General features: G+C 39.7%; 7 protein-coding genes, 1 long non-coding RNA gene and 1 gene segment (V, D, J or C); 5 read left to right on the top strand and 4 right to left on the bottom strand.

Annotated features, from left to right (window-relative positions):
- Positions 1 to 27,033: 27,033 nt before the first annotated feature.
- galnt16 (UDP-N-acetyl-alpha-D-galactosamine:polypeptide N-acetylgalactosaminyltransferase 16) lies at positions 27,034 to 64,315 on the top strand. The gene is made up of 15 exons (XM_085440874.1): positions 27,034 to 27,469; positions 34,399 to 34,580; positions 36,945 to 37,043; positions 37,192 to 37,259; positions 41,305 to 41,370; positions 48,283 to 48,404; positions 53,891 to 53,978; positions 54,349 to 54,433; positions 55,336 to 55,439; positions 56,170 to 56,296; positions 56,685 to 56,777; positions 57,436 to 57,519; positions 59,236 to 59,362; positions 59,879 to 59,995; positions 63,428 to 64,315. The coding sequence occupies exons 1-15, from the start codon at positions 27,269 to 27,271 to the stop codon at positions 63,569 to 63,571; spliced, it is 1,707 nt and encodes a 568-aa protein (XP_085297000.1). The 5' UTR covers positions 27,034 to 27,268; the 3' UTR covers positions 63,572 to 64,315.
- Positions 61,227 to 61,992, bottom strand: LOC146686076 (uncharacterized). Its single transcript, XR_014916654.1, has 2 exons — positions 61,478 to 61,992; positions 61,227 to 61,391 (listed from the first exon to the last, which is right to left on the bottom strand). It is a non-coding gene; the product is annotated as an uncharacterized LOC146686076 (long non-coding RNA).
- Positions 64,316 to 66,241: 1,926 nt separating the features above from the next.
- On the top strand, positions 66,242 to 111,284 carry numb (NUMB endocytic adaptor protein). 5 transcript variants are annotated; one of them, XM_085442658.1, is made up of 11 exons: positions 66,242 to 66,435; positions 93,778 to 93,914; positions 98,289 to 98,363; positions 103,132 to 103,164; positions 103,966 to 104,040; positions 105,216 to 105,356; positions 105,567 to 105,771; positions 106,581 to 106,877; positions 106,995 to 107,138; positions 108,222 to 108,353; positions 109,024 to 111,284. In XM_085442658.1, the coding sequence occupies exons 2-11, from the start codon at positions 93,789 to 93,791 to the stop codon at positions 109,776 to 109,778; spliced, it is 1,983 nt and encodes a 660-aa protein (XP_085298784.1). In that variant the 5' UTR covers positions 66,242 to 66,435; positions 93,778 to 93,788; the 3' UTR covers positions 109,779 to 111,284. The 5 variants fall into 5 exon arrangements, with proteins under 5 accessions (XP_085298784.1, XP_085298783.1, XP_085298787.1 ...); XM_085442657.1 differs by having other exon boundaries at positions 106,578 to 106,877; XM_085442661.1 differs by lacking the exon at positions 108,222 to 108,353 and having other exon boundaries at positions 106,578 to 106,877.
- Positions 111,285 to 111,730: 446 nt separating this feature from the next.
- exd2 (exonuclease 3'-5' domain containing 2) lies at positions 111,731 to 119,148 on the top strand. Of its 3 annotated transcripts, none has more exons than XM_085442669.1 (10): positions 111,731 to 111,816; positions 113,143 to 113,194; positions 113,337 to 113,762; positions 115,037 to 115,293; positions 115,399 to 115,525; positions 115,657 to 115,964; positions 116,118 to 116,224; positions 117,151 to 117,286; positions 117,515 to 117,883; positions 118,807 to 119,148. In XM_085442669.1, the coding sequence occupies exons 3-10, from the start codon at positions 113,376 to 113,378 to the stop codon at positions 119,021 to 119,023; spliced, it is 1,908 nt and encodes a 635-aa protein (XP_085298795.1). In that variant the 5' UTR covers positions 111,731 to 111,816; positions 113,143 to 113,194; positions 113,337 to 113,375; the 3' UTR covers positions 119,024 to 119,148. The 3 variants fall into 3 exon arrangements, with proteins under 3 accessions (XP_085298795.1, XP_085298794.1, XP_085298796.1); XM_085442668.1 differs by having other exon boundaries at positions 113,337 to 113,777; XM_085442670.1 differs by lacking the exons at positions 111,731 to 111,816; positions 113,143 to 113,194 and having other exon boundaries at positions 113,699 to 113,762; positions 115,017 to 115,293.
- A 289-nt stretch (positions 119,149 to 119,437) lies between these two features.
- LOC146686072 (BRD4-interacting chromatin-remodeling complex-associated protein) lies at positions 119,438 to 142,983 on the bottom strand. Of its 5 annotated transcripts, XM_085442667.1 has the most exons (15): positions 142,667 to 142,983; positions 141,501 to 141,686; positions 132,664 to 132,709; positions 132,488 to 132,530; positions 132,208 to 132,273; positions 130,466 to 132,007; positions 129,869 to 130,102; positions 128,287 to 128,667; positions 128,022 to 128,175; positions 127,708 to 127,850; positions 127,253 to 127,314; positions 125,435 to 125,583; positions 125,196 to 125,290; positions 124,935 to 125,037; positions 119,438 to 124,285 (listed from the first exon to the last, which is right to left on the bottom strand). In XM_085442667.1, exons 3-15 carry the CDS (start codon positions 132,702 to 132,704, stop codon positions 123,591 to 123,593), a joined length of 3,708 nt encoding a protein of 1,235 aa, XP_085298793.1. In that variant the 5' UTR covers positions 132,705 to 132,709; positions 141,501 to 141,686; positions 142,667 to 142,983; the 3' UTR covers positions 119,438 to 123,590. The 5 variants fall into 5 exon arrangements, with proteins under 5 accessions (XP_085298793.1, XP_085298788.1, XP_085298790.1 ...); XM_085442662.1 differs by having other exon boundaries at positions 128,022 to 128,667; XM_085442664.1 differs by having other exon boundaries at positions 124,935 to 125,034; positions 128,022 to 128,667.
- A 1,738-nt stretch (positions 142,984 to 144,721) lies between these two features.
- On the bottom strand, positions 144,722 to 152,030 carry LOC146686071 (enhancer of rudimentary homolog). Its single transcript, XM_085440841.1, has 4 exons — positions 151,762 to 152,030; positions 149,621 to 149,708; positions 148,934 to 149,054; positions 144,722 to 145,007 (listed from the first exon to the last, which is right to left on the bottom strand). Exons 1-4 carry the CDS (start codon positions 151,762 to 151,764, stop codon positions 144,905 to 144,907), a joined length of 315 nt encoding a protein of 104 aa, XP_085296967.1. The 5' UTR covers positions 151,765 to 152,030; the 3' UTR covers positions 144,722 to 144,904.
- A 67-nt stretch (positions 152,031 to 152,097) lies between these two features.
- On the top strand, positions 152,098 to 166,707 carry psen1 (presenilin 1). Of its 2 annotated transcripts, none has more exons than XM_085440840.1 (11): positions 152,098 to 152,162; positions 153,541 to 153,627; positions 155,019 to 155,377; positions 155,822 to 155,963; positions 157,233 to 157,300; positions 157,395 to 157,615; positions 158,665 to 158,763; positions 162,408 to 162,500; positions 163,295 to 163,471; positions 164,297 to 164,415; positions 164,627 to 166,707. In XM_085440840.1, exons 2-11 carry the CDS (start codon positions 153,592 to 153,594, stop codon positions 164,780 to 164,782), a joined length of 1,470 nt encoding a protein of 489 aa, XP_085296966.1. In that variant the 5' UTR covers positions 152,098 to 152,162; positions 153,541 to 153,591; the 3' UTR covers positions 164,783 to 166,707. The 2 variants fall into 2 exon arrangements, with proteins under 2 accessions (XP_085296966.1, XP_085296965.1); XM_085440839.1 differs by having other exon boundaries at positions 155,016 to 155,377.
- Positions 166,708 to 173,469: 6,762 nt separating this feature from the next.
- paplna (papilin a, proteoglycan-like sulfated glycoprotein) lies at positions 173,470 to 195,355 on the top strand. Its single transcript, XM_085441750.1, is given in 28 exon segments — positions 173,470 to 173,686; positions 175,748 to 175,810; positions 175,891 to 175,994; positions 179,056 to 179,116; positions 179,423 to 179,525; positions 179,686 to 179,816; positions 181,488 to 181,611; positions 181,788 to 181,868; positions 181,945 to 182,117; positions 182,576 to 182,699; positions 182,803 to 182,929; positions 184,816 to 185,020; positions 185,803 to 185,979; positions 186,072 to 186,222; positions 186,432 to 186,512; positions 187,375 to 187,573; positions 187,750 to 187,834; positions 187,943 to 188,069; positions 188,614 to 189,079; positions 190,430 to 190,588; positions 190,684 to 190,811; positions 191,569 to 191,614; positions 191,777 to 191,923; positions 192,326 to 192,453; positions 193,406 to 193,514; positions 193,934 to 194,109; positions 194,629 to 194,759; positions 194,761 to 195,355. Coding segments are annotated over 27 exon segments (3,624 nt in total). The 5' UTR covers positions 173,470 to 173,686; positions 175,748 to 175,759; the 3' UTR covers positions 194,791 to 195,355.
- Positions 195,356 to 199,028: 3,673 nt separating this feature from the next.
- On the bottom strand, positions 199,029 to 214,939 carry LOC146686068 (T-cell receptor beta chain C region-like). The segment is given in 8 exon segments: positions 199,029 to 199,317; positions 199,416 to 199,522; positions 199,627 to 199,650; positions 199,766 to 200,128; positions 203,898 to 203,943; positions 207,882 to 207,886; positions 214,491 to 214,775; positions 214,876 to 214,939. Coding segments are annotated over 8 exon segments (906 nt in total).
- Positions 214,940 to 252,532: the final 37,593 nt, after the last annotated feature.

Raw genomic sequence — 252,532 nt, 5'->3', positions numbered from 1 at the left:
TGATTTTAAATATTCTATACAATATTTATTTGCTACAGAAAAAACTCGCAGAACTTTAAATCTATAACTTGAATAAATATTATTAGAAGGCTCTACTCCTGAACACCAACACCAAAGAGCTGAGTTCACCAGACCTGAAAAAAAAACAACAACAACCAGTCCAGGACAGTCAGTCTGCAAAGATGTTTTAAAGACAAATATATATATATATAAACATTATCCATTAAGGATTCCCCTCAAAACAAATGACCATAATTTCCTAACCGTAAGGGCTAGAACGGTCACTGCACCGTTTTGTTCAGAAGAGATGGGGGAATCTTCAAGTGTTGACAATTTATCATTAAAATGTGAATTTTTAGAGATATATGACATGGATGACTTGTTGACTTAGAAGCCACGAATTCCCCAATATGCAAATAGTATGATTAAGCATAAATACTACATTTAGTAGAAATACTATGTTTTAGCACAAATAGTATAAAAAGCAGAAATACTGTAATTTAGCAGAAATACTATATTAGGCACAAATTCTATGAAAAGCAGAAATAGTATGATTTAGCAGAATAGTAATATATAGAAATAGTATGATTAAGCATAAATACTACATTTAGTAGAAATACTATGTTTTAGCACAAATCCTATAAAAAGCAGAAATACTATAATTTAGCAGAAATACTATATTAAAATTAAAAATGCAAAAGACAATAAATGTCCCTAAGGACCTCTGAAGGTTAAACACAAATCCTATAAAAAGCAGAAATACTATATTAGGCACAAACAGTATAAAAAGCAGAAATACTATAATTTAGCAGAAATACTATGTTAGGCACAAATAGTATAAAAAGCAGAAATACAATTATATAGCAGAAATGCTGTATTTAGAAAGAAAAATATAACATAGTAGAAATTGTATGATTTGGCAGAAATACTATATTTAGCACATATACTGTAACATGACAGAAATTCCTCCAATTAGTAGTAATACTTTAACATAACACAAATGTTATGATTTGGCACAAAAATCATGATTTGGCAAAAATACTATGATTTAGCAGAAATACTATTATTGAGCAGAAGTACTAAGATGTAGTAAAAGTACTTTGATTGAACAGAAATACAATTATGGAGGAGTAATACTTTAAAATGGGAGAAATATTGATACACACACACACATACACAGAGCCTAAAGGGAAGAGTATTTGTGCCATGGAGTGTTAACAAGAATGTGAGGTCCATATTATCAAAAGCTGGTAAAATCATAAAAGTTTGCAGAATTGTAATAAATGATGAATATGAATTACTGGTCTGTGACAGTGTATTAATTTGTAGGGAAAAAAAAACATGTTGACCAAGGTGGAATCGAACCCACGATCTTTGGCTTGCAGAGCCGTGTCATTACCAACTGCGCCACTGGGAAAGAGAGCGGCCGCTTTGGAAAAACAGGCTGATGAGGAGTCAGAATTAGATCGCGGTGAGAGGCGAAAAACACCGTTTTTTGGAGTTACAAAACGTTGTGTAACTAAAAAACTAGGTGGACTAGAAGCATAATTCTTCTACTGGCTGAATCAGCGGACTTTGGTGTACTTTGACTGCGATTTTCATTGCTCTCTGTACATCTGTCGCTGAGATATGACGAGAGAGGAAACGGGAGACCTCAGATATGATTGGCTGGCTGGGAGGCCGTGCAGGCTGTGATCTGTATACTTGAATGTCTGAGTCCTCACAGAGGATTGGCTGCCTGGGGACCTGGCAGAAATATATAGAAATAGTATGATTAAGCATAAATTCTATAAAAAGCAGAAATAGTATATTAAGCACAAATCCTATAAAAAGCAGAACTAGTATATTAAGCAGAAATCCTATAAAAAGCAGAACTAGTATATTAAGCAGAAATCCTATAAAAAGCAGAAATAGTATATTAAGCACAAATCCTATAAAAAGCAGAACTAGTATATTAAGCAGAAATCCTATAAAAAGCAGAACTAGTATATTAAGCACAAATCCTATAAAAAGCAGAAATAGTACATTAAGCACAAATCCTATAAAAAGCAGAACTAGTATATTAAGCACAAATCCTATAAAAAGCAGAAATACTATAATTTAGCAGAAATACTGTATTTAGCACAAGTACCGAAAAGTACCAGAAATACTATGATTTAGCAGAATAGTAATAACTTATTGAAACACAAATGCACAGAGGGACACACAAACACAGGCTCTAATCCAGTCAACCAGTCTAACTATATTCAATTTAAATCCTACAATGACATGCTGCAAAATAAGGGCAGGGTCCTCTCTCTCCCACTAAACACACACACACACACACACACACACACACACACACACACACACACACACACACACAGAGGGAGAGAGCTGCCAAATTTAAATCCACCAATCAGAGTGGCTGTTTACGTTTTCCCGCCAAAACAGGTGCATCTTTTTACACACGCAGCAGCACAGAGAGGCACAGGATTATTGCAGCCTATTTCTCATAGTGAGGACTCCCCTCAAACAAATGACCATAATTTCCAAACCGTAGGGGCTAGAGCGGTCATTCTTACACCGTTTTGTTCAGAAGAGATGGGGGAATCTTCCAGTGTTTACAATTTATCATTAAAATATGAATTATTAAAGATATTTGACTTGTAATGCACCATAACTGAGTAGAGCGAAGCAAAAACTGCCTTGACTTGCCCTCAAACAACGCTTTGTAACTCGAAATCTATTTGGAGTATCGATATCATTCTTTCACCGTAAGAGACAGCAGGCTTTGGTGAACAATCATGGAAATTTTCAGGTCTCTGTGGAAATCCAACAAAAAGTTATGACGAGAGAAAAAAGTGGTTCATTTCCACAGTTTGAAATCTGAAGAAATCTGAGCGAAGGACGAATTTCCTACCCTCAAACAAGTCCAACTCATTTCAGAACGGTAATAGGTGAGAAAGAAATTCTTGAATTGTGAGCGTCAGGGGTGTCTGAAGATATTCGGGGACAAGCCTCATGTCTTAACTTTGCTTCGTTAAGGAGATATGACGATTCGAATATGCCTCTCATTACAGAAATCCAGCGGTGATTTTGAACAAGCTCTCCATTCACTTTATATGGAGAGTTTTCTGACCTTGTGTTAGTCTGAGGAGATTTGCAAAAATTCTATAAATCCCACAACAATGATGGTGACATTTTCTGAAAGCCAGCAAAAATACCTACGTTTTGATGTATAATTTGTGGAAGTTGAGTGAAAATTGAGCAAGTAGCAGGAAGTTGTTCGGACATGAAGTGAAAATTGCAAAACCTTCAGTGGCACACTGGAAGCCAAGAGCATAGCAACCATAACAACACATGTATTTTGTGAAAAATCACAATTTTGCAACTCAAAACTTTAAGAGGCATAAAAGTAAAACAGTAAAAGATTTGAAAAAGCTGAATCATACCTGAATAGCCCAATAATTTGTGAACATTTTAAAATTTGAATGGTTGTTCTAGGTGAAAATATGAGGAAGTAGTTAAGTTTCAAAAACAAGCAAATTTTAGCAGAATTGCTGAAGTTTCCCATTCATTTCAATGGGACAAATTAAAGGAAAAAAGCTTAATATTTTAAAAAGTATAATAGTTAAAAATAGCAAAAGTCATAGCGCACATTAGCAGAAGAAGCAGAATAGTTTAAAATTTGAACGGTGAAAATCGGCTGAAAATTGTGGAAGTAGTTAAGTGCCAAAAAGTGTACGGAAGCAACTAGAATAAAGTATAAAGAATAAAGAGAAACAGGAACTCAATAGTGTGGATGCTTAAAGCATCCACACAATAAAGAATAAAGAGAAACAGGAACTCAATAGTGTGGATGCTTAAAGCATCCACACAATAAAGAACTAGAAAAATTTGCATTTCCTGCGAAAATGCAGTGTGGATGCATAAAGCTGAAGCTGTATGCAAAAAGTAGCTGAAAAAGCTGAAAAGTTGCAGAAATTGTAAAAACTTTGCAGAAGCAAAAGAAGTTTGCTAAAATGGAATAACTTAGCAGAACTGCAATATCTTAGAGGAAACATAATACTTGGCAGAAATACAATAGCATAGCAGAATTTAGCAGAAATATTGTAACTTACCAGAAACATGATAACTTCTCAAAAATACAAGAATTTAGGAGAAATAGTATAAGATAACAGAAAGAATATATTTAGCCAAAAATACTTAAACATTACAGAAACACTATGATTTAGAAAAATAGTACAACAGAGCAGAAATATTGTGATTTACCAGAGACACTGTGATGAACTATGAATATTGTAATTTTAAATTGAGACTATGTTTTAGCACAAATATTATAATTTGGCAGAAATACTATAATTTAGCAGAAATACTATATTAAGCACAAATCCTATAAAAAGCAGAAATGGTATGATTAAGCACAAATACTACATTTAGTAGAAATACTTTGTTTTAGCACAAATCCCATAAAAAGCAGAAATACTGTACTATGATTTAGTAGAAAAACTATAATTAATCAGAAATACTAAATTTAGCAGAAATACTATATTAAGCACAAATACTATGAAAAGGAGAAATAGTATGATTAAGCATAAATACTACATTTAGCAGAAATACTATATTAAGCACAAATCCTATAAAAGCAGAAATAGTATATTAAGCACAAATATTATAAAATAGCAGAAATGCTATGATTTAGCACAATAGTAATAAGTTAAACAGAAAAATTGGAAAAGCAAAATGGACAGCTGAAAAAATGCTGAACATGCTGAGGGTCCCTCAAATATACTTGTTAAATGACAAAAATCTGCAAAACAATTTATTACAGCCACACAATCACAAATATGTACACATGAGGAAACACACATGCACAGAGAGACCCACACACAAGATCCAATTCAGTCAACCAGTCTAAATATATTGAATTTAAATCTTAGAATGAGATCATCCCATTAAAAGCCTTTCTCTCTCTCTCTCTCTCTCTCTCTCTCTCTCTCTCTCTCTCTCTCTGTCACACACACACACACACACACACACACACACACACACACACACACACACACACAGGGAGAGAGAAGTAAGTTTCTAGGTCAGCCTGGGAGCTGGTGAATTTGAATCCACCAATCAGAGAGGCTGTGCACTTTTCCCCACCAAAACAGGTGCATCTGTTTACACACGCAGCAGCACAGAGACACAGGATCATTGCAGTCTATTTCTCATAATGATGACTCCCCTCAAACAAATGACCATAATTTCCTAACCGTAGGAGCTAGAACGGTCATTCTTACACCGTTTTGTTCAGAAGAGATGGGGGAATCTTCAAGTGTTGACAATTTATCATTAAAATATGAATTTTTAGAGATATATGACACGGATGACTTATTGACTTAGAAGCCACGAATTCCCCAATATGCAAATTTGAATGCCTGGAGCCCACATACATGATTGGCTGGCTGGGAAGCTGTGCAGGCCCTGATTTGTGGATTTGAATTCCTCAGCCCTCAGATATGATTGGCTGGCTTAGAAGCCATGAAGTCCCCAATATGCAAATTTGAATGCCTCAGGACACATATATGATTGGCTGGGAAACCGTGCAGGACCTGATTTGAAAATTTGAATGTCTCAGTCCTCACAGAGGATTGGCTGCCTGGAGACCTGGCAGAAATATATAGAAATACTATGATTAAGCATAAATACTACATTTAGTAGAAATACTATGTTTTAGCACAAATACTATAAAAAGCAGAAATACTATAATTTAGCAGAAATACTATATTAAGCACAAATCCTATAAAAAGCAGAAATACTATATTAAGCACAAATTCTATAAAAAGCAGAAATACTATATTAAGCACAAATCCTATAAAAAGCAGAAATACTATATTAAGCACAAATCCTATTAAAAGCAGAAATACTATATTAAGCACAAATCTTATGAAATAGCAGAAACAGTATGATTTAGCACAATAGTAATAAGTTAAACAGAAAAATTGGAAAAGCAAAATGGACAGCTGAAAAAATGCTGAACATGCTGAGGGTCCCTCAAATATACTTGTTAAATGAAAAAATCAGCAAAAAAATGCACAGGGAGAGAGAAGTAAGTTTCTAGGTCAGCCTGGGAGCTGCTGAATTTGAATCCACCAATCAGAGAGCCTGTGTACTTTTTCCCGCCAAAACAGGTGCATCTTTTTACACACGCAGCAGAGAGAGGCACAGGATTATTGCAGCCTATTTCTCATAGTGAGGACTCCCCTCAAACAAATGACCATAATTTCCAAACTGTAGGGGCTAGAGCGGTCATTCTTACACCGTTTTGTTCAGAAGAGATGGGGGAATCTTCCAGTGTTAACAATTTATCATTAAAATGTGAATTTTTAGAGATATACGACATGGATGACTTGTTGACTTAGAAGCCACGAATTCCCCCAATATGCAAATTTGAATGCCTGAGGCCACATATATGATTGGCTGCCTGGGAAGCCGTGCAGGCCCTGATTTGTGGATTTGAATTCCTCAGCCCTCAGATATGATTGGCTGGCTTAGAAGCCATGAAGGCCCCAATATGCAAATTTGAATGCCTCAGGACACATATATGATTGGCTGGGAAACCGTGCAGGCCCTGATTTGAAAATTTGAATGTCTAAGTCCTCACAGAGGATTGGCTGCCTGGGGACATGGCAGAAATATATAGAAATACTATGATTAAGCATAAATACTACATTTAGTAGAAATACTATGTTTTATCACAAATACTATAAAAAGCAGAAATACTATAATTTAGCAGAAATACTATATTATTAAGCACAAATCCTATAAAAAGCAGAAATACTATATTAGGCACAAATCCTATAAAAAGCAGAAATAGTATGATTAAGCATAAATACTACATTTAGTAGAAATACTATGTTTTAGCACAAATAGTATAAAAAGCAGAAATATTATAATTTAGCACAAATAGTATAAAAAGCAGAAATATTATAATTTAGCACAAATAGTATAAAAAGCAGAAATATTATAATTTAGCACAAATAGTATAAAAAGCAGAAATACTACATTTAGTAGAAATACTATGTTTTAGCACAAATAGTATAAAAAGCAGAAATATTATAATTTAGCACAAATAGTATAAAAAGCAGAAATATTATAATTTAGCACAAATAGTATAAAAAGCAGAAATATTATAATTTAGCACAAATAGTATAAAAAGCAGAAATACTACATTTAGTAGAAATACTATGTTTTAGCACAAATAGTATAATAAAGCAGAAACACTATAAATTAGCAGAAATACTGTATTTAGCACAAGTACCGAAAAGTACCAGAAATACTATGATTTAGCAGAATAGCAATAACTTACAAAATTACAAATATGGAGGCATATTGAAACAGAAATGCAGAGAGGGACACACAAACACAGGCTCTAATCCAGTCAATCAGTCTAACTATATTCAATTTAAATCCTACAATGACATGCTGCCAAATAAGGGCAGGGTCCTCTCTCTCCCACTAAACACACACACACACACACACACACACACACACACACACACACACACACACACACACACACACACAGACAGACACAGAGGGAGAGAGCTGCCGAATTTAAATCCACCAATCAGAGTGGCTGTTTACGTTTTCCCGCCAAAAAAGGTGCATCTTTTTACACACGCAGCAGAGAGAGGCACAGGATTATTGCAGTCTATTTCTCATAGTGACGACTCCCCTCAAACAAATGACCATAATTTCCTAACCGTAGGGGCTAGAACGGTCATTCTTACACCGTTTTGTTCAGAAGACATGGGGGAATCTTCCAGTGTTTACAATTTATCATTAAAATATGAATTATTAAAGATATTTGACTTCTAATGCACCATAACTGAGTAGAGCGAAGCAAAAACTGCCTTGACTTGCCCTCAAACAACTCTTTGTGACTTGAAATCTATTTGGAGTATCGATATCATTCTTTCACCGTAAGAGACAGCAGGCTTTGGTGAACAATCATGGAAATTTTCAGGTCTCTGTGGAAATCCAACAAAAAGTTATGACGAGAGAAAAAAGTGGTTCATTTCCAGAGTTTTAAATCTGAAGAAATCTGAGCGAAGGACGAATTTCCTACCCTCAAACAAGTCCAACTCATTTCAGAACGGTAATAGGTGAGAAAGAAATTCTTGAATTGTGAGCGTCAGGGGTGTCTGAAGATATTCGGGGACAAGCCTCATGTCTTAAAGTCGCTTTGTTAAGGAGATATGACGATTCGAATATGCCTCTCATTACAGAAATCCAGCGATGATTTTGAACAAGCTCTCCATTGACTTTATATGGAGAGTTTTGAGACCTTGTGTTGGTCTGAGGAGATTTGCAAAAATTCTATAAATCCCACAACAATGATAGTGACATTTTCTGAAAGCCAGCAAAAATACCTACGTTTTGATGTATAATTTGTGGAAGTTGAGTGAAAATTGAGCAAGTAGCAAGAAGTTGTTCGGACATGAAGTGAAAATTGCAAAACCTTCAGTGACACACTGGAAGCCAAGAGCATAGCAACCATAACAACGCATGTATTTTGTGAAAAATCACAATTTTGCAACTCAAAACTTTAAGAGGCATAAAAGTAAAACAGTAAAACATTTGAAAAAGCTGAATCATACCTGAATAGCCCAATAATTTGTGAACATTTTAAAGTTTGAATGGTTGTTCTAGGTGAAAATATGAGGAAGTAGTTAAGTTTCAAAAACAAGCAAATTTTAGCAGAATTGCAGAAGTTTCCCATTCATTTCAATGGGACAAATTAAAGGAAAAAAGCTTAATATTTTAAAAAGTATAATAGTTAAAAATAGCAAAAATCGTAGCGTAAATTAGCAGAAATAGCAGAATAGTTTAAAATTTGAACGGTGAAAATCGGCTGAAAATTGTGGAAGTAGTTAAGTGCCAAAAAGTGTACGGAAGCAACTAGAATAATAATAAAGAACTAGAAAAATTTGCATTTCCTGCGAAAATGCAGTGTGGATGCTTAAAGCTGAAGCTGTATGCAAAAACTAGCTGAAAAAGCTGAAAAGTTGCAGAAATTGTAAAAACTTTGCAGAAGCAAAAGAAGTTTGCTAAAATGGAATAACTTAGCAGAACTGCAATATCTTAGAGGAAACATAATACTTGGCAGAAATACAATAGCATAGCAGAATTTAGCAGAAATATTGTAACTTACCAGAAACATGATAACTTCTCAAAAATACAAGAATTTAGGAGAAATAGTATAAGATAACAGAAAGAATATATTTAGCCAAAAATACTTAAACATTACAGAAACACTATGATTTAGAAAAATAGTACAACAGAGCAGAAATATTGTGATTTACCAGAGACACTGTGATGAACTATGAATATTGTAATTTTAAATTGAGACTATGTTTTAGCACAAATATTATAATTTGGCAGAAATACTATAATTTAGCAGAAATACTATATTAAGCACAAATCCTATAAAAAGCAGAAATGGTATGATTAAGCACAAATACTACATTTAGTAGAAATACTTTGTTTTAGCACAAATCCCATAAAAAGCAGAAATACTGTACTATGATTTAGTAGAAAAACTATAATTAATCAGAAATACTAAATTTAGCAGAAATACTATATTAAGCACAAATCCTATGAAAAGCAGAAATAGTATGATTAAGCATAAATACTACATTTAGTAGAAATACTATGTTTTAGCACAAATAGTATAAAAAGCAGAAATATTAAATTTAGCAGAAATACTATATTAAGCACAAATCCTATGAAAAGCAGAAATAGTATGATTAAGCATAAATACTACATTTAGCAGAAATACTATATTAAGCACAAATCTTATAAAAAGCAGAAATACTATATTAAGCACAAATCATATAAAAGCAGAAATAGTATATTAAGCACAAATCTTATAAAATAGCAGAAATAGTGTGATTTAGCACAATAGTAATAAGTTAAACAGAAAAATTGGAAAAGCAAAATGGACAGCTGAAAAAATGCTGAACATGCTGAGGTTCCCTCAAATATACTTGTTAAATGACAAAAATCAGCAAAAAAATTTATGACTGCCACACAATTACAAATATGTACACATGAGGAAACACACATGCACAGAGAGACACACACACAAGATCCAATTCAGTCAACCAGTCTAAATATATTGAATTTGAATCTTACAATGGGATCATCCCATTAAAAGGCTTTCTCTCTCTCTCTCTCTCTCTCTGTCACACACACACACAAACACACACACACACACACACACACACACACACATACACACACACAGTGAGAGAGAAGTAAGTTTCTAGGTCAGCCTGGGAGCTGGTGAATTTGAATCCACCAATCAGAGAGGCTGTGCACTTTTCCCCACTAAAACAGGTGCATCTGTTTACACACGCAGCAGCACAGAGAGACACAGGATTTTTGCAGTCTATTTCTCATAGTGACGACTCCCCTCAAACAAATGACCGTAATTTCCTAACCGTAGGGGCTAGAACGGTCATTCTTACACCGTTTTGTTCAGAAGAGATGGGGGAATCTTCAAGTGTTGACAATTTAATATTAAAATATGAATTTTTAGAGATATATGACATGGATGACTTGTTGACTTAGAAGCCACGAATTCCCCAATATGCAAATTTGAATGCCTGAGACCACATATGTGATTGGCTGGCTGGGAAGCTGTGCAGGCCCTGATTTGTGGATTTGAATTCCTCAGCCCTCAGATATGATTGGCTGGCTTAGAAGCCACGAAGGCCCCAATATGCAAATTTGAATGCCTCAGGACACTTATTTGATTGGCTGGGAAACTGTGCAGGCCCTGATTTGAAAATTTGAATGTCTCAGTCCTCACAGAGGATTGGCTGCCTGGGGACCTGGCAGAAATATATAGAAATACTATTATTAAGCATAAATACTACATTTAGTAGAAATACTATGTTTTAGCACAAATACTATAAAAAGAAGAAAAACTATAATTTAGCAGAAATACTATATTAAGCACAAATCCTATAAAAAGCAGAAATACTATAATTTAGAACAAATAGTATAAAAAGCAGAAATACTATAATTTAGCAGAAATACTATGTTAGGCACAAATCCTATAAAAAGCAGAAATCCTATAATTTAGCAGAAATACTATGTTAGGCACAAATCCTATAAAAAGCAGAAATACTATAATTTAGAACAAATAGTATAAAAAGCAGAAATACTATAATTTAGCAGAAATACTATGTTAGGCACAAATCCTATAAAAAGCAGAAATCCTATAATTTAGCAGAAATACTATGTTAGGCACAAATCCTATAAAAAGCAGAAATACTATAATTTAGCAGAAATACTATATTAGGCATAAATCCATTGAAAAGCAGAAATAGTATGATTTAGCAGAAATACTGTATTTAGCACAAGTACCGAAAAGTACCAGAAATACTATGATTTAGCAGAATAGTAATAACTTATTGAAACACAAATGCACAGAGGGACACACAAACACAGGCTCTAATCCAGTCAACCAGTCTAACTATGTTCAATTTAAATCCTACAATGACATGCTGCCAAATAAGGGCAGGGTCCTCTCTCTCCCACTAAACACACACACACACACACACACACACACACACACACACACACACACACACACACACACAGGGAGAGAGGACTAAGTTTCTAGGTCAGCCTGGGAGCTGCTGAATTTGAATCCACCAATCAGAGAGGCTGTTTACGTTTTCCCGCCAAAACAGGTGCATCTTTTTACACACGCAGCACAGAGACATAGACCTGCTTCTTTCAGTTTATTTCACATAGTGAGGATTCCCCTCAAACAAATGACCATAATTTCCTAACCATAGGGGCTAGAGCGGTCATTCTTACACCGTTTTGTTCAGAAGAGATGGGGGAATCTTCAAGTGTTGACAATTTATCATTAAAATATGAATTTTTAGAGATATATGACATGGATGACTTGTTGACTTAGAAGCCACGAATTCCCCAATATGCAAATTTGAATACCTGGAGCCCACATACATGATTGGCTGGCTGGGAAGCTGTGTAGGCCCTGATTTGTGGATTTGAATTCCTCAGCCCTCAGATATGATTGGCTGGCTTAGAAGCCATGAAGGCCCCAATATGCAAATTTGAATGCCTCAGGACACATATATGATTGGCTGGGAAACCGTGCAGGCCCTGATTTGAAAATTTGAATGTCTAAGTCCTCACAGAGGATTGGCTGCCTGGGGACCTGGCAGAAATATATAGAAATATATAGAAATACTATGATTAAGCATAAATACTACATTTAGTAGAAATACTATGTTTTAGCACAAATACTATAAAAAGCAGAAATACTATAATTTAGCAGAAATACTATATTAAGCACAAATCCTATAAAAAGCAGAAATAGGATGATTAAGCATAAACACTACATTTAGCAGAAATACTATGTTTGAGCAAAAATCCTATAAAAAGCAGAAATACTATATTAGGCACAAATCCCATAAAAAGCAGAAATAGTATGATTAAGCATAAATACTACATTTAGTAGAAATACTATGTTTTAGCACAAATAGTATAAAAAGCAGAAATATTGTAATTTAGCAGAAATACTATATTAGGCACAAATCTTATAAAATAGCAGAAATAGTATTATTTAGCACAATAGTAATAAGTTAAACAGAAAAATTGGAAAAGCAAAATGGACAGCTGAAAAAATGCTGAACATGCACAGGGAGAGAGAAGTAAGTTTCTAGGTCAGCCTGGGAGCTGCTGAATTTGAATCCACCAATCAGAGAGCCTGTGTACTTTTTCCCGCCAAAACATGTGCCTCTTTTTACACACGCAGCACAGAGAGGCACAGGATTATTGCAGCCTATTTCTCATAGTGAGGACTCCCCTCAAACAAATGACCATAATTTCCAAACCGTAGGGGCTAGAGCGGTCATTCTTACACCGTTTTGTTCAGAAGAGATGGGGGAATCTTCCAGTGTTTACAATTTTTCATTAAAATATGAATTATTAAAGATATTTGACTTGTAATGCACCATAACTGAGTAGAGCGAAGCAAAAACTGCCTTGACTTGCCCTCAAACAACGCTTTGTAACTCGAAATCTATTTGGAGTATCGATATCATTCTTTCACCGTAAGAGACAGCAGGCTTTGGTGAACAATCATGGAAATTTTCAGGTCTCTGTGGAAATCCAACAAAAAGTTATGACGAGAGAAAAAAGTGGTTCATTTCCACAGTTTGAAATCTGAAGAAATCTGAGCGAAGGACGAATTTCCTACCCTCAAACAAGTCCAACTCATTTCAGAACGGTAATAGGTGAGAAAGAAATTCTTGAATTGTGAGCGTCAGGGGTGTCTGAAGATATTCGGGGACAAGCCTCATGTCTTAACTTTGCTTCGTTAAGGAGATATGACGATTCGAATATGCCTCTCATTACAGAAATCCAGCGGTGATTTTGAACAAGCTCTCCATTCACTTTATATGGAGAGTTTTCTGACCTTGTGTTAGTCTGAGGAGATTTGCAAAAATTCTATAAATCCCACAACAATGATGGTGACATTTTCTGAAAGCCAGCAAAAATACCTACGTTTTGATGTATAATTTGTGGAAGTTGAGTAAAAATTGAGCAAGTAGCAGGAAGTTGTTCGGACATGAAGTGAAAATTGCAAAACCTTCAGTGGCACACTGGAAGCCAAGAGCATAGCAACCATAACAACACATGTATTTTGTGAAAAATCACAATTTTGCAACTCAAAACTTTAAGAGGCATAAAAGTAAAACAGTAAAAGATTTGAAAAAGCTGAATCATACCTGAATAGCCCAATAATTTGTGAACATTTTAAAGTTTGAATGGTTGTTCTAGGTGAAAATATGAGGAAGTAGTTAAGTTTCAAAAACAAGCAAATTTTAGCAGAATTGCTGAAGTTTCCCATTCATTTCAATGGGACAAATTAAAGGAAAAAAGTGGAATATTTTAAAAAGTATAATAGTTAAAAATAGCAAAAATCGTAGCGTAAATTAGCAGAAATAGCAGAATAGTTTAAAATTTGAACGGTGAAAATCGGCTGAAAATTGTGGAAGTAGTTAAGTGCCAAAAAGTGTACGGAAGCAACTAGAATAATAACTAGAAAAATTTGCATTTCCTGCGAAAATGCAGTGTGGATGCTTAAAGCTGAAGCTGTATGCAAAAAGTAGCTGAAAAAGCTGAAAAGTTGCAGAAATTGTAAAAACTTTGCAGAAGCAAAAGAAGTTTGCTAAAATGGAATAACTTAGCAGAACTGCAATATCTTAGAGGAAACATAATACTTGGCAGAAATACAATAGCATAGCAGAATTTAGCAGAAATATTGTAACTTACCAGAAACATGATAACTTCTCAAAAATACAAGAATTTAGGAGAAATAGTATAAGATAACAGAAAGAATATATTTAGCCAAAAATACTTAAACATTACAGAAACACTATGATTTAGAAAAATAGTACAACAGAGCAGAAATATTGTGATTTACCAGAGACACTGTGATGAACTATGAATATTGTAATTTTAAATTAAGACTATGTTTTAGCACAAATATTATAATTTGGCAGAAATACTATAATTTAGCACAAATACTATAAAAAGCAGAAATACTATAATTTAGCAGAAATACTATATTAAGCACAAACCCTATAAAAAGCAGAAATACTGTACTATGATTTGGTAGAAAAAACTATAATTAATCAGAAATACTGTATTTGGCAGAAATACGGTATTTGGCACAAATCTTATAAAATAGCAGAAATAGTATGATTTAGCACAATAGTAATAACTTAAACAGAAAAATTGGAAAAGCAAAAATGGACAGCTGAAAAAATGATGAACATGCTGAAGGTCCCTCAACTATACTTGTTAAATGAAAAAAATCAGCAAAAAAATCTATAACAGCCACACAATCACAAATATGTACACATAAGAAAACACACATGCACAGAGAGACACACACACAAGATCCAATTCAGTCAACCAGTCTAAATATATTGAATTTGAATCTTAGAATGAGATCATCCCATTAAAAGCCTTTCTCTCTCTCTCTCTCTCTCTCTCTGTCACACACACACACACACACACACACACACACACACACACACACACACACACACACACAGGGAGAGAAAAGTGAGTTTCTAGGTCAGCCTGGGAGCTGCTGAATTTGAATCCACCAATCAGAGAGCCTGTGCACTCTTTCCCTCCAAAACAGGTGCATCCTTTTTACACACGCAGCACAGAGAGACACAGGATCATTGCAGTCTATTTCTCATAATGACGACTCCCCTCAAACAAATGACCATAATTTCCTAACCGTAGGAGCTAGAACGGTCATTCTTACACCGTTTTGTTCAGAAGAGATGGGGGAATCTTCAAGTGTTGACAATTTAATATTAAAATATGAATTTTTAGAGATATATGACATGGATGACTTGTTGACTTAGAAGCCACGAATTCCCCCAATATGCAAATTTGAATGCCTGAGACCACATATGTGATTGGCTGGCTGGGAAGCCGTGCAGGCCCTGATTTGTGGATTTGAATTCCTCAGCCCTCAGATATGATTGGCTGGCTTAGAAGCCACGAAGGCCCCAATATGCAAATTTGAATGCCTCAGGACACTTATTTGATTGGCTGGGAAACTGTGCAGGCCCTGATTTGAAAATTTGAATTTCTCAGTCCTCACAGAGGATTGGCTGCCTGGGGACCTGGCAGAAATATATAGAAATACTATTATTAAGCATAAATACTACATTTAGTAGAAATACTATGTTTTAGCACAAATACTATAAAAAGAAGAAAAACTATAATTTAGCAGAAATACTATATTAAGCACAAATCCTATAAAAAGCAGAAATACTATAATTTAGAACAAATAGTATAAAAAGCAGAAATACTATAATTTAGCAGAAATACTATGTTAGGCACAAATCCTATAAAAAGCAGAAATATTATGATTTAGCAGAAATACTGTATTTAGCACAAGTACCGAAAAGTACCAGAAATACTATGATTTAGCAGAATAGTAATAACTTATTGAAACACAAATGCACAGAGGGACACACAAACACAGGCTCTAATCCAGTCAACCAGTCTAACTATGTTCAATTTAAATCCTACAATGACATGCTGCCAAATAAGGGCAGGGTCCTCTCTCTCCCACTAACACACACACACACACACACACACACACACACACACACACACACACACACACACACACACACACACACACACACACAGGGAGAGAGGACTAAGTTTCTAGGTCAGCCTGGGAGCTGCTGAATTTGAATCCACCAATCAGAGAGGCTGTTTACGTTTTCCCGCCAAAACAGGTGCATCTTTTTACACACGCAGCACAGAGACATAGACCTGCTTCTTTCAGTTTATTTCACATAGTGAGGATTCCCCTCAAACAAATGACCATAATTTCCTAACCATAGGGGCTAGAGCGGTCATTCTTACACCGTTTTGTTCAGAAGAGATGGGGGAATCTTCAAGTGTTGACAATTTATCATTAAAATATGAATTTTTAGAGATATATGACATGGATGACTTGTTGACTTAGAAGCCACGAATTCCCCAATATGCAAATTTGAATACCTGGAGCCCACATACATGATTGGCTGGCTGGGAAGCTGTGCAGGCCCTGATTTGTGGATTTGAATTCCTCAGCCCTCAGATATGATTGGCTGGCTTAGAAGCCATGAAGGCCCCAATATGCAAATTTGAATGCCTCAGGACACATATATGATTGGCTGGGAAACCGTGCAGGCCCTGATTTGAAAATTTGAATGTCTAAGTCCTCACAGAGGATTGGCTGCCTGGGGACCTGGCAGAAATATATAGAAATATATAGAAATACTATGATTAAGCATAAATACTACATTTAGTAGAAATACTATGTTTTAGCACAAATACTATAAAAAGCAGAAATACTATAATTTAGCAGAAATACTATATTAGGCACAAATCCTATAAAAAGCAGAAATACTATATTAGGTACAAATCCTATAAAAAGCAGAAATACTATATTAGGCACAAATCCTATAAAAAGCAGAAATACTATATTAGGCACAAATAGTATAAAAAGCAGAAATACTATAATTTAGCAGAAATACTATGTTAGGCACAAATCTTATAAAAAGAATAAATACTATAATTTAGCAGAAATACTATATTATGCACAAATCTTATGATTTAGCAGAAATACTGTATTTAGCACAAGTACCGAAAAGTACCAGAAATACTATGATTTAGCAGAATAGTAATAACTTACAAAATTACAAATATGGAGGCATATTGAAACAGAAATGCACAGAGGGACACACAAACACAGGCTCTAATCCAGTCAACCAGTCTAACTATATTCAATTTAAATCCTACAATGACATGCTGCCAAATAAGGGCAGGGTCCTCTCTCTCCCACTAAACACACACACACACACACACACACACACACACACACACACACAGACACAGAGGGAGAGAGCTGCCGAATTTAAATCCACCAATCAGAGTGGCTGTTTACGTTTTCCCGCCAAAACAGGTGCATCTTTTTACACACGCAGCACAGAGAGGCACAGGATTATTGCAGCCTTTTTCTCATAGTGAGGACTCCCCACAAACAAATGACCATAATTTCCTAACCGTAGGGGCTAGAACGGTCATTCTTAAACCGTTTTGTTCAGAAGACATGGGGGAATCTTCCAGTGTTAACAATTTATAATTAAAATGTGAATTTTTAGAGATATACGACATGGATGACTTGTTGACTTAGAAGCCACGAATTCCCCAATATGCAAATTTGAATGCCTGAGGCCACATATATGATTGGCTGCCTGGGAAGCCGTGCAGGCCCTGATTTGTGGATTTGAATTCCTCAGCCCTCAGATATGATTGGCTGGCTTAGAAGCCATGAAGGCCCCAATATGCAAATTTGAATGCCTCAGGACACATATATGATTGGCTGGGAAACCGTGCAGGCCCTGATTTGAAAATTTGAATGTCTAAGTCCTCACAGAGGATTGGCTGCCTGGGGACCTGGCAGAAATATATAGAAATACTATGATTAAGCATAAATACTACATTTAGTAGAAATACTATGTTTTAGCACAAATACTATAAAAAGCAGAAATACTATAATTTAGCAGAAATACTATATTAAGCACAAATCCTATAAAAAGCAGAAATAGGATGATTAAGCATAAACACTACATTTAGTAGAAATATTATGTTTGAGCAAAAATCCTATAAAAAGCAGAAATACTATATTAGGCACAAATCCCATAAAAAGCAGAAATAGTATGATTAAGCATAAATACTACATTTAGTAGAAATACTATGTTTTAGCACAAATAGTATAAAAAGCAGAAATACTGTAATTTAGCAGAAATACTATATTAGGCACAAATCTTATAAAATAGCAGAAATAGTATGATTTAGCACAATAGTAATCAGTTGAACAGAAAAATTGGAAAAGCAAAATGGACAGCTGAAAAAATGCTGAACATGCTGAGGGTCCCTCAAATATACTTGTTAAATGAAAAAATCAGCAAAAAAAATGCACAGGGAGAGAGAAGTAAGTTTCTAGGTCAGCCTGGGAGCTGCTGAATTTGAATCCACCAATCAGAGAGCCTGTGTACTTTTTCCCGCCAAAACATGTGCCTCTTTTTACACACACAGCACAAAGAGGCACAGGATTATTGCAGCCTATTTCTCATAGTGAGGACTCCCCTCAAACAAATGACCATAATTTCCAAACCGTAGGGGCTAGAGCGGTCATTCTTACACCGTTTTGTTCAGAAGAGATGGGGGAATCTTCCAGTGTTTACAATTTATCATTAAAATATGAATTATTAAAGATATTTGACTTCTAATGCACCATAACTGAGTAGAGCGAAGCAAAAACTGCCTTGACTTGCCCTCAAACAACGCTTTGTAACTCGAAATCTATTTGGAGTATCGATATCATTCTTTCACTGTAAGAGACAGCAGGGTTTGGTGAACAATCATGGAAATTTTCAGGTCTCTGTGGAAATCCAAAAAAAAGTTATGACGAGAGAAAAAAGTGGTTCATTTCCAGAGTTTTAAATCTGAAGAAATCTGAGCGAAGGACGAATTTCCTACCCTCAAACAAGTCCAACTCATTTCAGAACGGTAATAGGTGAGAAAGAAATTCTTGAATTGTGAGCGTCAGGGGTGTCTGAAGATATTCGGGGACAAGCCTCATGTCTTAAAGTCGCTTCGTTAAGGAGATATGACGATTCGAATATGCCTCTCATTACAGAAATCCAGCGATGATTTTGAACAAGCTCTCCATTGACTTTATATGGAGAGTTTTGAGACCTTGTGTTGGTCTGAGGAGATTTGCAAAAATTCTATAAATCCCACAACAATGATAGTGACATTTTCTGAAAGCCAGCAAAAATACCTACGTTTTGATGTATAATTTGTGGAAGTTGAGTGAAAATTGAGCAAGTAGCAAGAAGTTGTTCGGACATGAAGTGAAAATTGCAAAACCTTCAGTGGCACACTGGAAGCCAAGAGCATAGCAACCATAACAACGCATGTATTTTGTGAAAAATCACAATTTTGCAACTCAAAACTTTAAGAGGCATAAAAGTAAAACAGTAAAAGATTTCAAAAAGCTGAATCATAACTGAATAGCCCAATAATTTATGAACATTTTAAAGTTTGAATGGTTGTTCTAGGTGAAAATATGAGGAAGTAGTTAAGTTTCAAAAACAAGCAAATTTTAGCAGAATTGCAGAAGTTTCCCATTCATTTCAATGGGACAAATTAAAGGAAAAAAGTGGAATATTTTAAAAAGTATAATAGTTAAAAATAGCAAAAATCGTAGCAAGAAAGAGCAAAAATAGCAGAATAGTTTAAAATTTGAACGGTGAAAATCGGCTGAAAATTGTGGAAGTAGTTAAGTGCCAAAAAGTGTACGGAAGCAACTAGAATAATAATAATAATAATAATAATAATAAAGAATAAAGAGAAACAGGAACTCAATAGTGTGGATGCTTAAAGCATCCACACAATAATAACTAGAAAAATTTGCATTTCCTGCGAAAATGCAGTGTGGATGCTTAAAGCTGAAGCTGTATGCAAAAAGTAGCTGAAAAAGCTGAAAAGTTGCAGAAATTGTAAAAACTTTGCAGAAGCAAAGGAACTTTGCTAAAATGGAATAACTTAGCAGAACTGCAATCACTTAGAGGAAACTGTAAAGCTGAAGCTGTCTGCTGAAAATAGTTGAAAATAGCTGAAGAAGCTGAAGAAATCAAAGTCAGTGTTTAAAAAGTTGTTGAAATTTTAATAACTTTGCAGAAGAACATCAAGTTAGCAAAAATGTAATAACTTAGCAGAACTGCAATATCTTAGAGGAAACATAATACTTGGCAGAAATACAATAGCATAGCAGAATTTAGCAGAAATATTGTAACTTACCAGAAACATGATAACTTCTCAAAAATACAAGAATTTAGGAGAAATAGTATAAGATAACAGAAAGAATATATTTAGCCAAAAATACTTAAACATTACAGAAACACTATGATTTAGAAAAATAGTACAACAGAGCAGAAATATTGTGATTTACCAGAGACACTGTGATGAACTATGAATATTGTAATTTTAAATTAAGACTATGTTTTAGCACAAATATTATAATTTGGCAGAAATACTATAATTTAGCAGAAATACTATATTAAGCACAAATCCTATAAAAAGCAGAAATGGTATGATTAAGCATAAATACTACATTTAGTAGAAATACTTTGTTTTAGCACAAATCCCATAAAAAGCAGAAATAGTATATTAAGCACAAATCCTATGAAAAGCAGAAATAATATGATTAAGCATAAATACTACATTTAGCAGAAATACTATATTAAGCACAAATCTTATAAAAGCAGAAATAGTATATTAAGCACAAATCTTATAAAATAGCAGAAATAGTATGATTTAGCACAATAGTAATAAGTTAAACAGAAAAATTGGAAAAGCAAAATGGACAGCTGAAAAAATGCTGAACATGCTGAGGGTCCCTCAAATATACTTGTTAAATGACAAAAATCTGAAAAAAAGATTTATGACAGCCACACAATTACAAATATGTACACATGAGGAAACACACATGCACAGAGAGACACACACACAAGATCCAATTCAGTCAACCAGTCTAACTATATTCAATTTAAATCCTACAATGACATGCTGCCAAATAAGGGCAGGGTCCTCTCTCTCCCACTAAACACACACACACACACACACACACACACACAGACACAGAGGGAGAGAGCTGCCGAATTTAAATCCACCAATCAGAGTGGCTGTTTACGTTTTCCCGCCAAAACAGGTGCATCTTTTTACACACGCAGCACAGAGAGGCACAGGATTATTGCAGCCTATTTCTCATAGTGAGGACTCCCCACAAACAAATGACCATAATTTCCTAACCGTAGGGGCTAGAACGGTCATTCTTAAACCGTTTTGTTCAGAAGAGATGGGGGAATCTTCCAGTGTTAACAATTTATCATTAAAATGTGAATTTTTAGAGATATACGACATGGATGACTTGTTGACTTAGAAGCCACGAATTCCCCAATATGCAAATTTGAATGCCTGAGGCCACATATATGATTGGCTGCCTGGGAAGCCGTGCAGGCCCTGATTTGTGGATTTGAATTCCTCAGCCCTCAGATATGATTGGCTGGCTTAGAAGCCATGAAGGCCCCAATATGCAAATTTCAATGCCTCAGGACACATATATGATTGGCTGGGAAACCGTGCAGGCCCTGATTTGAAAATTTGAATGTCTAAGTCCTCACAGAGGATTGGCTGCCTGGGGACCTGGCAGAAATATATAGAAATACTATGATTAAGCATAAATACTACATTTAGTAGAAATACTATGTTTTAGCACAAATACTATAAAAAGCAGAAATACTATAATTTAGCAGAAATACTATATTAAGCACAAATCCTATAAAAAGCAGAAATAGGATGATTAAGCATAAACACTACATTTAGTAGAAATATTATGTTTGAGCAAAAATCCTATAAAAAGCAGAAATACTATATTAGGCACAAATCCCATAAAAAGCAGAAATAGTATGATTAAGCATAAATACTACATTTAGTAGAAATACTATGTTTTAGCACAAATAGTATAAAAAGCAGAAATACTGTAATTTAGCAGAAATACTATATTAGGCACAAATCTTATAAAATAGCAGAAATAGTATGATTTAGCACAATAGTAATCAGTTAAACAGAAAAATTGGAAAAGCAAAATGGACAGCTGAAAAAATGCTGAACATGCTGAGGGTCCCTCAAATATACTTGTTAAATGACAAAAATCAGCAAAAAAATGCACAGGGAGAGAGAAGTAAGTTTCTAGGTCAGCCTGGGAGCTGCTGAATTTGAATCCACCAATCAGAGAGCCTGTGTACTTTTTCCCGCCAAAACAGGTGCCTCTTTTTACACACGCAGCACAGAGATGCACAGGATTATTGCAGCCTATTTCTCATAGTGAGGACTCCCCTCAAACAAATGACCATAATTTCCAAACCGTAGGGGCTAGAGCGGTCATTCTTACACCGTTTTGTTCAGAAGAGATGGGGGAATCTTCCAGTGTTTACAATTTATCATTAAAATATGAATTATTAAAGATATTTGACTTCTAATGCACCATAACTGAGTAGAGCGAAGCAAAAACTGCCTTGACTTGCCCTCAAACAACGCTTTGTAACTCGAAATCTATTTGGAGTATCGATATCATTCTTTCACCGTAAGAGACAGCAGGCTTTGGTGAACAATCATGGAAATTTTCAGGTCTCTGTGGAAATCCAAAAAAAAGTTATGACGAGAGAAAAAAGTGGTTCATTTCCAGAGATTGAAATCTGAAGAAATCTGAGCGAAGGACGAATTTCCTACCCTCAAACAAGTCCAACTCATTTCAGAACGGTAATAGGTGAGAAAGAAATTCTTGAATTGTGAGCGTCAGGGGTGTCTGAAGATATTCGGGGACAAGCCTCATGTCTTAAAGTCGCTTCGTTAAGGAGATATGACGATTCGAATATGCCTCTCATTACAGAAATCCAGCGATGATTTTGAACAAGCTCTCCATTGACTTTATATGGAGAGTTTTGAGACCTTGTGTTGGTCTGAGGAGATTTGCAAAAATTCTATAAATCACACAACAATGATAGTGACATTTTCTGAAAGCCAGCAAAAATACCTACGTTTTGATGTATAATTTGTGGAAGTTGAGTGAAAATTGAGCAAGTAGCAAGAAGTTGTTCGGACATGAAGTGAAAATTGCAAAACCTTCAGTGGCACACTGGAAGCCAAGAGCATAGCAACCATAACAACGCATGTATTTTGTGAAAAATCACAATTTTGCAACTCAAAACTTTAAGAGGCATAAAAGTAAAACAGTAAAAGATTTCAAAAAGCTGAATCATACCTGAATAGCCCAATAATTTATGAACATTTTAAAGTTTGAATGGTTGTTCTAGGTGAAAATATGAGGAAGTAGTTAAGTTTCAAAAACAAGCAAATTTTAGCAGAATTGCAGAAGTTTCCCATTCATTTCAATGGGACAAATTAAAGGAAAAAAGTGGAATATTTTAAAAAGTATAATAGTTAAAAATAGCAAAAATCGTAGCAAGAAAGAGCAAAAATAGCAGAATAGTTTAAAATTTGAACGGTGAAAATCGGCTGAAAATTGTGGAAGTAGTTAAGTGCCAAAAAGTGTACGGAAGCAACTAGAATAATAATAATAATAATAATAATAATAAAGAATAAAGAGAAACAGGAACTCAATAGTGTGGATGCTTAAAGCATCCACACAATAAAGAATAAAGAGAAACAGGAACTCAATAGTGTGGATGCTTAAAGCATCCACACAATAAAGAGAAACAGGAACTCAATAGTGTGGATGCTTAAAGCATCCACACAATAAAGAGAAACAGGAACTCAATAGTGTGGATGCTTAAAGCATCCACACAATAAAGAGAAACAGGAACTCAATAGTGTGGATGCTTAAAGCATCCACACAATAATAAAGATTAGAAGAACAATACTGTGAATGCTTTTCAAGCATTCACACTAATAATAAAGATTAGAAGAACAATACTGTGAATGCTTTTCAAGCATTCACACTAATTAGTGCAACCAACTGTCTGTGTTCCTTGTGGAATGACCATACACCATAGTGGTAAAGGGAGTTCTTTTTTTTTTTTTACAAGCTCTCACCCACGCTTATAACTGATGCAAAAAGCATGTAATTAGCTTTTTAGAAATTTAAAGCCACAGGAGTTATAAACTCATTAGAAAGTGGTTCTATTAAACACCAGAAATAACAGAGAAAAGTAAGCCTGTTGGCATTTCTGAGCGTGCTTCATCACAAAATAATTGCTTGAATGCATCAGCAATTAAAAACATAACAGTGCACAGCTGCAGACGGGTTTGTGTTCCAGTTATTGATTTCATTTTGCTCCTCGTTGCCTTCCCTCCACCGTTGCTGGATCACATTTCTTTATCTTCTTCTGTCAAGGAAAACTCGGCATTCCTGATTCCCAATGTTGTAGCGGTGGGCCTAGCTTTGTGAGGACGTCGCACACATAGCATTTTCTGTTAGGTGGGGCTGGATGAGCTCATATTGTGGGCTGTTTTTTCTGTTTCTTGTAGCAGAGAGGGAATAAGATGAGAAATTTCAGCCTCCACAGCTCTGTTATGCCTCTGGGGTGTTATAGCGCTGCTCTGATTTCTTCGCTGGTGTCTGAGGCCGTTTAAAGGTTGTTACGGATTTTGGAGAGGGGTCCTCTCAGGCTAATGTATTCTGACTTTTTCGTACGCCTCTGATTTATTCGCACACAGAATATGTCATAGTTGCAAAGGTCATCTGTGCAAACCAAGAGTTAAATATTCATGCTGCTACAAAGTCTTCCTTTGTCTTCGTGATCGGTTTAGCTGCATTGCTTAATTTACTCGGCGAGAGCTGGAGGCTCCAAATTTAGAAGCGTTATTTAAAATGCATAGGTAGACTAATGAGCCTACCTGTGCAATGAGGAAAAATGTTGCAGCAGGTTTTATTTAGATTCAGCATGAAGCAGATGTTGTACTGAAGAAATTAAAAGGGTCAATATATTTAAGTGAATGAATTTTTTCTCATTATGTGTAGCTGGTTCGGTTCTGGTTTTATTTGGCCAGCATTTCATTTCAGTTTTGATTCATATCTCTGTGCATAAGAAACTAATCCAATTACATTTGCAAATTAAGAAATAAGAGAACCACTGTTGCTGGAATAGAAGAAGGTGACGTTTTTTTTCATGCTTTGCACACCACAGATTAAACTACACTGACCTCCATTATAAATTGCAGGGACAAAACCTAATTATCTGCATGGTTGGACACCATGCTTGATCAATAAGTTGCCATTTGTCATGAGTGTTGGACCCATAAGAGACAGTGCAATCACACATACACAGCTAAATAGAGATATGTTTAAGATTGGACTCAAAACTTTCCTTTTTGATAAAGCTTAAACCAGGATTAAGTGACCCTGAACAATCAGTTAATTATGATGTCATAGGTTCAGGCTGCTGCAGGATGTCATATGACACACTGAGCACTTTTCAGTCGCTGTGTTTATATAGCAGCATGCCTCCTGTTAAAAGAGATTTTTTTCCTTCCCGTCGTCGCAAAGTGTTGGCTCACAGAGGATTGTTTAAGTGCAGGGATGTTCCTCGAATACAGTAGGGTCTTTATAGTATAAATCACTTTCAGGCGACTGTTGTTGGGAATTGGCCCTGTATAAATAAACCTGGATTGGACTGAAGTGATGCAAAGTGACGTGGAGACGGAGATGTGGAAAAAAGACAAAAACACGACTGCGGCTTCTCCTACAGCTCTCCCATCTTTGCTCTAAGCAATGCCCACCAGATGGTCATTTGCATGTGCTTCTCATCTGCTGAAAAATAGCAAGTAAAGGGGACCAGATGAAAACCCACTACTTAACTATTGCTCAACCCCACTTTGTTATAATAAGAGTTTTGTTTTATCCTGAAAATGTCTGAATGGGAGATTTTAAAAGAGCACTGATTGGCCAAAGTCTCCTGTCATAAAAGCCTGAAAGCCCACTGAGGTAAAGCAGCCCAGTTCTCTCCCAGACTGCTAAATTATAATAAGCTGAAAGGTTATTATTGATTTTCCTCTTAAAACCCAACTTACCACAGCTTTAGAAATCGGTTTATTGATTGGTAGATGAATTAAATAATGCAAATGAATTGCTCATTTGTAGTTTTTTTATAGAACGAAACTTGCTGTTTTTCTTCGTTTTTATAATACTACAAACAGAATAAGAAAAAGACATCCAAACATTTCTGTGAATGTGATGAGCATTTTTCCCCTATTAATTATTTTTGTATTGTAATAAAGACTCATAAACACATTTAGTTACAGCCCAACATTTTCTATTTCACCTCTGATTTTCTTCTTCAGGATGCTGAACCTCCAAAAATGCCTCGTGTTATTTAAACGAATCAACTTTAAAGACTAAAAGTAAAATATTTGCCTCTAAAAACTACCTTCGGAAACTCGAAGTACAAAGACACAGCTCCTCAAATCTGTTCCAAATGCCGTTCTAAAGCATTGGGTGGAGGTCGACTTAGCTACCCTACACCCTTAATGCTTTGGCTATTCTACAAACAAGGGGAGCTGCTTTTGGTTTAAAGGGAAAGAGGTGATGTTCATGTAGGTAAAACCAACCAGCATTGCTTCAGTGACGCGCAAAGGGAGTAAAAACTAAAAGATCACCGCGAATTAAAGCTTGAAAGAGCCAGAAGTGAAGATCTCTCATCTGAGTCTTTCCTTTGTTTCCCCCAATGATCTGCACCCAAGCTTGCGTGTCAGCTGCTCGTCGTAGATTGGACGCGCTCTCCTCATCACAGCCAGCGGATGGATAACGCGTGAGCGTGCGTGAGCGCGCGAGTGTTTGAGAGTGGGGAGATGATATGACTCGGCGCTAGGACCGTGGCTCTGTCAGTGCGCAAATCCCAGCAGAGAGGCATCGCTCTGGTAGAAGCGGCTGTACGCGCAGAGACAGAGACAGAGAGGCTGTCTGTCTGCGCTGCGGTTCGACCCATCACCGGCGTGGGAGGCTGTACCTTCCACGGCGCACGGACCTGAACCAGCCAGGCTGCGGAGCCCTCCGTATGGGCTCACCATGCGAAGGATACGGGCCAACGCCATCGCGATTCTGACCGTTGCATGGATCTTAGGGACGTTTTATTACCTGTGGCAGGACAACAAGCCCCAGTCGTCGCCGTCGTCATCGGCTTCGCAGACTCGCGGCAGGGGCCACGGGCAGAAGGTGATCCCCGGTCGACTGGAGATTCACCGGGATGACAGGACCATCCCGCTGATAGTGAGTGAGCACGGCTGTGAGAGATAAAGAGGAAAGGGGGGATGAGAGCGGCGCTGTTGCTGAAGGCGCCGAGCTGCAGGAGAGTGTGTGCTGCATGTTGATGTGCATGTGTGTGCGCGAACCCACGGATGATGAGGATGGAGGTGGAGGTGGTGCTGCACAGCTGTAAGTGTCACAGTTTGACTGGACGTGTAGGCTGCAGGCTTGAGCGCCGACTTCAACCTCGTCAGGTGCACGCAACCTGCAGAGCAATCTACAGCCTGCCGTGCAGCCCTATTTTGTTGCGTTTCCCCGCCTTTCTGAGCTGCACACCCGACGCCAGGGAACCTCAAGTACCCGTAAGAGGCTTTCCGTAAGTCTCGTGCGTCGTGCGCAAACGCCTAGTAAACCACATTATGCTGCGACCTTTCCCTGATTGCAAATGTGAGGTGAAAAACACGGACTCCCAGGTCGGGCATTCTGTCATTAAAGGGCCTGTTTCAGTCAGGTCATGTCTGTATTCGCCTGTTGTTGCCTGAGGGAAGGAGGAAAAATACCGAGACTGTAGGTGTGGTGGTCGTCAGGCTTGACTTTTAGTAGCCACCAGGTTGCAACACAGCCTACAGACGCGATCTGAACAGTATAGAGCTGGAACTGGCTACATGCCAGCTCAGATTAGAATATCCAGTCTAGTCGGGCTGCAGGCTTTCTATTGCATTTAGTGTGAAGAGATACAAGACCTGTAGCTTGTGCTTTTAGAGCAGTGCAGAAAAATAATCTGGTATCCTGGGAATAACTGACAGGTCATTGACTCAATATAAATGACTAAAAGCTCCTTTTAATCTTGTCAGAAGGTGGAAAGGTTTTTGCTTAAACAATAAGAGATTATGTGTAAAATTTAAAGTAAAAGTGAATCTTAATAGAATATTTTTAGGGCAAAGGCATAACCAAGCACTTTCCCTCAGATATCTATGCCACTACCACCCAGTAAGCAAATATAAAAATCACTTAAGTGTGTGTATCCAGTTCAGTTTTAAGGAGACAGGGACTGATGTGGAAATACTGCACACTCGAGCCTCTTTCACAATTTACTAGACCAATAAAATTGCCTCAGATGTGGCTGGGGTTGTGTGCCAACATGTCAAAGCGTTTCCCTCCAGCAGCAGCCAAATTGTTAAAGCGTTGTTCGCAGGATTTATTAATTCAGGGGCAAATACCAAGCAGTGGGGTTGTTGTGGCATCTATGCAGGCAGGCCCTCTGGAGCAGAAGAGAGGAAGCTGTGGTTTGCATTAGTGTGTGAGCACTGGCCAAGAGTATGGCGATGATCGGAGAATGCACACAAACAAATATGGAATTCGTTTAAAAAACCCTCAGTGTGACTGCAGTCAGAGGAGAGAGCGAGGTGTATCATGTCCCCGTCACAGTTTACAAGCTTGTGCCATAAACTGCAAACTGCTGCTGAACCATAAACAGACCTCACTTCTAATCAGATTGTTCTTTGGTCTGTATGCTTTAGTTTTGAAAGTGAAGCCTTTACTGTTTGTAATCTTTGATTTGCTCAGCGGGGTCGTTCACCTTTATCACCAAACTGAGATTTTCTAGTTGTAGTTTGTCCTGGTAATCTGACCTGAAGCTCACAGGCTGCCAGCTCGGCACAGCAGGGTCCCACGGTTCAACAAGAGCAGGCTGGTACAGAGGAAGGCTTTCTTTCTTTCTTTCTTTCTTACAGACTTTCCAATTGTTTATTTTTCCCTTCCTTTCTTTTCACTTTGTCTTTCCCTTTATTGCCCAATCTCTCCTCTCATTCTTTATTCTTTCCTTATTTCCTTTGTATCTTTATTTTATCTTCTTCATTAGTTATCTATTTTTTTTCCACCATCTATCTATTTCTTTTTCATGTATTCCCTCCTTAACAATTTCTTTCTTTCCATCCTTCTTTCTTGTCATTCTCTCCTCCTTCCGTCCTCTTAGGCCTCTCTTTTTTGTCACTTATGTTCATTAAATGCTTTTGAATCACTAATACATCATCTTTGAAAGCTGTCGGCACTGTCTCCACTTTTTTCCTCCACATTTCTCCCACTGAGCCTCCAGTTTCCCAGAATTGCTTTTGTTTTGCTACAGTAACCAAGTGCACGAGCATTTTTCATCGTCTAATTTGATTTTAGAGTTCACACTAACTGACAGCCTCGCCAACCTGCACAGCTCCCCTCATATCATGTCATCGCAGAGCCACATCAGCCAATTACTTTGTCATTTTTTCTTGCAACACGTGTCCCCCCTACTAATTTTTCTTTTTTGGTTACTAACATTATTAATGTATGATTTGATAATAAGAAGTTGTCAGTACCTGGAACCGGCTCAGACTGCTGGTCTGGGTGCCCAGACTTTTTTTTTTTGTCAAACATTATTTCTGACATGCACTTCATGAGAGAACTGTGCTGTTAACAATCTCGTCTGAGCTAGGATTAACTACATATTCCATTACAGTGATGCATACATAACTTGAAGACTTTGTGAGAGTACAAAGCTCAACTAATGCTTTGTAGTTTGGCAACTTCCACTACACAAACACAAAAGCTTTTAAAACCCGGATAAACATTGCAAAAATAAGCAGCATTCCAAGAAAATGGTTTTTTTTCTTATTTATCAAGAGTTTTAACTCCAAAACCCATCTAATCTGCAAAGTGTGCGTGGTTTGTTTAAATTCGATTGCCTGTAGTATAAACCCTGTTCGATCCTGGTATGTCCTAAAGAAATGCAGCGCATATTTCTTTCCTGACTGACTTAACCCAAATAAGATGAAATGACTAAAGCAGAAACAGCTCTATAATTATTCCAAACTCATGTGTTCTTATAGAATCCTCGATGAGCCGACACCTACACTGGGATATAATTTCTAAATTTACCCACCCATCTTTCTCTGAAAAGAAAATTTGCATATCAATACACATTAGCTATATGGATGAAAGTGTTGGGCCACACCTCTTAGTCTTTGAACTCAGGTGTGTTCAGTCCCATTGCCACAGGCATATAAATTTAAGCACGTAGCCTTTACAAACATTTGTGAAAGACTGGCTCGTTCTAAAGAGCTGACTGAGTCTGAGTGTGGTGCTGTCATACAAAACCACTGTTATAATAAGTCGGACTGTGAAATTTCTTTCTCCTAGATATTCCAAGATCAACTGTAAGTGGTATTATTACTAAAGGAGGCAGACCATGTAAAGTTGCAGAGCAGGGTCTAGGCCTAATATGTAGGTGGCTCATTGCTGTTGTTCACAGAGTGTTTATGAACGTATCTGTCTTGCTCGACCTGAAACTACCTTCCCCTGGCATTGTGTCTTTTCATTTTAAATGAATCCCTGTTAGATGTCAGTCTCCAAGCGTATACCAAATGTGCAAGTCTGCTTTTTTAAATGACCAAAAATACTCTTTAGAGAAAAGAACCAGTTTTGCTGATGATGAAAACTAGCTTGACAGTAATAATAATAATTTCATTTACGTAGCACTTTTAAAAATACACAAAGTGCTTCACACATGGGGTGAAATAAAATATATTCAAATTAGTACACACCTACATAGATGTTCTGTGGACTCATCTGTTACCACAGCCACAGCAGGGCTGCGTCTCCGGGCAATCAGGCAGATTGCACTTGCATGTGACTTGTTGAGTCTTTTAACTCAGCCTGAAAGAGCGGACATGTGTTCATCTTCCAGACTAAGCTCATGTTTAATTCAGTGGACCGAGCCTCAAAGCGCCTTCTGTTATTTATATCTTAATATCCTCTCTGTACCATTTTTTGTAGCTTTTAATATTTAGTCATGATGATATTTACAGATAACCAAGGGATTTTGGAAAGAAATCAGAACAACGCGAAGATAAAAAACAGTCAAAATATCACGTTATGGTAGAAGAACTTAACATAATAATGAATTTCACATGCAACATATACTTATTAAGCTATCCCACTTGTTTTGCAGATTTTCTAGTCCATGGCCTGACTCTGTTATCTCAGGCTTGGCTCCAGCCTGAAAAGATAAATTAATAGCAGTGATAAATATAGGCCCGTAGCCCCGATTGTGTCCCCTCCGAGATGATTTAGAGACTGCTAATGGACAGTTTGTTTACATTCACAAATGATAACAGTTTGGGCCTTAAGAGCCTGCTTTACATAGAGTACCTTAGCTCTAAAAAGCCAGAACTGTTCTTGTTTAAAATGATTGTAAATTTACCAGAATCTGCTGAATGAGCATAATTCAAAACAAATCAAGTGTGTGATCATGTATGAGTTGTATAGTTTTAATGTTTTATTTGGGAACAGAATGGTGTGTATGCGTAAGTTTGGTGATGGATTTTTTATTATGAATGAACGATGAATTTTTATGAATTATTATGTCTATTTTTTATTCTTAAGGACAACAGATGGAAATGAGCCCTTGGCTATAATCTGGTATGTTTGCATTCATGTAATTTTTTTTTTTACATTTATGTTCATTAACATGCACTATCCTAAATAAATAAATAAATAAATAAATTATCACACCTCTATATTTTCATCTAAATGAATCTGGTATACTTAATCAACCTTGATTAAATTATATGAAAAACACATCTAATTTCAGTTTAAATGTCATTCAGTTGGGTATTTTATTGGATTTATGTTTGGTTTTTGTCATCCTGGAAAAATTGATTTCAATTTGCTCAACATCAATCAAATACGTAAAAATAAATAATAGCTAAATAAATTCTCATGTATTTCTCTGTGTAACAAGCATCAGGTTACAGGGCTAGAAAATGTTACAATAACAGCCAAAGAAATTTAAATTTAAATTTTTCTGTAATTGGCTGCAGTTAATCTGGTTTGCCAATCGATCGAGCCAAACAGATTAGATTTGTTGAAGCTGTTACTGTTTCAAAGCTAAAGCTGCCGGGCTTTGTTTGGTGTTTTCCTCAAATACTCCTGCCATCTGTAAATGGCTTCTGAAATTAGGATTAGGATTAATCCTGTTTTGCATACAGATGAGTAATTTTATTAGAAATCTATCTACATCTAATTAGCAAGTAGATGTAAAAAAAGATAGAAAATTATATGTCCTTATCAGTGAAATGTACTTGATGCATAGAGTGAGTTCAAACAGCTTGGTTATCACTTTAATGATCAATTGATTGAAGTGGATTTCATTAAATTTTGTACTCAGCTCATGATTACAGCTTTCAATTTGGTATATACAAGAGAATGAGACTTAGTATTTTACGTATTTTTGATTTTTGTTTTTCTTTTGTAGAAAAAACATCATAACTCAGCAATTCTCTGAAAGATAAAAAATGACTATCATATAAAATATAATGAGTAAGCTTATAGACTAGAATTTAGACCTATTTTACATATTATGTAAGCTGTAATGTCTAAACTTTGCAAATTCAGGCAGCATTTTGCTGTTATTTCAATAACATAAACCCGTATTTTGTGCTGATCTATCAGAAATATGCTGCCACCACTGTATGCACTTGTCAAAATAAATTAGTGTAGTTTTTAAAGAAATTCCAAGAAGTCTAAAGAGCTCAAGTTCATGAGCTAATGTATGTACTAGCTGCTAGCTGGCCCAATTTAATCCCACATGCACAGATTCCTCCACCAGGCATTAAGTGACATTAGCATTGATTCTGAATAATGTCAGCATGACTATTTTCACCTGCTGGATGCAATTTGTTTAGTTTGTTTCATGTTGCTGATGTAATAAGGCTGCTGCTCCTCGAATTCCCACCATTAACCACCAAATAAAAACCAAAACAATGAGCTAAAAGGCGGTAAACTGAACAGTCAGATTTTGAGCTTTATCATCACCTGGTCCACTGTTGAAAAATATACATTACAGCCTTAAAACTAGAGGTCTCGCTGCTATAGTAAGTGTGCCCTTCAGCTGGCTTTCTCTCTAGCTGTGCAGCGCAGATATATTTGAGCATGAATCCTTGAGGCTTGCGGGGTCATACTGCTCCTCTGGGGTGACTGAAAATGAGGTCAGTCTTACCTGAACCTCTTCAGGAGCTTTCTCTAAATCCCCCTGCTTACACCGACCTTTAATAAAGCGGCGCAGTACAAAACCGCTGCCTTTCTGTCTCTGTCCATTTTGCCGTTGCATCTCTAATGAGGGCTGCTCTCATCTCCCTTTATGTATTCATCAGCTATTTTAACCTCCCACTCACCCAGGCTGCCAGAGAGTGTTAAAGCTCCTTGCGGGAAAAAACCATTAATTACTGAGGATTTATAGAATATGTATTCCGATTTGATGAGTGCCCATCCCGTTTTGCCCTGTTAGCACTGACACGATGACCTGAATAAGAAAATAGCATTTACATTTTAATCACTTGGCTTGTACTTTTCTTCACATTGGATTAAAAGTTAAAGCAATTTATTTATTTTTTGCCTTATTTAGCAGGGATGCTGCACATTAATAATTATGGCAGGAAATATGCCAGAGATTGCCAAGAGGGTTTTGGGGGGGATGTCCCTGAACAGATATTACAAAGTCACATTTAAAAAAACAAGATTGTGAGATGTTTAGTTAGCAGAGTGTAAGGGCTTACAAATATCAGATGAGCTGTTTTTAATCTTCAGAGATGTCAGAGTTATTTTTTCTCTTATCTTGAGGAGGATACTGGATCCCAAATTATTCCCAAATGCAGACAGGTGTCTTGTAGAGTTTGTTAAGACAGACAGTTCCCTTTGTGTGTCACTTTCACAGGAATTATAGGTGCTGATTGTTGATAAAAGGCACTGAGCGAGTGGAGTGTTGACAGTCAAAATCACCTGTGTATGCCTGAGTGACAGCAAGAGAGTTTTGTGTGTGTATACAATTTAAATCACACTCGTGCACACTTTTGAGTATCAGTCATTCACAACAATCCTTGTTTTTCTTAGCATTTGAATCCAGCTTTCATCATTTTGTGCAGGTGACCCAGCCCCCTCGGGCCGAGCAGCAGGGCCAGCTGCTGGGCAGCTTCGATGAGAAGGCTTACTTAGCAGCAAAGCAGCTGAAACCAGGCGACGACCCGTACAAGGACCATGCCTTCAACCTGCAGGAGAGCGACCGGCTGGGCAGCGAGCGAGCCATACGAGACACTCGACACTACAGGTGAGCGGGGTTAGTCCAGGTACTGTCTGCCTCCTCTGATCAGCACAAGTGGATCGGGGACTAATCTTGTATGAGCTGTGTAAAAGATCTGCTAATAAGCTGATTTGATGTTGGGAGTTCGTCGTCAGACGTGCAGCGTTTAGCGTAAACTGCTGTGATTCAGATCATGACGTGAACTTAAACCTTTTTTTGGCAAAAAAGAAAAGAAAAGAAAGAAAGATCAGATTTATTGTTTTGCTGAAGACATTGGACCTTGTGTTGAAACTTTTTGCCTTCTGCTGTGTTAAAGATCAAAAGATCAAGAATGAATCTTCCAACACATTTTCTTTGCTTAGTTTAGAGGCCTTGGGTTTTAGTGCACTCAGTAACTTAGAATATTTCGAATTTCTTTTTAAAGTGGAGTGGTCACTACAAGCACTGCTACAAAAGCAGGTCATACAGGTTTGCATTTTAACTCGCGGCTCTAAGGAACCTTTTTCTCAGTGTGCATAATGTCTCCTCCAGTTTTCGTTTGCAGCGTCATGTTTAAAGATACAATTTGAGTTGAAGTAAAACAAACCTTTAGTTTTTCTCAGAAGATATTTTCCCTCTTTTGAGTTTTGTTTTTTATCCAGATTGCTCTAAAATCCACTTATCCGTGATTGTTGGGCTTCTTCTATAACTGGAAAATGCAGCTAAATGGCTGCCAACTGAAAGTTCTTTTTTTATTCAACCTTTATTTATGCAGAGCAGGTTGCTCCTTTTTAAAGCCGCGTTCTGTTCACTGTTACGCTGAGGCATAAAATTGCAGGAAACAACACAAGTGAGTCATAAACAGAAGAGGACAATAGGCAATAAACAAAGTGTGAGCTCGGCTGAAAGCAGGTAAAAGGTTATTATACATGCATATGTATAATTATATAATATATAATTAAACAAGTGATTCTCCTGTTAAATTACAGTAAACTCGTGAAAGCTAGTTTCACTGGATGAAACTGCTGTTTAGAGTGTTGGTGGAGAAAACATAACTTCTAAACAGTATGAGCTGTATAGTATAATACTGCCAGCTGTTTATTTACCAACAATTAGCTTATTATTTAAAATATTTTTTCAGTATTTTAGATACATATCTTTAAAAATGCACTTCTTATGTTGAACAGGTTCTTGGTTTTCTATGTGAGCAGACAGTCTTTACCCACCTACTGTTTAAACCTTTGTTTGAAAGGGACAGCCGGCCTAAGAGGCTTTGACCTGTGAAATCATGTAAAATCCTACTAAAGTGGAGAAATTCACTCAAAACGTCTATTTTAACTATGAAAAAATTCAAGCTTTTGTCTCTGCCCTCTGTACTTCGTGTGATTTCAGAAATTCTGCTGTATTCAACGTTTAAAAAACACTAAAAATAATCACTGGCCAGAGAATTTCCTTTGAGAATAATCCCTACAGGAGTCTTGATCATGATGGCTAAATAGTGCTAAATAAAACCCAAGTGCTGTTCTTGCCCCACAAACACTGCGAACCACAGCATAAGTGGAATAGAAAATCTTCACACTTCCAAATTTAAATATTTGAATATGACATATGGATATTCCAGTGAGTCTCTGACCACTCTCACGGGTTGCTAAGGTATTTTAGCCCTCGTTTTAAATTTTTATACGTTGACAGCATGCTACAAGAAGGTAATAGGACTTGATGATACATTGTGACAGCTTTTACAGCACATCACTGTACAAACCAATGAATGTTTTCGAAAGTCATTGGTGCAAACTGTTTTTTCCTCAGAGGGTTTTCACGAGGATTGTAACATTTGAGAACATCCAAACTATTTTTATAAAGATGTTTCATTTTATTTCTGATAATGGTTCCGCATGCTATATTTTCCCAGTTTAATTTTCTGTTCCTATTATAAGCTGCTGTTGATTTCTTTTTCATTACAAAATTACATCAAAGTCTCATATGTAATTATATCAAATGGCAGCACGTCTAATATGTGAACATACCCGTACGACTTACTAATTAAACAAACGCTGCAATCGTGCAGTGATTGTTAATCTTGTAATAATGACTCCTTAGTGAATGTATATTGTTGCCTTTATTTTCCTGTTTCGTTGTGGTGTATGATATTTGAATTTCATACCTTATAACCTAGGCTCAATGCGCCCAGCAACAGGTAGCAGATTAAAACGGAGGGTCAGATATCTGTGCGAATGTTGCTGGGCAACTGGATATTTCTATGTCACTACAGCAACAATGCAGAGACGACTCCGCGGGGCAGCTCGGCCAATCGCATGTGTCTGAAACTGTGTCCAGCATGTGTGTGCGTGAATACAAGACGTCCAGGTTTGTATGAGTTACCACATGTGACCTTCTCACCCCTGCGTGCAGGTGTGCAGCTCTGACTTATGACACAGACCTTCCCTCCACAAGTATCGTCATAACTTTTCACAACGAGGCCCGCTCTACTCTTCTTCGCACCATTAAAAGGTAATGACGCAAGTGGCCAAATTAGACAGGAGAAATGACACCAACTTGTGTGCTTGCTCTAATCTTCTTCTATCACAGCACAAATTTCCCTGCCATGGGATCAAGTCTTAGCTTATCTTATCTTATCTTATTTTCTTTTCCCGCTCAGTGTCCTGATGCGAAGTCCGCCATCATTGATTCAAGAAATAATCCTGATAGATGACTTCAGCTCTGACCGTGAGTTTTGTTCTTTTTGTATCTGAACTGCTGCTCAGAAAGGCTTCAGATGAATGCTGAATAGATGTTGCTCTGTGCCTTTTGTATGTACAAAATAGAAAACTGTTAAAAAAGTATGTTAATTCTGAGTTTACGGCTTGTTTCTGCTGTCTCCATGGCAACCCCCACCCACCTACCCCAAAAAAGAAAACTGTAAAAAAATTATTTGAAGCAAACAAAACAAAGAAACTGAAAATGGAAATAAATATTAATATAAAATGAAAGCTAAATTTGCTCAAAGATTCTGTACTGTGCTTGTTTCTGAGAACTTAGATTTTATGTTTGGACTAATGGTGCACATTATTATTTCGATTTTTCTTAATTTATTCATTTACTTGTTTATGTGGAGTAACTTTGAAGCTACTTTCATGGAAACACTGACACTGAATTATAATTCTATAGTTCACCTTCCCTGTGAAAGCTGCTGTGAAAAACGTTTCAAGACATGCAAACACAGTCAGACGTTGTAAAATCTGACTGCATAATACAGTGTTTTTGCTTTGGTAGCCTCAGGGGTTGCCGTGCAGAGTGTCCATAAAAAGTGAGGAAACTGGACAAGTGGAGGACAAAAGGCCTGCAAAGACCTGACGTAGCACACAAGAGATGCATCAGGCCCTTCAACTGATCATCTACTGTCTCAGTGGGAACCTGGTTTTCAAAATAAAGGAAAACAAGGAGAAAAAGCTGAGATGTACCAAATTGTATAGTACTTGAACTGTAAATCAGTGTTAGTAGGTCCGAATTAATTCAAATGATTTTGGTTCAAATCATCAATATGTACAGAGGACGTCAGGAGAGATTACAGAAGGAAGACAGTGTAAAGTAAATGGTAAACTTTAAATGGACTAGTTCTTATATTCCCTTTTTTTTTTTACTGTTCCTTCTTATATTTCTAAAATCCTGACTTTGATGCCGGAAGGCAGTTAAGCATGTATCAGCGTGTGTGATGAAAATACCAACCAGTCGGGAATCCAAATTACTGGAAAATTGTAGGAGGGAATAATTTCAGAAGAAACGAGCGGCCTTTTAGGTTTGTATTGCTCATAGGAAATCAGAAACTTAATGACAGGTGGCTGCTTTTTATATGTCTGAGGCAAATATGAAAAAATGTGAACGTAAACAACAGCTGTAGCAGAAGTGAGCTGGAGAAACACACGAGTAACAGCCTGGAAAGAGAACTAGCAGAATCAGTTTAATTCATTCATTTTGAAAATTTTGAGTTGAGTTGGTTTAATATCACCGTAAAAAGTGGCTGATGTGGTTTATGTGGCTGTGGAATTATCGGATAACCACACTTTAGTAATTATTCCCCTTTGTCAGCATCGGGCTGAGAAGTTTCATGAGCTCATGTCGCCAGTGCCTTCTGTAATTACCACCACATGGATCCTCTGTCTGTGGGAACAGCACGGCGACCTATATCCACGGTGTACTAACACCCTCACACGTGCATTCGTACTCGGAGGTGTCAAAGCTGGCCAGACATCTAGACAGTAGTGTCTCAGTGGCAGGAGCAGCGGGAGCTCTGTAGCCCACTAATGCCTCATTTATCCCTCGTCTCCTGCTGCCAGTCTACCTGCACCTTGGCTGTACCAGCAGGGTTCACAGTGAACAAAGGGTTCTTAAGCTACACTCTTAATCTCTTCCCTGTTTTGGATTTTAATTCCCAGTATTAATTATCATGTGAACCAGTCTCAAACACACTTTGGTTCTAGTTTGTGACTTTTAGTTTCGACTCAGTCTGACTGTGAACCAGTGAGCCTCCAATTAGCTGACTTCTCCAGTTGCTGCACTCTAATGGGTGCCATTGTTACCAGTTTCAGACAATTAACACAACAGCTGCTACAGTTTTGAAACAGGAAGGTCCACAGCATGCTTTGTTCCTCAAATATTGTTAGTTTTATTTGTTTTACTTCTGTGAGATAGTAAAGGAGATTTTTTCCTGTAGTTTCTGTACAGTTAGAATCTCTCACCACTTAGACCCAACATTTTTACTCTGGGGATTGTTGCAGTGTATGTATTACCTAATAGTCATTCTGAAGCTGAATCCTTTACAGTGTTTTACAGCAGGTTTCAGCTCATTGTTAGAGGTTAACTTTTGTGTTTTGATGAACTCGCACCGCTGTCATAGCAGCTGGTCACAGCTGGCAAGTCCCACGTGACAGATCAGTTATTGCAGGCTTAAATAAACATGGATTTCCACGCTCTCACGGCAGCCACTTCAATATTATACATGTCCCGCTGTATGAGCAGCAATTGTCTGATCATAAAGGTTCAGTTTACCAACATATATGATAAAATAAGCACGTTTTTGCTTTTCTTCATGGATTTATTTCCCACTCTGTTGTAATATCTTCACCGAGAAAAAATGTAGATGAATGAGTGAATATATTCAAATCAGGGCTGCTGTGTCAAGTGTGCAGGTGGAATTTAGAGAGACAGTCAGCCGATGCAGTGAGAGTGTGAGCTGATTTGTTAGTAGACGTGACGGTGTTGGAGGATGTCGGCCAGCAGCAGCAGGAGGGATTGTCCTGGCCGAGCGTAATCCTGTTAAGGCTCGCCCGCTTTAATCACAAGGACATGGTGCTCAATCAAGGACAGTGATCTTTACTGCAAGCCTGCATGTGACTCCAACAGTGTGGAGACAGGCATACACTGGATTAATTAATATTTACAGGACTCAGATAAGCTCAGTTTAAACTTAACAGATTCACACAATCAGTCAAACTAAAAGTCCTGGGTTTGAATCCACTGGCTGGTTGAGTTTGTGGAGTTCTTCCCATGTTTACGTGGGTTCTCCCCGGGTATCCGATCTTCTTCCCACAGTCCAAAGACATACATGGGTTAGCTTAACTAAAATAAAGGCTGTATTGGCTGTAGGTGTGAATGTTGTCTGTGACCCTGAACTGGGTCAGCAGAAAGAAACAGATGAGATGATTATCTTGTTAATTCAGAAAAACAGGATAATATACTGTAGTTTAAAACGATAACTCACAAAACTCTTAAAATTGTCATTTTTTTGTGTGTAGTCTGGGGGGAAAAAATTCCCTGATGCAAACAGGCTTTCACACACTCACATGCATGCATACAAGCTTATACAATCAGGCTAAAAGTGTACAACATCTGTTCGGTGGGAGTGATCTATGACTTTTTGCTGTTCTTGCCCGAGTCTTGTGAGTCTTCTCTACACACACCAGCTGTCCCCCCATTAGGAGCAACACTAAAGCCATACACATGCACGCACACACACCCTCTGACTCTACAGTCTACATGCAAACAAACAGGTTTGTACACACAGCAAATTTAATCACAGAGGATTACAACTTGTCATGCTCGTTTCTGTCAGCATAAGGTTGTATCGCTGCTCGGGAGGGGGTCTGCTTGATCTCTCCACAATCCCTCAGCAAGATCACAAACACAGACACAAGCACACACTCTCTGCTGCTAATGCCAATCTTCCCAAGTGTGTGTGTATATGTGTGTACCTGTGCTTGTGTGTTGTTTGTAATGATGTCCACTACAACAGCAGCTCTGTGCCAGCTATGGCTCATGTAGAAACATGGAGTGGATGATGGAAGTTGGCTCGCTGGTGGATTTGTTTATGGAAAAAAGGATTTTGAATTGAATCATGCAGTGAGCTCTTTTGCTTGAACACTCTGACCTGTGCACTTTTTTGTGTTTACGTGTTTCTCATTATTATAGCCTAAGTGAAATGGATGCACCGATGGATGTTTGAATGTCTTTAGCTCATATACTGCAGCATTAAGTGACTTTTATCACAGCACTGAGTAGTGTGCTTATTGAGGGTGTGTATCCGTAACCATGCCCTTGTTTGTCTGTGTTTATGTCTGTTTAAGTGCACTAAATCCATGTAAGTGTGGCAGCGTGGTGTGCTTGTGGGTTTGGGTGAGTGACAGAGTGTGAGATGAGGCAGCGAGGAGAAATATTTTTCTCAGTGTGTGTTCTCCTTCCACCATAAAATGCCATCTCCTCTGCTCTCCTCCCCCAGCTGAGGACTGCCAGCTGCTCACTCAGATCCCCAAAGTGCGCTGCCTGAGGAACGGCAGGAGAGAGGGTGAGTGTGCGGGGACAAGGGGAACGATGGGAAGGGGGGAAAATGACTTAATGGAAAAGATATTGGACTGAAAAGGGGATGTATTTTGTGTGGCTTTTTTTAAAGGAATAACTCATAGAAAGACAAGTGAAGGCGAAGATGGTAAAAATGCTTCACATGACAGCAGATAGTCACTGAAAATGTGTGTCCAAAAATACTGGAGTGGAAAAAACAAATCAAGTGGAAAACAGAAACAGACCAAAAAGATATGAACAGCTGTTGTTTCAGTCATTTTATGTAAAAGGAAAAAAAATTATGTAATGAGAGCTAATTAATCATTTAGTCAATAACATCTGACAACACAGTGAAAAACAGAAAATGCTTAAAAAAGCGATTGTCACAGGAAAAAGTGGGCTTGTAATTGCTGATGGATGAGGCCAAATTGTAAGAATACACAAGAAACTGACAGCATCCAAAAGGATAAACACAAAGAGCCAGGGAATAAATGCAAGGACACAGAAGAAGCAGAGTTATTATAGATTTATTTATTTTTAATTTTGTTTAGTTTCAGTTTGTTTACTGAGTGAGTTTCTGGTTTTTATTGTTTTTTATTAACAGTTTCAGTGTTACTTTTAGTCTTTCTAATTATTATAGTATGTCTCAATAAACGTGTCAATGATTTATTTTTTTACCAAAAACCCCTAAAACTAAAGATATTTCTTCTGTATTTTTATTTTACTTTAGTGTGTTGTGTGAAAGTGTGTGAAACTAGGAGTGAAAAATAAATTTTAGTTGACTAAACTAAAATCTGTTTTTCACTCCTAGTTTTTGTTTTTACCGTGGGTTTAGTGAATTATAATGACCTTGACAAGAAGAAACAGGAACATCCACAGACAGCATGAAAAATGATGACAGGATCTACACCCGCCCCCTCCTGATTTCTTAGTTTTTTTGCTTATTAGTCTTACTTATGTTTTTCAGAGCATCAAGCAAATTATAATAGTAGGCAAAGATAACTTGAGTAAATACAAAAAATAGATTTTAAATAATGATTTTATTTATTAAGAGGAAGAAAAAGCTGTGCAAACCTGGCCCTATGTTAAATCATGAATTAACAGTGATTAACCACATTTTTTGGAAAGATGAGTCCAATTTCAGTACCCGCAGCCAGGCCTGAGTACTGCCAGATTAAATCCCAAAATCATTTAAATCAAACCCTGTCTGACAAAGTGTAGGAAGCTAAAAGACCTCAAAAAGCAACTCATGGTGCCATGATCTAAAGAAACAGCTGAGAAACAAAGTCATTGACTTCTATCAGTCTGGAAAGGGTTACAAATCCATTTCCATGGCAAATGGATAAAACATGGAAGAGTGGTGAACTTTCTCAGCAAAACGCATCGCTGACTCATCCAGAAAGTTTGAAGTAAAATATCCGGTTATGAGATTGTGCTTGGAAGCTCGAGCTATAATCCAAGGAAACCATCCAAAGTCCACTTCTAAATGGCTTAAAAAAACAAAATGAAGGCTTTGAAGTGGCCTAGTCAAAGTCCAGTCCAGACTTGAGTCCAATTGACATCATTTGGCATGACCTAAAAAGACCATTCATTCTCAAAAACCCTCCAATCTGACTAAATTAAAGCAATTATGTAAAGAAGAGTGGGCCAAAAGTCCTCCACAGTGATGTGAAAGTGTCATTTCCAGTTATCACACATGCTTGAGGATGAGTAGAACCAGTTATTTGGTCTAGGGTACAATTACTTTCTCATAAAGGGCATTTTGTTTCCATTAATAAATTAAATAATCCTTTATATTTTGTATTTACGCAGGTTATCTTAGTCTAGTGTTAACATTTGTTTAATGATCTAAAGAATGTAAGTGTGACCAAAGAAATAAACATTTAAAAATACTTTATTATCCACTGTATACCTACTGACAGCTGATACGCTGTATGGAGCTGCTTGGACATGTAGAAGCCACACCCTGAAGCTCCCAGTGCACTGTTTCTCTGCCAGAGGTGGTATGTAACTCTGCAGTTACCTTGTCAGCAGCACGGGGGCGCCTTTAGTGCACTATATGTTTCATAGCTCACTGACCCCGCTCTGTAGCTTTATGTGGTCTGCCACTTCCTGATTGAGTTCCTGTGGTTCTTGAACACTTCTGCTTTTCAGTAATATCACTTACAGTTGATGAAGGAATATCTGCGAGGGAAGAAATTCAACAAGTTGACTCGTCACAAAAGTAGCTTCCTACGACACTAGAATTTGGCGTGCTATTTAGAATGATCCATTCTTTCACAGATGTTTGTAGAGGCAAAATGCACGGCTAGAGGTGGTCAGTATAGTGTAGGTAACTGCAGACAGGTTAAAAACTAACACGAAAACAGTAAAACATCTTGAAAGTTGTTCAGAAATCCAGAAAAACTAAACAGAGACCAAAACTGAAGAAAACTGAGGCAAAATATTGTTAAAATAATATGACGTTAAAAAAAGAAAACTGACAAAACATAAGACTCAAAACTTAAGACACTAAAATATTAGAAAGACCTAAAAAGAAATCATAACTACAATATATTGACTAAAAGCTCAAAACTCAAAAATCAACATAAAATCTGATCCTACATAAACATAAAACAATCAACATATGCGAGTCTAAGGCAAATAGACAGTTATAGTAATTTTTGTAGAAGCATAGACTTATATATCATTAATATTATTAATTGTGTCACATGTAAGTGTAAATCCATGTTTCTGGATTTATCTGCATGCCTTACAGTTTGATCTCTTTTTTTCTGCCCTCTCACACCTTTCATTTGACTAAATTCTGTGGCAGTACTTATTAGAACCACTCACTTTATTGTTCGATCGCTCCTTCACAGGCACCTGAATGATTTTTATTCTCTAACTCTAGGATGTCAAACACAATGATTAGTCTGTCAAAGGGATCAGTCTAGCCCACTGCGTGGAAATTGTGGAAATGCAGGGTACAGTTTTTTTTTACTGTGTTTCTAACCAGGAAACATTTGTATTGCACGCTGTTAGAAATAGATGTGGGCTCATTTTATCCAGGCCTCAGGTCTGAATCATTGTCAGGTTTTCTAGCTTCTTACTAACAGCCTTTCCAGTGACCCACCACGTAAGCTGGTATAACCAACGACTGTACCAACTCGTTTCATTTTAGCATTGGTTTTTGATGACAGTAGACTGAATGTGGGAAATGCAAGTGGTTTTTTCTCTTAAGAAATCCCATTTTTGCAAATTTCTTCACACTTAATTTGAAGATACTGTTTTATGTGCCATTACTGAATGGTGTGCTGGTCTATTTGAGATTAATTTGAACCAAAATGAGATTCGTGCTCCAAATCAGGGAAGTTCGGCTGAACTTAAAGCTAAAATAAGTAGTGTTACTGTTTGATAATCCATTTTTCTCAGGTTCTTGCACTCACAGGAGAACACATTTTTTGGGCCACATGCTGTTAATGTCCGGCAGCAACAGTCCACAAGCCCAAGTTTAGCTTTCTTTACTGCCACCCTTAAAACCCACGTCCACAAATTATAATAAGCTTAATCTTAATCTATCTTTTTCATAGGCTTTCTCGTGTAGAAATACGCAAGAAGTTTTTTTAAACAGGATGACCCAGCAAAATACAGCTCTCTGAGAGTTTACTGAAAACGGTAAAAGCAAATAGTCCCTGTCCTTGTGACTGGATTGATTTTCAGCTCTTAATGGCTTCACACCTTCAGGCATCATTGACTTTCTCTGCTTTAATGCGTCAAACTGCTGCCAAAGGTCATCAGGCACTGAAGCATTAAATGTACCCACAATTACACCAAACAAGCACGAGCAGGAAGTCTTTGCTATCATGGGTGAGAACTGTGGAATAGCCAGTGTGTATCTAATATGTAGCATGTTCTGTAAATTAAGGAATTTTTCACATTGCTAGATAGATTACATACATTACATTTAGCAGCTTAATATGCAGTTTTTTCATCGTGTGTTGGTGTAAACTAAAAGCACACAGATGAGTAATCTATTGGCCTGACATTTGGTAGGTGGCCCGAAACACAGCACCAGATAAATTACTGTTTCTCCCTAAGAGGTGAAGTGCCTTAACTGACCAGGCGCGCAATCCTACTCTCAAATGTCACTTAGGTTATACTGGGGAAGGATGAAATGTGAACTGGTGTGATTCAAGCTCATTCATTGGTAAAACAAAGGTTGTGTTTGTGTAAATGATGTGCCTTAAACTGAGCACTGCTTATTCTCATGAAGCTTCTGTCAAAAGAAGCTTCGGTTAAACGTCATGCATCAGAATGAGGAAGAAACTTGATTTTTTTGAGTATTTCAGAAACTTTTGATCTATTTGAACTTTCCCACATGCAGAGAATGATCAGGAAAAGAGAAAACAACCAGTGAGCAGTAGTTCTCTGGGTGACAAAAAAGCTTCAAGCCTTTGGGAAGTAACAACCAAGCTATGCAGAAGAGCACACTGGTGCAGGAAATTGAGGCTATAATGTGCACAAGATTGCCAAAATTGGACAACAGAAGACTGGAAAAATGTCGCTTGGTCTGAAGAGTCTCAATTTCAGGTGCAACAGTCGGATGATAGGGTCATAATTTGACTCATCAACGTAAAAGCATGGGTCTATCCTGCCTTGTATCAGTGGTTCAAGCTGGCAGTGAAGGTGTGATGGAGTGAGGGATATTTTCTTGGCACACTCTCAGCTCATTATTGTTTAAATGCCACAGCCTACCTGAGTATTATGGCTGACCACATCCACCTTAACCTTTATGATCACAGTGTATCTTCTGATACCTGCTACCAACAAGAAAGTGCACCATGTGACAAAGCTCAGATCCTTTCTTGGTTTCTTGATAATGAAAATGAGTTTAAAAATGACCTCCACAGTCACCAGATCTCAATAGATTATATATAGGATGTGATGGAAATGGAGATTCCCATCGTGTATGTGCAAACGGCAACGGTGTAATGCTATCATATCAACAAGGATCAAAATATCTCTGAGAAATGTTTCCAGCAGAATTAATTAAGAACTAAGGCAGTTGATCCTTGTATTAGCAATAAGGACGGTGAATGTTTTTCTTCTTTTCTTCTTCTCTGTTACAAAAGAAAGGTGATAATTCTGAAAATCATCCTTTGAATTATTCAGAGAAACAACCTCCTCTTGAAACACTCAGGTTATTCATGATCAGCTCAGAATTAAGTTCTGGAACTCTTGTTCTATTAAAAACAAAAAGCATTTAATAAATTTGTGTTATTTTAACAATCTTTGACAAAACTCTTAAGATAACGAGCTCGATCTGTTTATGGATGCTGCATAAATATCAAAGACAATTAACCTTTTCCACATATCCAGATATTACCGTAACTGGAGGCGTACTTGGTGAAAAAGTGCCCCCGTGCTTCCAGCGAGTCTGCCTTAAATGTGAACTCTTTTAAAGTAGGTTTTACCCTCGGCGTCGCTGACGGGAGTGAGACAAGTTCTGGGATCTACTTTAGATAAATCCAAATAACTAATGTCAATTCTAGAGGCTGTTTATTCTCTACTTGCTTGTCCAGCTTAAGTCAAACGTACAGTATGTATTCCAGAAACATGGATGAAGGTGATTATCATCATCATATTTTATCATATAGCACCAATTTAATAAAGAAGAAGAAGCCAATGCTTTTTCTGTCAACTGTCAATTACAATGCAACAATCTAGAAAAACTGCAGGCAGGCCAGGTCAGCGCCCAGACAGTTCTGCTATGAAGCCATGCTGTTGTAATAAATAAAGTGGTTTGGCACTGCAGAACAGTTTTCCACTCAGTCCATTTTAAATTCGCTTTGGCCCAAAGAAGACAGCAGCATTTCTGGATCATGTTCATTTATGGCTTCTTCTTTGTATCATAGAGCTATACCTGCATTTGTGGATGAAACAACAAACTGTGTTCACAGATGCTGATTTCTGGAAGTGTTCCTGAGCCTAAGCAGTGATTTAGCTAGTTCTTGCACACAGAGATTTCTCCAATTTTGTGTGAGATATTATATAAAATAAAGGAAGAAGGGGAAAAAATCACGAGACCTAAGTAGGGTGACTTTGTGTCTGTGTTGTTCAATTTATGCAGATCCAGATATGAGGGCAACCTCATCCTTGAAATGACTCACCATCTTAGTGATGGTGATTCATTTTGTCCATTTAAGAGGGCAGTTCACTTTATATCTCAAGGAATACATCAGGTTTTCCATCACATTTATATCCCTTCTGTCTATTCACGAATAAGAGGTTCCAACCAGAAGAATGTTACACAAAACCACTATTTTTTCATCCATGTTCATTCTAGGGTCTCTTTTATTTGGTAAAATGTCGTCTCTCCTTAAGAAAAGTCTTTAAACATACTGTATTTCCTCAAAATGGTCTTTTAAGTCTTTTCAAATAACAGGGTGCAGTGTTGCTTATTTGTAATGTGCAATGGATGAGAAAGATTAAAATACTTTCAGCCATTTTTTAAATCAGTTTGATACAGTTATTTTAGATGTAAATGTCATGACCGTGTGAGTGAGGAACATCCAGAACATGATGACATGAGGAGGAAACAAAGGAGTTTGTAATTATAACCATCTCGGTTTCAGAGATACAGACTTTTGCAGATATCAATTCTCTTAAAGCTCATTCAGAACGGCTACTAGAGTGATTAATAGCTGTCCACAGACTGAAGAATAGTTATTGTCGACAAAAAAAATGACTATGACATCTTAGATCAATATAAAGCATTTTTAAAAGTGACCCAAGATGTCACCAGAAAATGTGATTTCCAGAGATTTCTTTTAAGGATCAGAGTCTTGAAAACAACACTTGCATTAAACAGCATCAGTTTAATAAAACTTTGTCCATCTGAGCAGCTTGAGACTTCAGTGTCATGTGTTTCCTTCAGGTCTGATCCGATCACGCGTGCGAGGAGCCAACACGGCCTCTGCTTCGATCTTGACCTTTCTGGACAGCCACTGTGAGGTCAACACTGACTGGCTGCAGCCTATGATACAGAGAGTCAAGGAGGTACAATCGCACATGCTCACACACACACTTAGTCAGACACTTAAATGCATGCTGCACATATCCACACGCACAACCTCATGCATATGCTTGGAGGCGGAACATTTATTTTCTTCTCCGTGGTAGATTTTATTGACTGTGATGCAATATGTTGGCACTGCGTGTTGTTAAATAAACACTCAATTTGTTCAGCTAAGATTCAAGTCAGACTATAGCAGATGTCACACGCTGCTCTGCCGCAGCTGGAAAAAGTTTGGTGGGTTTTTTCCTCCTCAGCCTGTTTTCCACTCTGTCCTTTGCATGAAATCACTTCATATAGTTCACTGAAATTGTGCTATATATAGTTGTCTCTGCCTGATTTGGGTTCATTTTTTCTTATTTGCTTAACACATTGGTCAGTGACACTTGGGAGCTGACTTTAATGAGACAAGATGATGATGATTACTGAGTGACCAAAATCCTAATTAGCTTCTCACAACTGAGTCTCCGCTATAGAGGAAACTCTGAATGGGATAATGAGGGAGTGGTTTGGTTGAGTTGGCTGCTTTGTGTAGCAGCTGTGGTGCCGTGGACTGTTATTGCATTTATTCTTACAGCATTGTCTTTAAATCAATAACACTCTTTGTTAATGACAGATTTTCCTGATTCACTGCCTCTTAAAAAAATAATTAGGCCGTCCATCAGGAGCACTATAGTACTGTCACATCCGGCCGCAAGTGTTTTACACTTCAAAATATGATGCGATGCCAGCCAGTCTTCATTATGTGGTGGATTTATTTATTTATTTAAAATACTGGTGGTATTTCCATGTGAGCTTTCTTGGACATTTCAGCAGTAAGCACTCACTGTTTCTGTTCCAGTCTGCTTTCTTTTTCTCACAAAGTCACACAAGTGAGGTACACAGAGAATGGAAATACAGAGCGGCACAAAATCGTGTGCAGAGATGAATGTTTAATTCCTATAAAGTGAGTGTATTGATATAGTTGCGGAAAGAAATTCATCACCTGCTGTGACTGTCTCCTCCCTGCCCTGACATTATTAGCATCCTGTGACTGTGACTGGTTATGGTTGAGAACAACTGCTGATGCCCCCCCGCACCAATCTCAGGCTGTCCCAATGACTCTAGTCAGCAGGAGCTGTTTCATTTCACATTTCTCTTAGTAATCACCTTTCTCATGTTCATGACTCGCACTAATGTGTGACACTGTGATGTAGCTCCTGCAGTTTCTTCCCCGTCAGCAATGCACTGTTTCTTAATTTTCTTCCTGCTTGGCATTTTAGCAGCATGCTTGCTTCTCCAGGCTACAGTACAAGAAAAGAGTTGAGAAAAGAAGAAATATCAATACTTTTCTCAACTTGTGGCTTGTTGTTTTACTATACAAGATATCTGGCATCTCGAATTTTCTTTTTGGGGTATTTTTGCCTTTATGTGACAACACAGAGAAGACAGGAAAGACGGGAAAGAGCACAGGGCGACACTCAGCAAAGGGTTCCAAACCTGAACCCAGGCTCCTGTATTTCAGCTGTATAGCATATGGGCTCCTGCCCAACCAGCAAGCTCAACTGGTACCCAGTGAATTTTCTTATTCACCTAATTACAGTATACCTGTGAGGTTGACAATAACATTTGTTTCAGTGGTGTGCTTTCCTACTTCCAAAGGACATAACAAAGATCCTTGTGTTATATTTATTACTTCTCTCCTGTGTCCTCTGTATATGTTATGTCATTTGAGTTTTGCATTTTGGATTCTCTTTGGATTAGGTTCTTTTTACTAGCTACTAGGGATGGGAATTGATAAGAATTTAATCATTCCGATTCCACTATTGAAATTCCCATCAATTCAATTCCTTATCAGTTTTCTTATCAATGCTCAATGGGGTCTCACTGTCTCTGCTTTGAGAGTCACCACCATCTCTAAGCAGCATATCAAAGACATTACATTCATGCAAATTAATTGCATGTTGTTGGTCAAATGTTTGCATGTTGGAGGCATAGGCTACACTGGCACACATCAACACAAATCCCTATCCTAATGAGAACACACGTATGATCTTTCTTTTATGCTGAAGACTGTCTTTCACCGCTCCCCAAGTTAATCTTAGTTCTCTGTTCATTTTTCATCTTATTTCCTGTTTTACTCTGGTAGCTCTTTGGTCTTCTGTATCTTGTCTAGTTTACTTCCCCTGTTCATTGTCTTGATTAAATGTGTATAGTCCCCACCTATTTGCACTTCCCTCATTATCAGCTGTGTATATGTTGTCTCAGTCTACTTTTGTCATGTCATCCATGTAGCTGTGTGTTTCTTAACCGTGTATTCCCTTTTTTTCCTGACTTTGTTTTCCTGGTCATTTCTGATATTTGGATCCCCTGGCTTTGCTCCTTGTGGATTTTTGGATTTTGAACTCTGGACACTAAGCCGCTGCATTAAATGCCCACTTTGTGTTTGAGTTCCATCTACTTCATCCGGGTGCATCTAAAATCTCCATTCCACACAGCTGGATATAAAAAACAAAACAAAACAAAAAAACCCCAGCAAACTTCACACATCTGGATCCTATGCAAAATCAAAAAGCAAAATTTCAGCCTTTAGGAGAGTTCTTCCACTATATACTGTAATGCGTGAGTTTCAACAACCTACCATTGTTCGTTATGACCACAATCGAGGAGTTCCTCAAGTTTGAAAAACTCTGGGCTACTGTTTATTAATCAGATTAAATTAGGGCACAGAGAGACACAGGGAGGACAATTCTGATGTCCACCATATGTGCTCATTTCCCCGATAAAGGACTGACTAATTTCTTGCCAAGAGTTCAGTGGAAAAGCTAAAACATGAAGACTAAAAAACATCTAGCTAGGGATAAAATCCATGTAGATTACATGTTTGACCCTTTTTCTCCTCAAAGATGTGCTTAAGATGTTCTCTTTGGGATTTGAATAGTTTTTCCAGCTTTTTTTCTTTAACCTTCATGCTAAGCTGAGGTTAGAATCTCCTGACTCTACTCTGATATTAAACGCATAGACATGAGTACTCTAACAGTCTTCAAATTAAATTCTTGGCAAGAAAAGTAGTATATCTCACAAAAAGACTGATATCCATAGATGCATCCCTGTCCCCTTGGCCTTCCTTGAAAAGAAGACTAAGTGTTTATCTGCAAGAAATAAAATAGGGCTTTATTTTGCTGAAGGACAAAAGTCTTCTGTTAGTTTAGAAAGTACAGCAGAAAAAGAGCACCCATTCAGAACCTGCATGCAGGACAAATGAAGCTACAAGCTATATAGTCAAGCCACATATCATGTTTCTTCAGTGCAAACCTCACAGTTTATAATCACAAGACTCGACACATTGTGGGTGTGCGCAAAACTTGTTTGTGTTTCTTTGGCTTTGGACAGCTGTGACTCATCCAGCTTGCATTACAATCTTTTAGCTCATGAGAGTGCCGGCCTCAGTGATAATTTACCAGCCCCAGAGTTCAACTGCACTCCGCCTTGCATTTGTTCGTGTCCCAGAGACCAAACCCTGGTTTTATTAAAGCCTCTGGGGGGCAGAAATAAAGATGAATAATAATCTTCTCTGTTTTAACTTAATTATGCTTTTCCTTTGTTAATTAAAACCAGCAGGCGTAACAGCGTAATTCAAATGTTGCTAATGTGCAGCAATGAGCTTCTCACTGACAAATGTAAAGGGAACATGATTCAAATAATTGTCTGGCTAATCTTATGTGGTCACTTTACCTTGCTTGTTTTCATCTTCACTGGCACAGTTTCTTTAACTAAATTATTAAATCATAAAGAATAATTGTAATGCTCTGAAGGAAAAGTCTAATATATATGGGGGGTTAAAACATGTTTTACCGCAGCATGAATTGTCTGAGTTTCATTACTCAAAGGCTACGTTCACACTGCAGGCGAAAGCGCATCAAATCCAACTTTTCTGACCCTATGCGACCCATATCCGATCATGGTATGTCAGTGTAAACGGCACAAATCTGATATTTTCAAATCCGATCTGGATCATTTTCGTATGTGGTACTGAGTCCGATACATATCTGATGTGAACAAGCCGACAAAAAAATCAGATTTGATCAAAAAATTGGAACTGAGCATTAAGACCTGCAGTGTGAACGTAGCCATAGACTGATAGCATTCCTGGGTGATAAAGTGAAGAAACAGAGATCCTGACATATCAAATGGCAAGAGCGTATTGTGAATTCGTCGCCTGTCCGTTCCTCAATATGATTGACAGAGATCAGAATCATAGACTATGAAAGAAATGTTTGGACTGACAACACATTTTTGTATTATTGTGTCTCATTTTGGTTCTGTAAAATACAAAATGGTATTAGGAGACAGGACAGGGCTAGCTGGTTATCACACTAATTATGGTGGATAGCTGTGTAGCACCAGCTGGCATGATGTTAATATGTTGATAGCACATTTTAACAGAATAACACACACACCTGTTTCAGTTAACAAATACTATTTTACCGGCAGAGTACTGTGTCGTAAATTCAAACACAGAAAAAAGGTGACATTGATTTTGGAAGTGCAGCCACTTTATGCATTACCAAATCACAGAGACTCATTGAAAGCCCAATAAATGTCCATTGCTTAAAACTGTTGAGAGCATCACTTTTTAAATTGCTCTCTGGCAGAGTGGCTTTTCACACTCATTCTTCCCCCGCACTCTTCGGCGCAACAAGCACAGAGTTCACAGCGGGTTCAATCTCTGATAAAGAGATGGACGGTTCTAATTGGAAACACTCATTTGGATTGTCCCGAGCTATAAGCTGTTTGTCTACATGGACACTGGCACCCATTCACAGACAGATGCAGGCAGCACATACACGCTCGAGTACGCACAAACCAATCAGCAGTTCTGTCTTTTAGAGTTTGTGTTGGATCTGCAGCTGACGGTCAGATTTGACTGTCATTTCAACATCGACCAGAATCTCTGAGGAATGTTTCCAGCACCTTATTGTATCTGTGCCATAAGAAAATTAAGGCAGCTCTGAGGGATAAATAGAATCCAACCTAATGGGAAGGTTAGGGATACTCAGCTTATGTTCTTCAAAAGTAATCAGTACGTGCTTGTTATTATTCACATCAAAAGAATAATCAGAGCTTACATGCAAGTTTAGAGTACCGTACACAGTTCTTACAGAAAAATTATTCGATTAAAACAAATAGCTTCTTTCTACTAATAAGGATACAATTTTATGAAATGTTCTTGCTCTATTTAATTTGTTTCTTAGCATTATTCTTATTTTTATGTGATCAGAGGCTGGAAATTATAAAGAAAAACCTGAAGTTAGAAAAGCAAAGGTTTAAATATGTTTTATTCTTCAACTGAAAGTCAGTGTTTTTTCAAGTATTTTTTAAAACTTAAATCCATCCCTATTTGTTGAAATAAATTAAACAAATAGTATTTAAAAATTTAATAATAGAATTAATTTAAAATAACATATCATTGTGTTCTCCTCCCATGCAGGATCATACAAGAGTGGTCAGCCCCATCATCGACGTCATCAGCCTGGATAACTTTGCCTACTTGGCTGCCTCTGCTGACCTGAGAGGAGGTCAGGGCGTAATAAACAGATCATACACAGTGGTAGTTGATCACACAGAGATCTGCAGGTTTAACAAACCTTTGTGACATGACATCATGATTCCTGACAGAATTCAATGCCTATGACTGAACAATGACTGAGGTTTAAATATTTCATTGTTTTATTGAAAAGCAGTGATTTATAGAAGAGAGTTTTTCCACAGATGTAAGGCTACGATTGATATTAAATTCAGGCCAGTATATTAGGTGAAATCATGCAACTGAGTCCAGCCAGAATATCTGTCATCTTGTCTGCTTTGGACTCATGTCTAGACAACAGGAATATAAATTTGAAGATGAGAGCTGAACTTTTGCTTCCCCCATGCTTTTCTTTTTGTCAGGATTTGACTGGAGTCTCCACTTCAAGTGGGAGCAGATTCCCATTGAGCAAAAGATGGCAAGAAGTGACCCCACTCAGGCAATAAGGTATGTCTACAATGATATTTAGTGTGATAATATGCTTTGACTCATACCTGGAACATTCTCTTATGCATTATACGTGCATTGTACCCTCACAGACCACTTCATTAGATATCATAGACATATGTGTTCAACTACTCATTAATGCCACCAATCCACCAATATGAAAGCAACTCCATGCGTTTAGAGACTTAGATGGTCAAGATGACCCCCTGAAGTTCAAACCAAGCATCAGAATGGGGAGGAAAAGTGATTTCAGTGACTTTAAGCATGATAGATGAACCCAAAGTCACAAAGCTCAAATCATCTCAGACTGGTTTCTTGAAGATGACACTGTACTCAAATAGCCGCCTGTGGTGGAGAGTCACATGATGGCAAATGTGCCGCAACTGTGCAATGCTGTCATTTCAACATCGACCAGAATCTCTGAGGAATGTTTCCAGCACCTTATTGTATCTGTGCCATAAGAAAATTAAGGCAGCTCTGAGGGATAAATAGAATCCAACCCCAGTACCAGCAAGATGTGACTAATAAAATGGCCAGAGACTGTATATTGTATGTGAATGACACATCATGGATTAATATGTCAGTTTTGGTTCTTGGATTAGACTAAAGTTAAAATAGAGAGCCATAGCTTACTCTCAAAAAGTTCAAGATAAATCGTCATAGTCAGGTCCTTTCTATGTTGGTATTTGCAGTCCTTTTGTGGTGTGTTTTCCCCCTAAAACACGTCCAAATCGCAGCAAAGTAGTTAATGCATAACATCTGCTGAGCAAAATACAACTTTAAGCTCCTTTGATTTGTTGTTTCTTTCTGGAAAATATTCCCTTCTGGTGATTCTGATGAGGTCTGCATGAATAAGCGTGCAAGTGAAGATTTGTAACTCCTTCCCTTCCTCCACTCTGCAGGACTCCCGTCATCGCTGGTGGGATCTTCGTCATGGACAGGAGTTGGTTCAACCACCTCGGCCAGTATGACACCCACATGGACATCTGGGGAGGGGAGAACTTTGGTGAGATCATCGATGATTTCTAACCCTACTTGAATCAGATGACTTTTATTATCTTATCATCCTCCACACGCATCCCACACCAAATGTCTTTAAATAAAACTAAGCCTTACTCTGCTGGCAAAGACTTACCAGACTCCAACAATGTAAATATTCCCAACTTTATTCAAGATGAAGGATTCCTAACAAGTTTATGTTAATTGATGACATTTACAATTACCTAATGTTGGCCAGGAGCAGGAAAGTAGGAGGATCAGAGTTAGCACATGTACTTACCAAAATAAAAGCCATAATGTTTATGAATAATTTTCTCATTCAGTCTAAAATAAATACTAAGTCCTATGTTTACAGGGTTTTCTAACAAAAATAATTTAATCACATATTAAAGAAGATAATGTTTGTGTCAATTTAGTGCAATTTATTTTGTAAAATACGAAGCCGTTTCCCATAAAACGATTTCATGTGTTAAGTCTGCATGCCTGGCTCTTTTGAATCATCTCCAAAATGCTAAATATGTCCCTGGAATTTGAATGATCCACTATGACTGCTTTCATTCTGATGATTTACAGCTAACAGCCATCTGCTACAGGAAACAGTAGCAGGCGTACTGCACTGATATTGGAATGACACACATCAGGGCATTAATTCTAGGAGAGACTGACAAAATGACAGGCACGTCTTCAGTGGTACGCCTGCATTTTTGGACTCAACCACTGCATCTTTCCTTTTGCAGAGCTTTCTTTCCGGGTGTGGCTGTGCGGAGGAAGTCTGGAGATTCTTCCCTGCAGCCGCGTGGGTCACGTGTTCAGGAAACGGCACCCGTACGATTTCCCAGAGGGCAACGCTCTTACCTACATTAAGTGAGTAGGCTGGTCTAACTGATGACAGTTATTAACACGGAAACAACAGAATGACCTTTCGCTTGTTGTTCGCCCTAAAATCTCAAATGTCACATGATTCAGCTCCACTCAGTGTGAAGTTAAATGCTTCGCCAGGCAAACTCACACTTTTCACACATCTTGACCCAAGCGTGAGTGAGAGATGTGTGTAAGAGAACTATGAAAGCATCCGCAGAGCTCCTTATTTTACATCATTGTTCTTAATAATAATATTTGTAGAGGAGCTGCAGTAAATAGCTGACGTATGAAGACTCCAGAAGCATAGCGCTGTCATTAAAGCTGGCTGCAGGAATGCTGGCAGCGCTGTCATTACTGTGTCTGAGCAGGTGTTGTGTCTCTGTCCACGCAGGAACACCCGTCGGGCCGCTGAAGTGTGGATGGATGAGTATAAACAGTACTACTACTCTGCGAGGCCGTCGGCTCAGGGAAAAGCCTTCGGCAGGTTTGTCTGCTATAATGTCATCCTCCTTGCTCATATTTGCTTATATTTAATACAATGATTCTGTGTCTCCTGAGTTTCCAAGGTGTTTATAAGGTACCAAGTTTTATACGCAAGTTTTAAAAAAACGCTTTGCACACCAATTTTTAAATTTGCATGCACTGAGACTTCAACTAACATTTATTTATTTTAATTACAGATTATTCAGGGGATTTGTATGTTCTGTTAAAATAATTTTAAAATGCCTGTGATGATGTTACTCAATCCAAGGTGGCCCAGTTAAGACAACAAACCCTTACATTTGATAGATGAAACCAGAACAATGAAGTTTCAACACTGTTGTCAGTGTCAGATCTGTTGGACCTACAAGTTCTGTTCCTTTTGTATAAAAGGCCCAACACCAGTAAAAATGCAAAAATATAAGAAGTAAGAAGCAAAAAAACAAAACTCAGTAAATAAAACACCCAACACACACTGGTTTAACATTTTAAAGAAAACCTGTGTTAGCTGAGTCTGTAATTCATACTCCATAAGCTGTTGATGGCAGGTTCACAAGGTTAAATCCACATTTTCTTTCTCATTCTCTCCTCCTTATCTTTTTTATGTTTTCTTTACATTATTTCTCTTTGTCCCTAAATATTCTTGTTATCTGGTCTTGCAGTATCACAGACCGTCTGGCGCTGCGACGGAAGCTGAACTGCAAACCTTTCCGCTGGTACATGGAGAACGTCTATCCCGAGCTGAGGTAACGAGGTTAACGTTTAATTCTCCCTCAATGGAACAGCATTGGAACACAAAAAATTAAAGTGCAATTTGCAACATTTTTTTTTATCACATACAGAAAAATATTTCAGTAAGGAGGAATCATTTGGAAAAACTGAACACAATTTACTGAGACACAGAATTCAGTTTAGCTGTTTGGTAATTAGATGCCGATGATCCATCAAGGCAGAATGGAATCCTATCAGTGACAGGAATTAGGACAGGAGCCCCGGAGTCTAGTATACTCTAGTGGTGGTGAGCATGAAGATGGAGGCTTCGACGGGGCTCTGAGTGACCCGGGTGAGGCAGAGATGGGAAGAAGACAGGTTGCACAAACGAGAGCCTGAAAGACAGAATGACAAAAGAGATTTAAAGTATATAGAATGGAAGCTGATTGGCTCACAGGAAGCAGGTAAGAAAATGATTGGACTAGAGCAGGAGTGTCAAACACAAGACTTCAATCCCACCCAGTGGAAGTCATAAACTTTGTACTTTTACAACTTTTCCTAATAATAAAAACCTCCCCTGTGGTTATTTATACTACACCAAAGTAATGAAGTAATAAATAAACTATTTGATGACAGAAGAATCCTTGTTTTTTTTACTACCTACAATAGAAATTTATTTTTTTCACAATGATTAGTTAAGGTATAGTTAGGTTGACAGAAAGGGGAGTTTCTTTGGTCCAGTCTATTTAACATCAAAGAAGGTTGTACTTGGCCCATGATGTAAAATGAATGACAGTGTGGAGAAATTGAAGTGATGTAAAGAATAGACTAGGAGCCAAACACTTAGGAAGCAGACAGCTGAGTGATTGCAGATGTCCCTTATTGAACATATGCATAAGCTTCATTAATTACTGTACTTACACTTAAAGGAGTCGATATTAAAAGATTAACTGGCACGATACTTTCTGCATTTTCTGCACTTATAAAGTTCAGATTCGATTGGCAATGACTGGAAAATATCTAGTGTGAAAACTAGTATTCTTTTTCCTCATGTGTGAGGTCAAAGACTATCATAGAAAAAACTTTTTCCATCAGCAGATGGATATGAAAACTGAGTCATAGTGTCAGACTCTCCACGGGGAACATCCATTTTTCAGTGGAGATATACATTATTTATGCAGTGCATCATAGAAGTTGTTGTGGATCACTTTTTAGTAGCTGGTTTGAATTATCTGTTATGCAAGAGAGACAAAGACTTTTCCAAACACCATTAGAATCCAACAAATGGAAATGTTCTCATCATGTTTTCACCTATGTTTATTTCTGATTGATCTCTGGAAGAGGCTCTGGTGAAGCAGAAATAACATTCAAGCTCTGTTTCCTTTAAGATAAAACGTGTTTTTTTTCCCCCCTGAAGTAATCTCAAAACCCCTCGAGGTGCCATTACCCCGAAGTTCAGAGCCAGTCATCTAAATCTAAACGATCTGGGTGGGAACCTCTGAGTGGGTTATCAGCTTGTATCTCACGAGCTTTTTTTCTCAAGCTACTCCCTCGCCACTTCAGCTGTATCTGCTCCAAATAAGTCTGGTCTCTCAGAGTGTAACTGTATATCGTTTTCAGAACATGTTGAAATGATGCACATTACTTAGTGCTGCAATTCAGTTACTCAGTTTAATCCATCTGTTCTTTATTGTTGAAATAAGACCTTTCACTGGCTTTGCGCCTGTCTCTTCTCTCTTGGCTCCCTACAGGGTCCCTGAGCAGGAAGCAGTGTCCAGTGTGTTGAAACAGGGCGGTTTGTGTCTGGAGACCCGTGGGACCGACGGCCTCGGGCTGGCAGAGTGTAGGGGCCTCGGAGCCAACAGGCCACAGTCGCAGGTCAGGACTTTGCCACTAGAGGGCGATTTATTGTGGCTCACAGTTATTGTTAGAAATATGTGGCCTGACTTGCTCTTAAAAAACACTGGTACATATTGTTTGAAGTATGCAAGAGATCCTTCCTTTAAATATTCAATAAACTAAAAGGTGTGCTTGAGTTTTTTGAGTGTGCAGAATTTGCACTTATGGTCCCATTAAATTAAATCTGTCCCAGAACTGCATCTTTATAAACAAGTTGGGCATAAAATTGGATTTCTTATTCGTATTAGTGGAAATCCATAACCCACTGAAGCAAAGTGCCTGATGCACAGGTGTCATTTTTACCAGTTTAGTAAAAGTGCATTATTAAAGACTACATTTAAATTTAACTCCATATTTTTAACATGGTCACCACAACATTCCTGTAGTGGCACCACTCTGTATCGGTGGGGCCCACCCCCACAGTTTAAGAACCACCGGTCTATTTCACATTCTTCCTTCAGATGATAGCAGTCATACATTTTCTGTGTTTTGCAGAGATGGGAGTTAATAGAGCCGCTGATCCGGCAGCAGGACCTTTGCCTGGCAATTTCTGCTTTCACAGCGGGGTCGAAGGTCAAGATGGAGCCCTGCAATACAAAAGAGCCGAGACAGGTAAGAGGAAATACTGTTAGCTGATCAAATTGTACTTTCAGAGCCATAAAGAACTGGACTAAAGCGTTTTTTCCTACTATTGCCTGTGGATCGGTCATAGCAAATTAAACAGTCTGTGCTAGCAGTCAGTGAGGGACACTTTAGCTGTTCATCAATAAAAAGCTTTATAGTAATAGCTTTAAAGGATAACATAGGTGAGCATATTTATCTTGAGCTTGGTGGTGTCCAGACATTTAGCACACACTGTGCAATTGTCTTTGTGTTGACTAAGGGTTAAGAAAAGAAACAGGACATGCTTTAATCTTGTGCTGCCAGTCACCGTTAACCTAATGTCTTAGGTTTTCCAGAAGGTTACTTCACTTTTGGCATCAAGCTGTTCATGCTTGATGTGCCACTCGCAGACCTGAAGTCGAACATAAAAGATTTGGACATAAGAGATGGTTTCAGCGCAGATGCTCAGCAGCCCGCCTGCCAATGATGCCAGGAGGCTGAGACAATCTGAGTTTTGCACTGATGCAGATCCTGCCAAATAAGAGTAGTTGACTTTATAGATGCAGTAGAACAAATGCTCCCATAACTTCAGACCCCACCCCGTTCCTTCCTTGTTCTCCTTTTTGTGATTATTTAATGCTCGCATCCCAGGGGGAATGGAGTTGGCTGCACGGTGATTTATGACACTAAAGAGGGAGTTATTAACTCAAACCATGTGCCGGATTCTTGCCAGGCTTTCCTCTCATCTCTCAGCTGGCCCATCGAAGTCCTTTGAGAGTATTTTTGGGAGGATGCCCATCAACGAGAAACCAGTTATTGCTGTGGGAAACATTTGGTCTCTTTGTCCTGATGCTTTAATCCCCGAGAAAGAAAAATAATACTTGTGTTTTTGACTTTGCTGCACAGAAGATAATTAACACTGTAGGCATAAAGTGACAATGGAGCCTTTATAAAAACATAAATATCAACATTAAACAACCGTCTGAAATCGTTTATGGCAATATTGTACCTTTCTGCCATGAATGTCTTTTTGATATTTTCAGTTTTCAAATCTTTCAACAATTCTGAAAGAATTTCATTATGTTTAGGGCTTTATAGGCGATATCAGATCCAGTGATCGTCTAAAAGCTGTTTAGAGCCAAGGCCAGAATGAATAAATGTAATCAAATACTCTGTTACGGCCGAGACCGTTTCAGACGAGTGACAGGACTCAAACGCAAGACGCCGAACAGCTCGTAAGTATATTTTAAGAATAATGTTTAATGTTTACACAAAATATTCATAAACAAAAGGTGAGCGTAGACGTTAAACTAAATAACGATCTGGTCCGGGTCAGAGAGGACAGCTATTCCGGGGATTGGACTGGAAAGCAAGTCACAAAGGGTCCAGGAAAAGGTCGGGGTCACTGTAACAGAATGCAGATGTTCAAACATAGATAAGGAGGCATATGAATATGTTGTTTGGCTCAGAATCCTCCTTCGTACTGCGTACTTGCCAACGGAGGTCGGAGATGACATAGAGGGGTGAGTAGTCCGGGTGTGTAAATCCAAAAACTCCTGGCGTGGAGGCAGAGAGGCAGGTAGGTAATTTTGGTAATAGCCTGAGGGACTGCCAGAAGGTCCAGCATCCAAGTAGAAGCTCTTCGCCAGGGGTTAACAGTTAGGTGTAGCTGAAAAAGGAGGCGCACAAAAAACAAACATACAGTGAGGCAAGGTGATTCAAAAACACACGTAGGGAATTTATGGTGGTGGCCTGCACTGACTGATGTTTAGCAGAGAATCTGGCGAAGAGAGATTGAGAACGCTGGCCTTATGAGTCCCCGGCTAATTACCCACAGATGTAAGCGATCAGCAAAAACACTGAGGCCCCTCCCAGGGGTGGAGACGCCGGCTCGGAGGGAGACACACTGGCACACACCCGGACCATGACATACTCTGAGTTTCTCTGGCCAACAGATCACAAAATAATAGTGTCAGCTGCATATTACACAGTCTCCTGTTTATTGATGCATTGGCGCAGTGACATATTATTTCCTCCTTAAACAAAAGTTCTGACTGAGCACACTCTTCTAGTAGTTACAGTGTAATAACACGTGCATACACAGATGCGCTCTCTCTGGGATTTGAAGATTAACCCCACATTCACCTCTAAATTTTAATAAGCCTCCATGTGGCTCTTGATATCTGTACTTGGCAGTCAGTTCAGCTCTGAGTACTTACTCAGTGACCCAATAAAGGAACCAGTTATGCCTGGTGATTTGTAGACATCCTGCCTGAGGGACAGGTGTTTCTGGCAGGCTTTCCTTTCAGATTTCTTGTCAGATTTGCTTTACACACTGTGATGGTAGAAAATAATATTCGATTTATGGAATCAACACCTGGCTTTGTATTATGTCAGTGTTGATGTATATCCTCGCTACTTGTAAGCCAGTAGCCCCTCCCATGTAGCTAAAATGGCTTGTTTAAGACAGTGTATGAAGTGAGGGGCTGTAAGCCCAGTACTGGAAAAATTAGGATTGTTTTGAAACGTCACAGTGCAAACTGACTCCAAGAATAGTGCATCTGTAAAAAAGAAATGAACAAAATGAATGACCAGCTTTGCAACTGTTTTAGTGAAAAATGAATATTGCTGAACTGCTCAGACTTGGGTCACATGACTGTGCATTATACTTGTAATTTAAAAAAAAGATCAGGTAATCGTGTACAAAAAGAATCAATTGTAAATTTATGCAAATTTACTGGGTAGTTTATTGGTATGATATTGCATATTTTGTTTTTAAAATCCTGAGTAAATGTAGTCATTCTCTATGACATGTATTGAAGTAAAAGTAATAAGTAGTTGAAATGCCAGATTCTTTACTTGATTTTAAGTTATTTATGAGAATAGATGTTCTGAATTAATGTCTAGCTCTGAGAAATGCAATAACAAATCGAGTCTCTGTTATCTATGATTAAAGATTAGATTCATTATGTAGATTGATTCAAGACACCTTGTGATCTGAGGGCAAAGAATGGTGGAGGTGGGGGAAGGAAAGTAAAAACAAAAGTTTACCTTGTCACAAATCTATATCCACATCTGAAGCCCCTTTAAGTCTCCTGAGGTATAAAAATAAATAACTTTACACAGTATATGCACATGACTGAAAATGGCCCCTACACAGGACATCTTATCAGCAGAAATAAATTGTTTCTTCTCTCGTGGGATGGCAGGCTGCCGTGCTCTGCAGCTGGCTGTACAATGATTTTTCCACCAAGGGTGCAGAAAGTCAGTCATTCATGTGATTACTGCAATCCACCCCTGACTCAGTTCATTTCTCACTACTAACATGAACCTCCTGTGCTGATGCACATCATTTATGAGCAATGGATTAACAGGAATGAGTCAATGTGCACGAACATCTGTTAACAAACCAGCATGAAATGATTTTTTTGGTCTTTACAGAAGTGGAAGCCAAAGGGCACAGCTCTGCAGCACATGGTCAGTGGCCTCTGCCTGGACAGTCAAACCCCGATGGGACCTCCAGTCATTTTACAGTGTCGCCCCCAGATGGCCAGCCAGTCCTGGGAGCCACAAGTCATTACCTGAGCCACAGCAAATGAGAAGAGGGAGAGGGAGGAGCAGATTCTGGACCCAGCCTGCAGAAGGAATTGGGGTATCACGTCTGCACACTGTTTGTCGCCTTGCTGAAGGATAAAAGTAGTGGGAACTCTACTGTCTTGAAGTCAACTTCTAGCTCCTGCTCATTGTGTCTTGGGGACAAGAGCGCGCTGAAAACATTTTAAGACCCTGTTGAACAAAACATCTAAGGTCTTCTGTGTACAGTGCTTCATCCTTCCAGGATGCTTTAGTTCTTCTGAGTAATCTACGCTTTTCACAAAAAACTGTCACACATCCCACTTTTCATTTCTGTATCTATTCTGGTCTATGTGTTGCTTCAATCTGGAATAGTGAAGATTACCCGAAACGAAAGAGTGCATAATGTACTGTTGCTAATATGCTGACTTGCACTTGACCCACTCTGAGTCTTGAGGTTTTTGGGCTGTTGAAGCATGTCTGATGACTGTGTGGACCAGGGCAGTTTTATGTGCAGTCAACTAAAATCTGAAAACAATTTTTTTTTTAATTGTTATTGCTGAATGGCAGTCTTGAAACCACCATGCGAAGCACTGTCAGAAAGATTATTTATTGTTTTGCATGGTCAGACCCAAAGAATGGTTTTATTTTTTCTCCGTCTCTACAAAGTTTTATGTAAATATTTAAAGCAGGTAATGGCTTGTTTTGTGTAAAGTTCTCTATATGTTGTTTGAAAAAATAAAACGTGGTAATGGAGACATTGCTGTTGTAGTCATTTGAATAATAAACGGGATTACTGCACCATCACTGCTCTTTTCATCATTTTATAAAACAGCAAAAATCCTTTTTTTTTTTTTTGCATTGTACATGTTTGCATCCTAATTCACAATGGATATCCGAATAATTACATGGGGCTTATTGTAGCCATTTCCAACTTCATTTGTATCCTTGGAATCTGCTAGAGTAGATTTACATGATTCACAGTTAAAAGTAATAATTTTATTCCTTTGTGTAGCCAAACAACTGGTTTAGCTTCTCTTACTTTAAGTCTTCTTTTTTGTCATTGGTTGCCCTCTCAAACATAAAGTTTAAAGAGTGGTTGTTTGGACTCAGTGCCTAACATAACCATTTTTAGACTATCCCCTGTCCTTGATATAACAAACACTAAAGTGAGTCTGAAATGGACTGAGGTTTTGGCTCACAGGCATTACTTTCACATACTCTGACCAGATTATTTGAAATTATCCATTTAAATATACAAAGAAAAGCATTGCAGTTCCCCTTTTAAGTCCATTATATTTGAGACATTTATTTAAAGTATATATATTTTTAATATAAAGCAAAAAAAATCAAGTAGTTTAATGGAGTTCTTCAGATGCTGACAGTAGATTATTCCATTACTTGGGGCCAGCGTGAAATTAGGAGTGTATTCCCTTTAAAAGTAAGGGCCATGATTAGCTTCAATGTGTGCATAAATAATCTTTTTAATTAGGCAACGCAGTAAGTGGGAAAATCTGTAGACTCATTGCGACATGATTGAAACCGTTCACCACTCATTACTCACACAAAGTGACCACCAGGGGGCATAATATGCTAACTTTTTTTTTCATTATAACGTTGGTAACTTCATTGATGGAACCTAGTGGTAAAAATACTAGATATACAAAATTTAAATAAATTTAAAAATAAAATAAAAGACTCTCGAAGAGTTTAGATAATTAAGGGGAAAAAAGATCGGCATTAACAACGTATTGGAGACTGGGAGGTCACTGCTGGGGCACTGTGATGATTATTAAAGATACTGTGCAAGGCTGCATAACAGGCTTGACAACTTTGTGAACCAAAGGTTTTTTTTGTTTCCCTCCTTGTTGGTTTTATAACCTTTGAGGACACAATACAAGCTCCACTGCAGCTTACAAGGCTTTAAAGGTATGCGAGGAATGCAACTTTATGCTGATAAACTTCTGGCCTTTTCAAGGGGTCAGTGAAGACAGCGGGAGTGGAGGAAGCCTTTAACTGGATGTATATGGAAAGAAACACGTTTCACTCATTTAAACGAGCTTCGTTTTTGTTATGTGGTGAGAACGTGATGGCCTACACAGGAAGGATGATTACGGTGAAACTCGGGATGGCACTGCACTGTTGCCCTAATTTTTTGTCGTTTCAGGAGTGACCTCACTGACAGGGTTATATTTGCATATCACCCAGACAATGAATTTGTAATGAAGGTGCTCGTTAAAAGTGGTGCAACTGAACGTTTGCAATGGTGCTTTACATACCGTACTACATTTGAGAGGAAAATAGCACTAATGTATGAAATACAAGAAAACTTAATGAGAAACATATGCATACAGTTTGATACCTGCTTACATAGAAACCAGCCCCACTGTAACAAAATACGAAAAGTAAAGTGTTGCTTACAATTTATTAATTGTAACAATAATCCATCACACACTCTTCAGGTCAGATTATAGTAGTTATATATTTACAGGTGCATCTTAATTGAAGCTAAACCCGATAGACAGAAGCGGTGTCTTACAATGTGCTTTCACGCCTGCTTCTCTTAATAACTACGAGACGAACAGCAGAAAGAGTGAAACTCAGCTTCGATCCAGGTTGCACTATCGACCATCGATCACCTTCGATGTACACGCGCCGGCCAATGGGGGTCACGCGGAGGCGGTCCGTTGCTAAGGAGGAAGTTTGATTGAGGCTCTGAGTAGCAGCCATTCAGCGGCGGTGGCTGAAGCGATTGGACTGCGAGCGTCTCTCCCGACACTTTCTGTGGAATTTGAATTATTTTGGCAGGGCACGGCTCGTGATACACTGGTGACGGCATACACGGGGAATCTGCAGGGTCGCAGCGGTGATCGCAGGTAGGTTGAAAGTGGGCTGTGTGCACTTTGGTAAGCATGCCCGGTGAAGCTTGTTAGCTCACCGAGCTAAGCAACACTAGCTTGTGCCTCTCTGATGCGGCACACGGAGCTATGGCAGCTCCCATTAACACGGCGTTTAGCGCTCTTGCTAACCTAACAAAATAGCACAAGCAGGGACAAAATAGATGGTGTTAAGCTGTCTAACATCTTTATTTCCTGTTAGAAAATATCTGCTTCTGTCTTGCCGAATAAGCTAAGGTGTTTAAGAGGTATGGCTAACGTTAGTAGCGTTCTCAAGTTACCTGGATAACTTTAGGGGGATGGACGTTATTCAGCAAAATGACCTAAGCTCATCGGATAGCTTGCTCCTAGCACACGGTTTGTCACGACATTCACTTACACCCTATCACACGGTTCGCTTGTGTAATACCATCCTTACAAATGGTATTAATCGGTAGCTTGGCAGTTTAGTGACTTGCAAGTTTGTCCCCCCCGCCCCCCTCAAAAAGTGTTCTGTAACAATAAAGGTGAGTCTTCTTAACACTCATCCATCCAGACAGGTTGATCACCATGACGATACAGACTGTGACTCAGAGTCTTAGCACTCGGAATGTTTCTGAAGTGTGATAATGTGTCTTAGATCGTCTTATATGGCAGGTGGATCTTTTCTTGCAAGAGAGATCAAGAAGTCTGCCATTCATGATCAGATAACCATCAGTGGTCAGATTACCTTCCACGTGGAGACTGTACTAAGATAACCATGTGACAGATTGTGTGATAGCCCCAGCAGCACAACCATACGGTTGAAAACATCCTGTTTATTGGACGCTAATTCTATTTGGATTCTGTCATTAGGCATTTTATTATTGGAGCAGCGATGTAATTTGTGACCTGAAATAATACACAGGATGAGTTATTTGTTTTTGTTTGGAAAACACAGACGCAACCCTCTGACGGGTCGAGGAGAGGTGCTGAAATCCAGTTATTCTGACTGTAAATATCAGATTATAGTAAAATTTCAAAATATGTCCTGCATTGCTTATTTTATTCTGCTTACAATACTAGCACTCGGTTTCAGAGTGCTCACAGCAGTGGGGGATGTAGTCAAGTGCTATTCAGTTTATATACTTTTTACTAGGTATTGCTAGTGCCAGGTTTGACTCCCTTTTTCATTGAGAACAGAAATTCTTTGTGGCAGAGATTCATAGGTTGGACATGTTGTATGTTGTGCTCGTCACCTTTCTTCCCCATTGTGATGCTCAGTTTGAACTTGGTCTTGTTAACCAGCTCTCCCAGTTGCTGCCATGTGATTGGCTGATCATTTGTTTGAATTAAGGAGTAGTTGATCAGGGGCACCTACTAAAGTGAGTGAAGAGGACATTAGGAGTGCTCGCACATCAGCTGTTGACTGCTGTCATGCTATCTGCAGGGAAGATGACATTTAGTGATGGCAGGGGATAGTTATCTGTTGTGTCATGTCAGTTTTGCACAGGCTAAATGTTTAATGATGGTGTGTTAAAGACCTGAAAGAAGCAGTAGACCTGTTAGATAAGGGTTAGAAAAAGAATGTTAGGGCAGAAAATAAAAACAAAACAATTAAAAAAGATCTGCCAAATGTATATTTTTAACAGTGATTTTGAACTGGATGTATCAATGGATTAATTCCCAAACAGGATAGTCTTAATTCTATTTACCATATGTAACAAATCCTGAATGTTCTATAAAAGCAATACAGGAAAGAGAAATAGTGTCATTATTGTTATTCATCCCTAGTGGTAGCAGAGTAATGACCAGAGAGGTGCAGTTTGATGTCGGCTCTTATCCAGGGTTTGTTCTGCATTTACAACATTTTGGCACCCATCAAAGACAATTTAGCCTCCACTCTGAGGAAAATCACCAGGACTGTCATTTTTGTCAATATTTTTTGCTAGTGGTCTCTAAATTACTCAGCCTTAAAATGCACATGCAGACTTCTGTAAGGTCTGGCTATACAGACCCTTTTGTGGTTATGTGTGTAGCAGTCTCCAAAGGCTCATTTTGTGTTCTTTTTGGGGGACTGCTGCTTTTCCCTTACAGAGGGAGATGAGATTTTTTCTTTCCTCCAAATTTTGAAAGGGATGGCTTAGCTCATCTCACAGGATGAGGGAGGCAAGATTGGCTACCAGCCACCAAACCCACTGTGTAAGTCTGTCAGCTGTTTGGGAGAGGAGGAGAATGCAGGAGCAAGTCTCTGTCCTGGGCTCTGTGATTCACTCTGTGGGAGAATCTAGCTTTAACTCTCAGCATTTTGCTCTCTTCTCAAAGGCGGGGCCTACACTTGGCAGTGAGTCGTACATGTGAATACTGAGTAGTGATGCAACTGCAGGTAGATAAAGTTGCCGTATGATGACGATGCAGTCTAAAGCTTTACCCTGATAGGACCCTGATAGGAGAGTGATAGCTGAGCCTCTTGCTGCTCATGGTGAAATTAGAGTGAATGTCGCTGTCAGCTTAGCATTCAGTCCAGCGTTACCTTGGTCATTAAGAGATGACTGATATAGCAGATATGTTTTTTGTTTTCACATTATCGTCAAACAGTCTGGATCAGGGTGATGTGTATGTGTCATCTGAGCCAGTTTCAGTGTTGTTATCCATATCCTGTGCTTTTTGTCAACACCAGTTCTTGGTGGTAGTGATGCACCCATTAAATGAAATGCTCAGATGTTTACTTATTAAACCTGACTTGCGTGGGAATGCGAGAAAAAGGGTTTGTAAACTCATCTTCACCGAGATGCCTGCAAACCCGATTCTCTTCCAAGTGATTTTTCGTCAGGCGTGAGAATGTTATCCAAACGCGTGGGTCTTTTGATGATGTAGATGTGCGAGATTATGACACGACAATGCAGACAATGCTTTCATTAACATCAAACGCTAAAGCGGAATGTGTTTTGACGCCCTCCTGTTTTACAAGTACCAAAATGCTGCTCCCTAAGAATGCTGCTTGCAGTCTGTAAGTTTTTATTTATAAACTCTAATTGGACAGTGTGACACAAGATGAATACAGTCCACCAAATTTAACTCTTCTGCTTTGAATAAGCATAGAGAAACTGATGTATATAATAAATGCCACAAAAAGGAAGCATTGTAAAAAGGTCCATTGTATGTTAATGGTCCCCCTCACAAAAGGAGGTCAACATCCAGGTGCATGTGGGATTCGATGCCTTTGAATCGATAGAGTGTCTACACTTGCTAGCTTCATATTCTCTGCTGGATTAGATCCAGCAAAGACACTCTGAGAGGATTCAACCAGAGGAGAGGTTTTAGAAGCAGGATCTCAAATGTGCCGCTGACCCCATTTCAACATAAGTAGCCTAAAATAGGATGTGTGGAGTTGATTTGAACTTCTGTGTTTGCTGTTTGTTGGACATGTTTATTTGCTGCATTGTTATTACCACTCATAAACCTTGTTTTTAGTATTGTGATTCTCTCAGCCAATGCAAAAATACAGTCATTTCATTGTAAATGTATTATTGTAATCACATATATACATATTGCACCTGATGTCCAAGAGGTGACGAAGTAATTTCCCGTCACTTGGAGCAAAATAACTGTATTAGTGCAACTGCTGCAGTTACAAAATATATGCATAGTACACAGAGTCTATGGGCTGCTTCAACAGGAATTTCCTCTTTTATAGAAGATAAAACTGGTAGAACTGATAAGTCTCAATGTTTCTACACATTAACAGAAATGGTGTTTGAAGTTCTTGTGGCTGTTTTTCAAATCACATTTCTTCTCTCTGGTTCAAAGTACTTTTATTTGCCCTGTTTTATGCAAACCGTGCAGTATTTGTATCTGTAGGCTGTTTCTTAGTGGCAGCATTTGGCTTTGTTAGCACTCTTTTAAGAAAGTGGGAAAAAAAACCCAGTGTAAGGTGGGCCCTGGATGGTGTTTAACTGCTTTGAACTCGATTCCTAAAGTGTCCCCATCAGGGACAATATCTTTAGCTTGTAATTAGGTCCAAAGGGCTTTGAGCTCCTCATTTTGCCCTGGCTGTTGAAACTATGGATTAGGGCCAGGAGGTTTGGGGGTGCATCACTGTATGCAAGGAGTTGCCTTTCAGGTTAGTGTCTGTGTGACTCCTCCCTTGGTATGGTATGGGGCTCAGGGACTCCTTTGTCCCTCTCTAGGCCCCTGTAATAGTGATACCTGAGCCTCCTGGACTAGAACAGCTCATGCTTTATTCAGCCCTCTGATCTCTGCTTTAATTATGAGTGACCCAGAATGGAGTGACCGCTGGGAGTAACCAGTTCTAGTTAGAGTGCTAAGACGTGTAAGTATTTTAACTGTGGTGCTTGTTGCTTCACAAAGAGATGTTTATTTATAAAGCACAACGATTGGAATGACCAAAATGTTAACAGTAGGCAACAGTGACATCGGATAAGGTATAAAAATAACCACTGGAAGAGGTTTCAATCTGGGATTTAAGGAGCTTTTTATATTTCTGATCTTTTCTAAATGTTATTTACCTTTTAAGGGGGACTGTAATGCTCGTTTACAGGTCCGTGTTTTTGTTCTTGGACTAATATAGCTTAGTATGATTTATAGTTCAAAATAATCCTTATTTATCTTGCCTTGGTGCAGCTCCTTAGTTTGTATAAGTGTTTGAACCAGACGTTTTTAGCTCCTTTCCAGCCTGCATATAAGATATCCTCCCATCCTCTGATTATCTGCCCCTCTCAGATGGAAGATTTGAACAGCAGGTGGGTGGGGCTTCTGTTCTCACACCCGAGATGGCCATATTGGCTAAATCCTCTCCCCTTGGCACCATAGAGAGCTCAGAGAAGAGCTCCTGTGCTTCAGGAGTTCAGACACATTGACTTCCTTATTTGAATCTCCAGCTATTTTTACTATGAATATCTACTACTGGAAAAGTGTCTGTCTGCCACCTAAACTAACACTTCAGCAGCTTATAATGTGACAAAAGATTCTGATGCAAAGTCAGGTTTCGGTATTGATCTTGTAAAACCACCGCTGTGCATCCCTTTCTCACTTCCTGTGTATGAACTACGTAAACTGAGAGCGCGGTTGGTGTAATTACTACTTGTCTTAACACTAAGTGATATGTGTTTATGCCAAATGACTGCCTGTCCATAGCATGGGTAACAGTTGCACTGTTCTCTTGCATACTGTGACCATCTGCAGGCAGCTTCTAGTGTAGTTCTGCCTAATCTGCACAATAGTCATGGATTTTCTTGGCCCCGCCTCCTCTGGTCACCCTGATGTATCAAGGTTGCTGTGGAACTAGTTTCCTGGTAACCACCACAGTGGTTGCTGGATGATGCAGCGGGAAAAAGCAAGATGACCCAACAAAATATTCAAAGTTGGTGCCACAGAATAAAAAAACCTCCTTGCATACAAAATGGGAGGAAAAAACTGCATTATTTTTACGTCCACAGCGTACGGCCTAAATGGCCAAAATGTGCTCTGCGTGCTTTGGTGTACATCAGGATCTAATAATTGTTTTTACAGTTTTAAATCTAATAGCTGTCATGTTATTGATTCCCATGTTTACTTGAAATTCCCCCTTTGTTTTACTGTGCTTGATAAGAGTTCCCTTTGCACCCACAAATTTTGTCATCTCAGCAGAACTGTGTTTGGAAATACACTAAGCTATGATGCTGGATGGGGGCAAGTCAAAGAAAGCATAGTAAGCCATAGTAGTGGTGCGAAGGCTTGCCTAATGGAGTTGGTGTGTTATCATTAACACATCATCAAACACATAAGTGTTTGTTTTCTGTTATCTTAATCAGTAGTTACTTTATAGAGTGTGTTCATAGAATAGCATTGATTGAAACCTGACAGCTATTGAAGCTTGAACTTGTACGTGTGATATAAATCATAAATCTATAAAATAATCCTGTATGCTGATGTTTATTCTTGGTTATTTTTGTGTGGAGGTAAAAAGCATTAAACACTGGTGCATTTCTGAGGTGTTGCTTGCCTGATTTAATGAAAATACCTGTTTTTATAGAGACATCTGTTTGCACGCAACATAATGAATTAAGATGTGAAATGAGGTACAGCTGTGGTATCAACACTAAGAAACATCTCTGAAATCAGCTCGAAAATATGACATTGATACCGGTCTCGAAAGCTGTCTCCTTTATGGCCTCATAAACGAGCTCTTTTCCTCCAGTGTAACATCTCTCGTCTGTTAAGATGTTGCTGCTTAGTGAACAAATTCCTCCTCTAACTCTTGGTTTACAGGGAAGCTCCTTCTGGCCCATATGGGTCTGCTTTTACCGGCATTGCCTGTTGTATAACTGCAGCGTGCCTCATCCAAAGTCTGCTGGCTGCTGCTGGGATTTCTGTTAGATAACAGTATGGTATGAACAAGCAAAGGAATCGGAGATGCTTCTGAGTTGTTCTTCTAATGCACCACTGCAGGAGTTTTTTCTGGTGGTGGTCAGAACTGTTTCAGACCGCTGTATTGTGGACAGTGGAGGGAGGATCGGCACACCAAGCACCACCACTCTAGCGTAGCCTAATCGATAATGAACGTTCCCCAGCACAAGAAAGACATCAATTATTAATGAGCTGAATATCATGTTTTGCTTCAAGTGAAGACACTTGTTTTGTTTTTTGTTTTTAAATCACTGCTGATTTGCAGCGATCGGTGTGAGTAAGAGGAAAAGAAAGGAAAAAAAATGTAAGAGTCGTGTTTGAATGCCACAGTTTGGTTTAAATATCTTTGTCAGTCCACATTCCTCTTAGATAACGTGTAGTAAGTCGGGAACAGGCAGGTTGGCCTTTTTCCTGCGTAGGAATAGGTTATCAGGCAGGAAGGCAGCGTGGAATGTGTTTCATGTACGTTGCATCATTGTGCAGTTCGTGGTGCCTTGTGCACTGCAGCGTTTTGTTTACCACAGTTACGGGGACAGGTGTTTGATCAGCATGCGTGTGCACATTTGTTCTGCATATGTTACGTATGTGTCAGCACAGACACGGGGGCAGTATGTGGGAAAAACTACGACATGTGGCGTAGCAGGTTCACACACTCTAACCATAGCTCTCTTCCTTCACTACTGAGCGGTCTGCAAAGAGGGATGTCTGGCTTGTGAGAGTGCCAGTGTGCTGAGTCGGCAGGAGGGGAACAATGGCTTCGCTGTGCTGCTTCTCTGTTTGGCCGCCTTCATGCAGCATTTCAGCGAGGGCCACCATCAGCTTTTGGCTCTGTGAGCCTTGTTGACCAGGCGTTTGCCTGGTGGTCAGTGACCCGTTGTGCCCACACTGCCTGCAGCTCGTCAGGCCTCTGAGGAGCTGCCCATTATCCGGCAGTAATTGGTGCCTGGGCTCTTGCTGATCAAAGGTGCCCAGCTGATTGTGGAGCCCTGGTAATTTTCCATCCTCTGAAGCTCTGCAGTCTTTGCCTACTTGCCTGTCCATGTCTCTCTCTGCTTGCTTGGCTGCTCCAACTCTGTCTGTGGACATGGAGGGAAAGGCTTGACGTCTGTCTCTGTTATTAATCCTGGTTTTCTCATATGACATGACAGTGGTGGGCTGTCCTTACCTTGCTTTTTCAAAAAAAAACCCCGGCTTACTTCCTTGTTAAATAGTTTGAGTGCTGAAACGTGTACAGCTCAGTTCCTCAAAATCAATTAATTTTGGAAAGTCAAGTTCAGGCCGTCAAGCAATAGTGCATCCATCAGCTGTGTGATTTGGCACAGCTTTCTTTAGTAACACCTACACCTCAGTCATGTGCCTTGCACAGTTTTACTTCATCTAAACTCGCTTTAACTGATTGCATTGGTCTTTTTTTTCTGCATTGATGGTTATGACATCATCTATTTTCTCTTTGGCTAGTGTAAAAAAAACCCCAACAAAAACAAAAAACCCAGGATCTGTAGAACCCTCATATTTACCGTTCAAATATGATTTATAATCATCAGATCCAAAATGGGGTCCAATCTAAAAATGTGAAATGGCTTTGGTCTCCAGTTTTTAGCTGCTTAAGAATGGCTTGTTTACCTGGGCACGTTGGCTGTGCAAATGGACACGGTGAAATCATTTCTTATGTTTGTTTTACAGGCTTATTCACAAGAGGTGTCCATTTTTGGGCAAAAGAAGGCACACAGTCCCAAATGGGTGCTGGTACTCAAAGTATACTATGGATTTAGTGTTTTGCCATTCCTGCATAATCATTAATCTCTCTGAAATAAAAGCAATCAGGATTTTTGAGTTAAGTTTTCATTATCTAATTCTTACTGACTCTGCTTGAGTTCATAGTCCAGCCTTAAACTAACATAGCTATAAAACTGACCAAAACTGAAACCTTCCTTGTGCTTCCAAAGTTAGCAACCTGATTGGGAATCTAATTTAAGCACATGGCTAACACAGCACAGTTCCAGACTTTAGATAATACTGCTGAGTAACACAATATAGTCTTAAGTAGTAGAGTACACATTGAACAGTCAAAGTACAACCTGTTAGTGTCATATTCTAGAAATGAAGTTCTGCTCCACCCCTGTCTGAGCAAAAACCACAGCCATAAATGTGCTAGATAAATAGCTAGGCAGCACCAGCAGTCTGCCTTAATCTGTTACGTAATTTGGTATTCTACCGTCATCCTCAACTTGACAAATAGCCCAACCAGGATACAAAGAGTGGAGCTCAGATACGTGCAGAGAATTCCAAAAATAAGTGAGCAGCTCATACAGCTGCAGTAATTACTACAGCTGCATTTGCAGCCGTACTCAGAAGACCTGTTTGGTTGGCTTCCTGACGTCAGTACAGCCTGCCTTTCATCAGACTGTTTGATACCCTTTCCTTTGAAAGTCAGTTAAAGGTAGTTCATAGAACGACATCCTCGGAGACGTCAGTCTTTATTCTTAGTTTATCATCATTCAGTTTAAATCAACCAAACTGACGGGCAGGTTGAGGTAACTGTAAAATGGCTTGTCCCCGTGTATGTTACTTATTTGTTTTATCATGGATACGTGTGTTCCTGTGTGTCTTGGCCTGGTCAGAAGGGCAGTGTAGCGATTGTATGTCTGTTCACGCAGCAGGAAATTCCTCTTCCACTCCATCCTCTCATCACTCCTGCTGCTAAACAAATACTGCTCCTGACACACACAGACACTAAGTGCCACTGTCCTTCCGTTTACAAACAGCACTGTTGGGATAAACAGTTATATTATTGAGATGACCTTGACTCATTAGTTTTTTTGCATGTCTTTCTCTCTCGTGCCCCTCTCTTTTTCATTTATATTCTTCTCACACTGCCACTTCTTCTTTTTTTTTTTTCTTTCTGTTTTTTTCTGCCTTTATCTTCGTCACTTGTGAGTGTGGCGCTCTCAGACTTCCTGTGGGCTTGTGTTTGGGCATGTCTAAGTGACACATGTTCAACACTATATGATGTATCGCAACGTGTCAAAGTGTGTGTATGTGTGTGTGAATGTCAAAAGCCAGCAGTGCAGTTTTGTAAGACCTGAAAGAATTGGTTTCCCCTTGCAGCCATTTCTAGATGATGATTGGTAGTGCAGTGAAGAGTGACAGGCTTTCATCACTCAGTGAACAAAATGAACACACCTACTGACACCATTCCTAACTGTGAGGCTTTCAGCACCTCTCACACCAGGATTGCCAGCCTAAATGATCTTTGAACACTTAAATTAGACTGAAGAAACAACAAGGGTGCTTTTAATCTGGATTGTTTAAAGAGTTTTTATTTGCATTCTTTATGTATCTTGCATCCATATTACCTCTGAGCTTAGTTTTTATATAGGCCCACAGGCTTGGGCTCATTTGCATGCTGTGTAGTAACCTGATGCTACTGTTAAATGTTTCTGGTGGCTTCGTAATCACTGTTTACCAAGAGAGCGGATTGTAATGATGATGATGACGACAAAAATGACTAGCTTTTAGTCACCCCCAGCAATTGGAAGGCGATTCTAACAGGTTCTTTAAATGCTGCAGACAGCTCAATTTAACTTTCCCTTAGTGTGTTTGCACCACGCACAGGATAGACAAATCACCTTGTGAAGCTTAATTCCTCTTGGAATGGCCCACAAGCTCTTTTGAGGAACACGTTAATTGGCTCTGATCAAATCATAATTTTTTTGTTCTTTCTGGTCTTTCTTTTATGCCTGAATTGTCTTTCTTCTTTTGAATGTGTCCAAATAACAATTAGAACATTTAATCAATAAATGTTCGTGTTAACTGAGCATCCGCCTTCGGCTGTCAGGCCAGTTTCATTGCTGCAAGTGTGTTATCAAAGCTCCTTATAAGCAGCAGAGTCATTTGGCAGATGCAAGGCAGATCTATCCTCTGGGTTGCTTTAAGTGAAGGGAAAGGAGAGGGATGAGTGGACTACAAGGAAAATGAGAAGAGTGGGGCAGCTAACGAACTGTAACCATTTAGCAGTGTTTATATACTGCATAACCTGAAGTTGTTAGAGCAAACATGTGGCCAAGTAAGAAAAAAAGCAAAATGCTTCCTTGTTGGTTTTCCTCTTTGTCAACCTTCTTCTTCCTTTTTTTTTGCAAGGTAAAGTGACCGCAGTTACGCTGGGTTAAAAAAAAATAAATTAATGCGCCGCCGTTTCCCTATCTTGGTTGTGCAATTGAGCCCTCATTTTCCCAGGAGACTTTGTACCAACGAGTCGATGCAACTGCATAGTGAAAGCAAGGCTCAAAGGCTACTTTGCATCTTATATAATAGCCAAATATTTTGTGCCAAATAAATGGTGGATTAATGGAATCACTTGTCTCTTGTGTGATCTTCTCGACCTGTCCATGGGCTTCAACATCTGCTGATGCTAGTCTTGTTTCTGTTCCCTAGCCTTCGTAAGCTCCTTGCAGCAGCAGTCTCAGAGCTCCTCAAATCTTAGACACAGAAGGAGCACTACTGCCAGGTGTAGTCCAAGATGTTGGAGTTGTGGTTCCTTTGCAGGATGAGAAATTCCCTGGAGGCATGGTTTATTCTATTAATCCACGAAGGCCCAGGGCTAGGGCTTCAGAGTTGGTGAAATCCATTGTGTATTGCATAGCTGAGTTGAGATATACACTTTAGCGGGTGTTTATACTGCTACAAAATAACCTGGCCAAAGATTTCATTTAACTCTGTTTAACCTTTGACTCCTACTCTTTGTGTGTTTTGTGTTCCCGATCACTTCCTTGGGAGTTAAACTGCATGTTTGGCTGGTGATTAAGCTGAAAGCATTTTTGCAGTTAGAAACAGGGGGTTGGTAGCTGCCTGTGTGGGTCAGCAGTAATTACAGTGTTTCAAAAAAGACAAGAACTGTAGACTGTCACTTTCTTGATGCTTTTTAAATTAGGCGTGGTGGTGCTGATGTGCAGGAACAGCATCCTTGCCTAAAAGACATGGACTGTCTTTAACATGTTGCTTAACCATTAAAGATACCATATTTTATTTTAATTATTTGAATCACCAGCTCTGCATCAAGTGCTCAATGGTGCATCCCTGCTTTTTTTTTTTTTTTTTTCTTTTTTTTCTAAACTGCCCTGCTCTGCATGCTAACTGGCTCACACTGGGACTCTCCTGTTTAACTTGACAGAAACAGTGTGTCTGTCTGTGCTGGATCTGATGCGACACAGTCCACGCCGTTTTTCTTGGCAAAACAGCATGTCAGTTTGTGGTTAAGCTTCTATTGACCCTGACAACACTCTAACATGACATTTTCTGTGGCCTTTTATAAAGTGTATGTTGACACACACAGGGCTTCAACAAGTCACTAATCCACATAGATCCTGGGAGCACAGCTTGCAGTAACTTCACAAAGTCAAAAGAAGAATACCAATCAGAAATATAAGCTATCACTTTTTGGTCAGCAGGTGTTGTGGTGGGTTAGAAAGACGACAAACTGCAATCTGAGATTAGCATTCTTCTTCTGTTCTTCTGAGCCTCCAAATAAATGTGCTACTGCTTGCTTTTATTTGTTGTGAGTTGACCATAAGTAGGATTAATAGATCACGTATTAACTGGTCTCTGGAAGTCAGGTGAATGAGTAACATTCATGGCTGTGTGTCCTTATTGTCAGCACTGTCCTCATGAAGAGTACCCAACGTGTGCACTTTGGCCTGGTTTCTTCATCTTGGTAAAACCCTACTAATGGCACTTTACTTATCTCAAGAATACCCAAACTTAATAATAGTGCCATTTTGGCTCTGGGGCCTTGAGAAGCTGTGGTCGTCCGTCTAACTTGCGAGAGTGTGTTTTCATGAGCATTGTGCGTATCTGCGTCAGAGTGTATCCTCTTGTACTCGCTCGCTCGCTCTCTGAAGTGCTGCTATAGCATGTGCACGTAATGCATGTGATGTCAAGGGGAAAAAGTAAACACGGTTTCCATGAGTAGCTTTTTTGCTCAGAGGTTTACTCAAAGTTTCCCCAGAAGAGTTCACTTCCAGAGTCAGGGAGAATGTATTGCAGTTAGCTCTGAGTATTCGGGAGGAGGTTAAGCTTCTGTGCCACAGTTTACACAACACTCATGTGCTCCCAACAAAGGAAGGCTATCGTGATTCTTCTCAATTGCAGAGAGAGAAAGCCGTGGCTTCCAAGCACACATACAAACAGCCGCTTTGTTAACTCACAGCTGCTTCATAAAGACATTGCTCCATTGCTGCCACATGAGTTAATGGCTATTGAGTTTGGAGCAGTTATAAAGTCCAGGGCCAGGATTAATGAAGTTGGGCCACTCAGAACACTACATCAAACTCTTCCTTGCAGGGGTTTGAATCAGCAACCCATGCCCAGCACATCACTGCAACGTTTCCAGAACGATTCTTTTAACCTCCTAGGACCTGACGTCCACATGTGGACATCACATTTTGGGTTATTTAGACCAAAATACTCTCCTCTGGTAAGAATTTTTGAAAAACTGTGACTAAATGGTTTTTGTTTTTTTTTTTTGCAAATGCAAGTGATATAAATCTTAGGAGTGCCTGCTTGATGACCTGTGTGGCCTTGTGGTGGAAACCAGGCCAGATCCTGGCTATCGATTCAGTCTGTGAATCATTGCAGGGGCATGTTTGAGGGGAGAAGATACCGTGACAGTGATTTGCCACTCCCCAGTGAAAGGGGACTGCCATGGCTTTTTAAATGTGGCTTCAGCTGTTGCTCAAAGTGATGTGGCTTTCTGTGTCGAAGGGTTGGCTGGCTGGTGAACTTGCTGTTGTCGAGCTCCCCCGATGCTCCTAGGTACATAGACGCATATATCTATATATACCATGGCCACATGGAAAAAGCCAGTTGCAGAGTTTGTGATGTACACACACACTGTTAGAAGTTGCTGGAGAAAAGAGCAACATAATATCCCCTGCGCAGCAGTCTGGACTCCTTTTCTTTCCCTTTCTCAACCCTAACCCCTTTACTTGCATGCACTCAGGAAAGAAGGGTCATCGTGTCTAGCTGGGGGCAGGGAACAGATTGAAGGACTTCGAAATGATTCAGTGGCAGATAGGCGACAGGGAGTACAGCACAAACAGTAGCCAGCAACCCTATTCCCATCATTTCCTTCCTATGTTGCGTACCACCCATTTATACTTTGTCCTATTGATGTCTCTCTTTTATGAAGTTGGCTCACTCTGAGCATCTTGAATATCCCCAAATAGATGTTTTACCAAAATAAAATTGCTGACCCAATTTCTTGCTGACATTCTGGAATAATTTAATTTTGTTTCCTCTCCAAGTAGTAATACCAGCTGCATTTGCCAACTACTTCTCTGCATCCGTCTTTTCATCACTTTATGTCAGGGGATCACTTCCGACACATGCCATACCTGACAGGTGAATGACGCAGAGTGTACTGACATTAATATTCAAGAGCGGCATGCTGAAGAGCAGCTGGCAGTGGGTTACACTTGTTTGCAAACATTCTCTCGTTCCACCAGCTCGATCATGCTGTAGCTATTTTTCGTAGTAGTTATATCATGTTGAGCTTGTTGATATAAGTTAGGAAAATCTTACTCAGAAGATGATGGAGCATTTGGTAAAAGGTGTACTTCATTCTAAAGGTTTATAAAAATAAATGTACCACTTTAATACATTTGTAATTGTTTTGTGTATGTATACATTAGCAAACAAAATACAGAAATGTTTTAATTTAAACATTATGGTTCTCTAGTAGAAAAAGTGGATTGAGCTTCTGCTTCAAGTGGAGGAGTTTAAGTGGAGTCTTATTAATGAGTGGGGGGAGAGTGGAAAGTTTGACAGATGGATTGACAGGGATATGGTTGGTTGGTTGAGGTAAAGAGAGTTAAATGTGAATGGAATGCCATCGATTTACTGGGCATTCTCTAATCCTACCCTCAAAAATGGCCTGTGGGCAGTGGCCAAATGAATAAGATCATGGATACAAGCTTCCTCTTGTATCCTCTGAAGTTTGGCTGGGATCCCCCTAAGAAATTGCGTGAGAAGCTCAGTAATTTGGGACGGACTCTCAGAGTAAAGCTGCTACTACTCTCACATGGAAAAGAGCCAGTTGAGATGGTTTGGGCCTCTGACTACGATGCCTCCTGAGTGTGTCTTATTCCAACTAGGAGGAAACCCTGGTGCAGATCCACGACATACTAAAGATAAAGCTTCTCAGCATGCTTGGAAACTACTTGATATATCCATGAAGAAATTGGTGCTTAGATCTTCTTCCACACTTGAACAATTGGAAGAAGATGGATGGATGGGTGGGTGAAACAACAACACTGCCAGGATAGATTGCTAGAAAACTTATTTGGTAGTATTTTTATTTATCTTGATCATTAAAACCCTTTTCCAGTAGTACCTACTTGGGTTGACTCACCACGGATTGCCACGGCATAAGATAAAATAAACCTTTATTAGTCCCACACATGGGAAATGTTTTGGTCGTGGCAGAAAGTGGACAGTACAAGTTAAGAGGATTAAACATTAAGAAAAAAAAACAATAGAATAGAATCAGATAAAAATAGAATAACATACTATACAAAACAGAATAAAATACTGTACAAAATAGAATAAATGGACTGTACTCGGATTGACTGGTTTTCTATTACAATCCAGTATCTGGTACTAGGTACTATGACCTAATGGAAAACCATGGAGAACAGTGCCGAGTCGATATGAGTAGGAAAAGGGGCATAAGTATTTAAGCATTTATAAATATAAGTAAATGAAGGCGGTTTTCAACTGTCATTGAAGACGCAATTCTTAATTTCAAGTGTGAGTTGGCTGAAATAGGCCGGCAAGGACAGCATTCTAGTGCAATATTGTATCCAGTAACACAGCATAAGTCAGGACACTACCTAAGCACAAAAGTAGCCTAGGTAGTGTTTTTATTAATTACCGTATTTCCCGGACTACAAAGCGCACCTGAATATTAGCCGCACAAGCTAAAATCAGGGGAAAATCCTGTTTTGTACATACATTAGCCGCACCTGACCAAAAGCCGCAGGTGTTTCAATGTTGACTCATCATATGTAAGAGAATATGCACAAAGCGAATTGTCAGGAAAGAGATGGCTGTTTGGAGACACACCCCTTTCATTAATATTTTGAAAAACAAGTTATGGGTACATATTTGCACATGTGCTGTGCTTCATAAATGAGTAACAAATGTAGTACATAACAGTAACCTACAGCACACCAGAAAAATAGATTCAGACTACCTTTTAGGCTCAGGTGCAGTGACACGGCTTTAACAAGAAGAAAAGTCAGTCATTCACCACCATCTTCCTGCGCTCTAAAACCACCAAAGTCCTCTTCTCCAGTGTCGGATACGAACAGGATCAGGATGGCTTCGTCATCCACTCTCAGCTTCTTTCCTTCGTTGTCACTTTCAAAACCAAAGAAATCCTCATTGTCATTGTCAGTGTCGGAGTCGAACACCCTCTGAAGGGCCGTGGCGGTGTCCTCCTCTTCATCATGCAGCAGTCCAGCCCTTCGAAATCCGTTGGTGATCGTGGATGTTTTCACACTTTTCCACGCTGTCAGAATCCACCGGTGGAGTTGAGCACAACTTGCTTTTCGCAAGTTTATCGCCGCTCATCATCCACGACTCCCGCTGAACGCGTAGCGCTACTTTGAAGTTTGTTTTTCGCGCTACTTGTACGGCACTATGTTGCCTGGCGGATGGACATGTGACCAACATACCACTCTTGAACCCCGATCCTTCCGCCAGGCAACGTAGTGCCGTACAACAGCGGAACAAACAAAACAAATCGTCTTACGATATCACAAAAATCATGGACAATCTATAGAAAAGCCGCACCTGACTAAAAGCCGCAGGGTTCAAAGCTGGTGCAAAAAGTAGCGGCTTATAGCCCGACAATTACGGTAATTAATTTATTGTATTCCCTTGAGAATTTTAAGTTAAAGTACAAAATAATGCTTCATGCTTTAGTTTAACAAAAACTAACGGAACTTTAACCTGCTTTTCCATCATGTTGTCACATCAGTAATTTTTATCTGCCGTTTGCTCTCTTTCATATGGAGTATAGCTAGCGAGTCCTCCAGCAGCAAGTAATTTGTTTACATTTGGGTTGCACGTCATCAGCTGCTGGTATTTCCATAGTCTGGTTGTGCTTGATGGTATGTGTTTTTTTTGCCTCAAGTGCTGAAACAAGTGTGTAGTTTCCATCTTTATCTGTAGCTTTTTATGCATGTTTTGTGATCTATTGTGTGAATTAGTGAGGGGGTTTTTTTGGGTGGGGAGGTGGGGGGATTGTTTGTTTGTTTTGTTTATTTTGCTTAGTTTTTGAGATTTTCCAATTAGCTCCATTTTGGGTACTCATTTGTCGCCAGGCATGTTGCTCTTACTGCCCAATCTTGTCTTGTTATTGCACGCACTATGCAGTTAGGTCATGATATGACATTTTTATATCACATAAAAAATTTGTATCAGTGCTATCGCAAATTATATGTTGTGGCACAGCACCATGACTAGACACCATTCAGGTCATGCTTTACTCCGACTGGCTGTCTGTAATACTTTAATTGAATTTGTACAGTTGCATGTGACCCAGAATATCACATTTAGGGGTTAGCATTAATGAAGCTGCAGCTTAATTCCTCTTCACACACAGTTTCTCTTAACTGAATGTTGTATGTCAGTAACAGCCCTGTTGCATGTCTGTTGTGAAGTTTTGGTCAGTCTCATGTTTATTGTGTAGTTATTTGTATGTAATTACTGAGAGATTAGCTGACTTATCACCATAATTTTAGCTCCTTTTAGGCACATACTCCATTAACCTGAATGAGCAACCAGGACATTTTTTTTCATGGCACTGCTGTTATAATGGACCAGGTGACGTTTATGAATTAATTTTAACACAGTAAAGGTCTGAGTTGCATGCAGATTTTTATTCTTAGTGCCCTAAGGAAATAAACAAAACACACACACACACACACACACACACACACACACACACACACACACACACACACACACACACACACACACACACACAAACCCAGGCATCAGCAGACTTCGATAGACTGGTGCAGAGCTTTTTGCCAACATGAACAGAGACTTTAACGAGTGAGAGGCTGCTCTCTGTTCATAGCAGAAGAATGATGAGGACAGGCTTTGCAGAGAAGCACAGAACAGCTTCTTTTTGACCCAGATATTTCATTGTACTCTGTCCACAGCATCACCAAACACGGATGAGACATCATCCAAGTTGGTTTAGCCTAGCACCCTCCCCCCGCAAAAAACAAAACAAAACAAAAACAATGGCAAAAACTACATTTTCCAATCTTGGTCTGACTGGTTGTCTTTTACTGTTATGTACATATAGCTCGCCTCTCGTTTTTCTTTTTCTTTTTCTTTTTTCTTTTTTTTGCCCCCACCTTTTTTATATAAGCATGCCAAGCCACAAACTGGGGCTGGAAAATTGGATTACCACGGTAACAGCATTTTTAAAATTCTCTATTCATATGGCCGTCTTGGAGGGAAGGAGAACAGAGGCACTATCACCTCAAGTTGGCTGGCGCCCTGATAACATGGCTCAGTAGATATGCTTTAAAGGCATGTTTTGCATTATCTATAGCTGGTCTTATTGAAATTAGTATATAATGTGTTATTGTTTGTCCCCAAACTATGAAGTAACTGAACACACAGCGTGGAACTCCCTGAACTGAGTATAAAATGGGATGAAGAGTATCAGCTGGCAGAGTGGTGGAGCAAGTTAAGAAAGGAGACAATGGGGCCTTTTTGTCTTGAATTGCTGCCTGTTCTCTCTCTTTCCTTTTCTCTTGGTCTTACACTTTTCCCCTCCTAGCCTCTTCCTCCCTCCCTGCCCCTATCTGTTCTTTGAAACCCAACTGCTGTACTCATCCCTAGGATCCTTCTGCGAGGATTAATCAGTTTTCCATTCCTGGAGAGATTATTCAAATACTGTTACATCCACAGCCAACAGCAGTACTCTCTCCCTCCTTGTGCTGTGCACCACCAGGCTGAGGGGGGAAAAGTACTGTTCATTCTTTCTGCTTTCCTCTGTTTTTGTAGCTTTGCTTATTGTTTGTGCCTCTGTTTGGCCACCATGTCTTGGTCTCTTTACATTTTACCAACATTGTTTACCTTATAATTTTCTGTGCGTGCCTGTGTCTGTAATTGTCCATTGAGCATGTTGGTGACATTGCATGTGAGAGTCTTTGGGAGAGCTCTGCAATTTTTATTTTATTTTATTTTTTATTATTATTGCATGTTACTGTGTATATGAATGCAGAGAGAGTATAAATGGTCCTTGTGTAATTGTCCTCATTAGTGCTTCTAGGAGTACAGCCAGAGGGCCTCACAGCAATAGGCTGCAAGAGCTATGACAGCTCCAGCGGGATTCAGATCCTGCTTTCCTAAACCAAAGCCCTTACCTCACTACATAACTTTTTGGCTCTGGGGTGCCCCTCATGCCTTTTTATGCCCTCTGTTGTTTTAAAAAAGTATCGTTTTATTTATTAACAGGGCTCTAGAGTGCGACCAATTTGGTCGCAAATGCGACCAAATTTTTCAGTGGTGCGACTAAAAAAAAAAAATAAAAAATAAAAAATTTGGTTGCACCTGTGCGACCAACTGTTCGGGTAGCCAAAAAACAAACAAACTGCAACCTTCCCTGTGGTCAACTACAGACACACATTTTGCCCCTATCGTGGACTAAACCAATCAGAGATAGTAAGGGGCGGGACCTCTCTGATTGGCCGTGGTCCAGTTGAAAGTGCAGGTGGAAGTGGGAGGTGAATAAAGCGATATTATTCATTAAATCCTGAATCGACTTTTAAATATAACTGTGTTTTGCCAGAAATGCCAGATTCTCAGATTAAAGCTTACAAAACCATTTCAACAACAACCAAACAGCAAATGAGAGCAGGTACACGGATTCCACACAAAGACGTAAACACAGAGCGGACGCATCAGAATCAACTTTGTCTTTCTCGGCTTTCTCACCCGACGGCCCGTAGACGGACACGCTGTCGGAGCTTAGCGATCCTGATGCGTCCGGTCCGCGCTGTGTTTACGTCTTTTTGCGCTGATTCTGAGCTGCAGGTTTTGTCTCTCCAACCAAAATTCACCGAGCCAGCAGCAAAAGAAGCAGCAAACTGCGCTTCACATTTGATCAATGTCATCATGAATTTTGCTGTTTTGCTTCCACGACTATTAAAAACACACTTCATGCACAGCTAGCTCTCTCTCTATCTCTCTCTGTACTTCAAGAACAGTTTCCCGTCTCCAATCTCTGTTTTCTGTATTATTATTACCCACCAGTCTACCGTTGTTTACAGCGCTGTTGGCTGCTGTCTTTTTCTTTTCTTTTTCTTTTTTTTCACTTAAATGGCTTCGGACAAGAAAGCCTATTTTTTCTGTTGTTCAATACTGAAGAAATTTAAACTTTATATGCAGAACATTGTAGAATATTTTTAAGGTTATCTGCTATAAAAAGCCAGACCAGGAAAATCTCCTTCATGTTTTTCTGTGTTTTATTCTCAGTTACTTTCACACAAAGGCATCTGCTGTGATGTTCACAATTCTGATGAAGTCAGTACTGATAAATGATCAGAATTATAATATTTTTGACTGTCTGAGGCTAAGCTGAATCGAATCGGGACTTTGAAAACCGGAATCGAATGGATTATAGAAATCAGTGATGATACCCAGCCCTAGTGAGCAGCCTAGGCACGACAGAAGTGGATGTAGCTGTAATAGGAAAAGAACTATTGCTAACTTTTCTGTTAAGTTAAGGCCTGATCCTTCTGAAATTCATAGCCAGTGCTCTGACATGGTGTCATCAATCTTTGAATGCTGAAAAAGCACAGTATATCCAGAAAAACACATTATATTATATAAATTATTATAAAATTTGTGTGCGCCTAACTTTTGTGCCGGTACGCCTAACTTTTTAAAGTTAGCCGTACCTGTACGCCCATGGCAAAAAGTTAGTCTAGAGCCCTGATTAAGGTCTAACAATGGGTGCAAAGTATATAATTGCTGTCAAGGAGCACAGTTATATTTTTACTCCTTACAGTTTGCATCTGTTGTGCAGCTTTCGTTGTTAGAATAAAATTATACCATTACTTGCAGGCTTGTTTTCCTGGTAGCACTGTCCCTGTGTAAGTAGCCAAGCATGTGTTGTGCAGCTGCAATGAAAAGGTTTATATAAATGCTAGGCACTCAGAATGGAAATGCATTTCTCCAAAGACTATAAGTTCATTAACACAGAGCAGAAACAAGGTTTTTTGTCGTCACATTACAAGTGTGAAAACAGCACTCTGATTTTTGCTTTGACTTTGTCGAAGTGCAAGCAACAACAAGTTGCTTTTGTCCTTTTTTAAATATAATTGTCGCTGTTAATGTTCATAAACTGTGATGTGATTGTCAGTGTTAGAAGCCATGTTGGATTAGTGCAGCTTTGCTTTTGTTCTTTGAGGTCATAAAGTTTCTTTGATTATATATAGTTCTTTGATATAGTGAAAAAAACTGCTTGAGAAGTCTTACTGCTGCACTGAAGAAAAGTTATCTCCACCTTCACCCTGCACTTTCTTCCCTTGCTTAATCATTTCCTTCCTAATTATTTCCCCTTCCTGTCTAAACTTATCACTCTGTCTTTGTCTCCTACCTTCCGTAAGTCTGTCCCTTCGTCTTTCTGGCTTGTGGCCAGTCGTAGGGCTGAACATATTGCGTTGCTCATTGTAGCAGGCAAACACAGATTTTCACATCATTGCTCAATATCTGGTTTCTCTGGTTTGCACTGCTTGGCCTTCACGCTCGCCTTTCTGCCATTTAACGCACACAATGCATTTATCTAATGCCAGCGGTAATGCAAATTTCACCGGTGATTACTTGGTTTACACCCTTTGCAGCTTTAGTTGTGTGCACAAGGCTGTGATGTGTTTATGTTGCTGAAATGTAAATGCTGTTGATTTATTGTTTTGGATCAGTTTGGAAATTGTTATTTGTTGCAGTTAATGTAAATTATTTGGAAGTTCTATATGAAGCTGGAATTTTTCTTGTCTTCGTTGAATTGGAAGTTTTTCATTAGGCCAGGGAAATGGTCTTTGTGAATAAAGCGCGCGATTTATTGTGGCCAAAAAGTATTATGATTTAAACATGTTGTACTGGAGAGGAGCTGTGTGATGTATTTTGATAAACCTACCTGCACCTTGCTGTGGGTTTATTTTTTTATTTTTTTTATTTTTTTTTTTAGTTCACTGGCAAATCCTGCTTCTTTGGCACAGTTTGAAGGTGACATAAAGGGTCAACGCACAAACAACATTAGTAGGAGCTCCAAATTGGATTAATAGCAGCCAGCAATAACATGTTATTAGGGAAGGTCACATTTTTCTTAATACTGCTTGTTTCTAACATGCTGAACAAACATTTGCACATTCATGCAAATGGTTACACATGTTGTACACTCCTAAAGTGCATATGCTTGGCTGAGCACCAGCACATACATACATTCACTCACACTCACACACATAGCGAGCGTATGCTTTTTCCCACGCACATGAATATATGTGCATTGACTTAGACTCCTGGACTGTAGGCCCTGCCGTTTACAGTACAAAGCGTGTGGGTTGTAAGCTGGCATGAAGCATTGAGCGATTTAGAGGTTGAGTTTGAGCAAGGTGCTGTGAGATGAGGCAAAAATTACGGGGGCATTAGTAGGCAAACATTTGACTGAGACAAAAAAATGATTTCAAAGCGTAGATTCCAGCTCAGCCTAAAGTGTGTTTCAAATATGCATTTATCTTTTAATAAAGGTATCTAAAGATGCACACTTACATAAAGCCTTTATCTATTTTTTTGAGTAACTGATAAAAGAATCCAGGAATGAATCTGCACCTTGAACTATAACAAAAATAATAGTTGCTGTAAACACAACATAGATGTCAACCTTTTAAAGTTGATCGGTGAACACACACCACTTAGGTCTAACAGAAGAGGTAGACGTAAACATATAGGTGCGAAAACACGGGGATTCCCTTGTGGTAAACACCCTTTCCACTGAGCCATTCAGTCAACCTCAAACAGAGCAAGACATGTGCTAATTTTCTGTTTTGTTTCAGACCAACCAGCTTTGTACACAATAACAGTGAGCAAAAAAAAGCTCAAAATAGCATTTGGATAATTCCGCGTGAAAGCGTGATAGAAAAGGTCATAGTCAAGGTTCTCTCGTTGGGACTTACGAAAAGATTTGTTGTATTTCTCTTTCTTTGATTAAATTGTGTTTTTAGGACAGGGCAGGACAAAAAGAATGTTTGGCGCACTGAACTTGACCTAATTCTAGTAGTTGTTATTTACAGAAAATGTGCTTTACAAGTTTGAAAAACCTGTGGAACTGGTAGAGGAGCAAAGCTGCATGTTTTCTATATAAAGTGAAAAAAACAAAAACAAAAAAAAAGTCCCCGCTTGGCACGAATCTGTTTTTAAAAAAACCCACCCGCCAAAAATATAACATTGTTGACACATCTCAAAGATGTGTTTAAGTCATCATCGCTGGACGATGTTCTGTGTCTACTGAAAATATGACAAATTAATTCAAGGTGAGAACATTTTTCTCAAAATGTGCGCCTGGTGTGTGTGCACACAAATGTGTTTTCCCTCCTCTTCACTCTGCAGGCTAGAAGCATGCAGCCTGTGTCAGCGGCACTGCAGTGAGCCCAAACATGATATGACCTAAATAAACGAGTGCGTGAGGAGAGAGCGGGAGCGAGCGATGAAGCAATATTTTTTTTCTAGTAGCTCGAGTCATCTTGTTTTCAAACACTCCAGTCTTCTGCAGGGTACAACTCATGTGTCTGTGCACAGTTAATGCGGACATATGCACTAGGTTGTGACTGAGTGTTGTTAGTATCTCAGCACTTGCTGAAGTATTTGGCTTAAACACTTCTGCTTGGTTTCTACATTGTTTCTGTCAGATTTTCCAGCATGTGATATTGCAGAAAACAGTTTCCATTACAGATTATAATCTGAACCTTACTTAAATTTGGCTACACTCAGACTGATTTGATCCACTGATTAGCTCTGAAATTGGCGAAAAGAAAACGTAGCTGGCCTGTAAGCTGTGCAACAGATTAACTTTCTGATGTATCTTTTGTTTTGTGGAGAAATGCTACTGCATGACATTTTTAGAGTCAGTGGTCAACTCCAATGTCCTGCTCTGGTGACATTAGTTAAGTCTGATGTGTTTATCTGTGCTTCTGTGACCTGGTCAAGGCTGAAAGCTTTATTGTGTCCTGCCCGTAGCGCCGGAGCCTAGCACAGACAGATAAGTGAGCCTCACCTCAAACACACTTTACACTCTCAGTACAGGTTTCATTATGCAAAGAAACATCTAAGGTCCTCTGTGTGTATACATGTGTGAGTTAAGTAGGTGTGTTCATGTGAGAGTGTGTGTTTGCTGCTATGTTGCTGCTTGTCCTTGTGTCTTGTGTGTATGCGGACAGTCCGATCTAGTGGATTAAAGACCTTTAATCCCAGTAGATCCTCATCAGCTCAGAAGTTAGCGGGTACAACTTGTTAGTCAAGGAGTTTGCTTTGGTCACGTGTTAAAAGTCGGAGCTGCATGGCTGAATGACTTCTGGTCCCCAGTTATGACTCACTCCAGGAGACGTGAGCCGGGCTTTCGATGATGGATGCACCTTTCATTTCTAGTTTGGATCAGCAACTCTTAATTGGGTCTTTGCTTTTTTTTGTGCCTCCTAATCCTCTCTCAGTGCCAAGAGGACATACATGTGCTCTTAGCCCAATTAATTGTACTGTGTTGTTTTGGGTTCTTTTTAAAATTCAAGATAATTTTAGAGTTTGAACCTACACTAAGGTCAAACTTCAGATTTGTAAGATTTTAAGGAAAAATACAAACCTGGGTTATATTTTCAACAACTCCATGTATTAGGTTATTTATAAATAATACTCATTTAGTATACTAATAATTTAGAATAATAGCACTAATAACACTAGTTTAATAACTGCTTAGATCTGAGAGTGCAACAAGATCCCTAAAGGACCTGAAACATGTAGAGTTGGCCAAATGTTTGAATGATTGTTGAGAACTATATTTAGAAGTTAAACCAGTATTGAGGGCAACTTGCAGTGTGAAGGGTAGTTCAAACTTGAATGAGGAAGTGGGTTTAATGATTCGAATTTTATAGCCAGGCTTGGGGTCTCAAGTTAATTATTATCCTCCATATGAAAACTTGATTTTTAAGCTTTGTATTTGTAGTTATCAGCAAGTCTCACACGTCTCCTGAGCTGTCTCAGCCCATTCGTCTTTGGCGAATCTGTCAAACTTCTCCAGCTTTGATGGTCTTCTGACATGGACCTCAGTGTTCAGTTCACCCCATAGATTTTTTTTTTTTTTTTTTTTTTTTTTTTCAATGGGATGTCATGTTGGAAGACAAAGACCCACACCCAGTTTTGCTGCTGAAGCTGAATGCTTGAGGTTTCCTTCTGCAGAGGTGTTTTTTTTTTTTTTTTTCTTTCTGTTCTCAAACTGATCTCCCTGTTGGAGCTCAGTCTGGGGGGAGTTCTTTTTTCTCCTCGTCTTTCCTGATGTTGTGTATTTTCCATTGTTCGGTTCCGGGTCGCTGCTTGGGTGGCTGACCGGCCAGCTACCTAGCCTGACCTGTCTCCCCAATGTGATGTTTGTGTATTGTATGTACGGTCGGCAAGGTCAGTCTCTCAATTGCCCCTCGGGGATAAATAAAGTCTTCTGAATCTGAATCTGAAATCCTAGCGCATAACATACCGACAATTTGTCACGTCCCGAGGTGTCCCATGGGAACGCGAAAAGTAACCTTACGCGTTCCTGTGATACAGGCCGGATTGTGGATGAAATCCAAAAGAATGATGCTCCTGGCGGTCACGGACGTTCCAGTTGTGTATTCCAGCCATAGCCCTAACTTTAATCCTAACCGTAACCTAATCCTTAACCTTACCGACAACCTTAATGGTGTTCGATAGTGTTTTCTAAAGCGATTAAAGTAAAATAAATGTACATGTGCGAATTGAGTCCAAATGGTTCTCACGTTTCCTTCCTTTTGGTGGCCGAAAGCATAACATACCAACGACTTGTCACATAACGTAATATGTTATGCTTTGGAGAACGTGTTGCATATCCATCTTCCTTCATGATTCTTTCCACCTTGATGAGATTCCACACGGACCGAAGCATCCCCACAGCATTAGACTCCCACCACCGTGTTTCACTGTGGGGGACGGTGTTTTTTAGGTTGTACGCCTCTCACTTCTCTGTCCAAACATAAAGAGTGTCTCCATGACAACAGAGCTCTAGTTTTGTCTCCTCTGATCAAAGGATGCTCTTTCAATATGCATAATCTTTCTCAAGGTTCTCCTCGGTGTACTTCAGTCTGGCTTGAAGGCGTCTGTTCTGCAGAGTTTTTCTTGGTCTGTAACCTCTGAGTTCATTCCTGTGTAGGGTTCTAGTGACAGCCTCCTTTGAAGCTACAGTTCTTGACTTGCTTTTCACTCATGTCTTGGCAGTTGTTCTGGGGTCTATAGAGTCTTTCAAATCTTTCTCTTCCTACCTCTGCTGGGCTTGTTATGTACTATGTGGCTCTATTTCAATTTCTTGGTGATACAAATTATATATACAAAGTAGTCTCAAAACCTGAACTTTCCATCTCCTGCTTTGTGAGCATGAATTCTTTTTCTGAAGTCTAAACTGATTTCTTTTTTTCTTTCTTTCTTTTCTTTTCTTTTTTCTTTTTTTGCCATGACGATTTTTCAAATTGCATTTGTGTAAATTGAAAGATAACCCTAAGTTTTAACTTGATATTACAAGCTTTAAGCATAAAAAAGTTATACCACATCATTACACAGCAGCGGTTTCTGCTGTGATTCATAAAAAAGTCATTTTTTTCAGGGGGCTAATGATATTGACCCTGGTAACGTTTGTTTTTCTGAAATAAAAGAAATGGAATAGAAGTAATTTATTGTTTTTAAAACTCTAAAGCTCTGTTAAAAACAATTGACAATAACTTTGTATTTCATAGGTGGGCTAGTACATTTGTCTTCATGTGTATACAATGTGTTAAACACTACTCTTTTACTTATTATACAGATGACTGCAGAACTTAATGTAATGTGACGTTTTTTGCTGATTAACTGGCAAATGTTTTATTCCAAGACTATTTATACCTGACCTGGTAATAAGTTTACTTCTGACCTTTACTGGGGACTTGAGTTTGTTTTCTGCCTGAATGATCACCTGACCACCGTGTTACATCTATTTTTGCTCAGTTTACGTTAATAAGTACAGGGTGGCAATAAAGCCATGTTCTAGCAAACTTTAGCTTTGTAAAATATTACATTGCAGTGTAATTCAAAGTGATCTAGAGGTTGAAAAGATTTGTTTTACTAAATTCCCCCCAGAGAGGCCTCAGTGCAGTGTTTGAGATATTAATGGAAAATGTCAGACCATCTAAATTAAAAATGTGCAAACACTGTCTGTTAAATTGTGGTAAAAAAAAAAAAAAGGCTCTGAATAAAAGGAACACTGCTCCCTTTTATTTTCACTGCCTTGACTCCCAACACTGCAAAGTCTCAGCCTCTTTTGTTTCTCCTGGTGAGTCAGAGACACAGCAGCTTACTGTGTTTTGCACTGATGTCAGAGTTTAAAGGATTCCTATTTACAGGCATCAAAACAAGACTGCTGAAAGTGTTATTCTGCTGCTGTGGGTTTGCGTGATCGCCTGCTTTTTGGACCATTATCTATAATTTCACTGTAGAAAAACACTAAGCTTAACCTGAGTTAGATGAATCTCCAGCTTTTTAGTGCTGCACCTTCTTTATTTCACTGCTGCTGCTGACAGCTCAGTTTTCACTGTAAGATTATTAAAAATGTCTCTCCAATTACAGGGAGCTCAGCGATGAATAAGCTACGGCAGAGCTTCCGCCGGAAGAAAGACGTTTACGTGCCGGAGTCGAGTCGGCCGCACCAGTGGCAGACAGACGAAGAGGCAGTCCGCACCGGCAAATGCAGCTTTGCAGTCAAGGTGACTCTCCCTCACACACACACACCTGCGTACACCCCACTTCAGACACAGAAACGGAGTGCAGGGCTGACCTCACTTTGATGCATTCTTACCTTTGCGAAACTTCTTCATACCACCTTCCTCCCCAAGGACACGGCTTGTGATTAATCATAACCATTCAGAGAGTTTGAGCACAGTTTTTATCTAGGTTGCGGGATTATCTGCTGTAGTCTAACAAACCTGTGGGATGTGTGTGCACAATTACTTTGTGTTTTAGGAGTATCAGAACCCCTTGAATCCCCAGTAAAAATATGTGGAATTGAAAGAAATGTTTCATTACTGGCAAGATAAGTCGGGGACATGGTGAAATGGCAGTCAGCCCTGCTGTGCAGCAGTTGATGAAGTGGCGATCTCACCTTATTTTGGCAACAAAACCCTCCTACTTTTGCAAACAGAAGTGTGACGGTACACTTCCTCCCATCACATGGGCTCAAATCCTCCTCTTACTCGGGATAAAAGGGAACTGAAGACTTCAGAGTCATGAAAGGGAACGTTTACCTCAGAATTTCTAAGCTTGGCGGCTGTTCAGTGGATGTAAATTGTGCATAAGCAAATGTACAAGCTTTAATTTGATGTCGCCTATGTGCTCCCTTTATGTAGTTTTTATTGAGCAATATTGAGCAATTTGCTCTTGGAATTGCATAAACGGTCTTCATTTTAAAAAGAATTGCTTGTCCAGATGCTTTCACGAAGTCCAGAATAGAATATTGAGATCCTAATTTTCTCCAACAAGATGAGCAGAAAACCCTTCACGCTAACTGTATTTAATCTTTTATATGCTTATATAAGAAATGTAGGTCTTATGAGCACATAATTTTTGATTTTGTTGCTATGGCCCTAACCCTTAGTTCATATTTTAAGAGATATTTTAATCATGGATTACCAACATATGGCAAATTCTTTAATAGGCATTTATCCCTTTGTTGACAACCGTACGTCAGTTTCATTCTGTTGTGCAAAGTAAGTTGGATTTTGTTAATATAATGTTTTTCTTAGCTCAGCAAGGCTAAGGAGTATTAGCTGTGTTATTTGGTATAATAAAATAATAGAATATTTTAACTTTTGATAGTATTTTCTTGACTTAGAAACACAGAAAAAGGTTTGTGACATTTACAAAACGTTTGTATCTGTTTGAAAAGTAATAATTAGCCATAATTACCACAATGAAGGTGTAAAAGTAGCCACTGACTTAGAAGCCAGATACTTTAGGTAAATGGGGGGGAAAAAAACCTGACTGTCCTTATGTTATCTCTGCAGCCAAACGCACACTACTCCACCAGTATTTTTCTTTCCACCTTTACACTGGCTTTCATCGCAATGGTGCAACCTACCATGCTACTCATCTGTATCCCTCCTCCCCCTCCTGCTGCTCCCTGTCTCCTGCTCTAGGTGCCTTAGAGGAGCCCCGTTCTGCATGAATGTTTGTCTGTGTTTGAATAGTTGTGGTGAAATTATAACAGACTGCTACAATACAGAGTAATAATTACATGGTAGGACAGGACATGCAGGGAAGGAGAAGAAGAATACCCACCCATTCTGTAGTGCCTTTGGCAAGAAGATTATGAGTTTAATTGTCATTATCAGGGCCTGTTACGTAGTGCTTGTACATTTTTTTTTATGTATAAGCAAATTGTTTTAATGTTAAATATGTCTATTATAATTCAAGGTGATGGTGAAAGGCATAAACATGTAGACTTGGTTTTTCATATGGAAAGATCAGCCTTATGACTGCTGAAGGCTGGTGGCAGATGCAAGATTAGATTCAGTTGCTTGTGTGTGCTGTTTACCAGCGGAGACGTTTGTGAGGCTGCTTATGGAATTGGACTGAATTTTGTTTTGCACTGTCACTTGACACTGATTTATAGCAAGTTCTCGGAATTAATTCCCAGGTCACATCCAGAGGATATACACTCCTTTCTTTTATAGTGGCGGGTCTTTCACATGCCCCTAAAATTGTAAATTCCTTCATGGTTTAGATCAGTTTGAACCAAAAATCAAACAAAAGTGAACCTTTTGTTGAACCAAAATCTATCTAGAAGTAGTAAATTTCTCTGAATTTTTCAATGGGCAAAACTGTGGAAGAATTATTGACGGGGACCTGTAGGTGCTGCTTTCTGTAGTGTAAGACAGAGGTGTTGGTTGGGAGTGTCAGCTGTACATTTCTCTCCCTGTAGCTACAGTACTGCCTGCCCAAAGGGCTGCTCTTATTTCTGATGACTGGAAACTGGCAAAAATACCTCAAATCCTAACCAGATAAACCTTAAAACTCTCCCTTTTTCTTACATTTTTAATTTGACCTAGCTATAAAGTTCAGTGAAACCATCCCACAGTTTAATAATTCAATGCATTTAAGTTAATGAATAACCATGTTAATAGATATAATTACTGACCAGCAATAGACACGTTTATGATTGTTGCAATTATCAAGCAGCCCTAGTACTTTCTCTGTTTATGGTTGCTCTGTTGGCCTTTTACTGCTGGAAAAATTTGAAGTTTGTTTTATTTAGCTTCATCTAATCGTAGCCCACCGTAGGATAGTTGTCAAGTGATTCTAATCCTGGAAGGGACCCACACACAAATCTGAATTTCAGAACCAAATTGCACATGTGCAGAAATCTCCTCAAATTCTATTATTTTCCATTTATTTGGTGGAGTTCTTCTTCTGTTACATGTGAATGTTTCAGCCCCCAGATTGTTGCTGGCAGCTATTTACTAATGGAGCAGAGTAAGACGCCATAATGAAGAATCTGTTGTGACACTTCAAGTCTCCCCTGCATTTATTCATCTCACCTCTGCCACATCCTTCTGGATGATCCCCGATTAGTAGCCCCGCTGCTTTCATTGTCCTCACTATCCACAGCTGCCTCCTCGCATCACTATTGTCCTTAACACCTTGCACGTTTGCATGCATCGATGTGTGTTTACGTGCATGTGTATTCCAAAACAGCGACAGTATGACTCACAGCAGTTGCGTCACACGCTCAATATAGCAGGGCCAGAGGGTGGGGGTGAAAGGCGTGGGTCAGCATGTGTATCTATAAGGAAAGGGTAAGGACTTCCTCTCCAGCTCAGCATGCACAATGGCTTCTGGAGTAGTCAAGGTTGTGACTCCTCTGGAGTGACACACAGCAGGGCGTGATCTTGCTTCAGGTCTGAAAGGGGCGGGAAGGGTCGGGCAGGAAGCGGCAGCCTTTTCTGTTCATTCAGTTGGAGCTCAGCCTACTCACGTAAGGTTTTCACCCCTGGCGAGTATTTCCATAGTCAGGAGCACAGGGTTTCCCCCGAGAAATTGGTGATTGGACGGAACGTATAATTTGGACGATCATTTAGTGCAGCTTCCAGTGCTGAATCTGACTAACCCTGACATATCTCGTCTCTAATTACCGTAGCTTAGTCTCAATAAATGTTTGGCATATATGGGGTAATGACTCTTCCCCATGAACTGTAATTCTGTGTGATTTAAAAGGCGTACTGACTTTGTCTAACATAACTGGAGACCTTTTATTTACTTCCAAAGTACAACGAGAAGGAAAATTGTCCGAAAAGGTCACCGCTACAGCTTTATCAGCAACTTCACAGTAAAACCAGGATGTTTGCACTCACAAGCCACAGGATAGGATGAAGATGACCCTGCTGAAGGCCACAAGCTGAAATGCACTGCTCGCACTTCAAAGTTATTCTTTACTTTATACTTGAAGTGTCAGTACAGGCAGTTTTGAGTCATGTGAAGCAGCCTGCTCCAGCAACAATATACTGTGGGAAGCCTTGGAGTAATATACTGTAGGAGCATCTGCCAAGTTATTGCATAATAACCTGGAACAACCTGGAACCTGCTATAGTCTTAACTAGAGTTGCGATGAGCCAGCCATTACTGGAAGGTGGTGAAGCTCAAAAGATAAAATATACAGCCTACGTTGTTTCCGTCAGCTCACAAAGAGATCGGAAGGGGCAGTTTGTTTTTGCTTCTTTGCGTGCTTCTTTGATCTTCCTCGTGTCCCCTTACAGGATCACACACTACAGTCTACACACTTGCCCATATACATTTCTCATGAACGGGTTATCATTTTCTCCATGGACAAAATTAGAGATCAGCTATGGAGCTATTGACTGCAATTGACCTCAAAACGGAATTTAATTAGGTGTATAAATCACCAGCGTTCGGGTACCAGGGGATATTAGACAATCTGAGCTCATTTAAATACCTAATCTCATTCTAAAGTTTATTATTGTAGCCTTAGTTAAACGTCAGCAGAGATGGCCACAGGAAAGGTTTGTCACAGCATTACTCATTCTTTCCTTTTTTTTCCTGTCCATCTACTTCTCTGTGCCCTGCAGTACCTGGGACATGTGGAGGTGGATGAATCCAGAGGCATGCACATCTGTGAAGATGCAGTAAAACGGTTGAAGACGGTAGGTTTCACTAGAAATATCTTCTGTACTTCCAGGAATGAGGCTGCTATTTCCTACTTGTATCTTCTTTCTTTCAACTTTTCCTCCATTACTTTTCTATTTCCCCAACATCCTACTGACTTTTCCTAAAAACTATTTCTAAGGTAGCCCTCCTTTAGCTATCATTACTCTCCTTCCAAGAGTTTTATCATTGCTTATTCCTACTTAGCTTTCTAGTACATAGAGGCCCAAGTGTGTCGATTGTTCTCCTGTCTGGCTCTCTCTGCACACTCTCAGCCAGAGCAGGTCAGCACGTACTTCCTGCTGGAGCAGATTCCGGCGGAGTTGCGCAAAAAGGAACAAATTCCAGTTTGAGGAGCAGGAGGAGGGGAAGGACGGGGAAAGCAATGGCGCTATTGCTTTTCCACGTTGTCAGTTGTTTGCCAAGGCCCCACCCAGGTCATAAACTCTTCGGTGCAAAAGAGGCTGATTCTCTGTAGTTGGGGCCAAACCTGAGTCGGCAGGTCTGCTGCTACAGTCGGCCTCTGTATGATCGAGATGACGTCATGCGCAGACGTAAATTTGATTCCTGTGCCAGCAATGGTAATGAATCTCCCGCTCGACGTGTCTGCTGACAGCTTTTGGTTTCAGTTTGAGGTGACTCAGAATAATTGAGAATTCACACCCTGTTTCACTTGTTATCATTGCCTCTTCTTCTCACTATTGTGAAAAAGCGGCTCTTAGTCGAGCTCAACAAACTACCGAAGACTGCTTGAGCTGTGAGAACCCTTTCTTAGAATGATTATACAGAAAAACATGCTAGTTGAAATGCAAGACAAATAAGAGAATGTGCACTCACACACAGTCTTACAGTTATATGTAAGGGCCTTTCTTCTCACTTTTGCATACTGACATTTTGTTATATTTTTAGAAAACACAACAGACATTCTACACGCTACTTGTGGAGGAAAATGTTTGACATGAAACGTACGTGAGCACACATTTGCTTATATTTGGATGCAGCTGTCGACATTCGCTGCACAGCATGCACACTGAGATGGAGCTCATAGTGGGATAATGTGTACGCACACAGGGCGAAGTGCACCCAGAGGCAGAGCAGACAGACATGCTGCATGCCCTGCAGCACACTTGTTCTCTTAGTGTACAGAAAATGCACAGAGGTCGACTGCAGATACAACACACATCAGTGTCGTGCACACACTGGTGCTTGATGAGGTCACGTGGTTAACACGGAGCCCGAGGCCGCGAGCTCTTATTGAGTTACAGTTGTTTTAACAAGGCCGACAAAATGGAGCCAACTCAAGAGGAGAGGCGGGTGTTTCTGCCTCCCGTCCTCCTGCAGGCTGCGACTGTCTGACCCTCCTCAGCCTAATGACATTTCCTCCCCTGTCTCCTCCGCTGCTGCTCGCCCTCGCTTTCCTCACTGGCCAAAAGCCTTATGTGTAAATGGCCAGATGCACGGCTTCATTGATCTGCAGGATCGGTATTTTACACCAACACTCTCAAAACTATGTATTTGCAAAACTATATTTTGGGAGTGTTTAGAAAAACCAAAACGTTTGTTTGTAGTTTAACTGCTGCCATTATATTCTTGCTAAATGTTGAGCTCTGGCCTAGATGTGGCACTTTACCTGTGCCCTGAATGGCTTGTCTTACAGGAAATGCCGGAAAACAATCTGCCACTGGCTTGAGAACTGCTAATGTGTTCCAACATAGTGCCTGTCCTTCCCAGTGGCAGGGATGCAGATCTGTTTCCCCTCTTCCTCATTGTAGTGCCGCCGTCTTGAGGTGCACATTGTTGTTGTGTTCCTTAGGGTTGTCCCATAGATTTTACATAGTGATACTAAGTCTTCACAGTTAAAAAATTCATAATGCAGGAGGATTATTATTCTGGCATTAACATTCATCACTGGAGCTCAAAGCAGTGGAGCAGCAAACAGAAATGAGTCTTGCTGTACTGTGTCAGTCTGCCCCTCATTTCCATCATTCTTCTTCCATTTCAGTCAGTAGATGAGAGTAGGTTTGTAGTGTTTGTAGCCTGCCGTACTGTGACCCCGTGATGCAGCATACGAAGTGTGCATTTTGCTGAGAAAATGAGGTTGGAGTGAAAGGTTCTTAATGGATGGTTTGAAACGCAGCCCATGATGCCAGGACAAGTCTGCGTAAACAGCCTTGCAGAGAGCAGCCCCCTGATGCCAATGATCCACGTCAAAGTTAAGGTTGTCAGAGGAGACCAGGGCGACCCTTTAAACAAAAATACAATTAGCGAGGCCCTGATACATCCAAGTTCATCCTCACTGATGCTTTAATAAGCAGACTGTTGCCAGGCAACAAATACAGTCCCTACCATTGGAGAGACATGCGAGTTAATATTGCTCTATTTCCAGAAACTAATAACTAAATTGGTCAGAAACCAGGCTCCACACCTGTAGGCACTTAATATCTGCTCCTGGTCGATGAGGGGAGGCTGTTTTCTGAAAGTCAGCTAACTGCAGCCACGTTACCTATACAGTCAGCCAACATCGGCACAAAGTCTTGAAACGGACAAAAACCAATGACAACAAGCTGATGTGCCGTGAGAAATAACTGCAGAGAAAGAAATGTGTTTAGATGTCCTTGTATGTGCACTGTGCTTGAGGGTGCATGTTGGTGGTCCAGCCTTTCAGCCGGTGTGTGTGATTGCAAGTGTGACAGCCACAGCTCTGAGGCGACGCCGCTGCATTCCCAGCAGCCTTTGGGACGATAATAAGAGTTTTCTCACAGCTTTTTGACCCGTGACTCACATGGGAGGAGGTGGGGCAGAGGCGAGTGGAGAAGAAAGCTGCACTGCACCACCATCAACCTCCACGCTGCCTTTTTTTTTTTTTTTTTTTTTTTGTTCCTGTCATCGTGACATCACTTCCTGTCGTTGTTGGCCAGCAGCCTGGGGATTTGAAGTGTATTCTGAGTGAATGTGTGAATGTTTTTGCTGTTACTCAGGAGATGATAGTGCGTTGGCGTGTTACCTCTGTGCAGACTGGGTGAGGCACTCCACGAGGAACTGCTGACACATTTAGAAGACCTAGTTGCATTTGGGCATGAACGCCCAGTAGCCTGAGGATGTATCATTGACGGTGGACCTAAAACAATTAAAATATGTGCTTTCTGTGATGCAAACTTTTCAAGTACTTCCTGTGCTAGCCTCCCCCACTATTAATATTCTGGTCTCGGTGCCATTTTTCTTTTCTTTTTTTTTTTTTCTTTTTTTTTTTTAAACCACAAACCTGATCTCATGAAGGAAAAAATAAGTAAATAAGCCACATATCATCAATAATAATCCACTGTCCAGGATTAAGAGCATGCTGTCTTGCATTAGAGATTTCTTTCATCCTTGTGACAAATATTGTAAGGTGTGAGCTGTTGCAGAAAGCAGCAGCTTGACCGATGTTGCACAAGCTGTGCATTGTTACACATCCTGTTGGTGGCTACCGTTGTTTTGAGGGCAAAATGACTTTAAACCACCAGTTGGGTGTGACAATGAAAGGTTGTAACTGTAGGCAGTAGTTAAAATACTCAATGTTCAACGTATTATTATTTTTTATCTACAGCGATCATGTTGGCTACACAGCTTTGTTTTATTTTTTTGTCTTGTTGGAATCACCTTCATCTATTTAAAAACTACCCTTTCTGCTCACAAAACTCCTCCGATTCACTTTAGTTCCATCTCACTTCACACATTGAATACTTGAATGTTGTGTTACCTTTTTGTTGGTGCTTTTTTTTTGTCTTTTTAAGCAGGTTTTTAATGCAGAGAAATGCCTCGAAATCCTCCTCCCTCCACATTCCTCTTAACCCTTTAGAGATTTTTTCCCCCTAACCATAGCATACTAATACTAACTTTGCAGGCTTTGCTATCATCAGCATGTCTGTGTGGTTCTCTCAAACATAAATGTAAAACACTCTCACAATCACACACACACACACATACCCTAACAATCGCTTAGCTCATTCCAAATGAATCTCCAGTTCTGGTTAACATGTTAAATCATGCATTAACATGGCGCTTGGAGTGCCGTCTCCACCATGGCTGTGTAACAGGAGCGGAGTGGTACTCCTTTTCAGAGCTTACGGGGAGGCGAGGAACTCTTGGGGAGTGGGTGAAAGAAGAGGGAGGGTGGGGTGGCTAAGACTAGGCCAGGTCTGGTTTGGTTTTTTTGATGTGGTTGTGGAAGCCTAAACATGACTCCAGACTCAGGCTGACCATTGAACAGTCACAGGTTTGACTCAGAGGTCAAACTGCTGTCAGTGGGAATTTGTTTCTGTCTGCTGAACAACAATGCAAAGTGTCTCGATCCGGGAATCGGAGGGAAAAAGAACGAAAAGGGATTCAGGAATTTCACGTCCACAGACAGAAACCTAATGATCTGCCATCTTTATCACCTCTGTTCAGACGGCTCTGTACGTTTTCCTGGGTGGTTTTTCTGCCTGTGGAGGTCTTGCTTTCAGGGGTATTCTTGCTTCCATTGTGGTGTTACTAACAGTAATCATCAAACACATCATCGAAACATCTCTCTCATTGTGGAATCACATGGAGCTACTTGATCCATTCCCTCACCCACTCACTCTCACACATAACCCAGCTTCACCAAAAATAAACCAAATCCAATCCTTTACTTTCAGCTCCCGACAATTTTTAGACTTCCTAGGTAACATTTTCATGCCTTGTTCCTCCTTCCACCTCCTCCGCCCTTCTCACCCACCCTCTCCTTTTTACCATATCCACTTCCAGGACAGGAAATTCTTCAAAGGATTCTTTTCAAAAGTAAGTTATTGCTTTGTGTGTCTGAGTGTGTTTCTCTTTATTATTAGCATCATCATTATTATTATTATTATTTTTCTTCCTCTCACACTTCACCCTTTGATCACATCTGAAGGCTGGAAGAAAACACACAAACACACGCGTTCATAATACAGGGGGAATCTGTCTGGGGAGAGACAAACGTAATGATGCATGTGGCTGTGAGCAGGTGGGGCGGTTTAGGCTGGGGCAGGGCACTTTTCTGTTGTGTGTTTGTGTGTGTGTGGTATTAACATGCGTGACTCTCTCCCTTCAGCTCTTCTTCCTTGAACCAAGAATAGAACAATGAACAGTTTTTTTGTGAATGAACATTTCCTTGTTTATTGTTGTTGTTCTAACCAATGGGGTTCACTGTCGAATGCATCAGGGCACAAAAATCTCATATCGACTTCTTTGCTTTAAATTTGGGTCCTACGGTGTGACACCCCCCCCCCCCCCCCCCCCTCCAAAAAAAAGAAAAAAAAAAGCAAGGAAAAAAAAAAAAAAAGCAAGAACTCCTGACTTGTCTTCTCTTTTGTCTTTTTACCTGCTGGTTTCTATGTATTTACAGGTGTGTGTGTGTGTGTGTGTGTGTGTGTGTGTGTGTGTGTGTGTGTGTGTGTGTGTGTGTGTGTGTTGACTGATATATATATTTTTTTCTTCCTTACCCCTCTATGAGAAGGTTCCAAGGAATAACACAAAGGGAAGTAATCTTGAGGCATGTGGAAAGATTGAAAAAGTTTCCTTGTTTCTTAACTTATTCCATCCCTGTCGTGTGTTTTCCAGGCTGGGAAGAAGCCTGTGCGAGCTGTGTTGTGGGTGTCGGCAGATGGTCTTCGTGTTGTAGACGACAAAACAAAGGTAATGAGTCCCTCCTGTCGCCTGTCGCACCTTGATCAAAAGGAAAGAACAGTCGGAGGAATTACGAGTAGCTTTAGCAGCTGTAAAGGTGGAAGCTGCTGAGCTTCAGCAGTGAATAAGATAAGCTACTACAATTGTAGCCTAGTGACCTCCAAAAGGCAGATCACTGGAAATATGTACTTAGTGCACCTGTAGATAAGATTCAGGTAAACAGGGTCATATTACAGGTTCCACTGACACCTGCTGGAAGTAACTGGTACTGCATGCATCAGTTTGTTGCCAGACAACAGCCTCAGACTGCCAGTGCTGATGGTCTTTTGTGGTTTCTGTGGAGATTATAACATGGAAAAGAAAATACATTTTTCCCATCTATTTTTCTTTGTGCCATTGATTACTAATAAACCCTTTGCTAGCAATTTCATGCAGGTGAGCACAGAATGTAGTTTAAGATAAGTTTAAGTTAAATGCACCATGCATGTGTTAGGTGAGTTAACTATGCACTGCATGTAACTTGACTAATTTCGGTTTTCATAACATTTTTCTAGCTAACAATTTACTTCTTGGGGATAATTGTTAAAGAATGCTACCAAGCTGGTTTTTAAATATTTTAAATGAGAAATAATGAAGGAGTAGAACATTTCCTTTTGTGGAAAATAACTAATTTGTGAGAAAGTACTGCTAAGAAGTTCTGCATGTACTGTACTACCCCTGTTGATCTTGTCTTTTCTATAATTGTATTGCCATTTGTCTAGATTATGCTTTATTAGAATTAATGTATTAACTGTGGCAAGCTTCCTTCCAAGCGTCCTTCTGAAGCTGGATGTAATTAGTTCCATCTTTTTGGGCTCGTTTTCATTCAGTTATTATTTACTGTGAACATTTTCAGCCCATGTTTTCAAATGGTAACAGAGTGTCTTAACTACAGGTGTTTATTTATATAGCACCAAAGCAGCAACAATATTAAATACAAAGCACCTTGCATGCAGACTAGAGCAGCCATTTATCAAACCACTAACCTTCCGATTATTAGATGACCTGCTCTACCCCCTGAGCTACAGACACTCCAGTTTTGGAAAATTTGGAGTGGCTGAGAGAATCTTGATGATCAGAAAACCTCCTTTGAGCAATAAAATCACGGCATCAAAAAATAATAAGGTTGTGTGTGTTTTTTGCAGGACCTGATTCTGGACCAGACAATAGAGAAGGTGTCATTCTGCGCTCCAGACAGGAATTTTGAGCGGGCATTCTCTTACATCTGCAGGGATGGCACCACACGACGCTGGATCTGCCATTGTTTTATGGCCATTAAAGACTCAGTAGGGACTCCTTTTTGTAACTGCAGTTCTATTTTCCTGATTCATAATCACTGACAGTGAACATTAAAAATGTTGGAGTTCATATTCAGAGGTGTACGATTAACCTTTTTTTTTTTTTTTTAAAAGACCGTCATATCCCTGAATCACTTAGGTTAGATGGCCGTTTTGATATCACGCACTTCAGTGTGCTTTTTGAATTGTTTCTCTCAGGGAGAGCGTCTCAGTCACGCTGTGGGTTGTGCGTTCGCTGCTTGCCTGGAACGAAAACAGAAACGGGAAAAGGAGTGTGGGGTCACGGCAACCTTTGACACTAACCGAACCACTTTCACCCGCGAGGGCTCCTTTCGTGTTACTACAGCAACAGAGGCAGCAGAGCGGGAAGAAGTCATGAGGCAGCTACAAGATGCTAAAAAAGGTCTGTATCTAGTTGTGTTTTTCCCCGTCCTCAGGATTAGATCGATCGGTTTGTCTTCCACACAATTTAAAAAAAGGTTTAATAGTTTATTGACTTTTTAAAAGTTTATGATTATATTTTAAATGAGATGTATGATAAACCAGCACAGCTCGAATCAGCATATAGTAGTTTGATGCTGCTTTACATAACCTCTTTCTTTTACAAAGCCATGGCAGCAGATTAGCGGCTCCTTAAAATGCCTTAAATGTACAATAGCTAATATATAACCATTCATTTGAAAGTTTCCCCCTCGCACCAGTCTCAGATTTGTAATTTGACTCAGAAGGTCGCTGTAAAGCACCCAAAAAAAAAGAAAACATCAAAAGAAGATGGAAGGATAGGCAACTATTCCCCCCCCTCCCCGCCCACCACCCCTGCCCACCCAACCAGCAATCTGAGCCATGGTCTTAGTAACCTTCATCACTGACTCTATATTCTACTTTCAAGCTCTTTTGTGCCTTTCCCTTGTTGCATATATTCCTCTTGTATGTTATTTATTCTTGCTGTCCTACTATGTACATTTTTATTACATTTACATTTGATGTACAATGACAATAAAAGGCTTTTCTATTCTATTCTAAGATGTTCTCAGACCCCTACACCTGCCATTCTCTGTGAGGGGGTGTAGTGTTGCACAGTGAATTACAGATGTAGATATGATTAAAAAGCATGACTGATTAAATCGGCAGATGTCACAAGCTTTAATTTGTTTGTGATTTCTTACCACTGCAGAGGCCTGTTGTCTAAATGTTGCGCATCTCTTACAGCAGAGACAGAAGTGAAGGTTGCTGGGAACTCTGCAGCAAGTGTGACAAACTCGTCAGTCCACCAGACGGGCGGTTCACCGTCCCCCTCATCGTCCCCGCCTCTTTCAGTGCCCATGCTGGGACCTCAGGCGATACCCCGCAGACACGCACCAGTTGAGATTCTCCACAGGCAGAGCTCCTTCAGAGGCTTCCCGGCACTTAGTCAGAAGACATCTCCCTTCAAACGACAGCAGTCACTGCGCATGAATGACCTGCCCTCCACTATGCAGCGCAAATCTGACTTCCCCATGAAAAACACAGGTGAGTCCAACTGTTACTGCCCTTGCAAATATGCACAATAAAATACTTCTACCATGTTCTTATAGCATATAAGCTTATGCTGACCTTTACCTCTTTTCTAATGTGCACCTCCTCCAGTCCTTGAGTTAGAAGGAGAAGGTGACAGCATCAGTTCACTGTGTACTCAGATCGCCACGGCCTTCAGTGGACCGCCAGAGGATCCCTTCTCTTCAGCGCCGATGCCTAAACCGGCTTCATCCCCACAGTCTCCTGTAGCACCGGGTAAAAACCTGTAAAACTTTCCGATCAGCTGTGTGTACTGTGAGAAGATCTGAATGAATCTGCATTTAAATAAATAAATAAATAAATAAAATAAAAAAAGTAGTAGAGAAATAACTTTGCTGTTTACTGGTAAAAGGTTATATTTAGTTAGATCCTGTTGCAAGTTAAAGATTATTTTTAATACTAAACACACAATTAAGTGAAAACAGATAAGATGCTTAAAGTGGACCTATTATGTTTGTTTCATTTTTTAAATTAAATAATTTTTATTATTTGACTATACTAGAGTAGCTCTGTATGATTCACAGCTCAAAATAATTGTTATGTATCAAACCATTTTAGCTCTTTTCCGCTTCCTTTTAATCTAAATGTATTCTAATTGGATGCCTCTTGTAATCAGAAGGGTTGATCAGCAAGCGAGCAGAGCTGTGCGACTGAGAAGGCCTTATTAGGGATGGTCAACAAGGCATTTTCAACTTGTTGATGCTGCTCACTGGATGTTTTATATTTTTGGACCATTCTCTGTAAACCCTAGAGATGGTCATGTAGAAAAATGTCAGTAGATCAGCAGTTTCTGAAATGCTCAGACCAGTCTGTCTGGCACCAACAGCCATGCCAGGTTCAGTCACTGAACTCTGTCATCATATGACAAAACATAAGAAAAAGTATAATAGGTCCACTTTAACTATTTGTTTTTTATGGTTTAGCTCAATCAGCTGGTGATTTTGCATTTGCCAACTCAGGGAAATATAGAAGCACACACTAAAACCCTGGTTATTCACTTTTATGATCAGTGTTGTTTATTTCTCACAGTTTGGCTGAATTTCCCTGTAATTCTGCTCTGTAGAAGTTCAGCCAGCTTCCAATAACTTGATGAATGTGTTGCTTGCAGTTTAAATTTGCAGTTGGAGAATGTGTGGCTGCTCATATTTTCTCATAACTTAGTGAATAACATTTATTTTGCGTGCAGTTTATGCCTCATTAGACTGCTAATTAAATGCAGAGTAACATTGTGCATGTCCAATGGACATCATCCATTGCACAGGCTTGCTTGTACTAGCTTCTGTCTCTTATTTGCTTTAGTGAATGGCACAACTCCTGCCTTCCCTGCTGCCACTACTGCTAACCCCTCAGTTCTCCCCCCTGCTCTGCCCGCTCGAGAAACTAACCCATGGGCTAAAAGCCCTGCAGGTGCAACGGCCTCAGCACGGACAGGTAAGCAGCTCATCAAAGGGTTTGGATTGAGAGTTAAAATTCAATATAATTCTTATAAGATCAGTCTAATGTGATGAGCAGTTTTTTCTAGTTAAACTGAATATGTGGGAAGAAGACAAGATTTGATCAAACCATTCAAATTTGTATGGCTTGCTTAAAAGGTGGTGTGGATTACTACAGATTAGCACATAGTAGGATCTGTCTTCTCTAAGGAAGAAGTGATTTTTATTAGAGTAGTCCCTAAAACATCTTGTCTTGCTATAGAACTGCTCTCCTAAATAGTACAACCCAGCAACTAAAGGTCAGATGTGGGGTAAGTTAGCAGCCCCCGGTTATTTAAAGCAGATACAGGTGAGGTATCCAAATCTTTTGTAGCACTTTAGAGCAAGAGAACAGGGTGGGATTATGATAAATAAAGATTTTAAAAATCAGACTAAGAATGAATGCATTCATGGATCATTTAACTCAAGGATTAAACTTGGAAAAAGTGTTTTTCTTTCAGGTCTTTAAAAGGTTCTCGTTCATTCTTGCTCACAGATATCAGTAGCACGATCAACTTTTATTTTGCCTGATACTCTTTTTGCCTGCTTCTGTCTCACTGTTGCAGTGTCTCGTGTTTTTTCCGGTTAAATGTTGGGTCGAGACTCATTCTTGTACTTTCTGCTGACAGGAGGTGACTGGTCAGCTCCTACTCCAGTGATCGTAGTGCCCCCCACGTCTTCTCCAGCTATTTCCTCCCACAAACGCACACCTTCAGAAGCAGACCGGTGGTTAGAAGAAGTTTCCAAATCTGTCCGAGCCCCGCAGCCCAATCCAATCCTGGCAACTGCCTCGCCTCCTCCCCAGCCGTTCGTTGCCCCTGTGCCGATGCCCGTGGCTTCTGTACCTTCTGGTCCCCCAGTGGCTTTTTTGCCCTCTATACCCCCTCCTGTGCCCATGTTGCCCCCTCGCCAGCCTGCCTTCCACGCTCAGGCTCCAGCCTCCCACCCGATGGCTAATGGGCTGCCGTTTCCTCAGCCCAGCGTTCCTGTGTTTGGCATCACTCCTTCACAGATGGTGGCTAATGTGTTTGGCTCAGCCACACAACCCCAGCCGTTTCCCGGCCCGGTCTCCACGACGCCCCAGCATGACGCTCAGCCTGTCAGTAACATCAGCCCATTCATCAAGCCTCCGCAGTCCACCACGGCAATCCCCGCTCCCCAGCAGCCATCCAGTGACAGTGTGACCTTTAACGGGGCGGACAGCTGGGCTGCACCATCTCGAATCGCTCCATCCTCCCCATCTACACAGCCTCCCCCGCAGCAGGAAGATGCCTTTGAGGCCCAGTGGGCAGCCCTGGAGGGCCGCTCACGCCAACACACCACACCCTCCCCCACAAATCCCTTCTCTACTGAGCTACAAAAAACCTTTGAGATCCAGCTCTGAACACTAAGATTGAAGTTAGAAAGAACTGGACGTTAAAGACTTGGATTGGTTGAATTGACTAATTGACTAGAGCTCAGAATGTTGTTCTGCCTCGCTCGCTCTGTTTTAGTGGAAAATCTCAGTGGCGGCAGGGGGAGGGGGTGAAGCCTGTAGAGAACAGCAGGCAAATCAGAAGGGAGCAGAACCCTGCGTGACATTGAGAGAAGAAGGCAAAAAACAAAAATGAAAAACAGGGTGTATCCCCCTTCTCCCCCTCCCTGAGGCATTTCATTGGCATTGTCTGTATTATTTTGTTTCTGCTGTGGAGCGCAAGGTCGTCATAACTCTGTGGAATATCTGTGCCGAGCCACTCCCCGCAGCTCCTCCACCTTCCCCAGGTGTGGCAGCTTCCTTCACTACCCCAGGCGTGGCAGCTCCCTTTCACAAAGTCCAGTTCCTAGCGCCCCCTGTTGGCATGACAGAGGAATGCAGCAGTACTGAGAGAACTCAGCTTCCAGAATCTTAAGAATAGAGTGAGACGATGCCAAAATCTTTATTTTTATGCATTAAGTATATTTTAAATAGCTTTGGAATCTAACAGAAGAGTTGTAAGTAATCTTGCCAAAGGCACAGGCTAGCTACAATGAATCGAGTTTATGTTTGTGTATACAAGAAATGATCGTATATATTATACAAAAAATATATATCTATAAAGAATCTATACTGTACACAAAGCTCACGGCAGTGCTAATTTTTGATGTGATGTAAAGAGATTTTGTGAAGGGACAGCTGCTTTACTTTTGTGTTTATTTGTTTTATTTTTGAAGACAAGTCTCTTTATTGCCATCTGTTGCATCCCGTGATTGATTGTTGCTGCAATGATACCCTATTTACAGTGAGATGCTTTACATCCAATGTGGACCTAGCGATGGTGGTGGTGCCCGACTGGTTGCCTCTCTTACCTGTGCTCAGTTTTTGACAGTTTAACTTCTTCTTCTGTCTTTATTGTCATTATTTTTATTTTCATTTTGTGTGGTAACTATCTTATTTGTTTTTATTTAACACTGTAGGATGTGTCATCTTGTTTTTAATCCACCTCTTTATTTTTTTTTAAGTTTTAAGTTGGTAATTTTAGGGGTTTTTTTTGTTTTGTTTTTTTCTTTTTAAAAAAAGTTTTTTATGCACAAGCACTAAAGTAGATGATTCGACATCACCTCCCAGGTGACCTCAATCGCCGACGGTTTGTCAGTTGTGGTACTGTAGGATCTGAGAAGCTGCATGCTGACTTACCCTGACCTCCGTTAGACGGCTGTTGTTCTGACGGGCAGCAGAAAAATGCAGGGAGATATTAATGGTTTCTCTCACTGTCTGATTTTTTTTTTTTTCTCTCTGTCATGTTTTATTTTTTTAAATCAAACCTGTGAATATGATCTATTCTCTGATCTATTTTTCCATTTTGTAATTATTTCATTACTTCGTTCCACTTCTTTGGAAAAATACTGAAGCTAAAAGATTGAATAAATTTATGGTGGTAGAGGAAAAAGTGGTGTGTGTTCTTGATTATAAGCAATATACACTATGTGAGAAATCTCTTAACACGAATGACTAATTATGAACTTCTTAAATAATTAAGTGAAATTATATTCATAGATTTATTTAAAAAGAAAAAGAAGAATATTAATTGGTTTCAGGTTGTAAAATTGATAATTTGTCTTTTTTTTTTTGTATGATTAAAAATCGTGTCTTTGATTTAATGGGTAGTTGTTTTTTTGACAAAACATACTCTTTTAGCAATTAGTTGCCACTGTACCAATGTAATATTAAATATTAATTACAGAAATGTGTGAAAGCTGTTGGCAATCACCTTACAAGTGCTCGCACCCAATCAGCACTGCCAGAGAGCTAAAATTCTATGGGCTCCACTGGTCTGTTATTGGTCCATCCCCCCAACAGGTGGCGCTGCAGCTTCATATAAATGCACTCTGGAAGAGATGGACGAGCACAGCAAACAAGTGTACATGTGAGATAAAGTGGCGTTGTGTTGTTCGAAAGTGTAAAGGTAAGCTGCAGAATACGTGGGATGATATGTACGGTGCTACTTTGCGCTTAAAAATTAGCGTCCAGGTTGCATTTAAAGAACGTATTGGGGCTGAAGAGCTCACAAGCTAACCGGTTAGCTCCAGCAGCTAACCAAGCTAACGTTGATTAAACTTTGCTTTGACTAAACTGGAGGACAGTAAACGGGATTAGAGGCAGAAGGCAATTCGCGGTACGCCTTGCATTTAAAAGTGATAGACATTTGAAGAACTGAATTTATCGATGTTTATTTCAGCTGAAGCTACGTCGCAGAGGGAAGCTAGCAAAAGTTGTGTTAACAAACGGTATAGTAACAGCTGGCTGCTTACCTGATCGAGAGGTGTTTGCTCTTTGTAACAACTAACAATAGCTGTTTTTTGCTTTGCAGTGATCTTATAACTCTAGCCTATCCTTACAAACCAGTGTCAGCTAAGTTGACCGATGTTACGCTAAATTCGCCCTTGTTTTGTCCCCCAATTTCCCCAATAATCCTAATCCTGTTTTAGGACCCGAAAGGACACGTGCAAATATATAATGGCAGGATTACCATCAAGAGCTGCAGCTACTAACTATACATGAGTCACGTTTCATTTCTTTTTATTTTGTAGGAAAATGGGAGCAAATGTTTACTGTAACATGTATTGCTTGGAAGACGCCATCTGGTCTGACCACCTTTATTCTTAAGTAAATTCGGAACTCTCTTAGTCAGGCTTTGTTGTCATTTCTGTAAATATTCTTCAGACATAGTTTTGTTCTTGAAGGACATTCAAAGCTCGTATTTGGATTTTGGCTGCGTGGTGTTCAAGTCTGTCAAGATAATCCCACACTGCTTCAATGTTAAGGACAAAACATGACTACTAGTTTTCCATTGTTTTGTTTTTGTTTTTGTTTTCTAACCACGTATGTTTTTATTGCACTGTCAGTGTGTTTTCAGATGATTGTCATATTGAAAAATGAAGCCGTTGCTAAAAAGATCCTTTTTAGATGGCATTGAATGGTAGATCAAAATCTTTTGAAAATGAGTAAATTGCAGCTAATGTCTAAATTAAAACTTTGTATTATCTTAAAGATTGGACAACATATGGCTCAAGAGCGCTTAAAATTTACTGCAAAGTCTGGCTTCTTGGAATAAAAAAATAACCAAACATGATTAACTTGGCCATTGATTTTCTGGATTTTGCATGTTGATGGGCAGAGATTGATGGTGTGAGGATTATCTGTCTGCTTTAAGACAGTAAAAACCTAGACATAGATCTGTTTATGAAGGGTATTTATAAAATAACCTGTCTTTGCTGGTTTTGTTCCAAAGATGCACGTTGTCTGTCTAAATTGCAACAGCTGGGTTCACTGATGCAGGAAAGGTAGGTCATCTCCTTTGTTTTTGGTGTTGTTTTTTTTTTTTTTTGTTTGTTTGTTTGTTTTTCCCAATTTATTTTAACAGACAAGCTGAATAAAACTTGCAGATCGTCTCACTCACTGCTTCTACTGTGTTTTTGGCTCTAGGTTTGAACTTCAGACTGATTAGGATCATTACAAGTCAGCATGTCTCATCGAGGACCTTTAACCGCTGTCGTAACGGCAGTACTAGGGGCAACCTTGGGAGGGCTGCTCATATGGCGGGTGTATCGAACAAAAAGGAAAAGGTTACCTTCCATCCAGAAGGTCGCAGAGTCCTTGCACAATCTTGAGGAAAAGTCCACAGAGGTCACAGCTGTGGAGTGTACATGCATACAGCCGCCACATGTTGTGAAGGATGAATTTCAGACTGTACAGTGCCAGACCACACTTCCTGCCCGGATCCTGTCTTCTGATCACCTGCTGGGAATCAAACCAGTGATTGTGACCTCTGAAGAAGAGTGGCAGCAGTTGTGGCCAATAATGCAAAAAGAACTGTCAGTCTTCCCTGTGCTGGGATTTGACTGTGAATGGGTAAAGACCTCCGCCGTAAGAAATACCTTTTGCATGTTTTTCCATTTTTTTTTTATTATTTTTTTAAAAAAGGAGAAAAATCCACCTAAATGTAGAAGAATAATTGGCCATGGGGTTCAGGGTTCAGGTTGTGAGGAATTCCTACTTTTTCCCTAAAAGCTGACAACAAGATAAGATAACTCTGTCATTGCAGTCATACATAATACAATGACATTGGAAAACTGCCCTACGTTGGCACTACATATAACACGATACGACACATCACAACGCAACACAACACAGTATATTAACTTAGTAATAAAAAAGTGTATTAGTATTGCACACTGTTATTATTGCACATTAGACATGAGTCTATTTGTTCGGGTCCTCAGCAGCCTGAACCTCCTGCCAGACGGCAGCAGCTTAAACACCCGGTGTCCTGGGTGTGTGCAGTCCCGTAGGATGCTGCGTCCCCTCTTAAGACAGCGAGTGCTGTACAGGTCCTTCAGGGAGGGAAGAGGATTTTTTTATTTATTTTATTTATTTTTTGGGCCATATTGATGACCCTCTGGAGTGCCTTTCTATGTGCTTTGGTGCAGCTGGAGAACCACACACCGATGCAATATGTCAGCACACTTTCAATGGAGCAGTGGTAGAAGACTCCTTCAGGTCCATTTTTCTGAGGATTCTCAGAAAGTGGAGACGCCGTTGGGCCTTCTTTAAAACCGCAGGGATGTAGAGCTCCATTGGAGGTCTGTGTCTGTGCACAAGCCTTTTAGGATGTTGCTGTAGGCTTTATCCAGTGTGTTGTTTTTTTTGTTTTTTTTTTTTTCTCCCCTCGTTGCACATTTAATATGTTGTTCAAATCTGGGGAATACTGACTAAATCAGCATGGTTGAAGTCCCCAGCTATAATGTGCACTGCATTTGGATGGGAATTCTGATTGCTCCTCCATGGCCGAGTTAGCATTAGCATCGGGTGGTACATACACGGCCGTTACCATGACAACAGTAAACTCGCGAGGTATGTAGACGGGTCTGCACTTCAGTCAAATATTCCAAATCTGGGGGACAACGGCTGTGTACAGTTTTTGTTTTTGCACCAGCTGTCATTGGTGAAGATGCATAAATCCCCTCCTTTGTTCTTGCCAACAACCAAACACCTTGAGCTTTACAAAACATTAATGACATTACACAATTGTGGTGGATTTCTTCCCTTTTAAGCATCATCCATTATCATCACCTCACACAACTGTCTCTGTGTTTTCTGACCCAGCTGCTGTTGTTTGGATACAGGTGTCTGCTAAAGGCAAAGCCGCTGTGGTCTCCTTGCTACAGATGGCCTCGTACTCGGGTCTGTGCATCCTGGTGAGGCTGTTACCGTTTCGCAGCAGTCAGCAGCCTTTCCCGCACACATTAATGGAAGTTCTCAGAAACCCACACATTCTTAAAGTGGGAGTTGGTTGCTACGAAGATGGCAAGCGACTTACACGTGACTACGGTTTGTCGCTGACGTGTACGGTTGACCTGCGTCACCTTGCCTTGCGACAAAAGTAAAAAATAATTCTGCTCTTGCTTATAATCGAAACTATTTGTGTCAATTGCAAATACACACTTTTTCTTTTTTTTTCTTTTTTCTTTTCCCTTCTCCCTTTTAGGCAAACTTCAGTAAGTAACGGACTCAGTTTGAAGTCACTGGCAGCAGATGTGTTGAAAATCTCTCTAGACAAATCTCCAGAGGTGCGTTGCAGTGATTGGGAAGCAGATCAGTTGACAAAGGAGCAGGTGGGGATCTTACTGTATTGTAAATACTATACTTGTACAGACAAGACGCTGGTTTCTTCTGCCATGCCAAACTAATCGAACAAAAACATGTATTGTCAAAATAATTTTCTTTACCCCTTCGCTCGCTCCAGATGACTTATGCTGCTAGAGATGCCCAGGTTTCCATTGCTCTCTTCCTCCATCTCCTTGGCCTTCAGTCTGAAGCCAGTCCCGCCTCTTCCAGTGGGAGCTCTTACTCTGAGCTGGCCTCCCGCTGCCAGGGTCTGGTCGATGTGCCGTTCAAGGGCCAAGGAGATGGAGATGACAGGGCAGGTGATGGAGACAGGAAGAGGAGGGCCAGGTCGTTAGGCTATGAAAACCCAGAGTCTGGAGATCAGCAAGTCTCAGACCCTCGAAAGAATCACAAGAGGAAATCGCTGGGTGCCGGGTATTCCGCCAGGTGAGTGTTATTAATGACAAAGAAGCTCATTCTTAGATGAGGATGAGCAGTTGTTTGTTTTCCGCTGTTACTGTACAGTGAGTTTGGGGCATCGTTTGCACAGGAAAATATGAATGTAAACTGCTTTATACTGTGTCTCTCTGCCTGTTCCAGGAAATCTCCCCTCTATGATAACTGTTTCCTCCATGCACCAGATGGCCAACCCCTGTGTACCTGTGACAAGAAAAAAGCCAAATGGTACCTTGATAAAGGAATAGGAGGTATGCTGGATGAAACCCTCTTTATTGCCTTTCAGCTGTCCTAAGTACAACCTAAATGTTTTTCCCTTTCATGTCGAGTCTCACTCCTTCCAGCAGCTGCACAGATCTCTCTTTATTTTCTTGGCTCTCAGTGACTCTCTTTAAACAGCCAGACTTGACGTGCGTTGCTGCACCTGCAACAGCTCCTTAGAATATCCTGTTTTACTTTCCTGTCTTTCTAATTTCATTTTTTAAATTATTGTTGCTTTACATTTAGTTGGTTATTTATTGGTTCTGATGCTTATTCTAAGTATGAATGTTTGCAATTAGATGCTTAAATATTAATCAGGTTGCTGTAGACCACATCCTAGGGTTTCTGAGGTGTTTAGATTTACCCAGTAAGTTCTCGTGTTATACCTGGTGCACAGTGTCACGCTTGTCGGCAGCATTTCAAATAGGATTTGACTATGAAAAACTCTTAAATGAATATACAGTATTTGTGATTTTGTTTTTTGTATATACTAAAGGACTTGCTATGAGAAGGCAATGGTCAGGAGCATCCTTCCTTACAAAAAGCATGCTCTTAGTCATTACTTCACAGCAACATGAAGCCTGCTTTGATTTCAAACGTGCAATCCAGGGCATAGGTCAAGGGTCTTTTGTTTGTTTGTTTTTTTTTCTTTGAAAGTGATAACTCAAAGAGGAAGTCAACGACGTGTGTTTACTGGAAGGCTCTGGAGTAGCACTAGTGGCCACCAGTATAAAGTGTATAGATTTGTGCATTTTAAAAAAGTGTATTAGTATTAATAGTGTGAACTATACAATGTGTGTGTTTTTTGTTTTGTTGCTTTTTCTTCTCAAACTCTGTAAATACTGTCATGCATTTGCATCCCTGTGAGGTTCAAAGAATAGCCTGAAAACCCGATGCTGTTCTGTTTGTGATGCAGTGCTCGAGAGTGAAGAGCCTTTTATTGTGAGGCTGCTGTTTGAGCCGTCGGGACGTCCTGACTCGCAGCAGGATTACTACCTGACTGCCAAGGAGAATCTCTGTGTGGTCTGTGGAAAAGCAGATTCTTACATCAGGTTTGATTCGCTTTGAAGTTGATTTATATTGAAGGTTTACTTAGAACTTGTTCTGCTTGTCTGATCTCAAGCACAGAACCAATAAAACAAACAAATTTGCTTGACAAATGGCAGTTTGTTCTGAACTTCAGAAGATCATTTGTGTTGTTTAAGTATAAATGTCTTATTTTGTGGTGCCACCAAATCACTGCAGACGTGATTAACATGCATCTTTGTTTGATCCTTAAGGAAAAATATTGTGCCGCATGAGTACAGACGGCATTTTCCCACAGAGATGAAGGACCACAACTCCCATGACATCCTGCTGCTGTGCACCAGCTGCCACGCTGCCTCCAATGTACACGACAGCTTCCTGAAACAGCAGCTGGCTGAAGAGTTTTCTGCCCCTCAGGGCTGCGAGGAGGGAGTTCGGATCTTTGAGGACTCTGATCGACGGAAAGTACGCTCGGCGGCTCGGGCTCTGCTCACTGCCGGGGAAGGACTCCCCAAACAACGGCGAGAGGAGCTGCAGGCTTTAATCAAGAGTTTCCTGAATTTGAATGACGAAGAGGGGGCGACGGAGGAAGCGCTGCAGCAAGCGGCCAATTTGGAGACTAAGTGAGTTTAAACTGATACGTGATCACACGTCAGTTATGGTTGTCTTAATGATACCTTAAATTATTTTAATACTTTAGCGTTTAGGTTTTAAGTAAATCTGAGCACTGCTGATGTAACCAAGCAGTGACTGCAAAAAAACCATGAGCTACATCTCAGACTCTACAGAGTTGGCATGTTGAATGTTAAAGCTGTGACAGGACAATTAAAAAAGAACAAGTATGGCTTGTTTGGAAGGACAGTCGGGAGCAAGTCTCTTCTCACTAACAAAAACGTGGCCGCATGGTTTGGGTTTGCAAAGTTGCATCTGAAAAAGCTACAAGACAAAGAGTGTGCTTTGAATAGATGAGACTAAAGTGGGAGATGTTTGTCCATAATCGATGGACAATATCAACACAAATACCTTGTACAAACTATGAAGCGCAGTCGTGGAGGGGTGATGATTTGGGCTTGTTTTGCAGACCCAACACCTGAGGATTTTACAGTCGCTGAGTCAACCATGAACTTCTCTGTATACCAAATAACATCAGATGTGAGGCCATCTGTCCAATAACTAAAGCTAGGCTGAAACGGTGTCATGCAACAGGACAACAAGCCCAGAGATTTTTAAGTGGTCAAATAACAGAAAAATGCACAGATGTAAGACGAATAAGGAATTTATTTATACTTTTTGTGAACCACTTGTGCAAAGATGTGTACTTGCCAATCACAGGCACAGTGAAACATAAGTGTACAGTCACATTTAACTTCACTTAGTTCCCAGTTTAAATATGCTAAGAAGCATTCATACTTTAACAGCCCACTCAGTGAACCAAATTATTGGTTGAGTCCTAATCATCACTGTACGTTTAAACAGCTGCATGTAGTGTATCATGATCATTTTTGCTAGTATGCGCTCTCTCTGACCGCTCCTCTCTCCTCTGAAGGATTTTAAACGAGGAGTACGTGCCTCACGGTCTGAAGGTGGTGCAAGCGCACGCTGAGCAAGGCCTGCGGGGACTGATGGTCCTGGAGCGTCGCTGGAGGTTGCATTTCCTCACCACCATGCAGCCTCGCCATCTCCCTCCTCTGTGGTCCATCGATCACAATCACAGCAAGTTACTTCGCAAATACGGAGAGGACCTGCCCATTAAACTCAACTGACTTTCCATCTCCAAGAAGGGCACGACTGACCTCGCACCTGGATAGGAAACCTGGATTTTACTCTTTTACTTTGAAACTCAACAGCCACTCCATCAGTTTCTCCAACCTGCTTTTGCTTTTTTTTTTTTTTTCCAGCTTTTTTTTTTTTAGTGAGCACGTGAACGCACTAATTGAGCAGCAGGGATGGAAATGTTATAGTATGTGGCTGCTGTCAGGACCCCACTGGGCAAAGAACATTGATGCCAAATTCCAGTAAGAGTAACTGACCCTACCTGTGGAGAGAAATCTAGGTAAAACACTAACCTTACAATGTCGTGGACACGTTGTTCGCATGTGGACTTTTTTTATTTAAACAAAACAAAAACAAAAAACCAAACAATCATAAATCTTGAACAGATTTTTAGAAAAGGCTGCTGCCTGCTACTTTATTCTTGACCTCCAGCTCCACCCCCTGTGGGTCAGCAGCTTATTATGAATGATTTGCTTTGCAGAGAGATGGTTGTTTTTATAGGACCTTAAATTATTTGGCTCTCCGTCCAGTTTAAGTTTTCATTCTGTTGTCTGGTTTAGGTCAATAGATGATAACTGAATTTCCCTGAGAATGCCATGAAGATAAAATCCATCTTTGCTCAATTTCCTTTTTTTCAAAGATGAGTTAGTCAAGGTGTTTCTGGGCTTGAATGTATTGCGTCTGTGGTTTTGTACACTTATCGCAGCAGGGGAGACAAAATGTAAGTACAGTTGGCGGCTTTCACTTGGTCATTTATTTAAACTCCTGCTTATGTCGTGGTGCCGATTCTCCGGACGGCTGGGACCTCTCCATGGCGTGTGTGAACGTGCCTCTTAACCCCTAAACCTAACTGGAGACTGTGTCGGGACATGAGCTCGTTTCAGTTTAACAGCGACGTCGTTTCACAGATTCCAAACTGCACAGTAAAGAAAAGCTGCCAACTTGGACGTGATGAAGATAAATTACAAGATTTAACCCTCTGCAAAGCTTTAGAGTATAAGAAATTTACCTTATGGAAGCAGCTGCATTATATTTATTCATGTTTTCCTGTGAATGATACAGTAAATAAGTGATGTTTATTAATCTTATGAGTTATTGAACACACCTATACCCTCCATCCACTCCCCACCCCCCCGAAACAAGACACAGCCACATTCATTTGTTTATTTCTTACAAAATCACAGTTTAATAAATAGTCTGTAAAAATGAGTACAAAAGTGGTTTTCTTAACATTTCATATATGAATCACTCGTGACTTTCAGGTCAAAGGAGTCTTTAAGTGGATTTTCTTTTTCTACAATCTAGTTTTGCTGAATTAAGGCCTCTTGATTTTGGCATCAGAAACAATCTGTCAGTCAAATGTTTTGTATCTGAAGTTGAATTAGTTATGAGCTCCCCTGGTTTCACAGTTCAGTCAGGAAAATTAAATAAAACACATTTACAAATAAATAAAATGGCTCAACATGCAGAATCCCTTTATCCTAAGACGCTGACAAACTAAGCATATTTCTAAAGGTCAGTGTTTGACACTGCAACAATAACAATGGCACATGATGCTGCTTCATCCAAGGGGTTTCCATCAAAGTTGACTTTTCATTTCTTGGGTGCCCTTGATTTATTAACATGGACTGACTTTGGGGAATTATTTCTTTTTTTTTTTTTTCCTTGAAGTAAATTTTGGTGGAATTACCCTTTGAAGAAGTCTAGCGGTGATAAAGAGTGCAATCCTGTGTTATGAAAAACACTGACATCTTTACTGCATTACAGTGAAAACCTCTGAGGGTGGAAACACACCTGAAGATTCAGTTTAAGTTATTAGAAAGCCTTTGCTTTTAATTGGGGGGTATTCTATTTAATGAATTTTGGGAACTACTTTGAAAGGTGACCGCTAACTTGGCTTTAGCAGCACTGGTAGGCATTTACCTTTGGACATAACCAGGCTAGCTGTTTCTGCTATGGACAGGCCTCATGCTAGGTTAGCATACATAGACTGTATATAAAAGAAGGCTGTAGTTTCAGGCTCACTGCAGAAGCACCTTAAACCTGCATTTTCATTTTTCTTTTCAGTGGCCTGCAGGGGGCGACTCTTGTGCTTGTGAAAAAGGTCTGCTTGTACAGAAGTCAATTGGAAAAGTGTAGAAGCTTCTTTCTGCCACTGAAAATTTGAGGTTATCCTACCTTCAGTGTCAAAAGACATTTGAGGCAATAATCTGAAATTTTGACTTTTTTTTTTTTTTTTTTTTCTCCCCTTGACTTAGAAAATGGTCCTCAGCCTCCTTGATTTCTGCCTCCAGTAAACACTTTCCTGATGAATTTATGGGCTTAACTTTAGGTAATCATCCCAATTAGCAATCATAGGGTGCCAAATCAGTCCCTATCTTATATTTCACAGTGAGATCTGTCCCATGTTGTGGTACCTGGGTTAAAAATAACAAAACAAAAACACTGAGCTAGAGGCTTAAGAAAATAAGGCTTCACAAACAGTGCATGTGTCAAATTGCCCATGTCCGTCCTTTATATACAGTCTATGTTGGCAAGCATATACATGGTTTCACTTCTAACCTTTTGCAGGAAACTTTAAAAGTTTAGAGTCCTTAGTGAATCCTCTTGTGTGTGTCCACTTGTAATCCCGCAGAGTTTCAACACTAAATTACTGCATATTTAACTCCTTTTGTTCACTGCGACAAAAGACAATTTTTTTACAGATATAAAAAAAAAAACAAAAACAAACAAACAATACATTTCAAGAAATGAGTTTCAGATTTAGCCCCAAATCTCTGGATCTTTTTTTTTTTTTTTTTCTTTTCTTTGAAGGGACAAGTTATTTTCACTTTCAGAACACCAGATGTTATTCAAAAGTATTCAAAAACACCACATTAATAAGCTTTTTCTCCAATTCAGGTACACTGAAATTAAAATAAGGCATTTTCTCAACAATTCCAATTTGCAAGTCAAACCTTGATCCCTTACGGGTTTGCAAAAGCAAAATTTTAAAACAAATTTTCAGGTAATATCACAAAAGGAGACTATTTGCCGCTTGTACGTTTCGACCTTCTAGGCAAAAATCCACAAGGAACATCTTGCACGCGTTTCACAAGGGAGAGAGTCGTACAGCTGTTACAAATGACCCCAAAATGACCAGAATTCACACCTTCACACAGACCAATAAGATTGTCACATTAACATAAGATGTCGCAAAAATCATATATTGCTCCACAACGGCTGCGGTAAAATAAAGCTCCAGCTTTAGGACAGCGGGCTAGAAACAAAGAACTCTAAAGAGATGAGAAGCGGATGGTTCCTCTAGTTTTTGGTCAAAGGCTGTTTGACGATGCAGAGAGGCTCAATATCTGTACAGTTTGTCTGTTTTGGTGGGGTTTTTTCCCCCTAAAATGGACATTTTCATGGTCACGTTTGCAGTTAAGTACCCTCAAAGCCCTTAAAACATGTTAGAAACACAATTTCTAAACTACACGGGCTTTGATAATGGCATAAGCATCTTAGTCAATGATAAATAATCTTCGTTCTCATCCAATGACACCGATAAGCAAAACAGGCAAAGATCTGTCATCTCCTCCTCTTCACTGCACCACCACTGCTCCCAACAACCCCAACTTATTATTGCTTGCATGTTAATACATACAGTATGGGAAACCATTATCGTTTCTGAAAACGCACAGAAAACTAGAGATTTTTCACAGTTAAGACTCTAGCACAAGTGACAGCAAGGGTCCAAAAAAATGAAAAATAAGAAAGCATGACTGCCTAATATGTATTTTAACCTCCCTCGGGTTATTTCTGCTATAACAAGGACGCACTCCAGTTTGTGGGAAGAGACACAACACGGACGTTTGCTGGTGTATTCAGGATGTAGCACAAATTCTTTGGAGTTTCATTCATTAAGCCAAGATGATGGAGCCTGCGGGAATTGTATATATTTTTTTGTAGTTTTTTTTTTTTTTTGTACTGTCCCATAGCAGGATGCAATGTCTTCTCTCTCACTCTCACAAACACACACGCACTTATCTGATCCACGCAAACCAATCCAAAGGAAAACACGCACGCACATCTTCGCTGCGCAAAACACAATTGGCACAGATTATCAAAATAAATACCCTGGAAGCTTGGCACTATGCAAAAGAAAACTTCACATTTTCGAAAGAAATCTTATAAAAAACTATTGAATAATCTCAGTCTACTCCACGTTTTCGTTTGCCTCACTATTACTTATATACTATATGCTGATGAAGGTTACACCAGTGTCGTAAACCTCTGAATGACTCAACTACCACTGAAACAATATAGCTCCTATTCAAATAGATTTTTTTTTCCACAAACGTACATCAAAATGAAGTATCTAACATCTATCGGACTATAGATAGTGCTGTTGTCTGGTATGCATCTGCTTATAGTGCCTCTTAACTTTTTTCTCCTCGCTTTTTCTGTAAAATCTGAAACCCTTCTGGGAACAGGTAAGAAGTCTTGTACACCTTCCTTTGTTTTACTTCAACTTCGATGTTTTAGGATCTGTGTGGATGCCTGTCTATGCAGATTACCTCACAGGTGTCCCTCCAGGATGCTGGTGACAGCCTGGTCCAATGACGGGCCTGACGTGGCCCTTGTCGGGGCTGCAGAGGGGCCCTGCAGGCGCTGAAGCTCCAGTATGCTGTCGATGGCACTCTGTAGATGTTCACTGAGCATGTTGTCCTCTTGGAAAGGCGGAGGCGGCGGGCTGAACCGCTGCTCGGCCCGAGGGGACGCATCCACCCTGAAACATTTCAGTTTTGGAGCGCTGACGTCTCTGGGAGGCAACTCAAAGCGCACATCCTGCGGCTCTGGCATAGAAAGAGGATTTGGGACTTTTTTTACGGACGTGGGTGCTGTCTGTGAGACTTGCTCAGCAGTGTTACTGAGCGGAGCTCCGTTGGTCATCTCCTCGTCATGCTCAGGACGCTTGGGTTCTCTGTTGGGTGCCTGAGAGTGGCGTTCGTTCACAGTCCCGCCACCGTTGGTCAGCTGCCCCGTGTGGTCCCTTTTGAGTCCCGGGTCGTAGGCCGAGTTGTGGATCACCTTACGAGAGCCTGACTCCTGCTTGATGGTGAGTCTGAGAGCCCCCCGCGAGCTGGAGCGGTAGGTCTTCAGTCCCGGAGGCCTGTCGGACAGTCTGGTCCAGGCTGGGGGAGAAGAGGGGCTGCCAGAGGAGTGGGCATGAGGGGAAGACGCTGATGTAGCCAAAGCTGTCATAAAGGACTCTGGAAAAAGGAAAGTGGAGCTGATTGAACAATATTATCCAGTTTGTCTGGTTTAATTCTACATAGACATGCTGTGAAGATGAAGAATTTTCAGGCATAAAAGTCTAAAGGATCAGATCATAGAGAATAAAAAAATTATCCAAACAAATTTCTCTAATTATGCACAAAGCTGTGCTTTTAGTTGCCTATGCCTTCACCCCCAAAACATAACGTTTTAATCCAGCTATAGAACTGCCAGATTAAAATGCAGCAGTGCGCCTGAAGAGAGCACATGCAAACAGACATGAAACGAATAGTTTGATGTCTTAGTTTTCGTAACAGCTTTCAACAACCTCCTGCCCCTTTTCCAAATGTTTAATTAACATAACTGTTTTTCACCATCATGCTGAGTCTCTCTCAGCACACCCTGCTCCACATTTACACCATTTAATTACTTAACACCTGGGAGCTGCTCTGGAGCAAATATGCAGGTTAAAAGCAGTGCTAATAAGTTTGTTTCACTAATTCATTTTTTCCCTGCCGGTTCAGATTTACTTCAGCACTGGCATCTGCATTTTGGCAAACACCCACCCACACATAGCAAACCTCTTTTTAATAATAGTAACAATAATAGGCGGCGGTACTTCTTTAATCCTGCTGTGACACTGACCCGGGTCTCTGCGGGCTCGCCGTCTGTCCTCCGCTAGAGCGTATCGCTCGGCCTGGAGGAAGAGACGCTCCAGCATTACCATCTCTGCTGAGGGACTCTCCTGCTGTGGAGACAAGTTCAAATCCCCTTAAACACAGACCCAAACAGTACTGAGAAGATGATTATAGAGAATCAACATCTGAAACTAAGCAAACTGAGTCACTCAACATCCAGACATTGTTTTGGTTTTGAAGCAATACCGCCCCAGAGGAGGTGTCTCACCTGGGCTTCTCTAACTAATAGCTGCCTGTATTTGTTGACCATGTCCTTGGTGCGTTTCAGCAGGAAACCGGACACAGTGTCGAACTCCTGGTCCACTGTGAAGAGGAACATCATTAATAACTCATATGATAAAATAATTACATCCTATTGAGTTATAAAGTAGTTTGGCACTTGTTCTTCCAGATACATTTATGTGCAGGATATGGTTAGGTCAGTAATCAGTCAGCGATCAAGCTAACCTAAATTGAAGTCATCCTGAGTGGGCAGGTGACCAGCGCAGGTGTGGTATGGCAGCAGGTGTCTAACAGCGTCCTTCAGTGTGGAGAAGGCTGGGCCAGTGAGCGGAGCCTGCACTGCTCCATGGTCCAAACAAAGCTGCTGCTGGAACCTGAAGGGTTTAATAAAAACTCTGCGTTAACTTAAACCTACAGTAGTTTATTACAGCACAAAAGAAGTAGGACAAGACACAAAACACAGGTGGAACCATCTAATAGCGTGGGTTTGTTTTTTTTGTTTTGTTTTTTTTTGTTACATTTATCAGCTTCAAGAGCCATGAAAAGTACCAGTTTACAGGAATCTTCATGTTTTATGTTTCATGTTGTGTGGTTTTGGGGCTCAGCTGCAGGAGGAAAGGTGGGGCAGAGCGATTCAGGGAGCAGTGCCAAGTGAGGTGACTGGCACACCTGTTGCACATTTTGCCAATTAACCTCTACCTTTTTATACAGTAGGTGCAGGGCTGACAAGACACACACATATATATGCACCGCAGACATGGGGAGCTGCTGCCAGGCTGTGAACTCTTCAGGGGAGAGACTTTGGGTTATTATGTAGAATCTGAATCCGCTTCACCCACTGGGCAAGCTTTCTGAAGCGTGCAGTATTGAGTTTATGCCGTGTGTGTGCAGTGATGCAAGTAAAGTCTGATGTTTGCTGGTGTGTGTTGTCTATACTGAGGCGAACACACAGGTAGCACAGACAACTGGTAGAATAAAATGTAAACTGTCTCACTTTTAAGTAAAAGCTGCTTATCAAACCTATTTTTTTCAAACCAGATGCTGATAGATGCACTCGGGGCGACTTTAGGTTCAGTATCTTACCCGGGGATACTTCAACATGCAGACTAGTGGAGCTAGGGATTTAAACACGGACCTTCCAAATAGCAGACAACCCGCTTTGGGCCCACAACCGCCCCCCCTCCAGTTTGAATGCAGCTTTTATCAATACACCATTTGGATTCCTCCATCAGCTGAGATACTGGTGTAGATAACTCGTAATTGTCATGTAATCTTATTAAACTCCTCACTTCATATTTAAAGTAGATAAATCAATAACTGAATTTAAAGTGATTTTAAATCAAATTATACAATGTTTTAAAATATGAGGCCTCACACTTCAATTGGTGTGTACCAATGTAAGATAGCATACTCATCCAATACTCCAAAACCTCATCATCAACAACAAGAGAAGCGACAGAAGTTTCTCTTTGCGTTAACTTCCCATCTTTCCTGTCAATAGCAGAAAATGCTTGTAGAATCACTATTTACTGCACTCTGTTTTCACAATAAGAGTCCAACAAACAAGAAAAAAAAATGCTTCTAAGGAATTATGTACAATCATTATTCTAATGCAGAGGTGTCCAACTCCAGGCCTCAAGGGCCGGTGTCCTGCAGGTTTTAGATGTGTCCTTGATCCAACACAGCTGATTTAAATGGCTAAATTACTTCCTCAGTATGCCCTGAAGTTCTCCAGAGGCCTGGTAATGAACTAATTATGTGATTCAGGTGTGCTGACACAGGGTGAGATCTAAAACCTGCAGGACACAGACCCTCGAGGCCTGGAGTTGGACACCCCTGTTCTAATGATACATGGCCAAAAGTGCATACATCATAATACACACAACATTCATACGTCTGCAATAATTTCCCACTGCATTATATTTTCAACATTTTGCATTTCAGACAGTTTCCTGTTATTCACCAGGAAAAAAATCTGGAAGACACAACAGCGTCTTACATGACGACTTTCAGCAGTACAGAAATGTTCTTAGTTTCTCTTACCTGTGCCTGCGCATTGCTGGTGTGAGCCTCTCCTCTCTCTGCAGCTCCAGAGGACCTGCCAGCTGGCAGACGCACAACATTTTGGACGAGTTAAAAACGACAGACGCGGGTGCATTTTGAAGTCAGTCGTTACACATTTGCAGTATTAAACAAATAATAATTTCAAAGCTTGCCATCTTTTATTCTTTCATTTCAGTACAGAGGAAAAATTATGTATAGTAATTATGAGTAGATTACAGATTTTAATAGCACCAAACCTACTAAACACAATATTATCACAAGAAAGAACATCATGAAATGATGAAGGAGCTGGTCAGAACTTGTTTTAGAAACATACCAAGAAATTAATACACTGACAAAATAATTATAATATTAATTGATAATAACAATTAAATTTTTTTTTAAATTAAATAATAAATCAGACTTCAAGTAATTGGATATTAGCTTTCGCTCACCTTGGTGCTCGTCTGCTGACTTGTCTGGATGGGAGCGCACTCCATGGGAGCAGGGGGCCCCTGGACCCCCTGGGCTGCAGGAGAGGGTGGATGGACATCGAGAGTAAATGCCTTACTCTCCACGGCCAAGGCAGCTGTTGGCTCTGATAGAGGACAGAATTACAAGGATGACAGAAACGGTGGCAGCAATCATAATAATGAATTAACTGGAAATGAAAGATAATAAAAGTGATAGCAATAGTGGGGGCAATAAAAAAAAAAAAAAAAAAAGCTAATTAAGAATCATATTATTTATCAACTAGCAGATAACTCACTGTTTTGTGTGTGCTGTTGGACAGCAGAGTCGTCTCCTGCTTTGGAGAGAACTGCAGATGCAGCTGTGGGATTAGGCTGCTGCTGAGGCACCGAGACACTGACAGGCAGAGGGGATTGACTGCTGTGGATTGAAGTATGGTTTGAAGGCTGAGGCTGCGAAACAGATAGTTGGGGCTGTGAAACTGAGGCCTGAGCCTGGGGCAGAGGCTTGGAAACAGATGACTGGATCTGCAACTGGTTGTGGGCAAACAAGGCCTGCGATACCTGTAGCTGATGAGGGACTTCGTACTGAACCAGGGGTTCACTGTGTGGCTGGGAAGCTGTAGTCTGGGGGACTGAATTCTCAGGTCCTGGCAGAGCAATCTGAGGGCCGGTTGGAGGGGAAAAAGTTCTTGCTACTGGTCTTCCAGTGTCCTGAATCTGAGAGGGGGAGCAGATCAGTGGCGTGTTCTCAGGGTCCGAGTGAAGCGGAGAAACCTCAGCACACTGGTCTGACATCACTGTGCAGGTGTCCTGACCGGAGACTGCATGGGTCTGAGGTTGGGACTCTCTGTCACTGGTGACTGGTGAGGCGAGCGACTCCATTGGCACCACCGGCAGCGCTCCAACCAACAATTCAGAAGTGATCGGGGGACTAAGTGCTTGCTGTGGTAGAAAGAATCAGAAAAAACCAGACAAATTAGATCGTTTTATATTATCTTCACCACTGCATCTTTATTGCCTCTATTGTTTTAAGGCAACTTTACATTACAGATCTATACCAGAAGCTCTGCACACATTTTATTTTCATTTATTTAACTTCACTTTTGGCAAGATCGAAAGGGAAAGTTTACAAGATGGTAAAGAGACCTGATGTGATGTCTGTTTAGGAGATGGTGGCACTGAGAAAACGCCAGGAGACTGAGCTGCAGGCCGAAGAGTTGAAGACTCCAAGTTCTCTAAGGTATGAATATTTACAGTTCTTTATAGTTCTTCCTCTGCATCACCAGTGAACGTAACAAACAACAAGCATGCTATATTGCGAGTTCTTTTTGTAATTTGAATCCTATAGTGTTTATGGCCACAATTATGCTAGAAAAGAGGGGTGACTTAGGGGGTCTAGTCCCTCCTTAAAGCAGCAAACTCAAAAATCTAACATTTGACTTTGCACATCTTTAAAAAGGTCGTCTAACTTCTTGGGGGTGGCTGTAGCTCAGGATGTAGAGCAGGTCACCTACTGATCCGAAGGTTGGTGATTCGATCCCCGGCTCCTCCAGTCTGCATGCCAAGTATCCTTGGGCAAGATACCCAAGTTGCTCACCGATGCATCCATCAGTGTGTGAATGTTGTTAGAAAAGCACTCAGTTTAGAGTCGGTGCTTGGGAGAATGGGTGTGATTGGGTGAATGTGGCACATTGTACACAGCGCTTTGAGGACTCCGGGAGAGTAGAAAAGCGCTATATAGGAATCAATCCATTTACTTCTCTCTGTATCGCCTATCTAAGTTCTTCCAGTTTGCCTGAGCCTTAAACTTCACGCAAATCCTTGTTTTTGGTGAGCCTGCTTCCACAGGAAACAGAGGCAAGTCTATCAAATAGCAGCAGCTATTTGAAACATAATCACATACTTGCACCCAGGGCGTGTTATTATAACATAAATTGTTTCTATCAGTGAAACTCCTTTTTTAATACACCATCATTTTGTCCTTTTCTGTAAAGTTTCTGTACTGTAAAGTTAGACCTTAAATTACATTCTACCGTTTAGCTGCCTGTTGCTTATATTTTTACATCCACTTCACTGATGAGAATCGGCACTTTCTTGCTGTCATGTAAATGTAAAATTCGCAGGGGGTTGCTCGAGCTCTGACCTGTTGCAGATGTTGCATAAAGGCCTGGTTCTGACTCATCGAGTGGGTCACCTCCTCTACCACTTGGGTCATATCTGATGGGGGCAACAAGAGTTTGGGCATCTCTGCAGGGTCGGGGGCCAGAGGTGCTTCGGGAGGTGGCTGTAGGACTGTAACCACAGGGGGAGAGGAGGACTGCAGCCCTGCAGAAGTGGTGGGCTGTACAGAGACGTGCTGGAGAGTGTGTCCATAGGGCTGCAGAAGGAGACGTTAGAGTCAGATAAAACTGGGTTGTGTAATTGAGCACAATGACCATCAAGTCTTTATATCAAAGTTATATTATTATTGTGTGGTAATTAAGTTCAGGAACAGATAAAAAAAAGTAAATGTAGCCGTGTAGACTTGGTGTGTTTATGGAGGGAATATTTTCTGAATCTCTGTGGGCAAAATGGGATTTTAGGCATTTTGAGGAATCTCGTGTGTTACTACAGTAAGAAATCAGACAGTTCAAAGTTGTTACTTTATGTTAAAGCAGCTACTCAGTTTTACTTTGTAAGTATCTACACCAAAAGCTCCTTCATGCAGATCATGTGCCTCTACACTCCAGTTACAGCTCACCTGTTGTAGCTGGTGAAAAGTCTCCTCAGAGCTGGTCCTCTCTTCTTGAATAGTTCTCTCTGGCAGCAGGACCACCGAGGCCTGCTGGAGGTTTAGCTGTCCTTCTGTCACTCCTCTCGGAGGAGCTGGGCCCTGGGCAGCAAAAGGCATCCCCTGAACCATTGAGGGGCCATTAACAATTGAGATAGAAGTAAGATCTGGGGGAAGCACCCCTGAACTGTTGATCAAGGTAATGTGGTTTCCAAGAGCAGGACTGTGGACCAGGGTGGCACGTTGCCCCTGCCCTCCTGGAGCATAGGTTCCAGCCAGCTGTGCTGGCATCTGGAAGACAGTAGCAGGTGCTGACTGTAGCTGCAAAGGTCCTGAAAGCACAGTGGCCTGGCGGAGCGCTAGCTGCCCAGCTGCGGTGGTGAACACAGGGCTGAAATTCAGCTGTCTTTGGGGCACAGTTAAGATCTGAGAGCCATCTACAAGCTGCCCAGTGGAGGGGGTCATGCTGTGAACCGATGAGCCTTGGTGACTGGGTGTCAGCAGCGGTCGTGCTGCACTGACAGACTGGGAGATTGTAACAGGAGACTGGCCCGGAAGAAGGAACTGGTTTTGGCCTTGGAATAGTCCCTGAGGCTGCAGCACAAAGGAGCCACCCTGATTGACCAGCTGCAGGCTGACTGGTTTGGGGAGCTGCTGGGTGGGCTGCGGTGGCGGAGCGACAGTCTTTTGGCCCGCTGCTTGAGACAATAGAATGTTTGGTGAGGCAGTCCCAGGGACGAATGTAAGACCAGGAGTGGGCTTCTGCCCAGAGGGCTTGGGGCTAATTTGAACCAGTCTGGGCTGAATGCTGATGGGCAACTTGGGCTGTATAGGATGAGGTGCGCGCTGCAGGACGATGCTCGGTGCTGCTGCTGCTGCTGCTCTCAGGGTTGGAGTTATAAGAGGTCGACTGGCAACGCTCGGCACAGCCTTGTGGATGATCATACTTGAGCCCTGGGCAGGACTTAGAGAAAAGGAGGTCTCTGGAGAAGGAGCAGGAAATACATTTCCAGGTAGTAGCCCCATCAGCTGAGGAGGGGCGGCAGGCTTTAAAGAAGGACATCCAGGCCCGACAGCCAGTAGGGAGGGCTGGGGAGGCTCCACTGCTGCCTGGGTGTCTCTGGGCAATGCCGTGGTCACGGGCAAGGTCACAGATTTAGGAATGAATGGAGCGGTGGGTGGAGAAAGGAGAGGGGCCGGTGAGTACAGGGACAGGCTGTCCCCTGATTGTGCCAGACCTGCTTCCAGAGCCATGGTCTGCTCAGTGATCTCAGCCTCCTGTAGGCTCTGCTGGAGGATATCACATGCCACCTCCGCCTCCTCCTCTTCCTCCACTTCTCTCTTCTCTGCCTCACAAGCTGCCTCCACAGGTGGCTCACCCTGCACCACCTGTGGGTCTTCTCCACCCTCTGGAGATGACAGGAGGGCCTCTTCCAAGAAGGACAGATCCACACATCCAGGCGGAGGCGTGTCTGGGGAGTCCCTGCCATCTCCCAGCAGAGAGACAGGACTCTGGGGGAAGAAGCAGTGGGAGGTAAACAGAAAGGTGCAGACAACAGAGAGAAGAAGCTGAGTGAAAATAGGGGAGAACTGTGTGATTAGCACAAGTTAACAGGAAGCTTTTTCAAGCACAGAAGGGGAGAAAAACATAATTCTCCTGAGGGAAAATGCTGTTTGTTGTGACGCTACTGGCTGTGGATCCAGACACTCACCGGGGCATCTGTGAAGAGGGAGGGCTCCCCAGAGGAGGAGTTAATGAGCAGGTCTTCAGTCTGCAGCTGGTGGAATAAAATCTGCCAATTTTAAGTCGGGCTCACGCAAACGTGCTGAGAAATTCACGCAGTACTACATAACGAGTCCCTTTCACACTCTCTGCGCTCCTCCAGACATCTCTCAGTACCATGTGCCCAGAAATATTTCCAACTCAAATCCATCATTAGCACTATTGATTTTTTTCCCCCATTTGAGTCCCTTTATTTAAGTATTTGTTACCTCATTGGTCCCATGAAGGAAGTCGTTCAGGGCTTGGGGGTCACTACAAAGGCAAAGAACAAAAAAATCAGTTAATAACCTTAATTTATTATAATCTATGTACTTTAAATATCTTTGAGACTGTTTTTTTTGTTGTTGTTTTTTACCTGCTGTACGATTACAGATCAGAAACTCACCACAAAACATCAAGTAGACAAGTCCCATCTTCATCCTCCATGTCAACTGAAAGGAAGAGGAGGAAACAGTGAACATTTTGAAACTTGATGCAAGCTGCTTGGTTTTAAGGACAGCCCAGCCGGTAAAGTGGCTAAATCTGCTTTTGAACGAGAGATAGTTTGGGTGGACAACATTTGCTGAAACTGACTCAGTAGATGGAGCCGGTGACTGGATACGGGGACAGTAAAACAGTAATTAGTTTATTTGTCCATCACCCACACTTATTTTAATCATCATTCTACTTTTTTTTAGCCTGGAAAAATTATAATTAACAAATTAATGACAAAATCAAAAACTGTAGAAATGAAATGAGGCCACACACTCTTACAATCTATAAAATATGCCAAAAAAACTTGGCTTTGTTACACATAGTTCAGACCATGGCAATTCCTGGTTTTGCGTCTTCCTGCAGAACCAGAGATTAGCTTGTTCAACAATCTGCCTAATAGGTTTTACCCAGGACTTGAACATTGGCTTCTCCTCTGGTAAAAACATTTTCTTTTGCGAATTTAAGCTTCTGCTCTTTGTAAGGCAAGGCAAGGCAAGGCAAGTTTATTTGTATAGCACAATTCAACAACAAGGTGATTCAAAGTGCTTTACAGAGACATTAGAAACAAGAACAAATAAAAAGCATGATTTAAAATTGATTAAAACAAGCAAATAAACTAACTAACTAATTAACAAACAAACAAACAAACAAAACAGTATATAAAATCAAAACAGATAAAATCAGAACAGTAGATAAAATCAGTAGTTAAATGTAAGTTTTGAAATTTAAGCTTAAAGTGTGGATTTGGTGCTTTATTCAAATGCAGCTGAGAAACAGGTGAGTCTTCAACCTGGATTTAAATAAACTGAGTGTTTCAGCTGATCTGAGGCTTTCTGGGAGTTTGTTCCAGATATAAGGAGCATAAAAGCTGAATGCAGCTTCTCCGTGTCTGGTTCTGACTCTGGGAACTGATAAAAGACCGGATCCAGATGACCTGAGGGATCTGGAAGGTTCATACTGGGTCAGGAGGTCATTGATGTATTTTGGTCCTAAACCATTCAGAGCTTTATAGGCCAGCATCAGAACTTTAAAGTCTATCCTCTGACGGACAGGCAGCCAGTGTAAGGACCTCAGAGCTGGACTGATGTGGTCCACTTTTTTGGTCTTAGTGAGGACTCGAGCAGCAGAGTTCTGAATGAGCTGTAGTTGTCTGACTGATTTTTTAGGTAGACCTGTAAAGATGCTGTTACAGTAATCAAGCCTACTAAAGATGAATGCATGGACTAGTTTTTCCAGGTCCTGTTGAGACATCAGATCTTTTATCCTTGATATATTCTTGAGGTGATAGTAAGCTGACTTTGTTATTGTCTTAATGTGTTTTTCTAAGTTTAGGTCTGCATCCATCACTACACCCAAATTTCTCGCCTGGTTTGTGGTTTTTAGATGTATAGATTGAAGTTCTCTGGTGACCTGTAATCGTTTTTCTTTGGCGCCAAAGACTATTACCTCAGTTTTGTTTTTGTTTAGCTGGAGAAAATTGTGGCACAACCAGTCATTGATTTCCTCAATGCATTTACCAAGAGCCTGTACAGGGCCTCGGTCTCCTGGTGACATTGTGATATATATTTGTGTGTCATCTGCATAGCTGTGATAGTTTATTTTGTTGTTGTTTATAATCTGTGCCAGTGGGAGCATGTAGATGTTAAACAGAAGGGGTCCCAAGATGGAACCTTGGGGAACTCCACATGTGATACTTGTCTGCTCAGATGTGAAGTTACCTATTGATACAAAGTATTTCCTGTTTTCTACGTATGTTTTGAACCAGTTTAGTACAGTTCCTGAAAGACCTGTCCAGTTCTCCAGTCGTTTGAGTAATATGTTGTGGTCAACTGTATCAAATGCTGCACTGAGATCCAGTAAAACTAGGACTGACATTTTTCCACTGTCTGTATTCAGACATATGTCATTGAACACTTTGGTCAGAGCGGTTTCAGTGCTGTGATTCTGTCTAAAACCTGACTGGAAGGCATCGTAGCAATTATTCTGTTTTAAGAAGTAACTGAGCTGTTGAGAAACTGCTTTTTCAATGATCTTACTTAAAAACGGGAGATTTGAGATCGGCCTGTAGTTGTTCATTTGTGTCTTGTCAAGATTGTCCTTTTTCAGTATAGGTTTGATTACAGCAGTTTTTAGTGATTCTGGAAACACACCTGATAATAAAGAAAAGTTGACGATCTGTAACAGGTCTGACTCTAAAGTCTTTGAGACCTTTTTGAAAAAACTTGTTGGCAGGACATCTAAACAGCAGGAGGAGGAGTTCAGTTGACCTAAGATGTCCTCCAGGTCTTTGCTGTTAATAGGTTGAAACTGTTTCATGGTGTTTAAACAGTTTTTTGGTGGACACAGTACATATCCTGGATCTGCTGTTGATGTACCAATTGCTTGTCTAATTTTTTGGATTTTTTCAGTGAAGAATTTGGCAAAGTCATTGCAGGCCATGGTCGAATGAAGTTCAGCTGCCACTGACACAGGAGGGTTTGTTAGCCTGTCAACTGTAGAAAATAAGACCCGAGCATTATGGCTGTTTTTAGTGATGATGTCAGAGAAGTAGGACCTCCTTGCATTCCTCAGTTGTAAATTATAATTGTGAAGTTTCTCTTTATAAATGTCATAATGAACCTGGAGGTTTGTTTTTCTCCATCTGCGCTCAGCTTTCCTACACTCTCTTTTTTCATTTTTCACCAGTGTGGAGTTTCTCCATGGAGACTTTTTCCTTCCAGAGATAACCTTCACCTTAATGGGAGCAATAGTGTCCATTACATTTAACATGTTAGCATTGAAGCTATTGACGAGCTCATTGACTGACCCTCTGGGCAGGTCAGGTGTTAATGGGAAGACCTGGTTAAAAATTGCACTACTGTGTTCAGTTATACACCGTTTTGTGATCACTGTTGTTGAGATATTTGTGTGGGCTGAGATTTTACTTTCAAAGAAAACACAGTAATGATCAGACAGGCCCACATCAGACACAGTAACCTTTGAAATGCTCAGGCCTTTGGAGATCAGTAGGTCAAGAGTGTGTCCTCTATTATGTGTGGCCTCTGTTACATGCTGAGTCAGCCCAAAGTTGCCCAGAGTGTTACTCAGGTCTTTAGTCCCTTTGTCCTGAGGGTTGTCCACATGAATGTTAAAATCCCCAACAATAATTACACAGTCAAAATCAACACAGATCACAGACAGCAGTTCACTGAGGTCATTAAAAAAGTCTGTGCAGTATTTGGGAGGCCTGTAAACATTAAGAAACACAACTTTGGATGGGGCCTTCAGCTGTAAAGCCACATATTCAAAAGACTGAAAACTTCCAGGAGATAGCTGCTTACATTGAAATGATTCATTAAATAAGACAGCAACCCCTCCTCCTCTCCTGCTCACCCTGGCCTCACTGATAAAACTGTAGTTAGTAGGGGTCGTCTCGATGAGAACAGCTCCACTGTTACTTTGGTCCAACCAAGTTTCAGTTAAAAACATAAAATCAAGGCTGTGCTCAGTGATTAAATCATTAATTAAAAATGTTTTCCCAGCTAGAGATCTAATGTTTAATAAAGCCAACTTAAGTGTTTTAGAGGTATTACTTGTCCCCTCGTGTTTGGGAGCAGTCTGTGGCACACAAGGTATGTTTACTATGTTTAAAGATCTTTTAGAGTGCAGCTCTCTGTGTTTTGACCAGGCCACATGTCTCCTGTCACCTAAAAGTACAGAAATTTTAAAACCTTCTAGTAAACAGGGTCCCAGCTTCTCCTGGGAAAAGTCATCACTGCCATAATCCTCACAGCCCGGACCCTTCACACATCACACATCAGACTGCGGAGACAGGGCATGAAGAGGAACTAAGGGGGGCGAGGCTGGGCAATGTGACTTCGATTTCTCTGTTGAGGGTGGGGCTCGATGGCGAACCTTTGGCCGCTCTGGTGGGGGGTTTATGGGGGACAAAAAGGGATTGGGACGGGGGGTAGATCTGAGCCCAGCATTGACCCGCTCCATCATCACCTCAGTGAATTTCAGGTGTGGGGAGGAGGGAGAAAGGGAGGGGGAGGAGGGTGATGGCCTGTCAGGGGTTTGGGGGACTGGGGAAGGTCGTGGTCCCTTGTCCTGGTCGTTGGTGTTGTTGAGAGAGTTGGAGGCAAATAGGGACCCCTCTTCTTGCCTTAGATGTCTCTCCTTTCTGAGGCTCTTCCTCAGATGCCATGGATGTCTCTCCTTTCTGAGGCTCTTCCCGGGTGGGGGCAAATGGAGCTCCTCTTCAAGGTTTCTGCTGGGCTTTGTCTGTTCTTGGAGTTCTGTTTGTTCCTCTTTATGAGATAACTCCTCGTTTATCTCAGCCTTGGCACCAAGCACGGATGGATGACGTATGAAATAAAACAAGTTGGAGGTGAACAGTTTCACCCCTGACTTGTTAAAATTAAATCCATTTGCTTTGAACAGATGCCTGCGTTCCCAAAAAATATTAAAGTTGTCGATAAAGTGCACTGAGTGGTCAGCACATGCTGATATAAGCCATTTATTCAGTGTAAACAACCTGCTGAATCTCTCGTCTCCTCCTCTGACCGGCGGTACAGGTCCACTGATGAATACAGCTGCATTCAGAGAGTTTACAGTATTTAATAATCCAGTAAAGTCCCGTTTCAGAACCTCCGACTGTTGTTTGGACACATCGTTTGACCCTGTATGCAGAACAATGTTTGTCACAGTTGGATATTCATCTGCAATTTGAAGAATTCTCTCCTTCAGGTTGTTGACCATATCGTTAGGAAAGCAGAGGACTTTAGTGTTCTTACCGCACATCCTTTGTACATCCTTTACGGCAGAGTCACCCACAATCAGAGTTTCAGGCCTAGCCTTTAGCTTTCCCTGTGGCCTTTCACTTTTTAACAGATTTTCAGACCTTATTTCGCTGCTTTTAGATGGATGGTTGTCCGATATAGATCCAGGGTCCTTTGATAGTGGAGCAAATCTGTTCTGCAGTTTCACATTCAGTTGTTTTGGAGGTTTGTTGTTAACCTTCCTATTCACGGTTGTCCAGTCCTGTTTCCTCCCGTATACAGGAGTAGAAGAGCTTCTCTGTCTCGTAGGAAGTGAAGGCCAGTCGGTTTCAGAGATTTCAGCTCGCTGTGCCCTGCCTGTGATATGTCCTCCCCCTTCCAGGAGACATGATTTATGTCTTGGTTTTGCACCAAGACAGTCTAAGGGGGGATTATCACTTGAGGATTTATAATAATGCACAGAGTCTACTTTCTTGGTCATGTTATCTGTGCTCCTTAGCTGTGTACTAGCTTGCTCATCGCCATTGTTTTGAATCAAAGGCAAGGTTGTTTCATTTCCACACAGTCCATTTACCTCCACGTTTACTTCTAAGCGATGAATTTTTGTCTCCAGTACTGCAATCTTCTGCAGGAGGCTGTGGTAGTCATCTGTGGAGAGGGAAGGCATCTTGTTGCTAGTTAGCCTAGCGGTTAGCACCTTTCCAGGCTATTGAGGCTGCTCGGTGCCCAGACGCTGTAATCAGGCTTCAGCTGTGTCTAGGCCACAGACACACGGAGCGCTGAGGACAAGGTAACCATAAAATGTTGCTGTTTCTGTTAAGAACACTCTAGTCCTAATGATCTACAAGTGTCCAGAAGTTATCGCAGGTAAGCTCACACGGAAAAAAGGGAAAAAATCAGCATAAAAATCAATATAAGAAGCAAAGCATTCAAGAGCAAAGAGATGAAGCTAAACTTCTAAGAACCTCTCTACTACAAAACAATATTCCTGCTCTCAGTTTGCAAACCCAACCAAGTAAAGTTGCTTCATATTCCCATGTGCATTATTTATCTGAATTTAAAGATATTTTAAATCATTTTGTTAACGCTTGCTTCGGTATTGTTCTCCATACTGTGCGAAAGTCTCAAGCCACCCCTCATTTCTTCATATTTTAAGAGGAAAATTCGAATTAGGTGCAGTGAATTATTGAAATGTGGAAATATGTCACTATTTAGTATAATCACCTTTATCTTTCAATACTCTGAGGCAAGCTTTCTCTAAGCAGTCTTCAGAAATAGTCCTCGGGGCTTCTTGCAGGACATTCAGAGATCTTCTTTGGATGTCGGTTCCCTTTTGTCCCATTCTCTGTCCCACACTGCTTCAGTATCTGGGCTCTAGGGAAGTCAGTCCATCGCTGTGTTTTTTTTTTCCTATCCAGATATGCTTCTGCTGGATTGTCAGTGTGTGTTTGTGTTTCCAGAAGCTGGAAACTGATGGTGCTTTTCTGCATTTAAAATTTTGACAAGATCTCCAACACCACTGGCTGAAAGGCAGCCCCAAACCATGGAGAGCCTCCACACTGTTTTAAAGATGTATCTCTGTCCTGATTTCCTCTGTACATTTTTGTTTTTTACTCCAATTCCTGTGTAATTTGGCATTATTCAGTATTACATCCCTGTTTCCCTTTCTCTGAGACCATTTCTGGTAAGGTTTCAGTGAACAATAGATGGATCAACTGAAGGGATGCATCTCTCAGGTCCTAAATCAGGTATTTGCTAAAATTGTTCCTACTCTTAAGCAACTTCATGGACTGTTTGTGTGCTGTAGATTGTCTTTTAGGTCTGCCATTTCTTCCTTTTTCCTCCACTTGTTCAGTTTCCTCCAATTTTTTTTAAGAACACTCTGCACAGCATGCTGAGGTTTGCCAGGTTTTCAGTTTTATGCCTGTCAATTTGTGTTATCCTTGATTTTATTTTTTATAGATTCAAATAAAGAAACAAATGACATCTGGTTTTTGTGACAGGCTGCTATCCAAAGACCTTCAGAAAGCCTGAAGAACTACTGCTCAACACCACTTAAAAAATAATAATTTAATAACTCTTTATAAATGTAAACGGTGTTTTGTGTGTGTGCCTTTTTCAATATTGCAATGCAAGAGCTCACACAATAATCAGAAAATATAAAGTAATGTTCGTGGCTATTAGTTCAATTAACAAATATTTCTTTTTATAAATTTGAAGGAGTAAAAGTGTCACATGTTTCACAGGGAAACGTGAAAAAACTGAATCCAGAAATCTATCTTGATCTCAAAACGAGAATTATTGGGCCATTTTATAGTCCTGATGTAAAACATGAGCACTGGATGTATCTCACCCATATACCATATATACAGTGGGGCAAAAAAGTATTTAGTCAGCCACCGATTGTGCAAGTTCCCCCACCTAAAATGATGACAGAGGTCAGTAATTTGCACCAGAGGTACACTCCAACTGTGAGAGACAGAATGTGAAAAAAAAAATCCATGAATCCACATGGTAGGATTTGTAAAGAATTTATTCGTAAATCAGGGTGGAAAATAAGTATTTGGTCACCTCAAACAAGGAAAATCTCTGGCTCTCACAGACCTGTAACGTCTTCTGTAAGAAGCTTTTCTGTCCCCCACTCGTTACCTGTATGAATGGCACCTGTTTGAACTCATCATCTGTATAAAAGACACCTGTCCACAGCCTCAAACAGTCAGACTCCAAACTCCGCCATGGCCAAGACCAAAGAGCTTTCGAAGGACACCAGGAAAAGTATTGTAGACCTGCACCAGACTGGGAAGAGTGAATCTACAATAGGCAAGCAGCTTGGTGTGAAAAAATCAACTGTGGGAGCGATCATCAGAAAATGGAAGACATACAAGACCACTGATAATCTCCCACGATCTGGGGCTCCACGCAAGATCTCATCCCGTGGGGTCAAAATGATCATGAGAACGGTGAGCAAAGATCCCAGAACCACACAGGGGGACCTGGTGTATGACCTGCAGAGAGCTGGGACCAAAGTAACAAAGGTCACCATCAGTAACACACTACAACGGCAGGGAATCAAATCCCGCAGTGCCAGACGTGTTCCGCTGCTGAAGCCAGTGCATGTCCAGGCCCATCTGAAGTTTGCCAGAGAGCACATGGATGATACAGCAGAGGATTGGGAGAATGTCATGAGGTCAGATGAAACCAAAGTAGAACTTTTTGGTATAAACTCAACTCGTCGTGTTTGGAGGAAGAAGAATACTGAGTTGCATCCCAAGAACACCATACCTACTGTGAAGCATGGGGGTGGAAACATCATGCTATGGGGCTGTTTTTCTGCCAAGGGGACAGGACGACTGATCCATGTTAAGGACAGAATGAATGGGGCCATGTATCGTGAGATTTTGAGCCAAAACCTCCTTCCATCAGTGAGAACTTTGAAGTTGAAACAAGGCTGGGTCTTCCAACATGACAATGATCCAAAACACACCGCCCGGGCAACAAAGGAGTGGCTCCGTAAGAAGCATTTGAAAGTCCTGGAGTGGCCTAGCCAGTCTCCAGACCTCAACCCCATAGAAAATCTGTGGCGGGAGTTGAAAGTTCGTGTTGCTCGGCGACGGCCCCAAAACATCACTGCTCTCGAGAAGATCTGCATGGAGGAATGGGCCAAAATACCAGCTACTGTGTGTGCAAACCTGGTAAAGACCTATAGTAAACGTTTGACCTCTGTTATTGCCAACAAAGGTTATGTTACAAAGTATTGAGTTGTATTTTTGTTATTGACCAAATACTTATTTTCCACCCTAATTTACGAATAAATTCTTTACAAATCCTACCATGTGGATTCATGGATTTTTTTTTCACATTCTGTCTCTCATAGTTGAAGTGTACCTCTGGTGCAAATTACTGACCTCTGTCATCATTTTAGGTGGGGGAACTTGCACAATCAGTGGCTGACTAAATACTTTTTTGCCCCACTGTAAGAGGAACCTACTTCATATGTGAGAGGCCCCATACAGAGCGGTCGAGCTGAGTTCTGGTGGTGGCCTCATGGGAAGTCGTGGTCGGGCATCAGTGTCTGGAGGCGGGTGGATGCCAGGCCGAGGCGGCGGGACGGAGACGAGACCTCCCTCTGCTGGGGCATCGCTGCGTCTCACGGTGCGGGTAGCCGGTGAAGATGCTGTACGCAAGGAGGGGAGGGGGGGCACAAACAGACCACCACATGCTGTCAGGTCACTTGAGGTTATCAGCAGCCAAAACACATTCTCATCTGAACGCTGAGACATAAGATCAATATATGATTCATCAGTTTCTTCTCAGCTGTGGGCAGTGCTGGTGTGATTTTTTGTAGCAGACACCTGGGAGACTGGACCAAATCTGCACTAACAATAGTGTAATACACACATATATATTTTACTATCGATTATGCCCGAGGCTGATGAGGAAAATGGAAGCTATTGTTGTGGCGCTCACAGACGTGAGAGGCAGATCTGAGCGCCTCAGCTGTAAATAGACGGCTCCCCCTGCGCCTTGGATGTGACTTGTCCTCTCCTCATGGCTGAAAAGGGAAGCAATGTGGAAAAGCTCGGCGCAGAGCAAGCCAATTATAACATTACTCACTGCCTTGCGCTCAATTTCCCGGGGAGGTCCCTCAAAAAGACAAGACAAGCCTCCCTCTCCGATTCCGCTGACATATTTTTGTTTACAACAAGAGACAACCGCATTAACACCCTCAAGGTACCGCATCGCCCAATGAAATCCAGGCAAACGACACTCATCTAAAGCTGCAGCGGCAAGTGCCATGCTATTCTCTTGGATTCTGTGATGCATTTATAGGTTACGTAAGGTGAATGTGTGTTCATGTGAAATTAATGTCCCAAACGATGCTGGATGCAGAGCCGCTGGTTTCCCCTTACGGTATATATTTTTTTAATTTATTTTTAGAAAAATATATATATAATTTTTCCTCTCTCCCCCCCACCCCCTGAGTGGGACCACGGCAGCTGACGCCTGCTGTAAATCATATCGCGGTAACAAAAGATGCCGTGTGTTAAAATATCATCTCCGCGCAGCCAGCCTCGAGCGATCCCCTTATGGTTGTGCCATTAGAGTTAATTCCGCAATTCAAAAAAAACAACCAAGAGAGGGAAAAAAACTCACCCCTTCTTTGTGGTTTATTGTCCTGTCAAGCGGGCCTCTGCGCCATCGATTCTCACTCAGTGGTCTTTTCAGATGCTAAAAGGAGGAGAGGGGGTGGCGGTGGATGGGGTAGGGTAGGGTGGGATGGAGGTGGGAAGGAGGAGGGGTGCGGATGGGGGGTACCGGGGTGGGTGTGAGAAACAGACTGGGAGAGCCGATCACAGCACAAAGGTGGAGAGGAGGAAAATACAGCTGAGAGGAGACAAGTATCCAGATTCAGCGGCGCGACTGCGGGAGGAGGCTGACCGCGCTGTGCGCTCCGCCAGGCGGCAGACGCTTCAGATGTGTCTGCGCTTCACCGCGGAGCTCCCTCATCCCGATTACTGAGGCTTTTCTTGCATTATATGCATCTTTTAGTCACTCGCTTCTGATATTTGTAATACATTTGTAGGTCACAATTGTAAAGAAAAAGAAAATCAATGTTTGGACATGCCATGTGCTACCTAAAGGAGGAAGACATAACTACGGGAAAGTAAAGCAAGCTGCATTCGTGTAGGACTTTATGGTGTTAAGGAAGAAGAAAGTACAACAAGTGCTAACAGAAGATGAGAAAACATTAGCAAATAATGCTTATAAATAAAATGACTGAGGAAATAGTTTTTCGTTTTTTAAAACTATTTCTGCTGCAAAGAGGGTTGCTTAATCACGCACTGTTCAAGAGATCAAGAGAGGAGAAAGTGGAAAAAATGAGGGGAAAAAAGAGAAAGGAAATTAAAGAAGGTGGAAAAAGATTGAATGTAGGCCACATATAACCAGAAATAAGAAAGAAAAAAAAGAAGTCTGCTTAAGTATGATCCATGGAAAAACACACACATACACAAAGAGTTATTTGTCTGTGAAATGAGGGATAACTCCAAAGCAAACTAACATAATTAGTCACAGTTTTCAAAAGTTATGCACTAAACTGCCAAAGGAGAATGAGTGTAAGGGGAAAAAATATCAGTGAAGAAGGAAGCTTTTTCTTCGAAACCGTATCCCCATTTATTCTGAAAGGATACCAAACTGTTTACCACTGGACCGAGTCATTAAGGAGCTAATTACAGAGTGCAGCAAGAGTCTGTTTAACTTAAGTCTACGAGATGGTAGCGATACCTGCTGTGATGTATAGCTTGTAGACGGTGCTGACAAAAAAGATAAGAGGGCAGAGGTGAAGGTGATTAAATTTTTCATTTGGAGTGAACAGAATGGGCAAGATTAGAAATGAGTACATCAGACGGACAGCTCAGGCTGAGAAGTAGGAGACAAAGTTAGACAGACAATACTGGACATAGGATGTTGAAGGTGGATGTCAGGCAGGAGAAAAAGCAGAAGACCACAGAGAAGATTCACAGATGTAGTGGAGGAGGACATGGAGAGGGTTGGTGTGACTGAAGAGGATGCTGGATAATGTGAGATGGAGGCTCTATTAAGGCTGAAAAATAACTCCAAGCTATTCATTAATTCAGTCCCTGCATCTAGTTGGGCCAAGTCTCACCTCTAATAATAATAACAAAGAAAAAAAATCATGTAAATCAGTCCGTACTTTTTGAAACCCCCTTTTTTAAACACAGAGCTTATTTGCTTTTGTATTGTTGAGCCAAAACTGGAAGCCTCACAACGTGCAGGACTGAAAGGCAAATTATCATTCTCAGCAGCACGTTTCTACATTTGACAAATTGATAGCAGAAGGGAGAGGGGCAGAATAAATAGTGCAGAAAATGAGGAACAAGGCAGTAAAAGAACGCAATTACAAAAAAGAATAATGTAAACAGAAAAGCAGCGGCAAAAAGGGGAAAACTTCACGAGTACTTTAAAGTCAATCACTATTAGCACTTTTCTACAGCTGACATGCTGTTCAAGAGGGAGTGTAGATGAAAGACACATAAAACTAGTAAGAAAACAAAAAATTCCACTAAAGGAAATACAACAGAGATAAAAAATAAATAAATAAATAAAAGATGAGCAAAATTCAATTCAAGAAAGAAGAGACAGAACACAGAAATACAGAACATAGGACAATAAGACGAGAGTCTTGAGTTTTGCTATTTAAAGGGAAACTTTATTAAGTCCAACAATAAAATACAAAATACATCCCCCCACATGAGATGAGAAAAAAAAAAGTCAAAAACTTCTGAAAACAAGTTACTTAAAACTTTTAAAACAAGTTCAAGACAGGAAAAATAATTCTGATCCCCCCCACTCTCCACCTCCTCAGAAGCTTCACTGCGCTGCCTGCTGAGCCTGACGCCGCAGCAGCACGTAGATCTTCTCTTTGATCCAGTCCTTGTTGTACGGCTGGTACGTCTGCGTGTCAGCACGATACCTGAGGCAGCACCAAAAATTAAATTCAGTTTCAACGTTTTTCTTCCCCCCCCCCCCTCTGGTTGGCCCAGGATATTCAGTTTTTTTAATGAAAACATGCAACTCCTTATTTTTAAAAACACCCAACATGAGCAAATAAGTGACCTAAGTAGCGACTGTTCTTCTAGATTTGTCTTTTTGCGAGCTGCGATTAGCTCAGAGGAACTCAAACAGAGTAATCTTGCCTGAATAAATGAGCTTGAACTCCCCAAATTAAGAATAACAAATTGCCCTAAATCACCTGTGGGCAGGTTATTGCAGCTGGCTTGTTCTACATCTCTATAAAGCTTGATGTGGTTTTCACTCACTGCCACGAGCATTAAAAAAATATTAATAGAAACACTGATGCTGAGATGTGCCCGTTCCTGCCAAATGCAGCAGAAAAAAAAGCTGGAAACAAGCTCTTTTTAGAAGGCAAACTTACTGCTAAAGACTTTGTTTCAAATCAAACTGTGTTAGAAAACTGCTGGAAATATCCCTGCAGGGTTGCTCTATGAATTATATACATGTTTTGGCAGCTTTGTGATGGAGAAATCTAAATGAAGGAAATAAGAAAACCCAGCAGATGACAAAAAGATTGAGAAAAAAAGGACTGTCATTGATTTGTCATCATCAAAAGATATGGGTTCTAAATAATTTGAGGACAGATTTTAGCTCGAGGAGGGGCTGATCTGTTTTTCTTTAAAAATACAAAACATCAAGTGTGCCATTATAACTGTAATATCTTTTTTTTTTTAAGTCTGTCAACATTGCTCATCTAAATTCTTACACCTGAAGGGTGTACAATGAAATGAGATTAATAGGTTGGACAGTTATTTTCTATGTCGCAGGTGGCTCTCTTTTTACCTGGTTAAATCGCCATGATAACTTATGCTGAACACATAACCTGGGGAGCAGGTTTGGTTTTAAAATAGTGTGAAAGTGACATGTTTTCACTGATTCTTTTACTTACAGCATGCTGTAAGCACAATATAGATCCTTTGCTGGAGAAATAAGTTTATATGTGCATTTTGTTAAGCTGAACCTAAAAACAGTAAATAAAGTGCAAACTGGACACCACATTGTCATGGAAATGCACTTTTATTAATTTTGCGATGCATAAATTACATAAATGTTGTTATATTTGGTCCTAATCTGCGGTTAAGCCTCATTTAGCCTGGTGGAACTGCAGCTACTAAAATACAGAACACACAGCAAGAATACCTGTTCAATCAAAAAAAATTATTTCACTTTGATCTGCCGAGAAACTAAAGTGATTTCTACATCTCCTCTATCAGGCTGTGGGACAGTAGCATTTAATATGTTAATGTATCTGGTTAAAAGTTTTAGAGCTCTAATTTGCTGCTATCACTTTAGAATAAACAGCATCCCTGAGAGCACACTCAGAGATAAAATAATTAACTTGAATTAAAACACATTTCACTGCTCTGTGTGATGAATCCAGAGATTAACGAGTTTCTGCAGCATTCATCTCATTTCTTAATCACTTGTCTTATTGCCCCAAAAAGTTGATTCTGTTCATTTGGCTGTACTGTTTTCGGTGGGTGAAATGTCACTCATCCAAGCGACTTCTTCAGTCTCAGTCTCTTATAAACAGTAAATTTGCATAATGACTTAAACTAGCACCACTGATGAATGATGGGCTGTGAGGTTTGAAAGCCACAGAGATGTGGTGTCTAGAGAAAATGCATCTAAACTCTTCCGATACTCCTGACACACAAGGGATCACTAAAGATTTTCACTTAGGTAGCACTTGTCCTTCATCCTTCCTGGACTACCTGGAGCATAACACATCCACAAACATCCCCAAAACATGCCGCGCTAAAAATTGGTCCACCACAAGGATCCGGTCCCCCGACACAAACCTGCCATGATTAAGACATCAAGGCAACGAAACAACCTTTGGCTAAGTGGATAGCATGACACAGAAGAGCTAACTCGTCAGGCCAGGGGACTCTGCAGTCTATTTACACCTACAGGCCAGTGGCCACTATTTCAATGATAAGGATGTACGCATCCTGGACAGGGAGAAACGCTGGTTTGAGCGCACAGTCCATGTACTGACCTATCCATCCATCTTCTTCCGCTTATCCAAGGCCAGGTTGCAGGGGGAGCAGCCTAAGCAGAGAAACCCAGACCTCCCTCTCCCCAACACCAAGGTGTTTCCAGGCCAGCTGAGAGATATAACCTCTCCAGTATGTCCTGGGTCTGCCCCAGGACTTCCTCCCAGTGGGACATGCCCAGAACACCTCATTCAGGAGGCATCCTTTTAAGATGCCCGAACCACCTCAACTGGCTCCTAACGATGTGGTGGAGTAGCGCCTCTACTCTGTTCCATTCCCGGATGGCCGAACTCCTCACCCTCTCTAAGGGAAGGGTTAGGCTACCCTTTGGAGAAAGCTAATTTTCACTGCTTTTATCCACAATCTCTTTCTTTTGGTCACTACTCAAGGCTCCTGACAACAGGTGATGGCAGGGACGTAGACTGACCAGTAAATTGAGAACTTTGCTTTTATTCTCAACCTCCTTTTCACTTCGACTGACCAGTACAGTGCCCATATCACTGTAGCCACAGCAACAATCGGTCTGTCGATCTCCCGTTCTCTCACTTGTGAAAAGAACCCAAGATACTGCCCCAAGTGGAGGAGTTAAAGTAACTGGTCACTGACCAGGAGTGGGCACTCCACCCTTTTTCCGGCCGAGGACCATGGCTTCAGACTTGGAGTGCTGATTCTCATTCCTGTGCGTCACACTTGGGTGCAAACCACTCCAGTGTGAGCTGGAGGCCACCACAAGATGCCAAGGCAGCCCTGGCAGAGTCCAAAACTCACTGGGGTCTGACTTATTGCCAGTTATGTGGGCCAAGTCCTTCAGGAACTCAGGGCGAACCCTATCCACCACAAGGGCCCTGCCACCAAGGAATTGATAATATGCCTCAGTGACCTCACATATATTGCACAGAAGTCCAATAAGAGAACACCACTCGGATTCAGATCTGGTAGGTCGTTCTTCCCAGTCACTCCCCTCCAGTTCTCACCGTCGTTACCCACGTCAGCATTCAAGTCTCCCAGTAAAAAGAAAGAGTCTCCAGGTGGAGCACCCTCAAACACTCCAACCCAGGGACTCCAAAGAAGGCTTGGTACTCTGAACTGTCGTTCAGCGCATAGGAGCAGACAATAGTCAAGACCTGTTCCCCAACCAGAAGGTGCAGGGAACAAACCCTCTCACCCACTGGGAAAAACCCCACTGTACAAGCAGCAAGCCGAGTGGATGCTAAGATACCCACCCCAGGCCGCCGCCTCTCACCAAGGGCAACTCCCGACTGAGAAAGAGTCCGGGCCCTTTCCACGAGATTGGTTCTGGAGCCTAAGCTGTGCGTGCGCAGGTGAGCCTGACCTTATCCAGCCAGTACCTCTCAACCTCACACACTAGCTGAGGCTCCTTCCCCACCAGAGAGGACACGTTCCATGGTTCCACGGTTTATAAGGTTGGGGAAACCTGCATTCAGCTCAGATTGAAAAAGTCATTTGAGTGATGAAACGATTCCTCCACTGAAAACGCCACATCCAGATGAACAGAATCAACTTTTTGGGATTTCTTTACCTGGATGATTGAGCATGCATCAAGACTTATTTCTCTTTTTTTTTTATAGAACCCCACCCCCCTTTTTAAATCTGTCCTGCCCAGCAGATTTAGCAAGCAGAATCGTGAACTGAATGCACTGATGTGGCAAACACTTTTAACACTCTATTGACTCCTCTAGTTTTTTTTTTTAAAAACTGATCATTCTGTACCATCAGTTAATTATGCTTTGCACATACATAGGTTTAGAAGACATACACAGGGCTGGATATGACAAACAATTTAATAATTTAACATGAAACTTACACCAAACAGCTGAGGTCAGCCAGGTCATCAATAAAGTCAAACAGCTGGCTGATATCGTATGTTATCGACGGACTGTTGGGGTTCATTCTCTTTAAATGCTCCTCATACATCTTGCATACACCTGCCAGGGGAAAATATGCTATGTTACACTCACAATGAGTAAATATTTCCATATTCACTTGACAATGTTTTGATTTCTGATGCAAATAAGGAATACCTTACAAAATAAATACCTGAAAAGTCTATGATTAGAAATACTGCAGTAAAAATAATAAGATAACAGATTAATTCCTTCCTAAAGTCAAAGAAAGATAACTGTGCTACTAGAAACAGGAGATTATTACCATATGAAATGCTTATTTGACAATTACTTGTCAAATGACCAGAGTTTACTGGACAGTTTTAGTTGAACTGCCTGACCACTACAACCAAAAGTTTTCTCATGTAAGTAAACACAAGTTGCATACATGTCGGGTGAAAATAACCAGTTTCCCTTAATATTTTAACACTACAGACTCAAGATAGATAGGAAATATCATGGAAACTTCACTAAGTTTGACTAAAATTCCAGGTGGATGCACGTAAGCTGTGTACATGTAAACAATGAAAGCCTGGAAGTGTGGAGTGGAATTACATATCACTGAAAGAAAAGGCAATACACAAAAGAACAAAGAACCACCAGCTTACCCTCCATACACTCATTGACTGACTCATAATCAGCGTAGGTCCTTCCCTCCGGCCTCTTGGTGGGCTGTACCAGAAGTATGGTGTGAGACTGAAAAACAAAATACTTATTGTTAGTCTGATAATACAAGTCACCTTCTCTATTCAACATCTTCAAATGTCTTTTTTGTTAGTTTGTGGGGGTGTACTTCTGTGTGAATATAGAATCTGAGGCAAAAACAGTTTATAGTTCTAAGAAGCACGAAAGTCAATATTTGCTCTGACCATCTTAGGCTTCTTGTCATGTCTTTGGGAATAGCTCTGCAGGGCTCTTTGAAGGAGATTCAACGCCATTGTTTGGATGTTGGCTACTTTTTTTTTTCCCAATCCATGTCAACATGATACAACAATGCTTCAGTAATAATGAGGCCTGGGCTCTGGGGAGGCCAATCCATGACTGATAGTGTTCTACAGTGTGTTCTTCTACCCAGGTATGCTTTTACTGTATTGCTTGTGTTTTTTTGGTGGTGGTCAGAGGGCCCGGTGGCGCCAGTGTCCGGCAGCCTCGCCTCTGTCAGTGCGCCCCAGGGTGGCTGTGGTTACAATGTAGCTGTCATCACCAGTGTGTGAATGGGTGGATGACTGGATATGTAAAGCGCTTTGGGGTCCTTAGGGACTAGTAAAGCGCTATATAAATACAAGCCATTTACCATTTTGGGTCATTGTCATGCTGAAAAATTAAGGTGTTGCCAATCAGATGCACTGCTGATGGTTTTACGTAGTAGATCAACATCTGTGCTAATTGTGTTCATAATTCTATCAAATTGGACAAATTTCTCAATTGTACTGGCTGAAATGCAGCCCCAAACTGCAAAACACTCACTGTGGTCACTTTCTCCTGAGTCCTCCTCATATTAATGATAATTTGTACAAAAAACGTCAAATTTTCTTCATAAGACCTGTTCCCACTGATTTTCAGTCCAGGTTTTGTATAATATGGAATACCTCAGCCTTTTCTTCCTGTTTACCCATCTTAAGAATAGCTTCTTATTACCCACCCTTCCACTGAGACCACTTCTGATGAACCCAGTGAACAGTAGATGGAACAACTAAAGGGTCAAATGCATCTCTCAGATCCTGTGTCGGGTCTTTGTTGGATTTATTTATTTATTTGCTATTTCTTAAGGATATAACTTTCAGATATCTGGTCTGAAAGTTATATCCTACCACTTATTTTGTCAGGTTTCCTCAATTTTCTTCCATGCACTCTGCACGGCATGCTACGATATGCCAAGTTTTCAGCTACTAACTCTTTGTAGTCATCTTGATGGTGCAAAATTACTATTTTAACCCTGTGTGAGACTGGAGGACTGCTGCTCAAGAACCCCTTAAAAATAGTACAGAAATTTCTGGCTGACTGGAAGCAAAACATAATTAAATGAGGAGTGGCTTAAGACTTTTGCACAGTTCTGTCACTTACGTTACTAATTTTCAAACATTTTTACTTTTATTTAATGTAATTGTCTTTCAATATAAGGCACATTGAGTATTAAATAAATAACTACATTACATTCAACAAATACATTCCATCTGTTATAATCAAGTTATTACACATGGTATATTAAAATGCAATATTTTGGTTTTGTTTGTAAAAACTACGCAATTTTAGAATCTTATCTGGCTCATTAACCTAGAATGACTAATTCTCATGAAAATTTAGGACTGATGGAGGAATATTAAGAACAGTGGACATTTTTGGGGGCCAACCACAACAACAATTTAAAAAATTGACAAAAATGTTTCAAAATCCAAACGGCCCATTTTGAAATGAATTATAAACAAATAGACCTACACCTAAGCCTACAGCAAACTATTCGTCTAAGTGCTAAGTAAAACTATCTTTAGGCGATAAGCAAGTGGCAAAAAACTGTTAATAAAAGTAATTAAAATAATATTTTCGCCTCAGGCTGCTAGTCTCTCAGTCGTGAATGTGCTTCATGTCTTCAGAGGTTTGTTGGAGCCAAACGCCCACTCATGCTAACTATGCGTTACAAATCGTTTTTACAACAAACCCGGCTCTGCTGAAATGACCCGCTAAAACCGACGCACTGCTTTTGCTCTTCGTACAAATCATTCCTGCAAACAGTGCATCAAAACGTACTAACCATGTTTTCTGACGCTTTTGAGTAGCTCTCTGCAGATTTTCTTAGCTCCTTGCGTCGTCTCCTCTGTTACCCGGAAGAACAACCAGCTGAGAACAAAATGCGCTATTTTAATTCAAGCTATTTGTTTCGGTTTCTTATTACTGCTTCGGTATGGCGATAAAAGCTAACATTTCATCCTTAGAATTTATTTAATTCGACGAGGTTGGCAAAACAATAAAGACTACAAACAAATCTCGAACTGTTTTTTGATCCTGAACATTCGCTGACTCTACAGGAAGTAGTTTGCAGCAGCGGCCGGATGTATTGCGAGAACACAGGAACAACAAAGAGGAGAAAGCACCCGGGTTTAAACCCGACTCGAGAACCCCCAAATTAAGAAAATTATCTTGCGTTCATAGCAGGTAAGTGTCTTTCTTTTAAGGGACCTTTTCAGGAACCATTTGAAATTTGGGTTACGTAACTTACCCAGCGCTAACCACCCGCAGCGGTCGCAGCCTGCTCTATCGTTATTACATTATTGGCTATCGTTAACTAGCCATTTTAGCGAATCTCCAATTAAAAATGACCTCTGTGAGTAGTTATTACAGCTAGATAATCAACGTTACAGCTTACTGGTTTCTCTCTGATAGGCATGTAAAGTCAGCAAGAAGAAGGGATCAAATAATACAGATTTTGGATTTCCCGGCGTGTAATCAGCAGCGTGAACGTTACATTCCCATAGATGTTTTATTTTTATTTTTATGGCCTTCAAAGATATCTTCAAGTCTTCAAGTACAGGTTCAAATACAATTCTCACGAGTCTCTGTATACACAAGAAGAGTTACTAATCAGCGTAATCATTCTTCTTGTATACAATGGCTGTGAAGTGAACACTGCCCTTGTCTGATCTCCTCCCCCCAAAATGTGTGTGTACATACACACGCATTTTGTATATATTGATTGATTGAAGTTCGACCAAGGCTAATTTGTGGCTCAAATGTTACCTTGACATATCGTGTTGTTATCTCTTAAAACTGAAGTCTTATCAAAATCTATTTCCTCCTTATTTTACAATAAGAAAGGCCTCTCTGTGGAAAGATAGACACATCGACATAATTCAGCACAATCAAGGTTGTTATTTAAGCCTGATATTTAAGTTTATCCTAGTATTTAAAATGTTTTAATTAAAATGGAATGACTGATAAGTCTTCGAAACGATTTCACAGGTAATATTTTTGAGAAATAACTGGAACTGTTTAAAATATGAGAAGAATGTATTTTAAAAAAAAGTGTGAAATTGTCTTTTAAAATGATTTCCAACTGATTTCCAAACACTGAATTCCACCACTAAGTAAATTCCTAATACTTAATTAGTGCTACTTTAGTATTTTATATGGGTCTTAGGTTTTTTAACATGCATTTTTAGGTTGGCTTTTAACATTTTTACAGTGGCCGATAGACAGGAAAGTAGTTAAGATGAGCAGCAAAGGGCTGTGGATCTGAATCAAACCTGGGCCGCTGCGGCATATGGTTGCATGTTCATGCTGTGAGCTAACCGACACCCATATTGGTCTTGTGTTTTGTAACAACATGCACACGCAATGGAACTCTGATATTCACTGATATTTAACATGTTTTCTGATTAATTTACTTTTGTCACTGTCCCTTTCATTTCACATAACAAATTTGCCTAATCTAGTTTATAATCTGCACAAAACATGACTCTCTCTGTCTTTACACGCTTGATTTATTCCTGTGTTGGTGGTTATATGTTCTATTGACCCACTTCTCTTTCATCAGGGTTGAAAAGTTCCAGTTTGCATGTAAGGACAAGAGTCCACCGAGCCAACAATGGCGAACAATGCAGAGGATATCGAAAACAATATGGTCAGTATGAAATAAAGTTTCACAGTGCCTCTAATGCTATATCCGTCTATTTTAATGTAGTGATTAATGATTGCCACACAAGAGTCTCAGTAAGAGGGAAGTAAAGTTTCGTAGTCATTTTGTAACGTCATGTGCTGTTGAGTAGTTTTAATTGAATCATTTAATTTGGTCTCTGTTACAGTAAATTGTCCAGGACAGGGTGATTATATTCTGATAAGGAGCAGTGTGTTTCAGCTGACAGCACAACCATTAACCTTTAAATCATACATAGAAGCTTTAGGAACAAGTTGGCTTTGTGCTCTGAAGTTTGCTGTTACTGTAAACAAAGGCATTTCCTCCTTCGTGGAGTGAATAACTCAAAGTCCCTTTTTACTGTCATAGTGCACTTAACAGTGCTTAGCCTTGTGCTTTACAACAGTTGAATTCATACACTGCATCTATATTTCAGCTAAGGGAACACTTTGTTTCTGTTTTCCAGCCAGATTTGTCAGAGTGACAAGTCTGGCTAGGAAGGGCGTGCTGTTACAGTATCACTACATACCTGGTTAATTTATTCAGAAAAGCAGTCTGTATCTCTTTTGTCCTTGAGACCAATATTGGCCTAATTCCCAGGACTGAGACACAAAGCAGCATACCACACAGCGAGATCATTTTTGCACAGCAGCCTGTTTAAAACCTCTGGCAGCTTTCACTACTCGGATCTCTGGAGACGCCTCCTGTCTTCATTTCTGTGTACCTGGTACAATTGCTTCATGTCTAGGCTGTCGCATGTCTCGACTCGTCTGGCAGCCTGACAGTTTTAGTTCACACAGTCTCCTTGAGTTGCGTCCTTATTTTGTCCTGACGGGACAGATCCTCAGGGTGAGTGGGAACAAGCACGCTGCTGTTATCCTTGGAGCAAGAGAGGCGGTGAGCCAGTCAAGTGCACATATGGATCATCTGATAACATTTAGTTTTAATCTTTCACATTTTGGTGTGCATTTGTTTTCAATTTACGCAAATAAAGTGGCTAAATGAAAACATTTAATTTGCCAATATAAAGAAGAAACTACTTTTGGCTGCTTCTGTAATCATAAGGTGGTCACCACAGCGTTCCTGGCACAACCCTAAAGGGATTTGTGTCTCCTCCTGTGATTGATCTGGGGATCTTTCATTTGTTAGGCAAATGTGTACACCACTAGACATTTGTGTGGCAAAATCTTAGTTCAGAGATTTCATTATGTATGTGTAAGATACATTTTTTAACTCTATCATAGTAGGTAGGGGCTGATAAAACTGTCTGAGGGAATTTTATTTAGTAACGGGAGGCATAACTGTGTGTGTGTGTGGTTGGTTGTTTGTTTGTTTGTTTTTCACACATTTCAAATATGGCTCTTTTCCTGCATCAGCAGAACCAACAGGAGGCTAACAGATCCCCAGATTCCACCCAGAAACCACAAGAAACTGGTGTGCCCAGAGCGCGGTCCAGAGGTGGTTCAGCAGCTGGTGCTGGAGCTGGAACTGGAGGAGGAGGTGATAGTGGCGGTGGAGGAGGTGGCAATGGCACCAGCCCGGAGCAGAATGGGCAGCCCCCCGCTGCTCCCGCTCCAAGAGTGGTGGAAAGAGAGGAGGAGGATGAGGAGGAGCTGACTTTGAAATACGGGGCCAAGCATGTCATCATGCTTTTTGTCCCAGTGACGCTTTGCATGGTGGTCGTCGTGGCAACCATAAAATCTGTCAGCTTCTACACCCAGAATGACGGGCAGAGATTGTAAGTGCTGTGACCCATTTCACACTGATTGTAATAGGGAAATGAGATGATCCAAGGCTCACATTAGAGCCTCTGTTTGAATGACATGCAGTGCAGGTCAGGAGAACTGCCACTAGGTATAGATAATGTAATGTGCTTGTGTCCATGCTTTGGGCATGTAGACAGTAATACGTGTAGCTTTGTTAATGCTTAAGATCTTTATAGAGAGCCTGAATTTGGCTCAAACCACAGAAAGATAATCTTACATATCTTTAGTTTTTCTGAAGACTTTAATGCCCCTGAATCATCTGCTCCAAAACTGTAACTGTACTGTGTGTGTGTGTGTGTGTGTGTGTGTGTGTGTGTGTGTGTGTGTGTGTGTGTGTGTGTGTGTGTGTGTGTGTGTGTGTGTGTGTGTGTGTGTGTGTGTGTGTGTGTGTGTGTGTGTTTAATCTGTCACTTCAGGATCTACACACCATTCCCTGAAGACACAGACACAGTAGGACAGAGAGCCCTCAACTCCATTCTGAATGCCACCATCATGATCACTGTAATCATCGTTATGACTTTGGTGCTGGTGATGTTATACAAGTACCGCTGCTACAAGGTACAGATTAACACCTCTAACATCTTGCTGCACCACGTATATAGTCTTATTAGCTGCACCCTAGAGTGTAAAAACACTTAATGTTTCAAGGCTTTTTTACAGGATGTGTTTAAACTTGTTAAAGTTGGAAAGACATAGCTTCACTAGGAACATAGTGTTCGTGATAATTTGTTTTTTTAGCTGTACGGCTTAGATAAAAAAAACAACAAAAAAACCCAATAAAAAAACAAATACAGAAATCTCCTGTGGAAAAGCGCCAAACACAAAACATGTTTTAAGTTGTCTGTCAGTTGGTGTAGATCCCCAGTCAAGTTGTAGAAATATGATTTCAGGAACTGTGACTGTGTTAGAAACAAAATAAAGTTGGTAAGGTGTGGCTCTAAATCACTGCTTCCTTTATCAAAGCTCCTTCATTATTATTGAAAGGTTTAGTTTTTAATCAATACTTGACTTTTGCATTCATAATTTTTGTTGAATTAGCAGAGAGTAGTTATAAGAAACAGACACCATTGTTTTCCCTTTCCATTGCTAGAATGCACAGCATGATGGATACATTTACACATTGAGTTGGAGACTAAAATAAAAAATACAGGGATTAAGTGTGATGAAATATATAGCAATTTAATCATGGAGTGATCACAAATACAAATACAGCTCTCATTGATGCTGTTTTCTGCTTGTCCATTGTGTTTCCTGTGGTCTACCTTGTATTAAACATGGCTTTGCAACATATATAAAAGTAAACCGTCTGAGCTAAAAGCACAGGCTTCAGACTGCTGCAAACACAGATCAATTTTTGCTATTCTTGGGCTGTATGTGATGGCAATAATACAACATCTCTCATACGGTCATCTCATGAACACTGCTCTGTGACCACAGAAGCCCCACCCACAAACCTTCTGCTGGCAAAGCAAATGCAGCTATACTACAGGATAAGTGGTAAGAACATGGACTGGAGTACATCAGAGAACCAACTCCCATTACATGAGATTTTTAGGGTGGAAGAAATGGTAGCAGAAATTGAGTTGAATGAGTGTTGGAGAAAATGTGAGCCACATATTAGTGACCATAATCACATATTTTGGTCATACCCTGAAGTAAAAATGTTTCAGGAGGAGAGATTAAAGAGACTCAAATTTTCATTAAAGACCTAAAGGCGACTCCTTTTGGGTCAAATATTGTAGTTTAAATCAAATTCTAGATACAGAGTCTTACAAGCACAGATTCGGTGAAATATTCTGTAAATAATGCGGATTTTTGTTCTCACAGGTGATCCAAGGCTGGCTCTTCCTTTCCTCTCTCCTCCTGCTCTTCTTCTTCTCCTACATCTACCTCAAGTAAGCCGCACAACTTAACTTTTAATGCAGTTGTTACAAACATTTCAAAGTGTCAAGCAGTTTAATTCATTATGCTTTCACTCTGTCCAAACAGAGAGGTTTTTAAGACCTACAATCTGGCCATGGACTACGTAACCCTAGCGATAATAATCTGGAATTTCGGAGTGGTGGGGATGATGTGTATTCATTGGAAGGGACCTCTGCGGCTCCAGCAGGCCTACCTCATCATGATCAGTGCCCTGATGGCCCTGGTTTTCATCAAGTACCTGCCAGAGTGGACTGCCTGGCTCATATTAGCTGTCATATCTGTCTACGGTAAGTCTCGCACGCTGCTTTTTGACCTCTGTGTTCTTTAAAGTCTTCATCAAACCTTTGAAGATGTTTTTGTGTGCTAATGTCCAGTCATCTGGTTTCTTTTAGCGGTTGCGCTGGATAAAAGCATGGAGGGGGGGAAAAAAGCTAAACTTTAAAATGTCAGTTTTAAGATATATAAACTTTTGATTTTTAAACAAAAACTTTTTAAGCAATTGAGCCTTTTCTATATTTTTGATAAATGAATAAACTCTGAAATAAAACCTAATCTTGACCAATCCGTTACACCTTTAACTAAACACCACTGTGCAAATGTATTCTTACTTATAGGAAAATGTTTTCTCTCTGCAGTGGTATGTATGCAAGTGTTGAAATAACTCGTTGCTAGAGGGAAGAATGTTTCTCAAGAGCTAAAACGTTTACAAAAGTACTTGAAAATGGGGTGAAGTCTGTGAGGAATGGAAATGTGGGGGCAGAAGGGCTAAAAGCCAAACCTGATATCCAGAGAGCACACACAGATGCTCAAACTGTCAAATCAGTGGTGGCAACAAGAAACACATACGGTAGATAGATTAGGTGTCAGTCACAGAGGAATTTTTGAGTTAGTGTTCCAGGCTTAAATCACTTTGCGTTTATGCCATAGGAAGTGTGTTTGCCCGAAAGCTTGCTTAATATTTTTGTCTTGATTTGTGCATTTCCTCAAAGACAGCGCACTGGGACAAAGTCCAGGGTATATCAAGCGTCATCAAATTAGATTTCCTGTTAGTGTGGCAGTTTTCTTTTCCAAGAATACTATTTAACTGGGAGCCAAAGTTTAGCCACAGATCACAGTGTTGTGTAATACTTGGATGTATCATAAATTTTGCCATGTTTCAATAAACTAGGAAATAAACCCTTTAGAGATTTGGGACTGCCAGAAACTGTGCATGTTAACTTAAGCTCCTGCCCCTTGTTCATAGAAGATATCACATCAGGTCATTTGGCCTCTTAAAGAACCCTCTGTTCAGTAGCTAACATCCTTTTTCTGGCCTCTGTCGTCTTTTCTCTTGCAGATCTGTTGGCAGTGCTCTGTCCCAAAGGGCCTCTGAGGATCCTGGTGGAGACTGCTCAAGAGAGAAATGAGCCCATCTTTCCAGCTCTCATCTATTCTTGTAAGATGGACAATGTCCGCAGGCCTACACCACTACATTTAGTAACATTTTATTGCATTAAAACAAAGATGGGCAAATGAAATCCTCAGTACCTTTACTTAAAATGTTATTTTTCTTCTCATACTTAAACTCTTTCCTCTTCTGTAAGTGATTTAATTTCATTTTTAGCATTTTAAATGATTTCATATGTAGATTAAGAAATACCAATTCTACTCTAAATGTAATGTTTCCAGTGTTTCCGTTGTGTTACAGTTAACCCTTGTGTGGTGTTCATATTTTTCTTACTCAGCCAGTGTTCATGGGTCTGGTGGACCCGCTAGAGTTTAACACTATCAAACAATTTTATGTTAAATTACTCAACAGATGTTTACTTCATCCCAATTACAAACCAAATGAACAGCAAACATGTTTAATTTTTTCCCTTTACCTTTGTTAGATCACATTTATGAATTAATGTGCTTCTCGTTTCTTTTCTTTTTTTATAAAATGTTATAAAAATAAATCAGTTCTAATCAAGTGGAGTGAGTGGAAAGACACAACACATTTACATGTGAAGCAATATGTTTCACAACTAAATGGGATCAGCTGCTCATCAATGGTGACATTAGGCCCAGGGTTGTAAAACAGGGGAGGTGGTGCACACACTTATCCCACACTGTCCTGATGGCAGCTAGCTTGTCTCTCTGCCGTCGAGCTGGTCTGTCGTCTCGGTTATCAAAACGGATAATCCTGGAAATTTTGTGGAAGTTTTCCAGAGACATTGATGCACGGAAAGGTTCTTGCCGGTTTCTGCATCCCACAGGGATTCTGTGGATTCCCCTTTGGACCTGAAAACTCCTGCAAGGATAAAAACCCCAAAGTAGGCCTTTGGGGTTCTTAGATGAATTTGGTCCATCTCCTTCCACCTCTCTCCAAAAACACACCTTCCTTCTAGATTACTGCAATCCAGAATAATTTTCTGGATGGAATCTGGGATGAAAAGCTCAAATGAAGACTTGATGTCCTGCACATGAGTAACTGTCAGCCGTGTTGGCCCTGGCTTATCACAGTAACAGCTCTGCAGGGTGGCTCATTTCTTGGGCAAGAAGACCATTCAATTTCACCAGTTATTGACATCCATATTTCTTCACTTGCTGACTGGTGGGCTTGTTCTGGTCCTGGAGCTGGCTGCAGATGGGGTACTCGTCTTCGTTTTGTTACTAAATGGTGCTCAACCTCATCCTCTTCTTCAAAGTCACTGTCAGACTCTGAATTTTCAGAAATGTGAAATATTCTGAAACCTCTTTGTCAACATCATCATCAGAAGCTCCTCTCTCTTCCAAAATCAATTGGATGGCCCTCGCAGCAGATAATCTTTTGCCATCTTGATCAGTTGTGATAAAGAACCACACTGGCAAAGTCTTATTTATAGTATTATGCCCCTAATTTGCAGGTGGGACAGGGTATGAGAAAATAAAATTTGGATCAAGAAAGAGGGTAAAATGTGCGGGAATGTAAGAGCGGACGGTGTTGGTAGTTGAATTTTCAACAATGTTGCAACTTTGTGCGAGAGCAGGAGGGGAAGAAAACACTATCAGCAGCACCAGAAAGGAGGAGGACAGAGTGTGGGGAACACAGGACCTACACTTTCAACACTTTTATTAGACCTGGGTCCAGTGGACCCGAACACCTTGTATGTAATGTAAATGCGTGGGGGGAGGTACGGTATGAGGTCATTGAAAATTAGTTCGGATTTATGTTCTTCACAGAAAATAAGCCAAAGCCAATGAATTTCAGGTTGGAAAAATAATTAATTGTTTAATTTTTCTTTTGGGAAAAACTGAAAACGGGTCTCACAGACCCGAACACCATACAAGGGTTAAATCCATAACTTGCTGAACAAACACAGTTTTTGTAGCTTTGGACCTGTACACCACCACCACCACCACCACAGTGGATTTAATTTCAAACAATCGTAATGTTTTTAAAGTGCAGATTTTTGCTGATATTTAAGGGGTTTTAAAAGCATATTACATCAAGAACTTAGGAATTACAGGTATTTTTATACACAGTCCCCTTTCTTCAGTGGCTCAAAATTAATTGGACTTTTAAATGACAGGAGAGAATTCATCTCTTGTTATTTCATGACAAATTAAGCAGACATAATGCCTAAAATTGATTTAAAGAGGTAAATTTGTAATTTATAGCTTAAATAGCACGGTAATATAATTAATTTCATCACTAAGAAAACAACTTTGCAACGTCTGCCTGAAGAACATTCATCAGGAGCTCGGCACATTTGTTAAGGTCTACAATCAGGGGACGCCTTCATAACCGGAAATACAGAGGGTTTACAACAATGTACAAAACACTGTTTACGCTCAAGAACAAAACGACCAGATTAGACTCTCCCAGAGTCCCAGTTCTGGAAAAAAATCTTTGGATAAACAAAACGAAGACTAACTTGTAACAAAATGATTGAAAGAGAAAAGTATGGAGAAGGACACAAATTGATCATCAGCCAAAGAAAACCGCATCATCCGTCAGACATGGTGGAGGTGGTTTTATGCCATTGGCCATGTCTGGCTGACAATCGGGTCACTAGTGTTTAATGATGATGCGACTGCTGATAGAAGTAGTAGGATAAATGTGAAGTGTACAGGGCTGTAGTATCTGCTCTGATTCAGCGAGATCTAAGAACCAGCAGAGCTTACTTTTCATTTACTGCAGATTAAACGGAGAGCAGAAAGACCCACACACATGCAGCATTGAAGGTAGCTATAGCAAAGGCCAGCATTTAATAATGTCCGTTGATTCTAAATATCACGGCGCCATTAACTGCAAATGATTTTCCTCCAGTTAGTAAAAACAATCATTATATTTTACATTATGTCAGTTTAATTTGAGCCTCAGAAAATGTAGGACTCTATAAAATTGGCTGCAACTTACATGGTTAATACAACTTGCGTTAAAGTCCTTGAAATAAATCTGAAAGTCTGCACTTCAGTCACATCTCGATTGTTTTTTGGTTTAAAATTCTCTGTGGTGGTTTTACGGAGGCAAAACTACCAGCGGTCTCCAACCTTTTTTGCGCCACGGAGCAGTTTATGCCCGACAATATTTTCACGGACCGGCCTTTAAGGTGTCGCGGATAAATACAACAAAATAAAACTAGTACCGGTACCGAAACAAAGAAGATTTATTCATAACACACGTGAAAAGACCCAGGAAAACCGAGTTAACGATAAAAACGATAACAAAATGACGCTGAAAACCGATAAAAGTCAGTATCACACATCCTGCTTTAAACAGTGAGACCTTAACCATTCACCTCCATTCAAACACTCAAATGTTTTTAAATATCATCAGAAACTTCAGCTACCTTCAGCAGTTATTTCTAATGAAACTTCTTCTGCTTTCAATAGTTCAAATAATCTTAAATTTAAGCTTTGTTTTAGAATGTCTGCCTTCCCTTAAACAGATGGTGTTTCCTTTAATGGACACTTCAACTTCATATAGTGCTTGTTTTTTTGTTTTGTTTTGTTTTGTTTTTTTCAGCTCATTTTAAGATGTGTTTGTAGCACTCTAGCTTCAGCTGTTGCTAACTTATATTTACCTTTTAAAGGCTCTTAACACAAACCGATCTCCCAAACCTTCTTCTCCAGCTACGATGGTGTGGCTCGTCAACATGGCAGACACAGACAGGCCAAATAGGAACTCGACAGAAGCAGCTTCGCCTCAACAAGAGCCTCAAGAAGGTAACTAACAACTCAAAGAGATGGACTGCGCTTGACTTTGGTGCTCGACGGTAGGGCTGTACGATAAAACGATATATATCGGATGACGATATAAAAACGTCTATCATTTCATTTTACGCTATCGTTTGTTTCGTGGTGTCGCAAAATAAACGTTTACGGCAATATTTTTTCACCGTTTTGATGGTCACTGTAGTGGCTATATTCATTTCTTAAAGTTCTCTCTTTCTCTTATATTTAATATAACCACACTACGGACGGACAAGCGCCTGTTTTTATGGGTTGTCGTTAGCAACAACGGCGGTCAAACCATCGGGTGTCCGCTTGTTTATTTTCCACATAAACCTTTCACAATAAAGCTCAAGATCCTGTTGAGACTTTTCAAAATAAACTGAATCACGTGAAAGAGTATGCAGAGTATTTACGGATGAGAAGCAAAAAAGAGCCGTCAGGTGCTAAAAATAAACCTTTGACTCAAACGTTAGAACAGGCTTTTCCCCGCAGCACGCTGTGTAATAAATACAAAGAAAACGGCGGCCGTTACAACTTATGTCTAAAAATGTATAGTTTCATGCATCTGTTAAAACACTCGACTTCACCTACACGACGCCCAGCTGGAAACACTTCACACAAGTCGAGCTGCCCGAGATTCACAGAATTTACAGACAATGTTAAAATTTTGTGATTTATATTGTTATTGGACGATAGATGTTTTATATCGGGATATGAGATTTTGGTCATATCGCACAGCCCTACTCGACGGTTACTTTTCAAACCTGACTGGTATCTTTTGTCAGCACCAGTGGCATCTCCGGTCCCATCGAGTCCGTCACAGGATGATGGAGGTTTCAACCAGTCCTGGGTCAGCCAACAGGAGCATCGACTGGGGCCGCTCCAGTCCACCGAGGAGACCAGACGGGAAATCCAGCAGATGCCCTCAGCGCGTCCTCCTGTTGAAGAGGACGATGAGGAGAGTAAGTGGTGAAACAATATTGAACATTATGGCTGACTAATGTGTGGTTACTGCTGGATCTTATGTAGTACTAAGTACACAGGGCAGATGGAAGCATAAACAGAATGTTAAGTAATGGAACAAGTATATTTACTAACGTTGGCGTCCATGCAGGATTGCAGATTTAAGCCAGTATTCCCTGCAACTATGTGGCTTTGCAGCGGTGAATTATTCCACTCTATTCTACAAGTATTACTTAAAATGGGCAAAGATCCTACCTGCGTTTTCTGAAAACAGCTGCCTGCTGAACCATAAAATATTTTGTCGTGCTCCATAGAGTTGAGCATCATACTTTAAATCATCCAGATTAGCTATTAAGTAAAAACAAAACCCGTCAGGGTCATTTTTAGATTTTAAAAGTGTAAAAAATTTAAAAGCCGGGTTTGGTAATTCAAACCTGTGAATTCTCACATTGTCTGCTTTCTTCTTCTCAGCGTGTAATCATCAGCTTTCACTTCCCTCTTCTACTCAGACATTAAACATTTTAGGAATGTTTTTAAGTATTCCCTTTTCTGTGAAATTGGGGGCATGTGTGAATGGAACTATTTTGGGACTGAGAAAATTAGGAAGCGATTATTCAAGGAAATTGCTAGTGTTCATCTCTGTGGTATATTGAGGCCAGTGCTCGTTTTAACTTAAAGCTTCAGTAAATATGGGGTGAGCGATCTTGTTTGTACAGTAATTACACACAAGGAAAGGTTTCTATAAGGGTTATAGGGTGTGTGGCTGAAGCAAAACTTGTTTGAATTGACTCCACCCTGAATGTGGCGTCCCTCTGCCTCCTCAGGGGGTGTCAAGCTGGGACTCGGAGACTTCATCTTCTACAGCATGCTGGTGGGAAAAGCCTCAGCCACGGCCAGCGGCGACTGGAACACCACCCTCGCCTGCTTCGTAGCCATCCTCATTGTGAGTGATCAGCTGTTTATTTTGGTATCAAACTCGACTCACCGCAGTTTCAACCCTCTCTCGGTGCACAGTACCCACCCCCCTTTATGTAAACCTCTTGATTACATAATAAGCAATTTTTTGCCTCCTTCAGCGCTGATTTTGTTTGGTATACAATTACTCAGTGTGCTATTTCCAAAGTGTTTTATTTTGTCTGTCTCTGCCCCCGCAGGGCTTATGTCTGACTCTGCTCCTCCTCGCCATCTTCAAGAAAGCACTCCCCGCTCTGCCCATCTCCATTTTTTTCGGCCTCGTCTTCTATTTCGCCACAGATAACTTGGTACGGCCCTTCATGGACAAGCTGGCGCTACACCAGTTCTACATTTAGCAGGACGCTGCCCTGATAACCCTCACCCACATAGCTCTCCGGCCAACAACATGAGAGCAGCTCCTTCACAGCCGGGGAACAAAGAGCGATGCTGGGGCCCCTCTCGCCCCCACATCCCCTCCTAAGAGCTCATGATGCTGGGACACAAGTTGTTTTTTCTCTGCCTTTTTTTCTGGCACCGAAGGAGCGTATTCTCCACAACAGCTGTTCTTAAACCTTTGTATTTCTGTGTTAAACCAAGAAGCGACGCTTCTCGCTCGGCTTGGGATCTCATCTTCAGTTCGTTTGCTGATCAACAGCTTCAGGCGCAGTCCAAACCCAGTGGGAAGCTTTTACTTTTATTTATCCAGGGAAGCTTTACAAGAGCTCATCCGCTCCTTTCTCAGCAGTGCCCATTTTTTTTCTTTTTTTTGCATACACACAGACACCCCCCCCCACACACACACACACACACACACACTCAAAACCAGGAGAAGCCCAGTCCAACCGCAGTCTTCTACAGCTGTGGCTTTACAGCAGGTGCCTTCCTCAGGGACACCTTAGCGGTAGCTGTTGAGCAAAGGGAGACGTTTTCATGAAATCTTCCTTTAAAGACTTTGAACAACCTTCCTGTCACATCTGTTTGCATTACTGCAGAGCTACCACTGGCCCCGAACTAAACCGAAGATTACCAAGCCTTCATCAGACGAATGGACACTCAGTGATGATAGTGATAATAGATAGAAATGTGTAGTTTGATTGTGTATAAGATATCAGTCACCAGAGTGTGCTTTTCTCACTGCTAAGAATGGTTAAAAAAAAATCACTTTAGACACGCAGAAGTCTGAAGCAGGTGTGATTTACATTGATGTACGCTGAAATGGATGCTTTGATCATGTGAGGCTCTTCCTTATGTGAATAGTAGAGACTTTTCTCTCTTGGACTGAATAATAAGTGTTATTGTGGCACCCATTACATAATTTCACCAAGTTTTCTGCCCCCAGTTTTAAATGGAATCAGATTTGAATTCGCAGCTCGTAGAGGGAGGAAAGAGCACTACAGTGACACTCTCACACCTGAGACTTGTCTGCCACTGAGGAGCTCTGCTGGAGCAGCCGGTGGTTCAGTGCCTTGCTCAAGGGCATTTAAGTAGTTGTTGTTGTAGGCCAGAAACATCCTTTTCCTTCTTTTTCCCTTGTCTTTATTTTTATTTTTATTTTCCAACCTGTCGATTGGGATTGTAACCTGTGATCACATGGTCACAAACTCTGAACCTTTAGGCTATAACTGCCCTCATGATGCTCGCCTGGTGCTTTTTGGAACTATGCTACATCGATACTGAAATGATTTTACTTACAAGCAGATACAGTTATGTTTTGTTTTGGGGTTTTGTTTTTTTTTTCAACATATGCAGAAAAGAAACAGTACTTTTAGAGACATGACTGTATTCACTGGATTCCTGCCAGTTTATTAAAACCTGCGAGCGTGTGAAAACAGTGACGTGCAGTTGTTGAGCGTCAAAACCTGATAAGTGAACGAGTGCATCTATTTCAATTTGACACCTCAATTTGCAAACAATTTAATCTCCACTTATGAAGCAGACTGCTTTAGTCGGATTAAAACCAAAAACTTTCATTCAAAAATTTAAAAAAGCGATATGATATGTGTAAGAACAAAAAGCCTGCACATTACTTTGGAGGGTGACCAGCACTTCTGTTATTCCACTAGAGGCTCATGCTTGCAAAGAGAAGAATTCAAGAGGCGACATTTTAAACAGACCGTTTTTTCCCCCCCCCCTTTTGGTTTTTGGGAATGACCTGGGTAACTGGCTTTTTTTTTTTGTCCTTCACATGCTTATGTGTGTTATGCAAGGTTCCTCCAATTCAAATTTTGTTCTTTTTTTTTTTTTTTAATAAAAAAATGAACAATAAAATTGAAAAAGCCTTTTTTGTTTTATTGTTGCTGCAGTTTCTTATCAGACATCTGCTTCTATATCCATTCTCAACCTGTACAAACGGTGGGACCACAGTTATAGTCCTGGAAGTCTTTGCTCTTTCTGCTACTTACAGTTCATAGCTAATGCATCGGGCCACCACCAAATGTATGGTTTACACCACAGCTGCCCTAAATTAACAGAATTGTTAATTAATGTCTCTGTATCTTGATTCTGTTCATCTGGAGCGTTTTCAGTGGGAGAAACATTTTGTCACTCATCCAAGTGACTTCTTCAGGCACTTGGATCAAATATTTAGTTAAGCAGATGAATCGAGATAGAAACAAAACAGGATATTTAGTCATTTCAGCACAAAAGCTATAAACTAGATTGTTCTCTTTTTCATTTCCACACCCCACAAAGGTCAGGATCAACATCAACCTTCAAATAGTTGAAAAACACTTTAGCCTTTTTTGATTTTCAGTGAGCAATCCCTCATGAGATTGTCGCAGAACTACGCGGGTCGGTGGGAACATTGTGGAAATTCCTCGGCGTGCTGGTAAACTGGCATCCCGCACTCAGCATCCCCTGATGCCAGCTGGCTGGCAGACGCAGTTGGCATGTAGCCTGGGGCACTGGCCGCTTTTGCTGTCACCATGGGGATTGTTTGGCCTCGCTGGCTGGGACAGTGGCACAGTATGGCAGTTTACCCAGAATATTTAGCCTCATACTGTGACTTACCTAACAAGCCCTCAGTGAGGCCTCCTCCTGGCATGCAAATCCTGCAGCTCGACCGGTGAACACCTACGAGTTAATTCCATTATGCTTTCCTTGCACTGATTCCAGAAACCTGCTCTGTTCAGATTAAGTTATACCCTGCACTTGAAGCTCTTTTGGGCTTCTCACCAAGGGGGAAAAAGATTCAAACTTATTTTAACTTTCTCCCTTCAATGAAAGACACGCAAGTCTCATGTGCTGCACTGACATAGATATAGACACTGCAAATATTAAAAGTGAAAATGCACAAAAATTAGACTTTATGGATGTGCAAGTATTTGCTGGAAAAGTGCAGTAAATCCCCTCATAGACGTTTACACTATGAAGGGCATCCATAGTACCTGTCAGTTGTGAGATGTAACTCTGCAGATGAACAGTCATTAACGAGAGTGAGACTGTCATGACTGGACAGCTGGGTCAGAGCATCACCAAGATGGCAGATATTACCAGGTTTTTCCAGCATCCAGTGATTAGTGTGTACCAAACGTGGTCAAAGAAAGGACAACCGGTGAACTGGTGACAGGGTCATAGGCAGCGAAGACTCATCAGTGTGTCTGGTGATGTCTGCAGATGATGTCTGCACAATAGAAAAAGAAGTAACAGAAACAGAGTGCATCTCATAGACCAGTCAGAGTGGAGCACAGAGCAATGGAACGTGGATGAAACCCACTGTGGTGCGTTCAAGTTTACCTGGGAAAGAGAAGGAGGCAGGATCTATGAGAAGAAAGCTACCAGGTGGAGGTAGTATGATGCTGGGTAATGTTCTGCTTGGACACACTGTGTCCTGGTACTCATAATGATGTTACTTTAATCTCTACCGTCTATCTAAGAGCTCAATACAACTGAGCATCTGAAACAGCGGTCAGGGGGACCTACACTACAGGCAGGTACTTTTAATTAATATAGATTCATACATAGGACACATTCATATTGGTTAATACTAATGGTAAGCCAGCAAGTAAGACTTAACACTTCACATGAAAGCTATAACTTTCCACATCCCTCTGTGGCTGTGGCTGTTTAAGCTCCTTTACTGGGCATGTGAGACCACAGAGTGAACTGAGGTAATCTGCCAATCACTGTCATCCTCTAATGGGAGTCGATTTAGCCAGGAGACTTTGTGGCTGTGTATCACACCTGTGCGCGTAAGAGGTTTCCCAGGATAGTGCTAATAAGGAGATTATCGTGCAGGGAGGGACGTCTTCTGCATGTGAGACATGCAAGGAATTGAGGATTAGGCTTCGTTAATCGCTCTGCGCAGACAACAAGCGCAGACACTCAGCGGCACGGGAGAGAGGACACGAAGCTTTGACAAAAAGAGCAGAAAAGCCCGTAAAGGTGAATAAATAACCACCAGAGATGTCCAAGGACAAGCTGGAGAGCCTGGTGAAGCGTATGGAGGAGACACTGTCGGAGATGGAGCAGCTGAAAACGCACTGCGGAAGGCAGAGCGAGGAGCTGAGCCAGCTGGTGGTGGAGCTCCGGCGAGAGAACCAGGAGCTGGTGGAGAAGTACAACCAGCTCGCTGTGGAGATGAAGGAAGCCAAGGAGATTATAGAACAGCTACAGGACACAAAATATGCCTTCAATGCAAAAGAAAGGCAAGCTCAGAAGCTCAGCAGGCAGCTCTGAGGGCCGACATGCAGAGTGGGAACCCGATGTGACCCAGTCCTGTAGGAAAACCAGACTGGAAGGCGAATGGAAAAAGAACAAAGTATTGCTCGTTGAAGATGATGTCTAGAATCTGGGTGGGCATGCAAAATAAACTGGGCACAGCTGTTTCCTTTAACATATAGAGTGAACATATGTGTACAGTTAATGCCTGCGGCAGAGTGGCTGTAAAGCTTAGTAATTTGAATGTAACTTAAATCCTGTGGCTTAGAGTCCTTTTAAAGCTGCAACAAGACTTAATGACCAGGAATAAAAACCGAAAGTCTTTAAGAGATGTGGATGTGGAATGTGTGGACTTGAAAATGGGTGAAGATTATGCACAGAGTAGAATTATGCTCATTAGATTTCTATAATTAAAACAACATTCCTGGAAGCTAAGATACACTTCCCTGTAAAGTTATTACAGGATAAAAGCCACTGGATATTATTTTTAAGTGGGTGGTCAGCTATTTTTGGTTGTGTCAAGGACTAAAAATAACTTGCTATCCCTCCCGCCCACAGAAAGAGTGCAAATACAAGAAAAACAGAGAAAATGTGCTTTGATTTGTTGTTCAGCATGTTTAAATTCTAAACATCTTATGCATATAAGACTGACAGTTGCTTGTGTTAAGGCTTTTTGCATCATGTTAATTTACAATTTTAATGGTTTTACACTGCATAAAAAAACTGATGTAGTCAAACATGTGCATTAAACATGCATTCTTTCTGAAAGCCAGCAGGTGGCGACTTCACTGATTTTGAAAGGAAGTCCGATTGTATAAAAGGTTCTGAGAAATGAGCCTGATTTTCACTTGATTTATTTCCTCTGTAAAGTTTTAATTGCTAGTTTAAAGTCTCAAGGAGCACAACCTCACGATCATTTTCAAGTTATAGTCATATTTAAAGCAAAACTAACGATATATCAGGGTACGTGTTAGGGTGCGGTGACTTTGTAATTGCTCTCATCATGTATTGTTTTTGGGGTTTCAGTCAAATCCACCCTTTGCCTACTTTTAACAAACCCAGATAGGGATGATCACCACAAGGCTTAAAATCAATCCACAGAAACAGTCTGAGGGTGTGGCTGCCTTAAGCCTTCTCAGGCAGAGCGAAGGAGCAGACTCAGTGCTGACAGCTATACAAAAAAATCTTTCTCTCTCAAATCTTATTTGTGGCATTTTGTTGTTTTCTTGTACTTTTGTCCATAAGAGTAAAATTCCATACAGCTGTTTTGAAAAACATTTGACCAATCACATCTCTGCTGACATCTTGTGAGACAGCAATGACACACGTGTGCCTAGATTTTTAAAAAAATATTCCACAACTCTGACTTCAAATCATCTTCACCTGTTAATGTTCAGTTAATATATTCTACAGAACACATCAGGGACCTTAATTTGCCCTGAAATCTGAGCTCACTGCCGTGAACCACAGCACAGATCTTCAAACATGCACTGAGATTCATGTACTGTAGGTTTAAAACTCATGTCACAGGTGGCCTTTTGCCTCCCACAGCAGGCACATCGCTGCCTTCAAGGACAAAACATATTCAAGATGATAAAGGACATTATTGTAAGATAACAACAGGAGACTTCAGTGACTGAGGTTTGCATTTTGCTTGTTTCACCTGACTGCATCCTGACTTTGGATCCTCTCTTCGATATTCCTCACAAGCTTTCTCAGTAGTTGAAATCCAACACTAATCAACACTCTGATTGTGAGTATGTACAAAGTGAGTGGTACTGCAAAAAGTTCCTTTAACTCTAGAGAGTTTTGCAGTGTTGAAACTGTAGAAGATATCAAAATTGTTTGGATTGTAAAAACACTTTAGGAGGAGTACAATATAGATAAAAAAAGGCCAGTTCAAAGACGTTCGTCATCAAATGAATGTTGGAACAAGCTTGTGTAGCATGCTTTCTTCCAATGACAACAACTCTGAGCTACTTTGTTAAGAAGAGTAATAATAATGACAATGTACCAAATGACAGTCAAGGTGATTTAAAGAGTTTTTAATTTAATTAAAGTGCACCTATTACCCTTATTTTAGCTCAATATGTTTTTTGTCATCACTCATCCGAGTCACTTCGTCTCAGCTGCTATCCTCAGCTGGCTGAGGATAGCAGGTTTCCTCAGCCTTCTGAACAGTACATTTGCACAATAACTGGAACCAGCCCACTGAATGAGCAATGGGCTCTGAAATCACTTCCTTGATCATTATTATGCAAAATTGTCGTGACTATTCAAGCTCATTTTTCATCCACGGTTTCTGAGAGTAGCGCTAGCTGTGTTGTGAGATATATAAGTCTGAAAATGTATATATATCAAACAATATCGCAATGAGTCCTTTTGCTTTTGATGGTTTAAAGTATATACGTTTACCAAAATAGGCTGCTGTGGTCTCTTTAAACAACGGCCTTACCAGTGATAAAATAAAAGCACGGTTGTGCAGTGTATAGGAAGCATGTTATTGTAAATGTCATACACTGGATTGAAGACACAGAGTCTTGAGAGCTATAACTAGGTGGTATATTTGATTTGGACCACAGGAGGTTACTCAGTGTCTTGTTGATGGTCCACTGAATTTAAGCAGAGTGAGAGGTGTGCTAGGTTTGCCAAGTTTGCACTAAAGATGAAGGTAACTGAAATTCTACATATTCATTCTTAGATTTGAGAGCCACTCAGTCTGGCTTAAAGATTTAAAATGAGGTTTCATTGTAAGAAGAAAAAAGCGCTTTTTGGAGCCAAAGATTCAGCAACAAAACACTTCAGGAAGGTTTCTGGACCACAGTGTCTCTCTGGACGAAAAACAAATGATGTCAACTGTAGAAAGCTGGCTCAAAACAACTACAAATCACACCCAAGCTGTATTTTTATGAATCCCAAACTATATAATTTTAGATGGTTGTGGAGTTTTCACATTGTGGTTGGGAAAAGAAGAAGTGGGACGGAAAAAAAAAATCATGTTACATACTTGGAGATGTTTATAGATCTGGTTTTGCATTTAAAACCCAAAGGAAAAAAACAACAACCTTTTTGTGCTCGTATCTTCTAGTTTTAACATTTTCAGTAAGTTTTGAAAATTAAATCACCAAATTCTACAAATAGACTGTTTTTGTCAAGTTTGAAATCAGATTTAAGAGTTGTAGAGTTTAAAAATGTTCACCAATTTTACTGGGGCCCAAGTAACACTGGACAATGACTGCTATGATTGGACAACAAATCACCCTGAGGGACTGGAAGACACCCAGAGAGGCTTTGATACAAGACTGGGGGATTAGGTAAAGTGGCAACTTATAAAAGTTGCACAAATATATGTCAAAGTGGGGCATGTAGGTGGACTTTTAATCCACGCCAGTGTAATTTGACAAAACTGTTACAGGTATATTTGCTGCTGTTAAAGCCTTGAACGTTTTGGTGCTATCAAACTACACAGGTGTCTTTTTTAGTTAGTTTTCTTCAGTCTGTTTTTCCTGTAAGAACTGTAAGAATTGGGTGATTGTAATTAAGATGATCTCTTTTTGTTTGAGTAAGAGGTCATCAAAACACTTTGTTAGACATATGTCTGTTAAATTGTTTTGATTATGAAAAAAATGTAAAAAGAGAAAAAGAGGAAAAAAATCGGACTTTTGAATTATTGACAGCAGTTTTCAGTGTACATCTTGACTGATTGTGCGGTAATAAGTTGGATATCTGAAACTAAAGAAAGGGATGTTTTGTAATTTGTGACTTCTTTTTTCTATATTAGTCTACTTGGATTTCTGTTATTGCAGTTCTGAGTAACAGACCACACAACCCACAGAGAATTTAGCATAATGTACAATTTTTCTTCTGAAAAAGGAAATCTATATTTGATGTAATTATTATTTTTTGAATGTCTTTGGCTGTTTCTCTTCTCAGGCGCAATTTCTCAAGACATAAAGAGGCAAAAGTAAAACACAAAGATTAAACCAACACATTCCTGCTGAACATACAATCCAGGGAACATTTGGGACCTATTTTCAGTTTTACAATTTGTAACTGAGCATTTAAAATAGAGCCACGACTTTGGATGATTAACTTGGTGTTACATGTTCGGTATTACATGTTCGGTGGGTACAGTGGGGGAGCATGATAATAACGCGTTTGGTTACAGCAAAGCGGGTCTTTTTCTTTTAGCGTTTGCTTGTGGGGAGCCTAGAACAAGCGAACATGCTGATTAACCCTTTTTTTATTACAGTCTGAAATTAGAGATGTTGAGTAAAATGTTCCCTCCTCTGCAGTTAGGGGGGGCTGTAATCGGGTTGGATGAGCTCCTGGTTAAAAGGCGCGGTAACGACGCGGAGGAGGTTTAACCAACGGGTCTTTCTCTTCTCCTCGTAGGCTGGGCGCACGGCAGAAAGAAAGAAATAGAGAGGGAGCGAGAGGTTTCCTCCCAGATAACTTTCCTCATATATCCAGGACACTGCACCGGTAGCATCTTCAGGTCAAAACTCGGAGAGAGAGAAACCAGCTGTCAGGTCTGCTGCGCGCTGCAAGGTCCGACGGGTTGGAACTCCAAGAAAACATTATTAAACCCGCTGAACACGGTGAGGATCCAACATTATTTTACCTGACTTTACTTCAAGTTTTTAAAACTAACCTGTTCACGGTCACCGAGTCACCGATAGTGCTTTTGTAAATATCACTGAGGTACCATAGGAGGTAACATTTATTTTAATAGTATGTTTTATTAATATTATTATTATTATTATTATTATTATTTAATATGGAAATAGCACAAATAGGCTAAATTGTTATAATTTTCCCGGCTGATCAGGTGCCTGATGCAGAGATTCTTCACCCACAGTACAGAGGACACAAGACACTGCATGCCCTCGCTGACTGGCGAATAATTGTTAATTTGGTTGGATAAAAGCATGTAATCGCCCGAGGATAAAGGCTTTATGAGCCGGCACAATAAAAAGGGAGCGAGGCTGGAATCTCATAGGGAACTTCTAAATAGATCAGTGACCGATTATAGTCGGGATCAGTTTACAATCGCTGTTAAAACAACTAAGATTTATTAGCTTAAAACTTTAATCAATTAATATTTGATTCTAGTGCTTTGTTTCAGGATGCATTAATATGTTGTAATACTTTTAATAAAGCTATAATATAATGATATGAAGTTTTTTTTATTAGATGTGTTTCTGTGGGGGTATTTCTGTGTTTCTATTTATTTTCGAAAGTGCTTAATTTGGCGAGTTTATTTCTAAATTATTGTTTTTGAACTAATATTTATAGCTGAACCCACCGAAACAAATGAAAGCAGAAATTCACGATTAATGTGGTTGTTGATGGGTGTAAAATGAATTCATTAAAAAAATAGTTAATTGTTATTAAGGGAAAAAAAAAAATACAAACCAGCCTTGAAGCAACCCCCCCCCCCCCCCCCAAAAAAAAAAAACAATAAATAGAAATTATAAAAATGTCAATTAAACATTACAGGGTTTGGATCAGAGATTTGTATTTTATTAACTATTTTATTAACTCATTCATGAAACCAGTTACCACTCCAGTAGTAAATGACATGACAAGTTTTATGTGGAGGTGCTGGTTTCATCATCAAGGACTGCTGCGGGTCCAGACAGAACAGCCTCAGATTAACCCCACCCAGGCCAATTACCGCATTAAGTTACTCAATTTTGTCCCTATGGCTCAGTAAGTGTTTGTGTATATATGTCTGAGACAGACCAGCTGACACCCTGTATTCTCTTCACTTGGGCACGGCCATCCTTTTTGCTTTGTTTTGTGTATTTGCTGTGAAGTAACTTTCCTTTCAGTTTGGTGGTCATGGCTAAGCGGTCAGGGGTAATTTGGCAGCTACAGACAACCCCCTTCTCACTCTCAGAGAGGCAGGAAACATGCAATTTGCCCTGGAAAAAACAAAACAAACAAACAGCCTCTCCACATGCAACAAAGGAAACATTTTAGCTCAGTTAAGCAATTAAGCAATGAGATAGCAGAGGGAAATGATAAGGCTGGCGCTTGAAGTGATGGACATCTGATAAAAAGTGTTTTTCCTAAAGAGGCTTTCTTCATGTCCGCATTCTTCCTGTCACTATATGCGCATTTTGGATTGTGAATGTCCAGTTTTAACAATAACTGGAACAACAAGTCATACATTTGGTGAATATTTTTTCAATAATCACTATTTGGACCAGTGGAAAACATATTAAACTTACTGTTATAGAGGACTAAGAAAAACAATGCATATCTAAAGATGAGCCAGTAAATGTTTTTGCATTTTGCCAGGAAAAAATCTTTGTAAAAGTCTGTCTGTAAAACTGTCAAAGTACCCAACACTGAAGTACGAGCAGTGCAGAAGCACCACAAACTGATTTATGTACTAGGAAATTTTAGGAAATGCTGCAAGGCAACAAAAATGATGTCTACTGAGTGTCAGCCGGCAGTGTTTTGCTTAGTCTTTTCCCCTCTTCCTTAGAGCTCTGTTCTGCTTGTGTTAACCCATTTGTTGTGCGCCTAATCAATTACTGTTTCTCTCTCACTCTTGGCTTGTTTTTGAAAAAGTTTGCTGCATGTGCAGTCATCTTTATTAGTCACAGTGACTAACTCTGGATGCCCTTTAATTCTTCTTTTTTTTCCAGGGAATAACGAGGATGCTCCTGCCTTTGGCAATCCTACAGCTGCTCCTGACTCCAGCTCTCATGGTAATTTCCCAGCTAATACAGAAAAACACTGAGAAAAAAAAGTAATTTTGTCAAATTCTGATGTCTAATTTTGCACCCAGGGGCCCAGTGTGGATTACTGGGACTCATGGGGTCCATATGGAGAATGCAGTCGGACTTGTGGCGGGGGTGTGACTGTGAGAACTAGGCGCTGTATTACTCACAGGTAAGTCTTCTGCACATTAACTTTATCCATTTTAATGCATCTTGATGTACATAAATACATGTATAAACTTATAACACACACACACACAGAGTTTTTTCCTGTTTGAATAAAGCTAATTGTGAGGTTCACGGGCACAGACTGTGTATTTTTATTGTGAAAGAATGCCTTGAAGTCACGAGGATGTCGGCTTGTCTTACTTCCAAAAACACACTGCAGGGAGGGGCCCTTTAATATTAAAAGGACGTCTCTGTGTTGTGTGTTGTCGGTTGTCTGCTGAAGAGGATCAGGTGGGAAGTGAACGTTTCGAGCTGCCATTTTTCTGCTTCAGTAGTGGTTTTAAAAGTCAACATTACATTTTAGGTTTCCTTTGCGGCACACGTGTTGTTACATTTAAGTAACACGTACAGTTTTTCTTTCGTTTTTGGATTGGTTTTTAAAGCTTCTCCTCTCACATGTGACTAATATGTAAGCACGCTCCCAGCTTTTCCCGTAAATGTTGCAGTATTGCTGGGGGCCGTCTGGCATATTGCCATTTGGAAGAAGTACTCAGATCTTTTACAGAGATACAAATATGAGAAAATTGAAGTAAAGATACTATATTACACATAAAACTAGCATTCAAAATTCTACCTGGATATTGGGATTAAACTGGATGGATGGATAGCTGTAGATTTTATTGTTAACTTACTGGCTGAAGGATTTCAGGTGTGTGACAGACTGCTGTGGCAGCACTGACGGATCATTTCATTTTGAGACAAAGAAGTGAATGCTAGGTGAACTGGCGAGAGTAAATAAGCTATAGTTGAGAATGTAGGCAGGAATGATTGTCTGTCTCTCTGTGTTAGCCTTAGATTGGCAACCTGTCCAGGGTACACCCCCGCCTCTCTCCCCTGTGTCACTTCCCCGCTTTGTTTCCTGCATTTCCGCTCGTTTTCTCCAGTGTACCTTACAAAAATAGAGAAAAAAGTCAATCTTAATATAGCCACGCTATAAATAAAACTATCAAAGAGGCTTAAAACAAAAGTCTTCCTGTAAAGTAGACGACGGAGTATCTCAGCGGCCTATAATTTAGCTTAATATACTGAATACCTTTCTAAAAACAACAAGTCTTATTTTCTTTTGCGCAGAAATATTCCCACTAGACAGAACAAGTCTGTGAGGAGCTGTTTTTAACAGGTCTAAGTACTTTGTTTTACTTCATGTGTCATATCTTGTTGCATTTACCTGACCACAAGCTGTTAGATATGTTGTTTTTATCATACAGTGTTGATATAGCTGTTTGTGCAGCTTCTACATCTCTGTAGAAGCTTGATGGCAGTGTTTTGATGTCTGATGTCTCTTGATGCTTGTTTTCAACATGTTCGTGCAGTCAGCCAGTGAGTCAGAGCCTTATAGTGAGTCTGTAGCCCTTCTTTAGGAAAATGATGAATAATAGGGAAGAGGTCCTACCCATTGCCAGTCAGATGAACTCTGTCATATCTTGTCTGCCAGGCTTGCTGAATCACTCCTTTAAACACAGTGATTTGACAGCTCCCTCTGTGCTTTACAGGAACTCCCACGTCTCACCATACATTCATTTTAGTAAAAAAAAAAAAAAGTACACACATTCATAAGAAAAACAAGCATGATTGGGGTTGTCATTTTGTCAGTCGGGGCTATAATCAGTTTCAATTATGTGCAATCAATAATTTTGCATGAATAACTGCCACTTTTCCACATTTCTGTTTTGTATCATTTTAAACTGAAAGTAGTGTTTAATGCTGCCAATGTGCTGTTTTCCATTATTAAGTGAAAAGCCGTTGTTTTGACATGTTTTAGTTTCAGTTCAGGTGTGCTGACAGGAGCATGTCTTGTTTTACGGCTTAAGGCCAGGTACTTTTGAAGATGACTAAATCATGAATTATCAGCAGTGCTGGAATGGTGAGTGGCGAAACAGTCTGCTATCTCGCAGTTTACTGGCATGTGCACGGATGTCTGTGCAAAACTAGGGCTTAGCAATGTTGATGTTGAGGCTTCTGCTGTGCTGAGAGGTCATTTTTTTAACAGGTACAGATTAAAGAGGAATGTTGTTTAATGTCAGAGCTGAAACTTGTTATTTCTGCTTGTGCAGACAGTCTCTGCTGTATTTGCATACATTCATTGCACCTACTCATTAACTGTTTTTGTCTCGCAATGAGAAGCTGTCAAGTTTTTATGAAACTTTACTTGGGAAAGATGTGAGAGAGTTTGATGGGAAGTTAAGGGCAATGACTTTATACTGGATCGTCAGCCCATTTTCAATTCAATCCAATTTTATTTATATAGCGCCAAATCACAACAACAGTTGACTCAAGGCACTTTATATTGTAAGGCAGACCCTACAGTAATACATACAGAGAAATACCCAACAATCATATGACCCCCTATGAGCAAGCACTTTGGCGACAGTGGGAAGGAAAAACTCCCTTTTAATAGGAAGAAACCTCCAGCAGAACCAGGCTCAGGGAGGGGCGGTTGGGGTGAGAGAAGGAAGACAGGATTATTTGTGAACATCTTCTTTTAACAGAAAGTCTGTGATACAAATTTAAATGAAGTGGTCATTAAGAAACACAGAGCATCTAAAGCAGGGGTGCCCAATCCCGGTCCTCGAGAGCTACCGTCCTGCAGCTTTTAGATGCATCCTTCTTCCCACACACCCGAATCAAATGAATGGCTTGTTATCAGGCCTTTGCCAAACATGATGGCATGCTGAAGAGGTAATCAAACCATTTGATTCAGCTGTGTTGGAGTAGGGATGCATCTAAAAGCTGCAGGATAGTAGCTCTCGAGGACTGGGATTGGGCAGCCCTGATGCAACCCTAGATGCTTTAGATTCTAAAGCATCTAAAGAAATGTATCTATGATGTTGTGGAGTGTTTTTAAAGCATAAGGAGTAGTAGAAGCAAGGATAAAAGTCAGTCAGGAGGTCTTAGTCTCTTCTACTCTTGTGGAAATTGCTCTCACTATATCGGGCAGATCAGGGTTCATTCATAAAAGTATTACATGAAATGTCATGTTCATGTTTTATTTTATTTGCACTCAGGGAGGATGGAGGGCACAACTGTGTGGGACCAGACAAGTCATATCGGTCCTGCAACATCCAGGTGATCACATGTGAAACTAATTTGGTTTTAATGGTCAACCTTTTATTTTCATGTATACTTTTATATTTAGACCTCTAAATTTTTTTTATATATCAAAGGACTTTTTTTTAAACACGATAACTTGATAGCAATAATCACTATGATGCACTAAAACCTAAGGCAAATCAAAGTACAAAAGTGTGTTTCTTCCTTAAAGAAGACATTGTAAATATATTTTTTGAATTTGTATTAATTCAAAATACAATACAGTAGTTATTTTAGGATTACTGACCTTTGACCTTTGCTGCATCTCCTTATTCAACTCAGGACTGTCCAGAGGGATCCAGAGATTTCCGCGAAGAGCAGTGCTCCCAGTTTGATGGGACAGATTTCCACGGGAAACGCTACAAATGGCTTCCATATTACGGAGGTCAGAAACAAAAACAAAGCTGAGAGTTTGCTTTGACAGGCCATATTATGTATACTATTGACTGAATTTTCTTGTGACATTTGCCAAGCACCGGCTATTTGTGAGCATTTGTATTTCTAAGTTCTTTAAATTGTTAAAATTAGCCTTATTTCTGTGATAGCTGAGAACCCCTGTGAGCTGAACTGCATGCCAAGAGGGGAAAACTTTTTCTACCGCCACCGCAGAGCCGTGATTGATGCTACGCCCTGTCACCCAGGGCGGACGGATATCTGTGTGGATGGAGTGTGCAGGGTAGGATGCCCGCCAAATATTGCGCACACACTTGCACACACACAAAGAAATTAATATCTGACAGGTGACGAAAACAGAGAGGGTAGGAAGGAGGTTTGTGACATCTAAATGTAATTCTATGTTTTCCAACTTGTCCTGAAAATGTCCTGAAACCGTAACTTTTTATTACTCCATACTTCTTGAGAAAGAGTATTAATAATTCTAATAATAAGTATTCTTTTCTGTCTGTTATAGGTTATGTAACGGGAAATTTATTGTATTATTTTAAGTGGTAAACTTTCCAAATATGAGTGTACTGTAAGTTCTTTAGTCTCAACATGCTCCTGTTGGCTTCTCCTCAGCACTTACCCCCAGGGCAATCCCTGCTGACATTTTTACCCCGGTTATACCTGACACGAACGTGTGATTTGTATCTGGGGTTTCTATGTGGACAAGAAAACACGTGTTAAAGCAATTTATAATTGCACATAACACAGTTATATGCAGTAGTAATAGCTACATGCAGTGGTTAACGCACAAAAACACACAAAAGATCCCTGGTTTGAGAGCCAGCCTCAATGGGGAGCAAGCTAGTCTACTCCTAGTGTTGGCCCAAGCCTGGATAAATGGGAGGGTGGTGTCAAATAAAATATGAAAATCCATCCGCTGTAGTGACCTCTTGGGAAACAAGGAGACAGCTAAAAGTACTCCTTGAACTAATGTACTAAATGTAATGTACTAAAAGTACATTACCTTATACTTGCATGCAGAATACGTAGTGTCCAGCAGAGGTCAAAATCTATTTGGGAAAACATGATTGATAAAAATATATTGGTTGCAATTTAATAAATGTGTGCATGAACATTTCAATGATAAAGTTAACTAAGTTGCAAGGCACATATTTTGTAGTTCTGCTCTCTGCCCTGCAGGTGGCAGCTCAAATACCATACAGTATGTATAACATATGCAATTTGGTGTTTACCACACACTAAAGGAATGTGAAGAGCTGTAGAGGTCTTATTTAAAAAATGCAACACATAGCCTGATATGAGTTGCCAGTTAGGTCTAATGATTTGATTAGTCTGCCCATCCATGATTTGGGGTTTGCTTATGCAGCATCACTTCGTTAATCAGACAGGACACAATCAGTGGAGCTGAGCAGCAGGATGAAAGATTAGCTTCAGTCTGTATAACATCAAACACTTCTGCTCTTGTTCTTTTCTCATGCAATTATTGCTGCAACTTTTTCCTCATGAGTAAACCTCGTCAATTTAACCTCTGACTTCATGTCTCTATCACCTTCCCTGAAGGGAACAGCTGTCCCAAATCCACTCTTTTCTCAGGTCTTTATTTATTTATTTTCAATTATTTCACCTCCAACCATGTTTTTCTTCAAACTACACGTTTCACAGAAATAATGTTTTAGCACATATATTCTCGGGAGATGATTTCTAATCTCTCTCTATTATAGTGGAGTCGTGACTTTGACAGTTGTCATACAAAGACAGGAATTTTACAAGATGAACACATCTGATTTTTATTAAGATCAAGATTTAAAGTTTTTAAATGATGTTATTTGTGCTTGTTTATATCTGCAGAAGACAACCTAAATGACACAGAATACAGGTTGAGGTGAACTGTGGTTTTCATCTTCTTTTTTGATCATTTTTTCCCAACTTTTCCTTTCATCAGCGTATGGGCTGCGACAACATGCTGGAGTCTCCTCAGCAGGAGGACCCCTGTCTGCAGTGCGGGGGTAACGGCCAGTCCTGCTACCGTGTCAAGAACAGCTTCACTGCCCGCGACCTGCCAACCGGTATGATTCATATTATAATTTGGTCACGCTTACTCCCAAATGATATGCCAAATGATATATGTACCCAACATGTACCTGATAAATGTCATAAATCATCATCATCTAAATATGTGTCATTTAAATCCTCTCCTGAAGTTTAAACCCCAGTTTCTTCTTTTTTGCCACTTTTATTTCAGGCTACAACCAGATGTTCATCATCCCCGTTGGAGCCACCACCATCAGCATCAGAGAGACACATGCCACACGTAACTACCTCGGTAAGTGTGTGTCAGACCTTTTAGAAAACACACTACAAGATAATCAAAATAATTGACATTTACAACTTCTTTACAGCTATCAAGAATCTACGTGGAGAGTACTATCTCAATGGCCACTGGGTAATTGAGTTTTCCAGAGCCACACCTATTGGCGGCACCATGCTGTACTACCAGAGAGGAGCTGAGGGCGACAGTGTCCCTGAAACCATCATCGGCCGTGGCCCCACCACTGAACCACTTGTTGTTGAGGTAAAAAACAAATGACCATTCATGATCAAATAGACTTCACAGGGTTATAAATATGAAATTGTAGAATGCACTCCACACACACAATGGTTGTGCTCACAGGTGTCAAGTTTGTTTTGGTTCTTATACAACGACCCACGGTCTGGTCTGCACTGGTCTCAGCTTTCCATCCTCCCCTCTCTCGTCTCCTCCCTCACTAAAAGGGGAAAAAGACTGTCATCAGTCCAAATGCCACCAGCTGTGTTCTCACCTGCCTCGCTGGCACTGCCCCGTTGAGCTCCCTCCCCTGCAGCTGAGCCAGGGACCACACCTCCGCCACAGAAATATATGAGAAACATTTCCAGAAAAGAGAAACATTTAGTTTCTTCATGCCATAAGTGTTTGTTTAAAATTGTAAACTTAAGGTAGCGTTTTGGATGTGTGGATAAAAGTAGGAGTTAAAATTAACCCTGTCCCCTCAGCTGATCAGCCAGGAGCCCAATCAGGGAGTGGAATATGAATACTACCTTCCAAATGGACGCTCCAGAGAGGGCTACTACTGGAGCTATGGATCCTGGTCTGCTTGCAGCAAAGAGTGTGGATCAGGTTAGACTGCAACTTTTATTTGCTGCCAGCATAATTTAATTTAAAATGTTTTAAACATCCTTATTTTTGGACAGTATAATAGCTCCATACCTTCCTTTATCAGGCTACCAGTCTCGTTTGGTCTTCTGTTCAATCGACAATGAGGCCTATCCTGACTATCTCTGTGCTTCTCTGCCGAGGCCACAGAGCAACCGTACATGCAACCCTCAACCATGCCCACAAATCCGCAGGTAAGTAATGCTTAAACTTCTCAAATGAAATGTGTTATTTCAGTAAATGCAAGCTAAATTTTAGACGTTTCCAGAGTTTACTTTGCTCCACTCTGAATGAATGAATTTAAAGAGTACCATAAATAACTCCCAGAGCAGTATTTTGACTGTTGTTGGTATGTTATGCCTGTCTGAAAGGATGGCGTACCTGTATCCACCACAGTTGTTGAGATCCTCAAAGAGGCCTAGAGCCTCTGTGTTCAGGTAACCCATGTTCAGCGCTCGTAGAGGAGTTTTAGGTGTCTGCAAACACCGGGGGAAGATCTAAATAATTAAACACTTTCACTTATTTCCTTGAAAAGATTCTTTTATTAGCTCTCTTAGATCATTTCCATACTTTCTGTCAAACAAACACTTTTACAACGAATCATTTTTGGCTACTTGTCCCTAAAATTGGGCTGAAAATATCAAAAATGACCAGAAATGTTGATTGAAAGCGCGATCTCTCCCCCTTTAGAAGTGTTTGACTCTAGTCAAGTCCGTCTTTAGTGCCAAGTCTGTTCTGTCCATGTGAGATAAGGATGAAGGCATGGGGCAACTGTCAAGCTCAGAGATCTCTTTTCAACCTTTTAATGACCCTCATTTACCTTAGACAACATCCAGCACTTTGTAAAGTGAGTGATGGATGATTGGATGTAGCATTTTCCCCCCCCCAAAGAGCCAACTCTTCTTCTTCTTTAACCTTTAAGCTGTGGCACCTGTGTCTGATTCCTGAGCTGGGCTGCTGCCTGATCTCTTCAGCAAACTGTAAAGCTCTCTGTTCCTGTGCAATATTGTAGCCAATGTGTTGTGAGGCGCTTAGAGGTTAAAGATCGTCATGCCGTGGGTGTTGGGGATTGTGTACTTTTCAGGCTGGGACACGGCAGTAGTGCTAAGTAGTAAATAGTCGCTTTAGTCTATGACTTTCTGGTATTTCCTGCTTTCTTTTCTTTCATGCTGCTGCAGCTTAGAAACCTGAGATGTTTATGTAGCTCAAGTGACTCTAACTGCACCCTCAGTATCCATTAAAGTTAACACCTAAAGCCAGAATCAGTAGATGCTTAATTTGCGGAGATGCGAGGAATTAAATGCCGTTTATTGCTGCTTTCACTTCTGCCTATGCTTCTAGCAGCCCCATTAGTGCCGGTTCTAAGCTATTATAGTGAGAAAAACACTGTCTGAGGTTCATCTGGGATCAGCTGGTGTCTCGATGTCTGTCTCTAAAAGTGTTGTTATCAGTGTGTATGTGTCCAGTAGTTTAGTAGTTTTTCTAACTGCATGTGAGAGGCTTTGTTCAAACAGCGCAGCCTTTTAAAGGCATCCGGAGGTTTCATTCCAAACAGCGATTTGCATCAAATATGAAATAATTATTGAATTTGTCAGTCAAAAAAAAAAAAAAAAATGCTGATATGTTAACACAAATAGGTTTAGCATGTAGGTCATAGGTCAAGTTATTCTGCTCATTTAAAAAAAAAAAGTAAAATAAATGTCTTTGTATTTCTCACTGCTGAAAATTATAACGCTTCTTTCCCGTATTAGTTTATCCATGCATCCAGCCAAAACTAAAATTTAAAATATATACATAATCTACTAAAGATTTTATGGAAGACTATGTCCCAGGTCAGGTACTGACGAAGAAATGTTTATGTTATAGTTAAAGTAAAATGTAAAAAACCGGCTCTGAAGAGCAGTGAAGTCAAACTGGACAGTATTTGTTCAACTCATTTGTTTTTCCTGATTTTGGAACGAAACTCTTCCCATCACTCCTCTTGGCTGAAGCTGTGTATGCTGTATGGTCAGCTGTACAGTGTCTATATCAGCAGCAAAGAGACTGACTCCTGTTTCTTGTCTTTTGGTGGTTTTCTCAGCTGGCAAACTGGGGAGTGGAACGCCTGCTCAGTTACCTGTGGTGGAGGCTCTCAGGTGCGCACTGTGCAGTGTGTTTCCAATGATGTCTCGGGACCCCGCGTGGTGGAGGATGCCGTTTGTGCTGCTTACGCTGACGCCCCTCCTTCTCTGCAGACCTGCAACATGCAGAAATGTGCTGAGTACCATGTGACTGGATGGAGTGCGGTGAGCAAACTGTAGAACTCTATTCAAATCCTGGTAAAAGACTTTACAAATAAGTTAAATAAAGAAAAAATACAACCAGCACAGAGTATAAATGTGGGAAAGGATATCAAGAAATATGAACTTTAAGAGCATTCACATTTATCAAGAGAATTTCTGACAGTTTCTGGCCGTTGTGTCAATTACTTTGGAAAAAAAATAGGCTGCATACTTAAAAGCCTCTGGCCTCTGACTCTGGGAACAAATGTAATATATTGTGAGAGTGAAGATGGTATTAATTGCAGTCCCTAAACCAGCCTAAACAAAGATTTATACATAAATAATATGTTAATCCAACTAACTACAAAGTAGAGAAGCTGGTTTTTGCTTTACTGAGCTGTAATAAACACTGGTATCTAATCTACACTCTGTTAGAGTAATTTGTTTCTAGAAAAAAGTGGCTTACCTCAACTCAGTTCAATTCAGTTTTTTAATATAGCACCAAATCACCAAAACACAGACCTCAAAGCACTCTCTACTGTAAGATGCCATAGTATTCTGGAAACAGCCCTCTATGAGCAAACCTTGGCGATGGTGGGAAGCAAATACTCCCTCTTCACAGGAAGAAACCTCAGATCAGATCGAAAGTCCTAAATGTAAAATTACATGATAAGCACATTTGACTATAAGGTTAAAATACCACACAAACATGTAAGGTTGGGTTATATTTAAAAATTTTCATCTTTCTTGGGTCTTTATAAAAAAGTGTAATCGATGCACTTGATATATAATCCTTGTGTTTGCAGTGCTCAGTGACCTGTGGTTCAGGTCAGCAGACCAGAGAAGTGACCTGTATGGGTTCAGATGGTACGAGGCTGGATGAAACATCTTGCAGTGCTTTGCTACGCCCGGCCGCTGTCCAACGATGTGAGATGGCCCCCTGCCCCCAACAGATCAGCTGGCATGTAGGAGATTGGGGACTGGTAAACCTGATGCACACATGCAACCAAACAAGGACTCATAAATGTAGTTATAGCAGCTGTATGGGTGAAAAACTGTCTTCATTTTCCTGCAGTGCTCTAAGAGTTGTGGATCTGGCTCACGAGAGCGCCAGGTGATCTGCTCTGATCAGGAGAGGAACCTGTACCCTGTGGACCAGTGTAACTCCCAGCCCAAACCACTCACAGTGGAGCGCTGCAACACCCAGCCCTGTTACAGCCCACAGGGTGAGCAAATGCTAACTAAGCAAATAAACAATGCACCTGTTTTTATTTTATTTCTCAAGTTAAGTTGTTAAATTTCCATTTACTTAATAGACTGCAATCTAAAAATACAATGTGCAAAATTAAATTTAACATTTTGTGACTGCTGCCAGTCTTCAGTTAAGTTGCATGCTTACACTGTTCTGCGTTTGTTTTATCCACACTTTGTGCAGTCGTCCCCAGCATTCAGGACCCACGGGGACATGACAGCACTCAGATTGGCTTCCAGCCTTATGTGCCAGATCACGCAACAGGTTAGACTCTACCTCTCAAAGGCATCTCATAATCACATCAGCATTGAAAATAAGCTAGTACGTAAGCATTTTCAGCTACGTAGTTACTCAGAAAGTAAACAAAAAACCACTGAAAAAGCTCAATGTGACATCACCAAGGTAACATCTTGTCAGCCAGTTATTAACAATTAAAACTACCAAAACATACAATATTCTTATTATGGTTGGAGCATTAAAAGCTAATTGTAGGTGTGATTGCCCTGCTGTTGCTCAGCATCCCCTCTTCTCTGCTGATATAACTTCTGTCACTTTGTCCCCAGCAACCCCTCCACCCCCCTTCATCCCCATTCAGCCTGTCCCAGCACTAATTATCTGGGCCTGATTGACATGTTTTTATGGTTCCATGGTCATTGTTGGCCTGATTAAAATATTTCTGAAGCACTGAAGTGTGCTAGTGCTGGCAGTGGCGTTTCTGGCATGTTCAGCATCATGTGCTATCCCAGTGGTCAGGAATTTTAAGTTTGATGCCACTACTTGAAATTTTATTTGCTTCATTCCAAAAAAGGCAGTTTTCTTTGTGAAATTATTTGTGTTTATTTTCCTTCAGATTGTTACGTCAGATTGCTGATCATCATTTCTTTTATAATTTCCTCTGCTTTGTTAGCCCATAAACAAAAGGAGTATGGATTTTTTTTGTTCTTCAGCATCCTGTACAGACTCACTGTGTGGTCTCAAACACAATGACAGACTCTATTGTTTATTCAACCGATGTGTGAACGTCCCTATTGCTTGTATGGTGTTGTCTTGTGAACCATGGTGAACTATGGGGTCTGTTTTGCATGTACAATGCGTGAATTCACCACTCACTTGGCTTTGCCTGTAGCCCGCAGGCCTGAGACAAGAGATCCAACCCAGACGAATACAGTCTACGACCCTCACAGCTCCGCCCCGGCTCTCCACTGCAGCCAGTCTTATTATGGCTGCTGCTCAGATGGGCATACTTCAGCCAGAGGCCCCCAGGGTCTGGGTTGCCCATCAGCTCCAGCTCCCTCTCCTGTCCCAACATCCTGCATTCAGACCAGGTATCCACCTGCACTCTGTTATTGCACTGCAGTTGAGGTCATATGCAGAACCCCTTTTTTTTTTTTAAGGTCGCTGACTTGGTTACTAACCAGGGGACTATGTGGCATTATACATGACCAGAAGCTCAAACTTTTAATACCAACTGTTCTTGCTCTCTTCCTGTTCTGTGTGTCAGTTATGGCTGCTGTGAAGATGGTGTGACGGCTGCTCAGGGCCCCAATAAGGAAGGCTGTGCGGAGTATGTGAACCCTGCACCAACTGTAAGCAAAAGCACACAAAAGTCTGAATGAATGAATTGGTCAAATGTCAGTCAAATTCTTTAAAGAATGAGAAAATATTGCCTTATTTCATGTGTTATGCCTTTTCAGGTTACACCTTCTCTCCCTACTGAGAATGCAGTAGAATGCCGCACCACCACCTATGGCTGCTGCTATGACCGCACCACACCTGCAGGAGGACCCAATGGGGAGGGCTGCCCCAATCCTCCTAATTATAGTAAGTTTTCTAAACTCAATGAAGAGAAATCTTTTTTTATTTTTATATTATTTCCAGTTAAGATATAATTTTGTGCTGTTGGTTACTGAGATGCTCCAATTTAGAGGTCACTCTAACAGTCGCTTTTATCCAGTTGATCTAGATCACCTGCATCTCATGGGGATGATTGATATCATGGCCATGATGGTGTTGTAGCAATTGGCAGTCATAATATGAGAAGAAATAATCAGACAGAGAAACAAAAAATGGTATGCAGCAGAGGACACTTACTGAGTACAAAACATGGGAGTTGTTTTTCATGTTTACTCCTCAGGCCCCATAGTGCTATAGTAAGAAAACTGACTATAAACAAATATGTGACTGCAGTAAACTGTAACATTTTAGTAGTAATACTGAACACAAACATTCAAATTATACTTGATAAAAATACTATAATATTGTTTTTCCTCTGTATTTGCACAATACATCTATGCAAGACAGCCCTGTTTGAGAAAATGCTTGACAATGACAAACAGCTGATCTGCATTGTGTTGTCTTTGTGCAGTTGAGCGATCAATCTGCTCCCTGCCCCGTGCTGCTGGCTCCTGCAGCAGTTGGGTGTCCCGGTACCATTTCGATGTCATCTCCTCTAAATGTGTGCACTTCTGGTATGGAGGATGCCACGGCAACAGCAATAACTTCATGACCCTAGCAGAGTGCAAACGGACATGTCCACGACCTGCACCCAGCCGGCAGGCCCCGCAGCCTGCAGCTCCCTCTGGAGAGTCTACAAGAACCGCAGCTGGAGAACACAGCACGACTGGAGCAGAGACCTCAGCTGGAAGAGGATCTACAACGGATGGGCGGTCACGCAACATGGGGAGGATTTTCATAGTCCAGCGTGGCTCGACCAGCAGCACCAGCAGACAGGCTACAAGCGCAGCCACTAATGCCCACAGAGGTAGAGTCTACCTGCGGGTACGCCGGCCTTCACATGGCACAGCTGCACAGCACACCGGCCCAGCTGCGAGGTAAGACCCCAAAGACCCAGGGAGAGCAGTGAAAAGCTAACCCTACCCGATCCAACCCCACTACTACCACTACTGGCCTCGTAATGCTGTTCAGAGCCTTCTAATTCATGTTGAAGGAGCCCCAGTTCACTCTACCCTGCAGGGCCAAAGAGTGGGCTATAGGAGATGGAAACGCAATCAAAAGACAAAACATGTGCCTCATTCACCCATCCTGGAAATATGACGGTGGAGCTGAAGCAACCAAAAATCATATATAAGCAAATTATATTTTATGCAATCCAAATTTTTTTTAAAACTTTCTTTAGTAAAGTCTATCAGGGAACAAAACAGAGAACATAGCTTACTTAGTCTTACCCTCCATGTGGTTAAGCTCTCTTTCTGACACAGCAGATGGAGGGTGTGTCATTTGCCTGTAACATCTGGTGTAACAAAGCACACCTCTGACCACACCCAACCTCACCCACAAGTAAATCAGGCTGTGTGCTTTCCAGCCTGGTGTTGAGTTTCAACAACCTTTCGCATTTTTCCTGGATTTTGTTCAACAAAATACTTAATGTACTGTGCTTCTGTGTAACATGCCGTCTTTGTAGACTCTTTCGATGCTCATATAATCTAAACTCTTGCTTTAAAATGAAGCCACAGCTCTTTCCAGCTCCACAGACCTTCACTCTCACACCTGCTTATGTCGCAACACCTCATTTCTTCCTTTAACCTCAACCAAATCAAGAAGAAGTCACCAGACCTCACACACCTTATATGGACATCAACGCTGTTTAATGCTTCTGGGACTCTCTGCTCTCTGTCAGTCATTATTGTTGGTGCTTATTTGTGCATGCTACCTCTCTGTGTCAGTAACCACCAATCACGTCTGTGCTTTGGTGTCTTCACCTAAATGTCATGAAATCAAACTAATAAAAATTCTGCTGTGATAATTCAGTCATCCTATGTGTGTGGTCCCTAAATCTCTCTTTCTTGTTTAGATGGTTTTAGATTTCTTTAGTGGTGTTTGGGTATTTTACATGAAAGGTGTCCTTGTCTCTTTTGTATGTTCGTAGTATTTTGTATTTGGGTTTTTTTGCACTTTTTGTCTCGTCACTTTTTGGGCTGCATGTGGATTTCTCTTCTCTGAGCTTTATCTGACAAACTCCTAAAGCCAGGTTGTGGGCGCTCTTTATGCTTGCTTTGGTAGCTGCTGATAAAAGTACCAACAGTGGAGCATAAAGTGACTTTTTTTTTCTCTTCCAAATGTCTCTTCCTTTGTCCTTTTTCCTTTCACATTTCCTTTTTCCTGTTCTCTTCTCCTTTGTTTTCCTTCTGTTTCCTTTCCTTTTATCACTCCCTATTCTTCAGCTTGACTCTGGGGGGAGTAACGATTGATAAGACCGACCCATCCACAGTCGAGGCTTTAGTTGGCCAAACAGTTGTGCTGCCCTGCCGAGTCAGCCCTCCACCTTCCTCCACCGTTGTCGTGGAGTGGAGGAGGGATGGTATACCTCTATCAACTCACAGGTATGTAGAGAAACGTACTCGGTGACTTAATTTACATTAAAGTTGTTTTTCCTGTTGCTATTTTTATTTATATCTATATTTTTAATTACATTTAGGCATCACCAACAGCCCAATGGCTCTCTGTTAGTAGGTCCTGTCTCTAAGCTGGACTCTGGCTGGTTCCTGTGTGTGGCCACTCGAGAACGAGAGAGAGACCACCGCTACATTTACCTGGCTGTCTCAGGTAATTACATTTCAGCCACAACCTCTATGGTCAAAACAAGACTGGTAGGTTCACTTGCAGATAATTATATCTGAAGTTAAGTAAGTTAAGATACAAAGTAGTGGAAGAATTTGGAAAACATTACTATGACAGTCCAAACAAACTGATATATGGGACATGATCTGAATTACATATTCTTATAGTTGATGTCAACAGAGTGACTTTTGCTGACAAAGGGGAAATGGCATATTTTGGAAGAGGCTCAGAGTGATAAAGATCTTTTAATCGATCAATTCAAGCCTGGGAAAAGTAAAATCTACCTGAAGAAATGTTTCAAAATTCCTATAGAGGGGTCTCAGATGGTCTCAATTGAGAATCTGTGTGAAATTACATCCTATATATACTATAGAGTCTGTGTGAATGTAACATTTTGCTTCAATAAAAAGACAAAAGTTGTAAAAATTTGCGCCTGATTATAAAGGGGTCAGTTGGGAGGCTGATTTTTTTTTTTTTCATGGAATGACGTTCTCACACCCTGATATACAATCGGCTGGATTCGGTCAAACTGCTAATTTGACCGACTTTGACCCCAATTAGTCTGTCACATGAACATGTAGAAAGTTTGGGGTAAAGCTCTGATGTCATAGGTTGTGTCAGAACATGCTGATCTTGCAAAGTCACTTGGTGTTTATGCAATGACATTGTGCAAGTGCTCACTCTGTGTGTTGAATTGTTTGCGAGCATTCATATGTGCTTGTGTTTGTGTATTCGGCCACAGAGGGACCATCTTCTACCTCGCTTCCCAGAGACGGTCCATTTGCAAGGTGAGAAGAATATCTGTGGATCTGTGCACCTGAAGATGGTTATTTACGGTTTCTGGAGATATTAAGAGCTCAGGCACATGGAAACCTCAGTATTCTGATTTATTTCTAACAGTATAAATGAATCACTTCACATTGTCTTTGCTTCCCTGTAATTTCTGTCAGGTTCAGTATTGAGCGCTCAAGCTCAGCCCAGGTGGAAATGCGAGCAGGACAAACTGCCAGACTGCCCTGCACTGTTGTCCCCTCCTCAGCTCGGCAGTCTGTCAGCATTGGGTGGACTAAAGATGGACAGATAATCAGTGATCCCAGGTAATAATTGAAGACATTCAGAAAGTTATGAACCCTTTATTAAAAACATTGCTAGCAGTGAAAGTTCTTTGATTTTTATCCATGGTTCTTACTATTAGTATTTTTATTTTTGAGATCTATTACCGCTGTGATGTCAGTTAGCATAGCTCAGTTATTTAGTCCACTTTATATATAAATCTGATTCAAGCTGAACTTTGGAGTCTAAAGAAAATAACCTGATCTGTCTTTATCCATGTGAGATTGTTTTATTATCTAAGAGATGCAGACACTGTTAAAGTATGGTATAAATTGCCCTGGTTTGCCTGTTAGGGTCTCGGTACTTTATCATTTTAAACCATAAAGATGAGTAATTTACGAAGAAGTCGGTGTAAACTGAGGTCCTGTCTGATGGCTGTGCTGCAGGTTTACTCAGCATTCAGATGGCACCCTCATCATCAGCCCTCTGAAGTCTGATGACTCCGGTGTCTACACATGTACAGCCTCCAACCAGCAGCAGCTGGAGCAGCGACAGCTGCAGCTCAGAGTCCAGCGTGAGTTTTATTCATAGCCTCATCATTTTTTTTTAAACATGTACTGTTTGGATGCTTGTGTGCAATAGATAGATAGCTTATCAAACTCAGAAGGGAAATTATGATTGTAAGACTGAAACCTGATGCTGCAGTTTCAGATAATCACCAGCAGAGATCAGTAAATGTCACTGACTGCCTGATTCTCTCTCTGCTTGCACTGTTCAAATACAATGAACAGCGCTGAAATAGTGTATGAGTGTGTGGTAATAGACATGAACTGTAGTAGAAATCTCATAGAAATATAGTAAAAACTAAATTATTATTATTATTTTATTATATAAAACCAAAGATATTTTAAATCTAACACGTACTGTAAACAGATTGTTTCCTTTCATTTCAATGCATTACTGACTGTATGGGAACACCAAATAAACACTAATCCAGTTCATATGATCCAGACCATGAACATATTATTTCTGAATTTACATTCCTAAGATTTTACAGCTGAGTTGATCACATGATAAATAAATCTATTTCTCTGTCAGACCAATAAACATGTGGAATAAGTGTTATGAGGAAGTAAGGCTGTGTAGTTTATTTAAAAACAACAATTATACATCAGATAGTAAACAAATATAAAACTGGAGTGTGATTATTATTGCTTATGAAACATTATTGTTAATATTTTGCCCTTTTTTTCTTTTCTTTTTTTTTTTCTTTTTTGGTCTTTCAGTTTACAATATGCATTGGGTGTAATAAGATAAAGCTAAGCAGTTTTTTTTCTGTTTAATTTAAGTAACTGTTGACCAATTTTATTTTGGGGTGTTTTTGTTATTGCCTTTTTATAAAAAAACAAAAAACAAAACAAAACAAAAAACTTTACCCATAGGGCAAGACCCACGATTAAACGGTAAAAACTTATTGTAAGAAAAAAGTGACATTAATGATCTTTTCTCTTGGTTTCTTTGTCCAGCTGATCTGAAAATCACAACAGCTCCCAATAACATCCAAGTGTCAGAAGGCAGCACGGGCATGCTTCCCTGTGTGGTGTCAGGAGACAACGTCAATATAGGCTGGTCAAGGTGAAAAATGACATTGTTATTACTTTATTAGACATCATTAAGAATAAGTGGAAGTGAAACATCTGTTAAACTGTCTGATTTTAGGTTATATAGCATTCAAAAAGAATCCCCAATAAAAGTAAAAATGACCCAAAAATACACCCTATAAATTTAACGACTTAAATGTTAAGGTGATATTTGTCTACAAAAAAATATATAAATCCAGATCTTGTTGTCATCAACACTGACATTATTTACACTTTCATGGCCCTAAAATCCAGAAATAAAGCCATGAGTTGTATTTCTGTTACTTGCAGTTACAGAGCATGCATGCATTAATATACGCGTTAAAAAGAGTGAACTGATTTTTAATTTAAGTGCCTATTGAATGCATTTAAATAATGTACCTAAACCTTTCCTGTTGCTCTCTTTAAATACAGAAATGGTGTACCGGTGCGTCCAGATGGGCGCAACATCCTCTTGTCTTCTGACGGCAGCCTGATCCTTAATAATGTCAAGCCTTCTGATCAGGGCACGTACACCTGCAACGCTTACACCGGCATTTACTCTGTGAGCGCCACAGCTGAAGTAAAGGTCATTAAAGAAACACAGCAAGGTGAGAACGCTAAATCAGCTCAGACCTGTTATCTGCACTGCAGAGGGAAAGTAGAAAAACTGAACTTGGAACTGACTTATTTATTCGCCACGATGTCATCATGTATTTATTTATTTATTTTTAGCTTGAGTTTAAACAATGATTTTGCTTTAACCCTTTAAAGTCAAGTGTATCATATTTTATATGTGAGTGACTTTGAGTTCTTTAGATTTCTAAATCACCAGTGTGAGTTTTCCTCCTGAAAAAAACAACATAAACTGCACGGTACATTTTTAAGAAATCAATTGCAGAAAAATGACTGAATATTATCTACATTTTAACAGATTAAAATGATTTAAATTAATTTGATATATGCAAATTAATATTTAATAAACTTGTATTTCATCATAAGCACTCCATTTAAAAAAGAAATTGAATTTTCTGGCAAATATTTCATGGCTCAGGCTTTAAATTTTAATGTTGTGGGTTTTTTAATTTTTTTTTTTTTTTTTTTAAACCCTATCTACTGTGCCGTTGCAGGCGCTGACCTCCCGCCAGAATGTTTGGACCAGCCTGAGCTTGCCAACTGTGAGCTGATAGTTTACGCCCGACTTTGCTCCAACTCATACTACTCCAGTTTCTGCTGTGCCAGCTGCACCAGGCATTCGCAGAAGAAACGACAGGTTTGGTCGACCAGGTTAAAGCCACAGAGGGTGTAAAAACTATGTGATGTGTGGTGGTGGACACTGGGGTGGGATCTGAATTCCCATTTAGATTCTAAAAAACTCGAGCTGTCGACTACGAGCTGCTGCATTTGCCAAAAGGACTCAAAAAACCCTGAGCAGATTGTACAAAAATGTATTGCAATCTTAAAAAAGGGACGGATCACTGTAGATGCACAGTAGTTAAAGCTACAAAGTAAGTGGTGTTCAGGGAATCTTATGGAACGATAAAAGATGGGCCTTAAAATAGAACGTAAACCTGTAAAGTCTGAATGTGATGAGACGATGAACTCGTTCTTACTCTGCCACACCTTTTAAAATGAGTTATGCTCTCACTTGATCTATATATTCTCTGTTTTTTGAGAATCGTGATGATAATAACTCTTATATATGTTATTAAAAAAGCTGAAATGACTTTTTTCATGCCAGTAAATCACTGATACAAGGCTGCACTCATTGCTGCTTCTGTATCATATAATGAAACTCTGCAAGACTTTTCCACTATTTTTTTATTTCTATGTAATTATTTGACAATAAAGGTCATATTTTGATAAAAACTTTGGTTGACTTCAATGACTGTACGTTATACACGTGTGCTGAATTGTTCCAGTTTCTACCACAAGGTGTCGCCCAAGATGAGAACCACAGTTTCTCATTCACTTGATGGAAACTGAATATGAACATAACTGAACCTTCACTGGAAAATAATTCAGTGACATCTCTAAATTTATTAGAGATGTTTTTCCACTGCATATTGCAGTATCTATTCCAACCGTCAAGTCAAGCAATGTCTAACAGTAAGAATAAACATTTGTAACATCTCTCAGCAATCAGCTTTTTTTGCTCTTGTGTTGTTTTCATAAACATAATTTAACCACTTACATTCTAGCTTTAAGATGGATTTGCTGGCTCTACAAACAAAACAATCTTTAGCTAACAGTCAGTATTTAATCTCCTGGCCGTGGTGTATATTTGTGGAGCGTTCTCCTTATATCTTTAATATTTTTTTAGTACAGTTGTGAGCTATAGTATGGCAGACAGACAATAAATGGTATAGTGCAATATTTTACTTAATGTAGCCATTAAGTAAAATAAAACTCATTGTTTAATAATCTTTATATTTACAGTTCAGGTCCAAGGCTTTGCACATTAGGATGTCATAAAAAATAATCTGGCCCTTTCCCTAAGATTATGGAAACACAACCTCAGACAAACATCAGGTTATGTCATGTTATTATTTAACAAAAAGTGAGCAAACATGAAGAGGTCATTTGTGAACTGATCAATTGCAAGTGTGAGCTTCTTTATAAATGCAGACATTTAGGAAGCTTGCTGGTCTGGAGTGTTCTGGTGCTGATCTGAGACAAGCAACTGTTGCTGCCCTTCAATTTGGGAAAATGTATGAGGTACTTTACAGACAATCTGAAATCCATCTTGCTACAGTGACGAGACAAAACATTTGCCAATCTTCCCAGCAGTGGAAGTCCCAGCAACTTGACTCCAAGATCATTCTGTATTACACAGAGAAACTGGGGGAAAAAAGAGCTTCATTTCAGACTCTACAGGCCTCAGTTAGCAGGTTAAATGTAAAGTTCATGACAGTTTAATGAGAGTAAGACAGAATAAGTATACCATATTTTGAAGAGCTACTAGGAGAAAGCCTCTTCTCTCTAAAAACAACATGGCAGCATGGCTTAGGTTTGCAACGTTCAACTTGAACCAACTGCACAGCACTGGAATGCGCAGGATCACTGTTAAGAGATGTACTCTAAAACACTTCTTCAGTAGAAAATCAGAGAAGAGAAACACGCAGAATTTCTTGCTAGCAAGGGCAGCCTCCAGAACTGAGACTCGCGCTGAGAAACTGCCCCTGTCTTTATTTACACTTCAGTGAGCGTTTGTTCCTTACATTGGAATGTGGAGGGGTGTGTGTGTGTGTGTCCCCATAAACTACTTCCCTTAACCTGCTGGTCCAACAGTTCATCTATATGTAAAAAAGCACTTAGACTAAAACTGACATAGCTACGTTAATCCTACCGTAAAACAATAAAACAAGGTACGACCTCTCCCATGCTCTCAGGATGTGGGGGTGAACACCAGAACACCCTGGAATGTTACAGACCTCCTAGGATGAGACATTCTTTCAATATGCCACCAACTATATACTTCTAAACACAAATGATTACATGCAGTATTCTACCATATGCAAACTTATATCATTAAAAGACTATACTGACTACTAAGTACAATTTTTCCATTGACAATCACATATGATTAAAGCCAAACACAGTATATCAACATAAACGCCTCATATCAACTGTCAGATACGGTGGTGGAGGGGAGAGAATTTGGGTTTTGCAGCCACAACACGTGAGTACCTTACAGTCATTAAGTTGACCGTGGACTGCTCCGTATACCAAAGTATTCTGAAGTCAAATGTGAGGCCATCTGTCTAACAGCTAAAGCTTGGTTGAAAATGGATAATATAAAAGAACAATAATCTCAAGCACAGCAGCAAATCGACAGCAGAAAGACTGAAAAAGAGAATAAGTGGTGATGGAGTGGCCTGGATAAAGTCCAGACTTCAACCTGAGTGAAATGTTGTGCCTTAAGAGAGCTGTACATAACAAATGACTGAGAAGCTCAATGAATTGAAGCAATACTGTAAAGAAAAGTGAGCTTAAAAATTCATCTACAGTTATGCATTTTGGCTTAAATTTGGTGTAATAATTTATGTTTTGTTACCAGCTTATAAGACCTGGTATACACTGGCTATTTTTATTATTTTTTTTATTCGCTGACATGTAAAACCTTAGAATTGGCAGGGGATGTAATTTCTTTTTGTCATGGCTGTACCCGTCAGCTGTGATTGTGTTTTTAAGACGAAAAACCCAAACACTGGCTGTTTTCTTTATGAGCTCCACACGTGTGAGGTTTAAATTAGCAGCTTATACATTCATTTAAGGATCACATTCAGGGGAAGCTAAAATTATTTTCCTAACAGATGGCAGATGTGCCACATTTCTGTTGCTGCTTCAAAGACTACGCTTCCTGTTTATTTGACTTCAGGACAAGAAAACATGTTTTTCAAGGAAGCAACCAGGGAAAGCAGAATGTGACGGTTTGAACTGAGTCCTGTAAAAAGGCCAGATTATCTTTTGAATGCAGTCCCACACAAACCTTTATCTTATAGTTATATACACATGTGTACATTTAAACACTGTCAGTTATGTTTTTAAATGAGCTGCTGATATTTGCCTGAAGTTCTGTGGCTTCCCCAAAGTCTGATTTTATCTGGTGCAAAATGTTGTGCCAGATCACTGCAAACAGCTTTTGCATAATGTATGACGTTGTTTTTGTACAATGCGTAACTTCAGTTGACACAGAAATGGAAGTTTCCATCTGTTTGCTCATAGATGTGCAGAGCGGGGGGTCGGTGCAAAGTTGCAGGTGCACACAGCGAGCCGGAGGTTGTGGTAAAGTGAAGGTTGCACCTCCGCCGTTTCTCAGCACAGAGAGCGAGCTGCAGGCTGCTCTGTGACCACATCCTCTCCTCTGCTGTTGCACTCTCCTCTGCAGGGTTTCATGCCCTGGTTTATCTTTCTCACCCACAGCAGCTTTGACCTTCTTCAGTACACAGATGAAATGCTGATTTCCTGTTATGGGTTAGACTTGTGTTCTTATTTTGCTACAGAGCGTGTTTGAACTAAAGAAAGATATTCTTTGTTTAAGAAAGGAATGCATGTTGTCACACACTGTTTGTGTTTGTGGAAAAGGTGACTCAAAAAGTGAATTGATTTCCAAGAAAAGTAAAGAAAATTACTGGATGAAATTTAAATTTACTAGTAAATTTTACCAGACACTTTTTAGTCATCGGTTTTCTGAATGGAAAATCCTGCTATGAGTAAAATTAACCATCTTAAGAAGTTCTCCTGAGGTGAGATGTTTCAAGATTATGGGGGAGAAAATAGACGACTTCTCAGAAAACAGGCTAGTTGATGAAAAATACATTTTACAGTATCTCTGGAAAAACTTGAGATGTAAAACCAGAGAAAGGCGATGATATTCTTCACAAGTTTGATCAAATGACACATTATTATTCACCTGTCTCATCCTATCTTTTTCAAATTAAGTAATAGTGTTTGATATTATGATATGAAGACTGATTCACAGCTTTAAAAAGTATTTCCAGGGCAAACTACACAAGAACAACACAGCTTTAAAATAATCTAATATACTTTTATTAAGAAGAAAATCAAGTTACACACAGAAAATCACTTTGTATAAGAAATTGACATCAGTCTATTTGAAAGGCAGTTATTAATTATATAAAGACAAATAAGCACATAAAAATCCACAGCAGAACTTGAACAGGCGATTAACAGTGTGCACTTTAACAATAGACTGTTTGTGAACGATATTTACAGAGAGCAAGGTAACTCATGTCCCAGAGTTATTTTTTGAGGCTTCAGCTCAGCTCTCAGTACTTCTGCTTTCCACCAAAACGCTGCAAAACATAGAAAGAACGCAGAGAGTAATAAGTCATTTGTGTTACTGTTATTATTATAGAGAGAGACAATTTTTTTGGACAAGATTTGGACAAACCTGAAGCCTCCACACCAAAAATCCAACGAAAGCTCCATAGGCACAGCTCTTGACAGTAAGCACGCTGTAGACGACCTTGAAATTTTGTGTAGTTGTCAAATACTTCTCTGTAAATAAGAAACATTTAGTGATACAACACAGCTTCTATATTTCCAAGTGATGACAATCATGCTAGAACTGATTCACTGAAGGAATAATCTATAATATTTACCTCTTGATATAGAATTTGTCTCAGCTGTTTGAAAAAAAAGAAGAAATTATTAGTTCACAACAGATGACTGAAATATTAAAAGATTTGCATATAATATGTGCATATAAGAGCAAGACGATTAAGTTCCACAAGAATTTACCCGTAACTCCGTTAGTAACATCTGAATAATCTGTATATACAGTGCCACTGAAGAAATTGACAACGCATTTAAAGGTATTGTCAGGATTTTCCCATTGTTTGGCATAGACTCTCAGCCTGCTGGTGATTTTGTACACGGTCTGGTTGTTGTCATCTTTTCCTTCAAGCGCAGCTTCATCTGTTGCCACACCATCAGGGACATTTTTCCCATTCATTTGCCAATACACTTTGACATGGTCAGGGTAGAAACCAGAGGCCACACAAACGAGGGTCTTCTTCCTTTTTTTGTCTTTGCTGTTTCTGCACTCATGTTCTGAAGGTCTCAGTATTTTTACTTGTGGTGGAGTGATTTTACTGTTTTCTTCTGCAAGGACAAAGGACAAAGAAGAATCACATTAACACACATGACTAAAACTGCCTTTAGATCTACAACAAATGTAAGACACCCAAGTCTCGTGCACATGCCAGGCAAACATTACAATTAATGCACAAAAACATCCAGGAGAACTTTTTTCCCACACATATTAACACAAAGGATTAATTCAGATTACAAAACTCACATTTTCTTTATTACTAAATTATTGTGGTGATCTTACCCAGAACTGTTAGCTTGGTTCCCTCTCCAAAATAAGGAGGATAAGTGCCTGAGCACAATGCCAAGTCACAGCCACAAAAACTCACAAGACTTAGAACACTTGGATTCACCTCAAGCTTATTTTTTCTACAGCATTTGTTAGTTCACATACAAAACGATTACTCTGCCATGTGCAATTTAAATCACTTTTTGATGAAACAAACTGCACTTTTCTGCCAGCTGTTCCATAACACAAATATTCTTCCAGACTTGAGGCCGTTTTTTTTTCCAAATATCACAGTTTTCTGACACATTTTGAGATGTTTACTCATTAAAATGCAATTTAAAGGTTTACAGCATGGATGACGACATCTTTACATCTCTAAAAACAAGTATTTATGCACTATTTTGTCACTTTCTTACCCAGTACTGTGAGTTTGGTGCCACTGCCAAAGTAAGCAGGGTCGTAGTTGTTCACACTGATAAACTGCTGTAGAAAAAACTGCTCTAGAAAGCTGCTGTCTGTCTTTATTCTCTTTTTCAGTGTTAAACAACTTTTACACCCAAACATATAGAAAAGACCTGAGGAAAATCATCTGCTTGTAGCATTATTACGCAAATTTTGACCATGCAAGATAATTAATTTTGGAAATGCACAAATCTAAAATAACAGACATTAAAACCAACTAATTTACAGAAGGATCCCAATGAATATTTCATCAGAAATTATTACGTTAATGTTAATCCATCTTTGCACTCTTACCTAAAACCGTGAGTTTAGTTCCAGCTCCAAAATAAGCTTCTGACTGGAAACTCACAGTATTTCACAGAGCTGATAAGAACTGAGTGTGAGAACAATATTCTGGGCGCAGAGCCAAATGTTTCATAGGCACAGTACTTTTACTGGAGAACACAGATAACACTTTTTTCTCCTGGCACAAGAAAACTTCTACATAAATTACTTTTAAACTTTAACGATTGCCCACTTTTTTCACTACCATAACATAAAGGTAAATAAATAAATGAAACATATACTAAATGTTGTCACTCAACCAACATATAAACACCATGAGAGTAAAGCCCAGCTGATTTTTGTTGGAAGTTTTCTTACCTAAAACAGTGAGTTTAGTTCCAGCTCCAAAGTAAGCCTCGTTGTAGGAGCACAGAGACTTTGTACTGTGACAAAAACCCTTTCTAGTGCCCCTCTTTAACTGTGCCACATGGAAATTATTCCAACTGTCAATTTTTACATGTAAAGACTTTGACTTTAGCTACATGAGTTTTTGGTGTGATTTTAAAGTTTTAGAGGCAGCTCAACAAAATCAGTCCTCAACTTTATTTAGTGAACTTTAAAATGTTTTCTTACCTAAAACAGTTAATTTTGTTCCTCCACCAAAGTGAGCCTCTGAAGCACCAGAGTCACAGTGCACCTGATCACTGCTCAAAACAGCTCAACACATGCTGCTTCTGCTTTGTTTCTTAATTCTTTGCTTGCTTTTAATAAACCAAATGTTGCTTTTCTTTAAGTTAAAAATCCCACATATGCTGCACTGCTCTTTTAAGTTTTTACAAATTTAATATGAAACAAAATGTTTGTTTTTTCAGGCAACACTTATTCTTTAATTGGTTTTTGTTTTGTAACATTTATAAGAATAAATTTTGATTCGTCACTTACCAAGAACAGTTAGTTTTGTTCCCTGCCCGAAATAAGCTTCGTTCTGACACAGCATTTAAACCTCAGAGCAAAAAGCCCTGAGCTGAGACTACAGAGAACTCAAATACAGTTTGTTCAATAATGACTCCAGTTGGGAATTTTAACATCTATTTGGATTCATGTATCCAAGACCTTACTGCAGACATACATATACTCATATATAGTTTTTATTTCTTACCTAAAACAGTTAATTTTGTTCCTCCACCAAAGTAAGCCTCTGAAGCACCACCAGAGTCACAGTGAAGTTAATTAGTGCTCAAAACAGCCCAACATGCTGTTTCTACTTTGCATCTTCATTTTTTGGTCTCTTCATAAAATAATGAAGTTTCCTTTTATTTTTCTTTAAAGTAAAATGTCTAAATGTGCTGCACTCATGTTTTATTGTTGTTGTTGTTTTTACCAGTTTAAATGCCAAACCCCTTACTGAAACACTTTTGTCAGCTTTAACTAGTTTAACTATGTTTATGAAAAGACATTTAGATTTTTCACTTACCAAGAACAGTCAGTTTTGTTCCCTGGCCGAAATAAGCTTCATAATTGGCACAGTGTTTAAGCTTCTGAACAAAAAGCACTGAGCTCAGACTATAACGAGTCCAAGTACAGTAAGTTTGTTACCAAGCTGCTCATGTAAGAAAGTTTTTTATATTAGTTATTCCTCTGGCCCAAATCTTATTACAAATTTTACGTATAATTTTTCTTTCTTACCTAAAACAGTTAATTTTGTTCCTCCACCGAAGAAAGCTTCATAACCACCAGAGGCACAGTGAACTTAATCTGTGCTCAAAACATCACGATGCTTCTTTCACTTTGCTTCTTTAAGCATTTAAGCTACTATTAAGAAAAGAAATCTGAAGCAACAGCTGCCCTTTAACATGTTTTAATTATTTCTGTGTTGAATTCATGTGAGAGAAAAGTTTTACTTACCAAGAACAGTCAGTTTTGTTCCCTGACCGAAATAAGCTTCTCTATTGACACAGCGCTCAGGCTTAATGTCAAAAAGCACTCTAAACATCTGAGCTCCTTAAACTTATTTTTGCAGCTTCACCCTTGAACATCTTCATGCATTTATTTGATTATTCACATGCTTTACTTACCTAATACAGTCAGTTTGGTTCCTTTTCCAAAGTAAGCTTCGCTGTTTGTCACAGTGCAAAATACTCAGCATGAAACTCTTTCTCTACCACACTTCTCTTTGGGAATAATCTTTGCTCATACTTCTGCCAGCACTTTTACTAATCCTCTAAACAAACCAATATTCATCCAACACAATAGAAAAAGTGAAATATTTACCTAAAACTGTCAGTTTGGTTCCTTGGCCAAAGTAAGCAGGATTGCCAGTGTTCACAGTGCAAAATACTCAGCATGAAACCCTTTTTGTTCCAGAATAACCTTTGACAAACGTCTTTGATAATACTTCTGACAACACTAAGGCTCTAATCAAAATTGCATTTATCAAAACACAGAAATAAAGTGAAATATTTACCTAAAACTGTCAGTTTGGTTCCTTGGCCAAAGTAAGCTTCGTTAGCATTGTCACAATGCAAAAACACTCAGCATGAAACTCTTTTTATGCCTGAGGGTTGTGTTTACTTATAATCCTGTCAATACTAAGCCTCTGATGAAAGGTACATTTTTGGAACAGAGCAGTGAAGTGAAATATTTACCTAATACAGTCAGTTTTGTTCCTTTTCCAAAGTAAGCTTCGCTGGTCTGTCACAGTGCAAAAACACTCAGCAAGAAACCAAAATTATCTCTGAGGATTGTCTTTACTAATAATCCTGTCAGTACTAAGCTTCTGAATAAAGGTACATTCATCAGAACACAGAAATAAAATGAAATATTTACCTAGTACAGTCAGTTTTGTTCCTTTTCCAAAGTAAGCTTCGCTGCCCTGACACAATGCAAAAACACTCAGCAAGAAACTGTTTTTGCACAAGAATTATCTCTGAGGATTGTCTTTACTAATAATCCTGTCAGTACTAAGCTTCTGATGAAAGGTACATTCATCAGAACACAGAAATAAAATGAAATATTTACCTAAAACTGTCAGTTTGGTTCCTTGGCCAAAGTAAGCAGGATCAGTGTAGGTCACAGTGCAAAATACTCAGCATGAAACTGTTTTTGTATCCGAATCCTCTCTAAGGATAGTCTTCATGGATACCTCTGTTTATACTATGGTTATAGTTAAAGTCATATTTATCAAAAATTCTAGTAAAATGAAATATTTACCTAAAACTGTCAGCTTGGTTCCTTTGCCAAAGTAAGCAGGTTGGCCGGTGGTCACAGTGCAAAATACTCAGCATGAAACTGTTTTTGTATCAGAATAATCTTTGACAATATTCTTTACTAATACTCCTGTCAATGTTATGGCTCTAAACAAATTTACAGTTCACAAAACACCACAGTAAAGTGGAATATTTACCTAAAACTGTCAGCTTGGTTCCTTTGCCAAAGTAAGCAGGTTGGTTGTTGGTCACAGTGCAAAATACTCAGCATGAAACTGTTTTTGTATCAGAATAATCTTTGACAATATTCTTTACTAATACTCCTGTCAATGTTATGGCTCTAAACAAATTTACAGTTCACAAAACACACCAGTAAAGTGGAATATTTACCTAAAACTGTCAGCTTGGTTCCTTGGCCAAAGTAAGCAGGTTGTGTGTTGGTCACAGTGCAAAATACTCAGCATGAAACTCTTTTTACACCAGAATAACCTTTAGTTAGTATTAATGAACATTTATGTTAACACTGAGGCTGTAGCCAATGTCATATTTGTCAAAAAATGGAAGTAAAGTGGAATATTTACCTAAAACTGTCAGCTTGGTTCCTTGGCCAAAGTAAGCAGGATTATTGTAGGTCACAGTGCTCCGTTTTTAGCTCAATATTTTAGATTTTTATGAGAACAGAATTTTCCTTCACTGTCAAACCAGCATTTACACCAATTTCTGTGTAATAGGATGAATCAAAGTTTTGAGATATCCAACTTACCTAAAACAGTGAGTTTTGTTCCTTTTCCAAAGTAAGCTTCAGCTCCAGAGTCACGCTGTAGGCCTCCTCTGCCAAAAACTCTCAAAACTTTCCAGAAACATCCAGTTTACACATATTCTAATAATCCAGGTGATCTTTAAACACTTTAAACATGGAGGGTGATCTTTACAATGACCAAATTTGTTTTGTGTTTGTTGAGATAACAATACAAACATCCAACGGCTGCAAATATGAATTGCAAGTCTTTAAAAACTTATTTCCCATTAAAATTTCTTCTTAGGAATAGGTTTTCGCTACCAAAGTGTTCCTCCATCCCAGACACCTTCAGATTAGTGATTTTTCCGCTCTAACAACGTTTTAAGTTGCATGTAGCAGTCTTCACAATGCATTTTAATGGGAGGAGGTTTTTGTACGACGGCTCTATGGGATTGTATCACCGTGGCCCCCTGTCCCCACGGTGAAAAAGCATCACACAAAAACCTTGCGTCTTTTTCGTTCTCTCCTCTCTCCTTCCCCCACCCCGCTTCTCCCTATCTCAGCCTCCATCTCTGTCTGCCTGTGAGCGCAGCTGTGCAGGTCGGGCTGACTGACGGCTGAACGCGCTCCAACCTGACTGCTGCTATTTCTGTGACAGCTAAGAAAAGAAGCAGGAAGGGAGGGCAGAAAAAAAACAAAGACTTTTTTATTTGTGTTTGTAGTTGCTCAGAGGAAGTGACATCTCTGGTGGTCACAGCGCTTTATCCAATCAGTTATTGGCAAGCAAGATGAGAAATACTATAAATGGATGCTCACGCATTTTGGTAACTGTAACCTTCAGATAAGACCCCGCATAGAATGCTATAAAAGCATGGTATGCAAAACAACCAAGCACTAAGTATTTGATACCAGTAATACCAGTAAATTAAAATCTCATTGTTTCTGGATGAACTTCTGCTGTCTAGTCGAGTTCATAAGAGTAAATTTGTCACATAAATGATATAGTTTGTATAACTGAAAGGACATTTTGACAAATTATAACATAATATTGGATTGTGTGGATATAGAATCATAGAAATAAAAGAGCAAAGGTTATTATTCTGAAGTGAATTGTAAGATAATAGTTATAGTCAAGAACACAATGAGCCATTTCATAATAATATAAAATTGTATGTAGATACTGATGTAAAAAATATTTATTTGATATATTTTACACAACATAAGTTTGAGCTAACTAAAGTAATCACATACTGAGTAACGTAGTTATGTCCTTAAAACGGTATTTATGTCTAAATATATTTATTTAGTTACATTTGCTCCACTGCAAATTAGCCTGGGCTATACTTACCTTATAATACCTTACATTTCAATTATTCTTATTCAAATTTCTAATTTATTGCTAACTTTTATGATGTATTTTGGAACATTCCAGAACTTAATTATATATTCAAACATCCCATCAGTTCAGTGTGTAAAAGCTGATGTATATTTACATGTTTGACATTTAAGGATGAGTAAATAATTAGCAGCACAAGAATTGTTCTCATGTTTAAACCTAAAATTTCATTAAGAACAGACTTAATAGTGCAAACTATAAGCATTTTATGAGAGCATGTGTACAGTAGCTATAATATTTAGTATAAATTGCACTTTATTTGGATTAATTGTTATCCCGTATAAACCCAGTAGAGGTCAGTGTGTGATAATCTTCTGAACTTGATCCAATCAAACCGAACACACCAAAATAAATAAATGAATGAAGTAGAAACTAAAGCACGTGGATGTTGATAACAAACTGTTTGTGAGGATAATACTGAATGTAGTAAAATATCTTTACTGTACCAACACCTGCTCACTTATCTGAACAGATCAGCGTTGTGGTGATGCAGGGACATGACTGAACTGTGAAATGGCAGTTCTTGTACTTTATGTGTATTTATAAAGGTTATTTATTTGTTTTTTATAAAAATGATTGTATCTGTTCATGTCATATTGGTATTTCCTTTAAATTCATTTTAAGGGACCATCAGAGTTAAACACATAATCATTCCTATTTATCCATCTTCCCCAACTCGTCGTGTTTTTTTCATTGAGGTTGTTGTTTAGCTGCTCAGGCTTCCTGAACCACTGTGCTATACTGGAAGCACAGTAATACAGAGCCGTGTCTCCGGCCCCAACGAGGTGTATCTTCAGGGTGGATTCAAGCACGGAAGGCCGAGACATGGTGTACTGTGAATTTTTAAAAGGAGCTTCAATGTTCCAAGAATCTTTACTAAGAGAATATGTCACTAACTCCAGTTTCCCACTGCTGCTTTGTCTGTACCAGTACATGTAGTAATAGTCACTGTCATCTTGTTTACAATCCAGGGTCACATTTGCGGTTCCTTCATAGCTGAAAATAAACTGAGGCTGATCAATTTTAACACCCCGGGAGAAATCTGGAAACAAAGAGACAAATCAACAAATTAAGTGAAAAAATATGATGGGGAATTACCAGAGATATTACAGTTATCTAATATAAGTATAAATGTTCTTACCAGTGAATATAAAAAGCACAAATGGGAGGAAATTCATTTTTACAGTTATTAAATTATTTCAAATAAAATATATCTTTCTGCATTTGTATTTCTAACAGGCTGAGCAGGCACAGCACTGATGCAACTTATTGAACTGCTGCAGTTAAAGCTTCTGAAACAAGATGTCATCAACCCACAGTTTTTCATACAGACAATCTGAAGGGGTTCATTTTTACAGCAACCATATCCCAGTGGCCACCAAGCCAACTGCAGCTTAATTTAATTTCTTCAGAGTAATGAGACAGTGCTGCTTGCAGGACTCAAGGGGGCAGTTTTTATCACTAACCACTGTATCTGCTAACTACATAGACTGCACTTATGTTAATTCTCTTCCCTTTTTTGTATCCTGTATTGGATAAATTGTGCATCTGCGTACAGAGTGAGGGCAGATGGTGATGCCAAGCTGGGATTTACAAAAAAGCTATTATCTCCAATAACGACTGCATGGTCTAATCGCTTTTGTTGCAAACACACAGAAGTTCTTGTTCAGGGATGTCAAACATGAGGCCCTGATCCCACAATTGTCGTGGTGAAGACTCTGTTATGCTCCATTGGATGGCTTTGAAAAATGTGAAACAATGCTGACAGATTTCTGTCGTTACATTTCATTGATCTGATATCAAAAATAAATCCATGTAAATGTTCTAGAATTTCTACATATTTCTACATACATTTGAAGAGCTGAAGTCTGTTCTATTTTCAAAGGAGCTTGCAAAGAAAAGCATCTGGACTTCTTTAAGTCTGTTCTATTTTAAACTTATGTTTCCACCAGGACAAAGGTGCTCTGACTTTTACAACCAAACAAGCCACAGCCCCTTACTGCTTTATGCCATCTGTGACAGACAGGGTGGTTATGTGTATCAGTGTCTGGTCTGTGTGTATCACTGTGACTGGCAGCACAGTAATAGGTGCTGCTGTCATTGATATGCAGCTCAGTTATTTGTAGAGAGAAGAGGTTTTTGGATGCATCGAGAAATGACTCTAAGCGTCCCACAGGTTTATCATATTCTTTTACAAGGAACTCGATTGGAGCTCCGTGGTGGTTCTGTCTGTACCAGAGCATGGTGTAGCCACTCATGCTGAACCCTGAACCCATTTTGCACTCCAGCATCAATGTTCTCCCTGGGTCAGACGTTTGATCTTCAGACTGAAGAACAACAACAGTCAGACCTAGAAGCCATGGTAGAAAACACAGAGAAAAAAAGTGAATTTACTCAGATTTGTCACTTATTAGGCAGTAAATAAAGTGTGAGTAAATACACAGCCAACACACCCACCAGAGTGAATAAAAAACGAGAGGTAAATAACTGCGACAACCATGTTAGTATTGAGCTGTCTCCAGTGAAATGATGCAGCTGTTGCAACATCACTGTATTCAGTACAAAAGCATCATGAGGTCACACGACCACGTGATTTGGGGGACGTTTCATCTACAATTTTCTTCAATACGACCATTTTGAAAACAATGTTGACATATATTTATTGACATTTAATTGATTGTGTAGGTGTACATATTTAATCCTAACAAACCAAAGGTAATGGAAACAATCATTTTTTAAAAAAGTAATGTAATGTTCAATATTACTGCTTTATATATTGAGAATCTTGTCTTATTACCTCATGAAAGTTTTGCTTAAAAAGTCTTTATTATGTCACCCTTATGATGTTTTGGTTTAGGACTACTTCCACAGTTGAAAAACTCCTTTGCAAACACTTTTTGTCTAAATAATTAGAGTAATAAATCATTCTTTAAAAACAGCTCATTGCATCAAAACCAGTGCGCATCAAGTCTGTCGAGTCTAAGTAGCCAGAAGTTATAAGATCACACGAACTTTAATATATTTTACTGTTTATTAATATTAAAGCAGACATACAAAAAGCAACAACATTGGAACAGAAACAGCTAGATTAGCATTGTTGTACTGTGAAGCACATATTTTATAGAGAAAAAAAATAGAAAAAGTTTTTCACATAAAAAGACTAAAGCTGAAATTAACTTAAATGTAGTTAAACTGGGAAATTTGTTACATATGTATAGGTACATTACACTTCATAAAGAATACATAGATTTGTTATACCCCAATGTTGCCCTGATAAAAAGATGAACAGTTTCAACGTCCAAAAAGAAAAAACATTATGCCACTGTCATTAGTTTTCTATCAGAGGTTTTTAGTATAGCAGGGATATGAAACATGTCACTGTGTGCTGGCAGCACAGAAATACACAGCTGAGTCTGACAGATTAACGTTTTTGATGATCAGAGAGCCTTTCACTGTGTTGTCTCTTTTTATCTGAAACCGGTCTGTGAACTGGCTCTCATAGTTTGGTTTACTCTGGGGTACTGTGTACCCAATGAGGCTCATTGCCTGATCACTCTGCTTGTGCTGGTACCACAGCATTACTTGTAAGCTGTTGCCATCATGACTGCAGTTAATCCTGAGCTCCTCAGTCCCTTTGTTCACAACTTGAGCAGACGACTGTTCAAAGGTAACACTCTCCACTTTTTCTGTGAGAAAAACAAAGTGAGGTGAATTTGAGCATTGCAATTCAACAAAAAAAGACAAAACTGTTAAGCTTACTTGTAAGGACCACGAGTATAAATCCAAATGTGTACAGAGCTGGAGGCATTCTAGAAAGTAAACCTAAATGTAGATATGTGAAATCACACAATAAACTGCTTTCACAGCAAAATTACAAAACTAACATCTCTGCGGTGAAACATTTACATGCCGCTTGTGTCTAACAAACCTATACATGTTATATCCTCTCTCTTCTTTACACCACACCCCTTCATTCCTGCCTCCTTAAAACTGCTCACGTGTCCCTTGATGCACATGTTCCTTCGTGGCCATTGAAAATTATTTACTGATTTTGAAAATAATTTAAAGAATATGAGAAATATCATCCAAAAGGTGCAAATCCAGCTTGTAGTAGCAAATAATTAAATGGCATAATTTTATTTTATGTCATGAAAACAATACTGAACGTAGTAAAATATCTTTACTGCACCAACACCTGCTCACTTATCTGAACAGATCAGCTTTGTGGTGATGCAGGGACATGACTGAACTTTGCACAGGCAGTTCTTGTACTTTATATGTGTCAGTAAATGTTCTTTATTATTGTTCATAAGATTTCTTTTGGCCTATAATGTCACATTGGTATATTTATGAGATTCATTTTAAGAGGCTATCAGAGTTTCTATTTATCCATCCTCCCATCATGTAGTGATTTTTTTTTTCCCACCAATGTTGTTGTTTAGCTCCTCATTCTTCCTGAACCACTGTGTTCTACTAGAAGCACAGTAGTACAGAGCCGTGTCTTCAGGCTCAACGGGGTATATATACAGAGTGGAGTTAAGCAAGGAAGGCCGAGACATGGTGTACTTCCTTTTTTCAAAAGGAGCTTCAATCTTCGAGCTATTTTGACCGGTAGAATATGTCAATAACTCCAGTTTCCCACCGCTGCTTTGTCTGTACCAGTACAAGTAGTAATGTTGTCTGTCATCTTGTTCACATTTCAGAGTCACAAATGCAGATCCTTTACGACTTGAAATGAATTGAGGCTGGTCAATTTTAACACCCCGGGAGAAATCTGTAAAACAAGAAAACAGAGAAAACAGGCAAAATCAGCAAATTCAGTGAAAAATATAAAGAAGAATTACCAGAGACATTACAGTTATCTAATATAAGTATAAATGCTCTTACCAGTGAATATAAAAAGCACAAACAAGAGGAGATTCATTTTTATAACAAAACATAAAAATTATTTAATTTTCTGCATTTATATTTACAGCAGTCACAGCACTGATGTAACTTATTGAACTGCTGCAGTCAAAGCTTCTGTAACAAGATGTCATCAACCCACAGTTTTCCACAGCTTCCTTTTTACAGCAACAGTCTCCCAGTGGCCACCAAACCAACTGCAGCTTAATTATCCTCTCCCCAGTGTACTGTGACAGTGCTGCTTGCAGGTCTCAAGGGGGCAGTTTATATCACTTTACTGGTAAATGAACTAATGTTGATTTCTGCAAGCCACCTTTCCTGTTTTCATCCTGGTTTTTGATACTTTTATTTATGATCAGTCAGTTTATTGCATGCTCTTTTCATAATTCTATACCCAGTAAAAGCTTCAAACCCAATGTCTTTGTCCCGTATTAAATGAATTATGCACCTCCATACAGAGTGAGGGCAGATTGTGATGCAAAATTTGGATTTATAAACAAATTTATTACCTACAAAAATACTGTGACTGGCAGCACAGTAGTAGGTGCTGCTGTCATTCATATGCAGCTCAGTTATTTGTGGAGAGAAGTTGTTTTTGGATGTATCGATAAATGACTCTAAGTGTCCCAACGGTTTCTCGTATTCCCTCATAAGGAACTTGATTGGAGCTCCATGATGGTTCTGTTTGTACCAGAACATGGTGTAGCTGCTCATGCTAAACCCTGAACCCATTTTTGGAAGTTTTTGTGCCTTTGTCATTAGTTTTCTATCAGAGGTTTTTAGTATAGCAGGGATATGAAACACGTCACCGTGTGCTGGCAGCACAGAAATACACAGCTGAGTCTGACAGATTAAGGCTTTTGATGATCAGAGAGCCTTTCACTGTGTTGTCTCTTTTTATCTCAAACCGGTCTGTGAACTGGCTCTCATAGTTTGGTTTACTCTGGGGTACTGTGTACCCAATGAGGCTCATTGCCTGATCACTCTGCTTGTGCTGGTACCACAGCATTACTTGTAAGTTGCTGTCATCATGACTGCAGTTAATCCTGAGCTCCTCAGTCCCTTTGTTCACAACTTGAGCAGACGACTGTTCAAAGGTAACACTCTCCACTTTTCCTGTGAGAAAAACAAAGGTGACGTGAGGTGAATTTGAGCATTGCAATTCAACAAAAAAAGACAAAACTGTTAAGCTTACTTGTAAGGACCACGAGTATAAATCCAAATGTGTACAGAGCTGGAGGCATTCTAGAAAGTAAACCTAAATGTAGATATGTGAAATCACACAATAAACTGCTTTCACAGCAAAATTACAAAACTAACATCTCGGAGGTGAAACATTTACATGCCGCTCGTGTCTAACAAACCTATACATGTTATATCCTCTCTCTTCTTTACACCACACCCCTTCATTCCTGCCTCCTTAAAACTGCTCACGTGTCCCTTGATGCACATGTTCCTTCGTGGCCGTTGAAAATTATTTACTGATTTTGAAAATAATTTAAAGAATATGAGAAATATCATCCAAAAGGTGCAAATCCAGCTTGTAGTAGCAAATAATTAAATGGCATAATTTTATTTTATGTCATGAAAACAATACTGAACGTAGTAAAATATCTTTACTGCACCAACACCTGCTCACTTATCTGAACAGATCAGCTTTGTGGTGATGCAGAGACATGACTGAACTTTGCACAGGCAGTTCTTGTACTTTATATGTGTCAGTAAATGTTCTTTATTATTGTTCATAAGATTTCTTTTGGCCTATAATGTCACATTGGTATATCTCTGAAATTTATTTTAAGAGGCTATCAGAGTTACAGATACAAGCCTTTCTATTTATCCATCCTCCCATCATGTAGCGATTTTTTTCACAGAGGTTGTTGTTTAGCTGCTCAGGCTTCCTGAACCACTGTGTTCTACTAGAAGCACAGTAGTACAGAGCCGTGTCTTCAGGCTCAACAAGGTGTAGCTGCAGAGTGGAGTTAAGTACAGAACGCCGAGACATGGTGTACTTCATTTTTTCAAAAGGCGCTTCAATGAACGAGTTATCTTGACCAGTAGAATATGCCACTAACTCCAGTTTCCCACTGCTGCTTTGTTTGTACCAGTACAAGTAGTAATGTTGTCTGTCATCTTGTTCACATTTCAGAGTCACAAATGCAGATCCTTTACTGCTTGAAATGAATTGAGGCTGGTCAATTTTAACACCCCGGGAGAAATCTGTAAAACAAGAAAACAGAGAAAACAGGCAAAATCAGCAAATTCAGTGAAAAATATAAAGAAGAATTACCAGAGACATTACAGTTATCTAATATAAGTATAAATGCTCTTACCAGTGAATATAAAAAGCACAAACAAGAGGAGATTCATTTTTATAACAAAACATAAAAATTATTAATTTTCTGCATTTATATTTACAGCAGTCACAGCACTGATGTAACTTATTGAACTGCTGCAGTCAAAGCTTCTGTAACAAGATGTCATCAGCCCACAGTTTTCCACAGCTTCCTTTTTACAGCAACAGTCTCCCAGTGGCCACCAAACCAACTGCAGCTTAATTATCCTCTCCCCAGTGTACTGTGACAGTGCTGCTTGCAGGTCTCAAGGGGGCAGTTTATATCACTTTACTGGTAAATGAACTAATGTTGATTTCTGCAAGCCACCTTTCCTGTTTTCATCCTGGTTTTTGATACTTTTATTTATGATCAGTCAGTTTATTGCATGCTCTTTTCATAATTTTATACCCAGTAAAAGCTTCGAACTCACCGTTTTTGTCCCATATTGAATTAATTATGCACCTCCATACAGAGTGAGGGCAGATTGTGATGCAAAATTTGGATTTATAAACAAAGTTATTACCTACAAAAATACTGCGTGGCTTAATCTCTTTTGGTGTACACCAGAAGCACATGACTTTTATCTGCTTCTGTACACTTATTATTTGTGTAAGACAAATTTGATATTAGTTATTAGCATTATTCTGATATTAAAAATAAATTAATTGTACCAGCATGTCTGCCTAATTCTACATAGACCTGAAGATCAGAAGATGTTCTGTCTTATATTTCCACCAGGACATTTACAACCAAACAAGCCACAGCTCCTTCCTGCTTTACGCCATCTGTGACAAACACGCTGGTTATGTGTATGAGTGTCTGGTCTGTGTGTATCACTGTGACTGGCAGCACAGTAGTAGGTGCTGCTGTCATTCATATGCAGCTCAGTTATTTGTAGAGAGAAGTTGTTTTTGGATGTATCGATAAATGACTCTAAGCGTCCCACAGGTTTCTCGTATTCTTTTACAAGGAACTCGATTGGAGCTCTGTGGTGGTTCTGTCTGTACCAGAACATGGTGTAGCTGCCCATGCTGAACCCTGGACCCATTTTGCACTCCAGCAACACTTTTCTCCCTGGGTCAGATATTTGATCTCCAGACTGAAGAACAACAACAGTCAGACCTAGAAGCCATGGTAGAGAACAAGTAGGAAACTAAATTTAATGTAGAGTCAAGTAGGTATTAAGTAATAAATAAGGCTTGAGTAAATACACAGCACTCACCAGAGTGAATAATAAATGATAGGTACAGGTAAATAACTGCCACCTCCATGTTAGCAATGAACTGTCTTCAGTGTAATGATGCAGCTGCTGAAAAGTGGCAGAGATGGGGAGGAGGTGTGTTGCATGAAAGACACTTTTTTAGGGAGAATGATGAAGAGCTCATATTTAAAACTTGAGAAGACTCATTGGCTCAAAGAAGGCAGGCGAGAAGATGATTGGACTAGAGTAATGATGTCAGTATTGACAGTGACAATGTGAGAAACTGGTAATCATGCAAAGAACAGAAAAACAGCCAAACACGCTGAAGGAAATTGCCTTCCCGGGTTTCCTCCGTGGCGTGAGCGATAAGCAGAGTTCTGTCCTTTCCTTCTAAGATTCCTAATTATTTAAAGTAACACTCAGGTATGCCATTCAGCTGGGTTAGTTACGACGTCGGGAGCAGCTTGGGAGAACAAGGAAACACAGACTGCTTCAGGTTGTCTTCCCAAATCGACTCAAAGGTTTATTTGATACACAGCAGTTTATATAGATGAAAAAAGGTTCGTGTGTCAGCTTTCCCAGTTCAAACCGGTACAGACCAAATAAGGAAACGTCTTCCTGCCTTCTGAGCAAAGTATCCCTTGTGTAGTTTATCAGTTCAGCTACAATTTATGATCATCCCAGCAAAATACACTCCTAGACATAAAATACAGAGTTCTTTCATTAGTGAATTCTGAAACAAACCACCTAGCCTTTAACGAGCCTTTTCCAGGAGATAAAGAAAAAGGGAGGATGGGAGTAAGGAAGTGGTCTCATCTCTGTGGTGTTTTCGACCTTGAGGTACCAGCTTGTGAGTCCTACACATTAATTCTTGGGTCACATAGAAAGAGAAAAACAACTAGTATATGGGCCTTATTGAGTAACAGTTTTCCTGTATAAAACAATATCCTGTAAATGCTTACCGTGGTATCAAAATACCTAACAGTTCCCCTCTTTTATTATTTTTTAAAAATAATAACTCAAATAGAAAGGAAAAATCACAAATGTAATAACATAATATAAAAAGCAAATCATAAAATGTAATAGTTCACAACCTAATGTTCAATATACACATCAGGAACATCATTGGTAACATCTGACACATAATCTGGGTCAATTTGTGCCAATTGTAAATACATTGAAGTAGCTGTACTAGTAGCTATACGGATTATCATTGAACGTACACAGGGTACCACACAACAGACAATAATCATCAAAAACATGCTGCAACGGTTACAAAGGCTACAATTAGTTCCTTCCATCTTCCAAACGTGTCCTGTAGCCACTTATGTAGCCACTGACCGTGACCTGTATTGGCAATTAGTTCTATCTGCAATGCTTCAAGTTTATTCATAGCTTGTGTGAATGAACCGTTAGGAGCGGTATTATTGGGAATGAAAGTACAGCATACATCAACGGTTACTAGACCACAGGTACCGGTCCAATCAACAGGTAAAGCTAATCTAAGGGTATTATTGCACAACCAATAAGCATGTGGGATTGGTCTGGTCAGGCGCGTGACCATGTGTGATTTAACTAACTCCCTCCAGTCAGTATCATTTAAGACACCGTCTGGGGGAACAATGATCGATTCTCTGCTCGAACTTGAACTGTGTGTGTGTTCCTCCAGATATGATACAACTTCAGCCACAGAGACAGCTAGCCATGTCTCATTACAGCGTGCACCTGGGGAGTCAGAGAAGAATGTATAGTTATCCTTTGTATAATCTATGTGTGTGTCTGGGCCAGTTAACTTTAGTCTGCGCAGACATATCATACTAGTATTAAAATGGAGAGGGATCTGTCCTAAGGGCAGTGAGGGCTTTAACCTATTCTTAGGGCGTTTCATTGGGGCGCAGGTCCCTGCGGTGTCATTAGATAACTTCAATAATTCGCCTAATGGAGTCTCAGGGTTAGTTGGTGTGTGTGTGTGTCTAAGTAGGCAGTCGAGAGGGCTCAGAGTCAACTGTAAAGCGTCTTTAAAGAGAGCATTATTTCCGCTGATTTTCTCTAGTCCCTCAGTGAGGGGGAAACCGGATATGGGGTATCCTACTATTACCTGTTCTGGATTAGCCTTTGAACAGACATAACAGTTACTGTTTCCTAAATCACGAGCGGCTGTTCTGGCATTTTCATACCAGGCGTTAGCTCCTGTTCTAGAGGGCGCATAAGATGGCTTATTAGTGGCGTCTATGTTGCTATTTACTGATTTTAGGGAACGTGAGGAGTGCATTAAGTAGGTGTCTTGCAAAATGGAGCATTAGGTATAGTCAGCAAAATATGACCTGCAGAAATGTGAACATGGTTGCAGTTTACAATACAAAATAGCAAAGAGAAATCCTAAGGTTAATGCGATAGATATGATAAATAACCTAAATATATAAGACAATATATAAGAAAAACAGTTCTTCAGTCGTCTCCTGGCCTGGTCCCAGGTTCGAGAGACATTGAATAAGCGTCGTGTGATGACAATGGGCATTTCATTTTCTCCATTATCAGGATGGAATGAGTCTGGCTTTATCAGGTTAGACATCATGTGGTACTTTTGGCTTTCTGTTCCTGCTGGATGTTTGAGTACCTTGTCGTTGTTCTTTCAGACGTTGTGTGTTAATCAGTGATTGCGTGTGTGCACTGGATCCGGGCGCTGGCTCGCCTGAGATGTCATCTACCCGTGTGTGTTTATTTGCTCTAGTTCCGGGCGCTGGCTCGCCGGAGATGTCGTCTGCTTGATCCGACGCCTGAGATGGTCCGATTGGGCTGGTCTTAACCCTGCTGGCATGAATCCACTGAGGTTGTCCGTCCGTGAGGATGCTGGTTCTTCGTCACTGCCAGTACAGTCTGGGGCTGGAACACGCGCGGCCTCCCAGAGAGTCCTTGGTTTTAGTGGCTTCTCCAACATGCGTCTCCTTGTCTCCACTGGTGGAACTGTGGAGGGGAAAGGCTGAGAGAGACAAACTTTCTGATAGTTATTATTCAGTTTTTCTACCAGGTTGTGAACATCAGTGGACAATGCAATATACATCACCTTCTACTAGCGGTGCCCCTCTGGAAGCTGACCATGGTGTTGGAAATAGTCTTATTTCAAATGGAAATAATTTGGTTACTGTAGATTGAGTCATTCCAATCTCACAGAGGACTTGAGGAAGTAATTTGACCCAGGTCATTAAAGTTTTAGCACACTTTTGAATTACTTCTAATGTGAATGAAGATCCTCTATCACTGTTAATCTGGTGAGGTATTCCGAATCTGGGTATTATTTCATTGCTCAACTTTTGATAGACTACTTCTGCAGTTTCTTTTGAGGTTGGATAAGCTTCTACTCATTTACTAAATTGATCCACTATTACCAGTAAGTACTTGATGCTTCCTTGCGCTGGCATGTGTGTAAAATCAATTTGTAATGTATGAAATGGAAAATCTGGTTGTGGTAAATGCTGATGTTTTGCTTTTGAGCTACCTACATTAGTTCGCGCACATGTTAGACAGGTTGCTAATATGCTTTTTACTGCATGTGATGTTTTCTCAATTACAAATCTTGATTTTATTGCCCCTATTACCCCTCTTTGTCCGACATGACTCACACCGTGAAAATGTCGGACAAGGACTGGCATCAGGGAATATGGGAGGGCAATCAAACCCTTAAGATTTTGTATAGGCCATCTCTGTCATCTAAGGTACAGTCATTATTCTCCCAATAGGTGTAATCACATGCAGAGGCTTGCTCTTGTATGAATTTTAAATCAACATTTGTTCCTAAATAGTCTGGGAGTTTAAGTGGCAGCTGTAGGGGCACAGATAATACTTCCTGCGGAGGTGGGAGCTGTGATGCAGCTGCAGCCTTGGCTGTCACGTCTGCTAAGGCATTACCTGTTGCTTCGTCTGTGTCAGCTGTACTGTGTCCTTTCGTTTTTACAACTGCAACGGCCGATGGCAGCTGTATAGCCTGAAAAAGTCTTTGAACAAAATCAGAATTTAGCAATTTATTTTCCATCAGCAGATCTAAATCCTCTCTGTCTCCACAATGTGCCAAAGTCATGCACAACGCCAAATGCATAGCGGCTGTCTGTGTAAATTGTCACATGCTTATCCAAATGTAGCTCACAGGCGCGTATTAAAGCCATGAGCTCTGCTTTTTGTGCTGAGTGAAATGGTAATGAGTGAGCCTCTAGTATGATGTCAGGCACTGTTACCACTGAATAGCCACAAAGAAATGAGTTGTCACTCGGCCTTGTACAGGACCCGTCCACATAAACCGTGGCTGAGTCTGGGATAGGTGTTTGCTCTAAATCTGGACGTGGTGCTGTGGATTCCTGTATACGTGTCATGCAGTCATGATCGTCAAGCCTGTCTGAGCCATCCTGTCGGTCAGAAGAACACAGCATAGGATCAATAAATGTGAGATTTGCATATGTTGTTTAGTTATGTTTGCTACAATGGTCGTGACCTGGTGATTGGTGTATAGAATAGTGTCATGTGAGAGTGTGAGCTTCTCGCAGTCCCTTATCATGATAGAGCAAGCTACTACTGCCCTCAGGCAGGCCGGCATTCCTGAACAATTCAGGCAGCACCTTTGAGTGGCGGAGGTCAGCGCTCCCTTTAATGCATTGAAAGAGGCAGTCATTTCTGTGGACCACAGTATTCGAGGAGGCTTGTCTTTTTTACAACAGTCACGCAGAATGTGGTCATGAAAAGAACAGTCTGGTATCCACTGTCTGCAATAGTTCACCATGCCTAAGAAGGACGACATGTCCTTCTGTGTAGTGGGACGAGGGACGGAGGTCACAGCTTTGACCCTGTCTGCAGTCATGGAACGTTTTCCGTGAGACAGTGTGAATCCCAAATATTGAACAGAAGTCTGACAGTACTGCATTTTCTTTGCAGATGCTTTGTGGCCAGTCTTTTGGAGGTGCTGGAGAAGCATGTGTGTAGCAGTTTGACACAGTTTTTCACTTTCAGCACAGAGGAGGAGGTCATCCACATGTGGATCAGGGTGCAGCCCTGGAGGAGTGAAGCACCATTGAGAAAGCAGCAGAGCTGTCTATCATGCCTTGGGGCAAACGAGTCCAAGTGTACTGCTTATTTCTATGTGTGAATGCAAATAACGGCTGTGTGTCTTCATGAGAAAAAGGAGCGGAGCATAAATCCACCACGGTAAAGTGTGTATGCAATGCATGTCAATATGCTGTGAACATCTGAAACGAGAGGTGGCAGAGGAATGTTGACTGCATTAATTTGCCTTAAGTCTTGTATGAAACGCCATACGCCAGGTTTGTTAGGCTTTGGCACAGGATTGACAGGAGTGTGGGCTTTATTGCTCCTGTAGTCAATAAATCTCCTATGATGACATCTAGAGCTGCGGCTTTTTCCGTGGAAAGGGGACATTGCCTGACATATACTCGCTTTTTGTTTTTTAGCTGTGCGTGATAAGGTATGCAGTCAATAAATCCTATATCATTCTCACTTTTAGACCACAATGTCATATTCTGGTATTCAGCTGGCAATGTAAGTGCAGAAATAGTACAGTCGATAGGGTAGGTTAGATCTATGTGACGACATGGTGTAGTTATGTCATAAACTATGTCTGAGTTATGTGACAAAATCACTGTTTGACCTTCACTTGTGTGAGCAGTTATCATGTTGTTGAACAGTGTGAGAGAAACAAAAGTGTGGCTCCCAGTCATGGGATTACCTGTTAGTGGCGTCTGTACACGTTTTTTTTTTTTTGGCACAGTGTGTGACATAGAGTACCGGACAAAAAGGATGTTGAGTTCATTCTCTGCTGAGGGTCCAGCTGACACAGAGGATGTTCCTTCTCCATCATGTCGGTACATAGGGCAGAGAAAACATAAGCTGTTATCAGTGTCAGCAAACATTTCACCCTTTATGTTAAATGAAATACACAAATTCATTTTTGCTTTGGGTGTCTGCGGCTGCTGGAAAACTGAGCTAAATTTGCACCTCTAGCTTGTCCAACAGTGCATAAAGCGTTTTATGAATACTAGGATGGATTCATCAGGCTTCTGTTTACACATAGTTACTGCATTTAAGTCAATTTTGTCTCTGGACATTGTTAGCAGGAATTTCTTTAGATTCTTAAAGAAATCGGCGACTTTGTCATTATTTACCCTCCTTTTGTCCATAGCGGTAACATTTGATGCATCACGTCGCGGCATTCTATCATATATTTTCTACAGGACTTTTTAAGCAGACTACTTTTCTTATCACAAATGATATTCAACATTTCTACTGACCTGTTTTCTGGCGATAATCGTTCGGGATAAGGCTCCGGAAATAAATTAGAATGCATTGAACTTCTTAAGTTGTAAACAAAGTCAGTCACATAAGCACTCCCGCATGTTCTGGATACGTGATCATGGACGTCTTCACCGATTCGCGGACGTAGGTTACACGTAACCGGAAATGGGAGTTATACTGAGCCGTTATTTGAGACTTTATTTTGTATTTTATTAATTTTTGGTTTTACAGGTACTTTAGATTTTTTATCGGACCTGTCTGTGGTCTTTGAATAATTCTGACCCATGTTCAGTGATTTCCAGAGGGGTTTACACGCTAGGAGGATTTATGTTAGTATTTTCGCTGCGGCACAGCTGAGGTCACTTTAAATTTATTGCTAGCAATTTTTTGTTTGTGTGAGCAACTCTCACTTAGCGAGCAACTTCTCGCTTAACGAGCAACTTCTCGTAAAACAACAGGCAACTTCCTGTGTCTTTCTGCTTTTAATTTACTGCTTTTAACCCTTGTATGGTAATCGGGTCTGTGAGACCCGTTTTCAGTTTTCTTTCGTTTTTTTTTTTTTTTTAACAAAATTAAATTTAATTATTTACTAGCTTTCTGTGAGTGAGCAACTTCTCACTTTTTAACGTACGTTTCAAGATAACAGGCAACTCCCTGTGTCACTCTTTGATGAGCAACTTCTCACTTAACGAGAAGTATTTAAGACAACAGGCAACTTTCTGTGTCACTTTTTCTGAGTGAGCAACTTCTCACTTTTTAACGTACGTTTAATTAAACAATTAATTATTATTATTATTATTATTTTTTAAACAAAATTAAAATATTCAAGACAACAGGCAACTTCCTGTGTCCACCAACACCACACAAGGGTTAATTTACTTTATTCGGGGACTGAGGAAGTCAGTCAGTGTATCTCTCTGGATCACTAAGTGAAACTTCGTCAGCATATCCCGTTTTTTTATGGATCGATCACTGAGAGAGGTATAATATGGTCTCTATATAAATATGAAAGACGCATATTTACCTTCTGTCAGTAATCCCACTTCTGACACCAAAATTGAAGGAAATTGCCTTCCCGGGTTTCCTCCGTGGCGTGAGCGATAAGCAGAGTTCTGTCCTTTCCTTCTAAGATTCCTAATTATTTAAAGTAACACTCAGGTATGCCATTCAGCTGGGTTAGTTACGACGTCGGGAGCAGCTTGGGAGAACAAGGAAACACAGACTGCTTCAGGTTGTCTTCCCAAATCGACTCAAAGGTTTATTTGATACACAGCAGTTTATATAGATGAAAAAAGGTTCGTGTGTCAGCTTTCCCAGTTCAAACCGGTACAGACCAAATAAGGAAACGTCTTCCTGCCTTCTGAGCAAAGTATCCCTTGTGTAGTTTATCAGTTCAGCTACAATTTATGATCATCCCAGCAAAATACACTCCTAGACATAAAATACAGAGTTCTTTCATTAGTGAATTCTGAAACAAACCACCTAGCCTTTAACGAGCCTTTTCCAGGAGATAAAGAAAAAGGGAGGATGGGAGTAAGGAAGTGGTCTCATCTCTGTGGTGTTTTCGACCTTGAGGTACCAGCTTGTGAGTCCTACACATTAATTCTTGGGTCACATAGAAAGAGAAAAACAACTAGTATATGGGCCTTATTGAGTAACAGTTTTCCTGTATAAAACAATATCCTGTAAATGCTTACCGTGGTATCAAAATACCTAACACACGCAGGAAGGCAGGCAGATGAGTGATTACAGATCTCAGATCAGGTATTGTGGAGAGTTGATAGGTCAGAGCTGCTCTGTTGGCATGAACGGTGTCTTACCAGGATCAATCATGTGGTTTTAATGTTTTTAGTTTTGGTGGCAAATGTCAGCCAACAGAGCTAAAGAAAGAAGATATTTTATTCTAGTTGTGAAAAGTGAAATCATAATTCACCCTAAATGAAGAGTTCCACCTCCTTTTATTGTAGTAGCTACTTAGAAATAGACAGCGGCATTTTAGTGTATTTTTTTTTTAGTTTTTGTGCCCTAAAAGGAAAGAAAATATATTATTCTCCACCCATTAAAAACTACACCTTGTTGTTAAAGCCAAATCAGTCATTTGTTTTGAGACATATTCCATCAGCCTAGAGCAGTAAGAACAAGGTTTCTAGCATTGACGTTACACCAAAACACATCACTGTGTGCTGGCAGCACAGAAGTACACAGCTGAGTCTGATACAATCACGCTGCTGATGCTCAGAGCTCCTGTTTGGATATTTTCTCTTGTAATCTCAAAGTGATTTTCAAACTGCTCCTCAATGACAGCGACACTGCCTATGTAGCTGTATCCTATGAAGCTCATTAAACCATTTTCTTTTTGCTGGTACCAAAGCATTAAATTGAGGCCATTATCATCATGACTGCATGCAATTTTAACATTGGCTGTTTCAGTGACTATTCTTGGGTGAGATGGCTGAAAGATCACACTGCTGGCTTGATCTGTGTGGGGGAGAAGCCACATGTTAAAAGAAGCTAATGTAGAAGTCATGTTAAACATCGTATAAGTGTTGTAAAAAGTAGAGGAAGATTGGAAATAATTACTTGAAAGGAAGATGAGAAGAAACCCGATCACAGCTGACATCCTCCAAGTTTGTGCTGTTGTAGGTTAAACACGGCTTCGTTCAGCAAAGGTCTGTGAAAAGAGTCACGTCACTCATGAGCTTATAGGAAAAAATGCTTTTAGTAAGGGAGTGGCATTAAGCCACATCGCTGTGTGCTGGCAGCGCAGAAGTAAACAGCAGCGTGTGACAGTTCTGCTCTTTGAATGATAAGTTCCCTCTTGCATTTTGATATCCATACTCAGTGAGGGCCATAGACTTATTCTGTTATATATACTGATACTATATATACTGGTACCAGAGCATTAGAGTAAGGTTCTCATCATTATGACTGCAGTCAATCTGGACTTTACTTTTCTGTGCCACTGTTTGGTGAGGAGATTGCTGAAATGTGGAGAAAGCAGAATAAAAATTAAATGCATGTATTTCAGGCAGAGACCAAAACCAAAACAAAACCAAAACAGATCTCTTTCAAAATAATAATACAAGTGAAAACTTGTATTATTGAAATGACAGTGAAATGACAGACTTCTTATGCTGACCCCTGGAACAACAATCAGTGGAAGACCCACCTCACAACTGACAGAACTGAAAGGATCTGCCTGATACTATTAGACACCAGCAGAGATATTGGGGAGTCCAAACCTTGATAGGTCATAGTTGTTCTGGTGGCATAAAGTGTTTTTGACCAGAATTAATCCAGTGGAAAACTGTCAAAGTCATTATATTCTGGATATTCTGTTATTGCCAATTTCAAACATCTGGGTAGATTTATCAGTAATAACACTCCAGTATTAAATCATTATAATTTACACTGCAAATGTTACAGTTAACTAAAGTAGTCATATACTGAGTACCAACACCTGCTCACTTATCTGAACAGATCAGCTTTGTGGTGATGCACAGACATGACTGAACTTTGCAGAGACAGTTCTTATACTTCATATATAAGATAAATGTGCTTTATTTGCTTTTATAACAATTATTGTTTCCTTTTATGTCATGTAGTCCTGATACTTATTTTATGGGGCTCTTAGAGTTAAACACATCAGCTTTCAGATTTATCCATCTTCCTCTTATCTTCCAGTTTCTTCTTCCTGTGAGGTTGTTGTTTAGCTGCAGATGCTTTCTTAACCACTGTGCTATTCTGGAAGCACAGTAATACAGAGCCGTGTCTTCAGGCTCAACAGGGTGTATCTGCAGGGTAGATTCAAGCACGGAAGGCCGAGACATGGTGTACTTTATTTTTTCAAAAGGAGCTTCAATGTTCCAGGAATTTTGACCAGGAGAAAATGTCACTAACTCCAGTTTCCCACTGCTGCTTTGTCTGTACCAGTACATGTAGTAATATTGACTATCATCTTGTTTACAATCCAGGGTCACATTTTTGGTTCCTTCACGACTGAAAATAATTTGAAGCTGATCAATTTTAACACCCCGGGAGAAATCTGGAAACAAAGACACAAAGGCGAGTCAACAAATTAAGGGAAAAAATATGATGAAGAATTTCCAGAGATATTATAGTTATGTAATATGAGTATAAATGTTCTTACCAGTGAATATCAAAAGCACAAAAAAGAGGAAATTCATGTTTACATTGATTATAATATGACAAATAAAAATATATCTTTCTGCATTTAAATTTCTTACAGGCTGAGCAGGCACAGCACTGATGCAACTTATTAAGCTGCTGCAGTTAAAGCTTCTGAAACAAGATGAACATCCCACAGTTTTTCATACAGACAATCTGAAGGGGTTCATTTTTACAGCAGCAGTCTCCCAGTGGCCACCAAGCCAACTGCAGCTTAATTTCCTTTCTCCAGAGATTCTGATACTGATTATTCTCTTAGGGTTGTTTTTTTCTTACTTTTCTGAAGATTTGTTTGCTCTTTTCACAATTTTACTAAACCTCAAACCAGCGGTCTTCATCCTTTATTGGATTGACTGTGCAGCTGCATGTGAGGCTGATGGTGATGCAAAATTCTGATTTACAAACAAATCTATTGCTTCCAATAAATACGGTATGGTCTAAACTCTTTTGGTGTGCACAGACACACAGATGTAACAGTTAGACATGTGACTTTAAAATGTTTTGGCTTATTCTTTGTGCAAGTGGTAATTGGTGTTAGTCATTAACTTTTATCTGATATTAAAAGTAAATGCACCAAATTGTTTTAGGTCAGTTCTGTGTAACTTTGAAGATTTGTAGACTGCTCCATCTGTATAAAAATTTTATATCAAACCAAACAAGCCACAGCCCCTTCCTGTTATATGTGATGTGTGACAGACACACTTGCTATTTGTATGAGTGTCTGGTCTGTGTGTATCACTGTGACTGGCAGCGCAGTAGTAGGTGCTGCTGTCATTCATATGCAGCTCAGTTATTTGTAGAGAGAAGTTGTTTTTGGATGCCTCGACAAATGACTTTAAGCGTCCCACAGTTTTATCATATTCATTTAAAAGGTAGTCGACTGCAGCTCCGTGGTGATTCTGTCTGTACCAGAGCATGGTGTAGCTGCTCATGCTGAACCCTGAACCCATTTTGCACTCCAGCGTCACTGTTCTCCCTGGGTCAGACATTTGATCTTCAGACTGAAGAACAACAACAGTCAGACCTAGAAGCCATGAGAGAAAAAACAGAGAAAAAAAAGTGAATTTACTCAGATTTGTCACTTATATAGTAAGTATAGTAAATAAAGTGTGAGTAAATTCACAGAGCACCCACCAGAGTGAATAAAAAATGAGAAATAAATAACTGCTATAACCATGTTAGTGATGAGCTGCCTTCAGTGGAATGATACAGCAGATGCAAACCTCACCACATTCAACGCAAAAGACATCATGAGCTGAGATCACATGATCACATGATTTGAGAAGTATCATCTATAACTCTCCTTCATGATGGACTGCTGTTCTTTTTGAAATGTTGCCAGTATTCTGTGCTGCTGTGACAGCATCATGCAACATCATTGCAAATAAGAAAAAGTTATTGTCTACATTTTAATTATATTAAAAAAATATTTTAAATTATATGAAATTATTTTACCTGCCAAACTTATAAGATGACTGGTTTTGGTCAACTAATTTACTTGATTAAAGCCAGAAGCAAAACATGATATTGTGATATGAGATTGTCACCACATTGTCTTTAAAACTCCTTTTTGAACATGTTAATTATAATGGATATTATTTAACTGTTGTTGTATTATTTTAACACGTTCAAATTAAAGCCACACATTATGTTACATTACAAACACAAAGTTATAAGATCACATATCAAATTTTAATAAATTTGACTGTTATAAACTACAGTAGAAACTCAAAAATGACACCAGAATGGAATAAACAGAGAAATCCCTTTTTCTGCTATGTTTATTTCATTAGACTGTTTATGCTAACAATTACAGCTTCACCTTTTAATGTAAACGTTTGGTTCTTTTTACACCATGTAGCCTGCAAATTGAATAAGAATGATGACGTACCAGATGTACCAGTTAAAGAGTTAAATATATGTCAGCAAGTGAAGTTGATGTGTTGTAAAAAGAAGTACTTGGCAAGTGTAAAAACATTTTTAAAAAACTTTGACAAGGACCAAACTGTAAACAATGAACTCAGAGGGTCTCCAAAACTGGTTAAAGGAAGTGGGCACCCCAGGCTCACTGGTGTGTATGTGGAGTAAAGATACTGTGAGTTTGAACCACTGAAAATTTGGCTAAAAACACATTTGTTTTGAGGCACATTTCAGCAGCCTGGTTCAGTCAGAACAAGGTTTTTAGCATTGGCATTACACCAAAACACATCACTGTGTGCTGGCAGCACAGAAGTACATGGCTGAGTCTGAAACAATCACGCTGCTGATGCTCAGAGCTCCTGTTTGGATATTTTCTCTTGTAATCTCAAAGCGATTGTCAAATTGTTCTTCCTTGACAGGGACATTGCCGAAGTAGCTGTATCCTATGAGGCTCAGTATACCATTTTCTTTTTGCTGGTACCAAAGCATTAGATAGAAGTCATTTTTATCATGACTGCATGTAATTTCAACATTGGATGTTTCATTGACTATTCTTGGATGAGATGGTTGAAAGGTCACACTGCTGGCTTGACCTGCGTGGGGAGAAAGGCAGCTATTAAAAGAAGCTAATGTAGAAGTCATGTTAAAATAAGAAGTGTTGTAAAAAGTGCAAGAAAATTTGAAATAATTACTTGAAAGCAAGATGAGAAGAAACCCGATCACAGCTGACATCCTCCAAGTTTGTGTTGTTGTAGGTTAAACACAGTTTTTATCAGCGAAAGTCTGTAAGAGACACATCACACCTGCAGGTGTAGGAAAAATGCTTTTAGTAAGGGAGTGGCATTAAGCCACATCACTGTGTGCTGGCAGCGCAGAAGTAAACAGCAGAGTGTGACAGTTCTGCGCTTGGAATAGTAAGTGTTCCTGTTGTTGCGCTTCCTCTTGTCAACTTGAACTGTTCTTCAAACTGACCCTCAAATGTTTGGCGGGCATTTTGATACCCATACCCAATGAGGGTCATAGACTGATTTTCTTTTATATGCTGATACCAGAGCATTACAGGAAGGTTCCCATCATTATGACTGCAATCGATCTGGACTTCACTTTTCTCTGCCACTATCTGGGGAGTCGATTGCTGAAATGTAACAGCACTCACCTGACCTGCAGAGGAAATACAATAAACATATTTGTGCAAAAACAAAAAACAAACCAAACAAAAAAAATCCAACAAAATTACCTCTAAAAAACGTATATTTTAAACATGACTGTTTAGGCATAGAAGTATATAAAAAAATAGAGACTTTCACAAAGACCTGAAGTTTGACATCTTACAGTAAAGACTGATGAAGAAAGAGCCAAAGGCATACAATGAAGACATCGTCAGGCACTGATGTGACAGGAGTAGTTCTCTGAGATTAAGACTGTGAAGCAGTAGCAGTGTCGGGTTAATTCATCACCACATCCTCATGATAAAAGCTTCAAACTACGTGCTGTGCCTCCACCTATCGGTTGAATTGGTTTAGTCCTGCCCCTGTTGTGCTGCTTTTTAAATTCTTGATCATAATTAAACCAGTTTGAATGTGCTCCCTGCTAACTTTCCACTTCTTATTTGAAATAATGAATGTGACAGTTCTTCCACCTGCTTTTTTACCAAGTTATTTATGTCACTACTGCTATTTCAAACTGTTCAGTGAATTTTCATTACCTCTTTTATTTAAATGCACTCTTCTTCTACATTAAATCCATAGCATGTAAGTGCAGTTTCTCCACAAGTCCAAAGAATTTGTCACCCGGTTAATTTGTAAAGATAAACCGACAAATAGAGAGATACTTATTGATCCTACAAGAAAATTATTGTATTACAGAAGCAAGGTTTTAATGGCAAGGATTTTCTGATATGCTTTGCCTGATGTGGCTGCTTTTTGACCATATTTAGACATTTTTCTGGCCCAGAGACTTAAAATGAAGAGTATCATTGATTGTTGGACTGATCTTGGCTGAACTAGATAGTTGGAAGATAAAACTTATAGTATCCTTAAGTATAGATTCTCATATATTTAGATTTCCTGACTTTTTCTGTGCAGTAAAGAAAGTTGAACATTTAAAAAATCATTTGGATTTCTATCTAACTTTCATAGCATCATGCTGATGTTTTTTCAATCCTTTCCTTTTCTCAAACTTCTTCTTCTTAATATTATCATTACCTGTAAAACTTGCTTCCAGTTCTAATAAAGACTGTTAGAGCACTGATATGGTGTCACATGGTTTCTGTGGTTTCCTGTTGGGGTATTAATATCTGCTTGACTATTATGGAGGTTTTTGTATTGGAGGATGAGCATATTTATCACTGTGCTTACTTGCTGCTCCAAAATATTCTCCGCTGTCTTCGGGGTGTTTTGGGTTCAGGATGTGCAGATAACCAGTTTTCTCTCCATCTCCACTCACACTGAAACGACCTTCAAAACCCGGCTCAACTTTCAGGGTTTTATAATATATGTAGGCAACCAGTTTCATGGAGGTGTCTCCTGCTGAGCGGTGATACCACAGAATTGTGTCATAGCTCGAGATGTTATGAGTTAAGGTCAGGTTTATTTGAATGTTTGGTTTTCCTAAGAGTTGAGTTGGAGACTGAAAAACTTGTTTTTGTTTATTGGGGTAAACTCCTGTAAAGAAATAAAGAAACACTGTTAGATATTGCTGTAATGTGCTGCTGCTGGAGAATAAAAACCTTCAGCTTTATTACTGGAAAACAGTGGTGGAGAAGGTGTAAATATTTCACCTCCAATTCCTCCATAGTAAGGTGTTTGTAGAGCGTTCATTTACAAATACATTAAAGAAGAAGGTTAACTAATTAATTACCTTTAATCCAGAGAAAGGTGATGATGGTGATGATAAAATAAGCTGGTGCCATGTTGAATCTCAAGAACTGAATGAAGTCTTTCCTGTGCTTTGAGAAACAGAAGGAGGAACAGGAAGTGATGCAAAGAGATCAGCGTATAAGATGAGATATAAAATAGTCTTCCAAGAAGCCAGACATTCATTTAATTTTTTAAAGTGGTCTGTAACAATAGTACTCCTGTTTGTCTTATTTTGAGTTTCTCAGTTAAGATACTGACTCCATTTTTTATTTGTCATTTATCTTCTAGCATTAAAAAAACATTTGGATTGGCTAATTACAGTATGATTACTATTTTCATCTGAAAGGCTTTTATTTTAGTATATAGGATGTTCAGTTAAGTTTAAAAATGGTTCTCCAGGTGTTTTAGATGTGTATCAAAGCGTTTCTTTGGACACTGGTTACTTTTGCTATTGTAGTGACTTCTAAGAAAAGCTGTCATAATGATGGCTAAGGTTCATGGCCTATCATTACATGTTTCAAATGTTGAGCCATGTATGAGATCAATGGAATTAAAAGCAAATGTTTGTTACAAAGATTCATGTCACCTTCTTGGGATCATCTGCCAGGCTGTGTGAGACTCTTCTCTAACTATTAGGGATCAGGTGTATATGCTGGCTGATAGGTACTGTTGGACTGGTTACTGGACTGGACTGGTACAGTTTCTCTCTCAGATTTCACAAGCAGTTGTTTTGTCTGATCTTGGTAGCTTGAGTGTCCACGGTTTTGTGTGGAATCTCGTGTCTGACGGGTGTTTTCACCTAACTGATAAATCATTTATTAGTCATTTGCAAAATTTTTAATGGTAAATATTTTCTGATTTCCTTTGCCAGATGTGGCTGCTTTTTGACTGTATTTGGGCTTTTTAGTTGGTCCAAGACTTTATTGAAAAGTCATTTGTGAGTTGATTACAAAAAGCAGAGAAGATCTGAAGGCAAACAGATCTTCTGTTTGGTGCACAAAAATAAATAAAACTTCAAATAGAAACATAATGTACAGAGCTTAGGTTGCAATCTTACCAAAAATGAATAGTTATTATTCATTTGTTGTGTATTTAAATTGTATCCAAGTTGCAAATCACCCACGAACGACTCTCCAATATGAAGATCAACATCACCTGTGAAGCCTACATCCAGTTCTATTGAAGACTGTTGTTAGAGCACTGATACTGTGTCACATGGTATCTGTGGTTTCCTGTTGGGGTATTAATATCTGCTTGACTATTATGGAGGTTTTTGTATTGGAGGATGAGCATATTTATCACTGTGCATACTTGCTGCTCCAAAATATTCTCCGCTGTCTTCGGGGTGTTTTGGGTTCAGGATGTGCAGATAACCAGTTTTCTCTCCATCTCCGCTCACACTGAAACGACCTTCAAAACCCGGCTCAACTTTCGGGGTTTTATAATTGACATATGCAACCAGTTTCATGGAGGTGTCTCCTGCTGAGCGGTGATACCACAGAATTGTGTCATAGCTCGAGATGTTATGAGTTAAGGTCAGGTTTATTTGAATGTTTGGTTTTCCTAAGAGTTGAGTTGGAGACTGAAAAACCTGTTTTTGTTTATTGGGGTAAACTCCTGTAAAGAAATAAAGAAACACTGTTAGGTGGTGCTGTAATGTGCTGCTGCTGGAGAAGAAAACCTGTGCATGTCAGCTGATTTCTGGGAAAATGGTGAAAGTAAATATTTATATACCACCTCCAGTTCTTCCATCTGTAAAGCATTTTAAGGGGATTCATTTACAAATATATTAAAGAAGAAGGTTAATTAATGAATTAATTACCTTTAATCCAGAGAAAGGCAACGATAAGATAAGCTGGTGTCATGTTGAATGTCAAGAACTGAATGGAGTCTTTACTGTACTTTGTAAAACAGAAGGAGGGACAGGAAGTGATGCAAAGAGACCGGCGTATAAGATGACTGTTCCGCCCTTCTGCAGCCCCTAATCTCTTTGCAGGGGCAGTGCAAGAGTGTTCAGCTGTTGCTAATTGATCACACCTAGTCAGGTGTGGATGAAGGCATACCTGAGGCAGGCTTACTAGTCTTTGTCATAATGGTACTCAATATTTTAGTCAACTTGTTATGTAATTTAAAATAACACCTCTTCTCTGTGAAACTCTGGTATTAGTCTGTGGCTGGGCGTGGTTTGCGATACCGCTGCATGTGAGATGGACACACCTGTGCAGCATCTACAATCATGCCTCGCTGGCATGTTAGAGGTGAACAAAACACAGGCAGGGTTATGGGCTGGTACTAGCAGTTGTTTTGTGTTATGATCTTAACCGATCTTCAAGTAAATATGGCAGTGTAATCCACAAAATTTGAATAATTGTAATTTTAATTCAAACTGTTTAATGCAGACTGTCTCCATGTTGTCATGTTGGAACATGACAACATGGAGACAGTCTGCATTCATCAGACGGAGCCAGACGGGTGGATTTTTCACTCCAGAGAACACATCTCCACTACTCTAGACTCCAGTGGCGGCACACTTCACAACTCTTTGCATTATGCTTGGTCATGTAGGGATTTGATGTAGGTAAGATAATCTTAATCTAAATTAATCTGAAGGCCACATGAAATTTGGAGGTCTGCAGCCATTGAATCTGCAGAAAGTTGGTGACCTCTGTGCACTATGCGCCTCAGTATCGAGTGACACTGCTGTATGATTTTATGTTGCCCACCACTTTTTTTGGCTGAGTTGCTGTTTTTTCTAGTTGCTTCTAGTTGACATTATACCACCAATAGTTGACTGTGGACTTGTTGCACTGATGGCATACTGTCAGAATACTATGCTTGAATTCCTGAGACTGAGCCCTTCTTTCACATTGATTTTATGCACCTGTGGCAATAGACGTGACTGGAACCCCTGAATTCAATGATTTGGATTGGTGAGTTAATACTTGTGGCAACGCAGTGTATGTCTGAAGGGTGAAAGGAAAGCAGTAGTGTAATACATGTGCTGATAAGCTGGGAACTCGGTAAACCACAAAAACAACCCATGATTGTATGGGAGATACTTACTCTTTAACCTACATTCAGGGGTGAGCAAAAAAGAGGTTTTTGTTAAGAGAAGATGGATGTTTGATGCAGTGTGCTTCCCTAGCTGCACAAAAGTAAGTCGCAGTGTGCTCAAGCGGTTTAAGGTTGATTATGGTAAGCAAGCTATGCTTTTTCTCTCCTTCCAGATCTCCAGATAATTTGAAATGTTTTCTAAATGGCTCCTCAACGCTGTCATTGTTGAACTTTGCATATCCATATCCAACAAGTTTCAGAGCCGTTTCTCCGCGTCGCTTCTGGTACCAAAGCATCACTCTGTAGTCAGATTTTTCATGGGTGCAGATTAGTTGTACATCATCACCAGCATTTCTGATAGCAGCAGAGGGAGACTGACGGACCTGAACTCCCAATGAAATACCTGCTGTAAGCAGAGGTTGACACATCAATAATATAAAATGTGAAAGCAAAGATTGTAAATCACATTTAAGTGTGAAGCAGTTACCTGTGAGGAAAAGGCCAAAAAGAAATCTGATCATTGTGTAGAGTTCTGACATGAGCTACAAAAAAAAAATGCTGTATCGCAGCATTTAAATCAACAGAGTCTGTGTGGCAGGTGCTTTCTCACAGAGCTGGGTGTCATTGCATGAAGAAACCAGTGTGATGTAGGCAGAGGAGGAGTGGCTTCATGTGATTTATCTATACAAGCTCTCCTTTTATTAGATTTCACAACAAATGATGTTTTTGGACAGCTTTCCTTATAACAAACATAAAAAACGGTCACAAAATATGTTAGCCAATGAAAACATGATTACATCAAACCACAGTACAACCACAAAAGCAGGTGTATGTGATCAGTTTATTCCCTATCTTCTTTTTAAACCACTGATGATTCCACATTGTGCAGTTTTTGTAAGGTTCAAAGAGCCTTTTTGTCATTGTGCTTCTCTCGCAGCACAGTAGTAAACTGCATTTTGCTCTTCTCCTGTAAGTTTAACTATGAGAGAACTCTTCTTTGCTGTATTCCCAGTCAGGTCTCCAGAGATGTTGAAATTATTTTTATATAGCTCTTCCATTGTGACATCTTTGGAGTATAAATACCCAATGAGTTTCATAGCTGTGTCTCCAGGTGGCTGCTGGTACCAGAGCATCACCCAGTAGTCTGTTTTATTATGGGTGCAGAAAATCTGAATTTTGTCACCAGGTTTGCCACTAGGTTGTGCGATAATATCAGAGGGAGTCTGATGAACTCTAAGACCCTCACAAACACCTGTATGAAGAAAAAAAACTGAATATTATTAGTTATGCTCTGATCAATACTGAACAAAAAAACTAAACTAAATGTACAGTATTAATCAAACATCAACAAATATAGTTGAAACAAGTTTTTACCTGCCAGGCAAAAGAGGAGAAACGTGATCATTTTGAGAAACTGCTCAAAAAGCGACTAAGACTACACATGGGCTTTTGCATGAGATGAAAGTGACTAATAGTGGCTGATAGTGATGGTAACTGAAGTGATAAACACAATTACTCCCAGACAGAAAAAGGCTTCAGCTACTTGGGAGGAGCCAGGAGTTCAAGTGAATTTATGAGGACCGAGAGAGCCTAAAAGAAAAACCCAGTTAATCAAAGCTCCAGTCAGTATAAGTGAGGCAAAAAGCTTCTGTAGTCTTCTGTAATCTACATTTTGTGATGTGATAGATGGAGAGAAATTTATCAACTCAGTGGCTGTATAAGTAATTATCTCTTACTCTCTTAGTAAAAGATTATCATTGAACAAAATTCATAGTTGACATTTAAAGTAGTTTTGTTTGCTGTGAACTCTTTGTTTGTGCTCCCTTAAATCTTAACTACCTACTTTATATTTCATATGCTGCATGTTAAGGTGAAGTGTTTCTTGAGCCCTATAGTGCCACCTGGTGACATGATATAAAATGCTCACATTACTGTGTCTGCCAACAGCACAAAAATACACCCCACTGTCATTAAACTGCAAGTGTTTCACAGTGAGAGTCCCAATGTCAAAGTTTTTTTTGCTGGCTAAATATTTTGCTTCAGAGATGTCTCCATATTCAATTTTCCCCCCAAGAAGTTTGGAGAGGATGAAGGTCATGGTCTTTCCCGGTCGCTGAATGTACCAGTATGTCTGGATATAGGTAAAGCCTTTGTTATGGCTGCAGTTCATCTCTGCAGAACTGGACACATAACTCCAGCTGATTTTAGGATATTGAGTAACATCCTGGCAGTGACCTGTGCAGAGAAAATACAACATTCAACATATATCATATATCTTCTTATATAATCTGAAACACAAAAGTGTATTTACTCATTTTTTTCCCCTCATTTAAACATTTTCCATATTCATTGATGAACTATTACAGCAATCTGTTTATAAAATAAGCAGAAAATATCTCAGGTATTAGTTGGCAATATTTTAAATAAATAGTATAAATGTTCCAGGTATTCCTTGACAGAGGGAAAAAAAGAAGCCATAACAAAAATAAACTTGGTTGTTGCAGTGCACACCATGACTATAGCAGAAAATATTTCCATTTCAAATGTTAATTATTAATTACTACCTTGAAGCCAAAGGGGAAAAAGTACAAATCTAATGAAAACCTGCATCATGATAGTGCTCCAGTTTCCTGAGATGCTGCCACTGCAGATATACTGAATATCTGAGGGCATTTAAATACTGTGTGTTGCCTGACAGAAGGAAACTAACTTTGAAAAAAAGGAGGGGGAAAAAAACCCTCTTCGCAGGTGCTGGTGCAGCACCGTGTGCTGAGGGGGGAACACATGGTGAGGTTTTTGTACTGAAGTGCAGTGCTTTCTAGCATTGTGTTGAGTGACAGCACAGAAGTACACTGCGCTGCTGTTTGGGCCCAGTTTTTCGATTGTTAGTGTGCAAGTCTTATTTTTATTTGCATCTCCTTTTAATTTCACATCAAGTCCTTTCTCAGGATTATCCACGGTGCCGTACACGTATCCCAAGAACTGCAGATGTCTGTTGTTCATTTGCCTATACCAGAGGATTCGATCATAGCCCTGAATACTGTGAGAACAGTTTATTTTGACTTCTTCTGTTTCCTTTGAAATGTACAGCTGGGCTGGAGTCTGGTAAATTTGGGAATTCAGAGAAGAACCTGTTGAAAAGACATAAAAAAAACCCCTCTGACTACAAATGTGACAAATTTTCCACATGTCAGTTTGTGCATGTATGATTAACTAGATTAAGTTGAGTAAGTAACCTTTATAAAAACCAAGAAGAGCAACACTTTAACAACAATATATATTTGCAGCTCCTTACTGAAATATGTGCCGGAGAATAAAAAAAAATGACCAGAAATAAAGTGTTTAAGTTAATACAACCGATCTACTTCTTCTGACAATTAATCCTAGTTTTAGAGACCATAGGAACCTCATGGTTGCAAGCAAATACCTCTTTAAAACATTTTAAAGAATAAATACAATACTAATTTTTACCTGAAACATGGAAAAAACCAACAAGAGAACAATACAAGAGAATGATCATCATTGTGTTCTCTGACTTCAGTTTAAGAGCAGTCTGGTTATAGGTTAGCCTTTCAGGAATACAAGAGACCAGGTTTTTAAGGTGGGTGGTGTCTTACGGGTTCCTGCTCTTCTATATGTTATGTTAAATGCTGCTAACCACTATACACCGCTGCCTCAACAAAGATATGCTGCCATCTTGTGAAAGAAAGTAAAACAAACCCGCAAGAATATATCCAAAGTTAGTCAGAAAACAGTCCCTTTGGAAAATCATTAACTTATTATTCATTAGTAGATATGAATGTGTTCACTCATATTCACAAGACAAGTTATTTGTCACGTTATTAATAATCTCCCCATTCACACTTCCCTTGTGCTTTTGGAAATTAGTTTTTTCCTTTTCTGTTTCCGTTTTTCCCTGTTTCCCTTGTGTTTTGTGTGCTTTTGCAGCATTTTTCTTATTGCTGGTATTTTCTTAAGTTGAAGTCCAATTTGGCCTCTCAGGGCCACCGTTGGCTACTTCAGGCCCCGATTAAGACCAGGCTCCTTGTCAGTCACTTAAATTGATGAGATGCAAGTTTAATGATAAATACATATTGATTAATTTCTTTTCCTTTTTTTCATTTTATTTTTAACATGGTTAAAACCAGCTTTTTAATCATTTGAATTTAGTTGTTTTCAGTCCCATTGCCAAAGGTGTGTACAGTCAAGCACATAGCCATTTAATCTGTCTTTGACAATGTTTGTGGAAAATGGGTTCTTCTAAAGAGTTTCAAACACGGTTCATTAATAGGATGGAACCAATGTAACAGTCAGTTAAGTGGTTATGTAAGTGTTACTGGTATTAAAGTGGTATTATTGCAAAGTCCATGCATCTGTGGCAAAAGGCACAGTGCATCAAATTCCCCAGTGTTCTGCTCACTCAATAACTGGGATGAATTTCAAAATAAAACATAGCACTGATAATTTAAAGTATTGGTCAGTTGTTTCTTATAAACACCATTGCACCAACGGACATGACTAAGACTAACCTGTTTATTTGACAGTAATATTTAAACTATGTTTGACTATAAACAGTCTTACTGAAGGCTTGAGGTGTTTGTTTAGTATAACAGGATGTGGCAACTGTATTTCATTATTGCACAGAAGAACCTCATATTATAATATCTGATCTGGATGGGGAGCAAGACCAATGTTGGCTAGAAGTGTGATCCAGGTGCAGAAGGCTGTGAGCTACAAAACTGAAATGAAAAAGGGGGAAAAAAGTAGCTGACAGGAGGTTTTTGTATTGAGAAACAATGGAATATAGCACCGTGTGGCTAGCAACGCAGAAATACACTGCACTGCTGTTCGGGTTGAGACCTTTAATTGTCAATGTGCAGGTCTCGCCTTTAGTTGAACGCCCAGTCATCGTCACATTTACTCCAGTCTCTGGATATTCTTTATCGACATTCATGTATCCCAGGAGCTGCAGCTCATTATTCTTTGATTGCTTGTACCAAAAGATTCGGGTATAGTCCTGGATATGATGGACACATTTGATTTTGGCAACTGTTTCTTCAGATGTGTAGAAAGATTCAGCAGGAGTCTGTTGGACTTTGTCAATGTGAGAAGACCCTGCTGAAACAAGTATGTCTGCATTAAGGAGACTAATGCAAAACAATTATGCAGTAATAGAATATTTTAATTATAGACCTACTTAGCGACTTAAATAAAAATAAAAGAAACAATAATATTTACCTGACACCTGTACAAGTCTAAAGATTAAACACAAGAAGATGATCATGATGCAGTGTTTTCTGAGTCTCAGTCTATTTGATGCTGAGGTTCTGCCTTACTGTAGGCTGGTATGGCGATTACTGTATTCCTACTTCAGAGGAAACCCTCCCACTATGTAAGCATACAGAACCTTTAAGGGTGGGTTGTATCCCATCACTTCCTCTTTTAACATTAAAGCCAACTACTCGTGCACACCACTCTGGACCAAAATGTTTGAGAAGAAGCAAAAAAACCCACACAAAGCAGTTTAATAATACTTGCTTTTTACCCTAGGTAGTGTTGTAAGCTCTAGATGTAAAACCTTCAACATCACATACGATGCCAGTATTTTCATACCTGAACAGTTTCCTTCTTTTCTCTGATACTACTAATTTGATAGTATTAATATACTGTTCAGCTTTTGTGTATTTGGATAATTAAACAACAGATAAGGCTTACTTAAAATACAATAAAATTGAGGATTGGAGTCATCACTGCGGTCCAATCCTCAAGTTTAATTTACTGAAGACATATTGAATATTGAGGATGCTTTTTATACCAGGATGTGGTAACTTGAATGCTGCATTCTTGTTCATAATGAATCTTAATGTTAATATGTTAAATGTTAATATGTGATCTGGGTTAGAGGACAAATGCGTGCTGGTTTGAAGTGTAATACAGATGCATGGGGCTGTCAGCTGAAAACTGAATTTGTTAGTAAGGGGTAAACGAAATGCTGCAGATGTGTGTGTGTGTGTGTGTGTGTGTGTGTGTGTGGGGGGGGGGGGGGGGGGGTTCTATAACAGGACATGATAGCAACAAATGTTGCTTTGCTGCTCATGAGGAACCTTCTATTGTGATATCTGATCTTTGTGACACCAACATTGGTTATAATATCTGATTCCAGGGCCCTGTTTCAGGAAGCCGGTTTAGTGGAAAAACTGAGTAAGTACACCCTGAGTTAACGAAAACTCTGGGTTTTCGGTTTCACAAAGCGAGTTCAGCTGCAGCCTGAGTGAGTCACTATGACGACACACTCCGTGAAGCTAACCTGCCCCCTAGCAGGTTTACTACAACTAACCCTGACTGTCTCCGCCCCTTTGTCGGAAACCTGACAGTAGGAAGTGTCAGACATGGCGTGCCACTTCCTTGAAGAGCCAGTAGATCGTGAAGCCCAAATTCTCCGCAGAGCTCTCCGCCGGGAGAGAGTGATCAGAGCGCGTTTGGACATTTTATCATTTCCTGATGATTTTCTGTGCGAACGTTACCGTTTCTCAGCACAATCTATAATTTATTTGGATAACATCCTCAGGCCATATATTACGCATGTGACACATCGCGGACATGCTCTCATTTCATTGCATATTATTTGTATTGCACTTCGGTTTCTTGCAAACGGGAGCTTTCTGTATAATATTGGTGACGCTGAGCACGTTTCCAAGGCTACCGTCTGTCGGGCAGTCAGGAATGTTACAGTTGCACTGAAACGTCTCCTGTACTCGTCTGTGGTGTTCCCCGGTCATAGACCCACAAGATTTATCAAAGAGGGATGCCACAAAATTGCAGGTATCAGGATGACCAAAACTTAATGTATGATGTGGTGATACTTGGACTACTACTTAAATTTTACATTTATTTTCACGGTTCCCAGGCGTGATTGGCTGTATAGATGGCACTCACATTCCAATCATTGCTCCTTCAGTAAATGAAGGAGACTATGTGAACAGGAAGTCTTTCCACAGCATTAATGTACAGGTACCTAGTTCCCTGTAGCATGTCAAACTAACAAATTATTTCATTATAGTAATGGATGCTAATTTGTGTTCTCTGCACTGTGAAGATCATATGTGATGCTGCCAACATTATCACAAATGTGGAAGCCAAGTGGCCAGGCTCTGTCCATGACTCACAAATATTCCGTGAATGTACACTGAGCACAAAATTTGGACATGGTGAGTTGAGAATACTTTAAAATATATAAAGACCAATTGCTTCAGGGACATTTGAACTGAAGTGTATCCTTCTGTCTTAGGAGAGTTCACTGGCTACTTGCTTGGTGATAGGGGGTATCCATGTTTACCCTATTTGCTTACCCCTTACTCTGACCCTGAACCGGGCCCACAGCAGCGATATAATCTGGCTAATTGCAGGACAAGAGCCAGAATTGAAATGACTATCGGAATGCTTAAGGCCCGGTTCCAGTGCCTGCAAAGACTCAGGGTCACCCCAGAAAGGGCATGTGACATTATTGTGGCATGTGTGATTCTTCACAACATTGCCACAATTAGAGGAGAACACTGTCCTTCTGAACCAAACATCAGCAGTGATCCAAACCATGAACATCCTGACCCTCCCACGGACATACAAGATGGAAGAGCAGTCAGAGACACCATATGTCACAATCATTTCTTTTGACCCATCACCTCAACATGTTGAAAGAAGAATAAACAGATTTTTTGTTCAACTGGCTTTATTGGTCGCCTGTATTTCCTGTACACAAAGTATTAAAAGATGTAAACCTCATAAAGTGTCTCTGTTGCTTCCTCCTCTGTAACAGCTGTCAATGTTTCTTCATTATTTTCCTGTAGTAAAGAAATAGACAACATTGCTGTTCTACTGTAAACTCATATAATCTGTGGAGTATTACTCACAACTGCATGTTGGTCTGGCTCAACAGGAGGCTGCACCAGATGCAGTACACCATCACCATCAACTGATAGAATATGAGGTTTATACAGGTCACTTATAACTTACAAGGGACCAAATGGCAATTAACAAACATACCAAGCACCTTACACTTCATTGTCATTATGCTCTCAAAGACAACCAAGGCTGAGGGAAGGCAAAATCAGTCGGAAAATAACTTCACTACAAAATAATTCATTATGGTAAAGAGTTTATCAAATGAATGAGTCGCACTGCAAAGGTGACTGTGAAGAAAGGATGTATGCACATCATGTATTATTTTGAATTTACCCCCTATGTAGGCACTTGTGTCTTGCGGGGTTATTGACTCAGAGGATGTCCCCGCAGAGATGCCTTCGGCCACAGGGCGCCCACTGTTTTGGCTGAGGGCCAACTGCTCAGCCTCTGTGAGTGGTGGTGGTGGAGGACCCCCACCTGTTTTTCGGGCCTCCGCTTTTTTTCTGTTGGCTATAACGGGCCACATTTGAGCATACAGAGTAAGCAAATATGTACTTGTAATGTGCTCAGATAATTTCAATAAGTGCTTACAGAAAGAAAATTAATGTAGCCTCTAACTGCAATTGATTTACATGGGACAAACAGACCAAGCACTATGGCTCGTAATACAATTACACCTTACCTGTTTGGACTATATTTTTATATTTCATTTTTACTTGCTGCCAGGAACGTTTGGGGCCTGTTGGGTTGCACCTGTGCTCACATCACATCACAAAATAAAATGTATAAAATAACAAATAAAATAACATATGATAAAATAACGTGTTAAATGGGTGGAAATCCCTCGATCAATGTTTAAATTAACACTCACGCATTGACTCTGTCGGCTATGTTTTGCCATCCATGCTTTTGCAGCTGTGGCTGTGTTACTTTTTTCCGCGGAATTTGCATGTTATCGGCATATGCTGCCATCAGAATTTCGGCCTCAAGCGCCGTGAAATACATTGACCGCGCCTTCTTTCCCTCCGTCTCCATGGTGACTCGCTTAATCTGTGCTCCGCTTATCAGGGCTTTATGTATCCTCGTCCGCGCGCTTCACTTGGGGTTAAAGCAACTCCGCGTTGACTGAACTAATTGTTATCAGCCTTTCTGAAACCGAATATTCCGAGTTGGACAGTTCGGGGTTACTCAACCCTGAGTGTCGTTTTTCACTCTGAGTTTTCCAAACCGGCTTCCTGAAACAGGGCCCAGGTGTGAGAGGCTGTGAGCTGTAATACAGACAGGGGCGGAGCGTGGGGGTGGCTTACTGGGCTTAAGCCCGGGTTGTTTTGTCAGAAGCCCGGGGTCTTTTGGAGTGTAATTTTTTCATAGCTAGATGCCTGGCTGACAACTGTATAAAACAAAAAGTACACACAATATTCGAAGCACATAGTGCACACTGTGGGAATTTACGACTGTGCGTGAATCCCCCCTAATATTGGTATGATCCGAGCTCAGGCACTAAGCGACTGAGCGAGGGGGCGGGGCAGCTGCTGCCTGTGAGTGCGCTGTTGGAGAAACGGAGCCAGCCATACTAAGGAGAGCTTAAGTTTGACCAGGTACCAAAGCAAATCATTCGTACTGTACAAATAATGTAAATATGACGGTGTATCACAAAAGATTGATATCAAACTGATCACTTGACCAATATTACGTTACTTGCTCTTCAAGTGAATCAACAAATGGCGAAATGAAAAGCCGAACAAATGCTATTTTTTTTAAGAGTCTTAGCTTAAGTGTGTTTATTTCATATTTTCAGTTCTTACCCTCCCCGACTAAATCGGTTTCAGTTATGTACTGAAATATAAGAATGGACATTAGAGGGTTCTTTCAAAGAAAAAAACTCAGGTAAATGTTATTTTATATATTATGCTTTGTATGTTGTTCAGTATATTTCTATGCAAAACAAGAGGGATTTCAGTACACAGCAGGATATTCACATTTGTAACCAGATATTTACATACACTTTAGGGAGAAAACATAAAACATTTTTACTGTACAACATCAATTTAGAGTAAACTTTTATTTTAGATAAATATTGAAATATCTTTTGAATTAGTTAAATGTCAGAATAAAGAGAGACAGAGCTGTCTATTTTTATCACTTTGATCAAATTTAGGAGTACATATACACTAAGTTTATTGTTAATTAATAAGAAAACTGCAGGCGATTCCATTCTGAGCTGAAGAAGCTTCTGATAGGTTAGTAGAGTCCATGTGAGTAAATTGGTGGCACACCTGTAGATGCATATAAGGCAAAACACAAAGCCTGTTTCTGTGACATGGGAACATCAAGAGATGTCAACCAAAACACCAAGAAAAGAACTGTGGAGCTCCATAAGTGTGGCTCAATTTTGAATACAATTTGGTGCCATTTGCAATTAAGAAAGTTTCTCTCTTTACTCTTAAAGTTAACAAATATGTTTTTTATATTTATCAATCTAAAAAAAATGAATATTTAGTCTGATTTGATGTTACAATTTAAAAAAGTGTTTGTGTTTTGATCTGAAGAGTACATAAATATGTGGTTTCAACTGTATATTTGATGATTGTCAGCACAAAGAGGGAGAGAGAGGAGAATGAGGACAGAACAGAGATGGAACAAGAGCAGGTGAGACACACATGTTAGTCAAATGGTTGTTTACCAAAAGTATCACCGTATCATAGGTCCTCATGTATCTCGTACCTAGTGTTTCTTTTTAGGTTTGCTATTTTTCAAATTCTACATTTATTAAGTTATACAAGGCTAAATAATTATATAAACTTTTCTCAATCTAAATAGTGGACATTGGTAGAATTAAAAAAATAAGTGTAATACAGGTCTATGATGATTTTTAGTGCTACTATCATCTAGTTCTGATTCTGGTTCTGTCTTGGTTAAATCCTAAGTAGTCCTGATTTTGAACTGTTGTAGTCCTGTTTTAATTCCGGATCAGTTTTGGGTCTGGTTGAATTGGGGTTTAGTCCTCGTGTCTTGATACAGCCCTGACCTTGTTCTGCCTTGCTGCTTAATTAAAAAACTAGTTTAAGGTGTCCTGCACATGTGATATATATTTTTCCCTATATGAAGTCATTCTTTTTTGAACAAAACTCAAAACAGAGCCTATTAATCTTTCAGTCATTTCTACCCCCCCCCCCCCCCCCCCAAAAAAAAAAAAAAAAAAAAAATCCCACATGCATACTACCCTTTAGGGCTAAGCCCCGGGTGTTTCAAATGTCTGGCTCCGCCTCTGAATACAGATATTCACAAATGTGTTTGATAGGTTTCTGTATGGAAGTCTAGCGATGTGCACTACTGTGGTAACTAGCAGCACAGAAGTACACTCCACTGCTGTTCAGTTTGGTTTCCTTAATCGTTAATGTGCAGTTCTTGCCTTGACTTGCACTCCCTTCCATCACCACATTCACTCCAGCCTCTGGATTACCTCCTGTTAAAAGCATGTATCCCAGCAATTCTAATTGTTTCTTTGACTGTTTGTACCAGAGGATTTGGTTATAGCTTGAAATATTATGCAAGCAGGAGATTTTAGCATCTTCTCCATTTGTGTAAATATCAGCTGGAGTCTGGTAGACTTTGTCGCTGTAAGAGGAACCTGCTGGACAGATATCAACCAAAAGAAAGAGACAATTCATTAACTTAAAACTTAAAAATGATGTATTAAAAAATTCAGTTTATATCCTGTTATATTTCTAATACTCTTTAATACTGGCTTAAATATATTCAGCACAATTAAGCTGTTACCTGAAACTAGAATACAGTTTAAATGACAGCTCAGGAGTAGAATAATCACGATCATCATCTCGCTATGAAAGGTGTTGTATGGTTGAAGTAAGACTAAATCTGCTTTAGAGCAAACAGTCATTCAGTGGGTGGAGCTTATTATTAGAACTGTCACGGTGTCAGCCTTCTTCAATTTACAAGTCATTGCAATGATATACTGGAGTGCCATGACAGGAAATGTTACAGGTGCACAGGGCTGTGAACTCTAAGAAGAGATGAAAACTGATGATTGGGAGGTTTATGTATTGGGGAGCAGTGATACATCGCACTGTGTGACTAGCAGCACAGAAGTAAACTGCACTGCTGTTCACAATGAGTCCTTTAATTGTTAGAGTGCAGGTACTGCCTTGAATTGCGCTCCCACTTATTTCCACATTGGCACCAGTCTCTGGATATCCATCATTCACATTCATGTATCCCAGGAACTGCATCTGATCGTTCCTTGATTGCTTGTACCAGAGGATTTTATCATAGTACTGAAAGCTGTGAGAGCAGCTGATTTTAGCTGTTTCTTCAGCTCTGTAGTATATTTCTGCAGGATTCTGCTGGACTTGGTTATGGAGAGAAGAACCTGTAAGATGATTTATACAAAAAATATTTTCAGGACAGGAGTTTAAGACAAGAACAACTATTTTTTTCATTACATAAAATACAGTTCTTGAATCACTGGTTCTCATAAACACATTATCCATTTGAAATACAAGGAACAATTAAGAATTTATTACCTGAAACCAGAATAACGTCAAAGCTTAGAAAGAAAAAAAATATCATGATGCTGCGTTTTCTGACATCAGTCTGTATAATGTTTCTGTAACAGTGTGTACTGATTCCATCTCCTTATAGCCCCTCCCATCAGGGAAGTAGCGCAACCTTTAAGATGGGCTGTATGGCCTAGTATTTCCTCCACTTCTTGACACTAACCAATCAACTACCACTACACACCACATTTAGAAATGTGCATAATAACTCTTGCGGGTAAAAATGACTGTTTAAGCTCCAAAATAATCATATTTCTCGGTAGCTGAGCAACTCACAAACACGCATACGACTGCAGCCAGTTTAGACTGCTGGGTTGAAAGTGATACACAAATGTTACTAGTACCATGTTGATATGATTGCAATCAGACTTTTATTGACTCCTGTCCCATTTTAAAGGTCTACCTATAGATATCCTGTCACTGTGTCAAAGATAGTCATGCAGTTGTAAGAAGCTTTGAACTATCTGATATGACTAGTAACTCTCCTACTCTGTGCTAAAGACCAACACAAAAATACACTACACTTATTTGCATTTCCATTCATCTTGACATCAACTTCACCCTCTGGAATTCATGACTTCCTAATACATATTAAAGAAAGATTTGGCTGCTTGGACATGAACCTGTGAGAAATGACAAAAAACCCCTTTTTTAAAGATCACAACAACAATGGAAGCACGACTCAGTGCAAGGCTGGGATGTTAAGAGGCTTGTGAGTTCATTATCATTCTTTTAAGACATGTATCTTATAAACGCTTATAAAGCCCTTTCTTTGTCTGCTTAAAACTGCATTTGGTTATAAGATCTGAAGGCTACATGAGCAGTAGATTTTTGAGCAATAAGAGCAGCCTTGTTTGTGTCAACGAAACAAAAACAGTGAAACAATAAAGAAATGTTCATCTGAACCCCAAAGATGAGAGCTGATTCAACTGAGAATCAGTCAAGTTTACTGTGTTTACATCTTTTTAGGTGCTGATTATATCGACCTCTGTAAAAACAGATACAAAATTCAAAGTATTTAAACTTTTTTTCTAAAATAACTACTTCGTTTAAAGGTCATCAGTCACAAATTCAACAAATTCAATTCAACACGTTGATAATGACGTGTGAGAATTTGTAACATCTTCGTGTTCTTGCTGAAATAAGACAGTGCACATGTTTTGAATACTGGAGGATGTGGTGGTTTAAATAGTGCCTTGCTGCTCATGAGGAACATTCTGTTGTGATATCTGATCTTTGTGAGACCAAGATTGGTTATAATTGTTGACTCCAGGTGTGAGGAGCTGTACAAAACTTGTGGTGTTAGGTTTTTGTATAGAGGTGGAGTGATTTGCAGCGCTGTGGAAACTAGCTGCACAAAAATACACTCCACTGCTGCTCGGTTTGATATCCTTAATTGTTAATGTGCACTTCTCGCCAGTTCTTGCACTTCCATTCATCATCACATTCACTCCAGTCTCTGGGTTGTCGTTGTTTAAATACATGTATCCCAGAAATTGTAGCTGTGTCTCTAACTGTTTGTACCAGAGGATTTGGTTATAGCTTGGAATACTGTGTGAGCAGTAGATTTTAGCATCTTCTCCTCTTGTGTAAATGTCAGCTGGATCCTGGTCGACTTGGTCACTTAAAGAGGAACCTGCTGAAGAGATATCAGTCAAAGTAAGCCACAACATGTAAGAATATGCCTTAAAATTATGCTACTTAAAAAATACAAATATACCAACATTATAATAATAGTGTAGTTTCTTATTAAAATGCAGTTAATGTATTCATTGTATTACCTGAAACTAAAATACAGTTAAAATAAATGCCCAGAAGTAGAGTAATCATGATGCTGTGAAAGATGTTATCAGTTGTGATGAGAAAACAAACTCAAGTAAACCATCATTCAACAGGTGGAGTCTTATGTCCTCAGCTTATATCATAGCTCTGACAGCCATGACTACACATTCAGCCTACCGGTTCAGTATAAAAGTCAAAGATAGACTGCCACCTTATGACAGGAAGTGTTACAGGTTCAAAGAGGCTGTGAGCTGTGAGAAGAGCTGAAGTTGGTTATTTGGGAGATTTAAGTGAAATGGAGCAACCTCGTTGTTTGTAAAAGTGACAGTAAAAACAATTTATAGCTGAAATCAATATAACTTTAAAGGGTGAATAGGAAGATGATGACACTGATGACAAATGTTATCTCTTTATAATTTGTAGATGTTACACTTGTGAACAAAATGTGCATTTGTTTTAGACTTCTTTCAACAGTGTTGTTGCTTGTAGTTTAATGACTTCATTAAACTACAGTGAAGTTGCTTTTCAATTCTTTTTCTACATTTCTGTTTAGTGACAGTTTGTTTTAGTACTGAACAAGTGCATTAAAGTCAAGTTCAGTGTGTTAAGTGAAAATTCAAAGGACAGCTGAATGGTGATTATTAAGATCAGTGCATTTATGTATCTGCAATTAATCAACATCTTCTGTCTTTGCAGAGTTCTCTTCTCTTTAAGAGCAGAGTAAAAATCTACAATAAAATAGTGCTCATGTTGAAATCCTACACGGGAGATATTGTTATTATTGGAGGTTGATTTATTTATTTATTTATTTATTTAGAAATGTGGCTTCTTAAATGTGTAATTGTGTTTATTAGGTTTTTGCATTGAGGTGCAGTGATGTGCAGCACTGTGGTATCTAGCAGCACAGAAGTACACTCCACTGCTGCTCACTTTGAGATCCTTAATCGTTAATGTGCAGTTCTCGCCTTTATTTGCATTCCCTTCTATCATCAAATTCACTCCAGTTTCCGGATAACCTTTGTCAATGTTCATGTATCCGAGATAATGTAGCTGTTTTTTTGACTGCTTGTACCAGAGGATTTCATCATAGCTTTGAATACTGTGTGAGCAGTAGACTTTAACATCCTCTCCTTTTGTGTAAATGTCAGCAGGAATCTGGTCGACTTGGTCACTTGAAGAAGAACCTGCGGAAAACATCAACCAAAGAAAAGACCCAAAATAGAAAAATAATAGAAATGTGTTATAAAATGCAGCTTAAATACAGTTATAACTGTAGCTGTGGATAACACTGTTCTAAAGTGTATTTAATACATTCATGGCATTACCTGAAACTAGAATATTGTTAAAATAGATGCTTAGAAGTAGAATAATCATGATTCCTTGATGCTCTCAGTTCTGCTCCTTTGTGCAAAAACGTTCTTATGAACAAACCATCATTTAGCAGGTGGAGTCTCAGCATCCTTATCTTATTATCATAATCGTCATAGTTTCAGTCACTACCACCAATTTACATTTGTGTTTCAGTGTAAACGTTTGAGTAAAAGTATACTGCCACCTAATGAGAGGAAACGTTACAGGTGCACTGGGCTGAAATGTTGTTATTGGGAACAGTTAACAAGAAGAAGATGATCGTGATGTTGTGTTTTCTTGCTGAAGTAAATATTAATGTACTTGATATTGTGTTACGTCTTACTGTATGTTATGTTATAGACCCAACCTTCTAAGGTGGTTTGAGTTGCACAGACTGGCCATCATCCTAAAGTTTTCCTTTTTACTTTGAAGGTTATTAATCTTTGTTTTGTACATTTTGTCCATAACAGTACCTCCTACTGTATTTACTCACACTGTAACTGTAACTACTCCATCATTTTAATCTGTGTAATTAAAAGAATCTCAAAATTAATTCTTAGTGATTGGTAAAAGAAAAATTGTATTTCCAAATGTTTAAAGAACATTTTTCAGTATAGAAGCTACTACGTTATTTACAGCCCACTAAAGAACAACAGAGGAACAACTCTAAATATATGTAAAAATTTGAGTCCTCAGCGTGCTGAAATCAGATGCCGCTGATATTTTGAATATTAGAGGTACTTTTGATAAAAGGATGTGGCAGCTTACATGTTGTATTGCTGCTCATTGCAGCAACTTTCTATTATAATATCTGCTTTTTGTGAGACCAACATTGGTTATAATGGTGGATACCAGGTGCAAGGAGCCGTGAGCTGTAATCCAGATATTGAAAAGCTGAGAGGTTTTTGAATGGAGGTGCAGTGATGTGCACCACTGTGGTATCTAGCAGCACAGAAATACACACCACTGCTGTTCAGCTTGATTTCTTTAATTGTTAATGTGCACTTTTTGCCTTGATCTGCATTCCCATCCATCTCCACAGTCACTCCAGTCTCTGGATAACCTTTGTCAGTAAGCATGTATCCGAGATATTGTAGTTGTTTCTCTGACTGCTTGTACCAGAGGACTCTGTTATAGCTTGGAATACTGTGTCAGCAGTAGATTTTAGCATCTTCTCCTTTTGTATAAATGTCAGCAGGATCCTGGGAGACTTGGTCACTTAAAGAGGAACCTGTTGAACAGACATCAAATAAAAAAATATGACACAACATCTTATGTAAAATATAAAATGCAGCTATACAGCTAAAATTGAAGCACTGTATAATACTGTGTATATATACTGAACATATTCATGGCATTACCTGAAACTAGAATATAATTCAAATAGATGCTTAGGAGCAGAATAATCATGATGCTTTGTGATGAACGATGTTCTCAGCTGTCTTAATCATTTCCAGTTTTCTGTCTGCTGAGTAAACTTTAATAGGAGGAAACTATCATTCATTGGGTGGAGTCTCAGTAATCCTCAGGTTATTATTAGAATAATTCACATGAGTAAGTCTGACTAGCGATATACTGCCTCCTTCTGAGAGGAAGTGTTACAGGTGCGAGGGGCTGTGAAATGTGTACATAGGCATTAGCATGACCAAGACCAGCCTCATTCCCGATAAAACTGACGAGTAAAAGAAAAAAAAAACGTCCAAAAATCTAAATGTTTCAACTTTTCATAACTTACAACAACAACAGAAGAACACACTGGATGGCATGCCTGCTGTTAAAACAGGACATTGAGGCTACTCTTTACACAGGCTTATCAAGATTGGACAAAAGAGGATTGGAAAAAGTTTTTAGTCTGATGAGTCTCAGATTCAGATGATAATCAAAAAGATGTGTAAACAACGTGAAAGTATGGATCCACCCTGTCTCATATTAATTCAGGTGGATAATGGTGGTCTAATGGGTTGGTGGATATTTTCTTTCAACTTTTGGCTGCTCAGTACCAACTGAGTATCGTTTAAATGGCCCATCCTACCTAAGTATTGTTGCTGCCATGTCCATCCCTTTATGACCACACTCTACCCATCTTTTGATGTCTGCTTCCAGCAAGATAACACAGCATGTGACAAAGCTCAAATCACCTTAAACTATCAATATGTGTGACATATATGTTTGAGAATTTTTGTCATCATTTTATTACGTTAAAGTAAAATAGTGCAGATCGTTTGAATATTATAGGTTTCTTTTTAAAACAGGATGTGACACTTTTATTCATAGTCAAAAGCTAATAATAATAATCCCCTACAGATATATTTGCCACTGGAGATTGGCCTCTATTACAAGATGTGACAGCTCAAATGTTGCATTGGTTTTTTTAATAAGGAACCTTTTGTTATAATATCTGAGCTTTGTGAGACCAACGTTGGTTATAATGTCTGATTGCAGGTGTAAGTGGCTGCAAGCTGCCATACAGAAATTTTTAAAATGTGTTTTGGAGGTTTTTGTATTGAGGTGCAGTGATGTGCAGCACTGTGGTATCTAGCAGCACAGAAGTACACTCCACTGCTGCTTAGTTTGACATACTTAATTGTTAATGTGCAGTTCTTGTGTTGTCTTGCATCCCCGTCCATTGTTATATTTACTCCAGGTTCTGGATAACTGTTATCATAATACATGTATCCAAGCAGATGTAGCTGTTTCTCTGACTTCTTGTACCAGAGGATTGTGTCATAGCTTGGATTACTGTGCCAGCAGTAGATTTTAGCTTCTTCTCCTTTTGTATAAATGTTTGCTGGACTCTGGTGGACTTGGTCACGTAAAGAGGAACCTGTTAGACAGACATCAAATAAAAATAAAACATACTATCTTGTGTAAAATATAAAATCCAGCAATACAGCTTGTAGCACTCTATAATACTGTGTACATACTGAACATATTCATGACATTACCTGAAACTAGATTATAGTTTAAATAGATGCTTAGGAGCAGAATAATCATGATGCTTTGTGATGAACGATGTTCTCAGTTGTCTTGATCATTTCCAGTCTTCTGTGTGAGTAAATGTTTATAGGAGGAAACCATCATTCATTGGGTGGAGTCTCAGTAATCCTCATGTTATTATTACAATAATTCACATGAGTAAGTCTGACTAGCGATATACTGCCTCCTTCTGAGAGGAAGTGTTACAGGTGCGAGCGGCTGTGAAATGTGTGCATAAGAAATTAAAATTGATGATTGATAAGTTTAAAAAGCATTACCGAGACCAGCCTCATTCCTTATAAAAATTAACAAGGAAAACAAAAAAAGCAAAACAATGTAAATAAATAAATGTTTCAATGTTTTCAACATCTGAAACCACAATAACTTTAAAAGCTATGTACAAGAAATTATCATGATGATTTACGTTTGTTCTTTGATGCTTGACAACAGATCTAAATGAACACACAGCTTCAGGCTAATAGAACGTCAACAGTAATTTAAATAAGCTTGTCATAACCGTTTCAGAATTCACAACATTTCATACCTTAAAGTTGATGACTACAACAACAGTAGAACACACTGGATTGCATGCCTGCTGTTAAAACAGGAAATTGAGGCTACTATTTACAGAGACTTATCAAGATTGGAAAATGTTGACTAGTCTGATGAGTCAGATTCAGATGATAGTCAGAAAAGATGTATAAACAACATGTATATCCACCCTGTCTTGTATTAATAATTCAGCTGGACAATGGTGGTGTGATACCAACTGACTATTGT

The sequence above is a fragment of the Copadichromis virginalis genome, linkage group LG19, assembly GCF_057382275.1.
Source record: "Copadichromis virginalis isolate Kocher_CV1m ecotype Utaka linkage group LG19, C_Virginalis_male_GT1.1, whole genome shotgun sequence".
Lineage (NCBI taxonomy): Eukaryota > Metazoa > Chordata > Actinopteri > Cichliformes > Cichlidae > Copadichromis > Copadichromis virginalis.
This window is presented reverse-complemented; position numbering and strand designations above follow the sequence as displayed.

Coding starts and splice junctions, on each gene's coding strand:
- psen1 (XM_085440839.1), top strand. CDS start 153,592: ATGGCGAACAATGCAGAGGATATCGAAAACAATATG. Junction 158,764..162,407: donor TCCAGCTCTCATCTATTCTT/GTAAGATGGACA, acceptor CTTCTTCTCCAG/CTACGATGGTGTGGCTCGTC. Junction 162,501..163,294: donor TCAACAAGAGCCTCAAGAAG/GTAACTAACAAC, acceptor ATCTTTTGTCAG/CACCAGTGGCATCTCCGGTC.
- LOC146686071 (XM_085440841.1), bottom strand. Junction 149,055..149,620: donor AGTCAATGAGTGTATGGAGG/GTAAGCTGGTGG, acceptor TTCCCCTGGCAG/GTGTATGCAAGATGTATGAG. Junction 145,008..148,933: donor GCTGACCTCAGCTGTTTGGT/GTAAGTTTCATG, acceptor GTGCTGCCTCAG/GTATCGTGCTGACACGCAGA.
- galnt16 (XM_085440874.1), top strand. CDS start 27,269: ATGCGAAGGATACGGGCCAACGCCATCGCGATTCTGACCGTTGCATGG. Junction 37,044..37,191: donor CTTCTTCGCACCATTAAAAG/GTAATGACGCAA, acceptor TTTCCCGCTCAG/TGTCCTGATGCGAAGTCCGC. Junction 59,996..63,427: donor ATACAAAAGAGCCGAGACAG/GTAAGAGGAAAT, acceptor TGGTCTTTACAG/AAGTGGAAGCCAAAGGGCAC.
- LOC146686072 (XM_085442662.1), bottom strand. CDS start 132,704: ATGGAGGATGAAGATGGGACTTGTCTACTTGATGTTTTGTG. Junction 127,851..128,021: donor CCAACAGCACACACAAAACA/GTGAGTTATCTG, acceptor GTCCTCTATCAG/AGCCAACAGCTGCCTTGGCC. Junction 124,286..124,934: donor GCGAGCCCGCAGAGACCCGG/GTCAGTGTCACA, acceptor TCCTTTTTCCAG/AGTCCTTTATGACAGCTTTG.
- exd2 (XM_085442668.1), top strand. CDS start 113,376: ATGTCTCATCGAGGACCTTTAACCGCTGTCGTAACGGCAGTACTAGGG. Junction 115,526..115,656: donor ATCAGTTGACAAAGGAGCAG/GTGGGGATCTTA, acceptor CGCTCGCTCCAG/ATGACTTATGCTGCTAGAGA. Junction 116,225..117,150: donor CCTTGATAAAGGAATAGGAG/GTATGCTGGATG, acceptor TTTGTGATGCAG/TGCTCGAGAGTGAAGAGCCT.
- numb (XM_085442657.1), top strand. CDS start 93,789: ATGAATAAGCTACGGCAGAGCTTCCGCCGGAAGAAAGACGTTTACGTG. Junction 103,165..103,965: donor TCAAAGGATTCTTTTCAAAA/GTAAGTTATTGC, acceptor TGTGTTTTCCAG/GCTGGGAAGAAGCCTGTGCG. Junction 106,878..106,994: donor CTTCCCCATGAAAAACACAG/GTGAGTCCAACT, acceptor CACCTCCTCCAG/TCCTTGAGTTAGAAGGAGAA.